The 243,793-nt window shown below is 46.5% G+C and overlaps 8 protein-coding genes across 14 annotated transcripts in view; 4 read left to right on the forward strand and 4 right to left on the reverse strand.

Moving 5' to 3' along the window:
- Positions 1-10,563, forward strand: part of LOC135974841 (killer cell lectin-like receptor subfamily F member 1) — a 23,739-nt gene extending 13,176 nt beyond the window's left edge. The window contains exons 2-4 of the mRNA XM_065563872.1: positions 5,614-5,768; positions 6,379-6,590; positions 9,912-10,563. Coding sequence (XP_065419944.1) covers positions 5,614-5,768; positions 6,379-6,590; positions 9,912-10,035 — 491 coding nt within the window. The 3' untranslated portion in view covers positions 10,036-10,563. The remainder of the gene's footprint in view (positions 1-5,613; positions 5,769-6,378; positions 6,591-9,911) is intronic.
- An 8,240-nt stretch (positions 10,564-18,803) lies between these two features.
- Positions 18,804-105,515, forward strand: LOC135974842 (uncharacterized). Its single transcript, XM_065563874.1, has 3 exons — positions 18,804-19,265; positions 103,049-104,405; positions 105,450-105,515. Exons 2-3 carry the CDS (start codon positions 103,053-103,055, stop codon positions 105,513-105,515), a joined length of 1,419 nt encoding a protein of 472 aa, XP_065419946.1. The 5' UTR covers positions 18,804-19,265; positions 103,049-103,052.
- On the reverse strand, positions 19,259-74,456 carry LOC135974910 (tripartite motif-containing protein 10-like). Its single transcript, XM_065564163.1, has 15 exons — positions 74,266-74,456; positions 67,733-68,309; positions 65,646-65,741; positions 62,044-62,274; positions 60,377-60,399; positions 56,542-56,654; positions 53,982-54,068; positions 53,224-53,259; positions 48,911-48,997; positions 48,179-48,214; positions 47,711-47,746; positions 38,198-38,284; positions 37,460-37,495; positions 25,154-25,189; positions 19,259-20,856 (listed from the first exon to the last, which is right to left on the reverse strand). The coding sequence occupies exons 2-15, from the start codon at positions 68,150-68,152 to the stop codon at positions 20,411-20,413; spliced, it is 1,770 nt and encodes a 589-aa protein (XP_065420235.1). The 5' UTR covers positions 68,153-68,309; positions 74,266-74,456; the 3' UTR covers positions 19,259-20,410.
- On the forward strand, positions 94,159-95,103 carry LOC101939399 (paraneoplastic antigen Ma1 homolog). Its single transcript, XM_065563873.1, has one exon. It carries the CDS (start codon positions 94,159-94,161, stop codon positions 95,101-95,103), a length of 945 nt encoding a protein of 314 aa, XP_065419945.1.
- Positions 105,516-115,731: 10,216 nt separating the features above from the next.
- On the reverse strand, positions 115,732-142,389 carry LOC135974699 (zinc finger protein RFP-like). Of its 2 annotated transcripts, none has more exons than XM_065563150.1 (9): positions 141,973-142,389; positions 137,925-138,020; positions 126,666-126,896; positions 123,995-124,017; positions 122,332-122,453; positions 120,858-120,997; positions 117,146-117,200; positions 117,012-117,065; positions 115,732-116,586 (listed from the first exon to the last, which is right to left on the reverse strand). In XM_065563150.1, the coding sequence occupies exons 1-9, from the start codon at positions 142,354-142,356 to the stop codon at positions 115,820-115,822; spliced, it is 1,872 nt and encodes a 623-aa protein (XP_065419222.1). In that variant the 5' UTR covers positions 142,357-142,389; the 3' UTR covers positions 115,732-115,819. The 2 variants fall into 2 exon arrangements, with proteins under 2 accessions (XP_065419222.1, XP_065419223.1); XM_065563151.1 differs by having other exon boundaries at positions 116,406-116,586; positions 117,016-117,065.
- A 21,820-nt stretch (positions 142,390-164,209) lies between these two features.
- On the reverse strand, positions 164,210-197,739 carry LOC135974700 (E3 ubiquitin-protein ligase TRIM11-like). The gene is made up of 12 exons (XM_065563152.1): positions 197,247-197,739; positions 193,584-193,679; positions 184,892-185,122; positions 183,253-183,275; positions 182,472-182,593; positions 180,971-181,098; positions 180,029-180,051; positions 178,217-178,299; positions 170,019-170,120; positions 167,006-167,184; positions 165,985-166,088; positions 164,210-164,491 (listed from the first exon to the last, which is right to left on the reverse strand). Exons 1-12 carry the CDS (start codon positions 197,622-197,624, stop codon positions 164,362-164,364), a joined length of 1,599 nt encoding a protein of 532 aa, XP_065419224.1. The 5' UTR covers positions 197,625-197,739; the 3' UTR covers positions 164,210-164,361.
- Positions 197,740-206,290: 8,551 nt separating this feature from the next.
- Positions 206,291-224,216, forward strand: LOC101950277 (E3 ubiquitin-protein ligase TRIM41-like). Its single transcript, XM_065564169.1, has 7 exons — positions 206,291-207,063; positions 207,569-207,664; positions 209,424-209,654; positions 211,286-211,308; positions 217,072-217,187; positions 218,609-218,641; positions 220,829-224,216. The coding sequence occupies exons 1-7, from the start codon at positions 206,656-206,658 to the stop codon at positions 221,341-221,343; spliced, it is 1,422 nt and encodes a 473-aa protein (XP_065420241.1). The 5' UTR covers positions 206,291-206,655; the 3' UTR covers positions 221,344-224,216.
- Positions 224,217-232,024: 7,808 nt separating this feature from the next.
- On the reverse strand, positions 232,025-243,035 carry LOC122172400 (uncharacterized). Of its 6 annotated transcripts, none has more exons than XM_065563153.1 (6): positions 242,390-243,035; positions 240,572-240,666; positions 237,890-240,030; positions 234,474-234,857; positions 233,565-233,674; positions 232,025-232,832 (listed from the first exon to the last, which is right to left on the reverse strand). In XM_065563153.1, exons 3-6 carry the CDS (start codon positions 237,921-237,923, stop codon positions 232,776-232,778), a joined length of 585 nt encoding a protein of 194 aa, XP_065419225.1. In that variant the 5' UTR covers positions 237,924-240,030; positions 240,572-240,666; positions 242,390-243,035; the 3' UTR covers positions 232,025-232,775. The 6 variants fall into 5 exon arrangements, 2 of the variants coding, with proteins under 2 accessions (XP_065419225.1, XP_065419226.1); XR_010591809.1 differs by having other exon boundaries at positions 235,995-240,030; XR_010591811.1 differs by lacking the exon at positions 234,474-234,857.
- Positions 243,036-243,793: the final 758 nt, after the last annotated feature.

Consider the following 243,793-nt stretch of genomic DNA (forward strand, 5'->3'; position numbering starts at 1 on the left):
GTACCAAAAGGTCCCGTTGTGGATCAGGGCCCCATTGTGCCAGGTGCTGTAAAAAAAAAAACCACCATAAAAACACAGTGCCTGCTCCAGAGAATTTACAATCTAAGTACAAGAAATAATAATTCTCAGCTGTTTGTGCAGAGGAGCAGCAGTGACATCTAGTGGTCAGAGTAATTCCCTTTTCTACCACACAGACAGTTTTAATGGTAATGAAATAATACAATTTCTGTAGAGGTTGGATCACAAAATGTTTTGTGAGTACTATGTAGTACTCACAGGAGTCATTTCCCCCACTACTGAAATGCAGCCACCTCTGGAGTGAAACTCAGCAGCTATTCAGCAGCATTTAACACTGCTATAAAAAGTGTTAGGGAAATGAGTGAAGAAGAATCCCATAGCTTATTGGAATTGCAAGGGGCATTTTAGGGAGGCAAACTGAAATCCCCCAGGCTGGAATTTGAACAGGTTCAGACACCCCAGTATTCAAGAAGAGCTAGATGACAGAAAGATAGCTAATGTGATGCCAATTTTTTTAAAAGGCTCCAGAGGTGATCCTGGCAATTACAGGCTGGTGAGCCTGACTTGAGTACTGGGCAAATTCACTATAGTTTCTACCAAGAACAGAATTATCAGAGATATAGATAAACACGATTTGTTGGGGAAGAGTCAAAAACGGCTTTTATCAAGGAAATTCTTTGAGGGGGTCAACAAGCAAGTGGATGAGGGGTATCCAGTGGGTATAGTGTTCTTGGATTTTCAGAAAGTGTTTGACAAGGTCCCGCACCAAAAGCTCTTAAGGTAACTGAGCAGTCCTGGGATAAGAGTGAAGGTTCTCTTATGGGTCAGTAACTGGTTAAAAGACAGTAACTGGTTATGATTACTAACTGTAGTCTGTAACCTATCATTTCAACCAGCTTCTGTACCAGATCACTGGAGGATAGCTAATGTGACGCCAATTTTTAAAAAGAGCTCCAGAGGTGATCCCGGCAATTACAGGCCTGTAAGCCTGACTTCAGTACCGGGCAAACTGGTTGAAACTATAATAAAGAATAATATTGCCAGACATATAGATGAACATAATTTGTTGGGGAAGAGTCAGCATGGTTTTAGTAAAGGGAAATCATGCCTCACCAATCTACTAGAATTCTCTGAGGAGGTCAATAAGCATGTGGACAAGGGGGATCCAGTGGATACAGTGTACTTAGATTTTCAGAAAGCCTTTGACAAGGTCCCTCACCAAAGGCTCTTAAGCAAAGTAAGCTGCCACGGGATAAGAGGGAAGGTCCTCTCATGGATTGATAACTGGTTAAAAGATAGGAAACAAAGGGTAGGTATAAATGGTCAGTTTTCAGAGTGGAGAGAGGTAAATAGTGGTGTCCCCTAGGGGTCTGTACTGGGCCCAGTCCTATTCAACATATTCATAATTGATCTGGAAAAAGGGGTAATCAGTGAGGTGGCAAAATTTGCAGATGATACAAAATTACTAAAGCTAGTTAAGTCCCCGGCAGACTGTGAAGACCTATAAAAGGATCTCTGAAAACTGGGTGACTGAGCAACCAAATGGCAGATGAAATTTAATGTTGATAAATGCAAAGTAATGCCCATTGCAAAACATAATCCTAACTATACATATAAAATGATGAGGTCTAAATTAGCTGTTACCACTCAAGAAAGAGATCCTGGAGTCATTGTGGATAGTTCTCTGAAAACATCCACTCAATGTGCAGTGGCAGTCAAACAAGCGAGCAGAATGTTGGGAATAATTAAGAAACGGATAGATAATAGGACAGAAAATATCATATTGCCTCTATATAAATCCATGGTACGCCCACATCTTGAATACTACGTGCAGATGTGGTCACCCCATCTCAAAAAAGATATATTGGAATTGGAAAACGGCAACAAAAATGATTAGCGGTATGGAACAACTGCCATATGAGGAGAGATTAATAAGACTAACTTTTCAGCTTGGAAAAGAGATGGCTAAGGAGATATATGATTGAGGTCTATAAAACCATGACTGGTGTAGAGAAAGTAGCTAAGAAAGTCTTGTTTACTACTTCTCATAACACAAGAACTAGGGGTCACCAAATAAAATAAATAGGTAGCAGGTTTAAAACAAACAAAAGGAAGTATTTCTTCACACAACACACAGTCAACCTTTGGAACTCCTTGCTAGAGGATGTTGTGAAGGCCAAGACTATAACAGGGTTCAAAAGGGTGGGCAGGGATGGTGTCCTTAGCCTCTGTTTGCCAGAAACTGGGAATGAGTGACAGGGGATGGATCACCTGATGATTCCCTGTTCTGTTCATTCCCTCTGGGGCACCTGGCACTGGCCCCTGTCAGAAGACAAGATACTGGGCTAGATGGACCTTTGGTCTGACCCAGTCTGGCCGTTCTTATGTTCTTAAAAGATAGGAATAAATGGTCAGCTTTCACAATGGAGAGGTAAATTATGGGGTCCCCCAAGGATCTGTACTGGGACCAGTGCTGTTGAGCGTATGATACCAAATTATTCAAGATAGTTAAGTCCCAAGATGACTGTGAGGAGTTACCGAGGGATTTCTCACAAGTGGGTGACTTGGCAACAAAATGGCAGATGAAATTCAGTATTAATAAGTGCAAAATAATGCACATTGGAAAAAACAATCCCAACTATACATATGCAATTATGGGCTCTAAATTAGCCTTTCTTCTTCAAGCAGTGTTCCTAGGGTCCTCCGCTGTAGGTATATCCAAATCCCTGCGCCTCAGATTGGAGATTTTAGGTACAGTATCTGTTCAGCCCGCACATGCACTCTCCCTGTCTCATGCTCTGCCTCAAAGCTATCTAGCACTGTACAGGCAAACCGTCCACAGACACTTCTCAACAGACTTTGGGGCAGGACAGAGCCTTGGCAGAGTCCGATTTGCAATTTATTTCGCCCCTCTAGTATAGTTCAGAGAGTTTCCATCAGTTAGGTTAATACTCTCCCTCTTTCTTTTCTATTTCATTAAAAAATAATCTTCATTTTCTTTATTTTGTTTTTGAAAACACTGTCTCCTGTCCTTAGTTAGCTCTTCTTCACCTCTTCCCTTTTGGGATGTGAAACCCAAAAAGGGTATGCCCGGCTCCCTGGGTTTAAACCCTGTGTCTCCTGCAGAGAAGTGATCCCAGTCAGCGACAGCCATTCATGCTGCATTTGGTGTCTCGGAGTGTCCCATGTACCGCAGAAGTGCACTTTCTGCCTGAAAATAAATCAAGGGCAAGAAAAAAACATAAATTGAAGCTCAGACTTTTCATGATGGAAAGTTCACTTAGACCAGCCTTTGACCCCAGACTCAGGACCCCCTTCCCCCGGTACAGCGGTCCCCAATTGCATCAATGACCTCAGCTCAGCACTTCTCCAGTGACTTCAAAGAGGAAATCTGGTGATTCTTCTCAAAAAATCAGGCTGCAAGTGTCCAGATTAAAGAATCAACCAGGAAAAGGAGATCCTCGACAAGGTCAAGCACCTCGGTACCGACCAGCCTGAGACTGGATACCCATGAGGATATAGGCCCCTCAGGTACCGGTAGCACCAGTGAGCCTAAAGACCCTAAGGACACAGGCTCAGGAAAATCGGTACTGTCAGGGGAAAGGAGCGGTAAAGAGTCCACTAGCTCCACTAAAACAGCAGCACTGGAGTCAATGAGAGCCTTGGTACTGAGTACTTCAGCCCCACAAAAGATCAGGACAATGTCTGCCGGTACCGTTGACTCCCCCTGTCTTAATGGTACTAACTGCTACCACGGTACCACAAGAATCCCATTTCTCCAAAGACTTGCTAGTCTCAGAGACACTGGAATCACCACTACTCAATACTGACACAATTACAGTACCAACTATATCTCGGTCCCCTGAGTTTCCTGTGGTACTGACACAATCACCATCCTTGACTGCTCCACCTCTATCGAGTGATGAGGAAGTGGAGGAGGATGTATAGTCAGTCTCAGTGGAAGGCTCCCCCGTACAATATCAAGGGACCAGTCACCCAGACACAGTCTCAGAGCCACCTTACCACCATAAGAGATCCAGTTGGTATGAACAACCTTGGGTGTCCCCACCCCATGCCCTTTGTGCCACCTAGTGGCTGAACTGGGACCCAGGGGCGGCTCCAGGCACCAGCACCCTAAGCGCGTGCCTGGGGCAGCAAGCCGCAGGGGGTGCCCTGCTGGTCGCCGGGAGGGCAGCAGAGTCAGGCTGCCTTCAGCGGCATGCCTTCGGGAGGTCCACCGGTATCGCGGATTCAGCGGCAATTCGGCGGCGGGTACACCAAAGCCGCGGGACCGGCGGACCTCCCACAGGCATGCCGCCAAATCCGCGATACCAGCGGACCTCCTGCAGACGTGCCGCCAAAGGCTGCCTGACCACCATGCTTGGGGTGGCAAAATACATAGAGCCGCTCCTGCCAGGGGCAGCCTGCAGACATCAGTTCTCCAGGACCTCGAGCATTACACATGGGGATAGAGGAAGATGATCTCCCTCAGCTTCCCTCTCTAGACCCCCTGATTCTTAAGAGGAGACTATTGAGGAACAGGAAGCAAGGCTGGACAAGATTACTCCAACAATGAACATCTCTTCATCCTCTCCTGACGAAGCGGTTATGCCTCCCCTGCCAACCATGGCAAACGACCTCAAACAATTTCAAGAGCTTACTAAGAGAGTAACAGATTTGCTACAGATTCCCCTGGAAGAAATGAAGGGGCCACAACACAAGCTGCTTGACATCCTACATACTTTGGCATCAGCTCGTATTGTATTCCCTGTCAATGAGGCCCTGCTAGACCCAGCAAAAACCATCTGGCAGACACCAGCCACAATACCTCCCATGTGCAAAAGGGCAGATAAAAAAGGACATGGACTTTTTATTTTCTCAACCATCCCCAAATTCCCTTTGTTGTAGATGCTGTAAATGAACCTGGCAGAAGCACCGTGCTAAAACAACACCCTATGACATGGACTGGAAATGACTGGATTTATTTGGCAGGATTCATACTCGTCAGCAACCCTACAATATCTAGAACTAGAGCTGGTACATTGTACACCTATTTTATGGAAAATATGAAAAGAAATTAAAGTTTGATGTGCTTTGAAGGACGTCGAAAAGTGACAGTTCTCCCCCTCTTTGTCAATAGGGGGAAATGTTAAGAGTGTGTTTATTTCCCCTCCAAAACGGAATGAAATCCTTCTCCCCCCACTACCTTTACCCCTCCCCCCCAACAATCAGTGCACCTCTACCCCAATATAACATGACCCGATATAACACAAATTCGGATATAACGCGGTAAAGCAGCGCTCCGGGGGGGCAGGACTGCGCACTCGGGCGGATCAAAGCAAGTTTGATATAACGTGGTTTCACCTATAACACGGTAAGATTTTTGGCTCCCGAGGACAGCGTTATATCGGGGTAGAGATGTATTTCCATTTTGAATCCACTCCCTGCACCAAAAAATGTCAACCAAAATAAAAACTTTCATTTTGGTCAAAATGGCATTTTCCATTAAAAAAAGAACTTGGACATGAGTTTTCAGCCAGCTGTAGTTTGCATTTTCAGAATGGATGACACCTCTGTTCCCATCTCCCCCTCCAGAGGGCTCCGGGTGCAAACTCTGCCCCAGGGACTGGCTGCTGCATGGGGACAAGTGCTACTGGCTGTCTAAAGAGCGTAAAGACTGGACTGGGAGCCGTGACGACTGCTCGGGGAAGAGTGCTCACATGCTCGTGATCCAGAACCAGGAGGAGATGGTAACACAAAATATAGGATCATAGAGAGACGTGTGTCACTAGTTACAATCCCAGTGCAGCAGGTTTATCCAGCCTGGTGCTACCCTCCTCCCCCATTTCTCCCCCAGTTAACCAAACTCCACACTGGGGTGTTTTCCCCCCTTCTGGGTCGTCTGGCTGATTAACATACCGTTCAGAACAAGACCCCCACAGTGTTCCCACCCCAGACTGCCCAGCTGGCTACTGCAGGCTCTGCCCCCTGAGCCCTGTCTGAGAGCTCAGCAGAGCCATTCTGCATAGAGCTACGCACACAACCCCCCTGCTCCATCACATCTCGTCCTGCCCAGACTGACCTCGGGCTGCCCTTGTAGCCCCACCAAGCCTGGCTCCTGGTCACCTACTTCCCTCACCTGAACCTCCCAGTCCAGGGGCACCTAGTCACAGGTGAGGCTGAACCCAGGACTCCCTGAAGGGCCAGCTCACGCTGTGACATGAAGGACTGGTACTGGCGTTAGCATGTCTGCACAGAGAGAGCCACATTTCCCACCCCTGCACTAGGACTCCGCCTGCTCAAGGGAGAGGGTGAATTAGCTCAGGTGCGGATGGATTCTCCTGCTGGCGTTATGGGCAGAGCTACCAAAGCCAAGAACAAGCATTCAATGGGAGCACTAAGGGAGCTCTAGCCTGTTACAGCGTATTTACCCCAACCCCTCTGCTTTGCACTTCACAGGATTTCATACAGAATGTTACACAAGGTGCAAGCTATGTCTGGATTGGACTTAACATGACATCCCCAGGGGGGAAATGGACTTGGGTGGACGGTTCCCCATTAGATCACGCACGGTGAGTGCTGCCTGACGTTTCCTGTTTGAGATGTTTGGGAAACTCTCCCATTGTATAACTTGCTGATGTAAATGTACGTCTGTCTAAGGCCTGGCCGACACCTACCCGTTTTACCAACATAACTATGTTGGGGGAAAGTATTTTTGCTGTGCCAGCAAAGGCCCTAGTGTAGCTGCAGTTACACCAACGTACCTGTGCTTATGGCAGTGTAGCTTTTGCTGATCTGGGGAACTGGCATAAGCTATAGTAACAGAAGCACTCAGATACAGATATAGCTTTGTCCACACTAGAGGGTTTCCTGTATAACTGCACCAGAAACACCTCCTAGTGTAGACAAGGGCTAAGGTGCTGACCTGGCCAGGGCTGTCCCTACCTATTCTGGGGCCCTACACAGCCCCCCCACGGTGGGGCCCCAGGCCTCCACGGGGGGGTGGGGAGGGCTGGCTTGGGAGGCAGAAGGGAACCGGCCCCCAGCATTCACCGGCAGCTGGGGCCAGGTCGCTGCACTTCCTGCGCTGCTGGTGAGTGCAGGCCTGGCCCTGCTGCAGTCCTCAGGGGCGGGAAGAGGCAGGGCAGGGGCGGAGCAGGGTGGGGGCTTTGTGGAAGGGGTGGAGTGGGGGCGGGGGCCCTGGAAAAGAGGCCGGGCAGGGGCTGGAGCAGCACGCAGCTGCGCAAGGTACCAGGAAATTTGGTGCCTCAAATTTCTTGGTGCCCTACACAGCTACGTACTTTGCATATGGGTAAGGACGGCCCTGGACCTGGCCCCCATTGCCATAGTATCTGAGCACCTCACATCCTCTACTCTATTAATCCTTTCATGCACCTGTGCGGCAGGACAGGCCTATTATCCCCATGCTACAGATGGGGAAACTGAGGCACAGAGAGACTAACAGTGGGATTCACAAAGGTATTTAGGTTCCTAACACCCATTTACTTCAAGGGGAGTTAGGTCCCTAAGTATCTTTGTGAATCCTGCCCTAAGTGACTTGCCCAGAGTGTCACAGAGCATGAAATTGAACCCAGGTCAGCGCCCTAACCACTGAACCATCCTTCCTCTGTCACACGTCAGCTCCTCTGGGCCGGCAGCTGGAGGCTGTGACATGTAATCAACAGAAAGAACGTGGCCACTGCATGTACCGGTGCAAGGGGGACCCTGATAAGAGGTTGTGCGTAGGGCCCTCCAATGTCTTGCTTGAGCCCTACTTCTGGGCTCTGCTGCTCCCTCTCATCTTTGTGCTCCCAGTGTCAGATGCAGTGGGGCAGGGGGAGGGATAGCTTTTAGCATTGGCCTGCTAAACCCAGGGTTGTGAGTTCAATTCTTAAGGGGGCCACTTAGGGATCTGGGGCAAAATCAGTACGTGGTCCTGCTAGTGAAGGCAGGGGGCTGGACTCGATGACCTTTTAGGGTCGCTTCCAGTTCTATGAGATAGATAGATAGATAGGTATATATCTCTCAGGCACCACCCATTTGTGGGGTCACAGTGAGCTGCTGCTCCTAGGAAATGAGGCAGATTCTTATCCCTTGATCCTCCCTCGCCTTGCTTACATTAGAACAGTGGAATTTACGATCAGTGGGGATCTGAGTTCACACCCCACTGAGGTGCATGGAGCAGCTCCCCCTCTTAGAGAGACTGTCTCGGGGCTTGTCTAGATAAGCAGGGCATTGGGCTGGGATGTAAACCTACCTCACAGGACCTGGCCGTGCACTGACTGCCCTATGGCCCTGCTGTTGTGCACTAAAAATTCCCCCGTGCACTTCGATCTACACTGCTTTGACATGGGAGTAGGTCAAAGCTCACTCGGGAACTGTTAGGGTGGGGTGACCCGGCCCACATGGCTAGTGAATGCAAGTTGGATTTACAGCCCAGCCTGCCGTGCCCTAAGGGTTAGAGTCACAAAGGGACTTATGTGTTGGGATGCTGAGCCTAACTTTTAAGAGCCTAGAAATTCTGATATTCACAAAGCCTCAATTAGGCACTCAGGTTCTCTATACGCTGTATGTGGAGAGACAGGCCCTCAGAATAGAATCCACAAAAGCCAGGTCACTAGGTGGGGAGCCATGTAAGCCAGCCAGTGGGAGAGGCCAATGACCCAGGGAGGCACCTCCCCCTGGCCCCCATTGCCATAGTATCTGAGTGACTCACAATCTTTACTGTATTTATCATCACACAGACCCCTGTGAGGCAGGACTTTTATCCCCATAGTACAGATGGGGACACTGAGGCAAATGCCTTCTTCCACTCAGATAGAGGGGGGAAATTGAACCAGAGTCACCCACATCCCAGGTGAGTGCTTTAACCACTGGGCTAGATATTATGAGAAGTGCATCCTCCTCATTCCCCCCCCCCCCCCACCACCACACACACACACACACACACTGACTGGTTTCAAGTATCCGAGGGGTAGCCGTGTTAGTCTGGATCTGTAAAAAGCAACAGAGAGTCCTGTGGCACCTTTAAGACTAACAGATGTATTGAAGCATAAGCTTTTGTGGGTGAATGCCCACTTCATCGGATGCACTTCATCGGATGCATGTCATCCGATGAAGTGGGCATTCACCCACGAAAGCTTATGCTCCAATACATCTGTTAGTCTTAAAGGTGCCACAGGACTCTCTGTTGCTTTTTACTGTCGGGTTTGTGTCAGCTCATGCGCGGGGCCCAATCTAAGCACAGCTGAGCTCCCTGAGTGCACCCCACATGTGAGTGAGGTGGAGGAGTGCCGGTCTTCCCCCTTAGGCACCTAGATATCTTGAGGGAGGCAGCAGTGCGCAGGTTCAGAGGCAGAAACAACGTCACTAAGGGAATTTAGGTGCCCACGGGGACGCATGGCAGCTATGCAGAGGTATTGTGAATAGCAGTGGGCCCTGATGCTAGATTCAGGCACCTAGAGTGGCCGTTAGGTACTTATGCTCTGTTGTGAATCCAGCCCTAACTGTTCATCTAGACAAGCCCTTAGGCTCTCTGCAGACTCAGGCAGCCGTTGGTTACTCGGCTCACATTTTGCAGGTTTTCCTCACAACCACAAGCCCCAGAGACTTGATTTTTACAGGAAAGCTGAGATGCAGGAACTCAAGGTGGCTGCTCCAGGTCACCGACCCCATGAGATCCAGGCAAGTTTGTTCCTTGCCAGAGACCCCTTAACTCATCTCACCTCCTGTGATGTCTTCTCCGCTGACGCTCTGTAGGAAAGATACAGCGATGGTGGACAGTACCAGAGCCGAGCTTCCCATTACAGTGAGGGGGAGGAAAAATATCTGCTCTGGGCCTTTCCTTGTTAAAGGGAACCCCAGTGACGCTAATTCTCTCTTTAATTCTGCAGCTTCCCAGTCTCAAGCTCTGCTGATGGGAAGAGCTGTGGTCGGATAAAAGGCAGCCGGATTTACTCTGAGTCGTGTCGTGCTGAGCAAAAATGGATCTGCCAGAAAGAAGCTGCTGTGATATAAACACTGGAGCTGAGACTCCACATTTGTGTCTCTGTAACACTTAGCAGCATACTGTATTTAGTCTCACGGGGCGGGACTGTGGCTTTAGGCAGAGCTCTAAGCCAGGGGCAGAGCAGAACTCCGGAGACGCTGGGACTCAGGTGCCCCTCACAGCCACAGTTCCTCCCCTCGGTCCTTCTCACTGTGCTGGGGTTTTGAGCTGTAATTTATAGGTCCCTAAACCAGTAACAAACTACTACTTTGTGACACTTCCCAGAGGTACCCAGGGCTGAGAGGCACCTCGCTACCAGGGGCGGCTCTAGGCACCAGCAAAGCAAGCACGTGCTTGGGGCAGCCCATTTGCAGGGGCGGCAGGGATCCAGCCTGGGAGCTGAGAACCAACAGGGGCCCTGGGAGCTGTAGTTCCTTGGTTAGCTCCCTGCCTATAGAGCCAGCCCTGGAGCAGGGAAAGAACTACATTTCCCAGCATTCCCTTGGGCACTACCAACAGGAAAGAGGGGGAGGGAGTGAGGTAGCTGAGCCCTCATGCTGCAGAGAATGGAGAGCTGCACTGGGAAGGGCAGGGATACCATATTTTAACATTCAAAAAATAGGCCACTCCACGGGGAGGGAGGGTAGCCCCACCCTGCCACCATCCACTCCCTCCGACTGCCCCCCACAGAAACCCCAACCCATCAACCCCCCTGCTCCCTGATCACCCCCTCCTGGGACCCCTGCCCCTAACTGCCCCCCAGGACCCCACCCCCTATCTAAGCCTCCCTGCTCCTTGTCCTCAACTGCCCCCTCCTGAGACCGCCCCAACTTCCCCCCAGGACCTCACCCCCTACCTGTCCACTGAACCCCTGGGACTCCCATGCCTATCCAACTGCTGCCTGTCCCCTGAGTGCCCCCCCGAACCCGACCCATCTACCCCCTCTCCCTGCCCCTGACTGCCCCCCCAAACCTCCGCCCCATCCAACCCCCCCCTGCTCCCTGTCCCTTGACTGCCCCCTGGAACCTCCTAACTCTTCTCCAACCTTCCAGCCCCCTTACCGTGCCACTCCAACCAGCGTGTCTGGCTTCTCGCAGCGCCAGACACGCTGCTGCATACATGCTGCCGTGCTCCCCTGTGGAGCCACAGCGCCCCCCTGCCCCGCACCTGCCTTCCAGATTTGAACACATCAAAATTCTGTAGTGCTCAAGCTCAGTTTGGGCAGCTGTTACTTCATTTCTCCCAAATCAAATCTACTGATCCACTGTAACTTGCTGTAGAAAAAGTAGGGTAAAATTGAGCAAGAAATGCTTCCCAGTGGTTATTAGGACTGGAATTGCTATTTTCAACAGCCATTCCTTTTTGTTTGTTTGTTTGTTTGTTTGTTTAAAAAGAAGACAGTGATATTGCATTGTCAAATTCCCCATAGAAACAAAGACTGGAACAAAAGAATAATAAAGGCACCTCAACTTTTCCTCATTTATGTAGGACAGTCTTATAATTTGCATCCAGACATCCTCCAGTCACACAAGCTGAAAATTGTTCCACTTTACTGCAGTTCTGTAACCATATGGGAACCAATCCTGTCTGTGTTCTGTGCACATCTATAATTCCTGCTGAATGACCCGCCCTGGGAGTGAATTACCAGTGACCAAGGGCTGGGACGGCAGGGGGGTGCGGGTCGGGGGGGAGAGCCCAGGATTTGGGCGGCAGGGGGTTGCGGCGAGGAGCCCAGGGCTGGGACGGGGGTGCAGCCAAAAAATTTTTTGCTTGGGGCGGCAAAAAACCTAGAGCCGGCCCTGATGGGGGGCAACAGAATGCTACTTGTGAAGATGCTGTATTCATAGAGGGGGTACTTGACGGGGTATGTGGCCTGTATAAGGCAGCCCTGAAAACTGGCTTTCAGCCTCTAGCTTATGCTGAATTATTAACATGGGCTTCAAACATTAGCAAACACAATCAGGAACAAGGTACAGGAGAAAAGGTGCACAAAATGCAAAGTCGAGGACAGAAAGGAAAAGGAAAATTGAACATAAGTTTGGAAGATAGCTTTGTTGCTGCAGTTAAGGCAGCAAATGTAGGAGGTGGTAATTGTAGTAACTGTGGAATGTTGGGCCATAACAAAAAGGAATGTTATAAGAAAGGGGGTGGAAGAGCTGATCGGGGTATGAAATGTGATCAGACAGGGCACCGGTCCAAGAATTGCCCTAGTAATAAGGGTAAAGACCCTCTTGAGACTATGTCTCAGGACCAATTAATACAAATCCTCAACTCCATGAAAAAATCCTCTGATTAGGGGCTTTCAGCCCCCATTGCAGCGAGCCAAAATGGCTCATCTGCACGTCCATATCTAAATGCTAGGGTTGGGGGCATGTCGTGTAAAATCCTTATAGATACGGGAGCTTCAGTATCCATCACCGATATTCCAGGATTACCTTTGACTTCTAAATTTACTACTTGAACAGGGTTGGGGCAAGCAAGTATGAAAACGTATCTGACAAAGCCCCTTTTAATCGAGACAGAAGAACATTTTTGGATGGGGCGATTTTATTATGCGCTAAAACAAGCTGAAGGTACAATAATGGGAATTGATATGTTATGAAAATTGGGGTGTCATTTAAATTTGGGAGAGTCACCTTCGTTGCAAATACCATCTCAAAAGTCTAGTGCTAATGTGCCTCTGATCTATTCTTCTCCAGGTGAGCATGTGTGCGTTGAGCAGGTGCTCCCTGAGCTGCCAGGACCAGAGGGAGTGTGGGCAGCCGATAAACTTAACTGTGGTTTGATGAATGTCCCACCAGTGCTGCTTACAGGAAATCCTCCCCCTCCCACACATCCCTATCCAATTAAGCCAGAGGCCCTGACAGCAGTAGAAAGTATAGTCAAAGAGTTAATAAAAAGAGTAGTAAAAGAAATACAGTCAAAATGTAATTCACCTGTCTGGCCTGTTAAGAAGCCAGATGGATTGTGGCGGCTTACTATTGATTATTGAAATACTAAGGGCTGGTCCACACTAACCCCCACTTCGAACTAAGATATGCAACTTCAGCTACGTGAATATTGTAGCTGACGTCGAAGTATCTTAGTTCGAACTTACCGCGGTCCACACGCGGCAGGCAGGCTCCCCAGTCGACTCCGCGTACTCCTCTCGTGGAGCAGGAGTACCGGCGTCGACGGCGAGTACTTCCGGGATCGATTTATCGCGTCTAGACAAGACGCGATAAATCGATCCCAGAAGATCGATTGCTTACCGCCGGACCTGCAGGTAAGTATAGACGTACCCTAACATGCATGCAGACAGGCTCACCCCCCTAGTCACTGACCCTAGTACTATTCTTTCTTCTGTATCTAATGATCATTTAGTGTTTTCAGCCTTGGACATTAGCAATGGCTTTTGGTCTGTTCCTGTGCACCCTGACAGTCAATTTTGGTTTGCATTTACTGTTAAAGGGAAGCAATATTTACTTTTTTAATATTTACCTTTACTCGCCTAAGCCAGGGTTTTCATAACTCACCTACTTTGTTTCATAGAGCGTTAGCTGATGTGCTGGCAAAGCTGCCAGACATAGCTTCTTGTGTTGTACAGTATGTTGATGATCTTCTTATCTCCTCACCAGATCGCCAAACGCACATGAAAGACTTAGAAGTGATCCTGCAGCACTTGGCAGACAGTGGGGTAAAATATAATGCTAGGAAGGCTCAGATCGCAAAGGAGGAAGTATCATATCTGGGGTATCCAATATCCAAAGGGTACAAGCGTTTAACTGTTGCCCGCATTGAGGCTATTCATGCATGCCCATGACCAATTACAGTCAGAGGAGTTAGGAAAGTGTTGGGGCTATTCAATTTCTGCTGAACTCAAATCCCAAATTATTCAAGGATTGTCCAGTCCCTTAATAATCTCCTGAAGGGTGCTGGTGGACCACATGATGCCTGTTCACATTCAAGTGTCCATTCAGTGGCATTTACTACATTAAAACAGAGGCTAAGTACTGCCCCAGAGTTGGGACTTCCTAATCCATCAATGCCTTTTACATTATACACGCACGTCAGTGAGGGACATATGGCAGCAGTGTTAACGCAAAAACATGGGGACAAACAGCACCCAGTAGCATACTACTCTTCTAAACTAGATGCTGTTGCTCAAGCAATGCCACCATGCCTCCAGGCAGTGGAAGGAGCTTCTATGGCCCTAAGTCAGGCCTCACCACTTATTGGTGCGCAGGACGTAAATATCGTCGTGTCTCACGCTGTCCTTGCTGTTTTATCAGGAAAGAAATCTTCGGCAGTCCGTGTGGCAAGATGGACTCGATGGGAAACGAGCTTGCTAATGCCTTCGGGGGCATCTGCAATGAGCGTCATCGCTAAACCCTGCCACCATCATGCCTACCCCAGATGAGGGACACCCGCATCATTGTTGCCTTAAGGAAGAGCCCATGAACCTTCCATTGGTAAAAAACTGAAATACGTGGTGCCCCTTGCCTATACGTGGATGGTCCTTCCTTCTATGTGGATGGCAAGTGACACATAGGATGGGCCATTTGTACTCAAGATGGGCAGCTGGTGGCGCATGGCAGTTTACCTGGAGCATCGGCACAAGTAGCAGAACTACAGGCATTAGTTGCAGCATGTGAAGCTGCGAAAGGTCATGCTGTAAACATATATGCTGATTCTAGATGTGCGTTTGGGGTTGTACATGATTATATTAACTTGTGGGTAAATTGGGGATTCCTGACGAGTACCGGATCCCCAATACAAAATGGGGGGATAGTGGAGAACCTTCATGCGGCCATGCAGCAACCTACCGAAGTAGCAGTGATAAAAGCGAGGGCCCACACAAAAGGGACAGACCCTCATAGCAAGGAGAACCGAAGGGCAGACGAACTAGCTAAATAAGCAGCAGTGGAAGGTAAAGAGACTCAAGTGATCGCTGCAACACTGCCTCCCATAAAAACTGTGATAGACCCAGACCAGTTGGGAACAGCAGAGTAGCAGAAGGGAGATATACTGGCCACTGGATAAGCAGTTTTCTGTTCCCTGAGTGACCAGAGCAGGGGCTGCTCCAGGATAATGAGAACACCTGACTCCAATTAACCTGCTAAGAGTCAGGTGAGGTAGTTAAGCACCTGACTCTAAGTAAGGCCCCTCTGATGCTATAAAAGACCTCACTCCAGTCAGACCAGAGGAGAGGAAGTGTGTGTGTGAGGAACTTGGAGTAAGAGGTGTGCAAGAAGCTGAGAGTGGGAAGGCGTACTGCTGGAGGACTGAGAAGTACAAGCGTTATCAGACATCAGGAGGAAGGTCCGGTGGTGAGGACAAAGAAGGTGTTGGGAGGAGGCCATGGGGAAGTAGCCCAGGGAGTTGTAGCTGTCATGCAACTGTACCAGGAGGCACTCTAGACAGCTGCAGGCCACAGAGCCCTGGGCTGGAACCCGGAGTAGAGGGCGGGCCCGGGTTCCCCCCCAAACCTCCCAACTCCTGATCAAACACAGGATGAGTTGACCTGGGCAGTAGCTTCTACCAGAGGGGAAGGTCCCTGGACTGTTTCCAAACCCACAGGGTGAATCTGTGAGGCGAGCAAATCTGCCAATAAGCGCAGGACCCACCAAGGTAGAGGAGGAACTTTGTCACAAAACCCAAAACTTTTTTTTGAATTACAGGACATCCAACATGCTGCACCAAGGGCAGAGAGGTAGTTATGGATGGATAATGGGGGCAAACTGTGTAATAACACTTGGAGAGATCCAGGGAACACATTAGTGTTACCAAATGTGCTGATGGGAACTATGATACAAGTGTATCACATGTTGGGACATGATGGCGCACGGAGGGTAATCCACTGAATGTTGAACACCTGGTGGCATCCTAAGCTTAATGCAAATGTACATGATTATGTGAGGTGTGTAACGTCTGCTCAATGTAATTCTGCTCCCACAGTGAAAGTGAGAATGCGACATCAGCCAAGACCAACACAGCCCTTCATGCAGTTACAAATAGATTTCATTGGGCTCCTTCATGCAGTTACAAATAGATTTCATTGGGCTCCTTCATGCAGTTACAAATAGATTTCATTGGGCCCCTGCCAAGGTCAGAGGGAAAGAATATTTTCTGGTGATCATGGATCACTTTACTAAGTGGGTAGAAGCTTTCTCAGTGGCCAAGGCCACTGCGTCTGATGTAGCTAAAATACTGATGACCGAAACAATTCCCCGATGGGGACTTCCATGCTTCATTGATAGTGACCAAGGTACCCATTTTACAGGGAAGGTGATGAAAAGTGTATGCATGGCACTGGGGATCAATCAGAAATTCCACTGTCCCCAACATCCTCAAAGTTCAGGGTTAGTAGAAAGAGCTAACCAAACCATTAAAAACAAACTAACCAAACAGATGTTTTCTGTTACAGGGAAAGACTGGGTCACCAACCTACCAGTGGTTCTCATGTCTATGAGAGCTAGTCCTACTAATCCACATTCCTTATCTCCTTTTGAAATGCTGACAGAGCAGGCAATGAGGACGCCAGGAAATGTGCATTGGAAGGGGGGGGGGGGGGAATTGTATGTCATGGGTGACCAGCTTGCTGAATATTGCAAATTATCAGTGTGTCTCACAGGACCCCCAAACTGAACCAGACCCGAAGGCCGGTGAAGAGGACACGTGTGGTGTGCAGCCCAGTGATCAGGTGCTGGTGAAAGCCTATAGAAAATGAATCTTTGACCCAGCCTGGACTGGGCCTCACACAGTTCTCTTGGTAACTCCTTCAGCAGCCTGGGTCACTGGAATTCCAGTTTGGGTGCACCTGTCACAAGTATACAAGGGTGAGATTCAACATGGGGCACAATAATCCCTGTTTACCCTATGGACTTCTGGAGAGCCAATCTCAATATTGTTAAGTGTTTTCATTTAATATTCCCAGTGTAAAATTGATGTAGACACTTTTTGTGGTCTATTAATTGTTTTGAGTGATTTCTAAAATTTGTTTTTTTTTTTTTTAAAAAGGTCTCATCTTAATAATGTTGTAGTGGCTTTCAGTGTTTTATTGATGTTGTCATAACTATAAAGGGAAGGGCAACCACTCTCCTGTGTACAGTACTATAAAATCCCTCCTGGCCAGAGACTCCAAAATCCTTTTACCTGTAAAAGGTTAAGAAGCCCAGGTAACCTGGCTGACATCTGACCCAAAGGACCAATAAGGGGACAAGATACTTTCAAATTTTGGGGGGCGGGGGGGGGGGAAGGCTTTTGTTTGTGCTCTTTGTTTGGGAAGTTGTTCGCTCTTGGGACTGAGAAGGACCAAACATCAATCCAGGTTCTCCAAATCTTTCTGAACAAGTCTCATATTTCAAATTTGTAAGTAAACAGCCAGGCAAGGCATGTTAGTTTATCTTTATTTTCTTAACTTGTAAATGTACCTCTTGCTAGAGTGTTTATCTCTGTTTGCTGTACTTTGAACCAAAGGCTAGAGGGGAGTCCTCTGAGCTCTTTAAGTTTGATCACCCTTTAAAGTTATTTTTCCATCCTGATTTTACAGAGGATTTTTATTTTCTTTAATTAAAAGCCTTCTTTTTAAGAACCTGATTGGTTTTTCCTTGTTTTAAGATCCAAGGGGTTTGGATCTGTATTCACCAGGGAATTGGGAAGATCTCTCAAGGCTACCCAGGGAAGGGAATTAGCTTTGGGATGGTGGCAGCGGACCAGATCTAAGCTGGTAGTTAAGCTTAGAAGTTTTCATGCAGGCCCCCACATTTGTACCCTAAAGTTCAGAGTGGGGAAGCAACCTTGACAGATGTAATCATCTGGGGAGGATCCACTGGATGTAAATGTCATTAACGTCAAGCTATCAAATCTAATAGGGACTGGGTTGAAAATTTGTTAGTAGCAGGGATGAGAGTTTATTGTGGTGAGAGTAGGGCTCATGTCTAATCAAGTTAAATATCACCTTAACTCAGCAACACAGTTGGTCAGGTCCTCACTGCTGTACTCAGCCATCTATTAAAAACTACTAAAATGCATGAGCAAGCATTGGCCTAGGCATGTGGAAGAATTGTGTTATCCTGGCATGGTGTTCAACATGAAAGTTGCAGACCTGATAGGAGACTTGCTCGTGTCACAGGTGTCCTGTAGGGTGAGAGCTGCAGCTCTCAAAGACAATGTCTTAACCTTGGATGGTGGCAGGGGGGTGGTCCCTATCGATAACACGGTCATGTTGGGATGGTCATTCCATCCTTGGAGGGGTGTTAATTCCTGTGGGTTGGGCTCCTGAATTGGAGGCTCAGCCCGTCCACCCACTCACATTCTCATGTCAGACACCTGTGTAGAATAAGGGCCGGAGATAACTATATATATATATAGCTTTCCCCTGGGACCAATGTTCCATCCTGGGAGGATGGGTTTTTTGTATGGGGAAACCTAAAGTCAGGACAAGCCTTATCTCAAATGTTGGGACCTGATTTAATGGTGCACGTAATGTTTAATTTTAATGGATGATATAACAGCGAGGAAGGACTCCACTACCTGGCGTAGATTTGGGTGATTAACTTTGGCAGGTTTCAGAGTAGCAGCCGTGTTAGTCTTTAGCCACAAAAAGAACAGGAGTACTTGTGGCACCTTAGAGACTAACAAATTTATTAGAGCATAAGCTTTCGTGGACTACAGCCCACTTCTTCGGATGCATATAGAATGGAACATATATTGAGGAGATATATATACACATACAGAGAGCATAAATGGGTGGGAGTTGTCTTACCAACTCTGAGAGGCCAATTAAGTAAGAGAGAGAGGAAAAAAAACCCAAAACCACTGACCCAGGAACCTATCCTTGTAACAAACCCCGATGCCAACTCTGTCCACATATCTATTCAAGTGACATCATCATAGGACCTAATCACATCAGCCATACCATCAGGGGCTCGTTCACCTGCACATCTACCAATGTGATATATGCCATCATGTGCCAGCAATGCCCCTCTGCCATGTACATTGGCCAAACCGGACAGTCTCTATGCAAAAGAATTAATGGACACAAATCTGACATCAGGAATCATAATACTCAAAAACCAGTGGGAGAACACTTTAACCTGTCTGGTCATTCAGTGACAGACCTGCGGGTGGCTATATTACAACAGAAAAACTTCAAAAACAGACTCCAACGAGAGACTGCTGAGCTGGAATTGATATGCAAACTAGACACAATCAACTCAGGATTGAATAAGGACTGGGAATGGCTGAGCCATTACAAACATTGAATCTATCTCCCCTTGTAAGTATTCTCACACTTCTTATCAAACTGTCTGTACTGGGCTAGCTTGATTATCACTTCAAAAGTTTTTTTTTTTCCTCTCTTAATTAATTGGCCTCTCAGAGTTGGTAAGACAACTCCCACCTGTTTATGCTCTCTGTATGTGTGTATATATATATCTCCTCAATATATGTTCCATTCTATATGCATCCGAAGAAGTGGGCTGTAGTCCACGAAAGCTTATGCTCTAATAAATTTGTTAGTCTCTAAGGTGCCACAAGTACTCCTGTTCTTTTAACTTTGGCAGGCAATCCTTGCTCGAACATCACGTTCTTCCTAATTGCGTTAAGTCTATTAGAAGATATACAAAAGAAGTGGTGGGGCAATTACAGTGATTCAGTGGATAGAAGGGTTTGCTATTGTGGAAACAGAGATTCCATGAGGATGGATTTGGGTTGTGTTCTCACAATGGGAATGGGGACTTATTTTTATTGTAGATATCATTATGTATTTAATTCTCTTCACAAAATTGTAGTTAATTAAGAGTTGATAAGGTCAATTATTGCTCCAAATAAAGACAAGAAAGTGGGGTCTAAGAATTGTTCTTAACCCCCAAAGCAAATGGGGGAGCTGAAGGGTACGTTTGTGTTCATTTTAAACAAAATGTGATGTAGAAGGTACGTATGCTAAAGAAGCATGCTGTGGCTCACCACCCTAGGAACGTTCTAGAAGAGGCCAAGGGGAGGGGGGGTGAGCTCAACATGTGGAGTGGAGAAGTATAAGCATGTAACAAATAAATCCATATATGGAAAGGTTAAATATGATTGGCTAAAGGTTTGTGTTATGTAACTTATGTCACATGCTATACAATGTCATGTGCTATACAATAGCAAGGGGAGAGGCTCCTTGGTGGAGGGACTCTGGCTGATTTCTGGTACCAGGGCTCTCCCTTTGTGCACACTGAATAAAGTCTTGTTGAATTGAATAAAGTATCGAAGACCCTTGATTCTGCCCAGCATCTGACTCATTTGGTTATTATTGGGAACCACAAAAGCCCAACAGCAGCCACCTACGAAGTAGGGCCCGCAGTTCTTTAAAATCGTCCGGTGGGCTAGAATGAGGGCAACCTGCTACCGCCTCATCCGGGGACAAGGAGGATGACTGGGTCACCGGGGAGGTCCTGGGGCATCATCCCCCATGGGGGGAGGGGGTTTTGGGCTGTGCGCTTCCTCTTCTACTCCAGCCTCTGAGTGCGCTTTAGGCACCGAGCTTGATGATGCCAGTTGTTGCTGTGAGGTGGCAGCCAAAGAAGGGTGAGAGGAAGGCGTCACAGGCACGTCCCCTCCGGTCCTGTAGGGCCACTGATCATGTTGCCAAGATGGATTTGCGGAGGTTGTCGCAGTCTCAGATGCCCACTCGTCCCAGGGATCTATCATGGCAAGGTATAACTCTCTACACGCGTCTTCAACAGAAGATGATTGCTCCGACCTAAGGGCCGTTGAAGCTTGCATCATATGGCTACTTGTCGCCGAGAGAGAAGACTGTTCTGACACCCTAGGAGACGGGCGTCTGTGCAGTGGAGACAGTCGGTGGGAGGATAACTGGTGCCGACCTACAGAAGACATAAGAACAGCAGTACTGGGTCAGGCCAAAGGTCCATCCAGCCCAGTATCCTGTCTACCGACAGGGGCCAATGCCAGGTGCCCCAGAGGGAGTGAACCTAACAGGTAATCATCAAGTGATCCCTCTTCTGCCACCCATCACCCCCCTCTGACAGAGGCTAGGGACATCATTTCTTACTCATCATGGTTAATAGCCATTAATGGACTTAACCTCCATGAATTTATCCAGTTCTTTTAAACTCTGTTATAGTCCGAGCCTTCACAACCTCCTCAGGCAAGGAGTTCCACAGATTGACTGTGTACTGTGTGAAGAAAAACTTCCTTTTATTTGTTTTAAACCTGCTGCCCATTAGTTTCATTTGGTGGCCCCTAGTTCCTATATTATGGGAACAAGTAAATAACTTTTTCTTATTCTCTTTCTCCACACCACTCATCATTTTATAGACCTCTATCATATCCCCCCCCCCTTAGTCTCCTCTTTTCCAAGCTGAAAAGTCCTAGCCTCTTTAATCTCTCCTCAGATAGGACCTGTTCCAATCCCCTAATCATTATAGTTGCCCTTCTCTGAATCTTTTCTAACACCAGTATATCCTTTTTGAGATGAGGAGACCACATCTGTACGCAATATTCAAGATATAGGTGTAGCATGGATTTATATAAGGGCAATAAGATATTCTGTCTTATTCTCTATCCCTTTCTTAATGATTCCTAACATCCCGTTTGCTTTTTTGACTGCCGCTGCACACTGTGTGGACATCTTCAGAGAACTATCCATGATGACTCCAAGATCTTTCTCCTGATTTGTTGTAGCTAAATTAGCCCCCCATCATATTGTATGTATAGTTGGGGTTATTTTTTCCAATGTGCATTACTTTACATTTATCTACATTACATTTCATTTGCCATTTTGTTGCCCAATCACTTAGTTTTGTGAGATCTTTTTGAAGTTCTTCACAGTCTGCTTTGGTCTTAACTATCTTGAGCAGTTTAGTATCATCTGCAAACTTTGCCACCTCACTGTTTACCCCTTTCTCCAGATCATTTATGAATAAATTGAATAGGATTGGTTCTAGGACTGACCCTTGGGGAACACCACTAGTTACCCCTCTCCATTCTGAAAATGTATCATTTATTCCTACCCTTTGTTCCCTGTCCTTTAACCAGTTCTCAATCCATGAAAGGATCTTCCCTCTTATCCCATGACAACTTAATTTATGTAAGAGCCTTTGGTGAGGGACCTTGTCAAAGGCTTTCTGGAAATCTGAGTACACTATGTCCGCTGGATCCCCCTTGTTCACATGTTTGTTGACCCCTTCAAAGAACTCTAATAGATCAGTAAGACATGATTTCCCTTTACAGAAACCATGTTGACTTTTGCCCAACAATTTATGTTCTTCAATGTGCCTGACAATTTTATTCAATACTTTTGTTTCAACTAATTTGTCCGGTATGCATGTTAGACTTTCCGGTCTGTAACTGCCAGGATCACCTCTAGAGCCCTTTTTAAATATTGGCATTACATTAGCTATCTTCCAGTCATTGTGTACAGAAGCTGATTTAAAGGACAGGTTACAAACCATAGTTAACAGTTCTGCCATTTCACATTTGAGTTCTTTCAGAACTCTTGAGTGAATGCCATCTGGTGCCGGTGACTTGTTAATGTTAAGTTTATCAATTAGTTCCAAAACCTCCTCTAGTGACACTTCAATCTGTGACAGTTCCTCAGGTTTGCCACCTACAAAAGCTGGCTCAGGTTTAGGAATCTCCCTACTGTTCTCAGCCGTGAAGACTGAAGTAAAGAATTCATTTAGTTTCTCTGCAATGACTTTATCGTCTTTAAGCGCTCCTTTTGTATCTCTATCGTCCACGGGCCCCACTGGTTGTTTAGCAGGCTTCCTGCTTCTCATGGATTTAAAAAACAACATTTTGTTATTACCTTTTGAGTTTTTGGCTAGCTGTTCTTCAAACTCCTTTTTGGCTTTTATTATTACATTTTTACACTTCATTTGGCAGTGTTTATGTTCCTTTCTAGATACCTCACTGGGATTTGACTTCCATTTTTTTAAAAGATGCCTTTTTATCTCTCACTTCTTTTACATGGTTGTTAAGCCACGATGGCTCTTTTTTAGTTCTTTTACTGTGATTTTTAATTTGGGGTATACATTTAAGTTGGGCCTCTATTATGGTGTCTTTGAAAAGTGTCCATGCAGCTTGCAGGGATTCACCGTACCTTTTAATTTCTGTTTAACTAGGGTTACCATCCATCCGGGTTTCCCCGGACATGTCCAGGTTTTTCAGCTTTAAATGGCCATCCGGGGGGAGATTTCTAATCAAGTAGAAATGTCCGGGATTTCCCCCTTCCCCTCATGCAGAGTGCGACGCGGTTGATTGGACGCCTGGCCTGATTGAAAGCTGTTCGCAGCCACTAGGGCCTCTAGCAGCCAGAGTCCCTCCCCCGCTCCCTCCTCCCCCACAGAGCAGCACGGCAGTGTTTGAGTCAACCTGGAGCCTGCAGCTCTCCCTCTGCCGGGTGAGTGGGGGGAGCAGGGCAGGCGGCGGGGGGGGGGGGGAAGTGTAGAGGCTGCAGGGGCAGGGCAGGCAGATGCTGCAGGGTGAGTGGGGAGCAGGGCAGACAAGGGCATAGGGGCTGCAGGGGCAGGCAGGGGGCGCAGAGGCTGCAGGGGGCAGAGGGGGTGCATGGGCTGCAGGGTGAGTGGGGAGCAGGGGGCACAGAGGCTGCAGGGGCAGGGGGGTGCAGAGGCTGCAGGGTGAGGAGGAGCAGGGCAGGCAAGGGCATAGGGGCTGCGGGGCAAGTGGGGAGCAGGGAAGCACTTAGCAACCCCCAACCAAGATCAGAGTGGGAGGGAGAATGCGGGGTGCTCGGAGCAGGGGGCAGAGTTGGGGCAGGGACTTTGGGGAAGGGGTTGGAATGGGGGCAGAGAAGGGGCGGGGTGGAGTTGGGGCAGGGGCAGGACCGGGGCCCCGTGGAGTGTCCTCTTTTTTAAATGTTTGAATATGGTAATCCTAGTTTAACTAATACCCTCATTTTTTGCATAATTCCCCTTTCTGAAATTAAATGCCACAGTGTTGGGTTGTTGACGTGTTCTTCCCACTACAGAAATGTTAAATGTATATTATATTATGGTCACTATTTCCAAGCAGTCCTGTTATAGTTACATCTTGGACCAGCTCCTGCGCTCCACTCAGGACTAAATTGAGAATTGCCTCTCCCCTTACGGGTTCCTGTACCAGCTGCTCCAAGAAGCAGTCATTTAAGATCTAGGGTGTTGAGCCAGAGAGCATTGTCTCAGCTCTGGGATGGGCGGTGTTCGCTTGCCCTGTGGGGGGGTCTTTATGTCTGCCCTTGTAATTTCCTGCAACTCATGCAGTGCTGGCAGAGGCCTTTGCTCTCTGGGAGCCGGGAGAGCCTGGGAAGCTGTTGTCCCTCCCGTGAGTCTGGATCCCCTACCACTCCCAGGAGGCCACCCCCATGTGGCTCTTATGTGGGGGGGAGGCCCAAACTGGGTCCTTTGCCTGATACCCCTGGACTCTTCTTGGCATGCTATGTGGGGGGAGGGGGTGAAGGCCCTGACAGGACTCGCACTTCGAACTACACTTAACAACTACTTAACTCTAACTACTATAAACAAACTATTTACAAGGCCCTAAGGCTCAAAAACTGAAGAGATGAAACGGCTAGCCCTTGCTAGGCAAGGGAAAGAGGTGCTCCGACTAACCACCATGGGTGGTAAGAAGGAACTGAGAGGGCGTAGGGCCGGCGGCCCCTAATATATCAACCCATGAGCATGGCACTCGAGGGCATCACAGCCGTCCTTACGGATACCGCTAAGGCAAAAATCTCCAACAACTGCGCCTGAGGGCAAGTACAAACCTAGAATGGAATTAACATGAGCAACCATTCGAAGAATAATAATATTGTAGTCATGGGATGCTATGTATCTACATAAAGAGTTCCGAAAAAGAGGCGACATGTTGCTCTCTGATTTTCCAAAATGCTCATATTTAAACTCTCAAATCCCTACTGAGACACCCTGCCCTCCTCTCCCCAAGCCCATCTGGTTAGCCCCAACCACTATTAAAAAAATCTAAATTTATGACAGAGAAAAGAATCTACATTTCTTTTTTTTAGCAAAGATTTGTGTAGCCACCAGTAATATGGTGTTCGCCTCCTGTCAAATGCAAAATTGAAACAAATCCTCAACTGTGGTGCTGCTAAGGAGACACCATCATTCATATGAAAACTTTCACTTGATCCAAAACATTTACCTTTGTCAGAGTCCTCTTCGGATGACGCCCGTTTGCCTAGATGAAGAAAAGGATGAAAAAGGTTTAAATATCATATCCTCGTGTTTATGAATATATTCACATAGTTAAGATTCCAAAATTAAAGCAAAATGAAAAGAAAAAACTGTTCACCAAATCTGACTGTCCCAGAGGACAAAGAAAGTTGGCCTGCGGCAGCATGGAATACTTTTGGAGGACTCCCAGAGCACGAGCCCAGTGGGGCTGCAGCTACACTGCAAAGCAATACAGCTTGGACTATCCATCCCTGTGGGATACTGGGTTCAAGCCAGGGTTAGTCCGATTTGTGTGGAGACGGATGGGGGTTACTCTAGGATTCACCCAGCTCTGAGTGGGGAGCAGATCTCAGCAATGCACATGCAGATTCACATAGGGTTATCATATTTCAAGTTCCCCAATAGAGGACAGTAGCCATCTCATGCTGGTTTATCAGGGGGACTTCCAGACTGCACACTGCTGGCCCGAGGCTGCTGAATGGCTAAAGTGTGTGATGCTTATACATTTGACTTATATATTTCTGTTTTATCTCCCTACTTCCTAATTTCGTATGTTGAACTTTTCCCCATCTTTATTGTACCACTTGTGCATTCACTAAAAAACGGTTACCTACCTTTAGTAATTCGAAATGCGTTGCTCATGTCCATTCCATTCAAGGTGTGCGCATGCCCACGTGCCCTGTCGTCGATTTCTGCCTTAGCAGTATCCGAGGGGTCAGCTGTGGCGCCTTCTTGAGTGCCATGATCATGCATCAGCATATCAGGTCCTGCTGGCCCTACGCCCTCTCAGTCCCTTCTGGCCGGCAACTCCGACAGAGGGGCCAGAGGGCAGGCAATAGAATGGACCTGAGCAGTACATCTCAAAGCACAACTGTTACGAAAAGGAGGGTAACCATTTTTTCTTCTTTGAGTGCTTGCGCATGTTGATTCTATTTTAGGTGACTCACAAGCCGTGTCCATGGAGATGGGCTCAGAGTTCACGGTCATGCGGCTTGCAGCACTGCTCTGCCAAAGCAGACATCGTCTCGGGCTTGCTGGGTAAGCGCATAACGAGACCAACGTGTGGACGGACAACCAGGTAGCGGCCCTGCAGATCTCCTGAATCAGCACATGGGTCAGGAAGGCTGCCGATGAGGCCTGCGCCCTAATCGAGTGGGAAGTGACAGTCGCCAGGGGAGGCACATTTGCCAGATCATAGCAGTAATGGATGCAGGCCGTGATCCAAGAGGAAATCCTTTGAGCAGATACTGGGCAACTTTTCCTCCTGTCCTTCACCGCAAGAAACAACTGCGTTGACTAGTGAAATGGCAAGCGCCCTCCTGATGTCCAGGGTGTGAATCCTGCACTCCTCCTCTGAGTTATAAGGCTTCAGAAAGAAAACAGGCAAGTATGTGTCCTGCCCAGTATGAAACTGGAAAACGACCTTGGGCAGGAACGCTGGGCGCGGCCACAGCTGGATCTTGTAGAATACCGTACAGGGTGGCTCCAAGGTAAGCACTCTGATTTCAGAGACCCTGCGGGAAGCTGTGAGCTTGACCAGGAACTAAACCTTCCAGGAGAGGAGAAGAAGGGAGCCGGAAGCCACCGGTTAGAAGGCGGAACCCATGAGCCGTGACAACACAGGGTTCAGGTCCCAGGGAGGGATGGCCTCACGGACGAGAGGACAAAGACGCTCCAGACCCTTTCAAAAACAGACCGTTGTGTTTTGAGCGAAGACCAACCTGGGAGTGGAGGGTGGAAGGCCAAAATAGCGGCCAAGTGGACCTTAACTGAAGACAGGGACAACCCTTGGAGCTTGAGGTGCAGAAGATAGTCCAGGATCGCCTGCAGCAAAGCCTTTTTGGCTCGGATACCCTGGTCCGAGGTCCAGCACGTGAACCATTTCCACTTAGTCGGGTAAATCGTTCTGGTGGAGGACTTTCTGCTACCCAACAAGACCTGTTGGACACAGGCCAAGCATTCCCGTTCTTCTGCATATAGCCATGAAGTAGCCATGCTGTCAAGCACAGCGCCGCCAGGTTCAGATGCAGAAGACTGCCGTGGTTCTCAGACAGGAGGTCCGGCCAGAGCGGCAGCTGCAGCGGGGCGGCTACCGAGAGGTCCAGCAGAGTGCCCAACCAGTGCTGCCGAGGCCACCTGGGGGCCATCAGGATCACCTTTGCCCTGTCCCGTTTGATCTTCACGAGAACTCTGTGGATTACTGGCATTGGTAGGAAGGCGTGTATCAGCGCCCCCAACCACAGGAGCAAAAAGGCGTCCGACAGGTAGACCCTGTCCATCCCGCGGAGTGAGCAGCACACGTGACATTTCCTGTTATGACGGGACACAAACAAGTCCACCTGGGGACTTTTCCCACCTCTGGAAGATTACACTGACCACCTCCGGATGGAGTGACTACTAGTGGTGAGACAAGAAGGTCCTGTTGAGGCGATCTGCTAACACATTCCTGGTTCTGGAGAGATGCGCGACTACCAGATGGACAGCATGCTGCACACAGAAGTCCCAAAGGCGGAGAAATTCTTGGCAAAAGGCCGATGACCTGGCGCCGCCCTGCCTGTTGATGTAATACATCACAGCGACATTGCCCTTCAGGTGGGGCAGGAAAGCCTGGCAGGCCAGGCAAACCGCTCTGACCTCCCTGACATGTTATTATACCAGAGGAACGATTTCTGTATTAATACCATATCTTTTAGACCAAGTAATTTTATATATTGAATTTAGTATTATATAGTTTAAAGATCCCAAAGTAATGTTAAAGAAAGAAAGGAAGGAAAGGCCTTCTAATTCTCTCTGTGAGCAGTGTGTGAGGCCAAACTGCTAATTGTGTCAGTACATTCTGGAACAGAGAGTCTGTTCTCAGAAGAGATAGGACCTTGCGAAAACAACTGTTCCCCGGAATGGCACACAGAGACTCCCATCCTTCTCGCGTTCTTTATCTTGCTTGTTAGGTATGGTATATGGTAAGGGGGTTAAGCAGTTTCGTTACACCCTAAGAGTTGTTAAAGTGAGAAGAGAGATATGTTGGAATAAAGCTTGAGAATTCATGTGAATGGATGTTGTGTGTAAATAGAAGATGAATGGTTAGGGGTGCCAGCCTAGGAGTTACAACTTCAGTATCGATTGGCCGAAGAATGCGCTAAGTGGAGATAACTAGATGACCCCCGGAGGGCAGACTGGAATCCACCCAACAGCCTCAAGGATGGGAAAACCAAAGAACAAGATAACATCTGGCAGCCATTACGGAGCTGTCAGGAATGTGCCATCTGCTGATTGATGCAGCAACAGCATGATGAAGCCATCTCCATAGACTGGCATAGGAATAAACTCCTATAAAAACAGACCCTAAAGACTAAGGATTTTGAGTCTGGTTCTGCAACCACCCTCTAGGAGCATCGGATGCACATCTGACAAAGACTCGGCTCCACCCTCATGCCCAGGTTACCTGGCCAGTAACTTGACATGAGCAATCTCTAGGCTGGTAACTATAACAACTTTGCAGAACTTGTATGTGTGTGTGTGTGGAAGTGAATGGAATGTAGTAAATATGTCTGTCCACTTGCTTTGCTTCTTTTAGTATTTTGTGTGAGTACATGGGATAGAATATTCTATGATTACTTGTTTACGGTGCTTTTTTTGTATTCGCAATAAACGTGGCATTTTTGTCTTATTCCCTTTTAAAAGATCCTCTTAGGTTTTATTTTATTGGTATAACAGACATTTATGTGAAGGGACAGATCGTACGAGGTACGAGGTATCGGAGACCAGGGTCAGTGAGGGTACAGGGCCATAAAGGGAACTCCCTCCGACACTGATCCGGGGCTCAACTGCTAATCCAGGGCCAACCGGATGTGATCCAGTACCTTGACTATCCGGTCTATATTGTGTCTGCTGGGAATATAGACGGACGCCAACCACGCTTGCAGTGGTCGGAGATGGAGCCAGGCGTAACAGACCACGTACGTACATGCACCCATGTGGCCTAACAACCACAGGCAAGTGTGAGCAGGGGTGAGCGGGTGGTTCTTCACATGGGAGATCAGGTCCCACATGGCCTGAAAACGCACTTCAAACTGTCCCAATGAACTCTATCCATTGTAACGGCCTTAGGATCAATTTCTTTCTGTTTATCAACAGACCCAGGTCACGGCAGGTGGAACACACCAGATGGAGGCTCCTCTGCACCTGTTCCCGAGATCTGCCCTTCATGAGCCAGTCGTTGAGATACGCATAGACCTGAACCCACCCCCCCGACAGCTCAGGTAAGCACCACTGGCGCCATACCTTTTGTGAACACTCTCGGGGCCGACAAGAGACCAACAGTGTTGTACTTACAACAGCGTTGAGGCGGTCTGGAGGTGCTGCCTTCCATGCCTTGCTCATCCACACCTCATTCATTCAACAGGGCAATTGATTAAGAGTGTGGGGGAGAGCTCTGTTTCTACTGCTAGCAAACAGAAATTTTTCTTCTATCTTATTCTATCCTTAGGGGCTATAATATTATACCAAGGGCAATGCAAAGTTTTCTAAATGAGGCTTTGATACAAAGTCCCATGAAAACAGAGGTCACACGTGGGTAGACCCACCACAAGGTTATATGAAGAGGCACAATGTAAAGTCATATGAAAATTATCAGAGATTGATCTACATTGTCCCCCTTTTGACCTCTCAAGAACAATTCTTGAGTGGTCACCATATAAATCGTTTGTATTTGTTGCAAACAAACCAAACAATTATAACCAGGTGAATATAACTAAGACCATTACAATTGACTAAACACCAGATATAACAAACACAAATGCAAACAATTATAATAATTGGAAATACAACAAAACCATTACCCTTACAATAATTGGGTACATTGACAAATAAATGAGGCCCAAGTTTGATGCTGCAATAGCCATCAAACAATAAAAGTCACTGAGGTCAGGACCTTTTTAAGCACACACAACAAATAAGATTTTGTAGGAGTACCACAGTTGTTATGCAAGGTTAAGCTGATTTGGACTTAAACTAACATTTAGTTGCTAAAATGTTGTAGAATTTTCTATTTTTAACAAGTATCAGAGGGGTAGCCGTGTTAGTCTTGCATCTGAAGAAGTGAGGTTCTTACCCACGAAAGCTTATGCTCCCAGTACTTCTGTTAGTCTCAAAGGTGCCACAGGACCCTCTGTTGCTATTTTTAACAGTTGTTCTCAGAGGTTTCTGGGGACCTGAAAGATGGGGCCATACAATTATGGGCCAAGGTTTTACAGGTTATGGGGGCCCAAGAACTACCCTTCCGGGCTTGGGGAAATAGAATCAGAGTGCATAGAGGAAAGTGTGGAATTAACAATACAAGCAAATGTAACTAACAATACAAATGTATTAATAACAAAAATTAACAACAAAATGATTATTAGAGAACCTAACAAAAAATAAACCTGATGCATTGGGGACCAAAGTCTTTTGGACACAAGGGGTGATTGATAAGTTGGATGGAGATGGGGGAAGTAGAGAGAGGAAAATACATTTGCCCTGTCTAGTGTAGTATCCCCTCTTTTTCTGGACCCAGTGCTAGCACAGGACACCACTAGAGACAGACACAGAACATGCAACACAGAACACTGAACACAGACTTTGTCATGACACTATAACCATGGTATTTTATAACTCTTCAGCTGGTACCAGCTCTCCTGATGTTCTGGTTTAGAGCCTGAAAGATAGAAGCTTGGAAACAAATTAGCACAGTGCTTTAACCATGGCAGAACCTGCTTAGTCTCTGCCACAGTGTGTTTGGTACTTGGGGCTGCACAAATGCTAATTAAGTGGTGCATTTCTTGTGAGTGTAAATCCTCCCTTTCTTTTAGTAAAAGGGCGTTAACACTTTATCTAGAAAAAAAAATTCTGTTTTAAAATCTTCAGCCATTTTGCCATGGCCTGGAGATCTGAGGCAGAAGCAGGCACTGTTGTTAACTGTTTCAATGGCATTTTGGCCCTGGGAGGAGGAATTTACCCAAATATCCCAAATATCCCCCTTCCCAATCTCTAGAGGGGTCCCAATGGTCTGCCCCCTTCTGGGGTGTTAAATGTTTCTTCTCCTGATGTTACTGCTGCTGTAAGATTTGAGAGTGCTGTATTAACTCTCTGTACCCAACCTGTTTTCCAGTTTCTTTATCTGTTGCTTGCCTGGGCCCGATCCTGCTTTTTCCAATAAACAGTTCCTTTCCATGGGCACAAGCCTTGTTTCACTACCAATTTAGCAAGGAGGGTGGGCTTTCCAACTAGCCCCCACCCTTCCTGGTTCCGTTTCTTAAACATTTTCTTCAAAATTGTGAAATTACCACAATATTACTTACAAAAAAAAAAAAAAACCACAAAACAAACAAACATAAACCACCCTACATTGCCCAAACTCCTATATCCTTCAGAGTTTGGTTTAACAGAACAAGATCTGTATCTTATATTTTTAACCCACTCTGGGCCAGAGGGAGAGACGCTAAGCCTCCCTCTGTATTACTCGGTCTGCTACCACCGAGGGTTCATACAGCAATTATACAAATCCTTCCCCGGATCAGAGTGAGAAACACTAAGTTCTCCTCTTTAGCTCAGTCATGAACACAATTTAAACCTAAACTCCTATATCCTTCAGAGTTTGGTTAATTAACTGAAAGTTTACACTCTTTTTCCTATAGTGCCAGGCTTGCTAAAGCTGGCGGTGTGCACACCAGTTTTATAATAACTGTGGATTTTATGCTTGCTAAATTGTGACAATGTAGATCAATCTCTGATAATTTTCATATGACTTTACATTGTGCCTCTTCATATAACCTTGTGGGGGGGTCTACCCACGTGTGACCTCTGTTTTCATGGGACTTTGTATCAAAGCCTCATTTAGAAACTTTGCATTGCCCTTGGTATAATATTATAGCCCCTAAGGATAGAATAAGATAGAAGAAAAATTTCTGTTTGCTAGCAGTAGAACAAGAGCTCTCCCCCCCACTCTTAATCAATTGCCCTGTTGAATGAATGAGGTGTGGATGAGCAAGGCATGGAAGGCAGCACCTCCAGACAGCCTCAACTGTTGGAGAGGGGCTGGGAGCCAGACCCAAGGACAATAAAACGTGTCAAGTGGGCTCATTAAAGACAAGCAGACATACCGACGGCCTCGGGGGTTAGAAACAAGCACCTTCTTTTGGAAACACCCTTTTTACAGCATTGCGACAACACTCAAAAGAAAGCAGCACAAAGGACCAATGGACACAGACACAGAGTTTGAATCTCGTATAGATTTGCATAAGAGGAAAGCTGCTATAAAAGTGAGGTGTCTTGCAGAGGACCCCGGGTCTCGTCTTGTCAACATGGGAGCATCGATCCGTATCGGCAGAAGCCCGGCTCCACCCCCTCCCCCATCTAACTCACCTGGCCAGTGAAGTTAAGGGAAGCAACTAACTGGTAACAACAAGACTGAGTGTGTTTTTGTGTGTGTGTGTGTGTGTGTGTGTGTGTGTGTGTGAGTGTAAGTGTAATATATTATATGCATATGATACAGTGATAAGGAATACATGTATTACTAATAAATGTGGCGTTTTGCCTTATTCCCCCTGAAAAGATCCTGTGCAGTACTTTAAGTACAACAACAGGGCAGCGCCGGGAACTGGAAATGGTGCCCGCCCACTATAAAACAGAGGAATCATCTGTGTCCTGGGATGATGGAGATATGCAAATAAGCATCCTTCAGACTGAGAGCGACATACCAATCTCCCGGACCCAGGGAGGGGATTCATAGATTCACAGATTCTAGGACTGGAAGGGACCTCAAGAGGTCACAGAGTCCAGTCCCCTGCCCTCATGGCAGGACCAAATACTGTCTAGACGATCCCTGACAGACATTTATCTAACCTACTCTTAAATATCTCCAAAGATGGAGATTCCACAACCTCCCTAGGCAATTTATTCCAGTGTTTAACCACCCTGACAGTTAGGAACCTTTTCCTAATGTCCAACCTAAACTTCCCTTGTTGCAGTTTAAGCCCATTGCTTCTTGTTCTATCCTTAGAAGCTAAGGTGAACAAGTTTTCTCCCTCCTCCTTATAACACCCCTTTGGATACCTGAAAACTGCTATCATGTCCCCTCTCAGTCTTCTCTTTTCCAAACTAAACAAACCCAATTCTTTCAGCCTTCCTTCATAGGTCATGTTCTCAAGACCTTTAATCCTTCTTGTTGCTCTTCTCTGGACCCTTTCCAATTTCTCCACATCTTTCTTGAAATGCGGTGCCCAGAACTGGACACAATACTCCAGTTGAGGCCTAACCAGCGCAGAGTAGAGCGGAAGAATGACTTTTCGTGTCTTCTTCACAACACACCTGTTAATACATCCCAGAATCATGTTTGCTTTTTTTCAACAGCATCACACTGACGACTCATATTTAGCTTGTGGTCCACTATAACACCTAGATCCCTTTCTGCCGTACTCCTTCCTAGACAGTCTCTTCCCATTCTGTATGTGTGAAACTGATTTTTCCTTCCTAAGTGGAGCACTTTGCATTTGTCTTTGTTAAACTTCATCCTGTTTACCTCAGACCATTTCTCCAATTTGTCCAGATCATTTTGAATTATGACCCTGTCCTCCAAAGCAGTTGGAGGATGATGGAAGCCAGGGAGACCATGCGAAACTTCAACTTCTTCAGAGACTTGCTGAGGTGCCGCAGGTCTAGAATGGGTCTTAGGCCCCCTTTTGCTTTTTGGGATTAGGAAATAACGGGAGTAGAACCCTTTTCCTTCCATGCCCTGAGGGACCTCCTCCATTGCCCCCAACTGCAGGAGGTTCTTGACCTCTTGAACAAGAAGTTGCTCATGTGAAGGGTCCCTGAAGAGGGACAGGAACAGGGGTGGCAGGCAAGAATTGCAGGGTGTAACCCCGATACAATCTCTAGTACTCAATTATTCAAGGTGACCCACAACCAGGCCAAATCATAGGGACAAAGACAGTTGAGGAAAGAACAAGGTGGATCATGCAGCCTCACATCCGTCTGCTCTGCAGAGTCCATTCCCATCAAAGGGGAGATCTTGGACTGAGGCCTGTATCTCCTGGGACAGGCCGGTGGTCTGAAGCCAGAAGTTGCACCTCATAATCACCGCTGACGCAACCACCCTAGCAGCTGCAACAGCTGCGTCCCATACCATCCGAAAGGAGCACCTTAACGCTGCCGTGCCCTCCTCCATCAGGGCCCCAAATTCCTGGGCTGAGTCCTGGGGCAGGAACTCCTTGAACTTATTGAGCGAGTCTCACAAGTTAAATCTATAACTGCCCAAAAGTGCCCGGTGATTAGCCATCTGGAACTGAAGGCTGGCTGTTGAATAAATCTTCCTTCCAAAAACGTCCAGATCTTGGCCTCCTTATTTTTGGGGGTCGAATTGCTTTGCCCGTCTGGATGGAAGATGGAGTTTGCCAGGGGGCTTTGGCTATTTTTAAAGACCCCATCGTGTACTGGGAGCACGACACGGGAGGGGGTAAATGCCAAGAGTATATTAAACAGGGTGTCCACCTGTTCGGCCATCTCCTCCACCTCCAGGCCCAAGTTCACGGCCACCCTACGAAGCAGGGCCTGGTGTTCTTTAAAATAGTCCGGTGGGCTGGCATAAGGGCACCCAGCTTCCGCCTCATCCAGGGACGAGGAGGATGACTGGGTCACCAGGGAGGTCCCGGGGCATCGTCCCCCATGGGGAGAGGGAGTTTCGGGGTGGGCCCTCGCTCCTCTACTCCGGCCTCTGAGTGCGCTTTACACACTGAGCTCGGTGATGCCAGTTGTTGCTGTGAGGTGGCAGCCAAAGAATGGAGCGAGGGAGGCATCGGCATCACATACATGCCCCATGCCCTCCAGTAGGACCTCTGTGCCGGTCACTGACCATGTTGACAAGATGGCATCGTGGAGGTTGATTCAGCCTCAGGTGCCCAGTTGCACCGGTGTTGAATCGGCAAAGGGCTGAACTCCATTTCTATGCCGGAGGAATCACCTTCTGGTGACCACGGAAGGGCCGGCGAAGCTTGTGTCTGAGGACTAACCGTCGCCGTGGGAGAAGACCATTCCCACAGTCGTGGAGACGGAGATCTGCGCAGAGGAGACAGTCGGTGGGAGGATAACCGGTGCCGGCGATAAGATGACCTATGCCGCCCTCTGGGCGATCCATGTCGAAAGGGCAGAGACCGCGATTGCGGTGCCGGCGATCTAAGCTGTCCTACAGAAGACCTGGGTAGAAGCTGGAGATCTGGGGCGTCGAGCCGGAGAGCATTGTCTCAGCTCCAGGGACCAGCGGCGTTAGCTTGCCCTCTGGGGGGTCTTTTCGTCCGCCCTTGCAATTTCCTGCAATGCATGCGGTGCTGATGGCGCTGGTAGAGGCCTGTGCTCTCCAGGAGCTGGGAAACCCTGGGAAGCTGTCGGCCCTGCCGTGAGTCTGGGTCCCCTACCACTCCCAGGTGTCGGTGGTGAATCCCTCAGGGGGGTAGGGAGTCCCATTGGGGAGGCACTCCCATTTGGCTCTGGTCTGGGTAGGAGGCCCGAAATGGGTCCTTTGCCCAATGCCCTTTGGCCCTTCTTGGCATGCTATGCCTGGGGGAGAAGTCCCCAACAGGACTCTCACTTCTAACTACACTTAAATACTTAACACGAACTACTATAAACAAACTATTTACAAAGCCCTAAGGCTCGAAGACTGAGGAAACAAAACAACTAACTCTTGCTAGCCAAGGGAAAGAGGCGCTCCGACTAACCACCATGGGTGGTAAAAAGGAACTGAGAGGGTGTAGGGCCAGCGGCACCTAATATATCGACGCATGAGCACGGCGCTCAAAAGGGCACCACAGCCGACCCTACAATACCGCTAAGGCAAAAATCTCTGACAACTGCGCCTGTGGGCAAGTGCACACCTAGAATGGAATTAACATGAGCAACCAATCAAAGAGGAATAATATTGTAGCCATGGGATGCAATATACGTACATGAACAGTTCTGAAAAAGAGGCAAATGTTGCTCTCTGATTTTTCAAAATGCTCATTTTTAAACTCTCATATGCCTATTGAGACGCACTGCCCTCCTCTCCCCAGCCCATCTGGTTTGCCTCAACCACTATTTAAAAATTCTAAATTACAACAGAGAAAAGGATCTACTTTTCTTTTCTTTTTTTCCAGTTACATTATTCACTGAAGTAGCGTAAGTTAGATCGATTTACCAGGGTAATGTAGACCAGCCCTCTTTCTACCTGGCCCCTGCTGTAAGTTACAGGGGGCTTAGGGCTGCAAAGCAGAGAGTGGCCACAGTGTAATTCAATCTGTATATGTCCCAGGATGGCCCCCAATCCACCCCTACTCTAAGGGTTGCTGTAGAGCCCCTGTGCCAACCTCACACGGACGGGAGGCTCCCTTGCACCGGAGCTATTTTCTGGGGTCTGTTTCCAGGCACATTAAGGCCCCTTTGCTCTGACAGAGCAGCATAAAAGGGCCTGACAATCAGGCCCATGGAACCTTTCCCCACCTCTCCCCACAGATGTGATTAGAGATCCTGGAATCACAGGAGGGTACCAGGGAATCCAGAGTCCTCCAGTGCTATGATGCAGCTCTTCACACCCCATCTCCTCCCTCCTAAAGATCAGAACTAACTGAGCACTAGAAAATCTGCTTTGAGAGAAACATCACTCCATGACTCTGTGTAGTCACAGAGGTGAGGACCCCACAAACTTCTCACGCTGGTCTATCAGGGGGACTTCCAGACTGCACAGTGCTGGCCCCGAGGCTGTTGAATAGCTAACGTGTGTGATGCTTACTTAAGACCTTTGGACACTTAACATTTTTCTTTTGACTTATACATTTCTGTTTTATCTCCCTACTTCATATTTTTGTATGTTGAACTTTTTCCCATTTTTATTGTACCACTTGTGCATTCACTAATATTGTAGCCATGGGATGCGATGTATGTACATAAAGAGTTCCAAAAAAGAGGCGACATGTTGCTCTCTGATTTTCCAAAATGCTCATTTTTAAACTCTCAGATCTATACTGAGACACACTGCCCTCCTCTCCCCATCTAATTAGCGCCAACCACTATTAAAAAATTCTAAATTATGACAGAGAAAAGGATCTACTTTTCTTTTCTTTTCTTTCAAGCAAAGATCTGTGTAGCAACCAGTAAGATGGTGTTCGGCTCCTGTCAAAAGCAAAATTGAAACAAAACTTCAACTGTGGTGCTGCTAATGAGCCACCATCATTCATATGAAATCTTTCACTTCATCCAAGACATTTACCTTCATCTGAGTCCTCAGGGGGTAACCACCATGTGACTAGAGGAAGAAAAGGATGAAAAAAAGATTAAATATCACGTCCTCATGTTTATGAATATATTCACAGAGTTCAGATTCCAAAATGCAAAGAAAACAAACCGTCCATCAAATCTGACTGTCCCAGAGGACAAAGAAAGTCGGCCTGCGGCATCATGGGATACTTTTGGAGGACTCCCGGAGGACGAGTCCAGTGGGGCTGCATCTACACTGCAAAGCAATAAAGCTTGGACCATCCATCCCTGTGGGATCCTGGGTCCGAGCCCGATTTGTGTGGAGACAGACGGGGGTTACTCCAGGATTCACCCAGCTCTGAGTGGGGCACAGCTCTCAGATCTGAGCAATGCACACAGGGATTTACGCAGGGTTACCATATTTCAAATTCCCAAATAGAGGACAGTGCCAGGGGGAGAGGGAGGAGGAACTGGGGAGGTATAATTGGGGGGGGGGGGGTTCTAGAGGGCTATTTAGGGGGTGCTGGAGAGGAAACCTCTGACCTCACTCTTGAGATCGGGGGCACTGTTGCTCCCTGTTATGGTGGAAGGGCGACTGGGGCAGGCCCGGGACGCAGTGTCAACCCGTCAGTCAGCACCTCCCAATGGCAGGGAGCTGGGACCTGGCCCTGTCACTCTTCCCGGTCAGGTTCTGAGGCTCCATAGTAGGGTCAAGCAGCCCGGCCGAGAGACGCTCGGTGGTTCCGCTTACCTTGCTCCGGGACCTGGGAATCTAGAGCACTGAGAGCGGAGTCCGTGTGGGATAATGAATCGACGGGCAGACATCTTTTTTTCTGATCTGCAACAAACAAGGAAAACTCCTGGACATTTCTTCATATTTCAGAAATCTACTTGGATGGAGATCGGAAGACCAAAGCAGAAGCCCTGTCCGGGAAAACCCAGGCGTACGGGGTCCCTAGATTCACACCCCTGACAGATCCAGTTCAGTGACAGAGTGAAAAGTTCAGCTCAGCTGAGCCAGGCCTCCAAACCGAGAGTCTGATTCTAAGTTATTCCATTCTTGTGCTTGGGGGAAAGACAAGGGGGGTTAGAGGAACGTGGTTTTAAACCACCTTTGTCTTTCCTGCCGGTTACGTCTTCACTTGCCAGTAGATCGGCAGTGAGTGTCGATTTAGCGAGTTTGGGGAAGCATTCTCCCATCGATTTATGTACTGCACCTCCCCGAGAAGCACTAGGGAAGTCGGCGGGAGACGCTCTCCCGTCGACACAGCGCAGTGTCACCACCGTGGTAAGTGGATCTAACAACATCGAGTTTAGTTACGTTATTCGCTGAAGTTGCATAAGTTAAATCGATTTACCGCGGTAGTGTAGAACAGCCCTGTTTCTACCTGGCCCCTGCTGTAAGTTACAGGGGGCTCAGGGCTGCAAACCAGAGAGCAGCCACAGTGTAATGCATTCCGTGTATGTCCCAGCACGGCCCGCAAACCAACCCACACCTCAACGATTGCTGGAGAGCCCCTAAGCCAACTTCACACGGACTGAGGTGGCTCCCTTGCACCAGAGCTATTTTCTGGGGACTGTTTCCATGCACATTAAGGCCCCTTTGCCTTGTCAGAGCACTATAAAAAGAGCCTGTCAGCTGTAATCTTTCCCTATCTGCACCCACCTCTCCCCACAGGTGTGGTTAGAGATCCTGGCATCATGGGAAGGTCTCAGCAGATTACAGGGGATCCAGAGTCTCCCAATGCAATTGTGTAACTCCTCATGCCCCGTCTCCTTGCAGAGCACCCTCCCTCCTAAAGATCAGAGTTAGCTGAGCACTAGAAAAATTGCTCCTCCAGAGACAACATCATCTCTCCTTGGTTGTGTGTAGTCGCAGAGGTGAGGACGCCACACACTTCTGAGTGATGCACATCTCATGCTGATCTATCTCACTGATCATCTCACTGCTGGCCCGAGGCTGTTGAATGGCTAAAGTGTGTGATGCTTATACATTTGACTTATACATTTCTGTTTTATCTCCCTACTTCCTAATTTCGTATGTTGAATTTTTCCCCATCTTTATTGTACCACTTGTTCATTCACTAAAAAACGGTTACCTACCTTTAGTAACTGTTGTTCTTCGAAATGCGTTGCTCATGTCCATTCCATTCCAGGTGTGCGCATGCCCACGTGCCTGCCCGGTCGATTTTTGCCTTAGCAGTATCCGAGGGGTCAGCTGTGGCGCCTTCTTTAGTGCCGTGATCATGCATCAGTATATCAGGTCCCGCTGGCCCTACGCCCTCTCAGTCCCTTCTGGCCGGCAACTCTGGCCCTGCAGATCTCCTGAATCGGCACATGGGTCAGGAAGGCTGCCAATGAGGCCTGCGCCCTAATCGAGTGGGAAGTGACAGTCGCCAGGGGAGGCACATTTGCCAGATCATAGCAGTAATGGATGCAGGCCGTGATCCAAGAGGAAATCCTTTGAGCGGATACTGGGCAACTTTTCCTCCTGTCCTTCACCGCAAGAAACAACTGCGTTGACTAGTGAAATGGCAAGCGCCCTCCTGATGTCCAGGGTGTGAATCCTGCACTCCTCCTCTGAGTTATAAGGCTTCAGAAAGAAAACAGGCAAGTATGTGTCCTGCCCAGTATGAAACTGGAAAACGACCTTGGGCAGGAACGCTGGGCGCGGCCACAGCTGGATCTTGTAGAATACCGTACAGGGTGGCTCCAAGGTAAGCACTCTGATTTCAGAGACCCTGCGGGAAGCTGTGAGCTTGACCAGGAACTAAACCTTCCAGGAGAGGAGGAGAAGGGAGCCGGAAGCCACCGGTTAGAAGGCGGAACCCATGAGCCGTGACAGCACAGGGTTCAGGTCCCAGGGAGGGATGGCCTCACGGACATGAGGACAAAGACGCTCCAGACCCTTTCAAAAACAGACCGTTGTGTTTTGAGCGAAGACCAACCTGCCCGGGAGTGGAGGGTGGAAGGCCAAAATAGCGGCCAAGTGGACCTTAACTGAAGACAGGGACAACCCTTGGAGCTTGAGGTGCAGAAGATAGTCCAGGATTGCCTGCAGCAAAGCCTTTTTGGCTCGGATACCCTGGTCCGAGGTCCAGCACGTGAACCTTTTCCACTTAGTCGGGTAAATCGTTCTGGTGGAGGACTTTCTGCTACCCAACAAGACCTGTTGGACACAGGCCAAGCATTCCCGTTCTTCTGCATATAGCCATGAAGTAGCCATGCTGTCAAGCACAGCGCCGCCAGGTTCAGATGCAGAAGACTGCCGTGGTTCTCAGACAGGAGGTCCGGCCAGAGCGGCAGCTGCAGCGGGGCAGCTACCGAGAGGTCCAGCAGAGTGCCCAACCAGTGCTGCCGAGGCCATGCGGCGGCCATCAGGATCACCTTCGCCCTGTCCCGTTTGATCTTCACGAGAACTCTGTGGATTACTGGCATAGGTAGGAAGGCGTATATCAGCGCCCCCAACCACGGGAGCAAAAAGGCGTCCGACAGGTAGACCCTGTCCATCCCGCGGAGCGAGCAGCACACGTGACATTTCCTGTTATGACGGGACACAAACAAGTCCACCTGGGGACTTTTCCCACCTCTGGAAGATTACACTGACCACCTCTGGATGGAGTGACTACTAATGGTGAGACAAGAAGGTCCTGTTGTGGCGATCTGCTAACACATTCCAGGCTCTGGAGAGATGCGCGACTACCAGATGGACAGCATGCTGCACACAGAAGCCCCAAAGGCGGAGAGCTTCTTGGCAAAAGGCCGATGACCTGGCGCCGCCCTGCCTGTTGATGTAATACATCACAGCGACATTGCCCTTCAGGTGGAGCAGGAAAGCCTGGCAGGCCAGGCAAACCGCTCTGACCTCCCTGACATGTTGTTATACCAGAAGAATGATTTCTGTATTAATACCATATATTTTAGACCAAAGTAATTTTATATATTGAATTTAGTATTATATAGTTTAAAGATCCCAAAGTAATGTTAATTAGAAGGCCTTTCCTTTCTTTCTTTCTTTCTCTGTGAGCAGTTTGTGAGGCCAAACTGCTAATTGTGTCAGTACATTCTGGGACAGAGAGTCTGTTCTCAGAAGAGATAGGACCTTGCAAAAACAACTGTTCCCCGGAATGGCACACACAGACTCCCATCCTTCTCGCGTTCTTTATCTTGCTTGTTATGTATGGTATATGGTAAGGGGGTTAAGCAGTTTCGTTACACCCTAAGAGCTGTTAAAGTGAGAAGAGAGATATGTTGGAATAAAGCTTGAGAATCCATGTGAATGGATGTTGTGTGTAAATAGAAGATGAATGGTTAGGGGTGCCAGCCTAGGAGTTACAACTTCAGTATCGATTGGCTGAAGAATGCGCTAAGTGGAGATAACTAGATGACCCCCGGAGGTCAGACTGGAATCCACCCACCAGCCTCACGGATGGGAAAACCAAAGAACAAGATAACATCTGGCAGCCATCACGGAGCTGTCAGGAATGTGCCATCTGCCAATTGATGCAGCAACAGCATGATGAAGCCATCTCCATAGACTGGCATAGGAATAAACTCCTATAAAAACAGACCCTAAAGACTAAGGACTTTGAGTCTGGTTCTGCAACCACCCTCTAGGAGCATCGGATGCACATCTGACAAAGACTCGGCTCCACCCTCATGCCCAGGTTCCCTGGCCAGTAACTTGGCATGAGCAATCTCTAGACTGGTAACTATAACAACTTTGCAGAACTTGTATGTGTGTGTGTGTGGAAGTGAATGGAATGTAGTAAATATGTCTGTCCACTTGCTTTGCTTCTGTTAATATTTTGTGTGAGTACATGGGATAGACTATTTATGATTACTTGTTTACTGTGCTTTTTTTTTTATTCGCAATAAACGTGGCATTTTTGTCTTATTCCCTTTTAAAAGATCCTGTTGGGTTTTATTTTATTGGTATAACAGACATTTATATGAAGGGACAGATTGTCCCGTGTCCAGCAGCCTTGCGTGCTGGGCTTGCCCAGGTGCGCTCCCCAGCCCAGGTACGAGGTATCGGAGACCAGGGTCAGTGAGGGTACAGGGCCATAAAGGGAACTCCCTCCGACACTGATCCGGGGCTCAACTGCTAATCCAGGGCCAACCGGATGTGATCCAGTACCCTGACTATCCGGTCTATATTGTGTCTGCTGGGGATATAGACCGACGCCAACCATGCTTGCAGTGGTCGGAGATGGAGTCAGGCGTAACAGACCACGTACGTACATGCACCTATGTGGCCTAACAACCACAGGCAAGTGTGAGCAGGGGTGAGCGGGTGGTTCTTCACATGGGAGATCAGGTCCCACATGGCCTGAAAACGCACTTCAAACTGTCCCAATGAACTCTATCCATTGTAACGGCCTTAGGGTCAATTTCTTTCTGTTTATCAACAGACCCAGGTCACGGCAGGTGGAACACACCAGATGGAGGCTCCTCTGCACCTGTTCCCGAGATCTGCCCTTCATGAGCCAGTCGTTGAGATACACATAGACCTGAACCCACCCCCTCCCGACGGCTCAGGTAAGCACCACTGGCGCCATACATTTTGTGAACACTCTCGGGGCCGACAAGAGACCAACAGGGCAGCACTGGGAACTGGAAATGGTAAGCGCCCACTATAAAACAGAGGAATCGTCTGTGTCCTGGGATGATGGAGATATGCAAATAAGCATCCTTCAGACTGAGAGCGACATACCAGTCTCCCAGACCCAGGGAGGGGATTCAGAGATTCATAGATTCTAGGACTGGAAGGGACCTCAAGAGGTCACCGAGTCCAGTCCCCTGCCCTCATGGCAGGACCAAATACTGTCTAGACCATCCCTGACAGACATTTATCTAACCTACTCTTAAATATCTCCAGAGATGGAGATTCCACAACCTCCCTAGGCAATTTATTCCAGTGTTTAACCACCCTGACAGTTAGGAACCTTTTCCTAATGTCCAACCTAAACCTCCCTTGCTGCAGTTTAAGCCCATTGCTTCTTGTTCTATCCTTAGAGGCTAAGGTGAACAAGTTTTCTCCCTCCTCCTTATGACATCCTTTTAGATACCTGAAAACTGCTATCATGTCCCCTCTCAGTCTTCTCTTTCCCAAACTAAACAAACCCAATTCTTTCAGCCTTCCTTCATAGGTCATGTTCTCAAGACCTTTAATCATTCTTGTTGCTCTTCTCTGGACCCTTTCCAATTTCTCCACATCTTTCTTGAAATGCGGTGTCCAGAACTGGACACAATACTCCAGTTGAGGCCTAACCAGCGCAGAGTAGAGCGGAAGAATGACTTTTCGTGTCTTCTTCACAACACACCTGTTAATACATCCCAGAATCATGTTTGCTTTTTTTCAACAGCATCACACTGTTGACTCATATTTAGCTTGTGGTCCACTATAACCCCTAGATCCCTTTCTGCCGTACTCCTTCCTAGACAGTCTCTTCCCATTCTGTATGTGTGAAACAGATTGTTCCTTCCTAAGTGGAGCACTTTGCATTTGTCTTTGTTAAATTTCATCCTGTTTACCTCAACCCATTTCTCCAATTTGTCCAGATCATTCTGAATTATGACCCTATCCTCCAAAGCACTTGGAGGATGACGGAAGTCAGGGAGACCATGCGAAACTTCAACTTCTTGAGAGACTTGCTGAGGTGCCGCAGGTCTAGAATGGGTCTTAGGCCCCCTTTTGCTTTTGGGATTAGGAAATAACGGGAGTAGAACCCTTTTCCTTCCATGCCCTGAGGGACCTCCTCCATTGCCCCCAACTGCAGGAGGTTCTTGACCTCTTGAACAAGAAGTTGCTCATGTGAAGGGTCCCTGAAGAGGGACAGGAACAGGGGTGGCAGGCAAGAATTGCAGGGTGTAACCCCGATACAATCTCTAGTACCCAATGGTTCAAGGTGACCCACAACCAGGCCAAATCATAGGGACAAAGACAGTTGAGGAAAGAACAAGGTGGATCATGCAGCCTCACATCCGTCTGCTCTGCAGAGTCCATTCCCATCAAAGGGGAGATCTTGGACTGAGGCCTGTATCTCCTGGGACAGGCCGGTGGTCTGAAGCCAGAAGTTGCACCTCATAATCACCGCTGACGCAACCACCCTAGCAGCTGCAACAGCTGTGTCCCATACCATCCGAAAGGAGCACCTTAACGCTGCCGTGCCCTCCTCCATCAGGGCCCCAAATTCCTGGGCTGAGTCCTGGGGCAGGAACTCCTTGAACTTATTGAGCGAGTCTCACAAGTTAAATCTATAACTGCCCAAAAGTGCCCGGTGATTAGCCATCTGGAACTGAAGGCTGGCTGTTGAATAAATCTTCCTTCCAAAAACGTCCAGATCTTGGCCTCCTTATTTCTGGGGGTCGAATTGCTTTGCCCGTCTGGATGGAAGATGGAGTTTGCCAGGGGGCTTTGGCTATTTTTAAAGACCCCATCGTGTACTGGGAGCACGACACGGGAGGGGGTAAATGCCAAGAGTATATTAAACAGGGTGTCCACCTGTTCGGCCATCTCCTCCACCTCCAGGCCCAAGTTCACGGCCACCCTACGAAGCAGGGCCTGGTGTTCTTTAAAATAGTCCGGTGGGCTGGCATAAGGGCACCCAGCTACCGCCTCATCCAGGGACGAGGAGGATGACTGGGTCACCAGGGAGGTCCCGGGGCATCGTCCCCCATGGGGAGAGGGAGTTTCGGGGTGGGCCCTCGCTCCTCTACTCCGGCCTCTGAGTGCGCTTTATACACTGAGCTCGGTGATGCCAGTTGTTGCTGTGAGGTGACAGCCAAAGAATGGAGCGAGGGAGGCATCGGCATCACATACATGCCCCATGCCCTCCAGTAGGACCTCTGTGCCGGTCACTGACCATGTTGACAAGTTGGCATCGTGGAGGTTGATGCAGCCTCAGGTGCCCAGTTGCACCGGTGTTGAATCGGCAAAGGGCTGAACTCCATTTCTATGCCGGAGGAATCACCTTCTGGTGCCCACGGAAGGGCCGGCGAAGCTTGTGTCTGACGACTAACTGTCGCCGTGGGAGAAGACCGTTCCCACAGTCGAGGAGACGGGGATCTGCGCAGAGGAGACAGTCGGTGGGAGGATAACCGATGCCGGCGATAAGATGATCTATGCCGCCCTCTGGGCGATCCATGTCGAAAGGGCAGAGACTGCGATTGCGGTACCGGCGATCTAAGCTGTCCTACAGAAGACCTGGGTAGAAGCTGGAGATCTGGGGCGTCGAGCCGGAGAACATTGTCTCAGCTCCAGGGACCAGCGGCGTTAGCTTGCCCTCTGGGGGGTCTTTTCGTCCGCCCTTGCAATTTCCTGCAATGCATGCGGTGCTGATGGCGCTGGTAGAGGCCTGTGCTCTCCGGGAGCCGGGAAACCCTGGGAAGCTGTCAGCCCTGCCGTGAGTCTGGGTCCCCTACCACTCCCAGGTGTCGGTGGTGAATCCCTTAGGGGGGTAGGGAGTCCCATTAGGGAGGCACTCCCATTTGGCTCTGGTCTGGGTAGGAGGCCGAAATGGGTCCTTTGCCCAATGCCCCTTGGCCCTTCTTGGCATGCTATGCCTGGGGGAGAAGTCCCCAACAGGACTCTCACTTCTAACTACACTTAAATACTTAACACGAACTACTATAAACAAACTATTTACAAAGCCCTAAGGCTCGAAGACTGAAGAAACAAAACAACTAACTCTTGCTAGCCAAGGGAAAGAGGCGCTCCGACTAACCACCATGGGTGGTAAAAAGGAACTGAGAGGGTGTAGGGCCAGCGGCACCTAATATATCGACGCATGAGCACGGCGCTCAAAAGGGCACCACAGCCGACCCTACAATACCGCTAAGGCAAAAATCTCCGACAACTGCGCCTATGGGCAAGTGCACACCTAGAATGGAATTAACATGAGCAACCAATCAAAGAGGAATAATATTGTAGCCATGGGATGCAATATACGTACATGAACAGTTCTGAAAAAGAGGCAAATGTTGCTCTCTGATTTTTCAAAATGCTCATTTTTAAACTCTCATATGCCTATTGAGACGCACTGCCCTCCTCTCCCCAGCCCATCTGGTTTGCCTCAACCACTATTTAAAAATTCTAAATTACGACAGAGAAAAGGATCTACCTTTCTTTTCTTTTTTTCCAGTTACGTTATTCACTGAAGTAGCGTAAGTTAGATCGATTTACCGCAGTAGTGTAGACCAGCCCTCTTTCTACCTGGCCCCTGCTGTAAGTTACAGGGGGCTTAGGGCTGCAAAGCAGAGAGTGGCCACAGTGTAATTCAATCTGTATATGTCCCAGGATGGCCCCCAATCCACCCCTACTCTAAGGGTTGCTGTAGAGCCCCTATGCCAACCTCACACGGACGGGAGGCTCCCTTGCACCGGAGCTATTTTCTGGGGACTGTTTCCAGGCACATTAAGGCCCCTTTGCTCTGACAGAGCAGCATAAAAGGGCCTGACAATCAGGCCCTGGAATCTTTCCCCATCTGCACCCACCTCTCCCCACAGATGTGATTAGAGATCCTGGAATCACAGGAGGGTCCCAGGGAATCCAGAGTCCTCCAGTGCTATGATGCAGCTCTTCACACCCCATCTCCTGCCTCCTAAAGATCAGAACTAACTGAGCACTAGAAAATCTGCTTTGAGAGAAACATCACTCCATGACTCTGTGTAGTCACAGAGGTGAGGACCCCACAAAGTTCTCACGCTGGTCTATCAGGGGGACTTCCAGACTGCACAGTGCTGGCCCCGAGGCTGTTGAATAGCTAACGTGTGTGATGCTTACTTAAGACCTTTGGACATTTAACATTTTTCTTTTGACTTATACATTTCTGTTTTATCTCCCTACTTCATATTTTTGTATGTTGAACTTTTTCCCATTTTTATTGTACCACTTGTGCATTCACTAATATTGTAGCCATGGGATGCGATGTATGTACATAAAGAGTTCCAAAAAAGAGGCGACATGTTGCTCTCTGATTTTCCAAAATGCTCATTTTTAAACTCTCAGATCTATACTGAGACACACTGCCCTCCTCTCCCCATCTAATTAGCGCCAACCACTATTAAAAAATTCTAAATTATGACAGAGAAAAGGATCTACTTTTCTTTTCTTTTCTTTCAAGCAAAGATTTGTGTAGCAACCAGTAATACGGTGTTCGGCTCCTGTCAAAAGCAAAATTGAAACAGAACCTCAACTGTGGTGCTGCCGATGAGCCACCATCATTCCTATGAAACCTTTCACTTCATCCAAGACATTTACCTTCATCTGAGTCCTCAGGGGGTAACCACCATGTGACTAGAGGAAGAAAAGGATGAAAAAAAGATTAAATATCACATCCTCATGTTTATGAATATATTCACAGAGTTCAGATTCCAAAATGCAAAGAAAACAAACCATCCACCAAATCTGACTGTCCCAGAGGACAAAGAAAGTCGACCATCTCCTCCTCCTCCAGCCTATTTTCCAAAATGTTCACTTTTAAACTCTCAAATCCCTATTGAGACACACTGCTCTCCTCTCCCCAGGCCAACTGGTCAGCCCCAACCATTATTGAAAAATTCTAAATTATGACAGAAAAAAAGAATCTACATTTTTTTTTTGCAAAGATTTGTGTAGCCACTAGTAATATGGTGTCAAATGCAAAACTGAAACTAAACCACAACCGTGGGGCTGCTGATGAGCCACCATCATTCCTATGAAACCTTTCACTTCATCCAAGACATTTACCTTCATCTGAGTCCTCAGTGGGTAACCAGCTTGTGACTAGAGGAAGAAAAGGATGAAAAAAAAGATTAAATATCACGTCCTCATGTTTATGAATATATTCACAGAGTTCAGATTCCAAAATGCAAAGAAAACAAACTGTCCACCAAATCTGACTGTCCCAGAGGACAAAGAAAGTCGGCCTGCGGCATCATGGGATACTTTTGGAGGACTCCCGGAGGACGAGTCCAGTGGGGCTGCATCTACACTGCAAAGCAATAAAGCTTGGACCATCCATCCCTGTGGGATCCTGGGTCCAAGCCCGATTTGTGTGGAGACAGATGGGGGTTACTCCAGGATTCACCCAGCTCTGAGTGGGGCACAGCTCTCAGATCTGAGCAATGCACACAGGGATTTACGCAGGGTTACCATATTTCAAATTCCCAAATAGAGGACAGTGCCGGGGGAGAGGGAGGACGAACTGGGGAGATATAATTGGGGCGGTTCTAGAGGGCTATTTAGGGGGTGCTGGAGAGGATACCTCTGGCCTCACTCTTGAGATGGGGGGCAGTGTCGCTCCCTGTTATGGTGGAAGGGCGACTGGGGCAGGCCCGGGACGCAGTGCCAACCCGTCAGTCAGCACCTCCCAATGGCAGGGAACTGGGACCTGGCCCTGTCACTCTTCCCGGTCAGGCTCTGAGGCTCCATAGTAGGGTCAAGCAGCCCGGCCGAGAGACGCTTGGTGGTTCCGCTTACCTTGCTCCTGGACTTGGGAATCTAGAGCACTGAGAGCGGAGTCCGTGTGGGATAATGAATCGATGGGCAGACATCTTTTTTTCTGATCTGCAACAAACAAGGAAAACTCCTGGACATTTCTTCATATTTCAGAAATCTACTTGGATGGATATCGGAGGACCAAAGCAGAAGCCCTGTCCGGGAAAACCCAGGCGTACGGTGTCCCTAGATTCACACCCCTGACAGATCCAGTTCAGTGACAGAGTGAAAAGTTCAGCTCAGCTGAGCCAGGCCTCCAAACCGAGAGTCTGATTCTAAGTTATTCCATTCTTGTGCTTGGGGGAAAGACAAGGGGGGTTAGAGGAACGTGGTTTTAAACCACCTTTGTCTTTCCTGCCGGTTACGTCTTCACTTGCCAGTAGATCGGCAGTGAGTGTCGATTTAGCGGGTTTGGGGAACCACTCTCCCATCGATTTATGTACTGCACCTCCCCGAGAAGCACTAGAGAAGTCGGCGGGAGACGCTCTCCCGTCGACACTGCGCAGTGTCACCACCGTGGTAAGTGGATCTAACAACATCGACTTTAGTTACGTTATTCGCTGAAGTAGCGTAAGTTAGATCGATTTACCGCTGTAGTGTAGACCAGCCCTCTTTCTACCTGGCCCCTGCTGTAAGTTACAGGGGGCTCAGGGCTGCAAAGCAGAGAGCAGCCACAGTGTAATGCATTCCGTGTATGTCCCAGCATGGCCCGCAAACCAACCCACACCTCAACGATTGCTGTGGAGCCCCTAAGCCAACTTCACACGGACTGAGGTGGCTCCCTTGCACCGGAGCTATTTTCTGGGGACTGTTTCCATGCACATTAAGGCCCCTTTGCTCTGACAGAGCACTATAAAAAGAGCCTGACAGTCAGCTGTAATCTTTCCCTATCTGCACCCACCTCTCCCCACAGGTGCAGTTAGAGATCCTGGCATCATGGGAAGGTCTCAGCAGATTACAGGGGATCCAGAGTCTCCCAATGCAATTGTGTAACTCCTCATGCCCCGTCTCCTTGCAGAGCACCCTCCCTCCTAAAGATCAGAGTTAGCTGAGCACTAGAAAAATTGCTCCTCCAGAGACAACATCATCTCTCCTTGGTTGTGTGTAGTCGCAGAGGTGAGGACGCCACACACTTCTGAGTGATGCACATCTCATGCTGATCTATCTCACTGATCATCTCACTGCTGGCCCGAGGCTGTTGAATGGCTAAAGTGTGTGATGCTTATACATTTGACTTATACATTTCTGTTTTATCTCCCTACTTCCTAATTTCGTATGTTGAATTTTTCCCCATCTTTATTGTACCACTTGTTCATTCACTAAAAAACGGTTACCTACCTTTAGTAACTGTTGTTCTTCGAAATGCGTTGCTCATGTCCATTCCATTCCAGGTGTGCGCATGCCCACGTGCCTACCCGGTCGTCGATTTTTGCCTTAGCAGTATCCGAGGGGTCAGCTGTGGCGCCTTCTTGAGTGCCGTGATCATGCATCAGTATATCAGGTCCCGCTGGCCCTACGCCCTCTCAGTCCCTTCTGGCCGGCAACTCTGGCCCTGCAGATCTCCTGAATCGGCACATGGGTCAGGAAGGCTGCCAATGAGGCCTGCGCCCTAATCGAGTGGGAAGTGACAGTCGCCAGGGGAGGCACATTTGCCAGATCATAGCAGTAATGGATGCAGGCCGTGATCCAAGAGGAAATCCTTTGAGCAGATACTGGGCAACTTTTCCTCCTGTCCTTCACCGCAAGAAACAACTGCGTTGACTAGTGAAATGGCAAGCGCCCTCCTGATGTCCAGGGTGTGAATCCTGCACTCCTCCTCTGAGTTATAAGGCTTCAGAAAGAAAACAGGCAAGTATGTGTCCTGCCCAGTTTGAAACTAAAAACGACCTTGGACAGGAACGCTGGGTATGGCCACAGCTGGATCTTGTAGAATACCGAACAGTGTGGCTCCAAGGTAAGCACTCTGATCTCAGAGACCCTGCGGGAAGCTGTGAGCTTGACCAGGAACTAAACCTTCCAGGAGAGGAGGAGAAGGGAGCCGGAAGCTACCGGTTAGAAGGAGGAATCCATGAGCCGTGACAGCACAGGGTTCAGGTCCCAGGTAGGGACGGGGTCACGGACGTGAGGACAAAGACGCTCCAGACCCTTTCAAAAACAGACCGTTGTGTTTTGAGCAAAGACTGACCTGCCCTGGAGTGGAGAATGGAAGGCCGAAATAGCGGCCAAGTGGACCTTAACTGAAGGTTAACCTTGGAGCTTGAGGTGCAGAAGATAGTCCAGGATCGCCTGCAGCAACGCCTGTTTGGCCCGGATACCCTGGTCCGAGGTCCAGCACGTGAACCTTTTCCACTTAGTCGGGTAAATCGTTCTGGTGGAGGACTTTCTGCTACCCAACAAGACCTGTTGGGCATAGGCCAAGCATTCCCGTTCTTCTGCATATAGCCATGAAGTAACCATGCTGTCAAGGACAGAGCTGCCAGGGTCAGATGCAGAAGACTGCTGTGGTTCTGGGACAGGAGGAACGGCCAGAGCAGCAGCTGCAGTGGAGCGGCTACTGAGAGGTCCAGCAGCATGCCGAACCAGTGCTGCCGAGGCCATGCGTGGGCCATCATAATCACCTTCCCCCTGCCTCATCCAGGGACGAGGAGGATTACTGGGTCACCAGGGAGGTCCCGGGGCATTGTCCCCCGTGGAGAGAGGGGGTTTTGGGGTGGGCCCTCGCTCCTCTACTCCGGCCTCTGAGTGCGCTTTACGCACCGAGCTCAGTGATGCCAGTTGTTGCTGTGAGGTGACAGCCAAAGAATGGAGCGAGGGAGGCATCGGCATCACATACATGCCCCATGCACTCCAGTAGGACCACTGTGCCGGTCACTGACCATGTTGCCAAGATGGCATCGTGGAGGTTGATGCAGCCTCAGGTGCCCAGTTGCACCGGTGTTGCATCGGCAAAGGGCTGAACTCCCTTTCTATGCCGGAGGAATCACCTTCTGGTGACCACGGAAGGGCCGGCGAAGCTTGTGTCTGACGACTAACCGTCGCCGTGGGAGAAGACCGTTCCCACAATCGAGGAGACGGGGATCTGCGCAGAGGAGACAGTCGGCGGGAGGATAACCGGTGCTGGCGATAAGATGACCTATGCCGCCCTCTGGGCGATCCATGTCGAAAGGGCAGAGACCGCGATTGCGGTGCCGGCGATCTAAGCTGTCCTACAGACCACCTGGGTAGAAGCTGGAGATCTGGGGCGTCGAGCCGGAGAACATTGTCTCAGCTCCAGGGACCAGCGGCGTTAGCTTGCCCTCTGGGGGGTCTTTTAGTCTGCCCTTGCAATTTCCTGCAACTCATGCGGTGCTGGCCGCGCTGGTAGAGGCCTGTGCTCTCTGGGAGCCAGGAAACCCTGGGAAGCTGTCGGCCCTGCCGTGACTCTGGGCCCCCTACCACTCCTGGGTGTTGGTGGTGGACCCCTCAGGTGGGTAGGAGGCCCCATTGGGGAGGCACCCCCATTTGGTTCCGGTGTGGGTGGGAGGCCCGAACTGGGTCCTTTGCCCGATGCCCCTTGGCTCTTCTTGGCATGCCATGCCTGGGATGGGGGGAAGTCCCCAACAGGACTCTCACTTCTAACTACACTTAACAACTACTTAACACAAAATACTATAAACAAACTATTTACAAAGCCCTAATGCTCAAAGACTGAAGAAACAAAACAACTAACTCTTGCTAGCCAAGGGAAAGAGGCGCTCCGACTAACCACCATGGGTGGTAAAAAGGAACTGAGAGGGTGTAGGGCCAGTGGCACCTAATATATCGACGCATGAGCACGGCACTCAAGAGGGCACCACAGCCGACCCTACAGATACCGCTAAGGGAAAAATGGCTGACAACTGCGCCTCTCGACAAGTGTACTCCTAGAATGGAATTAACATGCACAACCAATCGAAGAGGAATAATACTGTAGCCATGGGATGCGATGTATTTACATAAAGAGTTCCAAAAAAGAGGCGACATGTTGCTCTCTGATTTCCCAAAATGCTCATTTTTTAAACTCTCAAATCCCTACTGAGACACACTGCCCTCCTCTCCTCAGCCCAACTGGTCAGCCCCAACCACTACTGAAAAATTCTAAGTTATGACAGAGAAAAGAATCTACATTTCTTTTTTTAGCAAAGATTTGTGTAGCCACCAGTAATTTGGTGTTCGGCTCCTGACAAATGCAAAATTGAAACAAAACCTCAACTGTGGTGCTGCTGATGAGCCACCATCATTCATATGAAAACTTTCACTTCATCCCAGACATTTACCTGTGTCCGAGTCCTCTTCGGATGACGCCCGTTTGGCTAGATGAAGAAAAGGATGAAAAAGCTTTAAATATCATGTCCTCGTGTTTACGAATATATTCACATAGTTAAGATTCCAAAATTAAAGCAAAATGAAAAGAAAACAAACTGTCCACCAAATCTGACTGTCCCAGAGGACAAAGAAAGTCAGCCTGTTGCATCGTGGGATACTTTTGGAGGACTCGCAGAGCACGAGTCCAGTGGGGCTGCATCTACACTGCAAAGCAATACAGCTTGGACCATCCATCCCTGTGGGATCCTGGGTCCGAGCCAGGATTAGCCCGATTTGTGTGGAGACGGACGGGGGTTACTCCAGGAATCACCGAGCTCTGGTCTGGGTGGGGCGCAGCTCTTAGATCTCAGCAATGCACATGGGGATTCACGTAGGGTTACCATATTTCAAGTTCCCAAATAGAGGACAGTGCCAGGGGGAGAGGGAAAAGAACTTGGGGAGGTACAATTGGGGGGTTCTAGAGGGCTATTTAGGGGGTGCTGGAGAGGATACCTCTGGCCTCACTCATGAGGTGGGGGGCAGTGTCGCTCCCTGTCATGGTGGAAGGGTGGCTGGGGCAGGCCCAGGACGCAGTTCCAACCCGTCAGTCAGCACCTCCCCACGGGCCTCTCTCTCCCCCCATGGCAGGGAGCTGGGACCTGGCCAGTCTCTGAGGCTCTACAGCAGGGCCAAGCACCCCGGCTGAGATGCGCTTGCCTGTTCCGCTTACCTCCCACGCTGAGCCTACTGAGTTTGTCTTGGAGCCTGGTGGTCCTGCGGCGTAACCAAGGGCGGACCAGAGACATCTCTTTCTGATCTACAACAAGCAAGGAAAAATCCTGGACATTTCTTATTATTTCAAAAATCCACCTGGATGGAAATTGGAGGACCAAAACAGAGGCCATGTCTGGGAAAACCCAGACGTACGGTGTCCCTAGATTCAGGCCCCTGACAGAGCCAGTTCAGTGACAGAGTGAAGGGATCAGCTCAACTGAGCCAGGCCCCCAGACCCAGAGTCTGATTCTCAGTTATTCCATCCGTGTGCTTGGGAGAAAGACAAGGGTGGTTAGAAGGAGGTGGTTTTTACCACCTTTGTCCTTCCTGCCAGGTATGTCTTCACTTTCCAAAATGCTCATTTTTAAACTCTCAGATCCCTATTGAGACACACTGCCCACCTCTCCCCAGCCCATCTGGTCAGCCCCAACCACTATTAAAACCCTCAAACCTTAAAAACTAAAAAATACAACCTAAAGTTACATAAACATCTCTGAAACCAAGACATAATTCCCACAATAAACAGAAACATTTTCACTGATTAGCAGCCAAACAACCTTAAATCTGCTTCTGTACCACCAATACTCAGCGCAACTGACTCATCCTTTCTGACAGACTTGGTGCTCTCATTGGGTATGTTACTCCTGGGGGAATTGTGCGCCAAAAATTTAAAATTCTACACACGTTTGAAAATTCTGCATATTTTGTCAAAATAGTACAATATAATCATGCCAGTTACGATTATTTTGGTAATTTATTTCAAAATATCTGTCAGCAGGTATGTCTGTAACAATACAGACCTAAAAAAAGATTCTGGGAATTTTTTATTTTTTTTTGACAAATAAATTCCTTACTAGGCATATTAATACAGAATTTTGTGTGATTCATTTAAATTACAATACAGAACTATATTTTCTGGACTTGTCATAAGCAGTGCAAAGGCTTGGGGGAGTCCGGGATAAGGGAGGAGGAAGGAGCGAACCTGGAGAGTTTGGGGTGTGGGTTGGAGGTTTTTCTTGTGGGGGGGAGATTGTTAGGGAGTTGGGAAGCCTCCCCCATGCAGACCTGGCTGACCCCAAGCCTCTCCCTTCAGTCAGGCACATCTGCCCCTGTCCCCGCACCCCTCATCCCCATGGGTCTCTGCAGTCCTCCCGACCCCAGGCTCAACGCTGTCACCCCACTTGCTCATGAGCCCATGCCCCAGTCTGTTCCTCCCCACTAGCCCTTTTGAACCTGTCTGTGACCCTCCCCCAGCAGCCGTGTTTTCCCCACTCCGTCCTAACCTGGCTACGTGGGCAGGGAGCTGTGATGAAGGTCTTACTCCTGGGGGAATTCTGCAGACCTGGGCATAGATTTTTTTATTTTCCTGCATAAAATACATTTTGCCTAAGAAGTGCTGCTGTTCCATCTTTTGCTCACCAGAGGGCGCTGTGGTGCCAGAACAGCTGGCTACATGCTGGCTGTTCTAGCACCATAGCGTCCTCTGGTGGGCAAAAGGCAGAACTGCAACACTTAGGCAAAATGTATTTTATGCAGGAAAATAAAAAAATTATACGAGACAGATGAATTCTGCGCAGCCACAGAGGCGCATAATTTCCCCAGGAGTAGTATGTCTACACTGCAATGTAAGCCCAGGGTGAGCAGAACTCGGGTTAACAGACCCTGGGTTTGTTAACTTAGGGCTTGAGCATCTACACTGGGACCCACATAGGAATTCTTGAATCCTGGGTCCCAACCAGGGGATCCAGCCCACTGCATTATGTGGGCCCCAACTCCAATCACCCATATTCCAGACTTCCTAGTGCCCTGCCAAAATATGGCCGCTCCAGCCCTCTGTTCATGGTTAAGTGTGGAAAAAAACTTGACTGTCCACCAAATCTGACTGTCCAGACGACAAAGAAAGTTGGCCTGTGGGATTGTGGAATACTTTTGGTCAACTCCCAGAGCATGAGTCCAGTGGGGCTTCACCTACATTGCAAAGAAATAAGTCTTGAACCCTGGGTCCTGGCTTGACTCAGGCTTGGACCCTCCATCCCGTGACCCTGGATCTGAGCCAGGTTAGTCTGAGTTGCATGGAGATGGACAGGGATTAAGCTTGAGCCTGAGTTTGAACCCTGGGCTTATATTCTAGTGTAGACATACCCAGTATCTCCAGCTCAGAAGGTTAAAAGATGGAGACTCTCTAAAGCAAGAGAGGGACTAAGGGTGACAGAGGGGGACTAGGAGGAGAAAAACCCAAACAGACAAACTTGAAAAACAGTGAATTCTGGAGCTCAGGCTACGGTTAATGTTTATTGCTGGTAAGAAAAGAAAACCCCAGACCCTAATCCAGTGTGTACACATTGTATTGAGACCTAAGAAGGGAATTCATATGCTCTAAATGATTAGTTGACTGTCTCAATCAACTGCCCAGCTTGGGGATAGGCTAAAAATCATTTTCCCTGAGAGATTTTCCCACCTCTGACGCCTATCAGTGTAATACAGGTTAAACAGTTACCTGGGGAAATTTGTATTACCTTTGAATTTCTTCACTATGGTCTCCAGAGCTGCATTTTTTTTTGAAGATTCCCAGATTCTCCATTTCAGGTCAGAAAAGGCCATTGGCTTCCAAAACTTCTCCCTCTCCCATCTGAAGAACAACCCAGTGTTACTCGTTGTGGAGCTCGTTCATATTTGTGTTTTACTAACATGTATTTTACTCCAGTGAATGGTTGTAGCTCAGCAGACCCTGGAGGATTAAACTCCCTCTTGCCCCAGGAATAGGTCCAATCCCAGCTGTGACACTACAAGCTTCCCCTTCATTTTGGTGAGACCGATATTGGAAACTGCATTTAGTTCTGGTGTTGAGTTGAAAAACTGAAGAGGGTGCAGAGAAGAACTACAGAAAATGATGTGAGGGTTGGTAAAGAATGACTTACACTAAGAGAACAGTGACATTTGAGTATGGTGTATAAATATCTTCAAGAGGAGAATATACTGGGTACTAAAGGATTCTTCAATCTAGCAGACAAAGGCATAAGAACCATCCATGGTTGGAAACTGAAGCCAGACAAATTCAAATTGGAAATAAGACAGACATTTCTAATAGTGAGGGTGATTAGCCATTGGAAGAAACTCCCAAGGGAAGCGGTGGATTCTTCATCCCTTGATGTCTTCAAATCCAGACTAAATGGCTTTCTGTGAGGTTGTCAAGGCTCCTTCCCCACTCTGAACTTTAGGGTACAGATGTGGAGGCCTGCATGAAAACTTCTAAGCTTAACTACCAGCTTAGATCTGGTCCGCTGCCACCACTCCCAATGGGCTAACTCCCTTCCCTGGGTAGCCTTGAGAGACTCTTCCACCAACTCCCTGGTGAACACTGATCCAAACCCCTTGGATCTTAAAACAAGGAGGAATTACTCATTCCTCGCCCCTTCCCTTTCCCCCAACCAATTCCTGGTGAGTCCAGATCAATCCAGATCTTAGAACAAGGAAAAATCAATCAGGTTCTTAAAAAGAAGGCTTTTAATTAAAGAAAGAAAGGTAAAAATCATCTCTGTAAAATCAGGATAGAAAATAACTTTACAGGGTAATTAAACTTAAAGAGCCCAGAGGAACCCCCTCTAGCCTTAGGTTCAAAGTTACAGCAAACAGAGATAAACACTCTAGCAAAAGGTACATTTACAAGTTGAGAAAACAAAGATAAAACTAACACGCCTTGCCTGGCTGTACTTACAAGTTTGAAATAGGAGAGACTTGTTCAGAAAGATGTGGAGAACCTGGATTGATGTCTGGTCCCTCTTAGTCCCAAGAGCGAACAGCCACAGAAACAAAGAGCACAAACAAAAGCCTTCCCCCCCCCCCCCCCCCCAAGATTTGAAAGTATCTTGTCCCCTTATCAGTCCTTTGGGTCAGATGCCAGCCAGGTTACCTGAGCTTCTTAACCCTTTACAGGGAAAAGGATTTTGGAGTCTCTGGCCAGGAGGGATTTTATAGTACTGTACACAGGAGGGCTGTTACCCTTCCCTTTATAGTTATGACAGAGGTGCTTTAGTCAACACAAGTTATTAGGAATAACTGGGTGAAATTTAAAGGCCTGCGATGCACAGGAGGTCAAATGTGATGATCGTACAGTCCTTTCTGGCCTTCAATTTTATGAATCTATGACACTCAGCAATACCATGTGGCAATGAGTTCCACAGGTTAGTAATGAATTGTGTAACAAAGTATTTCCTTTTCTCAGCTTTACACTAGTTGCCTTTCAGTTTCGCTGAACATCCCCTTGTTCTTGTATTGTGCGTGTGGGAAGCAGGATCACCTGACATATCCTGTACACCATCTAAAGGAGATAATTAGTGACAATCCTTGTGGTGATGTAGATACCCATTGTACCAGGGCCTGGAATGAGACCCACTAACCCATTTCAAAGATAATTTATGTTCTTACTTAGCTCTTTGGATACATACAATGGTCAGTCTACTAACACAGGGGGTCTCAAACTTTCATAGACCAGACCACAACTCAGAGAGATTGTCTGGCAGACATCTCCTCTCCCATTCACAATCTTGTGGACCACTTCCTGTTCCATCTGTGATCACATACCATTCCTGTGGCACCTATAGCAATTGCTTAGATGGATAAAGTCATATTAGGAAATTAGTTAGTGTGTATTTAGATTCTGTGAATGACAGAAGCAGCTGGAAATAAAGAACAAAACGAGCACTAAGTGATCAGCCAGCGCTCTGCACCAACTGGCAAGTGCACTGCAGACCACAGACCACAGTTTGTGAACTATTGTGAGAGGAAGGATGGTCTTGTGGCTAAGGCAGTGGAGTCCTAAAGAGACCTGGGTTCAATTACTGACCCCCTCTGGGAAAGAGTGAAGGAAGCTGAGAAAGAGGAGATTAGTGAGACAGGCCACACATGAGGGGTTTAGGCCAGAGAAGCAACCCCTGATTGGAATATGAAGCTCAACTGAGCAAGTGAGGGCTGGGCTAGTACAAAGCCAGGAAGCTGGCAACAGAAATGGCTGCAGTGAGAAAGTCGGCAGCCCCGCTCTGTGCATTAGAAGAGGAGGAGGGAAATCCAGGGAAAGAAGAGGACACTGGGAGCCTGGCCTTGAGGGAAGGGCATATTCAGAAGAGAGAAGGGTGGAGAAGAAAGCTTATGGGAGGTAAGCAGGAAGCAGACCAGGGAGAGCAGCAAAGTTGGGGACTGAACAGACTTTGGCTGCATGTGGTAAGGTCCATGATGTGGAACCCAGAGTACTGGGTGTGGTTCCTCTACTGCCCACTGATGAAGTGGCATTGTCTGGCCAGCAAGTCCAGTGAGAGACTATACCCTGGAAGGGGAAACCACTTAATGACCTGGCCGGATGGCTGAGTCACGAAGAGGAAGCTATAGCTCCTGGACCAACAGATGAGGCTGCAGAGTGAGGGAGAGGACAATACGGTGAGAGACTGCAAGGGTAGCCTTTGAACCTGGAAGAGAGCTAATCCACAGAACAACCAGGAGGAGGCACCACCAGTGGGGAGTAGAGCACCCCGTGACAACATCCCAAAACGACATTTGCCTTTTTCACAAGAGCATCACACTGCCTAATCATTCAATTTGTGATCCACTTTAACCTCCAGATCTTTTTCTGCAGTACTGCTGCCTAGCCAGTTATTCCCCGTTTTTGTATTTGTACATTTGATTTTTCCTTTCTAAGTGCAGCACAGTACTTTGCACTTGTCTTTATCAAATTTCATCTTAAATTGATTTTAATCCTCCCTCCCCCGCCTTTGTCTCTTGTGTCTATTTAGACTGTAAACTCCTTGGGGCAGGGACTGTCTCTGTCTGTGTGTCTGTGCAGCACCCAGCATGTTGGGCCCTGACTTTGCCTTGAGCCTCTAGGCACTGCCATAGTAGTGCTACTAATAGCACATTATAAACTGCTTAGAGCAGAGAATGTCTCTTCCATCATATCCGCTGCCACGCCAAACACACTGATAGAGCTCACTGCATAACAACAATTAATAAACAGCTGATTGAATAGTCATCAGATGGCCCTGACTTTCCATCCCTACCAACCTAGGTGGAGTGTGGAGTCAGTGACTTAGAAAGGAGAGACCCATTCTCCACCCCCAATCTCCTGAGGTCTCCATTCCACCAGCTACACTATAAACAATCCTGTCTGTAGGTAAATAACTCTCTTCTCAGGTTGCTCTATTCTGGAGTCTAGTCAAAATGACAACAGCCCCAAGATTAGATTTAACGGTGGGAGATTAGGAACCACCCCCACACTCTGCACTGCTGGACCCTGGGGAGCCACATTTCATGTCCAAAATCCATTCCCTGCATTGTAGAGGGAGAGGAGAAGAAGCCACCTACCTGCTCAAGGTGCCTTTGATGTCCTAGAGGAGAAATAAAAGGAAATTCAGTCCCATTTATCACATACTAAGGATCCCTCCTGCTCTGGAAGGGACTCACTTAGTTTTCATAGTTTGAGTTTCAAAGTGAAATTATTTGTTATTTATTTATTACAAACAAAAACATTAAATGTGCTGCCTTTGCTCTTTTGGATAAGTGCTCTGACTGCAGGATCTGGGCCTAGGAAGTTTGTATAAGGAGGCACACGAGCTCTTCGTGTAATGACATTTGCATAACCAGCTGGCACATGGAATCAGTGGGCTCAGTCTTGCGATATGTTGAACAAGGATCTTCCGAACACTTGCAGGTTTGGAGACGATTCTCTTCTGAAGACTCGAATGGGTCCAGAGGGAGGGATGCCCCCCATGCTGTGCTGCCCCCATGCTGTAAACTCTCCCCCCACTCTCCCACAAACTCTTGACAGCCACAGGAAGTTGGGGCTGGGTGAGAACAATGGGTTTGGGGTACAGAGTAACAGAGGGCCATTCACTATCCTACATCCCAGGATCAATGCAGGAGAACTGAGGAGTGAAGAATGCTGCTCACAGCAGATACTGGCTGCAATGGAGAATTTAACCCTAGATATCAGCTAGAGAAGTCCAGGATGCTACGTTTTATTTCTCCTTTTTATTTTTTTGGCTAGTTAGAGGCACTTTTTGAAAATTAAAGTCATTAGAAGGCTTTTGGAATTCTAACGACTACTTACACTTTCAGGGTATCATAAGTAATGAACAGCTTCCCTAACTAACTTCAGTTCTGGCAGACAAAATAAAATCACCACAGCCTCATCAGACCTCATGTATCAATTTTGAGGCCAATATTTTCCCTCTTTTGTAGTATGTAGGAAACGTGGAAAAATCAGGCTTAAAATGGAAACTCAGCTTCAATCTTAGCTATTTCCATAATTAAAGACTAGCTCCATATTTAATCTTCTGGAGTTAGCGTTTGGAACACAGGAAATGCTGGACTGGATCAGACTTTAGGTCTATCTGGTCAGTATTCTGTCTCCAAAGGTGGACAGTGCCAGATGCTTCAGGGGAAGGTGTAAGAATCTGCCCCCCACATTCTCATCCTGCTCTGTAATAGTTAGAGATTGGCTGAAGCAATGAAGCACAAGGTTTAATGTCACTTACACAATTTGTATCATTAATTTATATGGATAACAAGTATATCCCAAGTTATAAAGTCCAATCACTTTGAGTTTTGCTAAATGCTTGGTCTTGATGACATCCTGTGTCAATGAGTTCCACAGTCTAATCACGGGATACGTGAAAAAGTATTTCTTTGGATCAGTTTTGAATTTGTCACCTTCTAATTTTATTGAATGTCCCTTTGCTCCTGCATTATGAGACAGGGTGAACAGAGTTTGCCATTTTTGGAGGAGTCTTCAACTAGAATTCAAAAGAAGATTTTTTTTTTCCATTTAGAGCTCGATCTAATGCCCATTGTAGCAAGAAGTATCTTTCCATTTACTTTAATGGGTATTGAATCAGGGCCTTAAGGAAAAATAATGTATATTTTAGCAGTACTATATGCTCTGACCATTCACTCCTATACTCCAAAAGTGAAGGGTTAGGAGACTTTCCTTCCCTGTGAAAGGTTCTGGGGTGTTTCTAACACCGTCTCACCTGCAGGAATTCATTCGCTGGCTGCTGGCACTTCTGCTCCATCTCACTGATCAGGGAACTGAAAGAAGATATTTCTTCAGATAGTTTGGTAACATACTCAGCGCTCCCCTTTTCAATTTCCTTATTCAGCTCTTCCAGCTGGGCCAGCAGGAGTTGCTCTTGTTCCTCCAGAAACTGGCGCACTTGCTGAAATTCAGACACAATCTTCTGCTTCTCAGTTTCTAGCTGTTTCTGAAATGACGAGACACAAACAGGGAAAGCACAAGTCAAGGACAGGAACACAGAGTGAGTTATGGGACATTTTATAAAGCCTTATGTATGCACATGGGAACATGTCATTGCAACCCATAGAATTTAACTTCTGACATTTTATGGAGAACATACTCTAGTCTATGCTCAGACAAATAATTTTCGAAGAGATTTTCAACAGTCCTAACTGGTGTTTAGAAAATGAATTAATGAATTTATTTTCTATTATTAGGATACAGTAACTCCTCACTTAAAGTCATCCCAGTTAACGTTGTTTCGTTGCTGATCAATTAGGGAACATGCTCATTTAAAGTTGTGCAATGCTCCACTCTTAGGTTGTTTGGCTGCCTGCTTTCACCACAGCTGGCAGCCCCCCCTATGCCCCTCTCTCCCCACAGCGCCTCCCGCCCGGCAGACCCCGTGGATCAGCACCTTCCCCTTCCTTCCCCCCCCCCCGCCTCCTGCCCACAGCAATCATTTGGCTTGCAGCATTTAGGAGGCAGGAGGGAGGAGCGAGGGGACTCAGCTGTGCAGACCCCCCCCCCTCGCCTGCCTCCTGAACACTGCAAACCAGCTGATTGCCCCAGGCAGGAGGTGGGGGGGGGGAAGAGCGAGGACTCGGCACCCCTCCCTCCCCTGCCTCCTGCCTGCAGCAATCAGTTGGCTTGCGGAGTTCAAAAGGGAGGGGAGGGAGGGGGGAGGAGTGAGGACGCAGTGTGTGAAGTAAAGGGGGAGGAGGTGGGAGGGAAGAAGAGGTGGGTCAACGGTGGGGGCTTGGGGAAGGGGTGGCGTGGGTGGGCTGAGGGTTGAGCCCCCCGCCCCTGGTGCTTGCAGAGTAGGGGAAGCTGCCGCTGCTGCTGCGCAACGTGCTTCTCTTAGCCTACAGCATCTTCAGCCTCCCTGCCTGCCTCATCTCCAGTGCCAGTTCTAGATGTGTTTTTTCAAGTTCAGCAAGAGGAGCAGCCAGACAATCCACCCTCTTCCACTCTCTGACTCCACCACCTCAACCAAGCTTCATACTCAGCAATGATGACTGTAGTACTAAATTACTTGTTTAAAATTGTTTAAAATGTATATAATGCCTTTTGGCTGGCAAAAAAATTTTTCTTGGAACCGAACCCCCGCCCTTCCCCCCATTTACATTAATTCTTATGGGGAAATTGGATTCGCTTAACATCATTTCACTTCAAATCGGATTTTTCAGGAACATAACTACAACGTTAAGTGAGGAGTTCCTGTATTCTGTTATCAGTGGTGTCTAGAAAAGCAGATCCTTCCAATAACAGGAAGGACAGCAGGTGTGGAATTCAGAACTGGACAGGCAAAGATTATTTCTGGGGAGCAAACAGTAGAACCCAAACTAAGAAGCACTAGACTTGAATTGGGGAACAGAGGCTCTCCACAAAATACACCTGGATGTATAAGGCCATGTTTCTGAAACAGGTTTTAAAATTAGAGCACCAACAATTGCTCTGAGGAGTTTTGAATGGACAGTTTAGGATACATACATTTTGTCACATCATAAATCTCCAATTTTAATCCATACAGGGATTCTGAGCACAAATTGGGTGGCTGGAAAGACACTTATTTGCATGTGCAAATCTGAGTTTGCAGGACACTTAGAAACGTGTGTATGTGAACTGGACAGAAGCCCACCAATTCATGCCATTTCTGGAGCACTCTAGCTCCTGATACCCTAGGAGCAAGAAACTAAGATGATATTTAGAGCCCAAATCATCTTCATGGCGATGTTGAGCAGCGTTATCACTAAGGGCCTGTTCCAAAGCTCACTAAAATCAGCAGGAGTCTTTCCATTGACTTCAGTAGGGTTTGATTAGGCCTTAAGTGTCCAGCCTTCTCTGGGGTAGCAGATTTCTAGAGCAGCTGCCTTCACTGTCCTGTTGTAGTTATGTCTGTTGAAATTAAAGCCAAAAAAGGGAGGAATTTGCAAAACAAATTGAAATTTCAAATTTGTTTCTATTTTTAAAATGTCCATTTTTTCTGAATGTCCATTTCCACACACACCCTTTTTTCCTTTTATTCTCTTCTCTCTGTAACTCTTCAAAATTTCTCCCATTTTAGAAAAAGTGACAAAAAGAAAAGAAAAACTAGGAGAAAAAAAAAAAACCCTAGAAATCATTCATTGTATTATACTCAGTTGCAAAAAGGAGTAAAAGGGAAAACAAAGGGATAAAAACAAACATTAGAAAATTTGAAAAATGTTCAGGTTTTTAAAACTAAAATGAAAAATTCTGTTTGAAATTAAAATAAACATTTTTGTTTTTTCAGAAATTTCCTGTAAAAAAACTGCAATTTTTTTTGCAAATGACATTCTCCCACAGGGGGAGGCGGGGGGAGATTTTTCTACTAAACCCAATGTTTCTGTAGGACTTTTTATGGTTGAAAAATTTCAACGAGCTCTAGCTGAAAGACTAAAGGAGAAACACCTGTTAACTAAACAAATTAATCACATCATTAATGGAAATATTTGGATTATTAAAACTCTTTCTTTAATGCTCCCTTTTCCTCCTTACTCTTAATTAAGCCACAGCTTTTCTTTATAACAGGGGTGGGTAAACTATGGCCCGGGGTGGGGCTGCATCCGGCCCTTCAGATGTTTTAATCTGGCCCTTGAGCTCCCGCTGGGGAGCAGGGTCCAGGGCTTGCCCCATTTCAGTGCTCCAGCCGGGAGCTTGCCCCGCTGCGTGTGTGCTGTGGCTCCGCACAACTCCTGGAAGCAGCAGCATGTCCCCACACCGGCTCCTACATGTATGGGCAGCCAGGGGACTTTGTACGCTGCCCCCGCCCCAAGTGCTGCTCCCGCAGCTCCCTTTGGCTGGGAACCACAGCCAATGGGAGCTGCAGGGGCAGCGGCGCAGAGTCTCCTGGCTGCACCTCTGCATAGGAGGCGGAGGGGTGACATGCTGCTGTTTCCGGGAGGTGCTTGAGATAAGTGCCACCTGGAACCTGCACCCCTGACCCCCTCCCACACCCCAACCCCCTGCCCAAGCCCTGATCCCCCTCTCACCCTCCGAACCTCTTGGTCCCAGCCCAGAGCACCCTCCTGCACCCCCAATCCTTCATCCCCACCTCAGAGCCCGAACCCCCAGCCAGAGCCCTCACCCCCTTCTGCACCCCAACCCCCAATTCTGTGAGCATTCATGTCCCGCCATACAATTTCCGTACCCAGACGTGGCCCTTGGGCCGAAAAGTTTGCCCACCGCTACTTTACAATGAAGATAAATAAATCAGTCTTTCATGGAAGGGAACAAGTCTTCTTATGTTACTCAGACAAAGCAGAGCATCAATAATGTCCCTGTGCACATTTGCTTCTGAGTAAGAACAGCACCTACCAGCAGTTCCTGGCTTGTATTTTCCCCACTCAATTTAAATGACAGAATCACTTCTCTCTCTTTCTTCAAAATGTCCAAATGGAACTGAATCTGGGACTAACAAAAGAAAAACTGGTTTAGTTTTGGTGCTTTGGGAGGTTCTGCCCCCCCTTTATATTTTCAAGAATATTAAATACATAATAAAATAGGTGCGTGCTATAACCACCTGGCTATACAGTCACTCATGCTTGTGATCTCTCTTTGGCCCAAATGACTCTCTAAGTATTTATCCCCAGCGGAACAGCTTCGACAGGAGAGATGGAGGGAATCCTACCTCAGAATATCCCATAGAAAGGTGGCAGATCCCTGTTCAAATCCTTTCTTCTCATCTGGTGGAGGGGGGAACCAGTGGTCTCCCAGGTGAGTACCCTAAGCCCTAAAAGTTAGGAGAGGGGTCTACCTCTGCACGAACTGGCCTGAGGGGCCTAACTGGGTGGGCATGCTCAGAGGCCACCTACCAGACTGGGCCCCACGCAAGTTAGGTGGCCCAACCCTGACCTTCCTCGGGATAGTGAATCGCTCTGGGGCTTAGGTGGATGATACACACATGGATGCCTAGAGTGAGGCAGTATTATGAATGGCCAGAGGCAGAAACACAGGTGCTGAGGGAACTATTTATTGAAAAACAGATGCCGAGTGAGTTTAGGCACCTACCGGGCTCAGCAGGAATTTTGTGAATTGCAGTGGAGGCTCCAACTGGGGTTTAGGCACTTAAGTAAATACTGTGAATCTAGGCCTCACTGAGGAACTAAACTTAGGGCAGGGGCTTGACTGAAGCTTCACTTCCCCCCAGTGCAGATGTGCACTCCCTCTGCACGTGCTCACTATGAATTTTCTGAGCAGTCTGCAAATCACACTGTCATGTAGGGCACATTTTGGTATTACAAAGGCCTTGACATTTTGGGGTAGGCCTGAGAAATAAACCTCACCCTTACCCTAAGCACAACCAATTCCTGACCACCCCACTAAGCACTGGAATTGCCTGAGAATTTAGGGGACAGTCAGTGAGATGATTCACTGGGACACAGTCTAAACAGATGTAGCTCAATGATACACAGAAACGGTGGGCATGTGGCATCTTTAATTCTTCTTTACCCCCCTCCCCCCGTTCCCTAAAGAAAAACTGCAGCAGAGCTGTTTCATCCTTGTAACCATAGTGATTAATTAAAATTTACATCAGTTATGAGACTCTGTGCTGTAAAAGGTGTTTAATGTAGCTTGGGTTTTTATTATGGAGAGGGAGAAAGTGGTATTCCTCGGGGCTGAGAAGAAAAAGCAGGGTTAGGAGTGGCCATAATTGTCTCTCTTCCCCAGCTGCCAAAGCCTGGGTCTACTCCTCCCAGATCCTCCAGCACCACAACCAACCCCAGATAATAGGACCCTGGATCTTCATTTTGTAAATATGGTCACCCTACCCCTGTAGTCTTCAGGAAAGGGGCCAGTTCCTCCACCCTTGTCCACTCTGTATGAGAAGCAAACCCTGCTCCCCCCCCCACGCACCTTACAACAATTAAGAGGAAACTGTGAGCTGGAATTTGTAAAATTTCCTGCAGCTGCCCCCTACATGGATTTTTCCCTACATGGGGTATGACCTTGCTCTAGGGAACACAAATCAGACTATGCTTTAAGTATCCTGGTACAATTAAAGCCATACACCCCTGCTAGCATGGACGTAGTTATACCTGTAGTAGAAGAATGTATAGCTTATTCCTGCATGGAAAGGGAAACAAGCATTCCTGGAATAAGGCACATTTGTACCAGTACAGCCTGTATCCACACTAGGGGTTTTGCTGGTATAACTATTATGTTTTAAAAGAAATAAATCAAACCCCCTAACCGACAGAGTTTATGTACTGATTTAACTCTAGGTAGAGCAGGCCTTAAAAACATTCCTTTGGCATAAAATCCCTTGTTTTTCTATTTTGTGATTGTAGGAAGCTAGTTTTATTACATGGCTGGTTTTATATGTCTCAGACGGTTCTGTTCTGAATGGTTATCGAGCGCCCTGGCTGGGAGGCATTTGCAATGCAATAATGACTAATTATTACCTTGTAATCGAAGGCAGCCTCATCAGCAGGAGCCACGCGGTGGTCTTTGTGAGTGGGGGACTCCCTGCAGTCCAGACAGATGGGGGTTCCATCCACTTCACAGAAGAGTTTCAGAAGCTTCCCATGTTCTTTGCATGCTCTCCTCCCTCTTGGCTCTGGGATTTTTTTCGCTATATCGACTATATTCCTCAGATGCGGGTTAGGGTGCAGTTCTCCTTCCCGGAACACTTCTCTGCACCGGGGGCAGGGATAGGAGCGGGGGGAGATGTCTATTGCGTCCACAGACTCGCAGTACCGAGTGATACAGGCTCGGCAGAAGTTGTGCCCACACTTCAGAATCACTGGGTCGTTAAAATAATCCTGGCAAATGGAACAGTTAACAACTGCTTGGAGATCTTTTACCCGGTTCCTGGCGGCCATGTCACCTACGAGAAACAGCAAAGTCACTTTCACTTTGCAAACGTCCGTCTGACATTGCCACCGCCCTTCCTGTGCAGCCTACTGCAGCCGCCTGCCTTCTGCCTGATGGCTGCTCTGCTGTGAGCCTGTTAGCTGCTGGCCCAGGGGTCCTTCAGTTCTGGAAAGGAGCCAATAAAGGAGATGGGGGAGGGGTAGATAAAATAATGAATATATTGAAAACCTACATTTATACAGGTTAGACTTTAAACAGCTATTTTCCCATAGTCATAAGCAGAATCAAGCAAGTCAGGTCACTGAAGAGATACAAACATTTTCTAAAGAAAACAGCAGGTCATAAAATCCGTCATTCCATGCCCACAAAAACTGCATAGGCCAATGGTATTGGCAGAATTATGCCAAAACAGAAGAAGGACAGATAATTCAATTAAGATAATACTTTTTTAAAAGTTTCAGAACAGTGTCTGATGTAAATTAGAAATAGATCAGAGTAGCAATGTTAGTTTGACTGGTACTGGAACTTTGCCAATGTTCTGGTGTTCTTGTTCTAATCAGGTCCACTTCTAATACAAATGTAACCTCCCCCTGCCCTTTCCTCCTTGGGTTACTCAGGAGCAGGCAACACTCCCCCTGTCTGCCTGCACAACTGATGTTGTTGACATTAAATCCCAGTGGTGCTGTTGGATAGGTGGGAATCCTCTATTCGCCCCTGGGCTGCAATCCCTTTACTCCTAAAGGAATTTACAATTGGTGGTGCCTCCACCTGGCTGGCCCCTATACACACTCACTGGCGTGCCTTGGGAACCTCCAGAAATAAACCTATTCTAAAATAATAATTTATGGCGTGGGTGTAACTCAAAAATACCAATTATAAATAATATACATCCAATATATTTACATTAGAGTTACAAACCTTTACTTAACAATTTAAAGAAACAGTGTATGACAGATTAAGATTAAATGTCACTGCTAATTTAAATCCACAAGGGGCAGTTCAATAAAGTCAATTAACAAACATAGGATACAGTAATAAATTAAACTTATCTAACTGGTATTTACACTGCCCCCATTTACCCCACCCTGGAGTGTGCACTGCTTGGGATTTCAGATCCTAGATGCTTGTGTGGGCGGGCTGGAAGAGCTGCAGCTGGAGACAGCGCTGTGCAGGTTCTGTGCATCAGTCCAGCCAAGGCTACAAGCTGCACACCCCTCTGAAGATTGGAGTTGGCTCCACCAAACATCTGCAGCTCTGGTTCCCAGTTCGAGGAGAAGATCACTCTGCCTTGAGTCAAACTCAACCTATGGGTACACTACGAGGCTTTCAGGCCGCTAAAAGGCACGCTAAGCAGTGTAGCTTGTCGGCAGGAGACAGCTTTCCTGAAGACAAAAAACTTCCACCTTCCACGAGCGGCAGCAGCTTTGTCTGGCATTTTTCATTGGTAAAACTTTTGTCATTTGGGGGTGTGTGCGTGTTTTTTTAACACCCCTGAACGACAAAAGGTTTGCTGACAAAGTGCCAGTGTAGACAAAAACTCAGGCTTTGTCTACACTACACAGCTTTAAGCCACACATAGAATCATAGAATCATAGAATATCAGAGTTGGAAGGGACCTCAAGAGGTCATCTAGTCCAACCCCCTGCTCAAAGCAGGACCAATTCCCAGCTAAATCATCCCAGCCAGGGCTTTGTCAAGCCGGGCCTTAAAAACCTCCAAGGAAGGAGACTCCACCACCTCCCTAGGTAACGCATTCCAGTGTTTCACCACCCTCCTAGTGAAATAGTTTTTCCTGATATCCAACCTGGACTTCCCCCACCGCAACTTGAGACCATTGCTCCTTGTTCTGTCATCTGCCACCACTGGGAACAGCCGAGCTCCATCCTCTTTGGAACCCCCCTTCAGGTAGTTGAAGGCTGCTATCAAATCCCCCCTCATTCTTCTCTTCTGGAGACTAAACAATCCCAGTTCCCTCAGCCTCTCCTCATAAGTCATATGCTCCAGACCCCTAATCATTTTTGTTGCCCTCCGCTGGACTCTTTCCAATTTTTCCACATCCTTCTTGTAGTGTGGGGCCCAAAACTGGACACAGTATTCCAGATGAGGCCTCACCAATGTCGAATAAAGGGGAACGATCACGTTCCTCGATCTGCTGGCAATGCCCCTACTTATACAGCCCAAAATGCCGTTAGCCTTCTTGGCAACAAGAGCACACTGTTGACTCATATCCAGCTTCTCGTCCACTGTGACCCCTAGGTCCTTTTCAGCAGAACTGCTACCTAGCCATTCGGTCCCTAGTCTGTAGCAGTGCATGGGATTCTTCCGTCCTAAGTGCAGGACTCTGCACTTGTCCTTGTTGAACCTCATCAGGTTTTTTTCTGCCCAATCCTCTAATTTGTCTAGGTCCCTCTGTATCCGATCCCTACCCTCTAGTGTATCTACCACGCCTCCTAGTTTAGTGTCATCTGCAAACTTGCTGAGAGTGCAGTCCACACCATCCTCCAGATCATTAATAAAGATATTAAACAAAACCGGCCCCAGGACCGACCCTTGGGGCACTCCACTTGAAACCGGCTGCCAACTAGACATGGAGCCATTGATCACTACCCGTTGAGCCCGACGATCTAGCCAGCTTTCTATCCACCTTACAGTCCATTCATCCAGCCCATACTTCTTTAACTTGGTGGCAAGAATACTGTGGGAGACAGTATCAAAAGCTTTGCTAAAGTCAAGAAATAACACATCCACTGCTTTCCCCTCATCCACAGAGCCAGTTATCTCATCATAGAAGGCAATTAGGTTAGTCAGGCACGACTTCCCCTTCGTGAATCCATGCTGACTGTTCCTGATCACTTTCCTTTCCTCTAAATGTTTCATAATTGATTCCTTGAGGACCTGCTCCATAATTTTTCCAGGGACTGAGGTGAGGCTGACTGGCCTGTAGTTCCCCGGATCCTCCTTCTTCCCTTTTTTAAAGATGGGCACTACATTAGCCTTTTTCCAGTCATCTGGGACCTCCCCCGATCGCCATGAGTTTTCAAAAATAATGGCTAATGGCTCTGCAATCTCACCCGCCAACTCCTTTAGCACCCTCGGATGCAGCGCATCCGGCCCCATGGACTTGTGCACGTCCAGCTTTTCTAAATAGTCCCGAACCACTTCTTTCTCCACAGAGGGCTGGTCACCTTCTCCCCATGCTGTACTGCCCAGTGCAGCAATCTGGGAGCTGACCTTGTGCGTGAAGACAGAGGCAAAAAAATCATTGAGTACATTAGCTTTTTCCACATCCTCGGTCACTAGGTTGCCTCCCTCATTCAGTAAGGGTCCCACACTTTCCTTGATTTTCTTCTTGTTGCTAACATACCTGAAGAAACCCTTCTTGTTACTCTTAACATCTCTTGCTAACTGCAACTCCAAGTGTGATTTGGCCTTCCTGATTTCACTCCTGCACGCCTGAGCAATATTTTTATACTCCTCCCTGGTCATTTGTCCAATCTTCCACTTCTTATAAGCCTCTTTTTTGCGTTTAAGATCAGCAAGGATTTCACTGTTTAGCCAAGCTGGTCGCCTGCCATATTTACTATTCTTTCTACACATCGGGATGGTTTGTTCCTGCAACCTCAATAAGGATTCTTTAAAATACAGCCAGCTCTCCTGGACCCCTTTGCCCTTCATGTTATTCTCCCAGGGGATCCTGCCCATCTGTTCCCTGAGGGAGTCAAAGTCTGCTTTTCTGAAGTCCAGGGTCCATATTCTGCTGCTCTCCTTTCTTCCTTGTGTCAGGATCCTGAACTCGACCATCTCATGGTCACTGCCTCCCAGGTTCCCATCCACTTTTGCTTCCCCTACTAGTTCTTCCCTGTTTGTGAGCAGCAGGTCAAGAAAAGCTTTGCCCCTAGTTGGTTCCTCCAGCACTTGCACCAGGAAATTGTCCCCTACGCTTTCCAAAAATTTCCTGGATTGCCTGTGCACCGCTGTATTGCTCTCCCAGCAGATATCAGGGTGATTAAAGTCTCCCATGAGAACCAGGGCCTGCGATCTAGCAACTTCTGCTAGTTGCCAGAAGAAAGCCTCGTCCACCTCATCCCCCTGGTCTGGTGGTCTATAGCAGACTCCAACCACGACATCACCCTTGTTGCTCCCACTTCTCAACTTTATCCAGAGACTCTCAGGTTTTTCTGCAGTATCATACCGGAGCTCTGAGCAGTCATACTCCTCTCTTACATACAACGCAACTCCCCCACCTTTTCTGCCCTGCCTGTCCTTCCTGAACAGTTTATATCCATCCATGACAGTACTCCAGTCATGTGAGTTATCCCACCAAGTCTCTGTTATTCCAATCACATCATAATTCCCTGACTGTGCCAGGACTTCCAGTTCTCCCTGCTTGTTTCCCAGGCTTCTTGCATTTGTGTATAGGCACTTAAGATAACTCAATGATCGTCCCTCTTTCTCAGCATGAGACAGGAGTCCTCCCCTCTTGCGCTCTCCTGCTTGTGCTTCCTCCCAGGATCCCATTTCCCCACTTACCTCAGGGCTTTGGTCTCCTTCCCCCGGTGAACCTAGTTTAAAGCCCTCCTCACTAGGTTAGCCAGCCTGCTGGCGAAGATGCTCTTCCCTCTCTTCGTTAGGTGGAGCCCGTCTCTGCCTAGCACTCCTTCTTCTTGGAACACCATCCCATGGTCGAAGAATCCAAAGCCTTCTCTCCGACACCACCTGCGTAGCCATTCGTTGACTTCCACGATTCGACGGTCTCTACCCCGGCCTTTTCCTTGCACAGGGAGGATGGACGAGAACACCACTTGCGCCTCAAACTCCTTTATCCTTCTTCCCAGAGCCACGTAGTCTGCAGTGATCCGCTCAAGGTCATTCTTGGCAGTATCATTGGTGCCCACGTGGAGAAGCAGGAAGGGGTAGCGATCCGAGGGCTTGATGAGTCTCGGCAGTCTCTCCGTCACATCGTGTATCCTAGCTCCTGGCAAGCAGCAGACCTCTCGGTTTTCCCGGTCAGGGCGGCAGATAGATGACTCAGTCCCCCTGAGGAGGGAGTCCCCGACCACCACCACCCTCCTCCTCCTCTTGGGAGTGGTGGTCGTGGAACCCGCATCCCTAGGACAGTGCATCTTTTGCCTTCCAATCGGTGGAGTCTCCTTCTGCTCCCTTCCCTCAGATGGGCCATCTAGTCCACTCTCCGCATTAGCACCTGTAGAGAGAACATGGAAACAATTGCTCACCTGTATCTCCATTGCCGGTGCATGGACGCTCCTCTTTCTTCTTCTGGAGGTCACATGCTGCCAAACCTCCTCACAATCCTTCTGTCCCTGCTGCGCCTGCTCTGAATCTTCAGAACATTGCGGCCGTAGAAGCATCTCCTGACGTCTGTCCAGGAAATCTTCATTTTCCCTTATGCAACGCAGAGTCGATACTTGTTTCTCCAGCCCTCGAACCTTCTCCTCCAATATGGAGACCAGCTTGCACTTTGTACAGACAAAGTCACTTCTGTCCTGCGGAAGAAAGACAAACATGGCACAACCTGTGCAGGTTACAACAGCTGATCGCTCACCTTCCATATCACCGTCCTCTTAGGAGCTTCCTCAACTGTTGCAGGAACTACTCTGAGAAACCTGCAGATGAAAGCCTCAGTGTGCTCTCCCCACGCGAACTCCCAGGCAAACTCCCGCTGTTAGCCTCTGCTGTTCGCCGCTCAGCTGGTTCGCTGCTGACTGCCCTTATATACCAGTCAGGCCCACTCAAGGCCCACCAACACAGCCCCCCTAATGCAGCACTTAGCGTACCTCCTCTTGGACAGCTCCCAGGCAAACTCCTGCTGTTAGCCTCTGCTGTTCGCCACACAGCCAAGTCGGGCAGTGTAAATGCTGTTTGTCAGAACTTTTGCCAATGCAAAATACTTCCACCCCCTAGGAGTGGGGTTCACATTGTTGACGGGAGAGCGCTCCTACCGACAACACACTGTTCACAATTTTGGGGGGGGGGAGGTGTTTAAGCATCTATGAACGACAAAAGTTTTGTCGCTCAATTGCCAGTGTAGACAAAGCCTGTGTTTCTCTGCTGTGCCTCTTCTCTTGCAAGCACTTTCCCAGACAAGGGTGGGGTTACTCACAGTCCTTCACTGCAGGCCCGTCTCAGTCAGCTCTACGCACAGCCATAGTCTCTGCCCTGGCTCCAGTGAAGCCACCAACCGCCTCTGAGGCTTCCTGCTCGATCAAAGTCCCAGCAGTAACTCCTGGAATGGACAGAGCTCCACAGCACCAATCTCACTCCTTTCCCCAAAAAGGAGTCCACTGCCTGCTCTCCCTGCACTGCCTGAGAGAGGAAATGGCTCACTCTTTCCCCCAAGGCATCATGGAAGTTATATTCTCTAAGGGTACGTCTACACTATGAAATTAGGTCGATTTTATAGAAGTCAATCTTTAGAAATTGTTTTTATACAGTTGATTATGTATGTCCCCACTAAGCGCATTAAGTCAGTGGAGTGCGTCCTCACTACCGTCACTAGCATTGATGTACAGAGCAGTGCACAGTGGGTAGCTATCCCACAGTTCCCGCAGTCTCCACTGCCCATTGGAATTCTGGGTTGAGCTCCCAATTCCTGATGGGGCAAAAACATTGTCACAGGTGGTTTTGGGTACATGACGTCAATCTCCCCTCCCTCCCTCCGTGAAAGCAACAGCAGACAATCATTTCGCACCTTTTTTCCTGGATTACCCATGCAGATGCCATAGCATGGCAAGCATGGAGCCCACTCAGCTCACCGCTGCTGTTGTGAGTATCGTAAACACCTCGCGCATTATCCTGCAGTATCTGCAGAACCTGGCTAAGAGACGCCAGCACAAGGACGATTGTGTGAAGGACATGGACACAGACGTTCCTGAAAGCATGGGCTGTGGCAATTGGGACATCATGGTGGCAGTGGGGCTGGTTGATACAGTGGAACGGTGATTCTGGTCCGGCAAACAAGCACAGACTGGTGGGACCGTATAGTGTTGCAGGTATGGGATGATTCACAGTGGCTGCGAAACTTTCACATGCGTAAGGGCACTTTCCTTGAACTTTGTGAGTTGCTTTCCCCCGCCCTGAAACACAGGAATACCAAGATGAGAGCTGCCCTCACAGTTGAGAAGCGAGTGGCGATAGCCCTGTGGAAGCTTGCAATGCCCAACAGCTACCAGTCAGTCGGGAATCAATTTGGAGTGGGCAAATCTTCTGTGGGGGCTGCTGTGATCCAAGTAGCCAGGGCAATCACTGATGTTCTGTTATCAGGGGTAGTGACTCTGGGAAATGTGCAGATCATAGTAGATGGCTTTGCTGCAATGGGGTTCCCTAACTCTGGTGGGGCGATAGACGGAATGCATATCCCTATCTTGGCACTGGACCACCTTACCAACCAGTACGTAAACTGCAAGGGGTACTTCTCAAAGGTGCTGCAAGCACTGGTGGATCACCAGGAACGTTTCACTGACATCAACATGGGATGGTTGGGAAAGGTGCATGATGCTCACATCTTTAGGAACTCCAGGATGTTCGAGCAGCTGCAAGAAGGAACTTACTTCCCAGACCAGAAAATTACTGTTGGGGATGTTGAAATGCCAATCGTTATCCTTGGGGACCCAGCCTACCCCTTGCTTCCATGGCTCATGAAGCCATACACAGGCAGCCTGGACAGTAGTAAGGAGCAGTTCAAGTATAGGCTGAGCAAGTGCAGAATGGTGGTAGAATGTGCCTTTGGACGTTTAAAAGCTCGCTGGTGCTGTTTGCTGACTAGGTTAGACCTCAGCGCAACCAATATTCCCATTGTTATTACTGCTTGCTGTGTGCTCCATAATTTTGGTGAGAGTAAGGGGGAGACGTTTATGGTGGGGTGGGAGGTTGAGGCAAATTGCCTGGTGGCCAATTTTGAGCAACCGGACACCAGGTCGATTAGAAGAGCACAGCAGGGCGTGCTACACATCAGAGAGGCTTTGAAAACCAGTTTCATGACTGGCCAGGCTATGGTGTGACAGTTGTGTGTGTTTCTCCTTGCTGCAAACCCGCCCCCTTTATTGATTTTAATTCCCTGTGAGCCAACCATCCTCCCCCCTTCAATCACAGCTGGCAAAGGAAATAAAGTAACTATTGTTTTGAAACCATGCATTCTTTCTTTATTAATTAAAAAAATGTGAGATAACTGACAAAGTAGACTGGGTGGGGTGGGGTGGGAGAGGAGGGAAGGACAAGGCCACATTGCTAATTGTAGCCACACTACAAATCAAAATCGTTTGACAGACTTCTGTTGCTTGGGCCATCCTCTGGAGTGGAGTGGCTGGGTGCCCCCCCCCCCCCCCCCCGCGTTCTTGGTCATCTGGGTGAGGAGGATATGGAACTTGTGGAGGAGGGTAGGCGGTTATACAATAGATGCAGCAAGGGTCTGTGCTCTTGTTTGCTTTCCTGCAGCTCCACCAGATGCCTCATCATGTCCATTTGCTCCCCCATTAGGCTCAGCATTGCCTCCTGCCTCTGCTCATCGCGGTCACTTAATGTTTTCCTGTTCTCTGCCACTGAATGCCTCCATACATTAAGCTGTGCCCTATCAGTGCGGGAGGACAGCATGAGCTCGGAAAACTTGTTATCATGAGTGCATTTTTTTCACCTTCTAATCTGCAATATCCTCAGGGACAGAGATGATAGGGGGAGCATAGAAACATTTGCACCTGTGGGGGGATAAAAAGGGAGAGTAAAATTTAAGATGATTCATTTCTGAGAACAAAAGGGAGACTCTTTCACAGTGAATCAAGCAATTCACAGCAGACAGCACATGTGCTTTAGGTACAAGGTCGCATTTTGCCTTTTATATTGAGCACCTGCCAGCATGGTGACACATCACACACAGCTGGGCAACAGAATTCGATTTTCAGGCAGTCATGGTACGCCAAAGGGTACACGGGGTTGGCTTCTTCCGCCTTCATAACATGTGGGAATGGTTTCAAACTGCAGCGCCCTCCTTTCTGATAGCAAGAAATGCCGGTTGAGTTTCACATTTAAAAGGAGGGGCTGCGGTTTTTGGGTGGATGTGCAGCACACACCTACCCTCACCCCACCGTGTGGCTATTCTCTGGAATGATCCCTTCACACACACACCCGTCGCATGGCTGTTCTCCGGGATGAACCCTTTTAGCCAAGTGCAAACAGCCCAGTATGAATGGGGTCCTTTTACTGTTCCCTTACAAAAAATTCCCTATTTGAACCAGGTAACCATGAATGATATCACTCTCCTGAGGCTAACACAGAAAGATAAAGACTGAATGTTGCTTGAATGCATCCAAAACCTAGGACCATTCGCTGCCATGCTTTGTGCTGCAATGATTCCAGACTACTTGCTACTGGCTTGGCGTGGTAAAGTGTCCTACCGTGGAGGACAAAATAAGGCAGCCCTCCCCAGAAACATTCTGCAAAGGCTTTCAGAGAACCTCCAGGAGAGCTTCATGGAGATGTCCTTGGAGGATTCCCGCTCCATACCCAGACACATTAACAGACTTTTCCAGTAGCTGTACTGGCTGCAAATGCATCCCAATTCTTCAGGGCAGAGTCAGGATAAGCTCTACCCTGACATCTGGTGGTGAATTATGGTGAGTGTGGAAAAGAACTTCAGGGGCTGATCTTGTTTGCATAGGCACATCCACCCACCTAACATGAGCCCACAGCAACTGAAAGTGGTTACTTTGGCTGGTGTGGGATCCCCAGTTTCTCTGTTATTGGAGCAGGAAGAATAAAGTGTTGTTACCCACCAGTTGTATTTTTGCCTCTCTCTACTGTTGAATGTCAGAACTAACTTTGATTCCATTAGGAGTCTAATTACAGGCTGCTGAGCTGAATTCACTTTGGGCCTATGGTGCACCAGCACTGGGGCTCCCCTACTACAAGCTGAAATCACTAAAGAGCTAAAGTTACTAAGATCTGAGATCACTGAGTGCTATGTTAACTAGTGGGAGAGCCTGAAGCTATATTGCTAAGCGGCTGGTGGAGCAGTTTGTGGGACGGTTGGAGCGGCCCACGGAACGGCGAGCGGAGCTGAGCCGTTTGTGGGACGGTTGGAGCAGCCCACGGAATGGCAAGCGGAGCTGAGCAGTTTGCAGGGACGGCCGGAACGACTCATGGGACGGCGAGTGGAGCAGAGCAGAGCAGCTGGTAGAGCAGAGCAGTTCATGGGACGGCAGGAGCGGCTCACGGGACGGTTGGTGAAAGTCGACCAGCTCGTGGTGAAGGCTGTGGTGGAACCCCACGGAGAGGCGGCCGGTCGGCCTCGGACCACGTAAGGTGCCCCTTAACACCCTGCATGCCCCCTTTCCCCCTGCCCATTTCCACCCAGGCTGGGGGGAGTAAAACCCTGCAGATAAACTTTTGAACTCTGGGGCTGCACTGACCAGGGACAGAGACTTTTGGGTTGTTGAACTTTGGGGACTTTGGGTGATTTTTGGGTTGCTGGTTTCAAGAACCCATGGGAAAGGACACAGCCCAATTTGCTGGGGTGGGTCTTTGCTCATGGTTTGGTCTATGAACTCTAGTTGTGGTGTTTTCCCAATTTAATGCTATGTCATTTACCTCATGTTATTAAACATTTTATGCTACACCGAGACTCTGTGCTTGGAGAGGGGAAGTATTGCCTTTTCGAGGCGCCCAGGGGTGTGTGTAAGATTTTCCTAGGTCACTGGGTGGGGGCTCGAGCTGGTTTTGCGTTACGCTGTTGGGAGGGGACCCCTATGTACTGAACCAGGCCCTTGCTGCTATCAACTCGGCCTGGCAGAAGGGTTACACAAACATTAAACACTATTGCTTTTAAACTCTGTACTGTAGTTACAAATGTGCACTCACCAGAGGTGCCTTCTCTGCCTTCAGGGTTGGGGATCCCGCCTTGGGAGGGTATTGGCTCCAGAGTGATGAAAAGCTGCTCCTGGCTGCCGGGGAGAACGTATTCTCCACTTGCCTGCTGCACATTCTCCTCCTCCTCCTCTTCCTCATCCACAAAATCCTCCTCCCTGTTGCGTGAGACTCCCCCTTTGCAGGTGTCCACAGACAGTGGTGGGGTAGTGGTAGGGTCCCCCCCTAGAATGCCATGCAGCTGATCATAGAAGCGGTATGTATGGGGCTCTGACCCGGAGCAACCGTTTGCCTCCTTTGTCTTTCAGTAGGCTTGCCTGAGCTCCTTAACTTTCACACGGCACTGCTGTATGCCCCTAATGTAGCCTCTCTCCACCATGCCGTGTATGATTTTGGCATTTATATTAGCATCTCTTCTTTTTGATCAGAGTTTGGCCTGCACAGATTCTTCTCCCCATACAGCCATCAGCTCCAGTGTCTCCCTTTCAGTCCATGTTGGAGCTTGTTTGCAATTCTGGGGGGACTGCATGGTGACCTGTGCTGCTGAGCTCGCCACGCTGACCGAACAGGAAATTAAATTCAAAATTTCCCGGGACTTTTCCTGTGTACCTGGCTAATGCATCAGAGTTCAAAGTGCTGTCCAGAGCAGTCACATTGGAGCACTCTGGGATAGCTCCCGGAGGCCAATACCATCAAATTGCATCTGCACTACCCAAAATTCGACCCAGCGAGGTCGATTTTAGTGCTACACCCCTCGTCGGGGAGGAGTACAGAAGTCGATTTTAAGAGCCCTTTAGGTTGACGGAATGGGGTTGGTTGTGTGGATGCAGTCATTTTTAAATCGACCTAACACGGTTAAATTTGACCTAACCCTGAAGTGTAGACCAGGGCTAAGCAATGATAACGCCTCAGCTGGAGTACTGTGTCCAGTTTTAGGCACTACGCTTCAGGACAAATTGGAGAAAGTTCAATGGATAGCAACAAAAGTGATTAATGGTCTAGAAAAATAACCTATGAGGAAAGATTATAAAAAAATTGGTTTGTTTAGTTTGGAGAAGAGAAGACTGAAGGGCAGCATGAGAACTGTATTCAAGCCTGTAAAAGGTTGTTGTAAAGAGGAGGGTGATAAATGGTTCTCCTTAACCACTGAGGACAGGACAAGAAGCAGTGGGCTTAAATTTAGATTAGTTTAGACATTAGGAAAAACTTCCTAACACATCACGAGTGGCAATGGAGTTATTCCTTTAACTGCAAAGGTAAAAGGTGTCCAACAGTGATCTCATCACACGCAGTATCTATGACATACTGACCAGAGTGGAACGCCGCTTCTGGGCTTGGGAAACAAGCACTGAGTGGTGGGATCACATGGTTGTGCAGGGATCACATTGTCATGAACATCTGGTGATGTAGCCGTAACTAGGCACACCCATTCACTTCAATAGGGCTATGCCAATTTACGTCAGCTGAGGATCTAGCCTTATATGATTGTCACCCTGTCTGAGTTACCATACATCAACACTTCCTGTGCGGTTTCATGGTTGGGGACCCCTCGAGGAGGGGAGTCAGTGTTTTTTCTGTGCAGGTTTGAGCCCTGAGATAGACAATCCAAGTCTGGCAGTACTTGAGCGCAGCAATTACTTTTTCTTTCCAATTATTATTTTATAGAAAACTAGGGTTACCATACGTCCGGATTTCCCTGGACATGTCCTCCTTTTGTGTGCTAAAAATAGCGTCCGGGAGGAATTTGTAAAGCCCTCACAATGTCCGGGATTAGCAGAGAGTGGCTGGGAGGGCTGCAGGGAAGTCCCGGGCTGGACTCAGGAGCAGCTGTAGAGGAGCCGGATCCGCCCTGCATTCTGAGCCAGCAGCTGCCTTGCAGCCCAGTCCGGCAACACTGTGCAGGGCCAGACCGGGTTTTGTTGTGCAGGGCCAGACCGGGTTTTGTTGTGCTCGGGAGCTCAGCCACGTGTCCGGCTCGGCTGCACAGAGCCCAACACTCTGTTCTGAGCAGCAGGGTAAGGAGGTCAGGGGGCAGGAAGGTTCTGGAGGTGGAGGTCAAGAAACGGGGGGGGCTTTTTGGGGGGAGTGGAGAAAGTTTTGGGCAGTCAGGGTACAGGTAGGGGGTAGGGTCCTGGGGGGCAGTTGGGGGGGGTCTTAGGAGGGGGCAGTTAGGGGACAAGGAGCGGGGGGGGGGGTAGGGGGCTGGGAGTTCTGGGGGGGAGCTGTCAGGGGGCAGGAGTGGAGAGAGGGATCGGAGCAGTCAGGGGACAGGGAGCAGAGGGGTTTAGATGGGTTGGGAGTTCTGGGGGGGGCTGTCAGGGGGCAGGAGTGCGGAGAGGGATCGGAGCAGTCAGGGGACAGGGAGCAGAGGGGTTTAGATGGGTTGGGAGTTCTGGGGGGGGCTGTCAGGGGGCAGGAGTGCGGAGAGGGATCGGAGCAGTCAGGGGACAGGGAGCAGAGGGGTTTAGATGGGTTGGGAGTTCTGGGGGGGGGGCTGTCAGTGGGTGGGGAGTGGTTGGATGGGGCGTGGGAGTCCCAGGGGTCTGTCTGGGGGTGGGGGTGTGGATAAAGGTTGGGGCAGTCAGGGGACAAGAGGCAGGGAGGCTTAGATAGTCCTGGGGGGCAGTTAGGGGCAGGGGTCGCAGGAGGGGGTAGTCAGGGGACAAGGAACGGGGGGAGGGTTGGGAGGTCAGGGGGGGGGGGAAGTGGGAGGGGCAGGGGCGGGGCTAGGGCGGGGCTCCTCCCGTCCTCTTTTTTGCTCGCTGAAATATGGTAACCCTAAGAAAACAAAAAATCAAAACCAAGCTCTGAGGGATGCAGGACAAGGAGGGTTACATGGTATTAAACCTCCACCCGAAGAGACGCTCACATCACCCATCTCAAGACTCCATCCCAGGTAATGCTTTCACACATCTAGCTTCCATTTTAGAAGTGCAGAAATTGTGATTTGTGTTTTCATTCCTATAGGCCAGATCCTCACCTGGGAGAAAACTGTCTGAGCTCCATTGATTTCAACTGACACCAGCCAGGGATCGGGCCCCATTGGGTACATATGCACAGCCCACAGGAGAGACTCTCCCAGTCCAGGTTGAGAGACTCAGGCTAGCGGGACTTGTGCTAGCACTGTAACAATGCTTATGAGGAGAGGCTGAGGGAACTGGGATTGTTTAGTCTCCAGAAGAGAAGAATGAGGTGGGATTTGATAGCTGCTTTCAACTACCTGAAAGGGGGTTCCAAAGAGGATGGATCTAGACTGTTCTCAGTGGTAGCAGATGACAGAACAAGGAGCAATGGTCTCAAGTTGCAGTGCGGGAGGTTTAGGTTGGATATTAGGAAACACGATGTCACTAGGAGGGTGGTGAAGCACTGGGATGGGTTACCTAGGGAGGTGGTGGAATCTCCTTCCTTAGAGGTTTTTAAGGCCCGGCTTGACAAAGCCCTGGCTGGGATGATTTAGTTGGTGTTGGTCCTGCTTTGAGCCAGGGCTGCCCGGGGTGGGGAAAGGGAGAGGGAAGGGGGCAAGCGGGGCAATTTTCCCCAGGTCCCGGCCTCCGCAGGGGCCCTCACGAGAATATAGTATTCTATAGTATTGCAACTTTTTTTATGGAAAAGGGGCCCCCGAAATTGCTTTGCCCCAGGCCCCCTGAATCCTCTGGGCAGCCCTGCTTTGAGCAGGGGGTTGGACTAGATGACCTCTTCCAACCCTATCTTCTATGATTTGGTGACTCTATGAATAGCTGTGTGAGTAGACAGCACTTTGAAGCTGCTGCTTGGCTGGAGCTCGGGCACTGAAGCCCAAGGATGAGGGTCAGCTTCAGAACGTGAGCAGCAACTTCAATGTGCTCTCAACACAGCTATTTTTAGAGCACTAGCACAAACCCTGATAGCTCAAGTCTGTCCACCATGGCTGGGAGGCTTCCTTCTGCAGGGCATGTAGAGATGCCCATTGCCTCCAATGGAGCTATGGCTGATTCACCCCTGCTGGGAATCTGACCCATTGACTCTGATGGAGACAGTCACACCTGCCTGGAATCTAACTCATTGGCTCCAATAAAGTAAGACTAATTTACACTCACTAGGAATCTGGCCTCTTACGTATCAGCAAGGGTATATTTGCAAGGAGTTTCTACCTTGGTTTGGATGATTTTACCTCATTATTAACCTCAGTATACACTTATACCGATCACAGTATTGGGAATACTGGGGATCCTGAGGAAACGTTATTTAGTGATCTAAGATAATTGAAAAAGTTGAAGGGTCCCCACTATATATTAAAATATTGCTTCTGAGGTGCCCAGGATTATGTAAGATTTGGCCAGCCTCTCTAGGAAGGACAGGAAGGTGCTTTGATCAAAACGTTTATTTTTAAGACCAAAAAAACCCCAAACAGATCCGCAGCTGATGTCAGCTGCCATTCATCTCTGCTGAAGTCAGATTGCTGTGTGGCAGCTACAGATCTGGGCCCTAATTACATGAGACCAGCTGTAGGATACTGGGTCCATCTAGCACGGGACATATGTGAGCTAAACCTCTGTAAATGCAGAATGAAAACCCAGTATTTGTGATATATCCTCCAAAATGCACAGGGAAACAACTGGAATTGATGGAAAATTTTCATAGATCAAAAATTACCTTAGATAGAACAACTTTTTAAAATTTGTGGAAGGGGGATAAAGTGTCCTGCTTCAAGGCATACAGCAACCTCTGGACTTAGGGAGAATCTTCCCTAATGGGCAGATAACTCACTCTTGAAAGGTTTCTTGCATCTTCTTCTGAAGCACCTGGTGCTGGCCACTTTGGAGACTGGACACTATACTATATAGACCTGGGGTTTGATCCAGTCTTATAATTCTTATGTTCCTGCTAGACAGGCATGGTATACGAACCTAATTAGAAGAGAATAAGTATGTTTTCTCCCAGATTTTAGTTTGCTTCTCAATCTTTCAATCATTTAAAAAAAAACAGTGGTAAAATAAACTCATCGGCTATGATGCATATTACTAGAAATTAGAGAAACAAACCATAAAAGAAAAGCAAGGCAATGCATCACAAAAGGTGCTCTGTGCACATATTTTGACAATTGGGACTTTTAATTATTATAACATGCAATAATGAAATGGCAAATATAGTTTACTGTAGTGTCATTTACAGGAATAAGTAATCTTTACAAATAAGAGACGTCACTACAAAATCATAGAACAGAGTTGGGGAGACACTGTTAATTTTTGTTGTGTTTACACACAGAGAGAGTGTACACGAAAGTGAGGCTTTTTGTAGCCTCTTATTAATGGAAATCATGTACTGTTCAGTACTGATTTCACTGTGCCATTTTCAAATATTAACAAGTGTGCCATTTTAAAGCAATTTCCCCCCCAACCATAGAAAAGCTCAGACTCCTCACTGGAGACTGCTTATATGTGTCGGAGAATAACAGAGTTCTCACTCTTTTGGTTGGGTACAGCAAAATCAGATACTTTATTCTCTCAAGCAGCTGCGTAAAGGGAGAGAGTGCACTAGGACACAGGGTCTCCCCCTCCTAGGCAGGTCTCTCAACAGGTAAACAATTACAGCAAGCATTGATACCTTTTGTTACAGACAATGAAAAGCAACAGCTGCGTTTTGTTTATACATAGGTCATTCTGATATCTTGTTTTTCTCACTTATGTAGACTTCTAGTCTACATTCCATATTTTCTGCACATTATCTACACAAGGTTGCAACAACTTCTCACACAGTTCTTTCCCACTCGCCTCACACAATCCTCGCTTCTACAAATCTCGCGTTATTAGGGTTACAGTTAGCCTGACTCTTGCTAACTGTCATGCATTGCATCCCCTTCCTGTCAGTTCTTTCTCTGCTTCCACACCTCCCCCCTTTTGTACTACTAGTACAACAAACATTCTCAAATCTCTATTTGCATTAAGTCTTGGAATTCAGATTCTACATCAGGTGCTTCAACCTTAGGGGTTTTGATTGGATGTAATGACAATGCATGATTAGCATGGACATGAAAGTTATTACTATTATTACGTCCTTTACAACAACAACAACAACATAATCCTAAACTAACTAACTAATAGCAATACAAGCAATAACATTCCCATAGCAATAATATGATGGGGTTGTTGTACAGTTTTAGTCATAAAGCACCATACATCATACTTATTACATAAAATAGACACTCTATAAGCTGTATGAAAGGCATACTTTTCAACTTGATATATATTTTGAAGCATGTGAATTTGCCCTTGTACTTCAGAGATTCTCTAAACCTCTGGTAACAATGAAAGCAAATTTTGAAATCAATCAGGTACTAAACTAGTCTAATTAAAGGGTATCTGGAACCTAAGGGCTACTTGCAAAATTCTATCTGCAGGCCAGTAAATAATATGATTGCCTGCAGCGGTAGTGAGATTAAAATGTATGTCTTGCAATGTGGTGGCATTAACATACACACAGCTATCATTAGCTTGAAAAAGTAGGTGTCCTGTCAGGATAGTTCCTTGTCCCCTACCCTCCCAGCAAACGTAGTCATAGACAGTGACAACTTCTCCTGGCTTCAGTTTACATGTACACTGAAGCTGTGGGGGTTCTAACGGCCAAAATGTCCATTGACTCCTTAACCCCATCCAAATGTCAGATGTAATCCCAGGAGCATGGACTAAAAATCCATTGGGCATACCAGGTAGTCTAATTTCCCAGATGTCTCGGTGAATAACCCAATCCCACATGCATCCTCCCCATGGACCCAGCAGGATTCAGTATGTGGGAGCCCACCCCCAACCGGTCCATATGCTTGGAAGGAGCAATGAGAACGTCCGCACTTCCACCCAGAAAGTCTCCAAGTATGTCTCCATGGCCACAGATCAGATGGTATTTCTGATGTGTTTGTAAGGGCAGTGGGCCAAGCCTGATGCTCTAGATCATTCTGAATGGTTATTAGCTGGTCATTCAGGAAATCCTGAATTTCTGAGCATGCTAGATCCCACTGCAATGCCTTCCCAGCCTCAGTGATATTCAATACCATCTCCGTCAGCAACTTCTGGGTCATTGAACTAAGGGCGGACTCCCTAGTGTAGTGTTAATCACAGTCCATCGATATCCTAATACATCTCTCTTTGCTGTAGTACTGTACCACATCTGTTGGTTGAACACCTTTATGTACTTCTGGGAGGCATTGATATTAATGGCAGAAGAGGGGGTGTATTGCAATAAGGTACAGGTCACATTATTAGTCACTGGAATAATTTCTATATAGGTAAAATTTCCAGTGGCAGAACAAACTCTTTGGGTATTTGTTTAATTGTTCACTAATTGGGTGACCAAATAACAATAAGGGCCTCTCTCATTTAACACAGTGCAAATTCCAGGAACAGCCATCATATCTACCTTGATATAGAACCCATCAATTGCAATTACAGATACTTGGGGTTCACTTGTAGTGATGTGATATATACTTTTATCTCCACTGATCCATTTGTTTTCCATTCAATTGTTCGCTTATATGGGATATCCTGAACCTTAAAAATAATTTTTTTTTCAAACAGTATTTAAATAAATCACTAAAGCGTGAAGGCCTTGGCCATTGGTTTTATCAAATATATGGCATTGTCTGTATTTGGATGTGTTACAGGGGTAATAGTGTAATGGAGGAGATGGCAGGGGCCGTGGCAACAAGGTGCCTTTGGTACTTGTCATTTAAAATCCAATTAGGGAGGGCAATACATGCTGAAGGATTTATCCAAAACACAGGGTGCAGCCTGTAGAATAAACCCCAAAATCCAATCAATACCACATTCTTAAGCATGGGTCCCACAAGTTTTTTCCTGCCAGTGTATAATTCTTTGTTTCTTCACCAGGGTCAGTTCTTAATGTCTTTTGTAGTCAGGAATCCCTGGACTTTGGTGGTTTCAATGAAGCAAGTGTTCCTTCTTCTCTTTTCCTGAAACAGTCGTGGTTCAGCATCATACAGGGGAGAGGTTACTAGCACATCACCCTGTAATGGTTTTGCTTCTTCTAGAAAAATCCAAAGGCACAGTAGGTCTGTCAGTGGCCAAGGGAGAGGTTACTAGCACTTCACCTTGTTGTTTTTTTCCCTGCTGTCCAGAAGGCACAGCAGAGCTAGAAGGAGAAATAGGCTTATCATCAGTCGGAGAGTCCTCCCGAGGTGGAGGAGTCTTTTTACAGTGAGAAGCATGGGTCCAGATAGGCAGTCCTTGGCACTTCACAGCGGTGTTGGTGGTTAACAGGACTTGGAAAGGGCCTTTCCAGTGTGGAGCCAAAGCAGTCTTTCGTTGATGGACTTTACATAGACTCAGTCTCCTTGTTTCAATGAATGGCAGGGCTGCTAGGGTCTTTGGGTAGTGCTTCTTTACCTGTGAGAAAAGAAACCTAACATATTTCATTGATGCCTGGCAGTGTTTTGCAGATTTTACAGCTGCTTGGGCATATTCAGGTCCCCTCTTTTCTTGGTTGTCAGCCAAGTCTTAGCTGTAAGCAGTGTCCTTGAATGGGGCCAGCGTCTTATCTTTGGACTGAGCTTGCTGGCTATTTTTTCCAGTTAACTCGTTCTGTTCTTTTTCCTTCTCCCCTTTTGAGTTCTTTTAACCTACAAAGGAAACTTCCACTCTTCACTCATACACCTTTTCCCAACAATGAACATATTCACATTGCCATTATACAGTACATTAGTCTTATTATTCAATGTATGCCATATACACCCTTCCAGTAAAATAACTTCTATACAGAGCTTTGGAACAACAAACCAGGACAAGCACACCCACTTTTGAGGAGTCCACTCAGTACAACCTCTGGTGTCCAATAGCTTTCCTCCCTCCCCAGCCCTCTGGCTAGAAATCTGAGGTAGCCAGAAGGATCCCATGTGCAATATGGGGAGTGTGTTAACTTTTCATGTCCTTGCTTCCAAAGACTGTTGGTATGCAAATTTTAACAACAATTTTTCAATTAAAAGATCTGGCCAATGATCTGGCCATTTTCTTACTTAAGCAAATGTATTAGACTTTAGTATATCGCATTTTCCTGATTTATCCAAACACTTTGTATTCCAAGTTGAATAAAACAAGTATCTGTTTTTTTTTTATTTAACCCTTCTATTTAATTTTGAACTAGACTGTCCTATGAAAATAATAAACACAACAATTCTGGCCACAAGACAAACACCACAAGACAGGACATAGAACACAAAAATAATTCCTATTGTACCAGTAAATGCATGGTACGTTGGATGCTGTTCAGCTGGCATCCGTTTTCTCTGATGATCTGAAAGACAAAAGAACAGAGGTCTACCCCTTCTGGGCAGTCAGTCATTGCTTACAATATTTCCTTTCTATACAAATACTCTTGTTGATTTCAGGCAAAACAGAGGAATTACCCATATTTCTTTGTATTTGTTTCATAGGCAGCCCAGGTTTTCAGTGGCTTCTACCTTATCAGTTAGATAATTTGCATTAGTACAGATGCTTTCTGGCTTGCTTCTGGATCCAAAGCTATCCACAGCTTAAAGATTCTTACTTTAAAAAAAGGACACAATTAACTTTTCCAGACTTTTGATTGCCTTTTACTTCTAACTCCTGCTTGCAAACACCCAGTGATCTGAAAAAGACAACATAACCTATATTGGAGGTTTGCATTTCTTTTACCTCTGCTACAATATACACTGCACATGTTCTGGTGAAAATGCACATTTCCTCCATAATTCAACTTCCACAACACTAGTCACATTAATTTCTACACAAGGTGTAACTGTTTCTTTTGTGCTTACAAAATCTCCATGCACCCCTAGTAAAGTGACAGCTCGACCACACAGAGCCAGGGGCACTGTCCTTCTCTCTCTTTACCAGATCTTTTATCTGCTATTTTGTTACCCCAAAACAAATTCAAATCTTTTCTTCTCCTGGCTTTGACTACCCTGCTGCAGCCCAACCTTTGGTCTTTATTTAAAACATTTTAAATCTTGTTAAGCATTAAGTCACCTTAAGGATTAAATGCTAAATGCCATATTAAACAACACTAGTTTCCTGTGTCTGGCAAAAGTATTCTCGGTTTTGCAACTTTAAAACAATACCAATTCATCTCAAACTTATAAAATACAGATTGTACACAGCAGGAGTGTTCTTCAGCAAATTCGACTAACTTATTCATAGTCGAATAATTCCACTTAAATAACCTCTTGCCTGGATTACTTACAGACATTCTTACCAAGTTTCACTGCTTGATTCCCTCCAGAAATTACAGAGTTAACTTCTCACTCTCTTTCCTTAAATCACTTGCTTGTCTCCCAAAACGACACCCAATCAACTCAGATTTTACCATTCCAATTATTGTCCTGGGGATTTGAAATCCCCATGCTTATAATTACTTACTCCTTTCCTTCCACTATGCCCTCAAAGTTTCCAACCTGTTTTCCAATCTCTCTATCTGTTGCCTGCCTGCTTGGGCCCAATCCTGCTTTTCTTGCTGAACCGTCCCTTCCATGGGCACCGGCTTTGTTCCACTACCAATTTAGCTAGGAGGGTGGGCTTCTCAACTAGCCCCCACCCTTCCTGGTCTCTTCCCTTAAACATTCTTACTCACAAGGCTACCCCAGTCCTCCCTCGTGAGGCTTGCCACCTGGGCAAAACGCATGGCCCATTGGCGTTTAACTATTCAATTCTCTTGTGGCAAACACACTACTGTTATGGCGTATGCTGAGCACAAATGGTTAAATTCTGACAAGTCCCTGAAGGACCAGTACTTGCTTAGCCAGTGCTTCCTTTTCTGCCTGGAAGTCCTGTCTCAAGGCTTGCGACTTGCCACGGGTGTAGGTTTGAGTTGCTGCTTGGTTCGTGATCTATGCTCTTAATTGCTCAATTCTAGTTATCAAGTACACAACTCTTCCCTTTTCTCCAACTTCTCTATTGCCCAGTCCTGCTATGACTGGGGTTAGATCCACTGCCACCCTTCCCGGTCAACAGGGGTGAACAGAGGAATGCTAAACCCCTTTCCAGTTCTCAGACTTACTGCGGCTGAGAGTTGGCACACCTTTAATCATGCAATTCTCAACATATAACACCAACAATACCAAGCAAAGCAAACATAAAATAACAAGGGCAAAACAAATAGATGGTGTGCATTATGACTGAATTTTAAAGCTTCATTAATAAAATAATAAACCAACAACAGAGAGTGTTGGAAACACTTCCACATCACTCAGGGGAAAAAAAACATTAATGTCCCAAGATCTAAGCCACTTTCATACTCACACACGTACGTCTAGACTGGCCATGTCTGTGTATAATGTCCAGAGAAGGGGAAGAGGTGGACGGGAGATTATCCTGTATACAACTTGTCCAGAATCTCCAACTTGCTTCCACTCTTGGGAGGGCTGCTTTTTTACACCCTGTGGTCTCCTGGGGCGTCTTTTCAGAGATTCCAGTCCAGGCCGGCTACCTGTGGCTTCTTCAGCATCCCCAAACTACGCCGGCTCCAGGGTCGCAAAGGCAGACTGTTGGATCTCACTGGACAGTGAAGCTTTGCAAATGTAATCTCAGCACTGTAACTTGTATTGCCTTTGGTTTGCCTCTGTCTATATTTTTTCACAGCCAGCTAGGGCCGAAAGCAGTTTTTCTTTGTACTTAGCATGGTCTGCATTGATTTTTGACCTTGAACGCAGATTAACTTTCTCTTTATCTCTGGACCAAGCTGAATTTCAAATTAACCTGTTCCTTTCCTCAATAGACAAATTTCTCCCATTGTGTGTCAGAGGCTTTTTTTTTTTCTTTTTTTTTTTTTTTGTGATTAAAAGCTCCTCTGAGATGTATGATCTTATCTAGATTGAAGGTACCTTCTAGTGGGCATTGTTTAGATGGATTTTCATGCGTGTAATGATTCCAATTCTCTAAATACCTGCAGGTTTTAGGACCATAATGTACGTACATAAAATAAGCTGAGGTACCCTTAGCGGGTGAGAGGGAATGCTTAGACTCTCCCCCATCCATTTTTCAATCACACACACACGGAGGATGCCCTGTCCGCGCTAGCAGCTGTGAAAGTGAAATGAATTATACTAAAGAAATAGAATGAATTAAAGAATGCTGTATGTACCTTTAAGTAGAAATTAGAAATGCTGCAAGCCAGGTGTGCAGGAAAGCAGACATTAACTGCTTAACTTGCCACTTAAGGGCAATTGGTGAAGCATTAGTCAGATCGATAAGAGTTAACAAGGAAGCAGGATATGCATATTGTGCCCTATGCATATTTTACAATTTTGCTCTCTCTGTCCTTTTGTTTAGTTTGCACCCTTTTATCTGTATAAATAAGACTGTTTGAATCTTGCATGGGGGCTCACATTATCTGAATGTATTAGCAGAGCGCTGTGCTAATAAACAGAGTGGTCTTGACAAAATTGTGAGTCCTGATTCTAACTTTGACACAGCACATAAACTAAGGATCTCTCCCTACAGGGTACTCACACAGGAGAGGCAAACAGGATGGCCACGACCCTCTTACACCTCCCTTCAGCAAAGAGTGTCGGCTAGTCTCAGAGTGACGACACCATTCACTCTCTTTTCATCCAGCGAGATGATCAGACTGTCAGTGGCTCACACAGAGAGGAGAAGTGGAGGGAAGATGGGTTCACACACTCCTAGACCCAGGTAGCTTCCTCACTGGACGATGCCAGGCCGAGTCAGCCACTGTGGGTCGGATCTTCTAAAGATCCTCTAGTTACTAGGCTTGCGTTAGAGTAGTTCTGGTCACGAGCCAAATGACTTCGCAGAATACTCTGGGCATCTTCCGGTAACTTTCATTCACACTGGTGTACACACACACACACACACACACACACACACCCCCCAAGGCCTCTATTTCTAAATACCACGATGCATCCATACCTTATGTCTGGACTCAATACATTATGAGGCGGTAACAACCCCTCTTGAGGTGGTAACAACCCCTCAGCACCGTTGCGTACCTAATGCATTTCCCTTATGCATTAACCTTATTGGGGGCGGCCAAACTATAGTCCCCAGTACCGCATACAACTACCTTATTGGGGGCGGCAAAACAGTTCCCCAGTACCGCTCTGTGTCTGATCTTGTTGTACAGTCAATAAATTCAGATGGCGTAAGCCCAACAGGGACAGACGGTCTCCACGGGCAGTCCTCCTCCGATACCCCAATAGAGATTTCAAAAGGTCTCCTACTTCTATTGTGGTGCCATGGGGTTCGAAGGGGAACGATCCACAGCAGCTGCCGTTGTCTCAGTAGGAGTTGCCATCCCGGACGAGCCCCCAAATTGTCGGAGAATAACACAGTTCTCACTCTTTTGCTTGGGTACAGCAAAGTCAGATACTTTATTCTTTCAAGCTGCTGCGTAAAGGGAGAGAGTGCACTAGGACACAGGGTCTCCCCCTCCTAGACAGGTCTATCAACAGGTAAACAATTACAGCAAGCATTGATACCTTTTGTTACAGACAATGAAAAGAAACAGCTGCGTTTTGTTTATACATAGGTCATTCTGATATCTTGTTTTTCTCACTTATGTAGACTTCTAGTCTACATTCCATATTTTCTGCACATTATCTACACAAGGTCGCAACAACTTCTCACACAGTTCTTTCCCACTCGCCTCACACAATCCTCGCTTCTACAAATCTCGCGTTATTAGGGTTACAGTTAGCCTGACTCTTGCTAACAAACTGTTATGCATTGCATTCCCTTCCTGTCAGTTCTTTCTCTGCTTCCACACCTGGCATCCCTCAAATGTTAAAGTTCTGCCATTAAAAAAAAAAAAAAGAGTTCTCCCCCACTACCTTTCTGCCTAAACAGTATATTTCAAGGTAATAAATCTAAATTTCATTGAAATCAAACAGGAGTCTGCCTTAAATAGGCTCCACCTCACATCTGCATTTTTAGGTATATTTATGATGAATCCACATGAGGAAATGTCTGGAATATTGAAGGGCTATTAATCCATAGATAATGCTACATTCGTACCTGCTCCTAAGCTAAAGCCTTGATCCAAATTTCCATTGACTGATGTGGGCTTTAAGTTGGGCCTTTGGTGATTAAAAATGTGTAACCCCTTTGTGGTTTAGAGAGCATGGCCCTTTAAATCTTTTTCCTAAGGGGGAGGGGGAGAGTAAGAAAAAGGAGGGAAACTCCAGGGGGTGGCGCTGGAGCTCCAGGGAGAGGGAGAGGCAGCCTGAGGCCCTGGAAAAGTGAAGCAGCAGAGAACCTGCCTGAAGCCTGAGAAGGACAGGGCTGATTGGGGACAGCCCAGGACAGGAACCAGGAGGAGCACTGTGCCAGGGAGGAATTGCCGAGAAGGACAGGCCGGAGCTGGACCCAGTATCACTGCTGCCCGGTGCTGCATGGGGCTGTGAATACTGGGGCTTGGGTCTCTGCACTGGGGACAAGGAGGGAGGCTGGAGCTAGTTAAGTGGGGAGGTGGTCGCTCTGGGTGGCTTTGCAGAGAGCGGCAGAAGAGGGCACCGGAGGGGTTTGTTGGGGGAAAGTTCACTGGCGCCGAAGACGACCAGGAGCACCCAAGACTCACCCCTGGACTGGAACTTTGCTCAGGACTCCTGAACTCTGTGTGCAGACACATTGCTCAGTGTCTGCCCTTCCAGACTGTGCTACCACTGGACCTGTGGGGCCTTGGCTTGGATGCAGCCCTGTCTTACTGCTCCCCTTATATTTCCCCTTGTTGTTTTTCTCCTCTCATCCCTCTGTAAATAAATATTTCCCTTGTTATATCCATTGTATGATTCCTGTGGGTGTGTGTGTTCACTCTGGGGGGTTTGGAACAGATGCCCCTGGGGTGGAAGGGATTTCTCCTGCTGCAGTCCTGCGCACACCATCTCTTGGCCAGAGCTGCCTGCAGAGCAGACTCCATCTTGGCCACGAGGGCACTAAAGTTACACTTGGTGGCCCTTACAGGGACTTTGCAGTACACACACACACACACACACACACACACACACGTACGTTGCGCACCCTGGGCTCTTCTTCACAGAGCAAAGAAACTCCTGAGTGACTTTCATCTCAGTTTAAAAAAAAAAGGAGGATTATTAGAAGACCTGTGCCGAGGGGCACGAATCCCAGTAACCAAAGCTTTGCTGGTGGCGGGGTTCCCAGAAGAGATGGAACCAAAGGAAATTGAGGAGAGCCTAGATGCAGCTGAAATACTGGGGAGGGAAAAAGTCCATGCCCGTGTTTACAACCGCAAAGTGAAGGGCATGGTAGCACTATGTACTCACTCCAAGGAAGCAGATCTTGATAAAGTGCCCAAAGAGGTGCAAGTGGAAGGTATTCCCTGGACAATTCTGGGGGCAGGGCAGTCCCCTCCTAGTGTGCCCGTGTCACTTGAGGTGGATTCTTTAGCGCAGAAATTGCAAACTGTGATGGTGGATGAGAAGCGGACAAGAGAAGAATTAATTTTGGCATTAGGAGGGACTCCAACACCTGTAGCACCCAGCCTGGTGGGATGGGCCAAAGAGCTGGGAAATGCTCTCAAAGATGCATTGAAGCTGGTATATGAAAGTGCTCCCTACAAGCGGTTACGTTCATTCTCGGGGGTGTCACCTGTACCCTCAGGGGAGGATGATTACGAGACCTGGAGGGATTTTACGGTGCCACTTGTCCAAGAGTGGGAATGCTCTGATGCTGAGAAGCGGAAACGTGTGCTTAAGAGTCTGAGGGGACCTGCCATGCGACTTATCCGAGCCCTGAAAGACTCCCAACCAGCTGCCACAATGCAAGACTATTTAACCGCTCTTGAGAGTGTCTACGGTACTACTGATAGCAGTGAAGACCTGTATTATCGTTTCCGCCATACCTATCAGGAGCCCCACGAACGATTGTCGGATTTCATCAGGAGACTAGAGGATTTGCTACAGCAGGTAGTGCGGAAGGAGGGCATCCCCACCAAGCGCATTGATTCCGCTAGGTTGGACCAAATCCTTCGGGGCACCCGACAAGATGGGTTGATGTTGTGGCGACTGCAACTGAGGGAGCGGGCCCCAAACCCACCCCCATTCCACAAGCTCATTCGAGAGATACGTGAAGAGGAGGAGCGATTGTTGTAAGTGGATTCAGTGGTGCAGCCGAAGATGGCAGGGAGTCACACCACCACAGTGCTTGGAGAGATGGAAGACGCCTCGTCAGTGGCAGCAGCACTGAGAGATTTGACCCGAGAAGTGGCCATGATGAAGGCTCAGGGACATCCAGTGCCATCCTCAAGACGGGAGAGTAGCAGGAGGGGTGATAGCCAGCGAGAAGGTTTCTGTTATAACTGTGGAAGAGATGGTCACTATGCCTTGGACTGCCAAAACAAGACAGATCATGCAAGTGTATCTCAGAGATTGCAGCAGGCCATTAGGAAGCTTCAGGGAAACACCAACAGGGCTTGGGGAAGGAGCAACCCAAGACCCTGAAATTCCAAGGCTCCCCAGGAAAAAACACAAACAGGGGTTACCCAGATGGGCTGATAGGCCCCCAGGCTATAGTACCCGTTCGTATAGAAGGACGATCATGTGAGGCATTGCTGGTCAGCGGATCACAGGTCACCATACTTTATGAATCTTACTACTGAGAACACCTGCAGCATTTACCCTTGCGTCCCCTGTCTGGCCTGACAGTCTGGGGAATTGGCTGTGACTCCTGCCCCTATCGGGGATATATCCTGTTAAATGTTCAATTTCCAAAGAATGTTGCAGGGGTAAACCAGGAAATAGAAACATTGGCACTGGTCTGCCCAGATCCAAAGGGAAGAAAGTATGCACCTTTAATCCTAGGGACAAATGCAAACCTGTTCCAGAGATTGGCGTGGAAATGCCGTGAGATGGCAGGGAACAACTATCTGCAGGAGCTGCCAATGTACGCTTTATGTAAAGCCACATACCAGCGAGCGAGGGGGGCCCCATCCCAAGAGAAGACCAAGGCTAGACCTTTTGGGAGGGATAGTTTCCAGTTTGGGGATTCCACCATTCCTGCTGAGTGGAAGGACCACCTGTGTGAGAAATTAGTCAAGAGGAAGGCTGTTTTCTCTATGCACAAATGGGATATTGGGTGTGCACATGATGTGGAGCACCATATCCAAATGCAGGATGGTCGGCCTTTTCGAGAGAGGTCAAGACGATTAGTCCCCACTGATATTGAAGATGTGAGGCAGCACCTACAGGAACTGGTTCAAGCAGGTATCACTGAGGAATCCAGGAGCCCCTACACATCGCCGATCGTTGTAGTACGAAAGAAAAGTGGAAAGGTGCGCATGTGCGTCGACTATCGCACTCTGAACCAGTGGACGATCCCTGACCAATACACAATGCCCTGGGTGGATGACGCCTTGGATAGCCTGAATGGTAGCTGCTGGTTCTCTGTCCTTGACCTCCGCAGTGGATACTATCAAGTGCCCATGGCACCAGAGGACCGGGAGAAGGCAACATTCATCTGCCCTTTAGGGTTTTACCAATTTAATCGCATGCCTCAGGGAGTATCTGGAGCTCCAGCCATGTTTCAGCGACTCATGGAGCGGGTGGTAGGGGACATGCACCTGTTGGAGTGTCTGGTGTACCTGGATGACATTATAGTGTTCGGGCGCACTTTAGAAGAACTCGAGACTCGGCTGTGCAAAGTCCTGGATCGTTTGGAACAGGCTGGCCTCAAGTTATCCTTAGACAAGTGCATCTTCTGCCAGACATCCGTGCGGTATGTGGGACACATAGTGTCTGCAGATGGTATAGCTACAGACCCAGAGAAGGTGAAGGCGGTAACCACCTGGCCAAGGCCCACAACTCTCAAGGAATTACGGTCATTTCTGGGATTCTGTGGCTATTACCGCAAGTTTATCAAGAATTTTTCGCACATCGTACATACACTCACAGAGTTCACCAAGAGATACCCCCACACACACAAATAAGAAGAAGGGGAACTCACCTCAGCATCAATACTTTAATGTGGGTGCACCTTTTGGAAAGCGGTGGACTGCTGAGTGTGAAGAAGCTTTCCATAAAATCATTCAACAGCTCACGCAAGCACCTGTTTTGGTGTACGCTGATCCCACCCAGCCATATGAACTTCATGTTGATGCAAGCTACACCGGTTTAGGCGCTGTCGTTTATCAAGAGCGTGAGGGCAAACTCCGACTGGTAGCATTTGCAGGTCGAGGTCTCACACCGCCTGAGAGAAATTACCCTGCTCATCAAGTGGAGTTCCTGGCATTGAAATGGGCCATCACAGAGAGGTTCCATGACTACCTCTATGGGGCCAAGTTCACTGTAAAAAATGATAATAACCCTTTGACATACATCAAGACAACAGCAAAATTATCTGTAGCAGGGCACCAGTGGTTAGCGGCACTCTCTGCCTATGATTTCACTCTGCAGTATCGACCCGGTCGAACAAACACGGATGCAGATGCCTTGTCTCAGCAGCCTCACTCTAAGGATTTATCATCCAATGATCAAATGAATGTGGGGACCCCTGAATTGAGAGTTTTCTGCCAGCGGGTATCCATTGTGGAGGAAAAATCCACAGCCAATGAAGAACAAGCAATTGACTGTCTGGGTGCACCACCAGAAGCCATACCCATAGTCTACTCAAGTTTTACTAGAGTACAGGACCCTCAGCTGCCCAAACTAAAGGATCGAGAGGCGGAGCATGCCCAGCGAGCTGATCCACGGATGAAGGACATCCTTTATGCATTGGAAAGGGGAAAGGATCCCAGGGCTATTCGACTGAGTCACCCAGAGGAGGCCCTTTTGCTGAAAGAATGGGATCGCCTATTGGTTTGGGATAGATGACTTTACTAAGGGCAGAAGCATCCCCAGAGGCCTCACCATAAGCAATTGGTGCTACCGCAGAAGTACCGGCAAGGCGTGTTAGAGGCCTGCCACGATCAAATGGGACATCTGGGAGTCGAGCGATTGGAGGCCCTAGTTAAGGCAAGATTCTATTGGCCCCGGATGGGGCCTGACATCGCCCATCATATTCGCACCAGCACCAGATGTATCCAATGAAAGACTCTGCCTAAGCTGGCGGCTCCTCTTGTCAGCATCACGAGTTCTGCACCCATGGAGCTTGTCTTTATGGACTTTCTGTCAATAGAGCCTGACCGTCGGGGTACTGCAAATATCTTGGTGGTCACGGACCATTTTACTCGCTATGCCCAGGCTTATCCCACCAAAGATCAAAAAGCTTCCACGGTTGCCAAGATCCTGTGGGAAAAGTTCTTCGTCCACTATGGGTTGCCCGCCAGACTACACTCAGATCAGGGACGGGATTTTGAAAGTCAGTTAATAAAAGAACTTTGTAAGATCATGGGGATCAAAAAAATCACGCACCACCCCTTATCATCTCCAACGGGATCCATTACCAGAACGATTCAACCGCACACTACTGAACATGCTGGGAACTCTGGAGCCTCAGCAGAAAAAATACTGGAGCCAGCACGTGAAGCATTTAGTACATGCGTATAACTGCACTCGACACGATGGAACTGGGTTCACATCATACATGTTAATGTTCGGTCGAGAGGCCCGGTTGCCGGTTGATCTCTGTTTTGGAGTGTCTTCAGATGGGGCACTCCCAGAAACATACTTGGGGTATGTGACTCGCTTAAGAGATCAACTGAAGGAGGCATATCGGATAGCAACACAAGCAGCTGGTCACCAGAATCAAAAGAATAAAACCCGATATGATCAGTGCGAGAGGCAACAGGAGATTCAGGTTGGTGACCGAGTTTTGGCCCGAAATCTCGGACTACAGGGAAAACACAAAATTGCAGATTGTTGGGAGTCACACCTATACATTACAGAGAAGAAACTTGGGGATCTACCAGTGTATCGCATACGTCCTAAGGGCAGTCATGGCCCCACCAAAACTCTCCACTGGAATCATCTGTTACCTATAGGACAAGTATTGTTTCCCCATGAGGATGTTTCAAGAGATTCTGAGACTCCCGGCCCTGCGAGTCGGACACAGTCCCAATGACAAAAATATACCTGTCCTCTGCAAACACTCAGCTCCTCGAAGAGTGAGGATGAAATGGGGTTTGGTGAACATCCAGTTTGGAACGCCCTGACCCTAATGGATCCTCTTGTTGTCACACAAAGAGATGGTGAAGGGGAAGAACCCACACTGAGCTCTCCCGAGACCCCACTGTCCCAAGCTGTGGAGACCCCCCAAGAACATGACGAGGAAGGTTCAGTGCAGGCAGAGAATCCTGTACCCCAAACAGACACTTTAAACCCAGATGCACTCAAATTCGTGCCTCAAGGACCCATCATCTTGCCTCCACGTTCAGTGGTATCACCTCAGCCAATATCCGACAGCCAGCCTAGACGTTCCTCTAGGGAAGGGAAGCCCAGGTGTGTGCTGACGTATGATCGTTTAGGGGAACCCAGTGACCTACAGATCCTTGGGGTGCCACAGGGGGCGAGCTGCCTCATGGGAAACCTGTTCCACCCCTCGGGGTCCTGTGGGATGGATGATGGGAATGCTCCTGACAAATGGGGGCCCTGGGTCTCCTGCTGGGGATCCATGGTTTAGAGTTGCCTACCTTGATGGGGACATCAAGGATTATTTCTTTTGGAGGGGGGAGAGTGTAACCCCTTTGGGTTTAGAGAGCATGGCCCCTTTAAATCTTTTTTCCTAGGGGTGAGGGGGAGAGTAAGAAAAAGGAGGGAAACTCCAGGGGGTGGCGCTGGAGCTCCAGGGAGAGGGAGAGACAGCCTGAGGCCCTGGAAAAGGGAAGCAGCAGAGAACCTGCCTGAAGCCTGGGAAGGACAGGCCGGAGCTGGACCCAGTATCACGGCTGCCCAGAGCTGCATGGGGCTGTGAATACTGGGGCTTGGGACTCTGCACTGGGGACAAGGAGGGAGGCTGGAGCTAGTTAAGTGGGGAGGTGGTCGCTCTGTGTGGCTTTGCAGAGAGTAGCAGAAGAGGGCACCCCAGGGGTTTGTTGGGGGAAAGTTCACTGGCACCAAAGACGACCAGGAGCACCCAAGACTCACCCCTGGACTGGAACTTTGCTCAGGACTCCTGAACTCTGTGTGCAGACACATTGCTAGGTGTCTGCCCTTCCAGACTGTGCTACCACTGGGCCTGTGGGGCCTTGGTTGGGATGCAACCTTGTTCTACTGCTCCCACTATATTTACCCTTGTTGTTTTTGTCCTCTCATCCCCCTGTAAATAAATATCTCCCTTTCTTATATCCATTGTACAGATTCCTGTGTGTGTGTGTGTTCACTCTGGGGGGTTTGGAACAGGTGTCCCTGGGGTGGAAGGGATTTCTCCTGCTGCATTCCTGCATGCGCCCTCTCTTGGCCAGAGCTGCCTGCAGAGTGGACTCCATCTTGGCCACGAGGGCGCTAAAGTTACAAATGTCATATAGAGCAGGGGATCTCAACCTTTTTCTTTCCGAGGCCCACCCTCAACAGGCTATAAAACACCACAGCCCACCTGTGCCACAATATTTGGTTTTCTGCATATAAAAGCCAGGGCCAGCGTTAGGGGGTAGCAAGCAGGGCAATTGCCTGGGCCCCCATTACACAGGGACTCCCATGAAGCGACATTGTTCAGGCTTCAGCTTCAGCCCCAGGTGGCAGGACTCAGGGCCCAGGCTTCAGCCCCATGCGGTGGGGCTTCAGCTTTCTGCCCTGGGCCCCAGCGAGTCTAATGCCGGCCCTGCTTGGAGGCCCCCCTGAAAGCTGCTCAAGGCACCCTAGGGGGCCCCGGGCCCCTGGTTGAGAACCACTGATATAGAGTATTCCCAAGGAGTGTAGCTATTTTCTGTACATTCCGTGGAAATAAAAGACTGTAAGAATTAAGAGGGGTTACATACCACAGCAAGACAATAACAAGTTAGCCTACCCAAGTGTTCTGTATTTGTCTGCAGACTACAGGGTTTGGCCCTTTCTCTAGATCTGGTGGAAAATATGAGACATAGAGCTGATCAGAAAATAGAAGACTTTTCCCTGTGAAAACATTTAACAGAAATAAAAATGTTATAGTTTTTGTTGATATTGTCTATGTACAAATTTGACATGGCAAAATACAGGAAAACAAACTGCAGCTGAAAACCAAAATATTGTAGTTGAAAACCGAAAATTTAATTTCAAAATGGTACCATGGTGCCTCCTGAGAGTTGTAGTTTGGTGTCTTATGCTTTGATTTTCCTGGAAGGGCCTAGCTCTCTGACTGGACTATATCTCCTATAATCCACCACATTCTCCCCTCCCTGGCCATGGTACATCATGGGAGACAGTCTGGCCAGAGAGCTTAGTCTACAGAGGATAATGAGAAGCAAACTACAACTCCCATGAGGCATCACAGTGCCATTTTCAATAGAAACATTTGGGTTTGGGTTTTCATTAAATATTCAAATATTCTGCAGAAAGCAAACACTTTTTGTGAAGAAGAGAAGGTTACTCACCATGTGCAGTAACTGAGGTTCTTTGAGATGTGGGTCCCTGTGGGTGCTTCACTTCAGGTGATGGTGTGTCTCGGCACTGTTGATCGGAGATCTTTGGTAGCAGTGCCTGGTTGGGCCACGTGTGCACAGCAGCTGTCTCATGGCCGTTGGAGCGTTTGTCAGTGCACACACAGCCCGACCACCTCAGTTCCTTCTCAACCATCCTCAGCTGAAGATGGAGCTTGGAACAGTGCAACATCTTCCTGCTTTCTAGAAATTTATAGGTACAATACCTGTTAGTTAGTTTTTTCTAGTTTTATTATAGTTAGTTAAATAGTTTTTTTTTAAAAAAAGTATTGTTGGGGTATGTAAGGGTTAAGTAAAGACCTGGGTTTAATAAGACTGGGACTTTTCAGCTTGGAAAAGAGGCGACTAAGGTGGGATATAATAGAGGTCTATAAAGTCATGAGTGGTATAGAGAAAGTAAATAAGGAAGTGTTATTTACTCCTTCTCATAATACAAGAACAAGGGGCCACCAAATGAAATTAATAGGTAGCAGGTTTAAAACAAACACAAGAAAGTATTTTTTCACACAATGCACTGACAACCTCTGGAACTCCTTGCCAGAGCACGTTGTGAAGGCCAATACTATAACGGGGTTCAAAAGGGAGCTAGATAGATTCATGGAAGATAGGTCCATCAATGGCTATTAGCCAGGATGGGCAGGAATGGTGTCCCTAACTTCTGTTTGCCAGAAGCTGGAATTGGGTGTGTGCGGTCTTGGGATGCATTAGGCGAGGGATATCTAGTAGGGATAAGGAGGTGCTGCTTCCGTTGTACAAGGCGCTGGTGAGACCTCATTTGGAGTACTGTGTGCAGTTCTGGTCTCCCATGTTTAAAAAAGATGAACTCAAACTGGAACGGGTGCAGAGAAGGGCCACTAGGATGATCAGAGGAATGGAAAACCTGTCGTATGAAAGAAGAACAGGAGTACTTGTGGCACCTTAGAGACTAACAAATTTATTAGAGCATAAGCTTTCGTGGACTACAGCCCACTTCTTCGGATGCATATAGAATGGAACATATATTGAGGAGATATATATACACACATACAGAGAGCATAAACAGGTAGGAGTTGTCTTACCAACTCTGAGAGGCCAATTAATTAAGAGAAAAAAAAATTTGAAGTGATAATCAAGATAGCCCAGTACAGACAGTTTGATAAGAAGTGTGAGAATACTTACAAGGGGAGATAGAGTCAATGTTTGTAATGGCTCAGCCATTCCCAGTCCTTATTCAAACCGGAGTTGATTGTGTCTAGTTTGCATATCAATTCTAGCTCAGCAGTCTCTCGTTGGAGTCTGTTTTTGAAGTTTTTCTGTTGTAATATAGCCACCCGCAGGTCTGTCACTGAATGACCAGACAGGTTAAAGTGTTCTCCCACTGGTTTTTGAGTATTTTGATTCCTGATGTCAGATTTGTGTCCATTAATTCTTTTGCGTAGAGACTGTCCGGTTTGGCCAATGTACATGGCAGAGGGGCATTGCTGGCACATGATGGCATATATCACATTGGTAGATGTGCAGGTGAACGAGCCCCTCTCCTTTTGTCCCTCCAGACCCATGAATATGATACAGTTCTGCGGTGACCTAGAATCCTACTTTCGACGTCTCCGACTCAAAGAATATTTCCAACATACCTCTGAACAGCATACTAACCCACAGAATCCTCCCTACCAGCACTACAAAAAAAAGGATTCTGTGTGGACTCCTCCGAACGGTCGAAACAATAGACTGGATTTCTACATAGATTGCTTCCGTCGACGTGCAAAGGCTGAAATTGTGGAAAAGCAACATCACTTGCCACATAACCTCAGCCATGCAGAACACAACGCCATCTACAGCCTCAGAAACAACCCTGACATCATAATCAAAAAGGCTGACAAAGGAGGTGCTGTCGTCATCATGAATAAATTGGAATATGACCAGGAGGCTGCTAGACAGCTCTCTAACACCACATTCTACAGGCCATTATCCTCTGATCCCACTGAGGATTACCTAAAGAAACTACACCATCTGCTAAAAAAACTCCCTGACAAAGCACAGGAACAAATCTGTACAGACACATGCCTAGAACCCCGACCAGAGGTATTCTATTTGCTACCCAAGATCCATAAACCTGGATATCCTGGACGCCCCATCATCTCAGGCATTGGCACCCTAACATCAGGCTTGTCTGGTTATGTAGACTCTCTCCTCAGACCCTACGCTACCAGCACTCCCAGCTATCTTCGAGACACCACTGACTTCCTGAGGAAACTACAATCCATCGGTGATCTTCCAGAAAACACCATCCTGGCCACTATGGACGTAGAAGCCCTCTACACCAATATTCCACACAAAGATGGACTACAAGCTATCAGGAACAGTATCCCTGATAATGTCACAGCTAACCTGGTGGCTGAACTTTGTGATTTTGTCCTCACCCACAACTATTTCACATTTGGGGACAATATATACCTTCAAGTCAGCGGCACTGCTATGGGTACCCGCATGGCCCCACAATATGCCAACATTTTTATGGCTGACTTAGAACAACGCTTCCTTAGCTCTCATCCCCTAACGCCCCTACTCTACTTGCGCTACATTGATGACATCTTCATCATCTGGACCCATGGAAAAGAAGCCCTTGAGGAATTTCACCATGATTTCAATAATTTCCATCCCACCATCAACCTCAGCCTAGATCAATCCACACAAGCGGTCCATTTCCTGGACACTACTGTGCTAATAAGCGATGGTCACATAAATACCACCCTATACCGGAAACCTACTGACCGCTACACTTACCTACATGCCTCCAGCTTCCATCCAAGATGCACCACACGATCCATTGTCTACAGTCAAGCTCTAAGCTATAACCGCATTTGCTCCAATCCCTCGGATAGAGACAAGCACCTACAAGATCTCTATCAAGCATTCTTAAAACTACAATACCCACCTGCTGAAGTGAAAAAACAGATTGATAGTGCGAGACGAGTACCCAGAAGTCACCTCCTACAAGACAGGCCCAACAAAGAAAATAACAGAACACCACTAGCTGTCACCTTCAGCCCCCAACTAAAACCTCTCCAGCGCATCATCAGAGATCTACAACCTATCCTGAAAGATGATCCTTTACTCTCACAGATCTTGGGAGACAGATCTGTCCTCGCTTACAGACAACCCCCCAACCTAAAGCAAATACTCACCAGCAACCACACATCACTGAACAAAACCACTAACCCAGGAACCTATCCTTGTAACAAACCCCGATGCCAACTCTGTCCACATATCTATTCAAGTGACATCATCATAGGACCTAATCACATCAGCCATACCATCAGGGGCTCGTTCACCTGCACATCTACCAATGTGATATATGCCATCATGTGCCAGCAATGCCCCTCTGCCATGTACATTGGCCAAACCGGACAGTCTCTACGCAAAAGAATTAATGGACACAAATCTGACATCAGGAATCAAAATACTCAAAAACCAGTGGGAGAACACTTTAACCTGTCTAGTCATTCAGTGACAGACCTGCGGGTGGCTATATTACAACAGAAAAACTTCAAAAACAGACTCCAACGAGAGACTGCTGAGCTAGAATTGATATGCAAACTAGACACAATCAACTCCGGTTTGAATAAGGACTGGGAATGGCTGAGCCATTACAAACATTGATTCTATCTCCCCTTGTAAGTATGCTCACACTTCTTATCAAACTGTCTGTACTGGGCTATCTTGATTATCACTTCAAAAGTTTTTTTCTCTTAATTAATTGGCCTCTCAGAGTTGGTAAGACAACTCCCACCTGTTTATGCTCTCTGTATGTGTGTATATATATCTCCTCAATATATGTTCCATTCTATATGCATCCGAAGAAGTGGGCTGTAGTCCACGAAAGCTTATGCTCTAATAAATTTGTTAGTCTCTAAGGTGCCACAAGTACTCCTGTTCTTCTTTTTGCGGATACAGACTAACACGGCTGCTACTCTGAAGCAGAATGGAAACCAGTCTGTGCCGGTGGAAAAAAATGTGTAACAATATTGCAGGGTCCAAACAGAACATCAAACTTCCTACTTTTTAATCTAGGCATCCATCCAACTCCTACCAGTCTTTGACCTTCCTCTCTAATTTTGACAGTTGGTGCCCCCTCTTCCTCTTCTTTCAGTGTATCCTCATCCTTGATGACTCACGCACTGAGGGTATGTCTACAGTACAAACCTAAATCGACCTATAGGTCAACTTACAGCCACCACATTAATTACTGCGGTGGTGCATGTCCACACTATCCTCCTTGGGGTAATAACAGACAGAACAAAGTGGATTACCAAACAAAATAAAATAAAACCTACAAGTCTATGCCTAATACAGTAAGAAAGTGATTACAGATGAAACCTCACCCTCAGAGAAGTTCCAATAAGCTTCTTTTACAGACTAGCCTCCTTCTAGTCTGGGTCCAGCAATCACTCACACCCCCTGTAGTTACTGTCCTTTGTTCCAGTTTCTTTCAGGTATCTTTTGGGGGTGGAGTGGCTACCTCTTGAGCCAGCTGAAGACAAAATGGAAGGATCTCCCAGACTTTATATAGTTTCTCTCTTGTGGGTGGAAACCCCTCCTTCCCCCTGTGTAGAATCGTCTCTACAAGATGGAGTTTTGGAGTCACCTGGGCAAGGCACATGTCCATGCATGACTTAGTTCTCTACAGGAAAATAGTCTTTTCTCAAGAAGCTGACCAAATGCTTCACTGAGGCTACTTAAAATCAAACAAGTACACAGCCAATATTCTTAACTTTGAATTCAAAAATGACACATGTATACAAATAGGATGAATATATTCAGTAGATCATAACCTTTGCAGAGGTATTTAACATGGAATATGTAGCATAAAACATATTCCAGTTATGTCATATTTACATTCATAAGCATATTTCTATAAAGCATTATGGGGTGCAACCTCACAGCGGCTTCTTGTCAATATCATGGCAGGAGTCATGAAATTGACAACAGCCATCAGGTAACCCATTCCAGTGCTTCAGCTAAGGAAGTGGAGGAATCTCCTTCCTTAGAGGTTTTTAAGATCAGGCTTGACAAAGCCCTGGCTGGGATGATTTAGTTGGGGATTGGTCCTGCTCTGAGCAGGGGGTTAGACTAGGTGACCTCCTGAGGTCTCTTCTAACCCTAATCTTCTATGATTCTATGATGTAAGACACAGACACTGCATCACCCTAATTACGTTGACATAAGCGTTATGCCTCTCATGGAGGTGGAATTATGATGTCGGTGTAGTAGGGCACTTACATCGTCAGGAGGAAGGCTGTAGCGTAGACACTGACATAATTAGGGCAACATAAGCTGCCTTAAGTCAACCAAACTGTGCAGTGTAAACCAGCCCTAACATCTCTGCTCTGTCAACTGCCCGCCTCTCCACCTGACCTTCAACCCCAGATCAACTCTCTCACTCACCAAATAAGCACTTGCTCAACCTTGCCTTCACTAAGCACCCTGGCTCACTGAAGTCAATCCAAGTTAGGGGCCTAAATGCCTCTGTGGATCTGGGCTTCTCATCTCTCCAGCACTGAGTTCCCCCTCTCTGACCATCACCTCATCCACAAGTATTCTGGATGTTTTCTACATTTTCAAATATATTGATTTCAATCACAACACAATAAGTGTACACTGATCACTTTATAATTAACAAATTTATTAGAGCATAAGCTTTCGTGGACTACAGCCCACTTCAAGTGGGCTGTAGCCCACGAAAGCTTATGCTCTAATAAATTTGTTAGTCTCTAAGGTGCCACAAGTACTCCTGTTCTTCTTTTTGCGGATACAGACTAACACGTCTGCTACTCTGAAACCTGTCACTTTATAATTGTTTCTTATTACAAATACTTTCACTGTAAAGAACATAAATAGTATTTTTCAATTTACCTAATACAAGTACAGATGCCCCCTGACTTACGCAATCATTCCGTTCCAGAAAGCCTTGCGTAACTTGAATTTTGCGTAAGTTGGAAATGTATACCCATATGTTACGCACAAATTTCCGCAACTCGAAAATCCTATTTCTGGCTTATGGAACTTTTTCGGTAAGTGTGAATTTGCATAAGATGGGTCTTGCATAACCCGGGGAGAGTCTGTACAAGTACAAGAGAGTGCAATCTCTTTATCATGAAAGTTGAACTTAAAAATGTAGAATTATGTACAAAAAATAACTGCATTCAAAAATAAAACAATGTAAAATTTTAGAGCCTACAAGTCCACCCAGGCCTACTTCTTGTTCAGCCAATCTCTCAGATAAACAAATTTGGTTACAATTTTCAGGAGATAATACTGCCTGCTTCTTGTTTATAATGTTACCTGAAATTGAGAACAGGCATTCACCTGTCACTGTTGTAACTGGCATCGCAAGATATGTGACAGATGTGCTAAAGATTCATGTGTCCATTCATGCTTCAATCACCATTCCAGAGCACACGTGTCCATGCTAATGACTGGTTCTGCTTGATAATGATCCAAAGCAGAGTGGACCAACACATGTTCATTTTCATCATCTGAATCAGATACCAGGAGCCAAAAGTTGATTTTCTTTTTTGGTGGTTTGGATTCTGTAGTTCCTGCTAAACAGATCAAGTACAAAAGTAGAGCTGGGTGGAAAATGGAAGAACACTTAGAATGTTTCAGTCATTTCCATTCAAAAGGGAATAATATTTGTCTATAAGAAATGTTTCATAAAAATCTGTCTAAAAATGTTCAATTTTAGAAAAAAAAATGGTTTTGAAATTTTCATTTTTTCCTTCCAGTTAATAGGGGGAAGAAATAGAAAATGGGATGGGGGAGGAGAAAGAAAGGAAAAACAAACTAAAAAAAACCTCCCCCAAAACACCATTAAATTTTTCATTTGCCAGTTAAAAAATATTTTGGGTGAAAATTTCTGATTTAGAAAAACAGCTGTTTTTCAACAGAAAAAATACTTGACTCATGCAAAGCATTTCAACCAGCTTTAAATAAAAAGCTTTATATATCGGTTCACACTGGAGTATAGAGTTCGGTTTCCAAATTTCTGATTCAGACTGGTCTTTGTGTAAAGGGCAAGAAGTCTCAGGACTGATTCTTTTCTCATTTGCATCAGCTTTACAGTGGGGAGACAAGATTTAACAGCATATTTCCCAATGTTTCTAAAGTGACATCAATCACACCGGAAAAAACAAAAACCTTCCTTCTTGATACCCCAACAACCGGCAAAATCAAAATGGCCCAGGTTAATAGGTCTTAAGCAATCTTTCTCTTCACAATTCATCAGGTTTGCTACAGATCCGGTTCCTCTTTGTGTAGCATGTTGAACTGCTGACACCCATTTCTCCTGTTAGTTCTACCCTGTGGCTCCAGAGCCACATGTGGCTCTTCAGAAGTTAATATGCACCGACTCTGGGGCTGGAGCTACAGATGCCGACTTTCCAATGCCGGGGGGTGCTCACTGCTCAACTCCTGGCTCTGCCACAGGCCCTGCCCCCACTCCACCCCTTCCCTCCCCCTCCCCTGCCCTCACTCCTCCCCTCTCCCCCCAGAGCCTCCTGCACACCATGAAAGAGTAGATTGGGAGGTGTGGAGAGGGAGGGGGAGGCACAGATCGGGGTGGCTGCCGGTGGGCAGGAGGCACTGGGATCGGGGGATGGGGAGCTGATGGGGGGCTGCTGAAATATTACTGTGGCTCTTTGGCAATGTACATGAGTAAATTCTGGCTCCTTCTCAGGGACAGGTTGGCCACCCCTGCCCCAGAGACATAAGTTATACTGACATAAGTGGTAGTGTAGAAAGAGTTAGAATGAGAGCGCTTGGCAGCCCCACTGTCTGTAACAGGGTCTGTGATTCTCTTTAGATCAAAGACTCATTTAATGGCATCTATTACCACAAAGGATCTCAAACTGGGTGCCGGGACCCTTCAGGGGGTCACGAGGTTAGTACATGGGGGATTGTGAGTTGCCAACCTCCACCCCACCCTTGCTTTGCATCCAGCATTTATAATGGTGTTAAATATATAAAAAAGTGTTTTTAGTTTATAAGGGAGGGTCGCACTCAGAGGCTTGCTGTGTGAAAGGGGTCACCCGTACAAAAGTCTGAAAACCACTGCTTAGCACCGTTCAGCAGAACTAGATGTACATACTATGTTTTGAACAATTTAAAAACCACAAAACACTGAAATCATTGACCATAAGAACAGCTGAACAGCAGCCCAACCGTAAAAAAAGAGCTTATGTGCTTAATTTTCAGAGCTCCAGGAAACATGTAGAAACACTATAGACCATGGGCGGCCAAACTTACAGACCACCCGAGCCACATAAAACATACTTGCTGTCTTTTTCAGTCTCGGTATCTATGCCCTCACCGTAGTATCAGAGCACTTTACAATCTTTAATGTATTTATCCTCACTGCTCCCCTGCTTTTATCCCAATTTTTTCAGATCGGCCACAGGAAGGCGAACAGACTCGATCAAGGTTATATAGGGAGTCTGTGGCAGAGTAAAGAATTAAGGCCACTTGGACTGTGCATTTGCCAGTGAAGGTGCTGGAGTGATTTCCGGGTGAATTCCTGCCTCCCCAAGGACTGTAGGGGGGGTCTCCATCCATCCCACAGCCAGGGGAGGGAGTTTTGAACCATCCAACAGACGGGAGCCCCCACCACAGCTGCCTGTGACCCAAGAGAGTGAATAGAAAGAAAATGACTCACAGGTTGTTGAATACTGAGCCATTGGGCCACTTCCAGGGCTGGCCTGGTTCCCTCCTGAGGCCGATCCAGGGATCAAGGTTGTCCTTATGTCGCATCAAGAAATCCTGTTAAAGAATGCAAAGGGGAAATAGACATTACAAACCAATCCTCTTGGACTCACCTTCTCTCCCTACTCAGAGTCATAGGGACCGATTCCCCATTATGCTATGACAGGGCAGAGTAAAAGGGCCTCAGCATAACAGAGAACACAGATCCTAGATTCTAAGGCCAAAAGGGATCATCAGATGATCTAGCCTGATCTCCTGCACAACAAGGTCCAGGAGGCAGGACTCCAGTGACTCCTGTAACCAGCCCATAACTTATGGTTGAGCTAGAGTGTGTCACTCAGAAAGTCACCCACACTTGATTTAACGACTGCAAGTGATGGAGAATCCATGACCCCCCTCTGGAAGCTGCTCCCAGGGGTAATTAACCCGACAAAACATTGTGCCTTACTTCCAGGTTGAATATATCTAGTTTCAACATCTCTGGATCTCCCTCTTCCTTTGCCTGCTAGACTGTTCTAGTATCTGATATTCTTTCCCTGTACAGGTAAGGCAAACACTGAGCCCTTTTAAAAGCCTGCCCATATTCCCTGTGCCTCAGTTCCCCAGGGATAATAATGGGGATAATAATCTTCTCGTTGTCTGTCTTGCATATTTAGAGTGTAAGATCATCTACACAGTGAAAGACGTTCCTGTGTGTCTGTGCAGCGCCCGGCACAACAGGGCCCTGATCTCAGCTGGGGCAGGGACTGTCTCTTGCTGTGTGTCTGTGCAGCGCCCAGCACAATGGGGCCCTGATCTCAGTTGAGGCTCACTGCTATATTGCAAATACAGATTTTTTTTATTTTGTATTCAGAAATGGCTTTGCCCTGTTTTGGGAGGTAGCAGCTGCCTCACTTCAGGGGGTGCTATTCTTTTTCTCCTGAGCTGAGCTAACTTTACTCTGTACTACAATCATCTCTATTTTTTTAAAATTTTATCACCTCTTCCTGCAGGGTGTCTAGCCAAGCCAAGGAGGCACCGTGGGAAGAGCAGAAATGTTGGCTGAAGGTCCAGTCTGCTTCATCGTCAGAGAAAAAGTAACATTTTCCATGGTACCCAATCCAGTTTTCAGGGCAGCAGGCAGCAGGTCTGTTGGGAGGCGTCACACGGGCCTTTGACACTGAAAAGTAAAAAAGGGTAAGAGCATCTCTTTCTTCCACCCCACCTCAGACACAGGTTTCAGAAAATCTGGTGACTGCTGCAAGGGTCTAGAAGCATCAGCAATAAAACAGGAGGAGATTGAGAGAGAGAAATGATCTCCAAATCAAAGTCAAGCTCCTACTGTGAAATGAGGTTGTGTGATAGAACCCCCAGACTGTACAGCAAAAATGCCCATCTAGCAGATTTATTCATAGATACAAGCTCTGGGTGTTACCTTTAGGGCAGGGTGTTGTACAGCTTTCCCATGTAGGGTAGGACTTTCAAAACTTCTAAGTGCTGGGCTAACGCTGCTCCCATGGAAGTGAACAGTAATCTCTGCCCCACGCTCCTCCCCCCCGCAACCTGCATGGCATAGTCAAATTCTGTAACAATAATAAAAATACCTAATCTCAAAGTGCGTTACAGAAAAGGTCAGTACCATTATCCCCATTTTACAGATGGGGAAGCCGAGGCTCAACTATGAGCAATGACTTGACCAAGATCACCCAGTAGCAGAGCTAGGGATAGAACCCAGGGCTCTTGAGAGCCAGTCTACTGCTCTATCTACTAGACAACACTGCCTCCCTGTAGCCACTCAGCTTTCACCTTTTTAAAAGTATCACATTCTAGCCTTCATGGTAGCAAAGAGAGTCGTCCAAATGTGACCCAAGCCAATCCACGCTGCAACATCTGCCTGAGTTTAGAGAGATCCTGAGCCAATTGCTCTGAGAGGTGTGAATTGCCCTCAAAGTCAATTAATCTCACTGCATCTGAAGAAGTGGGTTTACCCATGAAAGCTTATGCCCAAATAAATCTGTTAGTCTTTAAGGTGCCATCCTCATTGTTTTTGTGGATACAGACTAACACGGCTACCCCTCTGATACTTCTCATTACAGTGTTCACTTTAAACCAGCGGTCTCAAACACGCGGCCTGTGGGCCGTGCCAAGCTCCCCGCTCCCCTCCCCCGCCCCTCTGTCTACCAGTGCGATTGCCCCTGTGGTGCTGTGAGCCCCGTGCCACTCTCTGAAGCAGCTGGCAGCACGCCCCTTCTGGCCGGGGGGGAGGGGGAAGGAGGCAGAGGGCTTCTGCATTGCCTCCTTCCAGGCACCGCCCTCCCCAGCTCCCATTGGCCGGGAACAGGGAACCGCGGCCAATGGGAGCTTTGTGGGAGGTGCCTGGAGGAGCGGCAAGAGCAGCACACGCATGGAACCCTGAGGCTCCCCCCTCTCTCAGGGGCTGCAGGGACACGGTTCCAGCTGCTTCCTGGAACAGAGCGGCACGGGGCTAGGGCTGGCAGGCAGGCAGGGAGCCTGCCCTGGCCCCAGTGCGCGCCGCTGCCACCCCGGAGCTGCTCTAGGTAAGCGGCGCTGGGCTGGAGCTCACACCCTGAACCCCTCCTGCACCCCAACTCCCTGCCCTGAGCCCCCTGCCACATCCCACCCCCACCCCACCCCCCTAGTTTGCATATACATAGATACAATTAACTTAGGCTTGAATAGAGACTGGGAATGGCTGAGCCATTACAAACATTGAATCTATTTCCCCATGTAAGTATTCTCGCACTTCTTATTAAACTGTCTGTAATGGGCTATCTTGGTTATCACTTCAAAAGTTTTTTCTCTTACTCAATTGGCCTCTTAGAGTTTGGTAGGACAACTCCCACCTGTTCATGCTCTTTGTATGTGTGTGTATATATCTCCTCAATATATGTTCCATTCTATGCATCCAATGAAGTGGGCTGTAGCCCACGAAAGCTTATGCTCAAATAAAGTTGTTAGTCTCTAAGGTGCCACAAGTACTCCTGTTCTTTTTGCGGATACAGACTAACACGGCTGCTACTCTGAAATTTATATAATAAATCACTAGGTGTCACTGTTGCTTTGCTGTAGTGTAAACATAAGATGCAAGAGGAGGACTTCATAGAGGCAAGGCAGACTGGATCAGACCAGTGGTCTATATTGCACTAACTGTGCATGTTTAACCCTTTGAGGCTTTCTTCTGGCTGGAGTGGCAATAGAAGGAGCAGCAGGCCCCGCAGCAAGGCTTTGGCACTGTAACTGCAGCTGACGTGTATGAAACCAGAGAGGTCAGGGCACGTCATTAGGACAGTTCTCGGTCGGAATGGAAAACACAGAGATGGGTTACACACTCACCTGACCAAGCAATCACTACGATAAGGAGAACTGCAAGTAGAACTGCAGCTACGACAGCAGCTACGATTTTCCATGCACCATGTCTTCTGAACTTGGAGTCAAACCAAAAGAAGAAGCCATCAATACTCACTGGGCTGCTCTAGAGGTGAGGAAGGGTCACTGGACATAGGAACATAGGAACTGTCAGAGTGGATCAGACCATTGGGTCCATCTTGCCTGGTGTCCTGTCTGACCACGGCCAACACTGCTTCAGAGGAAAGGGCAAAAACCCTATGGTAGGAGATATGAGGCAATGGTCACGACCCTTTTACACCTTTTTTTAGCAAAGAGCGTTGGCTAGTCTCAGAGAGACGGCGCCGCTTACTTTTGTTGCATTTAGTGAGATGATTAGACTGTTAGTGGCTTACACAAAGAGGAAAAGGGGAGGGAAGATGGGTTTATACACTTTTAGACCCAGGTAGCCTTTTTGCTGGATGATGCCAGGCCGAGTTAGCCCACCGTCGGTTGGATTTTTTAAAAGATTTTTTTGTACCGGGCTTGTGTTAGAGTAGTTTTGGTTACGAGCCAAAAGACTTTGCAGAGTACTTTGGGTGTTTTTTGGTAACTTTTAATTTACACTGGTGTACATATACACACACATACCAACGCCTTTATTTTTAGGTACTGTTTTTAAGTACCACGATGCATTTATACTATGAGGCAGTAACAACCCCTTAGCGCTGGTGCATACCTATGCATTTTTTATATGCATATATGGGAGTGGCCAAACTAACAGGTTTTTAGAACCGCATATAACTACCTTATTGGGGGCGGCAAAACAATTTTTTAGAACTGCTTTGCATTTGACCTTGCTGCACAGTTAATAAGTTTGGATGGCGTGAGCCCAACAGGGACAGACAGCCCCACGGACAGTTTTTTTTTGACACTTCAATAGAGATTTTAAAAGTTTTTTTTACCTTTATTGTGGCACCATGGAGTTTGAAGGGGAACGATTTGTAGCAGCTGCCGGTACCTTTGCGGGCGTTGCCATCCAGGACGAGCCCCCAAATTGTCGGAGAATAACAGAGTACTCACTTTTTGTTTGGGTACAGCAAATTAGATACTTTTTTTTTTTTTTTATTAATTGCATAGAGGGAGAGAGCTAAACAGGTTTTTTAACAGGTAAACAATTACAGCAAGCATTTATACCTTTTGTTACAGACAATAATGAGCAACAGCTGCATTTTGTTTATACATAGGTTATTTTGATATTTTGTTTTGCTCACTAATGTAGAATTTTAGTCTACATTCCATATTATTTACACATTATTTATACAAGGTTGCAATAACTTTACACAGTTTTTTTTACTTGCTTTACATATTTTTTACTTTTACAAATTTTGCGTTATTAGGGTTACAGTTAGCTTAACTTTTGCTAACAAACTGTTATGCATTGCATTTTTTTTCTGTTAGTTTTTTTTGTGCTTTCACACTACAGTACACACAGTATACACTAGAACAGGGGTCCTCAACCTACAGCACGCATGGCAAAGGTGGCACACAAGCTGATTTTTTTTTTAAATGGCACACTGCGGGTCCCGGCCACCGCTGAGCCTGCTGCCGGCCTGGGGTCCGTTCACTCAGCTGCCAGCCGGGGTCCCAGCCGGTGAGTCCGCTCAGACTCCTGCCATTCACCCAGGCTGGCAGGAGGCTGAGTGGGGCTGGTGGCCAACACTCTGGCTGGCAAGGGGCCGGCAGCTGGAACCCCAGACCAGCAGCGGGCTGATTCCGTCCGCTGGCTCCTGCCAGCCAGGATCCCAGCCGCCGGCCCCGCTCAGCCTGCTCAGCCCACTGCCAGCCAGGGTCCCAGCCGCCGGCTCCACTCAGCCTCCTGCCAGCCTGGGTGAATGGAACCCCAGGCTGGCGGATGGAACCCTGGGTGAATGGAACCCAACCGTTCACCCAGGCCAGCAGGAGGCTGAGTGGAGCTGGCTGGGACCCCAGCAGGCTGAGCGGGGCTGGCGACTGGGACCCTGGCTGGCAGGAGTCAGCCCACTGCTAGCCCTGCTCAGCCCGCTGCCGGCTGAGTGAACAGAACCCCAGGTCGGCAGCAGGCTCAGTAGCGGTTGGGACCCGCAGCCTGCCATTAAAAAAAAATTTGGCTTGCGTGCTATAGGTTGAGGACCCCTGTTCTAGTATATACTGTACTTTATGATAATTTTCACTATACTCAATTTTCCTCTTATGCAGTGTCTTTAGAACCTAACCCCCATGTAAGATGTGCAGGTTTCAGGGCAGGGACGGGGGGGGGCATGAGGGGGGATGCAGGAGTCAGGGCTGGGGAGGTGTGAGGGTGTAGGAGTCAGGGCTGGATGTGTGTGAGGGGGTACAGGGGTCTGGCTGTGTAGGGGGGGTGTAGGAGTCAGGGCAGGGGGTTCGGGGTATGTGAGGGGGTGCAGGGGGCTGGGTGTGTAGGGGGGTGCAGCAGTCACAATGGGCAGGGGAAAGGTGTGGATGTAGGCTGGGGTTGTGGGGGTGCTCATGCAGGGGTCCCAATTCCAGCCCCTTCTCCAAGGCCCCACCCTCTCCTCCTCCTCCCTGGAGTGGTGTGCTGTGGCTTGCTCCTCCTCCCACCTCCTGCCAACAAGCAGCTGATTCAGCTGATTGGTAGCATGGAGGGGGGGGGATGGAACGTAGCATCCTGGGGAAAGGGTGGGGAAGGGGGCAGGCAGATGCTGCCATGAAGCCCCAGCAGCCGGCAGCGTCAAGCTTCTCTGATCCCGCTGGAGAGAGTGCTGGGTGGAAACTGTCGCTGTTTCAGAGGTAGATTTCTTGGCCCTTTTTAAGGGTGGCTGGCTCTGTGTAATGAGGGATTTGGCTGTGCAGGGCTGTTCAAAATCAGGGGGACTGATTCCCTTGTTTCCAACGCTGAAAACTGTAGCTGATTCAGAGGGAAATTTCTTGGCCCCTTTAAGCGAGATCCCCTTCAACCTTTCTTCTTGAGGGATAACACTTGATAAGTCTGCCAATATACATAAACAAAATGTTTTTAGTACATAAGCCTGTATGTTCTTTTTTACTAACAGCAACAAACATATCCCCTATATATATATATTTCAAAAGCCTTTCACATAACCCGACCCGTGACGCTAAAACATTTTTTATAGTAAGGGGGCTAAAAAACTGTGTTCAAATACAATGTAAAAAAAAAATAAAGCGCTATTCTTGCTTATGCCATACGGGGGAAGTACAGCTCCAAATTCTCAACAACTGCCAGCAATTTTTTTTTTTTAATACAGTAAAACCTTTGGGGGCAAAGGCAGCTTCTTTTTTACTAACAACAACAAACATAGTCCCCAATACAGATGTTAATGCACAACCCCTAAAAAATGTACACTATTTCCAATAACCGTTATTTCAAACACATATTTAAAAAACAGTTCATACCCACTTCTGTAATCTCAGGAGAACCTATCTGCTGGTTTTGACTTCCATCTTGTTCTAAATTGAAAAAAATAAAATCCTTAAAACCATTTCTTTCAAAAATAAACCATAATTGTGTAGCATATTAACCAGCTTACCAAAATTTAAAACGTCTAGTGCAGAATCTGGTATGTCAAGACAAAGGGCCTCGTCCTATTCAAAAGAAAACATATTAACTTTTAACTCAGCACGACATAGGTATAAGACCATTGTGGCGTACACACACACACACACACACACACAGTAATTTTTCTTACCATGTTGTTGCTCCCCATGATGACAAAAGTCTTGTATCAGCAATATTTCTTGGACAGCATTGTCCAGTTTTCTGCCTCTATTTATAGACCTAAACCTGTTCTAAATAAGGGCTTGAGACCCCCTAAAAATTAGTATTTAAAAAGGCATTTTTTCAAAAAAACATGGTGTATTAGGGTCATTTTTTTCTAGGGAAAAAGGTGGGGGGCATGTGGCTACATACAGTACTTTAGCTTCTTTAAACTTTAATTGTTAAAAAGTTCTTATTTTATATAGTAAGTGTATTTAAGCAGTTAATAAAAAGACAATGTAAATGGTTATATGCCCATTAACTTATCTGTAACCAAAAGTCTTTAAAAGCTGCAACCTGTATTATTTAATTTATTTTATGGCCTTGGCTTTTGTTTAATGGTAACTAATCAGCTTTTTAAAACAAGCTGGCTCATTTAAAAACAAACCCTGTTAAACTTATTATACTAAAATCCCCTACAAGTCTTATTTTACATTGTTTAAAAGGTTGCTGTGCCTTTTAAAACCTACACTTTTGTTTACTTTAATCAAAGCAATATATAAAGCAACTATATAGGCCTTGTATGTTTTACTGTATTTTTTTTTTTTTTTTTGAAATTTTTCATATTATGTTCGAACCCTTTTTAAAAAAAGTCACAGTTGGCATGGGTTGTAACTGGACCCTGGCTTTTAAAGCTTTCTGCACAATTTATGGGCCCTAAGGGTTGGGTTTGGTTATCTTTTTATTATTTTACATTGTTAATAAGTTAAAAAATAGTTTTTTTAGGCATTACTTTAAAACACACATTTTAAAATTGTTTATATTATGTGTTGGTCAGCTTTTGTTACGGGGTGGAAGGGAAAAAAAGAAATAAATAAAAAAGGTCCTGGTTGTTTAGATAAGAGCAGAGCAGGGGCCCTTTACTTGTTTTTTGTTTTGTTTTGTTTTTTTCTGGAAAAGAAGGTGGGAAGCCTATGGCTACATACTTTAGCTTCTTTAAACTTTAATTATAAAAAGGTTTTACTTTATATAGTAAGCTTATTTACAGTAAACTAAAGTTACTATTATTTCTAATACAAGTCTTTGGTATAATTTTGTTTTAAAAGGAGGCCTAGGGCTTTCTTGTTCTGCTCTGGCCTTCTTATCTCTGATCCACTGACTCACAAATGCTGTTTTTGCTAGGGTTACCATACGTCCGGATTTTCCCGGACATGTCCGGCTTTTTGGGCTCCAAATCCCCGTCCGGGGGGAAATCCCAAAAAGCCGGACATGTCCGGGAAAATCAGACATGCGGTGCCGGGCCGGCGGAGCGGTGCCGGGCCGGGCCAGGGGCTCGGGGGGCCCGGCGGAGTGGTGCCGGGCCGGGGGCTTGGCTGGCCCGGCGGAGCGGGCCGGGCCGGGGGCTCGGCTGGCCCGGCGGAGCGGGGCCGGGCCGGGGGCTCGGGGGGGCCAGTGGAGCGGGGCCGGGCCGAGGGCTCGGGGGGGGGCAGCGGGGCCGGGCCGGGGGCTCGGGGGCCCGGCCGGGGGCTCGGCCGGCGGTGCCGGGCCGGGGGCTCGGGGGACGGGCTGGGGACCTGCGGGGCCGGGGGTGGGCCGCGCCTCCTCCCCCCACACCCTCCCTTACCTGCTTCAGGCTTCCCGCAACTCAAATGTTCGCGGGAAGCAGGGGAGGGGGCGGAGACTTTGGGGAGGGGGCGGAGTTGGGGCGGGAGCGGGGGCGGGGCTGGTGCCCCTTTAGTGTCCTCCTTTCGGAGGCACTAAATATGGTAACCCTAGTTTTTGCTAACAATGGCTTTGCTGAAAAAGCATGCTGTTTCAAATTGTGCTTACTAAAAAATAACCCACGTTAGTCAAAAACATAGGAAAAAACTTTTTTATCACTATACATTACTTTTATAACCCTGGGTTGTTTCTGGATTCTTTTTTTTATTGAATCACCTATGCCAAAGGGGCTAAATGAAAAATTGTATCTTCATATAGGCTTGTTTTTCAAAGTGGTCTTCTTTTCTAATTCACTACATTCAAAAGGCTTTTTCAAGTTGTTCTCACTAAAAACACTGGGAAAAAGCTTTTAAAAAACTTTTTCTTAGTCAGGGTTTAGGGCTGGGGTGCTTCTGCATGCTCTTTTTTTATTAAAACATATGCAAAAGGGATGTGTCTTTATATAGGTTTGTCTTTTTAAGTAAATATAAAGCAGAGCTTTATTCCTTTACAAAACTTAATGTAACTTTTACTTGCATTTGTTAAAAAGTTTGCGAAAGAAGCACGCTTCGTCTCTGTGATCCACTAACTCACAAACGCTGTTTGCTAACAGGGGCTTTGCTGCAGCTTCACATTGTTTTTATTAAAAAATAACCCACGTTAGTCTAAAACATAGGGGAAAACTTTTAAAAATTGTTAGTTACTAAAAGCTTATGGTTTTAACTTTTATTAAAGCCCCTATGTAAAAGGGCTACATGGCGGGAAAAATGCTTGCGGTCTAATTTTTTTAATAAGAATAAGGCTGTTAAGGGGGGAGGAGGAGGAGGGAAGAAAAGGGAGTTGGCTCTTGTTTAAAATCTTGGGACTCTAGGATTGGTTCAGGAAAATGAATTCTATGACACTGCTGTAGAACAACATCTGATTGGTCCGATCCAAAGGCAGTGATATTAAGCCTGAGGGGGAGTAAGCCTGGAAAGTTGGTTCAGTCAGCAAAAAGACTTGGAATGGTAAGATCTCTCTCTCTCTCTGATTCACCCACGTGCTATCTATCTTTGCCCTTTGCAAAGAGGCTTTCTTATCCCTTGTCTTGCCATATTCTCTCTTTTAACCTCTCTTTATGTGTTTCTCCTTTATTTAACTCTTTTTAAATGCTTTTTTCTTAACCTATCCTTGTATTTAATAGTTTAAATGCTTTTCTATTAACTTTTTTACCATGTGCTTACTAAACAGGCTCTGCCTTAGTAAATTCCCTTTTTAAACCTAGCTTTTAATATTATTTAACTCTTTTTAAATGTTCTTTTCTTAACCTACCCTTATATTTAATACATTTTTTACATTTATTTCAAAATTTTCTGTTCTTTAATAACATGCCAAACTAGGCCTTTAAAATATTCTTTCCTTACTCAAACTCACTAAAAATCTCTTTCCCTTTTTTCCTCTAAACCTTACCCAAACTTTCTTTTTTAATCTTTAAACTCTCTCAATCTATTCTTTCAACCTTTTTCTCTAAATGTATCAAAGCACAAGCACACAACACTCCTCCTATTCAAACGTATCATTTTTTTCAAAATGGCCGATGGCACCAAACTTCAGCACCAAGGGAAATGGGGATGGAGGGCGGGATATGAGCCCTAAATAGGGTGTGGAAATCTGTCGAAAATACATGGTGATGAATACTATTGAGCTATATACTATTTCACTACAGTGACATCCCTAGTGGACTCAAAGGGACAGATCATCAGCTGGTGTAGACCACTGTAGCTCCACTGACTTCAATCCACTCTGACGACCACTAAAGCCCATTCCTGGCACCTAGCTCCCTGAACAGCCACAGAGTATAATACCTCACAGTCCAGCCGGCAAACAGAAGTATTATCTTGTTCAGGGTTGTTGGGCACCTCCTCCATTGGGTCTTCACCACTCACTTGTCCCTTAACCTTAGATGAGATGTTTTCAAGAGGACCCAATTTCGGAGCCAATTCCTCTGGAAAAAAAAAGAGAGACTGAGAATCAGAACCATAGTTTGTGCAATATTTTAACGGTAATATTTCTGGAGCAGGGACTGTCATTGACACAAAGGGTCCTTGACCTAGTTGGCCTTTAGGAGCTACCACAATATAAATGTTTAATAAATAAGGAAGGACTCAAGCTCAGTTCATTGCTGTGGCATAATATTGTTATTACAGGCTCCTGAGGGCCAGTTACTATGTTCCTGTGTTTGGGGGGAAACAGGGGGCTGAGCATTAAGCTATCTTTGCACTCCCTGTATTTTGGGTTTATGCAGGGGCTGCCCACTGCAGGATTAGATCAGTATATAAAGGGTTACAGTAGCTTGGCTAAAGAAAATATATGCTTTGCAGTTTGTGTGAAGGGCAGGTCCTGTTAGCAGTTGCGGGGAGGCCTTGAAAGGATGTGGCTTCGTTGGACCTGGAGAAAATTGGACTTTGGAGAAGAGGCCCCAGTTATCAGGAGTAGTTCTTACTGGATTAAACAAAAAAAGGAATTTTTAAAGAGACCAGTAAAAAAAAGATATAAAAGCTCCAGGAGGATTCACTGCTAGTACCTGCTGCCCACTGTTGGAGCCGGCCAACATGGGGTTAAGCACGTCCGGTCTAGTCCTGTGGAAGTGCCTGATCCATACTTATAACTGCATGTTACTATAGCAGTGTGGTTACTGCTTCAGCATTTAAGGCACATTTGGAGCAGCTGTATAAATACCACTGGGCCTTTAGATTTAGTAAAGGGATTTATGGCTAAATTGGTGCACAGGTGATACCCTCTATTGATGATAATAATAATTCCAACATACACCCCTGGGTGTAATTAGAGCAGCCCCAGGGCTGTATGAAATTTTAGTTTGTACTGACTTTGCTAGCACTTTTTATGTAGCCTGTTGTAAAAGTAGGCAAAGAGCTAGGTGAGTTCATGTACCCCCTGGAACACCTCTGTGTACCCCTGGTTGAGAACCACTGTTCTAGGCTTGGCTCTGCTCCTATGGCCTCTGGGAAGCAGAGAATTGCCAGAGTACATTCTGGCCACACCCCTGATCTGCCCCCTGCTCTGGAGGCAGAGAACGGAGCTGGCTAAAGCCTGTAAACCAGCTCCACATTGGCTGGGGATTCTAAGAAGGACATTGCTACCTCATTAAAGGTTGCTTTAAGCTTTATAGCAGGGCTTGAGTGTGACTGGGAATCAAACCCTCAGTGATCACTACTGGGAACCACACTAGCAAATATTTTAAAATTCAAAGACTCACCGGGAATACTTACCTTTTATTAATTATTAGTAGTAGCAGTAATATTACCATTACAACTTTACCTCTGAAATTCTTCAGCAGATCACGTAGAACTTTCTGGCTTTCAGAGAGAGCCTGCACTCTGCTCGCCAGTTCAGGCAAAGAATCAACAGGCGCCTCCTCTTCACCTTTCACCTGCTCACACCTAACGCAGAAAGAACGAGGTTCCTGTCAGAATGCTCGGTCGTAATTGCTGAATCCACTCAGCAGGAAGGCAGAATACAGGGGCTAGCAGAAGCTCTGAGCATGTTGGCCCGGTATGTTATTTAGCGCATATAACAATGTAACTTGGGAATTAAAAGGCACTAACATATAACACAGGGATTCCTCCCCTGGGGTCCCCATGCTCAGCCCCCACCTGGGCTCCTGTCCTCAGTTCGGGGCCACTCCTGCAGTTGCTCAAGATGATGATCTTTACTGAGCAGACTGTTCACCCCTGTTGTTCCATATGCTGACTAGTATTAAAGCCACATTAAGCAACCTCTTCCTTGGCCTCAAGGTGCCATAGGACCCTCTGTTGCTATCTTCATTCCTAGGATTCATACTATGGAGGACAAGCCAATCTCTAGCAATGGGGGTTAGGGAGGGAACTTCCTCTCCAGGCAGGTTATCCCGTAACTGGTCACTAGGGGAAGATTTGCATCTCTCTGTGAAGCAGCTGGCACTGGCCACTAAGGGAGAGAGGATACTGGGCTAGATGGGCCCTTGGTCTGCTCTACCCTGGTAATTCTTATATTCCTGTAATGCTTTCCCTATTCCATCCTCTTAGTCCAGCGGTGGGCAAACTTTTTGGCCCGAGGGCCACTTCGGGGTTGCAAAATTGTATGGAGGGCTGGGTAGTGAAGGCTGTGCCTCCCCAAACAGCCTGGACCCCAGCCCCATCCACCCCTTCCCACTTCCCGCCCCCTGACTGCCCCCCTCAGAACTCTCGACCCATCCAACCCCCCTGCTCCTTGTCCCCTGACCGCCCCTTCCAAGGACTCCCACCCCAACCGCCCCCTGGGACCCCATCCTCTATCCAACCCCCCTGCTCCCTGTCCCCTGACTGCCCCCCCAACTCCTATCCACACTCCTGTCCCTGACAGGCCCCCCGGGACTCCCATGCCTATCCAACCCTTGTTCCCCATCCCCTGACTCCCCCAGAAGCTCCACCCCATCCAACCTCCCCCTGCTCCCTGTCCCTCACTGCCCTGACCCCTATCCACACCCCTGCCCCTAACCACCCCCTGGGACTCCACCCCTATCCAACCCCCCTGACCGCCCCGCCCCATCCAACTGTCCCCTGCTCTTTGTCCCCTAACTGCCCCCCAGAGACCCCTGCCCCTTATCCAACCCCCCTGCTCCCCACCCCCTTACCATGCCACTCAGAGTGGCAGGAGCTCGCAGCCACACTGCCGCATGCTGCCCGGTAGGAGAGGCAGACCAGAGCACTGGTGGCGCGACGAGGTAAGGCTGCGGGGAAGGGGGGACAGCAGGGAAGGGGCTGGGGGCTAGCCTCCCCGGCCGGGAGCTCAGGGGTCAGGCAGGACGATCCTGCGGGCCAGATGTGACCTGCAGGCCGTAGTTTGCCCACCTCTGTCTTAGTCATTAGGACAATGAGGTGCAAGGTGCATTATACATTTTCAGTTGGGCTTTTCACCCTTTCCCAGTGTGATGAAGCATGAGGCTGAATAAGGCGACACATACCTGCTTAAGGTGCTGCCAATGTCCTAGAAAGGGAAAAGGAAACAACAAGAAACTCACTCAGCTCATGAGCCACAAACATTAAATCTCTCTTAGGCAGAGGACTCAATTTGCCTTTATGTTTGATCCCGCTAGGAAGTTGGGCATGTTGGGAAACTTCAGGTGTGGCTCTGTTCTCTTCCCAGCTCTGCCAGTGCCCAGCTGGGTGATATTGGGCAAGTCATTTCCCCGCCCTGTGCCTCGGTTTCCCCATATGTAAAATAGGGATAGTGATATTGATCTTCCTTTGGAAAGTGCTTTGAGATCTACTGATGAAAAGCTCTAGATAAGAGCCAGGTGTTATTAATTATTATTACTGGTTATATAAGAGCTAGTCACTTTTTTTTAGATTTTGACCTCTGGATGACATGGGAAAATTTGATTGAATTGTTTTGCATATTTACCCCCTCTTGTTTGACCAACCATGGAGTACGTGAGAAATAAATTTTGGACATTTTGAATTTAAAAATTAAAAAAAGGGGGAAAAATTATGATTCCACTTCTCTTTCCCCCTTTTTTAAATTCAACCATCTCTACCATTTATCTAAGCCAGTGGTTCACAAACGGCTTCCTGAACCCTTGGGAGTTTGCAAAATGTTACAGGGGGTTCTCAGGAAAAAATTTTTTGAAGGTGGACAGAGCTGTCCCTAGGAATCCTGGTCAGCACAGGGCCAGCAGCCTGGAGCCCCGGGCAGTGCAGGGCTGGCAGCCCAGAACCGCAGGAGTTTCCAAGAGCTAAGCAGATCAAAGTAAGCGCATCCATCACACTGAGCAGATTTAAACTTCAAGACTCCTTATAAGAAATGGAAAGGGAGGGGGATAGTTTTTGCTGTTTTTTAAAATTAAATAGGCAGATAGTGTTATTTTTAAATATATGATGAAGAACAAGTTTAAGCTTTGTTGTAGCGTGCGTTGTTTGCCTGGACTGCTCAAGACCCGAATGCTAATGTAGGAGGAACTCTTTCTTTCAGTTAAAAGCAACAGAGGGTCCTGTGGCACCTTTGAGACTAACAGAAGTACTGGGAGCATAAGCTTTCGTGGGTAAGAACCTCACTTCTTCAGATGCAAGAAGTGAGGTTCTTACCCACGAAAGCTTATGCTCCCAGTACTTCTGTTAGTCTCAAAGGTGCCACAGGACCCTCTGTTGCTTTTTACAGATTCAGACTAACACGGCTACCCCTCTGATACTTTCTTTCAGTTGACTTCTTAAATACCTTTCTACTGTTTCACATCCGATACTCCTTGATGAAACACAGGAGCCTTGTCTTATAACAGGCTTAATCAAAGTGATACAACCTATGAAACTGAGCTCTTGGAAGAGAGTGTTGCTGTTTTCATAATGTAATAAAATTAATACTGTAATGATATATAATAATTAAAAATAAATAGTGTGTAATAAGCGTGTAATAAAAAACAAATTTTACATTTCCAAGATCACTAATTTTATAATTTATGCTCTGGTAAAGGAGAAAATCCCTGGAAATATTAATTTTTAGGAGTAGGTTTGCAAGACTTCACATTTTAGTGAAAGGAGTTTGCAGGTCATTAAAGTTTGGGAACCACCAATCTAAGAAGTCTCAATCTGTCTGTCTCAGATTACGGAATGGCTGTCAAATATCTGTTCTGCTTGGTATAGTAATGGGGCCTGCATGATACATGCAGAGACCGCAGAATCTCAGCCTGGATTAGAAAGGAAAAAAGTATGTTTACAGCTTTTGTGGATTAAAAAAAAAGTTCTAAAGGTGATAAGTGTGACCAGTGCAGTAAGAGCTACAGAAAGCCTGAAACAATAGCTGAGGGGGAAGAACTCCCTTCTTTAATCTCAGTGGTTGTTGACCCTGAAGCCTAATGATTACAATTTGACATCCGCATTACCTATTTCATTGCTGATCATTTAAACAGATGAGATAGGGAAGGGATCCAGTGAAGCTCACAGAGAGAATTGGGAATCATAACAGCAGGAAGTGTATTCTGTGTGCACGTGTGGGAATGCAGTATGGAATCAAACCAGCTTTCTGTGTAAGTAAGTGTGTGAAACTGTTGGATAGAATCAGATTTGCTGTGTGTATGTATGTATGTATGTGTGTGTGTGGCAGGCACAATTTGGTACACGATATAAATATCCAGCAAAAGTGTTATACTGCACTGAATACAATGGCACCTGAGCACTTCAGACACGTTTTTTCTGTATATAATACACAAAGGGTCAAATTCAGACAGTGTAAACAGTTGTGCTGCACTGCAATCAAAGGCCTACGTGCTTCAGGCCATTGGATAGGTCTGCACACTTCTTCTGTACATTTTACTCCCTCAACAATCCCCTGCACCTGATCTTTACTAGTTACACTGTAAGATCTTCAGGGCAGGGACTGTGTGTCTGTGCAGCGCCCGGCACAACGGGGCCCTGATCTCAGCTGGGGCAATGACTGTCTGTCGCTGTGTGTCTGTGCAGCGCCTGGCACAATGGGGCCCTATTATTGATTGAGACCCAGATTTTAAAGGTATTTAGGCATTGCTAGGCTCAGCATTGCAACACCCAAATGATTTGGGAATCAATCTCATTTTCAAAAGTGGTTTAAGCACTTAGGAGCCTAAATCCCATGGACGGTTGTAAAATTTTTTTGACCTGTCTTACCTTGAGGAGTTCAATCTCTGGCTGCTGGCACTTCTGATTTAGCTCAGCTATTAGGCTATTGAGAGGTAATAGCCCCATAGAACATCTGTTGGTATTTTTAATCCTTGTATTCACAAGATCCTGTATCGTGCCTTCCAGGCAGTTACGCATGAGTTGCTCTCCCTGCTTCAAAACCTGGTGCACTTGCTTGAATTCAGACTCAATCTCCTGCTTCTGGCGTTCTGTCTTCTCCTGTTGCGAACAGATATAAACAAGGCTGTGACATAACTTGAAACAGGATTCCCAAGTCCCTTCCCCAGTAGCAACTGCATTTCAGCTGTGAGTGACTGAGCCCTGTTAACACAGGGCAGAACTCTGCAGGACAGATCCTCAGCCAGTGAATTATCTGCATAGCCCTATGGCCCTTACACGTCAAATTTTGGAGCCAGTCTCACTTGGAGGTGTCTAAATACAATTTTCAGCATAAGGTGCCTACCTGTGACATTTTTCTAGGAAGTCAAAATCCAAAAGTGAGGGAATTCAAAAAGCACTTAAGAATTAGGCTGTCATCTTCCACTAAAGGTACTTTAGGGGAAAAAATTACCTATACTCTGGCCCAAGATATTCAAAAGAAAGAACCTAAAGTTAGGCTACTAAGTCTATAATTAGTACAGCTGGCTGGGAACTGCAATTTCCATTGCACAGGAAATTCTGACATTTCAAACAAAATTCCATTCTGAATAAGAACAAAAAGCCAAAATTTCCCACAAAACAAACATTCTGAAAAATTGCATTTTGACTGTGTTGGTTTGAAGCATTTTGAGTTTAATCTTATTTAAATATTATGTACCTATATTACACATTCATAACATTAAACATAGTATCGTATGGGTGTACAAACCCCACACTGGCCAGGAAGAGGTTAAGAAACTGCTATGGGCTTAAGCAGCCCATCTTGTCACACCTGTAAGGTGTGTCAGGTCTAGAAGAAGAGGAAACCCAGTTCATCACTTAGGAGCAGCAGCTGCCCTGGGAAGGAAACGCCTCCAAACCGCAGCTGCTAGAGAAGGGCTGAGATTGCTCACGTGACTGCTGCCTCTCTGAGCCACTGAGCCAGGCCCGGAATGATGACTTTAAAACAAGACTTATCAGTGAATTGCTAGAGGGAGCTGAACTGGACTCCAACTTGCCAGAGCCTCCTTGAAAGAAATGAAACCTGCTGCTGCCTTGTTAGGTTTTTCCCCGTTGGGGAAAGGGATAAACTCCCACGGGACTCAGCTGGAGGCCAGAGTCTATCACTCCTGGGCATGTGCCAGTGGTCCCCAACACGGTGCCCATGAGCACCATGGTGCCCGCCAGGGCATTTATGTGTGCCCGCCTAGTGACACAGTATGAAAAGTAGTGACCAGCAGGGGAGAGTAGCCATGGCCCCACACCTGCTGGGGACAGAGAACTGCAGGGCTGCAGGCTGCGTGCACCAGTGTTCTCTGTCCCCAGCAGGCGCAGGGCTGCAGCTTCTCTCCAGCTTCTCTCCACTCTGCCCAGAACTGCAAAAAAAAAAAAAAAAAAAAAAAAAAAAGGCAGCTCGGATTGCTACCGCCCAAACTGCCAAAGTGCAAAAATAAACAAACACCTGAACTGCCAAAGCAGGAAAAGAAAAGAAAAAAACCCGCTCGGGCTCTGCCGCCCCAAGACTGGATGGAATGCCACCCGTTAGCATGTGCCATCCCAGGCACGGGCTTCCTCCCCTGGTGCCTGGAGCCAGCCCTGTATGTGAGTATTCTTCCGCTGCACTGATACTGCTGTTTTCTCGTACTTTGCGATTTATTATTTTTTTTAACATTTTGCCCCTAAATGAGTGGTTCAAATAAAAGACAATGTACTGTGACAGACCCAGACCAGTGGGGTACAGGAGTCTGGTAGAGGGCAAATATACTGGTCACTGGATGAGTAGTTTTCTGTTCCCTGAGTGACCAAAGCAGGGGCTGCACTAGAGTAATCAGGAACCTGCTAGAACCAGTTAAGGCAGGCAGGCTAATTAGGACACCTGGAGCCAATGAAGAAGAAGCTGCTAGAATCAATTAAGGCAGGCTAATCAGGGCACCTGGGTTTTAAAAGGAGCTCACCCCAGTTTGTGGTGTGAGTGTGAGGAGCTGGGACAAGAGGTGCAAGGAGCTGAGAGTGAGAGGGTGAGGGTGAGGGTGTGCTGTGCTGTGCTGCTGGAGGACTGAGGAGTACAAGCGTTATCAGACACCAGGAGCAAGGTCCTGTGGTGAGACTAAGGAAGGTGTTTGGAGGAGGCCATGGGGAAGTAGCCCAGGGAGTTGTAGCTGTCATGCAGCTGTTACAGGAGGCACTATAGACAGCTGAGGTCCACAGGGTCCTGGGCTGGAACCCGGAGTAGAGGGCGGGCCCGGGTTCCCCCCAAACCTCCCAATTGACCTGGACTGTGGGTTCTTCCAGAGGGGAAGGTCTCTGGGCTGTTCCCCAACCCACACGGTGAATCTCTGAGGCAAGAAAATCCGCCAATAAGCTCAGGACCCATCAAGATAGAGGAGGAACTTTGTCACAGTACATATTATTTCAATGCAGAGTGGGAAGAATCCTATTGTTTTACTGAAAATAAAGGGAAATGTGTTTGCTTATTGTGCAGGGGTACTGTTGCAGTGCCGAAAAACATAATGTCAAACACCATTTCCAAACTAATCACAGCTCTTTTGACATTAGCCATCCACTTAAATCTGAGTTGAGAAAGGTTTGATTTGAGCTGATTCATTTTCTTCTATCTGCCCAGCAATCTGTTTTCACTAGACAAGTGGTAAAGTCTAAAAGTGCTACTATTGCTTCCTTTAAAATTGCTCATCTGCTCGCAAAGAATCAAAAACCCTTTCAAGATGGTGAATTGTTGAAGGAAGCATTTTTGACTGGTGCCGATCACCTGTTTCAAGGATTTCCTAACAAGCGTGAGATTTTGTCGACAATACAAGACTTGCAGTTATCAGACAACACAGTTACGAGGAGGATACATGCAATTTCAAGCGACATGCAAACTCAGCTAAAAGATGACTTGGAAATGTGTGACAGGTTTTCACTGCAGTTTGATGAGTCGACAGATATATCAGATACAGCGCAGCTGGCAGTTATGGTGAGGATGGTATTTAGTGACTTCACTGTAAAAAGAGTTACTAAAAGTATTGCCTATGAAAGGGCGAACAAAGGGTGAGGACATCTATAATTTATTCAAGTCCTATGCAACATCAATTAGTACGCCACTACACAAGCTGTCTGCGATCACCACTGATGGGGCACCAGCAATGATGGGCAGCACTAATGGATTCATTGCACTCTGTAAGAAGAATTAATCCTTTCCAAACTTTGTCTTATCATTGCATTATCCACCAAGAAGCTTTGTGCGTCAAAGTTCTTTCTTTTAAACACGTCATGAATGTTGTTATTAAAATAATTAACTCTATTCGAGCAAAACCTTTGCAACACCGACTTTTTAAGGCCCTGTTGGAAAATGATGATGATAAACAATCTGATCTTATCTTGCACACAGAAGTATGATGGCTGAGCAAAGGTAAAGTTCTTGCACGTTTTTTAAGCCTAATTGAAGAGATCAAAGAATTTCTCAAGTCCACAAATCAGAACTTGGAGCAATTAGAAGACTCCAGCTGGTTAATGGACTTGGCTTTTCTTGCCAACATCACTGACAAATTGAACATTTTAAATGTTGAGCTCCAGGGAAAAAAGACAAACATGTGGCTCAAATGATAGATTCTGTAAAATCATTCAAAGCAAAACTGATCTTGTGGATGTACAAGAGACTTTGTCCTCATATGTGACATTTCCCAAGTATGAAGAAAATGGTATGTGACAGTGATTTTAACCCATCACCATTTGTTATCCACATTCAAACACTTCTGGATAACAGAAAAACCTGAGAGTCTCTGGATTAATTTTAGAAGTGTGAGGAACAAGGGTGATGTCGTGGTGGGAGTCTGCTATAGACCACCAGACCAGGGGAATGAGGTGGACGAGGCTTTCTTCTGGCAACTAGCAGAAGTTGCTAGATCGCAGGCCCTGGTTCTCATGGGAGACTTTAATCACCCTGATATCTGCTGGGAGAGCAATATAGCAGTGCACAGACAATCCAGGAAGTTTTTGGAAAGTGTAGAGGACAATTTCCTGGTGCAAGTGCTGGAGGAACCAACTAGGGGCAGAGATCTTCTAGACCTGCTGCTCACAAACCTGGAAGAATTAGTAGGGGAAGCAAAAGTGGATGGGAACCTGGGAGGCAGTGACCATGAGATGGTAGAGTTCAGGATCCTGACACAAGGAAGAAAGGAGAGCAGCAGAATACGGACCCTGGACTTCAGAAAAGCAGACTTTGACTCCCTCAGGGAACTGATGGGCAGGATCCCCTGGGAGAATAACATGAAGGGCAAAGGGGTCCAGGAGAGCTGGCTGTATTTTAAAGAATCCTTATTGAGGTTGCAGGAAAAAAAACATCCCGATGTGTAGAAAGAATAGTAAATATGGCAGGCAACCAGCTTGGCTAAACAGTGAAATCCTTGCTGATCTTAAACGCAAAAAAGAAGCTTACAAGAAGTGGAAGACTGGACAAATGACCAAGGAGGAGTATAAAAATATTGCCCTGGCATGCAGGAGTGAAATCAGGAAGGCCAAATCACACTTGGAGTTGCAGTTAGCAAGAGATGTTAAGAGTAACAAGAAGGGTTTCTTCAGGTATGTTAGCAACAAGAAGAAAGTCAAGGAAAGTGTGGGCCCCTTACTGAATGAGGGAGGCAACCTAGTGACCGAGAATGTGGAAAAAGCTAATGTACTCAATGATTTTTTTGCCTCTGTCTTCACGAACAAGGTCAGCTCCCTGACTGCTGCACTGGGCAGCACAGTATGGGGTGAAGGTGACCAACCCTCTATGGAAAAAGAACTGGTTCGGGACTATTTAGAAAAACTGGACGAGCACAATTCCATGGGCCGGATGCACTGCATCCGAGGGTGCTAAAGGAGTTGGCGGATGAGATTACAGAGCCATTGGCCATTATCTTTGAAAACTCATGGCGATTGGGGGAGGTCCCAGATGAATGGAAAAAGGCTAATGTAGTGCCCATCTTTAAAAAAGGGAAGAAGGAGGATCCTGGGAACTATAGGCCAGTCAGCCTCACCTCAGTCCCTGGAAAAATCATGAAGCAGGTCCTCAAGGAATCAATTCTGAAGCACTTAGAGGAGAGGAAAGTGATCAGGAACAGTCAGCATGGATTCACCAAGGGCAAGTCATGCCTGACTAACCTAACTGCCTTCTATGAGGAGATAACTGGCTCTGTGGATGAGGGGAAAGCAGTGGATGTGTTATTCCTTGACTTTAGCAAAGCTTTTGATATGATCTCCCACAGTATTCTTGCCAGCAACTTAAAGAAGTATGGGCTGGATGAATGGACTATGAGGTGGATAGAAAGCTGGCTAGATCATCGGGCTCAACGGGTAGTCATCAATGGCTCCATGTCTAGTTGGCAGCTGGTTTCAAGCGGAGTGCCCCAAGGGTCGGTCCTGGGGCCAGTTTTGTTCAATATCTTCATTAATGATCTGGAGGATGGCGTGGACTGCACTCTCAGCAAGTTTGCAAATGACACTAAACTGGGAGGAGTGGTAGATATGCTGGAGGACAGGGATAGGATACAGAGGGACCTAGACAAATTAGAGGATTGGGCCAAAAGAAACCTGATGAGGTTCAGCAAGGACAAGTGTAAGGTTATGCATTTAGGGATAAATAACAAGAATTTTAGTTATAAGCTAGGGACGCATCGGTTGAAAGTAACGGAAGAGGAGAAGGACCTCGGAGTCCTGGTTGATCGCAAGATGACTATGAGTCGGCAATGTGACGTGGCCGTGAAAAAAGCTAATGCGGTCTTGGGATGCATTAGGCGAGGTATTTCTAGTAGGGATAAGGAGGTGCTGGTTCCATTATAAAAGGCACTGGTGAGACCTCATTTGGAGTACTGTGTGCAGTTCTGGTCTCCCATGTTTAAAAAGGATGAAATCAAACGGGAACGGGTACAGAGAAGGGCCACTAGGATGATCCAAGGAATGGAAAATCTGTCATATGAAAGGAGACTCGAGGAGCTCGGTTTGTTTACCTTAACCAAAAGAAGACTGAGGGGGGATATGATTGCTCTCTTTAAATATATCAGAGGGATAAATACCAGGGAAGGAGAGGAATTATTTCAGCTCAGTACTAATGTGGACACGAGAACAAATGGATATAAACTGGCCGTGGGGAAGTTTAGGCTTGAAATTAGACGAAGGTTTCTAACCATCAGAGGGGTGAAGTTTTGGAACAGCCTTCCGAGGGAAACAGTGGGGGCGAAAGACCTCTCCGGCTTTAAGATTAAGCTAGATAAATTTATGGAGGGGATGGTTTGATGGGATAAAGTGATTTTAGTCATTAGGTCAATAACTTGCCATTGCTGGTAATTAGCATCAATGGTTAATGATGAGATATTAAAAGTTACTACAGAGAACTTTTTCCAGAGGGTCTGGCTAGAGAATCTTGCCCGCATACTCGGGGTTCAGCTGATCGCCATATTTGGGGTCGGGAAGGAATTTTCCTCCAGGGTAGATTGGCAGAGGCCCTGGAGGTTTTTCACCTTCCTCCGCAGCATGGGGCAGGGGTCGCTTGCTGGAGGATACTCAGCGATTTCAAGTCTTTAAATCATGACTTGGGGACTTCAACAGCTAAGTCAAGGGAGAGAATTCTTCCAGGAGTGGGTGGGTCAGCTTTTGTGGCCCGCATCATGCGGGAGGTCAGACTAGATGATCATAATGGTCCCTTCTGACCTTAGAGTCTATGAGTCTATGAGAATCCCATTCACTGTTACAGACTAGGGACCGAGTGGCTAGGCAGCAGTTCTGCAGAAAAGGACCTAGGGGTTACGGTGGACAAGAAGCTGAATATGAGTCAACAGTGTGCCCTTGTTGCCAAGAAGGCTAACGGCATTTTGGGCTGTATAAGTTGGGGCATTGCCAGCAGATAGAGGGACGTGATTGTTCCCCTCTATTTGACATTGGTGAGGCCTCATCTGGAGTACTGTGTCCAGTTTTGGGCCCCACACTACAAGAAGAATGTGGAAAAATTGGAAAGAGTCCAGCAGAGGTCAACAAAAATGATTAGGGGGCTGGAGCACATGACTTATGAGGCGAGGCTGAGGGAACTGGGATTGTTTAGTCTGCAGAAGAGAAGAATGAGGGGGGATTTGATAGCTGCTTTCAACTACCTGAAAGGGGGTTCCAAAGAGGATGGATCTAGACTGTTCTCAGTGGTAGCAGATGACAGAACAAGGAGTAATGGTCTCAAGTTGCAGTGGGGGAGGTTTAGGTTGGATATTAGGAAAAACTTTTTCACTAGGAGGGTGGTGAAGCACTGGAATGCTTTCACTAGAGGTGGTGGAATCTCCTTCCTTAGAGGTTTTTAAGGTCAGGCTTGACAAAGCCCTGGCTGGGATGATTTAGTTGGGATTAGGTCCTGCTTTGAGCAGGGCATTGGACTAGATGACCTCCTGAGGTCCCTTCCAACCCTGATATTCTATGAGTCTATGGAACAATTTGAAAAGATATTTCAACAGTTCACCGTAGATTCTAGGACTGGAAGGGATCTCAAGAGGTCATCGAGCCCAGTCCCCTGCCCTCATGGCAGAACCAAATACTCCCTAGAAGACCATTCCTGACAGACATTTAACTAACCTACTCTTAAATATCTCCAGAGATGGAGATTCCACAACCTCCCTAGGCAATTTATTCCAATGTTTAACCACCCTGACAGTAAGGAACTTTTTCCTAATGTACAACCTAAACTTCCCTTGCTGCAGTTTAAGCCCATTGCTTCTTGTTCTATCCTTAGAGGCGAAGGTGAACAAGTTTTCTCCCTCCTCCTTATGACACCCTTTTAGATACCTGAAAACTTCTATGTCCCCTCTCAATCTTCTCTTTTCCAACCTAAACAAACCCAGTTCTTTCAGCCTTCCTTCATAGGTCATGTTCTCAAGGCCTTTAATCATTCTTGTTGCTCTTCTCTGGACCCTCTCCAATTTCTCCACATCTTTCTTGAAATGTGGTGCCCAGAACTGGACACACTACTCTAGTTGAGGCCTAACCAGCGCAGAGTAGAGCGGAAGAATGACTTCTCATGTCTTGCTCACAACACACCTGTTAATACATCCCAGGATCATGTTTGCTTTTTTTGCAACAGCGTCACACTGTTGACTCCTATTTAGCTTGTGGTCCACTATAACCCCTAGATCCCTTTCTGCCGTACTCCTTCCTAGACAGTCTCTTCCCATTCTGTATGTGTGAAACTGATTGTTCCTTCCTAAGTGGAGCACTTTGCCTTTGTCTTTGTTAAACTTCATCCTGTTTACCTCAGACCATTTCTCCAATTTGTCCAGATCATTTTGAATTATGACCCTGTCCTCCAAAGCAGTTGCAATCCCTCCCAGTTTGGTATCATCTGCAAACTTAATAAGCGTACTTTCTATGCCAATATCTAAGTCGTTAATGAAGATATTGAACAGAGCCGGTCCCAAAACAGAACCCTGCTGAACCCCACTTGTTATACCTTTCCAGCAGGATTGGGAACCATTAATAACAACTCTCTGAGTACGGTTATCCAGCCAGTTATGCTCCCACCTTATAGTAGCCCCATCTAAGTTGTATTTGCCTAGTTTATCGATAAGAATATCATGCGAGACCATATCAAATGCCTTACTAAAGTCTAGCTATACCACATCAACCGCTTCTCCCTTATCCACAAGACTCGTTATCATATCAAAGAAAGCTATCAGATTGGTTTGGCATGATTTGTTCTTTACAAATCCATGCTGGCTGTTCCCTATCCCCTTACCACCTTCCAAGTGTTTGCAGATGATTTCCTTAATTATTTGCTCCATTATCTTCCCTGGCACAGAAGTTAAACTAACTAACTGGTCTGTAGTTTCCTGGGTTGTTTTTATTTCCCTTTTTATAGATGGGCACTATATCTGCCCTTTTCCAGTCTTCTGGAATCTCTCCCACCTCCCATGATTTTTCAAAGATAATAGCTAGAGGCTCAGATACCTCCTCTATTAGCTCCTTGAGTATTCTAGGATGCATTTCATCAGGCCCTGGTGACTTGAAGGCATCTAACTTTTCCAAGTGATTTTTAACTCGTTCTTTTTTTATTTTATCTTCTAAACCTACCCCCTTCCCATTAGCATTCACTATGTTAGGCATTCCATCAGACTTCTCGGTGAAGACCGAAACAAAGAAGTCATTAAGCATCTCTGCCATTTCCAAGTTTCCTGTTACTGTTTCTCCCTCCTCACTAAGCAGTGGGCCTACCCTGTCCTTGATCTTCCTCTTGCTTCTAATGTATTGATAAAAAGTCTTCTTGTTTCCCTTTATTCCTGTAGCTAGTTTGAGCTCATTTTGTGCCTTTGCCTTTCTAATCTTGCCCTTGCATTGCTGTGTTGTTTGCCTATATTCATCCTCTGTAATCTGTCCTAATTTCCATTTTTTATGACTCCTTTTTATTTTTTAGATCATGCAAGATCTCGTGGTTAAGCCAAGGTGGTCTTTTGCCACATTTTCTATCTTTCCTACCCAGTGCCCTTAATAGTGTCCCTTTGAAAAACTGCCAACTCTCCTCAGTTGTTTTTCCCCTCAGTCTTGATTCCCATGGGACCTTACTTATCAACTCTGAGTTTACCAAAATCTGCCTTCCTGAAATCCATTGTCTCTATTTTGCTGTTCTCCCTTCTACCCTTCCTTAGAATTGCAAACTCTGTGATTTCATGATCACTTTCACCCAGGCTGCCTTCTGCTTCCAAATTCTCAATGAGTTCCTCCCTATTTGTTAAAATCAAGTCTAGAACAGCTTCCCCGCCAGTAGCTTTTTCAACCTTCTGAAATAAAAAGTTGTCTGTAATGCAGTCCAAGAATTTGTTGGATAGTCTGTGCCCCGCTGTGTTATTTTCCCAACATATATAAGGCTTCTGTACATGGCCAGAATGGCATGAGAATCAAGCCCAAGCACCTCACTGCAGTCTGAGCACAGAACAAATAGAGATAAACTGTCCATGAGTAAACTGAGGCTGGAAATTAGGTTTCTAGAATCTGCCACCAGAGGAGGCAGATTCTGGAACAGCCTTTTAATAGGAGCACAGGGGCAAGCACCCTAACTAGTATTAAGATGGAGCTTGATAAGTTTATCAATGTGGTGGTTGCCTGTGACAGCAGGAACTGGACTCAGTCCTTTCCAGTCCTATGTCCCTATGAATGTGTGCTCCATGCTTAAATCCCACCCCAGTCAGGAAGGATTTAAAGAGCTCCTCTGGGCACAGTCAGCCCCAACCCCATGCACCTGTGAGACCTGTCAAACCCGAGAGAGACTGTTCCTTAAAAGGGAGAAGCCCAGGGTGGTGCCCAGAGGGAAGCAGAGCTAGAGCTCTTTAGCCCCACAGAGCCCAAAAAGCTCCTGAAGACCATCTGCCACCTGAACCCTCTGGAGTGGTAGAGGAACCATCTTTACTGTGTTCTTTTTATTAGAGCCCTGGGCACTCAGGCTGGACCCCTTAGACACACCCAGCAGGTTAGGAGCCCAGCCCCACTTCAGAGACTCTTTACCTTTTGCCTTGTGAGGAACAGCGGGGTGAGCTTGGACTGGTTTGTGGGCTGCAGGATTATTTTGTTTGCATTTTTTATTTTGGACAACAACAGAAGCAGGGATGCTGCTTCCTAAGTCCTACAGCCAGAGTACGTACCCCACACCGACTCCACAGCCACACCAACCGCCAGGGAAGAACATCTGGGATGAGAGAGGTTCACCCCCTCACCCCAGGGGGGTGCTGTAGAAGTGCATCCTATGACAGGGACTATTGGTAAGGCTGCAAGTCTCTCATGGAGGCTCCAGAAGTCATGGATTCCGTGACCTCCATGACTTCCGCAAACCTGAGGCCAGCTGCTCAGGTGGCCCCGGGGCCAGCCACACTGGCCGCTGCTCGGGCGCCCCACTCCCCACTGAGTAGCAACACCCCCAGAGTGTCACCCCCCAAGCAGGGGAGACCTGGGGCAGCTAAGAGTTAGTCATGGGTCACGGGCCGTGAATTTTTGTTTATTGCCTGTGACTTGTCCATGACTTTTACCAAAAATAGACATGACTAACTCTTAGCCTTAACTATTATTAACACTGGCCTTTATTAATGATTAGTATGAAGAGTGGACACTTACCAGTAGAGTTTGATATTTTCCATTTTTAGCAGCTGCCCGTTTCCCTCGCTCTTCTCTCACACGCTGAAAACGACTCAGATGACTCAGAAGCTGCTCCTGCAGCAATACCAAAGAAATTACTTCAGCTTTAAAAGTTACCTTAAAAATACCTGTCAGCCTTAAATGTGACCTGTCAAGGATTTTTTAAAAAAAAATTCGGCTTGTGCCCCACACTGCTTTTTTTATGACAGATAAAGAAAGCCTGGAAGGGAGGGAGGCTTTTGTTTTGTACTGTTTTGAAGAGGGTTTTTTTTTTTTTCTTGTGGGGGGGGGAGGTGACGCAGGGACAGGACACAATAGAAATATTAGGTGGGGTCTTTCTGTGATGAGGTGTTAACTTCCCACTTGCCCTGAAGGGGGCCAATGAACCAGACAGGCTCAGATGAAGGGAATCAGGTGGTGTAAGTAATCCCATGACTGAATAATGAGGGAGCCCAGATGAGGAGGAAAATGCTGGGCTGAATTTATAAAGACAGGAAGATTGTGCAGAGAGAGGGGGCCATAGTGAAGAAGTCTGCAGTCACTCCTTGGGAGAAGGGAGGGGTGTTTAAGAACTACAGAGTCAAAGCAGCCTCCAGTTACTCCCTGACAGGAGGAAGTTTTGGGGGAGCCAGAAGATTCAGAAAGGCTCAGGGAAAAGACAGTAAGGTCCAGAATGGAACAGACCTTGGTTGTTGATTAGAAGGTCCTTGAGCTGGAATCTGCAGTAGAGATCGGGCCCAGGTTCCCTACCAGCCACTGGGGAGGGGGCACCAGCTGGGCAGTGAATGGGAAGACTGCCTGAGACCTTTTCTAAGAAGAGATTTTGACACCCTGGAAGGGGAGGACACATGTGACTTGCCTGGAGGGCTAAGCCATGAACACAGAGCATCTTGCCTTGCTGAGAGTCAGGAAGAGAAGACAGAGTGTTTGGTGAGAGGAGGCATTGGACCTGAAATCAGATCATCCCTGGAGTGACCAGCAGGAGGTGCGCTAGCAGTGAGCTGACCCCATGACACTAACCTAGTTTTGTTGGAGAGCCTTTGAGAGGTCTTAGGGAAGTTTCCTGTGAGTTCAGTAGTATCATAGAATATCAGGGTTTGGAAGGGACTGCAAGAGATCATCTAGTCCAACCCCCTGCTCAAACAGGACCAATCCCCGGACAGATTTTTACCCCAGTTCCCTAAATGGCCCCCTCAAGGACTGAGCTCACAACCCTGGGTTTAGCAGGCCAATGCTCAAACCACTGAGCTATCCATCTTCCCCCCAGTAAATGTCAAAATGAGAGTGATGGAGGAAATCAGAGACTGAAGGGAGATTCATAGATTCCAAGGCTAGAAGTGACCATTATTATCATCTAGCCTTCCGGATAACACAGGCCAGAGAACTACTGCAAAATAATCCCTACCTTGACTTAAAAATTGTCAGTGATGGAGAATCCACCATGACCCTTGGTAAACAGTTCCTGGGGCTATTTACTTACACTGTTAAAAATTTACACCTTATTTCTAATCTGAATTTGTCACGCTTCAATTTCCAGCCAGAGGATTGCATTGTACTCTTGTCCACTACACTGAAGAGTTCATTTGCTTCCCATATAGGTATTTATAGACTGTTATCAAGTCACCCCTTAATGTTCCCTTTGTTAAGCTAAATAGATTGAGCTCCTTGAATCTAATCACTAAAAGGCTTCAACTTCCATATTTTCTAATCCTTTAAGGATAAGGATGATGATGTCAGTGAACATAGCATCACTGTACATGATGTCACCAATGTACAGCATGTGATGTTATGCTCTAAACCCTTTCCCTTCTGGGGACCAACCTAAGCCCTTCCACCCCTTGACTCCAATCAGAAAGCCTACGTTACTTAAGGAGAGAAACCTCCAGGATCCTGTATATGGCCCAGAACCATTAAACCAGTGACATATATATAGTGCCATCCCTAAGAAACAATAAAGAACTGCACTCAAAATAACGAGGAAAGCTTCAATGTAAAAAAAAAAAAAAAAAGAGAGAGAGAGAGCGAGAAAGGTGTTTTAAAGTCCTTGCAAAGAGACCTGTAAAGGGAAAGGGGATCTATAAATCAATAAATTAGCAAAAAGACATTAGTGTTTTCCCACATGAATAAGTGGAGGGAAAATTATGAAAGACCTAGGTATCTATAACAATACTTATATAAGAAGAATGTAAGGTAATATACTTTATTACACATTATTTATTAGAAAACAAGTAAGCAAGCAGTTAGGCATATGGATAACTTATGCATGTGAACAGTCCCAGTAAAACCTAATGTCTTATCATATAAAAGCAAAGGTAAAGGTGATTTTGTAAGACTCAAAATATACAAATTACACACACCACAGCTCATCACCTGGCTTCAAACCCATGACATTTACCATAGCAACACAGACCTATACTGGCTGAGCTGAAAGAATAACTCCTTTAGCTAGTTGCAAGGGTAGATTTTTAACCCCTACATGGGTCAGGCATGACACACTTCGCAATTGTAATTTACACAATTTGCACACATCGCCCACCAAAACAGTGAGTAAACTAATGACAGCTCTCCTGGTTCTGTATAAGTATCCTTAACTGGTCAGTGGAATGGGGGAAGTGGACAGGGATGGGATGTGGTGGGTTGCAGAAGGAGCTTTTGGGGGATGGATGCAGCAGTGGGGGAAAGGAGTCTTGTAGCAGCAGGTCAGAGTGGTTAGAGTTTGCAGCACTGCAGGGAGAATGAACAAAGGAATGGGGGTGAAGCAGTGACAGTTGAATAGAAGAGAGCAAGTATAGTTAATTCATAGGAAGAGTGAGTGGGGGTGAGTGCCAGGAGCAAAGGAGTGCGCAGTTTGAAGGAGATGGGAAAGAGTTAGCAGTAAAACTGGTCCAAAAATTCAGGAGGTGGGGGGACTTTTCAAAGGAATTTTTTTTGCAGAAAATGTCTTTAAAATTGTCCTTTTTAATGAAAAATCAAACTGATTATTTTTTTAACATGGGAAACCAAAACGTTTTCAGATTTAAACTTTTTGAAAACTGATGTTTTCACTGAAAAACTAACATTTTTAGTGGATTTTTGTTTGTTTTCTACAGATTCTCCCCCCCCCACCCCAAAATCACCTACGAAAAACAATTCTTATTTTTCAACCAACTGTGGTCAGGAAGAACAAATATTTGGGGGGGGGGAGAGGAAGAAAAGAGCGGGGAAAAATAAAGCAGCAAAATCCAGAGGTGGAAATAAGGCATTAAAATAAAATGATAAAAATATATAATTAAAGTATCCAGAGAATGTGCCAGTATAAAAAAAGAGTTAAAAGGGCCATAGATGGCTAAAGACTGTTTATTCCTAGGTCTGCTATGAAGTCCCCAACCCAGGAAATCTTTATGAAACAAAACACCTCTCCTGGTGGTCTCCACTTTCAACAGAACCAGCTGGGACACACACGTGTTTTGGAATTTCTGGTCACTCTAGCCCAGGGGTAGGCAACCTATGGCACACGTGCCGAAGGCGGCACACGAGCTGATTTTCAGTGGCATTCACACTGCCTGGGTCCTGGCCACCTGTCTGGAGGCTCTGCATTTTAATTTAATTTTAAATGAAGATTCTTAAACATTTTAAAAAACTTATTTACTTTACATACAACAATAGTTTAGTTATATATTATAGACTTATAGAAAGAGACCTTCTAAAAACGTTAAAATGTATGACTGGTAAATTAGAGTGAAAAAATGAAGATTCGGCACACCACTTCTGAAAGGTTGCCGACCCCTGCTCTAGTCCCAGAGAAGGGATAACCTTGTACGAAGAGGCAGACAAAATAAGCCTGATTTCTGCCCCCCCCCCCCCACACACACTTTGCATAGTCACATACACCTGTGACAAAGGGATACCAAATGCTACTATTCTGATCCAGTAGCATTTACACCACTTTGTTCCAATGTAAATTGCTAATAAGCAAAGTGCAAAAGCAGGGGGGAGTTGTGTCCAAATCGATCTATCCCCATCTCTGATTTCTACGCAAATTTCCTACCTTATACTCCTCTGCAGCTGCCGCAATGGGAATGACTGTGTGATCTCTGTGTTCTCGAGACTCTCTGCAAACCCTGCAGAGGAGGGTCCGGTCCTGCTTGCAGAAGAGACTGAAAACTTCTTCATGTTTCTCGCATTCTCCGTCTAGGCCTCTCGCTATGTTCACCGCCTCCTCCAATGGCTTGTTAGGCCTCAGCTCTCCCTTGGGGAGATATTTCCTGCACTGGGGGCAAAGTCCTGTGCCCGATACCTCCCAGCAGTTGGTGATACAGGCTTGGCAGAAACTGTGCCCACATTGTAGATTCACTGGATCTTTAAAGGAGTCCAGGCAGATGGGACAAACCAGCTCGTCCCGGAGCTCTTCCCCCCAGTTCGGAGCTGACATGATGGCTGCTGTGAAAAAGAACAAACTTTACTTTCACTTTCACTTTCACTGCAATGTGTTTGTCGAGAATTGGAGCTGGCCCCCGCCCTTCCGGTAGCCTTAGCGCTGCTGGTTAGTTCCTGATCTGTTGCAAGGCACATGGCGGGAGGGGAAGGAAATAGCAGAGAGCCACATGCTCAATAACATCTGCTGAAGCCGCTGCCCTCACTTGGATTAGACTCTGCTGCCTTTTTTTTCACAGGGGTTAGAAGCGGGCAAATGTGGGGTGGGTTGGGCAAGTCTGAGCAGGGCGTGGAAACCGGCCGGGGGGGTCAAACAGCTGGAGGCAGGGGCAAGAGAGGGGCTGAGTGGAGGGGGGAAGGAGCCAGGATTTAAGCCCAGGGTCCCAGATGGTGGCAAAGGGCAAAAACCTGGCATACAGGGGGTAACAGTTACCCTGATGGGATGAGCCACCTGCTGTGTTTGCAAAAATAGGGTGTGTGGGGGCAGAGGGGCTTTTTTTATTTCCCCTCTTAAAGGCTAATACACCACAGCACCAGTCCCGGGTTTACAATGGTGCCAGGCCCATGCTCAACAAGGGCCTGTCAGTGGATTGTAAGAAACTGATGTAGCAAATGCCTACAGGTAGCAGTTTCTTGCACTATAGTATGTGTGAAATTGCTACATGTAGAAATGTGCTATCTATAGCAGTTAGTGATCTGTATAGATCAGGGGTTCTCAAACTTTTGTACTGGTGACCCCTCTCACATAGCAAGCCTCTGAGTGCTACCCCCCTTATAAATTAAAAACACTTTTTAATATATTTAATACTATTATAAAGTTAGAGACAAAGCAGGGTTTGGGGTAGAAGCTGACCGCTCGTGAACCCCCATGTAATAACCTCCCGGCCCCCTGAGGGGTCCTGACCCCCAGTTTGAGAACCCCTGGTATAGATTGTAAGAAACTGCTGTTGTAAAAAACTGCTACTTGATGTAGCAACCTAAACATCCCTTGCTACAATTTTAGCCCATTGCTTCTTGTCCTATCCTCAGAGGTTAAGGAGAACAATTCTTCTCCCTCTTCCTTGTAACAACCTTTTACATACTTGAAAACTGTTACCATGTTTCAATCTTCCCTCATAGGTCATGTTTTCTAGATCTTTATTTTTTTATTATTAATTATTATTATTTTGCTCTTCTCTGGACTTTTTCCAATTTGTCCACATCTTTCCTAAAATGTGGCAGCCAGAACTGGACACAATACTCCAGCTGAGGCCTAATCAGCGTGGAGTAGAGCGGAAGAATTATTTTTCATGTCTTGCTCACAACATTCCTGCTAATACATCCCAGAACGATGTGCAGTTTTTTTGAAGCAGCGTTACACTGTTCACTCAGGGTATGTCTACACTACGAAATTACTCCGATTACAGAAGTCGATTTTTGGGAACAGATTTTATAAAGTCGAGTGCATGCATCCATACTAAGCACATTAATTCGACGGGGGGAACCAATGTAACATGGCAAGCATCGACATTCCGAGCGGTGCACTGTGGGTAGCTATCCCACAGTTCCCGCAGTCCTTGCTGCCCATTGGAATTCTGGGTTGAGATCCCAAAATGGGACCAAAAATTTGTCATGGGGGTTATGGGAAAACGTCGTCAGTAAACCCTCCCTCCGTGAAAGCAATGGCAGACAATCATTTTGCACCCTTTTCCCGAGCAGACGCCATAGCATGGCAAGCATGGAGCCCATTCAGATCACCGTAGCGGTTATGAGTATTGTAAACACCTTGCACAATATCGTGCAGTTTATGCAGAACCAGAACTTGAAAAACCAGGCAAGTAGGTGGCAGCAGCATGGTGACGAGAGTGATGAGGAGATGGACACAGACTTCTCTCAAAGCGTGGGCCCCGGCAATGTGGACATCATGGTGTTAATGGGGCAGGTTCATGCTGTGGAACACTGATTCTGGGCCAGTGAAACAAGCACAGAACTGGTGGACCGCATAGTGTTCCATGTTTTGGATGATTCCCAGTGACTCTGAAACTTTCACACGCGTAAAGGCACTTATATGGAACTTTGTGACTTGCTTTCCCCTGCCCTGAACCACAAGAATACTAAGATGAGAGCAGCCCTCACAGTTCACAAGCGAGTGGCGATAGCCCTCTGGAAGCTTGCAACGCCAGACAGCTACCGGTCAGTCGGGAATCAATTTGGAGTGGGCAAATCTACTGTGGGGGCTGCTGTGATGCAAGTAGCCAACGCAATCACTGAGCTGCTGCTACGAAAGGTAGTGACTTTGGGAAATGTGCAGATTATAGTAGATGGCTTTGCTGCAATGGGATTCCCTAACTGTGGTGGGGCGATAGATGGAACCCATATCCCTATCTTGGGACCAAACCACCAGGGCAGCCAGTACATAAACCGCAAGGGGTACTTTTCAATGGTGCTGTAAGCACTGGTGAATCACAAGGGACGTTTCAACAACATCAACGTGGGCTGGCCGAGAAAGGTTCATGACACTTGCATCTTCAGGAACCCCCCCACCGGCGTTCTTGGGCGTCTGGGTTAGGAGGCGGCTATGGAACTTAGGGAGGAGGGAGGGCAGTTAAACAGGAGCTGCAATGGCAGTCTGTTATCCTGCTGCCGTTCCTGAACCTCCACCAGATGCCATAGCATGTCCATTTGTTCCTGTAGTAGCCTCAGCGTTGCATCCTGCCTCCTCTGATCTTCCTGCCACCATCTCTCATCTCAATTGTCCCTCCTGTCCTCATATTCATTAGCCGCTTTCCTGTACTGTGCTATTGTGTCCCGCCACACATTCTGCTGAGCTCTTTCAGTGTGGGACGACTCCATGAGCTCAGAGAGCATTTCATCGTGTGTGCATTTTTTTTTTGCCGCCTTATCTGTGATAGCCTTTGGGATGGAGGAGGGAGGCTTGAAACATTTGCAGCTGCGGGAGGAAAAAAGGGAGAGAAGATACATTTTACAGAACAATGTGTATACTCTTTCATGGTGAACAACACTATTCACATTACATAGCACGGTACAGGGTCGGATTTTGCATCATATATTGAGTTCCTGCAGCTTTGGTGTTAGAGGTCAAACACACAGGGACAGGCAACAGAATTTGGCTTGCAGGTGTCCATGGCAAGCAATAGTCTTTCGGCTTCTGCAACCTTCATAACAGCAGCACCCTCCTTTCCCATATCAAGCAAAGCCTGTTGAGTTGTCCATTTAGGGCTGCAGTTTTCGTGTTAACGTGCAGCAGCAGAAACCAAACTAACCTCCCCCCATCCTTTTCTCTGGGATGATCGCTTTAACCCTCCCCGCACCGCATGGCTGGTATCAGGGAAGATCCCTGCTAGCCAAACGCGAACAGCTCAGCGCCAACGTCCCCTCTTCCCCCACTGCTTGGCTAACTGCGGGGAGGATTTCTTTTCAGCCACAGGCAAACAGCCCAGTAGGAACGTCCACCTATGAATGTCCCCTTAATTAAATTCCCGTATTTCAACCAGGTTACCATGAATGATATCACTCTCCTGAGGATAACACAGAGAGATAAAGAATGAATGTTGCTTGAATGCCAGCAAACACCGGGACCATATGCTGCCAGGCTTTGTCATGCAATGATACCAGATTACTTGCTACTAGCATGGCATGGTCAAGTGTCCTACCATGGAGGACGGAATAAGGCTGCACTGCCCTGAAACCTTCTGCAAAGGCTTTTGGAGTACCTCCAGGAGAGCTTCATGGAGATGTCCCTGGAGGATTTCCGCTCCATCCCCAGACACGTTAACAGACTTTTCCAGTAGCTGTACTGGCCGCGAATGCATCCCAAGTCCTCAGGACAAATTAATCATTAAAAAACGCTTGCTTTTAAACCATGTTTTATATTTACAAAGGTACACTCACCAGAGGTCCCTTCTACGGCTTCATGGTCCAGGATACCGCCTTCGGAGGGTTGGTAGGGTATTTCAGTCAGGGTGAGAAAAAGATCCTGGCTGTCGGGGAGAATGGTGTTCTGTGTGCTCTCCTCAACCTCGTCCTCCTCCTCATCTTCCCCATCCGCAAAATCCTCAGGCATGGCGACTGAGAATACCCTATTATCAGAGTCCACGGACTGGGGTAGGGTAGTGGTTGCAGTCCCCCCGCCCCCCCCCAGAATTGCATGCAGCTAAGCATAGAAGTGGCATGTCTGTGGCTCTGTCCCGGAGTGTCCGTTTGATTCTTTGGTTTTCTGGTACGTTTATCTCAGCTCCTTAAGTTTCACGTGGCACTGTGTTTAGTCCCTGTTGTGGCCTCTGTCCATCATGGCCTTGGAGATTTTTTCAAATGTTTTGGCATTCTGTCTTTTGGAATGTATTTCTGATAGCACGGATTCATCTCCCCATACAGCAATCAGATCCAGTACCTCCCGTATGGTCCATGCTGGAGCTCTTTTTAGATTCTGGGACTGCATGGTCACCTGTGCTCATGTATGCTGGGCAAACAGGAAATGAAATTCAGAAGTTCGCGGGACTTTTCCTGTCTACCTGGCCAGTGCATCTGAGTTCAGATTGCTGTCCAGAGTGGTCACAATGGTGCTCTGTGGGATAGCTCCCGGAGGCCAATACCGTCGAATTGCATCCACACTAACCCTAATTTGAACCAGTGATGTCGATTTCAGCGCTAATCCCCTCATCGGGCAGGAGTACAGAAATTAATTTTAAGAGCCCTTTATGGCAACAAAAATGGCTTCGTTGTGTGGATGGGTGCAGGGTTAATTCGATTTAATGCTGCTAAATTCGACCTAAACTCATAGTGTAGACCAGGCCACAAATTCAGCTTGTGGACCACTATGATCCCTAGATCCCTTTCTGCAGTACTCCTTCCTAGGAAGTCATTTCCTATTTTGTATGTGTGCAGCTGATTGTTCCTTCTTAAGTGGAGTACTTTGCATTTGTCCTTATTGAATTGCATCCTATTTACTTCAGACCATTTCTCCAGTTTGTCCAGATTATTTTGAATTTTCATAAAATCATAGAATATCAGGGTTGGAAGGGACCTCAAGAGGTCATCTAGTCCAACCCCCTGCTCAAAGCAGGACCAATCCCCAACTAAATCATCCCAGCCAGGGCTTTGTCAAGCCTGACCTTAAAAACCTCTAAGGAATTTTGAATTTTCATCCTATCCTCCCAAGTACTTGCAATTCCTCCCAACTTGGTATCCTCCGCAAACATTATAAGTGTACTCTCTATGCTATTATCTAAATTATTGATTAAGATTTTGAATAGAAACTGAAGGACATAAATCCACACCGTGTAGAGGTCAAGCATAGGAGTTTATTACGCACAGCGCTGGCGGAGTGGTCACCTGGCTTATTAGGCTCAGAGACCCTGTCAATCAATTGATTACAATGGAATATATAGATTTTCCATGGGCGGGGGAAGGTGACGGGATAGGCAGCCCCACACCCCGGGATAGGTTTTGCAGCAAGACAAGATAGCACATTAGCCAATGGTTAACAGGTTACATAATGTCTCCACCCATGGTGTCAAGTTAGGAAGTTAACATTTAATCAATACTTTGATAAAATGTTATTAGTATAAAATATATATGTTAAATTCTGATTTAGGGTCCATAGGAATGGAGCAACTCCTTTGATTGTCCAACAGGTGTAGGGATATTAAAGAAGGTACTAACAGCAATTCCCCCAAGTGACAGTGACCCCCTCATAATTTGTCCCCCACACTTTAAAATCCAACAGTTTCACCAAGTACAAAAATCTTTTGGGTCTTCTGTTAAAACTTGTAAGCTACTGTCTGTAGAAACCATTGGTTGTATCTGTCCTGTGAAAGATACTTTATTACTATGTAAAACTTACAAACAAGTTAGCTGACTTTGTTCTTGAAGTAATTGATACAATGTAAACAAACACTATAAGCTTTTAAGTGACTTTCACTTCATTCAATGGCTCCTAGGACAGACCCCCACCCTCTATGATTAAAGGGCCGGGAGTCTCAAATGAATTAGCACACACCTTGAAAGTGGTGGAGACAGTAAATTAAAATATGGTTAAGATATGGAATGTATGTTGATGAATGCTTGATGTACATAAATGGTTAGGGAGGTGCCAGCCTAGAAAAGGAGTATCCATCGGCTGAAGAATGTGTCGAGTAGGACCACCAGACAACCCCCTGAGGGTAAACTGGGATCCACCCCATCACCTGGAAGGATGAGAAACACAAACTTTGGACAGTGTGGAGCCACCAGGAATGTGCCACTTTGGACAGGAATGTGCCATCTGCTGATTGAGTCAGCAACAGCAGGATGAAACAGCTCCCATAGACTAACATAGGAACTAATTCCTGTAAGAATGGACTCTAAAGACCGATGACTTTGAGTCTCTGGTTCTGCTGCCAACCTCCAGGAGCATCAGGTGCACCTGATACAGACTCGGCTCCATCCTCATGACCGAGATACCTGGCCAGTAACTTGGCATGAGCAACTTCTAGGCTGGTAACTATAACACCTGTACAGAACTTGAATGAATGATTGTGTGAATGAACCTCTCTCTCTCTATATATATATATATATATGTATGTGTGTGTATAAGAAATAAGTAGTCAAACAACGTTGTTTACATTTATCTTTTGCTTTATCAGTATATTTACAAAAAATGTGGCATCTTTGACTTATCCCTCTTAATAAGATCCTGCTGGTTTTTATTCTATTGGTATAACACAGGTACATTCCTAGGGGTTAAAACAACAAAAACAGTGAAAGTATAGGGCAATAAAGATGGTCTCCTTTGTATTTTAAGGCAGGCATTGGTCCTTTGGAAGGGAGGTGGGAGGATGCCATATCTTATACTGACATGTGCCAACCTTTCATAAACTCAAGGTTGGATCTGTGGGGAAAACGTCTCCCTACAGAAGAAACTAACAACCAAAACAGGGCTTCTTTGTTCAATCTGCAACTCTGAATAAGATACAATTATTTAGTTCTTAGCTCCGACACCTGGCAATTTGCTGACCAGGCTTAGCAAAACAAGATTATCTGTTTACCCCAGCTTTCTCTTAGTTGATCACTATTAGCTAGGCCTCTGGTCCCTTGACCAAACTCTGGACTTTGGGTCTGGAAAAGAACTGGCACAATCCATATACCAGGTTGTTATATAAAATGCACATGGATTTTAACCCTTCAAAAACATATCCAGAACTGATCCCTGCAGAACCCCACTCATTATGCCCTTCCAGCCGGACTGTAAACCACTGGTAACTACTCTCTGGGAACTGTTTTCCAACCAGTTTTCCACTCCCTTTATTGTAGCTCCATCGGGGTTGCATTTCCCTAGTTTGTTTATGAGGAGGTCATGGGAGACAGTATCAAAAACTTTACTAACGGCAAGATAGACAATGTCGACCACTTCCCCCCATCCGCAAGGCTTGTTACTCTGTCAGAAGAAAGCTATCAGGTTGGTTTGACAGGATTTGTTCTTGACAAATCCATGCTGGCTGTTACTTATCACCTTAATTTCTTCTAGATGTTTGCAAATTGATTGCTTAATTATTTGCTCCATTATCTTTCCAGGTATACAAGTTAAGCTGACTGATCTGTAATTCCCAAGATTGTCCTTATTTCCCTTTTTATAGATTTGGCACTATATTTGCCCTTTTCCAGTCTTCTGGAATCTCTCCCGTCTTCCGTGACTTTTCAAAGATAATTGCTAATGGCTCAGCTATCTCCTCAGTCAGCTCCTCAAGTATTCTAGGACACATTTCATCAGGCTTTGGTGACTTGAAGACATCTAATTTGTGTAAGTAATTTTTAATTTGTTCTTTTCCTATTTTTGCCTCTAGTCCTACCTCATTTTCACTGGTATGCACTATGTTAGGCGTCCAATCGCCACCAACCTTCTTGGAGAAAACAGAAACAAAGAAGTCATTAAGCACTTCTTCCATTTCCACATTTTCTGTTATTGTTTTCCCCCTCCCTTGTTGAATAACGGGCCACCCTGTCCTTGGTATTCCTCTTGCTTCTAATATATTTGCAGAATGTTTTCTTGTTACCCTTTATGTCTCTAGCTAGTTTGATCTCATTTTGTGCCTTGGCCTTTCTAATTTTGTCCCTACATACTTGTGATATTTGTTCATATTCATCCTTTGTAATTTGACCTAATTTCCACTTTTTGTAGGACTCTTGAGTTTTAGATCATTGAAGATCTCCTGGTTAAGCCAGGGTGGTCTCTTGCCATCCTTCCTATCTTTCCTACACAATAATGTCTTGCGCCCTCAATAATGTCTCTTTGAAAAACTGCCACTGATCTTCAATTGCTTTTCCCCTTGGACTTGCTTCCCATGGGATCTTATCTTCCAATGCCCTGAATTTGTTAAAGTCTGCCTTCTTGAAATCCATTGTCTTTATTTTGGTGTTCTCCCTCCTTCCATTCCCTAGAATCATGAACTCATCATTTCATGATCACTTTCCCCCAAGCTGCCTTCCACTTTCAAATTCTCAATCAGTTCTTCCCTATTTGTCAAAATCAAATCTAGAACAGCCTTTCCCCAGTAGCTTTCTCCACCTTCTGAAATAAAAAATTGTCTCCAATACATTCCAAAAACTTGTTGGATAATCTGTGTCCTGCTGTGTTATTTTCCCAACAGAGGTCTGGGTAGTTGAAGTCCCTCATCACCACCAAGAACATAAGGTTGTTCTTATTTGCTGACTTGTCCTAATTTGCTAAAAACTGCTATCTGATGTAGCTAATTCCTACAGAGAGCAGTTTTACACATCCTATAGCAGTTTCTTACACTATCTGTAGGAATTTGCTACCTGTAGCAGGGTCAGGTCCTACTTTGCTTAAAAACTGATATCTGACTTAGCTAATTCCTACAGATAGCAGTTTCTTACACCATAAGCTGTGCGAAACTGCTAACTGTAGGAATGTGCTAGCTGCAGTAGGGAGAGGTAGAGAATTGTTACCATTAGCAGTTACTGATACATATGGTTGTTCTTATGTGCTGACTTATCCTAATTTGCTAAAACTTGACATGGGATGGAAGCATGAAGTGTTCAGCTTCCTAACGACCCTGCCTGGATTCATTGTCACAGGACATGTGGAGGATAATTTAAAATCTTAATTTCGTTAGGGTTTGCCTTCAATATAGTTCTATGCTGGTGTAATCTCTGACCATTACAGTTCATCACTCAGCAGGTAGACACAGGCAGCAGTGCACTTGTCCTGTTGCCTTGACTGAGAGAGGTTTCTGATCAAAGGGAGGGTAGATTCCAGCAAGATTCCTGGGGTAATATCTCATTGAAGATACAGTGTGTGTTTTTCATACCCCATTTTGTGTTTCTTACCATCATGCCATCTTTTTTTTTTCTTTTTGCAAGTCAAAAAATTTCAGTATAGCAGTAGTCCTCCATGCTCTCTGAAAAAAAAAAAAATCAATAAAATATTGTCAAATGATGGTTACATTGTGACCAAAACTCTAAATAGAAATCTTCATTTATTCATTACTGTCAATTACTCCAAAAAATAACTTGTTTGCAAATACTTTTCCTTTTCTGGGGGGGGGGAGGTCATAGTTTGGATTGGATCACTGCTTGCAACTTCTGCCAAAAAACACTCCTCTTCGTCTGTGTCTCTGACCTCCACCTTTATCACTTGGCTGTTGTGAGGCTTGTGAGATACATCGCCTCCCATTTCTCCTACCTCTTCTCAGGTGACTTTTTTCATAGTGTTATCCACAGCAGTTTCCATTTCCATGTTTTCCTGTAATCTGTTTTCAGCAGCTAATGTTGCAGGCTCTTTAAATAGTTTTAAGTGGGAGATACTGTATATAGATCCTAAAGGTTTCCCTGAGATGGTTTCGAATTTAACTGTTTACAGCGGTGACTTTGTATGGTCCACGGTAGGTATGGCCCCCCTCCCGTTCTTGTTTTCCTTCTCGCATTCGGGAACATGACACTGTCCCCAACCTCCAATGTTATTTTCCCATGTTTACGAGTATTAGTTTTGGCATACTGTATCTGTTGCTTTTCTCGTGCTTTAGAAATATTCGTAAGAGCCCGTTCAATGTCAGCAGCACGTCCAGATTCCATATTTATGATGTACTCTTTTTAGAATTGTTCGAGTTCCTCAAAATCTGTAAACAAATGGAGGAGTTGTGTGTGTAAAATGAACAATCACAGAATAACATATGCATCTGAAAGCTGATGGCTCTTAAAGACACCTACTGTGTAGTTTTCTGAGACTTGGTCTAGGAATGTTGCTTCAAAGCCATACGCTAGTAGAAAGGGTGATATTTTGGTTGTTGTGTTTGGTTTTGATCACAAAGAAAATAAAATGTCACCAAGAAATTCGTCCCAATTACTCCCAGTGTCATCAACCAACTTCCGCAATGCTCTGTAACAAATGGTGATGAATTATTTGTAGGGGGAGGGGAAAGAACTGTCTTTACTGAGAGAAATTGTACGCAATCCAAAAGGCATAAAGAGGCCATCCTAGTTTACTATTACTTTTTCTTGAAATAAAAGACAAGTGGACTTTCAATGTACTAAAATTTTGAAGCCGTTTGTAGCTTCTGTCATAGTGCATTCTCCTTACTAATAATACTGTAATTTTCCCAGCCATAAAATTACATTTTGATGGATTTGTTTGTGTTTTCAGCCAATCAGTTGGTTTGTGGGTGGTATGGGCTGGTGAAGCAATGCTGTATTAAATTTCTTTTGCAAATGTTTAGGTTATACTGAAAGAAAAAAATTTATGCCATAAACTTTCCTTTGGACAGGTTTGGTGGGTAAAAAGAGACCAAAGAATAAAATGTTATAGCAACCCAGATGGGTTGATCAGCAGTAATCCTTGCCCTGGGAAGTGAAGGTGCCAGACAAAGAAGTTCATATGGAGCTGGATGCAATGCTAGTCTGGAAGGTTTCAGAGCTCACCTGAAACGAAGTCTGTGTGAGGCACCACACAACAGCCTGGCAGGTAAAATCAGCTCATTCTGACTTAGTCGCTTTTCACATTTAGGCCTGCTGTAACTACAAACCTAGTTACTTTTAACACATTATATGTTTATATTCCGGGATAAGAAACTGTGATAACATAAAGGTGTCCTGAGAGGTGGAGGAAGGATTTTGACACTTTTCTGTCTTTTTATGGTGTAAAAAGGTAGCCGGATTTTTTTTTTTTTTTTAAATAAAGAAGTCCCCCCCCACCCTCTTCTTGATTATACTGGAATTATGATGAATGTAAACTCTGATCTTACCAGATTTTGCCATATTGGAGTTTCTCGGAGATGTGTGCTGGCAACTACTTCTGCTCTTAATTGAAAGACCAGTATTGCTGAATCTTTAACACAGAGAGCATTTATTCCACATGTTCCTCAGATGTGTGAGTTAAATAGAACATACCATCACCACCACCACCACAAAGTACCATTTCTTCAGCTGGTGTACATTGGCATAGGTCCCATTAAAGCAGCACTTGACTCCAATTGGCACTATGCTGACTTACACCAGCTGGGCTTCTGGCCCCCTGACTGCAATGGAGCGATGCCAATGTACACCAGTTGGAGATCTGGCCCAAAGTGTTCTAAACAGATTAAATAAAAGTCCCTAAATCAGGCTGAATTTATAATGTGAAAAACAAACAATGAAAAATTTCCCCCCCTTTTCAGACCTTCCTTACCTATCGCAAAGTAGAGCAGCCACGCTATCAGGTGGAGCGCGGCTAGGTTGGGATGGAGGAGATGGCCTTGGTCCTGGGAGAGGAGGTCTGGGCGGAGTGGCAGCCTGTGAGGTGGGGCCACTGAGAGTTGTAGTAGGGTCCCGTACCAATGCTGACGGGCCCAATCTGGGGCTACGAGGATAACCCTCACCCCGTCTGATTTCACCTTCTGGAGGACCCTGCCTATTAGGGGAAAGGGCAGAAAGGCGCACAACAGGGGCCCTAACCATGGGAGCAGGGACGCATCTGATATTGCCCCGTTGCCCACTCCTGCTCTGGAGCAAAAGCGAGGACACTGCTGATTTTGGGCGGTGGTGAACAAGTCTATCTGGGGAGCACCCCACTGTAGGAAGATCCCCCTGGCTACTTCCCTGTGCAGGGATCACTCATGTTGCTGGGAGAACACCCTGCTCTAGCGGTCCGCAAGCGTGTTGCTCTTGATGGGCAGGTAGAAGGCCCGCAGGAGTATGTTGTGGGCTATACAAAACTCCCACAGGAGCCGGGCTTCCTGGCATAAATGCCCAGGAGTGCGTGCCACCCTGCTTGTTGATGAAATACATGGTGGTCGTGTTATCTGTGAGGACTCTGACCACCTTCCCATGTATGTGCTGGCAGAAGGCCGTGCACGCTAGGCGTATGGCCCTGAGCTCCTGCACATAAATGTCAGGGGTCAGCTCCTTGGGAGACCACATACCCTGGGTCCTGAAAATCCCCACGTGGGCTCCCCAGCCCAGTTCCGAGGCGTCTGACACCAGATCTAGCGAGGGAGGGGGCTCTCGGAAAGGAATACCCCGGAGCATGTTGCTTGGGAGGGTCCACCATTGAAGGTCCGCCACCACCCTGGGTGGCACCGTGACAACCTTGTCCAGGCCGTCCCTGGCCTGGGAGTACCGGGAGGCCAGCCAAAGCTGGAGGGGCCTCATTCAGAGCCTGGCATGTCGCACCATGTAGGTGCATGCTGCCATGTGGCCTAGGATTTGGAGGCACACCCGTGCCGTGGTCACCGGAAAGGCTGTGACCCCTGAGATGAGCACTGTGAGCGTCTCGAATCTGTCCCGTGGGAGGGAGGTGGTGGCCCCCTGGGAATCTAGTAGCGCCCCTATAAAGGTTATGCGCTGAACTGGGATCAACATGGATTTCTCCTCATTTATCAGTAGACCCAGAGCCCCGCAGGTGGCTAGCAGGAAGCTCGTCTGAGGCTGAGACTGAGAAGGGCCTTTGAGCAGCCAGTCATCTAGGTAGGGGAAGATCTGCAGTCCCTTCCTTCTGAGATGGGCCGTCACCACCGCCATACACTTTGTAAAGACCCTGGGGGCAATAGAGAGGCCAAAGGGGAGGACCGTAAACTAGTAGTGGTCCTGACCCACCAGGAAACGGAGGTAGCGCCTGTGACCCTTGAAAATGTGGATGTGAAAGTACGCATCCTGGAGGTCCAGCGCCGTGAACCAATCCCCCTGGTCTAGGGAGGGAATAATAGAGGCCAGGGACACCATGCGGAATTTGCAACGCACCAAGAACTGGTTGAGGTTCCGCAGGTCAAGGATGGGCCGAAGCCTGCCCTTCGCTTTGGGAATAAGGAAATACCTGGAGTAAAAACCCCTGCCCTGGTATCCCGAGGTACCCTTTCCACGGCTCCCAGGGAGAGGAGGTGCTCTACCTCCTGGTGGAGGAGGAGGGCATGCTCCGGGACCCCGGCCGGCTGTGCGGACAGAGGGCAGTTGGGAGGGGTTGAGACAAACTGCAGTTTGTAACCTCGGGAGATGGTGCCCAGAACCCATTGATCCAACGTTATCCGGAACTACTGCTGTCGAAAGGCCGATAAATGGTTAAAAAAAAGGCAACTTTATTAACTGGATGGGGGGTGCACTGGCAACAGGCTCGGTGACCCCTCTCAATGAGTCAAAAACGCCATTTGCCTACCGCTTGGCCTTCGAAGCCCCAGGCCGTTGGGCCGAGTGGGATTGGCGTTGAGACTGACGCCTTTGGTCCCTCTTCCTCTTAGGCGGGGGTTCATATCTGCCCCTAGCCTGCGGAGCGGGGGGCTGAGGCCTGGGCTTGTCCTTGGCAGGCGGGACATACAAGCCTAGGGTCTTCAACATGGTGTAGGAGTCCTTCATCCCGTGCCGGCGGGTATCCGTCTGGTCCGCAAACAGGGCCTTGCCATCAAACGGCAGGTCCTGCATAATGGACTGGGATTCCGAGGACAGCCCCGAAAGCGAGAGCCATGATGCACACCTCATGGAGACAGTGGAAGCCATCGAGCAAGCTGCTGTGTCCGCCGCATCGGAAGCCGCCTGGAGAGCAGCTTTGGCAGCCGTCACACCCTCCTCGACCAGCGCCCGAAACTCCTTCACCTCTTTGTCTGGAATTAAGGGGCTCAAATTTGGGGAGGGATCCCCAGAGGTTAAATTTGTATCGGCTGAGGAGTGCCTGATGATTGGCCACTCTAAGTTGGAAACTTGCCAACGAATAAACCTTCTTACCAAAAGTATCAAGTCTGTGAGCGTCCTTGTCCTTTGGCGTGGGCGCGGGCTGGCCATTCCTCTCATGGTGGTGGACCGACTCTACCACCAGGGAATTTGGAGCGGGGTGGGTGTACAGGTACTCCAGACTCCTCGCAGGGACTAAGTACTTCCTCTCACCCTTCTTGGAAATGGGCCCAAGAGAGGTCGGGGTCTGCCAAAGGCCAGCAGAGATATTGGTGACTCCCTGATGGAAGGGGAGCACCACACGCCCTGGTACCGAGGAAGCGAGGACATTGAAGAGCGTGTTGGAGGACTCCTCCATCTCCTCGGCCCAGAGCTCGAGTTTGGCTGCCACCCTCCGAAGCAGCTCTTGGTGGGCTTTAAAGTCCTCCTGGGATGAAGGAGGCGGTACCGGAACCAGGTCTCCTCTTGCCGAAAAGGAGGAGGGCACGGCACCTTCGGCCACCGGCTCCATGTTGCCCGGTGCCGATGCCAGTGCCAGGGGTTCAGTGCCCATGGCCTCATCCCGGTGCCGAGGAGGCAACGCAGGGCAGCCTTGCGAAGCTCCCGCCACAGAGCGAGGTCCCGGCTGGGCAGGCACCTGCGGCCACGGTGCCCACTGGCACCATTGTCCCTGCCAGGGCACGGGATGGAACTGCGGTGCCTCGGGTGGCAGGACAGGCTGGCCTTGTGGCGCAGTTTGGGGAGAGACGGCTGCGTGCCGATGCCGAAGTCCTTAACGAGCGCATGGTGCTGTGGGAGTGACTGGAGCGGTCTCTGTCGTGACGGCTCCTGCCTCGGGACTCGGACCTTGAGGAGGTCGACAGATAGATGTCCGAGGAAGAATCCCTGGACTGCCTGTGGCCACCGGGCTGCGGACTCTTGGGACTCGCTCCGGGCATGGCCTCTGCGGCGGCAGGTGCCGGAGTGCAAGCGCCGGCGCCGACAGTGCCGAGACCTGTTGCTCTCAAAGCAGCTCGAAGAGGAACGGCACTGTTTCTTGTCTCCTCCGCGATGGCGTCTGAGCGCGGAGGAGTGGGATCCGCTGAGCAATGAATCCGGACGTGGAGTAGATGTGCGGCGCGGTGCTCTCGTCTGCACCTCGACCCAGGAGGGTGCCTCAACCTCCGGGGAGGGCTGATGGGTGCCCAACGGCGGCTTCCCATGGGACCGCGGGACCGACTGTGGTGGCAGTCCCGGCACTGGAAGCGTTAGGATGGCCCGTGCGGCCTGAGCTACCTCCGGCGTCAAAGGCATGCGTACCTCCGGCGAGGCTTGCACGGACAGGACCGGACTACTCCGCTCAGCCTGAGCTGGAGGTCTCTGTCCCAATGGGGATTGACGGCTGCCCAACTCGGGTCTAGTCTCCCCCCTCTCCTTCTCACGGCGTCGCTGAGACTTCCCTGACTTCTTAGTCGGGGATCGGTGCCGGGACGTCGATGGCGCCTCACTGGGTACCGAGGACGTGGTACCGGGAGCAGACTCAGAGCGTTGCACGTGTGGTGCTTCGGCACGCGCCAAAGACACGGAGCCCGTGTAGTGTCAGCTTGACACGCCAGTGCCGGGGCCAATGCCGACTCCATTAAAAGCGCTCGGAGTCGGATGTCTCGCTCTCTCTTTGTCTGCAGCTTGAAGGAGTGGCAAATCTTGCACTTCTCACTAACGTGAGACTCGCCCAGACAGTGAAGACACTGATTGTGAGGATCGCTTCTGGGCATAGAGTTGCGACAGGAGTCGCACAACTTGAAGCCTGGGCCACGGGGCATGCCCTGAGCCAGGCGCTTGTCAGAGAAGTTCAAAATGAAATGGTTCAATGAACTGAGTACCACTAAGGCTAGAAGCGCTGCAGCTAAGCTGGAGCAAGTTCCGACTACCTTCACTGGCGGCAAGAAGGAGCTGAGGGTGGGAGGAGTGTGCAGCCCCCTTTATGGTGCGATATGTTGGCGCCACTCCAGGGGTTGTAGCGGTGCTCCCCCACTATGGGTACTGCTAAGAGAAAAACTTCCGGCACCGGTGCACGTGGCGAGCATGCACACCTATAGTGGAATACACCTGAGCAATCACTCGAAGAAGAACTCTATTGCAGCCACCCTGTTTTTCTACTCATGGGATCTCCCCTCACCTCTCCACTGATGTCCCTCAAACCTGAGCTGCAGCCCCACTCCTATTCTAGCCCTACTTCCTGCCCCAACCCCCACAGCTCTGCCAGTGCCCCTCAGCTATCCCAGCCCTGGGCTTGCCACACACACGCACTGTTCTGCCGATACCCCACCACACATCATTGTAAGGAAAGGTTACTAGGGTTCAGGTTCTATAGGACCATTATCTTTTATTCCTGTTCCTTCAGAGGGCTCTGGATGCAAACTCTGCCCCATGGACTGGCTGCTGCACAGGGGAAAGTGCTACTGGCTTTCCAAAACCAGCCAAAATTGGAGAGAAAGTCGTAGTGACTGTGAAATGAAGAACTCTCAACTCCTAGTGATCCAGAACCAGGATGCTGAAATGGTAAAATAGAAAATGTATGGTGCTTAAACAGGCCTTGTATCCCTGAAGGGGAGGTAGGGGTTTCAACTTTCATCTCTGGTGGACGGATGTTTGAAGTTAAAGTTAATCCGTAGGGCGGGATTGCAGCTGGTGTCCCTGTTTTGCTTTTTTATGATACATAAAAGCTGCCAGAAAGGATTTTTTTAATCAAAACAAACGTTTTTTCCCAATGTGTAGTTTATATTAGAAATCCAGGGTTTATCTGCCCTGAGAGACTCTATGGTGACTAGCAGGCTAGTGGAAGGATGACATCACAAGAACCAAGAGAGTGAAAGTTGAGCAATTGAGAGTGGAAGGGATTTATAGTTAGATTGTTTACAAAACATCCTAACATTTGTATGTGTTAAACATATGTAACACCAATGTCTAATGAACTTTTGTGGGAAGAGAAGTCTCTGTTAAAGGTTCGGGAGCACTGTCCCTTTAATTAAGTTTGAGAATCCACAATATAAATTTCTGAGACACCGAAGGAATCTCCCAGCAAAATCAAGGAATGCCACACTAAATATGGCTTAAATTTTGAAGGCAAAGAATGAGTCCCAGGATGTGGGTGTGTGTAGGACCTCTGCCACCAGCCCTGTTGGAGGAGTGCATGGGGATAGGCTCCTGCTTCCCACTGACGAAATCTGGTCAGTGTGTGTTACACAGCTAAACTGGCAGCAATCGATTTACTCCCAGGGCTGTGGAAGGGATTGTGCCTCCCTGCCCCATCCGTACAACCTCCCACCAAGAGTTGTGGATTAGTTATCTCTGTGAGAAATGTCACACATGTGGCCACATGCACAACTTGGCAGCTATGGTAACAGGTGGCAAGGTAAACGTTTGGGAAAGGGGAACAGAAAGAGAATACAAGCTTGGCTGTCTTTAACTACACCCAAATGCCTACATGGAGATCTGAGAGTCATGTTCTTGACAAGGAGTAAAGATGACAGAGATTTATAGCACGTTATATTCACCCAGATGCCTCTATCATGTCAATGAGAGGCTTTCATACAGAACATTACAGAAGGTGAACACCTTGTCTGGGTTGGACTCAGTGTCATGTTCCCAGAGGGGAAATGGATGTGGGTGGATGGATCTCCATTAAATCAAACTCGGTGAACATTACTTTGTGTCTGCTGTTTTAAAGAGTCTGGAAAAAAGATGCATTGTAATTCTGAAACTATGAACAGTTGAATGCAGTATACTTCTGGACTGTAAAGAGACAAAAGCCAATGCACATGTCCTTTTAAAAAATACATCCTGGTTCAATCACAAGTTATTGGAATGGATGCAGGAATCACTGGGTGAAATTTTCTGGCCTATGCTTTGCAGAAGGCCAGACTAGATGATCATAATGGTCTCTTCTGCACATAATATTTATGAATCTTATCATAAATGTCTTAACTCCAGTATACGCCCATGAGCTATGTAATTGCTACTCTCGACAAAGAAAATTAACAATAGATGGCACAAAGCTTCATTCCTCTGGCAGTTCATGCTGCCTTCCTTCCCCAGACTTCCAGGTCCTGCCGAGAACAACAGCTGTAGCGTGATAAAAAAGAATCAGATCCGTTCTGATATCTGCAATATCCGGTTCAAATGGATTTGTGGGACGGAAGCTCTACTGATATAAACAGCAGCATAAATGATCTACCTTTGTACAATGAAAATGTATCAAACTCTCACAAAGGAAATTCTGTAACACGCTGTTATACTTTTTCTTTCCTAGAGCAATATGATTTGTAAACACAAAATGTAAGAGGAGATTTCTTTCACCATGTCTGGTCTCTCATTCTCAGAGGTTCTGGACTAATGAGAGCAGTTCACAGGCCAGGTTCTATTTTTATTTCCCAGTTAGCAATGTCATGATATATGGAACCATAGTCTGTAGTACACAGGAGTTTATTATAACAAAACAAAAACAAACAAAAACACTATAGTCAAAACCCCAACCGAATAAAAAACCAAAACTGGCTTCCACACAAAATGAGTCCAAGCTTTTTCTCTCATATTCACCAAGGTCCACACTCTGTTTGTGACTGTTAGAGCACACAGTGACATCTATGAAAGGTTTCAGCCATACCATCAGGGGCTCGTTCACCTGCACATCTACCAATGTGATATATGCCATCATGTGCCAGCAATGCCCCTCTGCCATGTACATTGGCCAAACCGGACAGTCTCTACGCAAAAGAATTAATGGACACAAATCTGACATCAGGAATCAAAATACTCAAAAACCAGTGGGAGAACACTTTAACCTGTCTGGTCATTCAGTGACAGACCTGCGGGTGGCTATCTTACAACAGAAAAACTTCAAAAACAGACTCCAACGAGAAACTGCTGAGCTAGAATTGATATGCAAACTAGACACAATCAACTCCGGTTTGAATAAGGACTGGGAATGGTTGAGCCATTACAAACATTGAATCTCTCACACTTGTTATCTAACTGTCTGTCTGTACTGGGCTAGCTTGATTATCACTTCAAAAGTTTTTTTTCTCTTAATTAATTGGCCTCTCAGAGGTGGTAAGACAACTCCCACCTGTTTATGCTCTCTGTATGTGTGTATATATATCTCCTCAATATATGTTCCATTCTATATGCATCCGAAGAAGTGGGCTGTAGTCCACGAAAGCTTATGCTCTAATAAATTTGTTAGTCTCTAAGGTGCCACAAGTACTCCTGTTCTTCTTTTTACAGTGACATCTAGTGGCTGAATAATATACTGCAAGTAAACATATTACAAAGCAGAGGGTCTAGGGGTTTGTGTGGAAGGCCATCCCTTTGGGGAATAAAGGGGTGAAGAAAGCAGAAAGAAGCTTAAAAGCTTGGCTCTCTCACCAACAGAATTTGGTCCAATAAAAGATATTGCCTAACTCGCCTTTTCTCTCGAAGCTAATCCTGTCATTCTACATCTTTGTTGGGGGAGGATGAAACTGATGGTGATTTCTCATCCCTATTTCTCAGTGGAGGAGGTGGTTTGGCAGGCAAAGAGGGCTGTCACCTACCTCTTTATGGATGAGACCCTGCATAACATGACAAATATCCTACAGGAGCAGTCACTGTCCTTGGTGGAACAGTCAATAACATAACATAAAGGAAGTATTTCTTCATACATGCACAATCAACCTATGGAACGCGTTTCCAGAGGATGTTGTGAAGGCCAAAACTATAACTGGGTTCAGAAAAGAACTAAAACTCATGGAGGGTAGGGCCAGCAATGGCTATGTAAACCTTCTGCCCATCTGAGTTGGCAGCAACAAGGGCCAGGTTCAGTATCTAGGGGTTCCGTTTCAATAACACAATGCAAAACCGGCTCGAGCCCCCACCCAATGACCTGGGACAATTACACACCACCCCTCTGGGCGCCTCTAAAAGGCAATACTTCCCCTCTCGCAAGCACAGAGTCTGAGTAAACCAAAATCCTTTTAATAAAGGAAGGAAACAATGAGGCATTATGTTAGGGAAACACCACAAACAGGATTCATAACTCAAACCATGAGCAAAAGACCCACCCCCAAGTAAGTTTGGCAGTGTCCTTTTCCCCTCAGGGTCTTAAGTCCAACAACCCCTCCCCCCCCAAATCACCCAAAGTTCCAAAAGTCCAACACCCCAAAAGTCTCTGTACCTAGTCAGTGCAGCCCCAGAGTTCAAAAGTTTATCTGCAGAGTTTTACCTCCCAGCCTGGGGGGGGGAGGGGGGCACAGCAGTGTTAAGGGGCACCTTATGTGATCTGAGGCCGACTGCCCCACCTCTCCATGGGGTTCTGCTGCAACCTTCACCGCCACTCCGTCAGCCGCTCCACTCCACCAGCTGTCTCATGAGCCACTCCAACCATCCCACAAACTACTCCGCTCCACCAGCCATCCCACAAACTACTCGGCTCCACCAACCACTCAGCAACACATCTTCAGGCCCCCCCACAGCACTCAGTGATTTCAGCTTGTAGGAGGGGAGCCTCAGTGCTAGTGCACCACTGGCCCAAAATAAATTCAACTCAGCAGCCCGTATCTAGACCCCTAATAGAATTAAAAGTAGCTCTAATATTCCAGTAGAGAGAGAAAGAAGTGCAATTGGTATTTCAGGCCATCAAAGGACACCCATGCCATCAGGTACAAAGACCTGTACCCCCAACCTCTCTCCATTCACTAGGTTTTGGAACCCATGTCCCTTGTCTAGCAAATGCTACTTAGTTGATGGCGAGTCCCTCTGCCATAAAACAGTTTCATTGTCCTTGATTCACATAATCAGGGTAACAACACTTTATTCTTCCTGCCCCAATAACGGAGAAACTGGGGATCCCACAGCAGCCAAAGTGACCACTTTTGGCTGCTGTGGGCTCATGCTAGGCAGGGTGGGTGTGCCTATGCAAACAAGATCAGCCCCTGAAGTTCTTTTTCACAACTCGCCATAATTCACCACCAGATGTCAAGGTAGAGCTCATCCTGACTCTGCTTACAGATATTAGCCAGGATAGGCAGGGATGTAACCCCAGGCTCTGGGTGTCCCTAAACCTCTAATAGCTGAAGTGGCTGACAGGGGATGGATTAGTTGATGATTACCTGTTCTGTTCATTCCCTCTGGGACACCGGGCATTGGCCAGTCAGAGACAGGATTCTGGGCATTGGATATTGCCTAACTCGCCTTTTCTCTCGAAGCTAATCCTGTCATTCTACATCTTTGTTAGGGGGAGGATGGAACTTTTCAAGCACTCCGTTGTTGTTTTTTTGCTTTGGCGGCAGCACTCTCTTTAGATCAAAGACTCATTTAATGGCATCTATTAAGACTCATTTAATGGCATCTATTACCACAAGCCTTCTTAAACTGGGAGTTGGGACCCCTCAGGGGGTCACGAGGTTAGTACATGGGGGATTGTGAGTTGCCAACCTCCACCCCACCCTTGCTTTGCATCCAGCATTTATAATGGTACTAAATATATAAAAAAGTGTTTTTAGTTTATAAGGGAGGGTCGCACTCAGAGGCTTGCTGTGTGAAAGGGGTCACCTGTACAAAAGTCTGAAAACCACTTGCTTAGCACCGTTCAGCAGAACTAGATGTACATACTATGTTTTGAACAATTTAAAAACCACAAAAGACTGAAATCATTGACCATACGAACAGCTGAACAGCAGCCCAACCATAAAAAAAGAGCTTATGTGCTTAATTTTCAGAGCTCCAGGAAACATGTAGAAACACTATAGACCATGGGCGGCCAAACTTACAGACCACCCGAGCCACATAAAACAAAAAACAAATCTTTCCTTCTTGGTACCCCAACAAGTGGCAAAATCAAAATGGCCCAGGTTAATAGGTCTTAAGCAATCTTTCTCTCTGCAAATTCATCAGGTTTGCTACAGATCCAGTTCCTCTTTGTGTAGCACGTTGAACTGCTGACCGTGATATCATATATATAGGCACATTCTCCTCCTCCTCCTATTTGAAACCTGCAAAAAAGTAAGATCAATGAAGCTACAATCAGTCAGGGATCAGACCTTTCCTTCTTGTCTCAGAGGATTCTTGAGAGGATGGAACTGACCCCTGTGTAGGAGGCCATTACACGTAGAGTGTGAATAATGGATTTTTCAGTTCACTGGCAATTCCAAAAATATACTAAAAGAATTGTTCCATGTCGACCCGGAAATAACATTTTTCAAAAATTTTGGTGAATCAAAAAGTTAACACATTTTGACCCCAAACAATTTCATTTGGCAAAACTGAAACACTTGATTTTGACCATTTTAAAATAACATTAAAAAACAAAATAAAGGCAGTTCCAAAATTAAAGTTATTTCAAATGGTAAATCGAAATATTTTGTGTTTTTTTTTTTAAACAAACAATTTTGTGAAACCAACATGACTCCAAAACATTTCAGTGTGGCTGAATCTGCTATTTGGAAAAAAGTTGCCTCTGAAAAATTTCACTTAGCAGTAATTACAAGGCCAATGAACCTTAAGTCTTTTCTGCCACCTCCTTGACAATGGAATTTCTCCCCTGCTATTAACATCTCTCCTGTTAGTTCTACCCTGTGGCATCAGCACAGAATTTGAGTCAAAGTCCTAGTGAAAATATTGAGTTGTTATGCAAGCAGACGAAGAACCAGTGATTATTTCCAATAGATCTATCTGTATTCAGCCTTTTAGTTATGTGTAGTGGAAGTTCCACACATGGGCAGTGTGAATGGGCCAGTCCCCTGCTCCCAGAGCCCTGATTCGCTGTCAGGAAACCCTGCCTTACTTCCAGCTCTTTTTCCATTGGAGAAGGGATTGCCCAGGCTGCAAAACAGGGCATGTGCTGCTGCTGGGATACAGCAAGATGAGAGGCTGAGGACAGATTCTATTTATCAGTCTCGGGTCCTTATTTATGCCCCCACCGTAGTATCAGAGCACCTTACAATCTTTAATGTATTTATCCTCACTGCTCCCCTGCTTTTATCCCAATTGTTTCAGATCGGCCACAGGAAGGCGAACAGACTTGATCAAGGTTATATAGGGAGTCTGTGGCAGAGTAAAGAATTAAGCCCAGTTCTCCTAGTGTCAGGTCAGCACTGTAACCATTGGGCCATCCTTCCTGCTAAGGGAGCAGCTCTGGTCTCTGTGAGCCTGCACGGCCTTTGAGAATCAGCCAGAGCCCAACGGGAAGGAAATGCTCTGACTGATGCTGGAGTGGCACTTGGACTGTGCATTTGCCAATGAAGGCGCTGGAGTGATCTCCGGGTGAACTCCTGCCTCCCCAAGGACTGTAGGAGGGGTCTCCAGTCATCCCATAGCAAAGGGTGGGAATTTAGAACTGACAGACCCCCACCACAGCTGCCTGTGTCCCAAGAGACCATCCGAAGAAGTGGGCTGTAGTCCACGAAAGCTTATGCTCTAATAAATTTGTTAGTCTCTAAGGTGCCACAAGTACTCCTGTTCTTTTTGTGAATAGAAAGTGACTCACAGGTTGTTGAATACTGAGCCATTGGGCCACTTCCAGGGCTGGGCCAGTTCCCTCCTGAGGCCGATCCAGGGATCAAGGTTGTCCTTATGTCGCATCAAGAAATCCTGTTAAAGAATGCAAAGGGGAAATAGACATTACAAACCAAACCCCTTGGACTCACCTTCTCTCCCTACTCAGATTCATAGGGACCGATTCCCCATTATGCTATGACAGGGCAGCGTAAAAGGTCCTCAGCATAACAGAGAACACAGATCCTAGATCCTAAGGCCAAAAGGGACCATCAGATGATCTAGCCTGATCTCCTGCACAACAAGGTCCAGGAGGCGGGACTCCAGTGACTCCTGTAACCAGCCCATAACTTATGGTTGAGCTAGAGTGTGTCACTCAGAAAGTCACTCACGCTTGATTTAACGACTGCATGTGATGGAGAATTTATTACCTCTCTCTGGAAGCTGTTCCCATGTGCAATTAACCCGACAAAACGTTGTGCCTTACTTCCAGGTTGAATTTATCTAGTTTCAACATCTCTGGATCTCCCGCTTCCTTTGCCTGCTAGACTGTTCTAGTATCTGATATTCTCTCCCTGTATAGGTAAGGCAAACACTGAGCCCTTTTAAAAGCCTGCCCATATTCCCCCCGTGCCTCAGTCCAACATCTGTAAAATAGGGATCATCTTCTCTTTGTCTTGCATATTTAGAGTGAAAGATCATCTACACAGTGAAAGACGTTCCTGTGTGTCTGTGCAGCACCTGGCACAACGGGGCCCTGGTCTCAGCTGGGGCAGGGACTATCTCTCGCTGTGTGTCTGTGCAGCGCCCAGCACAATGGGGCCCTGATCTCAGTTGAGGCTCACTGCTATATTGCAAATACAGATTTTTTTTATTTTGTATTCAGAAATGGCTTTGCCCTGTTTTGGGAGGTAGCAGCTGCCTCACTTCAGGGGGTGCTATTCTTTTTCTCCTGAGCTGAGCTAACTTTACTCTGTACTACAATCATCTCTATTTTTTTAAAATTTTATCACCTCTTCCTGCAGGGTGTCTGGCCAAGCCAAGGAGGCACCGTGGGAAGAGCAGAAATGTTGGCTCGAGGTCCAGTCTGCTTCATCGTCAGAGAAAAGGTAACATTTTCCATGGTACCCAATCCAGTTTTCAGGGCAGCAGGCAGCAGGCCTGTCGGGAGGCGTCACACTGGCCTTTGACACTGAAAAGTAAAAAGGGGTAAGAGCATCTCTTTCTTCCACCCCACCTCAGACACAGGTTTCAGAACATCTGGTGACTGCTGCAAGGGTCTAGAAGCATCAGTAATAAAACAGGAGGAGATTGAGAGAGAGAAATGATCTCCAAATCAAAGCCAAGCTCCTACTGTGAAATGACATTGTGTGATAGAACCCCCAGACTGTACAGCAAAAATGCCCATCTAGCAGATTTATTCACAGATACAAGCTCTGGGTGTTACCTTTAGGGCAGGGTGTTGTACAGCTTTCCCACGTAGGGTAGGACTTTCAAAACTTCTAAGTGCTGGGCTAACGCTGCTCCCATGGAAGTGAACAGTAATCTCTGCCCCACACTGCTCCTCCCCCCCGCAACCTGCATGGCATAGTCAAATTCTGTAACAATAATAAAAATACCTAATCCCAAAGTGCGTTACAGAAAAGGTCAGTACCATTATCCCCATTTTACAGATGGGGAAACTGAGGCACAGCTATGAGCAATGACTTGACCAAGATCACCCAGTAGCAGAGCTAGGAATAGAACCCAGGGTTCTTGAGAGCCAGTCTACTGCTCTATCTACTAGACAACACTGCCTCCCTGTAGCCACTCAGCTTTCACCTTTTTAAAAACGTCACATTCTAGCCTTCATGGTAGCAAAGAGAGTTGTCCAAATGTGACCCAAGCCAATCCAAGCTGCAACATCTGCCTGAGTTTAGAGAGATCCTGAGCCAATTGCTCTGAGAGGTGTGAATTGACCTCAAAGTCAATTAATCTCACTGCATCTGAAGAAGTGGGTTTTTTACCCACGAAAGCTTATGCCCAAATAAATCTGTTAGTCTTTAAGGTGCCACCAGACTACTTGTTGTTTTTGTGGATACAGACTAACACAGCTACTCCCGGATACTTTTACAGTGTTCACTTTAAACCCTCAGGATGACATGTTAAATACCAGCATTAAATAGTTTATTGTCATTTCAGCAGATAGGATAGGAAAGATGTGGGAGTGAAACCCCTGGGGCTTTTGATTAGAGAACAGCCACAAAGAAGGGAATGCAGAGGGAAGAAAGGAGCAGAGAAACAACAGGGAAGGGGAAGCGAAATACAGAAAAGAGGATGGGAGAGAAAAAGCAACAAAGAGCAGGAATAGCAGGATCCCAGAGAAAGGCAAGTTCCCCCACTCAGTGATACTGAATGTGACAGTGACTGACTTAACAATACATAATGAAAATAATCAAGAGCTTAGTTAGTACAAAAAGGCCAGATTCCACCTCAATCTCTGTTCAAACATACCACTGGCATCACTGGGAGACCAGCTGTAGACTATAATTAAAAATGGAATTTGGCTCTCTTCCGCCAATGCGTTTGATACCCTTGCTTTAAGATTGTATGCAGTGCATACAATCAACCAGTAGGCGTCACTGTTGCTTTGCTAAAAAAGAACAGGAGTACTTGTGGCACCTTAGAGCTTGTCTACACTTACCGGAGGGTCCGGCGGCAGGCAATCGATGTTCTGGGATCGATTTATCGCGTCTGGTTAAGACGCGATAAATCGATCCCAGAAGTGCTCGCCGTCGACGCCGGTACTCCAGCTCAGCGAGAGGAGTACGCGGCATCGACGGAGGAGCCTCCCTGCCGCATCTGGACCCGCGGTAAGTTCGGACTAAGGTACTTCGAATTCAGCTACGTTATTAACGTAGCTGAATTTGCGTACCTTAGTCCGAAGTGGGGGCTTAGTGGGGACCACACCTTAGAGACTAACAAATTTATTAGAGCATAAGCTTTCATGGACTACAGCCCACTTCTTCGGATGCATATAGAGTGAAACATGTGAACCCCTTTCACTAAAATGTCAAGTCTCGCAAACCCCCTTCTAAAAATGAATATTTCCAGGAATTTTCTCCTTCACCTGAGGATAAATTATAAAAGCAGCGATCTTGGAAATGTAAAATTTGTTTTTATAACATGCTTATTACACACTATTTATTATTATCTATCATTACAGTATTTTGATTACATTATGAAAACGGCAACACTCTTCCAAGATCTCACTTTCGTAGCTTGTATCACTTTGATTAAGCCTGTTCTAAGACAAGTCTTCTATATTTCATCAAGGAGTATCAGATGTGAAACAGCAGGAAGGTATTTAAGGAGCCAACTCAAAGAGTTCCTCCTACACAAGCATTCAGGTCTTCAGCAGTCCAGGCAAACAAGGCATGTTACAACAAAGCTTAAACTTGTTCTTCATAATCATTTTAAATGCAATACTAGCTGCCTATTTAATTTTAAAAACAGCAAAAAAATATCCCCCTCCCTTTCCATTTCTTAGAAGGAGTCTTGAAGTTTAAATCTCCTCAGTGCGATAGAGATGTTTGCTTTGATCTGCTTAGCTCTTGGAAGTCCAGAGGCTCTGGGATGCTGCCCCCGTGCTGCCCGGAGTCCCTAGGGACGCTCTGTCTGCCATTAGGGAATTTTTCCCTGAGAACCCCCCGTAACATTTAATGAACCCCAGTTTGGGAACCACTGCTGTAAACATAAGAACAGGAGTACTTGTGGCACCTAAACATAAGATGCAAGAGGAGGACTTCATAGAGGCAGGGCAGATGGGATCAGACCAGAGGTCTATATTGCACTAACTATGCATGTTTAACCCTTTGAGGCTCTGTTCTGGCTGGACTGGCAGTAGAAAGAGCAGAAGTCCCCGCAGCAAGGCTGTGGCACTGTAACTGAAGGCAGCTGATGTGTGTGAAACCAGAGAGGTCAGGGCACGTCATTAGGACAGTTCTAGGTCAGAATGGAAAGCACAGAGATGGGTTACACACTCACCTGACCAGACAATCACTGCGATAAGGAGAACTGCAAGTACTACGACAGCAGCTACGATTTTCCATGCACCACATCTCCTGAACTTGGAGTCAAACCAATGACCTATAAAAGAAGAAGCCATCAATACTCACTGAGCTGCTCTAGAGGTGAGGAAGGGTCACTGGGGATAAGAACATAAAAACTGTCAGACTGGATCAGACCATTGGGTCCATCTCGCCTGGTGTCCTGTCTCTGACCACGGCCAACACCAGATGCTTCAGAGGGAAGGACAAGAACCCTGCAGTAGGAGATATGAGGCAATGTGCCCCCAGGGACAATTCCCTCCTGAACCCATTATTTAGAAGCTGCACTTAGCCCTGAAGCAGAAGAGATGGACAAACCAGCCTAGTAAAGTTAAGACACCAGGAAGCTTGATCCATTTCTAGAAGTCACCCTGCTGTGAAACTGGGACAGTCTCCCGTCTCCCCTCGCAGAGGCAGAGTTCTGACCATTCCCCACCCACTTCTACCTTCTGTAGGACGTCACTGTGGGCTCAGGAGTCTTTAACCCACTCTGGATTTTCATGAGTGCCATTGGCAGGCATGACCCTCCTCCCAGATCTTCAGGGGTGGATCTGGGACGGGAAGGTTGCAGAACCTATAAGAGGAGTGCGGTCCAATGTCAGAGGAGATGGGGCTCTGGGAGAGAGATTTTCAAAGTCTGGATAATTCAGATAACTGGGTTGGGATTTTCAAAAGCACCTGGGAGTTAGGAGCACAAATCCGAAGAAGTGGGCTGTAGTCCACGAAAGCTTATGCTCTAATAAATTTGTTAGTCTCTAAGGTGCCACAAGTACTCCTGTTCTTCTTTTTGTGGATACAGACTAACACGGCTGCTACTCTGAAACAAATCCCTTTTGAAAATCTCACCCTTGAATGTGTGGATGCTTGTTAGAGCTGAACTCTGAGCTAACAGATGTTCTCCCATCCCTTGTGACGCTGAGAGATGCCCCTTGTGATCAGTGGCAGCAGCTGCAATAGTGAGTGACTTCGGAAAGCACACAATGGATGCTGCCTGAGGGACAGAGTCCCCACAGCAGCCCCCACTTCCCCCGTACCTCGGGGCCTCCTTCCTTGTGCCTGATATGGTGTGTACAGCTCAATCTCTCCAACAGCGCAACTTCTCACAGCTCCTGACATGCGCACCCACCTGACTAACTGGGAGGCTTTTAATTAGTTTCAGACAGCCCCTGATTGGCTTCAGGTGTCCCAATCAACCTAGCATCCTCCCTGCCTTCTGGAAAGCTCTTAATTGGCCCCAGGTGTCTTAATTGACCTGGAGCAGCTGCCATTTACTTATCCTGGTAGCAGTGATTTGTTTAACCTGGGGCTAATATAGCTATCTCCCACTACTTTTCTATAGGCATCTGGCCTTGCCCCGTCACAGTATGTATATTGATTTTTCAACCAACACTCTCACTCTTTTTTTTTAAATAAATTCTTAGTTTAGTTAATAAGAATTGGCTCTAAGGGTGTATTTTGGGTAAGATCTACGTTGCAATTGGACCTGGGCATGTGGCTGATCCTTTGGGATTGGAAGAACCTTTTCTTTTATATGAAATAAGATTTTCAGTAACCATCATATATTGACAAGTGTACCTAAATGGAGGCCTGAGGCTGGGCACTTTAAGGGAACTGCGTTGTTTGGACTTCTGAGTAACCAATGAGGCGATACAGAAGCTATTTTGGCCTGGCTTGGTAAATCCAAATATTGGAATATCCACCAGCATTTGGGGTTTGTCCGCCCCATTCTGTTTGCAGTTCACCCTAATTGAGTGACCTCAGGTGGCTCCCACAGGGCACGGATGTCACAAGAGGATAACAGCCTACAACTGCTAAACACTAACAAAATTATTGCTGTAGCCAACGTAGTTGGTATCTACACAGTTGTGTTGTTACACTGAGGGCAGGTCTCCATTTAAAACGCTGCACTGGTACAGCTGTGCCACCGTAGCAATTTAGTGAGGATGCTACTATGCGGATGGAAGAGCTTCTCCCATTGGCATAGTTAATCCAGTTCCGCAAGTGGCGGTAGCTATGTTGATGGGAGAAGCCCCTGTCTCCTGTCTACACTGGCGGTTAGGTCGGTATAACTGAGTGACGTAGCTATACCAAATAAGACTGTAGTGCAGATCTGGCCTCACAGTCAGAAGATGACACCATGCAGGAGACACAGCTTTGACACATTAGCTAGGCAAAGGGGGTCAGAGTAAGACTGGAGAAGACAGAATGATGGTATGTCTATACTACCCGCCGGATCGGCGGGCAGCAATCTATCCAGCGGGGGTCAATTTATCATGTCTAGTCTAGACACGATAAATCAACCCCCAAGCGCTCTCCTGTCAACTCCCGGACTCCACCAGAGCGAGAGGCGCAGGCAGAGTTGACGGAGGAACGGCAGCAATTGACTCACCACAGTGAAGACACCACGGTGAGTAGGTCTAAGTATGTCGACTTCAGCTACATTATTCACGTAGCTGAAGTTGCGTAACTTAGATTGATCTCCCCCCCAGTGTAGACCAAGCCTGAGTGTTATAAATATACAGTATAAGCATTTTGCTACTTCACGCTAACACCACAGAGTATGCCTGTCTCTGTACTGCTTGGATTACCTATAATATTAATGAAACTTGGCTTTCCTAACAAACTCAAAGCAGATAATGAGCCGGCATTTCAACATCAAGCCTGCAGTCCACAACTCAGGAGAATAAAGTAATGTAACATTCTGGCTACAGGAGTCTTGATTCACCCTGGTAGCTAGTCAACATGAAGGATATGAGCTCAAAATTGCTACCAGCTAATGGAAATAATTATTTAGGTCAAATTATAGAAGCCCATTGTCTTCACTGAAACTGCTCACACAGTCAAAGTTAAGTGGGCTTGGAAGGATTCGATTTTTTTTTTTAAATTGGTAAATGTTGGTAAACATCACTTCCAGCACACACACAAACCAGTGAAAAAATATGTCCATTGAAATAATAATTGAAATCTAAGATAGGCAAAGTAAGAAAAATGCTGCTTGAGAATGTATGTATTAAAGTAAAAATCCAGTGATTCAGACTTCTGAATTGGGCTTGTTGCAAATAGGCTAGTGAATGAATAGTAAAAATAGGTACGGTTTATTGATTTAAAGGTATTTACTTTGTATACTTTGACAATTTGTGTTTTAACGGTTTATAAAGCTTTAACTTTTAGGCCTCAAATCAGAGGCAATACGTGGGGGGAGGCACGCAGGGTCAGACAGGAGTTCCTTCCAGCCACAGGCAGGAGAAGGGGGGGAAGGGATGACCTGGTCTGTGTCTTTGCAGAGCTCATCCCTTCTCCCTCCCACTCGCCCTGCAGCTCGAAGCAGCCCCTGTCCCATCCCTTCCTGACTGCACAGTGCAGAAAGACAGCTAACACCTCCAGGTTGCTGCTGGCCACCAACATAACCCAGTCACCTCCTGTCCCCTGGCTGCAGCGTGGGCAGGAAGGGGTTAAGCCCTAAGGACGCATTGTGCACTGACCCCAGGGAACCTGACTGCAGGGACTTCAGCAGCTGTGGAGCCTGGCCCGAGGTGGGGGGATGGCTAGAGGACGGAGCAACCCCCGCTCCCTGGGGCCAGGACTAGGGTTGCAGGGTGTCGGGGTTTTGCACCTTCCCATGCTGAGCTGGCTCCCTTGGCCACTCTTCCTTGGCCCCTCCCCCCAGGCTGATGGCAGCTCCTGGGTCCTAGTGCCAGTTATCATCGTCTACGTGCACTGGGTCCTGTTTCTGTATCATGGTGAGTGCCCATGGGGGAACAGGGGAAAGAGAAGGGAAAGGGGGAGTGGGACAGGGGACAATATGGAGAGGAAAGGGGATGGGATGGGGAAAGGAGCAGGGGGAAGAGAAAGGGATGGGGGGAGTGAGTAAAGGGCGGGGGGGGAAGAGGGGAGGAAGAGGATAGGGTGGGGTTGCCACCAGTCTGGTTTTTGGCGTCTGTCTCCAGGTGCCATTTTGGGTTGCGAGGTGTCTGGTTTTTGGCACCTGGCAACCCTAAATGGCACCTGAACCAAAAACCTGGTTACCGCCGGGCGGGGGGAGGCACCAGGTCCTTAACCCATGCCAGCCCCTGCTCAGCCGGGACCATCTCCTACCTGCAGGCAGGCTCCTTGAGATGATCCAGGAAGAGACAAGCAGAGCAAGCAATGGAGGCAGGGCTGGGAGGGGTGTGGGGGGGGGCAGATTTGGAGAATGGGGTGGAGCCTGGGGGAAGAGACAGAGCAGGGGCGGGGCACTGGGGGTCCAATTACAGTAGAACCTCAAAAGATATGAAAGCCAAAGTTATGGACTGACTGGTCGACCAGACATCACGTAAAACTGGAAGTAACCAACCAAATCAGGCAGCAGCAGAGACCAAAAAAAAAATAAAAATAAAAAGCAAATACTGCACTGTGCCTGTATTGCATCTTAAAGGTAGGCACATCTGGGCTGCCTGTCCCCACCTCACCCCACCCCACGGGGCAGCCACTTACAGCTAAGAGGTAAATGCAGAGCAGCAGCGCTGGGGTCTGTGCCGCTTTCACCCCTCCCCTCCCCCTGCTGGGAGGAGATGCTGTTTACACACATGCGCACACGAGTGGGACAAGCTTGCAAACTGAGTCTAACCTAGGGAAAGTAGTTGCCTCCAAGGAAGCTGCCAGAGCTGAGGAGGGAGCTCATTTGCTGCTGAGGCCTGGCCTGGAGTGTCAGCTGCTGGATCTGGAGCCCGAACTGTGCTTTGTTCAGAATCATAGAATATCAGGGTTGGAAGGGACCTCAAGAGGTCATCTAGTCCAACCCCCTCCTCAAAGCAGGACCAATTCCCAGCTAAATCATCCCAGCCAGGGCTTTGTCAAGCTGGGCCTTAAAAACCTCCAAGGAAGGAGACTCCACCACCTCCCTAGGTAACGCATTCCAGTGTTTCACCACCCTCCTAGTGAAATAGTGTTTCCTAATATCCAACCTAGACCTCCCCCACTGCAACTTGAGACCATTGCTCCTTGTTCTGTCATCTGCCACCACTGAGAACAGCCGAGCTCCATCCTCTTTGGAACCCCCCTTCAGGTAGTTGAAGGCTGCTATCAAATCCCCCCTCATTCTTCTCTTCTGCAGACTAAACAATCCCAGTTCCCTCAGCCTCTCCTCATAAGTCATGTGCTCCAGACCCCTAATCATTTTTGTTGCCCTCTGCTGGACTCTTTCCAATTTTTCCACATCCTTCTTGTAGTATGGGGCCCAAAACTGGACACAGTATTCCAGATGAGGCCTCACCAATGTCGAATAAAGGGGAACGATCACGTTCCTCGATCTGCTGGCAATGCCCCTACTTATACAGCCCAAAATGCACTTAGCCTTCTTGGCAACAAGAGCACACTGTTGACGCATATCCAGCTTCTCGTCCACTGTGACCCCTAGGTCCTTTTCTGCAGAACTGCTACCTAGCCATTCGGTCCCTAGTCTGTAGCAGTACATGGGATTCTTCCGTCCTAAGTGCAGGACTCTGCACTTGTCCTTGTTGAACCTCATCAGGTTTTTTTCGGCCCAATCCTCTAATTTGTCTAGGTCCCTCTGTATCCGATCCCTACCCTCTAGTGTATCTACCACGCCTCCTAGTTTAGTGTCATCTGCAAACTTGCTGAGAGTGCAGTCCACACCATCCTCCAGATCATTAATAAAGATATTAAACAAAACCAGCCCCAGGACCGACCCTTGGGGCACTCGGCTTGAAACCGGCTGCCAACTAGACATGGAGCCATTGATCACTACCCGTTGAGCCCGACGATCTAGCCAGCTTTCTATCCACCTTACAGTCCATTCATCCAGCCCATACTTCTTTAACTTGGCGGCAAGAATACTGTGGGAGACCATATCAAAAGCTCTGCTAAAGTCAAGGAATAACACATCCACTGCTTTCCCCTCATCCACAGAGCCAGTTATCTCATCATAGAAGGCAATTAGGTTAGTCAGGCACGACTTCCCCTTCGTGAATCCATGTTGTTACGGACATTTCAGGGTTATGGACAACCTCCATTCCCACAGTGTCTGCAACTCTGAGGTTCTACAGTACCAGCTTTTAGAAACGTGGCAGGATCTGGGGCAGCGGGGGAGGAGGCCAAGAGGGCGCTAAGCCTCTGCCTCAGGGGCTGCTGCAGAACCTGAGAGTTCGAGGTGGGAATGAGCTGGAAATCTCTTCCCTGCCCCTCCACTCCAGTGCTTATCTGAGGGGCAGAGAGGCTCCCCCATGGTGCATGGGGCTCCAGGCAGCTTTGGCACACACAGGGCTGGGCTCCTGGGCCACGCCCCATGCAGGAGGGTCTTGGGCTTTCCCAGGGCGCCGGCCCGGCCAGAGGCAGCGGGGGAGGAAGGAGCCCACTGGCCAGGCTGCAGGTGTGCTAAGCGCTCCCCTCAGCGGCTGGGTCTCTGCACAGCGCTGGGAATGGGACGTGCCGCCCTGGGGGGGATACAGACAAGCAGCAGGGCTGGGGAGGGATGAAGGGGCAAAGCAGCGAGAGGGAGAGCTGGGGGAGGGGACAGCGAGGAGGGGAGCATCTAAAGAGCAACAGAGGTGACATGTGGGGTGGTCAAGTGACCCCCAACTTTTAAATTGTGCCCCCTCCACACACTATCAACAGTTACATGTTGACTCTGGTTTCAACATCTACTGTCATGCAATAATGGTCTGACTGCCCCATCATTTCCCGCAACCATGAAAATTTAAATTGATAATTAAAAAAAAAATGCTTACAAATACTCAATACGTCATGATTATAAAAAAAAAAATAAAAATCAAATTCTGCCAAGCCAAATGTTATGCATGTGCCTCGGTGCTTTGCTGGACTGTGGCCTTAGGATCTTCAGCACTAAGTTCAAAACCCACTGATGACTAGTGTGTGGAGGGAAGTAATTATAATAAAACAAAATAAATCATTAAAACTGTGAAATATACCAAAGAAAGGGGCTTTTCTGGACTACAATGTACCACCAGTTTGTTGTCAAGTAGATTTAAGGTACCACTGACATTCGTCAATGAAATGTTTGGAACAGGCTCAGACTCTGAATATTCAGCAGCTAAAACAAAAATTTGTAAAGCACATATTTAGCTATTTGTGCACAGATCAGCCTCTCCTGACCCAGCTGTTAGTGAAGAGGGGGAGCTGAGAGGCCCTGGCTAGGGGGAAGGAGATACTGAATTTAACTGCTAATTGCTCTCTCCTTAGTCCTTATTCGACATCAGTAAATGTAGTTGATCCTTTGGACTGAGCGATATACCAATAATCATGGGCTTGGAGTGATGTTTCCGTTAGGAGGAGAATTCAATGATACAAGTCAGACACACTCTTTGTGTAATGAGTGTGGCTTATTGGAGAGAGCCCTGGACTAGCACCCTGGCCACCTGGGTTCAATTCTTGGATCTGCTACTGGCCTAGGGTGAGCAGATAGCAAGAATGTAAAATTGGGACTGAGCATGAAGGTTAATTGGGTCTTATGGACGACGAAGCCCCTAATATTGGGACAGTCCCAATAAAATCGGAACATCTAATCACCCTATACTGGCCTGCCAGGTGACCTTGGACAAGTCACTTCAAAACTCAGTGCCTCAGTTTCCCCATCTATAAAATCACATAATGACCTCCTTTGTACGCACTAGATAAGAGCTAATTAACCGTGTCTATTTACAAAGAAGGCTCCCACAGTCCTATCTCCCCAAACACTGTAGCAACAAACAGCAGCAGGCCTTTCCCTTGCTCAGAAATCCCCATGTCTGCCCCTCCAGCCAGCTCTGTGCCCAAAAAGCTCTGTCTCTCTGTTTCCTCTCAGGGTCACTCTCACTTCTCCAAACTTCCTGCTTCCAGTGCACCCAGGCTGCAACCGATATGCTTGCTAGTCCCTGCGTTTGCAACCAGGGAAGCCCTCAGCCCACACAACCCAGCGGTGCACATGTGCCTAATCCCCTGGGCAGTGCCTACAATTATTACAATTATCAGCATCTCTCTTTACTACATCAAGGGACTGGATTCCTTCAGGCTCAACAACAGGAGCAGAGTGCGGAACGAGCTCTGTGATTGTCTTTGGATCAAAGACTCACTTGACGGAAGCCATTAGCAGCTTTCTGCATAACAATTTAGTACCAAAATACCCCAAAGATCATCCTTTACCTCTGGCTTCCTCTGGCTCAACATTTATGAAGTCAGTTAAATTATTCTGTCCATCAGTGGGAACAACTTCTTGTTTCTCGCAACTGTAGAGAAAAAAAATATTGATACATTCCAGTTATTTGTTATAGTGTGAGAGCTGACTGAGAATTCAAATTGTGACAATAAAGTGTGTGTGCGCGTATGGGCGGGGGATAATTGACGAAATTTTTGTTGATTTCACCCAATTTTTGAGTAAATTTAAAGCTGGTCAAAATATTTTAAAGTCTTGATGAAAAGTTTGCTTGGCATCTGGATCAAAAAAAAACCAACAACCCAAAAACAGAGAAATCCCCCCCCCACACACACACAATTTTTCAACCAGATCTACATTGTTTCATGCAGTCAAAGCAAATGCTGAAAAACTGTTCACTCCAAAAGGTTAAGGCCAGTTGTGCGCCCAGCAAGACTCAGCAGTACACGGAAGGGACATAGTAGAAAAAAGTTTTCCAACTGAACAATTGGAAAATGCTGATCCTACAAAATCAAAATGTTTCCCAGGACTGTGTTGATTTTGTCAAAATTTTCTATGGGACTGATTGAAATTTTGCATTTTGTTTATAATATATTGCAGAATCACAGAAGTGCAGGGCTCGAAGGAATCCCAAGTGGTCATGTAGTCCATCCCCTTGTGTTGAGGCAGGACCAAATAAACCTAGACCATCCCTGTCCAACCTGTTCTTAAAAACTTCCAATGATGGGGATTCCACAGCCTCCCTTAGAAGCCTATTTCAGAGCTTAATTACCCTTACAGTTAGAAAAGAATTCACATTATGTTATATACATGCTAAAGTCTAGAGAAAATATTCTGTCCTTATTGAAATGTTTCTTTTCAATAAGGTTGTTTTGATATTTCCAAAATGAAATCTCTCAGACATTTTCTGTCACAGTAAATTTTTAAATTTCAACTTTTCATTCCAATTTGGAACAAAGACAAATTTTGAAATCTCAGAATTCCCCAGAGTTTGGAAATTCCATATTTCAACCAGCTCTAGACATGTTATTGAACTAGAATAATGGTGCTTCTCTACTTTGAAAAGTGATGCTGTAAAATTCTCACTCATAAAAAGTCTGTTCCTTGGACGTACCAGAGTCAGAGCTGTTCACTTCAATGGCTAAAATAAATGTGCATTGCATCTTATTCCTGTTAGCCCTACAGAACACAGTTCCCCTAAAAGGCATGGAACATCAATAATGAGTATTATTATTCAGATGTCTCTTTTGTGATGTACATGGGTAAACAAGGAAGACAAAGCTGGAACTCAAGCCTGTATGAGTCTATAGTTGTGGCTGTTTAATACATTCTTCCTATTTAAAAAGGACTGTGATTCTATACATCATGGCATAGAGGTATTGTTTAAGAATAGGGAGTATACAAGTAACAGAAAAGTGCCTGTGGTGAGATGGGAATTCCTTGCAGGTTGATGAGGAATCTTTTAAACTATGGAATCATCTTGCCAAGTGAACGGATCAGAGCCCCACTGCAGAAATCCAACTGGACAAAGCCCTGGAGAACAGACTATAGGGAATGAACCTGAATTGTCCAGGTTTGGTACAGGAAGCATGGATGAGCTATGATTTATAGAGTTTGTAAGACCCTATGGATTGACCCTTTTAGCCCCTGTGTTGGAGCAGTCCCATCTTCAATCAATTCCTAACCCCTCTTTCCAACATAGGGCTCACCCACAGCTCACTAATGTCTCACACGGACTTCAATGAGCATTGGATCTGCCCTGTAGCGAAGTATGAGTGTGACGGAGAGAAGACGACACTTACCTGTCTGAGTTGAGTTTGCCTTCCTAGAAGGGAAAGGAAACAAGTCACTCTATGGAGATCCCTTGTGATCTGCATCTCTATTCACAGCTCAATTGTTACAAGAAATTATTCATGTTTTGTTAGGGAATTTTCATCTATATTATATTTCAATTTTGGTGAAAAATTTTTGATTTTCTATTGGGAAATCAAAATGAAATCTTTTGTTTTGGTTTGGTCTGACCCAACTTGAAACACTTCAGTTTGGTGAAATGAATCAAAACATTTTGTTTCAAGTCTGTTTGACATTAAACTGCAATCTGCCTAATCAGCTCCCATGAGGCATCAGAGCACTAGTTCAGATGCCTTAAGCCTACGTTCTCCGCTATGGGCCAGGCACCTTGGTTGGACTACATCTCCCATGATACATTGCATTCCCCCCTTTGACTGAGCTATATGGTGCATCATGAGATGTAGTCCAAAAAGTGGACCAGGCCCGTAAGAAAGAATGGGGGCGTGAAGCACCCAAACTACAGTTCCCATGAGGCACTGCAGTCATCAAGGGCAGATGCAGTTTAATGTCAAAACTGACCAGAAATGAAATGTTTACACATTTCCAAATAAAACATTTTCAGAACTTTCCATTTGGTGAAAAAATTTCGATATTTTGACTTTTTGTCTTGACCCAAGATGAAAACAAATGTGGAACTATCAAACAGAAATACTGACTTTCACTCGGTCCTACTACAAACATTTCATTGACATATTTAGATTCCAAGGGCCCCACGTAGTACCTTATCACCTTCCACACAAAATCGATTTACATCAGTGACATCCCTAGTGGACTCAAAGGGCCAGATCCTTGGCTGGTGTAGACCAGTAACTCCACTGACTTCAATCCACTCTGACGACCACTAAAGCCCATTCCTGGCACCTAGCTCCCTGAACTCCCACAGAATACAATACCGCACAGTCCAGCAGGCAAACAGAAGAGTCCTCTTGTTCAGGGTTGTTGGGCACCTCCTCCGTTGGGTCTTCACCACTCACTTGTCCCTTAACCGCAGATGAGACGTTTTCAAGAGGACCCAATTCCACTGGAAAAAAAGAGAGACTGAGAATCAGAACCATAGTTTGTGTAATATTTTAACAGTAAGATTTCTGGAGCAGGGACTGTCACTGACGCAAAGGGTCCCTGACCTAGTTGGCCTCTAGGAGCTACCACAATATAAATGTTTAATAAATAAGGAAGGACTCAAGCTCAGTTCATTGCTGTGGCATAATATTGTTATTACAGGCTCCTGAGGGCCAGTTACTATGTTCCTGTGTTTGGGGGGAAATAGGGGGCTGAGCATTAAGCTATCTTTGCACTCCCTGTATTTTGGGTTTATGCAGAGGCTGCCCACTGTAGGATTAGATCAGTATATAAAGGGTTACAGTAGCTTGGCTAAAGCAAATATATGCTTTGCAGTTTGTGTGAAGGGCAGGTCCTGTTAGCAGTTGTGGGGAGGCCTTGAAAGGATGTGGCTTCGTTGGAAAAGTTGGACCTGGAGAAAATTGGACTTTGGAGAAAAGGCCCCAATTATCAGGAGTGGTTTTAACTGGTTTAAACAAAGAAAAGAATTCTTAAAGAGACCAGTAAAAAATGCATAAAAGCTCTAGGAGGATTCACTGCTAGTATCTGCTGCCCACTGTTGGAGCCGGCCAACATGGGTTTAAAAGCACGTCCGGTCTAGTCCTGTGGAAGTGCCTGATCCATACTTATAACTGCATGTTACTATAGCAGTGTGGTTACCGCTTCAGCATTTAAGGCACATTTGGAGCAGCTGTATAAATACCACTGGGCCTTTATATTTAATAAAGGGATTTATGGCTAAATTGGTGCATAGGTGATACCCTATATTAATTATTATTATTAATAATTCCAACATACACCTCTGGGTGTAATTAGAGCAGCCCCAGGGCTGTATGAAATTTTAGTTTGTACTGACTTTGCTAGCACTTTTTATGTAGCCTGTTGTAAAACTAGGCAAAAATATCTAGATGAGTTGATGTACCCCCTGGAAGACCTCTGTGTACCCCCAGGGGTACGTGTGTACCCCTGATTGAGAACCATTGCTTTAGGCTATGGTCTGCTCCCATGGCCTCTGGGAAGCAGAGACTAGCCAGAGTACATTCTGGCCACACCCATAATCCGCCCCCTGCTCTGGAGGCTAGGAGCAGGGCTGGCTAAAGTCTGTATACCAGCTCCACATTGGCTGGGGATTCTCAGAGGGCCATTTCTACCCCATTAAAGACCACTTTAAGCTTTATAGCAGTGCTGGAGAGTGACTGGGAATCAAACACTCTTTTGTGATCACTACTGGGAACCACCCTCGCAAATATTTTAAAATTCAAAGACTGATCGGGAATACTTACCTTTTATTAATTATTATTATTAGCAGTAGTAATATTACCATTACAATTTTACCTCTGAAATTCTTCAGTAGATAATATATAGCTTTCTGGCTTTCAGAGAGAGCCTGCACTCTGCTCTCCAGTTCAGTCAAAGAATCAACAGGCGCCTCCTCTTCACCTTTCACCTGCTCACACCTAACACAGAAAGAACGAGGTTCCTGTCAGAATGCTCGGTCGCAATGCTGAATCCACTCAGCAGGAAGACAGGACATAGGAGCTAGCACAAGCTCTGAGCATGCTGGCCCGGTATGTTATTTAGAGCATATAACAATGTAAACTTGGGAATTAAAAGGAACATGGAACACGAGGAGTCCTCACCTGGGGCCCCTTTGCTCAGCCCCCGCCTGGGCCTCCTGTCCTCAGTTCAGGGCCACTATTGTAGCTGCTCAAGATGATGATCTTCACTGAGCAGACTGTTAACCTCTGTTGTCCCATATCATAAGACTAGTATTCAAGCTATGCAGCATCTTCATTCCTAGGATTCATACTTTGGAGGACAAGCCAATCTCTAGCAGTTAGGGAGGGAACTTCCACTAGTGACCAGTTATAGGATAACCTGCCCCAGAGGAAGACCTGCATCTCTCTGTGAAGTAGCTGGCACTGGCCATTATCAGAGACGGGATACCAGGCTAGATGGGCCTTTGGTCTGATCTGCTCTGGTAATTCTTACGTTCCTGTGATGCTTTCCCTGTTCCAGCCTCTTAGCCACTAGGAGGGGCATTATACATTTCCAGCTGGGCTTTGCAACCTTTCCCAGTGTAAAGAAGTGTGAGGCTGAATAAGGCGACACATACCTGCTTAAGGTGCTGTCAATGTCCTAGAAAGGGAAAAGGAAACAAAAAGAAACTCAGCTCGTCAGACACAAACACAAAATCTCTCTTAGGCAGAGGACTCAATTTGCCTTTATTTTTGATCCCTATAGGAAGTTGGGCATGTTTGGAAACTTCATGCGTGGCTCTGTTCTCTTCCCAGCTCTGCCAGTGCCCTGCTGGGTGATCTTGGGTATGTCACCTCCCCGTGCCTCAGTTTTCCCATATGTAAAATAGGAATAGTGATATTAACTTTCCTTTGGAAAGTGCTTTGCGATCTACTGATGAAAAGCTCTATATAAGAGCCAGGTGTTGTTATTAATTATTATTACTGGTTATGTCAGAGATAATTGCATTTTTTTAGATTTTGACCTTTGGATGACATGGGAAATTTTTGATTGAATAGTTTTGCAGATTTCCCCCCTCTTGTTTGACCAACCATGGAGCAGGTGAGAAATAAAATTTGACATTTTGAATTTAAAAATTAAAAAGTGAAAAATTAGGATTCCATTCCTCTTTCCCCCTTTTTAAAATTCAACCATCTCTACCATTTATCTAAGATATCTCAATCTGTCTGTCTCAGATTACAGAATGGCTGTCAAATATCTGGTCTGCTTGATGTAGTAATGGGACCTGCATGACATATGCAGATACTGCAGAATCTCAGCCTTGATTAGAAAGAAAGAAAAAGTACGTTTACAGACTTCATGGATGCAAAAAAAAACAGAAAAACTCACACGGTCTAAAGGTGATAAAAGTGTGAACAGTGCAGTGAGATCTACAGAGAACCTGAAACAATAGCTCTGAGGGGGAAGAACTCCTTTCTTTAATCTCAGTGGTTGTTGACCATGAAACCTAATGATTACAATTTGATGTCAGCATTAACTATTTCATTGCTGATTATTTTAATAGATGAGATAGGGAAGGGAGCCAGTAAAGCTCACAGAGAGAACAGGGAATAACAACAGCAGGAAGTGTATCTCTGTGTGCGTGTGTGTGAATGCAGTATGGAATCAAACAAGCTCGTGTGTGTGTGTAAGTGTGTGAGACTGTTGAATAGAATCAGATTTGCTCGGGGGGAGGAGGCAGGGAGGGAGGCACAATTTGGTGCCATATATAAATATCTAGCAAAAGTTTTATACTGCACTGAATACAATGGCACCTGAGCACTTCAGACACGTTTGTTCTATACATAATACACAAAAGGGTCAAATTCAGATGCAATGTAAATAGTTGTGCTGTACTGAAATCAAAGGCCTATACACTTCAGGCCATTGGATAGGTCTGCACACTTCTTCTGTACATTTTAGTCCCTCAACAGTCCCCTGCACCTGACCTTTACTAGTTACACTGTAAGATCTTCAGGGCAGGGACTGTGTCTGTGCAGCGCCCGGCACCATGGGGCCCTGATCTCACCTGGGGCAGGGACTGTCTCTCCCTGTGTGTCTGTGCAGTGCCTGACATATTGATTGAGGTCCAGATTTTAAAGGTATTTAGGCATTGCTAGGTTCAGAATTGCAACACCCAACTGATTTGGGAATCTAAATCTCATTTTCAAAAGTGATTTAAGTACTTAGAAGCCTAAATCCCATGGACTGTTGGAAATTTTTTTGACCTGTCTTACCTTGAGGAGTTCAATCTCTGGCTGCTGGCACTTCTGATTTAGCTCAGCTATCTGGTTATCAAGTAGTAATAGCCCCCCAGAACATCTATTGGTATTTTTATTCCTCGTCTTCACAAGATCCTGTATCGTGCCTTCCAGGCAGTTCCGCAGGAGTTGCTCTCCCTGCTTCAAAACCTGGTGCATTTGCTTAAATTCAGACACAATCTCCTGCTTCTGGCGTTCTGTCTTCTCCTGTTGCAAACAGATATAAACAAGGCTGTGACATTACATGGAACAGGATTCCCAAGTCCCTTCCCCAGTAGCAACTGCATTTCAGCTGTGAGTGACTGAGCCCTGTTAACACAGGGCAGAACTCTGCAGGACAGATCCTCAGCCAGTGAATTATCTGCATAACCCAATGGCCCTTACACGTCAAATTTTGGAGCCAGTCTCACTTGGAGGTGTCTAAATACCATTTTCAGCATAAGGTGCCTACCTGTGACATTTTTCTAGAAGTCTAAATCCAGAAGTGAGGGAATTCAAAAAGAACTTAAGAAGTTGGCAGTCATCTTCCACTGAAGGTAATTTTTTTCTAAAATACCTATATTCTGGTCCCAAATCACTAGTCCCAAGATATCCAAAATAAAAAATTAAAGTTAAGCTACTAAGTTGATATTTAGTAGAGTTGCTGGAAACTGTAATTTACATTCCACGGGAAATTCTGACATTTAAAAAAAAAAAATCCATTCTGAATAAGAGCAAAAAGCCAAAATTTCCCACAAAACAAACATTCTGAAAAAATGCATTTTGACAGTGTCGGTTGAAGGGTTTTGTTTTGACTTTAATATTATTTAAATAGTATGTGCATATATTATATATACATAACATTAACCATAATATTGTCATGGGCGTACAAACCCCGCACTGGCCAGGAAAGGGTTAAGGAACTAATACGGGCTCAATCAACCCATCTTGTCACACCTGCAAGGTGTGTCAGGCCTAGAAGGGGAAACCCAGTTTGTCACTTAGCAGCAGCAGCTGCCCTGGGAAGGAAACTTGCCTCCAAACCCCAGCTGCCAGAGAAGGGCTGAGATTGCTCATGTGACTGCTGCCTCTCTGAGGCCTGGTCTACACTACGAGTTTAGGTAGACTTTAGCGGCGTTAAATCGAATTAAGCCTGGACACGTTCACACGACGAAGCCCTTTCTTTCGACTTAAAGGGCCCTTTAAACCGGTTTCTTTACACCACCTTCGACGAGGGGATTAGCGATAAAATCGGCCTTTGCGGTTGGCTTTGGGGTAGTGTGGATGGAATTCGACGTTATTGGTCTCCGGGAGCTATCCCACAGTGCTTCATTGTGACCGCTCTGGACAGCACTCTCAACTCAGATGCACTGACCAGGTAGACAGGAAAAGACCCGCGAACGTTTGAATTTCATTTCCTGTTTGCCCAGCGTGGAGAGCACAGGTAACCACGCAGAGCTCATCAGCACAGGTAACCGTGATGGAGTCCCAGGATCGCAAAAGAGCTCCAGCATGGACCGAACGGGAGGTATGGGATCTGCTCGCCATATGGGGAGACGAATCAGTGCTAGCTGAACTCCGTAGCAGTAAACGAAATGGCAAAGTATTAGAAAAGGTCTCCAAGGCCATGAAGGACCGAGGCCATAACAGGGACACACAGCAGGGCCGCGTGAAAATTAAGGAGCTACGGCAAGCCTACCACAAAGCCAGAGAAGCAAATGGAAGGTCCGGGGCAGAGCCGCAAACTTGCCGCTTCTACGCAGAGCTGCATGCCATTCTAGGGGGTGCAGCCACCACTACCCCAACCGTGTGCTATGACTCCGTCAATGGAGAAACACACAGGGAAGACGGTTCGGGGAACGAGGAAGATGAGGTTGGAGGTACTGTAGGTAGCTCACAGCAGCAAGGAAGCGGAGAAACCGGTTTCCCCAACAGCCAGGACATGTTTATCACCCTGGACCTGGAACCAGTAACCCCCGAACTCACCCAAGACCCTGAGGGCACACAGGGGACCTCTGGTGAGTGTACCTTTGTAAATATTACACATGGTTTAAAAGCAAGCGTGTTTAATGATTAATTTGCCCTGGCAATCGCGGCCAGTACAGCTACTGGAAAAGTCTGTTAACGTGCATGGGGATGGAGCGGAAATCCTCCAGGGACATCTCCAGGAAGCTCTCCTTGATGTACTCCCAAAACCTTTGCAAAAGGTTTCTGGGGAGGGCTGCCTTATCCCGTCCGCCATGGTAGGACACTTTACCACGCCAGGCCAGTAGCACGTAGTCTGGAATCATTGCATAACAAAGCATGGCAGCATATGGACCCGGTGTTTGCTGGCATGCAAACAACATCCATTCCTTATCTCTCTTTGTTATCCTCAGGAGAGTGATATCATTCACGGTCACCTGGTTGAAATGGGGTGATTTTATTAAGGGGACATTCAGAGGTGCCCGTTCCTGCTCTTCTGAACAGAAATGTTCCCCGCTGTTAGCCAGGCGGTGGGGGGAGGGGTGAAGTGATCATCCCAGAGAATTGTGTGTGTGGGGGAGAGGGGGGGGGGGGGGGGGGGGGGGGGGGGGGGGGGGAGAGGTTTAAGTTGGGTTTGTGCTGCATGTTAACCCGGAAACCGCAGCCCCTCCTTTTACATTGAAAACCCATTTTAAATGGCCAACCCAATTCATCCTTGATATGGGAAATGAGGGTGCTGCTGTTTGAAACCATTCCTACATGTTACCATGGCTGCCTGCAAGCCGAAATCTGTTGCCTGGCACTGCGTGAGTGATCTCTCATACCAAACCGGCAGGCCCCTCACTATAAGAGGAAAAATGCGACCTTGTAACGAAAGAGTGTACCCATTGTTCTCTAAAATGTGTGTTTTTTAACCACCTCTCCCTTCTCCTCCACCAGCTGCAAATGTTTCTCCTTCGCAGAGGCTAGTGAACATTAGAAAGAGAAAATGTAGGACGAGGGACGATATGTTCACGGAGCTGCAGATGTCCTCCCACGCTGATAGAGCACAGCAGAATGCGTGGAGGCAGTCAATGTCGGACATGAGAAAAGCACAATATGAACGAGAGGAGAGGTGGCGGGATGAATGGCGGGATGAAAAGAGCAAGTGGCGGGCTGAAGATGATAGGTGGCGTCAGCTTGCAGACAGACGGCAAGAGTCAATGCTCCGTCTGCTGGAGCATCAAACTGATATGCTCCAGTGTATGGTTGAGCTGCAGGAAAGGCAGCAGGAGCAGAGACCGCCGCTACAGCCCCTGTGTAACCAACAGCCCTCCTCCCCAAGTTCCATAGCCTCCTCACCCAGACGCCCAAGAACACGGTGGGGGGGCCTCCAGCCACCCAGTCACTCCACCCCAGATGATTGCCCAAGCATCAGAAGGCTGGCCTTCAATAAGAGTTAAAGTTTTAAAATGCAGTGTGTCCTTTTCCATCCCAGGCTACCTTGGCAATTATCCCCCTACAAGTGAAATAACAATGACTTTATTGCCTCTGCAAGCGGTGCTCGAAGTGGGGAGGGGAGGGTGGGGTGGTTGGTTTACAGGGAAGTAGAGTGAACCGGGTGGGGGGGGGGGGGCGGAGGGTCACTGTAGCCTGGCCAGTCACAAAACTCGTTTGCAAAGCTTCTCTGATGTGCACCGCGCCCTGCTGTGCTCCTCTAACCGCCCTGGTGTCTGGCTGCGCGTAATCAGCGGCCAGGCGAGTTGCCTCAACCTCCCACCCCGCCATAAATGTCTCCCCCTTACTCTCACAGATATTGTGGAGCGCACAGCAAGCAGCAATAACAATGGGGATATTCTTTTCGCTGAGGTCTGAGCGACTCAGTAAGCTGCGCCACAGCGCTTTTAAACGTCCAAATGCACATTCCACCACCATTCGGCACTTGCTCAGCCTATAGTTGAACAGGTCCTGACTCCTGTCCAGGCTGCCTGTGTACGACTTCATGAGCCATGGCATTAAGGGGTAGGCTGGATCCCCAAGGATCACGATAGGCATTTCAACATCCCCAATGGTCACTTTCTGGTCCGGGAAGAAAGTCCCTTCCTCCAGCTTTCGAAACAGACCAGAGTACCTGAAGACGCGAGCATCATGTACCTTTCCCGGCCATCCCACGTTGATGTTGGTGAAACGTCCCTTGTGATCCACCAGGGCTTGCAGCAGCATTGAAAAGTACCCCTTGCGGTTTATGTACTCGGTGGCTTGGTGCTCCGGTGCCAAGATAGGGATATGGGTTCCGTCTATGGCCCCACCACAGTTTGGGAATCCCATTTCAGCAAAACCATCCACGATTGACTGCACGTTGCCCAGAGTCACTACCCTTGCTATCACCAGGTCTTTCATTGCCCTGGCAACTTGGATCACAGCAGCCCCCACAGTAGATTTGCCCACTCCAAATTGATTCCCGACTGACCGGTAGCTGTCTGGCGTTGCAAGCTTCCACAGGGCTATCGCCACTCGCTTCTCAACTGTGAGGGCTGCTCTCATCCTGGTATTCTGGCGCTTCAGGGCAGGGGAAAGCAAGTCACAAAGTTCCATGAAAGTGCCCTTACGCATGCGAAAGTTTCGCAGCCACTGGGAATCATCCCACACCTGCAGCACGATGCGGTCCCACCAGTCTGGCTTGTTTCCCGTGCCCAGAATCGGCGTTCCATAGCATGAACCTGCCCCAGTAACACCATGATTTCCACATTGCTGGGGCCTGTGCCTTGTGAGAGGTCTATGTCCATGTCAATTTCCTCATCACTCTCTTCGCCGCGCTGCAATCGCCTCCTCGGCTGGTCCGGGTTTCGCCTTGGCATGTCCTGGCTCTGCATATACTCCAGGACAATGCGCGTGGTGTTCATAGTGCTCATAATTGCCACGGTGATCTGAGCGGGCTCCATGATCCCAGTGCTAGCTATGGCGCCTGGTCTGAAAAAAGGCGCGAAACTAGTATCTGACGGACCAGGGGAAGGAGGGAGGGCGGAAGGGAGGGCGGGCGGCGAGTGACGACATGACGTACAGGTACAGGGAATTAAAATCAAGAAAGGTGGCTGTGCATCAGGGAGAAACACAAACAACTGTCACACAGAATGGTCTCCCCAAAGATTAAACTGAAAACCCTGGGTTTAGCAGGCCGTTGATTTGACGAAGGGAGGGGGAAGCAAATGAATGCAGAACAAATCTATTTTTTACATCTTAAGACGACGGTGCAGCATGACTGATAGCCCTCGGCATCTTCTGGGTGCTTGGCAGCAAATACTGGGCGCTTGGCAGTTAGTGTACCAAGACTGATAGCCACATTTTTCCTGTATGATGACGATGGCCTTCAGGCCTATTGCACGATCTGCTGCTCAGGAAGACTCTGCTAATGTGCGATGATCCAACTTGTAATAGGACGGTTACCAGTCGTAATACACCATCTACTGCCAAAAGGCAAAAGGCAAGGGGCTGGTGCAATGCAGCCCTACGGCTGCCAGCCCCACGGCTGCCAGCACCCAGATCGCCGATGAAGGCTACCAGTCATGCTGCACCGTCTACCGCCAAAAGGCAGTTAGCTGCTGCTGCTGTGTAGCAATGCAGTCCCACGTCTGCCGGCACCAAGAGGACATGTGGTGACGGTGAGCTGAGCTGAGCGGGCTCCATGCTTGCCCGTGGTATGTTGTCTGCACAGGTAACCCAGGTAAAAAGGCGCGAATCTATTGTCTGCCGTTGCTCTGACGGAGGGGGAGGGGCCTGACGACATGTACCCAGAACCTCCCGCGACAGTGTTTTGCATCATTCGGGCATTGGGATCTCAACCCAGAATTCCAATGGGCGGCGGAGACTGCAGGAACTGTGGGATAGCTACCCACAGTGCAACGCTCCGGAAGTCGACACTAGCCTCGGTACTGTGGACACGGTCCGCCGACTAGAGCACTTAGAGCATTTTATGTGGGGACACACACAATCGGCTGTATACAACCGATTTCTATAAAACCAGCTTCTATAAATTCGACCTAATTTCATAGTGTAGACATACCCTGAGCCTCTGAAGAGTAGGTGGGCCAGGCAAGGAATGATAATTTTAAAACAAGACTTATCAGTGAATTGCTTGAGGGTTTTGAACTGGACTCCCAACTTGCCAGAGCCTCCTTGAAAGAAATGAAACCTACTGCTGTCTTGTTAAGTTTTTCCTCTTTTTGGAAAGGGATAAACTCCCATGAGACTCAGCTGGAGGGCTGAGTCTACCACTCCTGGGCCTGTGCTGAGTGCCTGGCAGGGCCGGCTCCAGGCACCAGCTTAACAAGCAGGTGCTTGGGGCGGCCAAGGGAGAGGGACGGCACGCGTGGCAATTCGGGGGCGGCAGGTCCCTCACTCCCTCTAGGAGCGAAGGACCTGCCGCCGAACTGCCGCCGCCGATCGCAGCGCTCCCCCCCCACCCCACCCACCATTGCCGCCGCCGATCGTGACCGCAGCCTTTTTTTTTTTTTTTTTTTCTTTTTTGCTTGGGGCGGCAGAAATGCTGGAGCCGGCCCTGGTGCCTGGGCACTGAGGACTGGAGACAGGCCTCTGACACACCCCTACGGTCTGCTGTGGAAGACAAAGCCCATGATACATCTGTATAATAATATTTTAATAGTATATCAAAGTCAAAAGGAAGTGACACTATCAAAATGAAACATTTTGGTTTTTACCCATGGACACATTTCATTTAAATTGACATGTTTTGGTTTTGACAAAACACCATTTTTTGATGGCAAAACTTCTGCTGAAAATTTTTCAACCACTTTAGACACTTAAGAGAGACGATTTTTCAAAGTGCTGAGCACCCAGCAACTCCATTGACTTTAATGGGAGATGTTTTGGAGCCCAGAGTTTTGAAAACTGGAGAGGAAGGATGGTCCAGTGGTTAAGTCATTAGACAGAGATCTAGGTTTAATTCCCTGCTCTGCCACTGCCTTCCTATGTGACCTTGGAAAGTCACTTATCTTCTCTGTACAGTGGAGATAATGGCACTGTCCTGGGGTGTTGTGAGTTGCTCAGGTACTAAGGACATGGGGCCCATATAAGCACCATAGCTAGCTTACTTATTTGGAAGCCTAAATAAGAATGAGTGTAAATCCAGGATCTAACGCCTACAAACCATTTGGAGCATAAGGGACATTGCAAGTTAGCAGAGAGGTTTTCTCATCACAATCATTTAAACAGTCCCATTCACACCTTGCAATTTGCTGTCACACAGGGAATTCCCCCAACTTGGGTGCAGCTGGGTTTGTGTTACCTATTTACTTAAATGTAGGTTTGGAAGAATTAGATTTTCAATGTCAATTTCACATATAAACCAACAAAATATTTCCATTCATAATAACTGAAATTTATGGATAGGCAAAGTAAGAAAAATGCTGCCTGAGGACTTAGAGTTTGATTAAGAATGTTTACACTGTATATTTGACGTGAGATTGACAATTTGTGTTTTAAAGGTATTAAAACTAACTTTTTATATATCAACATCTACGGCCATTAAATAATTATCTGACTCCCCCCATAATTTTCTGCAACTGTGAAAATTTAAATGGATAAAAATCTAACAAAAACAAAAAACCTGAATCATTCAAGCCTAATTATATTATTGTAAAAAGCAAGAGAGAGTCCTGTGGCACCTTTAAGACTAACAGATGTATTGGAGCATAAGCTTTCGTGGGTGAATCCCCACTTCGTCAGACGCAGAAAGCTTATGCTCCAATACATCTGTTAGTCTTAAAGGTGCCACAGGACTCTCTGTTGCTTTTTACAGATCCAGACTAACACGGCTACCCCTCAGATATATTATTGTAGTGGCTAAAGGCTTCAATCGGGGATTGAGCCCCATTGTGCTAGGTGCTTTACAGATATGTAGATTTAGGGGTCTGAAATAATCCGGGGAAGACATTTGAACCAAATTATTATTGGTTATTGAGTTCAGCCATCTCACCTTTTTTTTATTTATTTTTTTTTGGGGGGGGGGGCACAACTTGAGAGACCAAAGGCCTGACCTTCAGGGCTGATTAGCATTCTCATTGACTTTCAGTGAAATTCTGGGCTTTCAGGCCCTTGCTGTCTCTAACTGGATACTTGGAAATTAAGGCATCCAGAATCAAAAGCCACGTTGGTTTCTACAAGGAAGAAATTTCCTCCCCCAGTGCTCCAATTTACACTTATTCCTGTGACGCCCCATGGGCCCAGGGCACAAAGCAATGCACTTAATCCACTCCCTACTCTAGGGACTGGGAACATGACTGGTGTGGCTCGCTGCACAGGGAGTACTCTGAGTCAGGGGGACTTTCTGCTCCTTTACATGGCCAGAATGGCATGAGAATCAAGCCCAAGCACCTCACTGCATCTGAGTGCAGAACAAATGGAGATAAACTGTCCATGAGTAAACTGAGGCTGGAAATTAGGTTTCTAGAATCTGCCACCAGAGGAGGCAGATTCTGGAGCAGCCTTTTAATAGGAGCACAGGGGCAAGCACCCTAACTAGTATTAAGATGGAGCTTGATAAGTTTATGAATGTGGTGGTTGCCTGTGACAGCAGGAACTGGACTCAATGACCCCGGGCTGTGAATTTTTGTTTATTGCCCGTGACTTGTCCATGACTTTTATTAAAAATACCCATGACTAACTCTTAGCCTTAACTATTAACAACACTGGCCATTATTAATGATCACTATGAAGAGTGGACACTTACCAGTAGAGTTTGATATTTCCCTTCTTCAGCAGCTGCCCGTCTCCCTCGCTCGTCTCTCACACACTGAAAACGACTCAGATGACTCAGAAGCTGCTCCTGCAACAATTCCAAAGAAATTATTTCAGCTTTGAAAGTTACCTTAAAAAATACCCTTCAGCCTTAAACGTGACCTGTCAAGGATTTTTTTTTTTTTTTTAAATTAGGCTTGAGCCCCACACTGCCTCTTTAGGAGGGATAAAGAAAGCCTGGAAGTGGAGGGAGGCTTTTGTTTTGTACTGTTTTAGAGAGGGTTTTTTTCTTGGGGGGAGGGGGGAGGCAATAGAAATATTAGGTGGGGTCTTTCTGTGATGAGGTGTTAACTTCACACTTGCCCTGAAGGGTGTCAATGAACCAGACAGGCTCAGATGAAGGGAATCAGGTGGTGTAAGTAATCCCATGACTGAATAATGAGGGAGCCCAGATGAGGAGGAAAATGCTGGGCTGAATTTATAAAGACAGGAAGATTGTGCAGAGAGAGGGGGCCATAGTGAAGAAGTCTGCAGTCACTCCTTGGGAGAAGGGAGGGTGTTTAAGAACTACAGAGTCAAAGCAGCCTCCAGTTACTCCCTGACAGGAGGAAGTTTTGGGGGAGCCAGAAGGTTCGGAAAGGCTCAGGGAAAAGACAGTAAGGTCCAGAATGGAACAGACCTTGGTTGCTGATTAGAAGGTCCCTCAGCTGGAACCGGGAGTAGAGCTTGGGCCCAGGTTCCCTACCAGCCACTGGGAAGGGGGCACCAGCTGGGTAGTGAATGGGAAGATTACCTGAGACCTTTTGTAAGAAGAGATTTTGACACCCTGGAAGGGGAGGACACATGTGACTTGCCCAGAGAGCTAAGCCATGAACACAGAGCATCTTGCCTTGCTGAGAGCCAGGAAGAAAAGACAGGGTGTGCGGTGAGAGGAGGAAAGGAGGCATTGAATCTGGAATCAGCTCATCCCCGGAGCGACCAGGAGGAGGCGTGCTAGTGGTAGGGTGACCAGACAGCAAGTGTGAAAAATCGGGATGGGCGTGGGGGTAATAGGAGCCTATATAAGAAAAAGACCCAAAAATCAGGACTCGACCTATAAAATCGGAACATCTGGTCACCCTAGCTAGCGGTGAGCTGACCCCATGACAGTTCCCCAGTGTTGTTGGAGAGCCTCTGAGAGGGCTTAGGGAAGTTTCCTGTGAGTTCAGTAGTATCTTTCCCCTAGTAAATGTCAAAATGAGAGTGCTGGAGGAGATCAGAGACTGAGGGGAGACTCATAGATGCCAAGGCCAGAAGTGACCCTTATCATCTAGCCTCCCGGATAATACAGGCCAGAGAACTGCTGCAAAATAATCCCTACCTTAAAAATTGTCAGTGATGGAGAATCCACCATGACCCTTTGTAAACTGTTCCAAGGGCTATTTACCTACACTGTTAAAAATTTACACCTTATTTCTAATCTGAATTTGTCAAGCTTCAACTTCCAACCAGAGGATTGCATTGTACTCTTGTCCACTACACTGAAGAGTCCATTTGCTTCCCATATAGGTATTTATAGGCAGAGATCAAGTCACCCCTTGATGTTCCCTTTGTTAAGCTAAATAGATAGATTCAAGAAGTTCAATCACTAAAAGGCGTATTTTCTAATCCTTTCAGGATAAGGATGATTAGGTCAGTGAACAAGGCATCACTGCACATGTCACCGATGTACAGCATGTGATGTTATGCTCTAAACCCTTTCCCTTCTGGGGACCAACCTAAGCCCTTCCACCCCTTGACTCCAATCAGAAAGCCTATGTTACCTAAGGACAGAAACCTCCAGGATCTGGTATATGGCCCAGAACCATTAAAACAGTGATTTATTTATAGCGCCATCTCTAGAAACAATAAAGAACTGCAGCCAAAATAGTGAGGAAAGCTACAATGTAAAAAGGAGAGAAAGGTGTTTTAAAGTCCTTGCAAAGAGACCTGTTAAGGGAAAGGGGATCTATAAATCAATAAATTAGCAAAAAGACATTAGTGTTTTCCCACATGAATAATTGGAGGGGAAAGTATGAAAGACCTAGGTATCTATAATGATACTTGTGTAAGAGAGAATTTAAGGTAATATACTTTTACACATTATTTGTTAGAAAGCAAGTAAGCAAGCACTTAGGCACATGAATAACTTGTGTATGTGAACAGTCCCAGTAAAACCTAATATCTTATCATATAAAAGCAAAGGTAAAGGTGATTTTGTAAGACTTAAAATATACAAATTAAACACACACCACAGTTCATCACCTGGCTTCAAACCCATGACATTTAGCATAGTAACACAGACCTATACTGGTTGAGCTGAAAGAATAACTCCTTTAGCTAGTTGCAAGGGTAGGTTTTTAACCCCTACATGGGTCAAGCATGACACACTTCGCAATTGTAATTTACACAATTTGCACACATCGCCCACCAAAACAGTGAGTAAACTAATGACAGCTCTCCTGGTTCTGTATAAGTATCCTTAACTGGTCAGTGGAATGGGGGAAGTGGACAGGGATGGGATGTGGTGGGTTGCAGAAGGGGCTTTTGGGGGATGGATGCAGCAGTGGGGGAAAGGAGTCTTGTAGCAGCAGGTCAGAGTGGTTAGAGTTGGCAGCACTACAGGGAGAATGAACAAAGGAATGGGGGTGAAGCAGTGACAGTTGAATAGAGGAGAGCAAGTATAGTTAATTCATAGGAAGAGTGAGTGGAGGGGAGTGCCAGGAGCAAAGGAGTGTGCAATTTGAAGGAGCTGGGAAAGAGTTAACAGTAAAACTGGTCCAAAAATTCAGGGGGGGGGACTGAGGGGGGAGGAGACTTTTGAAAGGAAAAATTTTTTGCAGAAAATTTCTTTAAAATGTCTTTTTTTTTTAAAAAAATGAAAAATCAAACTGATTTGTATTTTTTTTAAATGGGAAACCAAAACATTTTCAGGTTTAAACTTTTTGAAAACTGATGTTTTCACTGAAAAACTAACGTTTTCGGTGGATTTGTTTTCTAAAGAATTTTTTTCCAAAATCGCCTAGGAGAAACAATCCTGTTTTTCAACCAACTATGGTCAGGAAGAACAAGGATTAGGGGGTAAAAGAGTGGGAAAAAAAATAAAGCAGCAAAATCCAGAGGTGGAAATAAGGCAATAAAATAAAATGATAAAAATATATAATTAAAGCATCCAGAGAATGTGCCAGTAAAGAGAGTTAAAAGGGCCAGAGATGGCTAAAGACTGTTTATTCCTAGGCTGTCTACAAAATCCCCAACCCAGGAAATCTTTATGAAACAAAACACCTCTCCTGGTGCTCTCCACACTCCACTTTCAACAGAACCAGCTGGGTCACACACGTGTTTTGGAATTTCTGGTCACCCTAGTCCCAGAGAAGGGATAACCTTGTATGAAGAGGCAGACAAAATAAGCCTGATTTCTGCCCCCCCTCCCCCCCCCCCCCACACACACACACACACACTTTTCATAGTCACGTACACCTGTGACAAAGGGATACCAAATGCTACTATTCTGATCCAGTAGCATTTACACCACTTTGTTCCAATGTAAATTGCTAATAAGCAAAGTGCAAAAGCAGGGGGGAGTTGTGTCCAAATCGATCTATCCCCATCTCTGATTTCTACGCAAATTTCCTACCTTAAACTCCTTTGCAGCTGCCGCGATGGGAATGACTGTGTGAGCTCTGTGTTCTCGAGACTCTCTGCAAACCCTGCAGAGGAGGGTCCGGTCCTGCTTGCAGAAGAGACTGAAAACTTCTTCATGTTTCTCGCATTCTCCGTCTAGGCCTCTCGCTATGTCCACCGCCTCCTCCAATGGCTTGTTAGGCCTCAGCTCTCCCTTGGGGAGATATTTCCTGCACTGGGGGCAAAGTCCCGATACCTCCCAGCACTTGGTGATACAGGCTTGGCAGTAATTGTGCCCACATTGTAGATTCACTGGGTCTTTAAAGGAGTCCAGGCAGATGGGACAAACCAGCTCGTCCCGGAGCTCTTCCCCCCAGTTCGGAGCTGACATGATGGCTGCTGCGAAAAAGAACAAACTTTACTTTCACTTCCACTGCACTCGTTTGTCGAGCCCTGGAGCTGCCCCTCTCCCCCCTTCCGGTAAGCTTAGCGCTGCTGGTTAGTTCCTGGTCTGGTGCAAGGGGGGAGGAAATAGCAGAGAGCTGCAGGCTCAGTAACATCTGCTGAAGCCGCTGCCCTCACTTGGATTAGACTCTGCCGCCAGCTGTTCACGGGCAAATCAGGGGTGGGGCGGGCAAGTCTGAGCGGGGGGTGGAAACTGACAGGGAGTCAAACAGCTGGAGGCAGGGGCAGGAGAGGAACTGAGTTGAGGGAGGAGGGAAGGAGCCTGGATTTAAAGTCCAGGGTCCCAGATGGTGGCAAAGGGCAAAACCCTGGCACAGAGGGGGTAACAGTTACCCTGATGGGATGGGACACCTGCTGTGTTTGCAAAAATAGGGGGTGTGGGGGCAGAGGGGCTTTTTTATTTCCCATCTTAAAGGCTAATACACCACAGCACCAGTCCCGGGTTTACAATGGTGCCAGGCCCATGCTCAACAGGGGCCCGTCACTCAGTGGATTGTAAGAAACTGCTATTGTATAAAACTGCTGCCTGATGTAGCAAATGCCTATAGGTAGCAGTTTCTTGCACTATAGTATGTGTTACATTGCTATGTGCTATCTGTAGCAGTTATTGATCTGTATAGATTGTAAGAAACTGCTGTTATAAAAAAACTGCTACTTGATGTAGTAACCTAAATCTCCCTTGCTGCAATTTAAGCCCATTGCTTCTTGTCCTATCCTCAGAGGTTAAGGAGAACAATTGTTCTCCCTCTTCCTTGTAACAACCTTTTACATACTTGAAAACTGTTATCAGGTTTCAGTCTTCCCTCATAGGTCACTTTTTCTGGACCTTTATTTTTATTTATTTATTTGCTCTTCTCTGGACTTTCTCCAATTTGTCCACATCCTTCCTGAAATGTGGCACCCAGAACTGGACACAATACTCCAGCTGAGGCCTAATCAGCATGGATTAGAGCGGAAGAATTACTTCTTGTGTCTTGCTCATAACAGTCCTGCTAATACATCCCAGAATGATGTTCAGGGTTTTCTGCAGCAGCGTTACACGGTTGACTCATATTCAGCTTGTGGTTCACTATGACCCCTAGATCCCTTTCTGCAGTACTCCTTCCTAGGCAATCATTTCCTATTTTGTATGTGTGCAACTGATTGTTCCTTCCTAAGTGGAGTACTTTGCATTTGTCCTTATTGAATTGCATCCTATTTACTTCAGACCATTTCTCCAGTTTGTCCAGCTCATTTTGAATTTTCATCCTATCCTCCCAAGCACTTGCAACCCCTCCCAGCTTGGTATCGTCCACAAACTTTATAAGTGTACTCTCTATGCCATTATCTAACTAAATCATTGATTAAGCTTTTGAATAGAAACGCATCCAGAACTGATCCCTGCAGAACCCCACTCATTATGCCCTTCCAGCCTGACTGTGAACCACTGATAGCTACTGTCTGGGAACTGTTTTCCAACCAGTTTTGCACCCACCTTATCGAAGCTCCATCTAGGTTGTATTTCCCTAGTTTGTTTATGAGAAGGTCATGGGAGACAGTATCAAAAACTTTACTAAGGGCAAGATAGACCATGTCAACCACTTTCCCCCATCCACAAGGCTTGTTACCCTGTCAAAGAAAGCTATCAGGTTGGTTTGACACGAGTTGTTCTTGACAAATCCATGCTGGCTGTTATTTATCACCTTATTTTCTTCTAGATGTTTGCAAACTGATTGCTTAATTGTTTGCTCCATTATCTTTCCTGGTACAGAAGTTAAGCTGACTGGTCTGTAATTCCTCAGGTTGTCCTTATTTCCCTTTTTATAGATTTGGCACTATATTTGCCCTTTTCCAGTTTTCCGGAATCTCTCCCGTCTTCCATGACTTTTCAAAGATAATTGCTAATGGCTCAGATATCTCCTCAGTCAGCTCCTTGAGTATTCTAGGACACATTTCATCAGGCCTTGGTGACTTGAAGACATCTAATTTGTCTAAGTAATTTTTAACTTGTTCTTTTCCTATTTTTGCCTCTAGTCCTACCTCATTTTTCACTGGCATTCACTATGTTAGGCGTCCAATCGCCACCAACCTTCTTGGTGAAAACTGAAACAAAGAAGTCATTAAGCACTTCTGCCATTTCCACATTTTCTGTTAATGTCTTTCCCCCTTCATTGAGTAACGTGCCTACCCTGTCCTTGGTCTTCCTCTTGCTTCTAACTTGTAGAATGTTTTCTTGTTACCCTTTATGTCTCTAGCTAGTTTGATCTCGTTTTGTGCCTTGGCCTTTCTAATTTTGTCCCTACATACTTGTGTTATTTGTTTATAATTTCCACTTTTTGTAGGGTTCTTTTGAGTTTTAGATCATTGAAGATCTGGTTAAGCCACGGTGGTCTCTTGACATACTTCTTATCTTTCCTACACAGTGGTATACTTTGCTCTTGCGCCCTTAATAATGTCTCTTTGAAAAACTGTCACTGGTCTTCAATTGCTTTTCCCCTTAGACTTGCTTCCCATGGGATCTTACCTTCCAACTCCCTGAGTTTGCTGAAGTCTGCCTTCTTGAAATCCACTGTCTTTATTTTGCTGTTCTCCCTCCTACCATTCCCTAGAATTACGAACTGATCATTTCATGATCACTTTCCCCCAAGCTGCCTTCCACTTTCAAATTCTCAACCAGTTCCTCCCTATTTGTCAAAATCAAACCTAGAACAACCTCTCCCCTAGTACCTTTCTCCACCTTCTGAAATAAAAAAAAAAATCTCCAATACATTCCAAAAACTTGTTGGATAATCTGTGCCCTGCTGTGTTATTTTCCCAACAGATGTCTGGGTCGTTGAAGTCCCCCCACCAAGAACATAAGGTTGTTCTTATTTTCTGACTTGTCCTAATTTGCTAAAAACTGCTATCTGATGTAGCTAATTCCTACAGATGGCAGTTTCTCACACTCTAGGGGTGAAACTGCTACCTGTAGGAATTTGCTACCTGTAGCAGGGAGAGGTAGTGAATTGTTACCATTAGCAGTTACTGATACATATGGTTGCTCTTATGTGCTGATTTAACCTAATTTGCTAAAACTTGACAGTGGTGTGGGATGGAAGCTTCCAAACGACCCTGCCTTGATTCATTGTCATGGGACACAGGACATGTGGAGGATAATTTAAAATCTTAATTTTGTTTGGTTCACCTTCAATATACTTCTATGCTGGTGTGATCTCTGACCATTACACTTCATCAACTCAGCAGGTAGGCAAAGGCCGCAATGCACTTGTCCTGTTGCCTTGACTGAGAGAGGTTTCTGATCAAAGGGAGGGTAGATTCCAGCAAGATTCCTGGGGTAATATCTCATTGGATATATGGTGTGTGTTTCTCATACCCCATTTTGTGTTTCTTACCATAATGCCATTTTTTTTTGCAAGTCAAAAAATTTCAGTATAAGCAGTAGTCCTCCATGCTCTCTGAAAAAATCAATAAAATATTGTCAAATGATGGTTACATTGTGACCAAAACTCTAAATAGAAATCTTGATTTATTCATTACTGTCAATTACTCCAAAAATTAACTTGTTTGCAAATACTTTTCCTATTGGGGGGTCATAGTTTGGATTGGATCACTGCTTGCAACTTCTGCCAAAAAACACTCCTCTTCATCCGTGTCTCTGACCTCCACCTTTATCACTTGGCTGTTGTGAGGCTTGTGAGATACATCACCTCTCATTTCTCCTACCTCTTCGGAGGTGACTTTTTTCATAGTGTTATCCACAGCAGTTTCCATTTTCATGTTTTCCTGTAATCTGTTTTCAGCAGCTAATGTTGCAGGCTCTTCAAATCGTTTTAAGTGGGAGATACTGTATATAGATCCTAAAACTTTAAGGTTAAAAGTGCGAGGGAGGGAAGGGAAAGAGGGGTGCTAATGTCAGGGTGTCCCCTCCCCCTGCTCCTTTACCCCATCGGGCCATTTAGCAGTAAGGCATTTCCTGGGAAATATCCCACCCTCTGACTCCACCACCTCAACCAAGCTTCACAATCATCATTGCTGTGTACAGTATTCAATTGTTTAAAACTTATACTGTGTATATGTGTGTGTGTGTGTATGCATATATAAAATATAGTCTTTTGTCTGGCGAAAAAAAATTCCCCCCCTATTTACAATAATTCTTATGGGGAAATTGGATTCGCTTAACATCATTTCGCTTAAAGTAGCATTTTTCAGGAACATAACTACAACGTTAAGTGAGGAGTTACTGTACAGCGGTCCCCAAAGATACTGTGTGGGGTAGCAATATATGTCACAAGCATGATGTCTAATGGCCAATCAGAACACAGGACCTCTTAACGCTGTTTTGTAATTTCCCTTAAATTATAGACTCTCCCTTCTCCAAGAATAGGGATGGGTTGAATTTTAGCCTTCAGATTTGCAGTGATAAGGTTAGATGAAATAATGCCCATAAGCTCTTGCCAAGCAATATGATGGTTGTTTATCATATTAACTCTAGCCTCAAAATTAAATCTCCCAACTCAAAGTACAAAGTTGAATTTTTTTTAATATTTGGAAGAACAGCTCATAGTCCTCTCTCCATAACCTAAAGAATAGAACCTTGCGGCAGCCTGCATGAAAAAGTCCTCAGGGCAGACAAAAAATTGCAAAGCACAACCTATGGGATCCTCCTAGAAAGAAAAGGACAAAGCCACTGAAGTGTAGTACTATAAGTTTCCACCATATGGGATAGATCCATCAACAGTTCATCCCAGTCAACGTATCTAAGGTATCTGACAGATGTAAAAGAATCAGTATGATTGACGATCTTCACCCATCATAAGGGGAAGGTCCTTTACCAATGTAGCCTGTGTTCTAAATGCTGGCTAACTCGTAGATTGACAGCAGTCTAGGGGCATGTCTACACTTAACTCCGGAGTGATCAATCCAGCGAGGGTCAATTTATCGCGTCTAGTGAAGACCAACAACAGTGAAGACACCACGGTAAGTAGATATAAGTACGTCAACTTCAGCTACGTTATTCACGTAGCTGAAGTTCCGTAACTTAGATCAATCCCTCCCCAGACCAGTACTTAGAAATCTCAGGCCCCCAACTGGCACTTTAAGGCCTTGTCTACACCATGTAAATAACCATTTTTAGACATGATTTTAGCCAAAGTCATGTTGTAATATTTTGGGTGCTTTTACATGTGTAGACCAGGGGAAATTAAATTGTGGGAGCTGTGATGGAATCCCTCTTGACCAACACACCCAGGAATGAACCAGGGACTTACACTTAATTTAGCTCTGGATGTGTGTGGAAGGCACATAGCACATAGCGGGTACTACTGAATAATAAGCTTTCCAGAATTGCTACAAAAGCTGTAAAACACATCCACCATAGCAAAAAGCCATGTGGCCAGAATCCATGGACAAGCCCAATTAGTACCATAGCCAGAGTCTAGATACAGGCCAAAGGTCAAAACCAGGTGGTCAGAGGCCAGGTTGGAGTGGATCAGTAACTGGGCTGGAGCAAGGTCGGAGTAGGGCAAGGACAAGACTGGAACAGGGCACAGGCAATGCTGGGGCAGGAACAGGAACCAGATCGGGAAGCCTAGGGAGTCTACCACTGCAAGGGCGTAGAAGGTTCCTGGCTGGGTAGTGCTGTTGCACAGACTGATCTGCAGCTCTGTCAGGGATGGAGAAATACCTGAGCATGGGGGTCATCTGACCCAGGGTCTACTCAGGCATAGGCTGCTGTCGAATGTCTGAAGACTGAGTCACTGGAGGCTCTGTGGGAAGGATAAATTATTGAGCTGTTAAAACAGCTCTGTTGGAGCTGAGTGAGCAGTCCTGGTTTGGCTTTGGGTTTCACATCATTATTTTTTCTAGTCCTTTAATCATTTTTGTTGCTGTCTTAGGGGGGAGGGATAGCTCAGTGGTTTGAGCATTGACCCGCTAAACCCAGCGTTGTGAGTTCAATCCTTGAGGGGGCCATTTAGGGATCTGGGGCAAAAATCTGTCTGGGCATTGGCCCTGCTTTGAGCAAGGGGTTGGACTAGATGACCTCCTGAGGTCCCTTCCAACCCTGATGTTCTATGAACAGCAGACAATCATTACTGGACTTTCTCCAATTTGTTCACATCTCTCTCAAAGTGTGGTGCCCAGAATTGGACACAGTACTCTAGCTAAGGCCTTATCAGCCCTGAGTAGCAGGGAAGAATTTCTTCTCATGTCTTGCTTATAATACATCCCAGAATGATGTTTGTTTTTTTTTGTAACAGTGTTACATTGTAGATATATATTTAGTTTGTGATCCACTATAACCCCCAGATCCTTTGCTGCTGTACTCCTTCCTAGGAGGTCCTTTTCCATTGTGTATTTGTGCAACTGATTATTCCTTCCTAAGGGGAGTACTTTGCATTTGTCCTTATTGAAGTCCTCCTATTTATTTCAGACCATTTCTCCAGTTTGTTGAGATCATTCTGAATTCTAATCCTGTCCTTCAAAGTGCTTGCAATACCTCCCAGATTGGTATATTCCATAAACTTTGTAAGTGTACTCTCTATGCCATTATCCAAATCAATTGTGAAGATATTTAATAGAGCTGGACCCAGGACAGATCCCTGCAGGATCCCATTCAATATGCCCTTCCAGATGGACTGTGAACCATTGATAGCTATTCTCTGAGCATGGTTTTCCAACCAGTTATGCACCCACCTTATAGTAGGTTCATCTACGCTATATTTCCCTAGTTTGCTTAGGAGAAGGTCATGTGAGACAATATCAAAAGCCTTACCAAAGTCGAGATATATCACATCTGCTGCTTTCTCCTAGCCACAAGGCTTCTTACCCTGTCAAAGAAGGACATTAGGTTGGTTTGACATGATTTGTTCTTGACAAATCCATGTTGACTGTTACTTATGACCTTCTTATCGTCTAGATTTACAAATAGATTGTTTGCTCCATTATCTTTCCCGTACCAAAGTTAAGCTGACTGGTCTATAATTCCCTGGTTTGTCTTTATTCCTCTTTTTAGACATAGATACTATACTTGCCCTTTTCCAGTCCCCTGGGATCTCTCCTGTCCTCCTATGAATTCTCAAAGACTCTTCAGCCAGTTCCTTAAGTATTCTAGGATGTATTTCACCAGGCCCCACCAACTTGAAGACATCAAACTTTTCTAAGGGTTTGTCTACACTTTAAAATTTTGCGGTGGCGCAGCTGCAGCGGTGCAGTTGAGCTGCTGTAGTGCTTCAGTGAAGACAGTATCCACCCAGATGGGAGGGTTTCTCCCACCAGCATAGGTACTCCACCTCCCTGAGAGGCAGTAGGTCAATGGGAGAGCACTGTCTACACGACAGGTTAGGTTGGTATAGTTATGTGTCTCGGTGTAGACCAGGACTAAGCAATTCTTAACTTGTTCTTTCCCTATTTTAGCCTCATATCCTACTCCATTTACTATGTTCACTATGTTAGTCGTCCGATCACAGCTAACCTCTTTTGTGAAAACCGAAATAAAAAAGGCATTTAACACTTCAGCCATTGCTTCACTGTCTGTAATTGTCTTTCCCTCCTCCTTGAGTAATGGGCCTACTCTGTCCTTGGTCTTCCTCTTGGTTCTAATGTATTTGGAAAATATCTTCTTGTTACTCTTCATGTTCCTAGCTAGTTTAATCTTGTTTTGTGCCTTGGCCTTTCTACTTTTGTCCCTACATGCTTATGTTTTTTTTTTTTATATTAATCCTTTGTAATTTGACTTAATTTCCACTTTTTGTATGACTCTTTTTTGAGTTTCAGGTCAAAAATGTTGAAATGTTCCTTCTGACATTTTCAGAACGGATTGTTTCAATTGTTTTGTTTCAAAACATCTTTTCATTTTGAAATTTTATCTTATTTTTTTAAATCAAAATCAAAACGAAACCTTTCGTTTTCATGAGAATGAAATGTTTTGATTGACCCAAAATTATTTTTTTCAACATTTTCATTTAGTGAGAAATTTCAAGTTGTTTTATTCTGATTCGGAACCAAAATAAATTTTGAACTATCAGAACTTCCCATGGAACAGAAACTTTGTGTTTCAACCAGAGCTACTGAAAACACAACCTAAATGTTACCTAAAGGCTCAGTAACCAGAAGGCAAATAAAAATAGCTCAAATATATTATTTAAAATAAAAATCTCTTTTTTTTTTTTAAGGCCTGATTCATGATTTCTGAATGGTTGGCAATGCTGAATGAAGTTCAATATTTTAAATAAATTAAAAAGCTGATTTAACATGGCACTGTATAAGTCTTGATTTTTAATTTAATTGTATTCATCATTTCATTTTTGCCTCCCTTCACGTTTAGATACTCTTAGCAAGTTTTTAAATGTTGCAACACACTGTAGTAAGAAAATTGCATCTGTTAGAAGTGGACCTGATTAGAACGAGAATACCAGAACTTTGGCAAAGTTCCGATCCTAATCAAACTAACATTGCAACTCTGATCTATTTCTAATTCACACCAAACACTGTTTTGATTTTTTTAAACATAATTTCTAACTATGATGGTTTGATAAGCAAAGTATAATGGAATTACCTTCTTCTTCTTCTATTTTGGCATAATTCTGCCAATACTGTTGGCCTCTATAAAAAATTTTGTGGGCATGTGATGAGGGATTTTATGATCAGCTCTTTGTTTTCCGTAGAAAATGCTTGTGTCTCTTCAGTGACTTGACTTGCTTAATTCTGTTTATGGCTGTATGAGAAAATATTTGTTTCAAGTCTAATCTGTATACATGTAGGAGTTCAATATATTCATTATTTGATAGCTCTCCTTATATTTCCTCCTTTCCATTCTATGAAGGACCCGAGAGCACAGGTAACAGATTCACAGCAGATCAGCAATTAAGCAGAAGGCAGGCAGCTGCCCTGGGCTCCAGGAAGGGCGGTGGCCAGTTACAATCAGGCACAGACATTTTCTGAGCAAAGTGAAAGTGGTTTTCCTTTTTCTCGTATGTGCTATGGCGACAACAAAGCAGGTAAAAGATCTCCAAGAGGCTGTTATCTGTTCCATTTGCCTGGATTATTTTAACGATCCGGTGATTCTCAAGTGCGGGCACAATTTCTGCCGATCCTGCATCACTCAGTACCTGAAGGACTCCAAAAACTCCCCTCCCTATTCCTGCCCTCAGTGCAGAGAAGCCTTCGGGGAAGGAGAATTGCAGCCTAACTGGCAGCTGAGGAATGTAGTTGATGTAGCAAAAAAAATCCCAGAGCCAAGGGGGAAGAAAGCGTGTGAAAAACATGAGGAGATTTTGAAACTCTTCTGTGAAGTGGATCAAACCCCCATCTGTGTGGTGTGCAGAGAGTCCCGCAGTCACAAAGAACACTCTGTGGTGCCTATCGAGGAGGCTGCCCTGGATTACAAGGTAAGAATTAGTCATTTTTGCATTTGGAATGCATCCCAGCCAAGGCATGCTCGAACAATTCAGAACAGAGCCATCTGAGAAATATAAAACTAGCAACGTAATAAAACTAGCTTCCTACAATCACACGGTAGAAAAACAGAAGGGATTTTATACAAGAAGAATGTTGAGGAGAGATGTTTTTAAGGCCTGCTCTATCTATGGTGCTTATAGTGATCTAATGTTGTCAGTTAGGGGTGTGATTTATTTTTTTTTTAACGAAATAGTTATACCAGCAAAACCCTAGTGTGAATACAAGTTGTACAAAGGTGCCTTATGGCAGGAATGCTTGCTTTTCTTTCCATACAGGAATCAGCTATATACACTTTTATACAGGTATAACTACACCCACACTAGCAGGGCTGTATGGCTTTAATAAGTAGTGTATTTAATATTCTTGAAAATATAAATAAAATGGAGGGAAAATCCTCCAAAAACACCAAAACTAAACCAGTTTTTCTTTTGTTAGGCCCAGATTCAGAGCCGTTTGGACATTTTGAAGAAAGAGAGAGTAAAGATTCTGTCATTTAAATTGAGTGGGGAAAATGAAAGCCAGGAACTGCAGGTAGGTGCCGTTATTATTCTGAAGGAAATGTGCACAGAGACGTTATCTCTGCTCTGCTTTGTCTGAGTAACATAAGAAGAATTGTTCCCTGCAATGAAATACTGACTTATTTATCCTCATTGTAAAGAAAAACTCTTCTGGTTTAATTGAGAGTAAGCAGGAAAATGGAACATTAAAGAAAGTTTTTTAATAATCCAAATATTTCCATTGATAATGTGATTAATTTGATTAGCTAACAGTAGGTTAGCCTTTAATCTTTCAAATAGAACTGTTTTGAAATTTTTCAACCATAAAAGTGTCCTGCAGAAAAATGGGGTGTAGTAGGGGGGAAAAAAATCCCCCTGGGAAAATGTCATTTGCAAAAAAAAAAAATAATAATAATAATTGCAGTTTTTTTGACAGGAAATGTCAGAATGAACAAAAATGTTTATTTTCATTTCAAACAGATACTTTTCATTTTGGTTTTAAAAACCTGAACATTTTTCGAAATTTCTAGTTTGATTTTTATCTCTTTGTTTTCCCCTTGACTCCGTTTTGCCACTGAGTACAATAAAATGAATAATTTCTAAGGGTTTTTTCTCTTAGTTTTTCCTTTTCTTTTTGCCACTTTTCTAAAATGGGAGAAGTTTTGAAGAGTTACAGAGAGAAGGGAATAAAAGGAAAATGGGGTCTATGTGGAAATGGACATTTTAGAAAAAACGGGAAACAAAAATGTGAAAATTTTCTAAAAGTTATTTCAAGATATTTTTCAAACAAATTAAAAGTTGCCCCATTTTGAACACTGAAAAATGGAAACAACTTTGAAATTTCAACATTTATTGTAAATTCCTTCCCCATTTTTTGACTTTAATTTCAACAGACCTAACCACCACAGGACAGTGAGGGCAGCTGCTCTAGAAATCTCCTGCCCCAGAGAAGGCTGGTCACTTAAAGCCTAATCAAACCCCTAACGAAGTCATTGGAAAGATTTATATTGATTTTGGTGAGCTGAGAAACAGGCCCTTAGTGATATTCCTGCTCAATGTTGCCGTGAAGATGAATTGGGTTCTAAATATGATGTAAGTTTCTTGCTCCTAGGGTATCAGGAGCTAGAGTGCTTTAGAAAGAGCACGAATTGGTGGGCTTCTGTCCAGTTCACATGCGCACGTTTCTAAGTGCCTTGCAAACTCAGATTTGAACATGGAAATAGGTGTCTTGCCAGCCTCCCAATTTGTGCTCAGAATCCCTGTGTGGATTAAAACTGGAGATTTATGATGTGACAAAATGTATGTATTCTAAACTGTCCATTCAAAACTCGTCAGAGCAATTGTTGGTGCTCTAATTTTAAAGCCTGTTTTAGAAACATGGCCCTATATATCTAGATATATTTTGTGGAGAGCCTCTGTTCCCCAGTTCAAGTCTAGTGCTTCTTAGTTTGGGTTATCTTTGCTCCCCAGAAATAATCCTTGCCTGTCTAGTTCTATATCCCACACCTGTTGTCCTTCCTGTTATTAGAAGGATCTGGTTTTCTAGAATATTCTAATAATGCAAGATACATTCATATTCTAAACACCAGTTAGGACTCTTGAAAATCTATTGAAAAACCATCTGTCTCCTGAGCATAGAGTATGTTCTCCATAAAATGTCAGAAGTTAAATTCTACGCGGTTGCAATGACATGCTCCCGTGTGCATACATAAGGCTTTATAAAATGTCCCATAACTCACTCCGTGTTCCTGTCCTTGACTTGTGCTTTCCCTGTTCGCATCTCTTCATTTCAGAAACAGCTAGAAACTGAGAAGCAGATGATTGTGTCTGAATTTCAGCAACTGCGCCAGTTTCTGGAGGAACAAGAGCGACTCCTGCTGGCCCAGCTGGAAGAGCTGAATAAGGCAATTGAAAAGAGGAGGGCTGAGTATGTTACCAAAGTATCTGAGGAAATATCTTCTTTTAATCACCTGATCAGTGAGATGGAGCAGAAGTGCCAGCAGCCAGTGAATGAATTCCTGCAGGTGAGACAGTGTTAGAAACACCCTGGGACCTTTCACAGTTAAAGAAAGTCTCCTCACTCTTCACTTTTGGAGTGTAGGAGTGAAAGGTCAGAACATACAGTATTGCTAAAATATACATTATTTTTCCTTTAGGGCTTGATCAAATGCCCATTAAAGTCAATGGAAACATACTCCTTGAGTACAATGGGCATTGGATTTAGTCCTAAATGGAAAAAAAATTCTTTGTTTGAATTCTAGTGGGAGAAGACGCCTCCAAAAACGGCAAATTCCAAACTCTGTTCTCCCTGTGTCCTAATGCAAGAACAAAGGGACATTCAATAAAATTAGAAGGTGACAAATTCAAATGAACACGTTTTCTCACATCACGTAATTAGGCTGTGGAACTCATTGCCACCGGATGTCGTTGAGACCGAGCATTTAGCAAAACTCAAAAAGTGATTGGATATTTATATGGATAACAAGAATATGCAGAGTAATATTAAACCTCATGCTTCATTGCTTCAGCCAGTCGCTAACTGTTAGAGAGCAGGATGAGACTGTGGGGGGCAGATTCTTACACCTTCCTCTGAAGCATCTGGCACTGTCCACCTTTGGAGACAGAATACTGACCAGATGGACCTCAGGTCTGATCCAGTCTGGTATTTTCTGTGTGCCAGACGCTAACTCCAAAAGATGAAAGATGGAACCAGTCTCTAATTATGGAAATAGCCAAGATTGAGCTGAGCTTCCATTTTAAACCTGATTTTGACAATCTTCCTACATGCCACAAAAAAGGGAAAATATTGGCCTCAAAATTGATAATGAGCTCTGAGGCTGTGGTGATTTTGTCTGTCAGAATTGAAGTTAGTTAGGGAAGCTGTTCATTACTTATGGTAGCCTGAAAGTATAAGTAGTTGTTAGAATTCCAAAAGCCTTCTAACGATTTTAATTTTCAAAAAGTGTCTCTAACTAGCAAATAAGAAAGAAGGTGAGAAATAAAACGTAACATCCTGGACTTCTCCAGCTGATATCTAGGGTCAAATTCTCTGTTGCGACCAATATCTGATGTGGGCAGCATTCTTCACTCCTCAGATTTCTTGCATTGAACCTTGGGTGTAGGACAGTGAATGGCTCTCTGTTACTCTGTAACCCACACCCATTGTTCTCACCCAGCCCTAGCTTCCTATGGCTGTCAAGAAGTCCACAGGACGGGCCTTCAGAATACTTGTGGGCGAGTGGGGAGAGAGTTTACAGCATGAGGGCAGCACAGCATGGAGGCATCCCTCCCTCTGGACCCACTGGAGTCTGCAGGAGGGGATCTTCCCCAAACCTGTGAGTGTTCGGGAGATCTTTGTTCAACACATCACAAGACTGAGCCCTCTGATTCCATGTGTCAGGTGGTTATTCGAATGTTGTTACATGAAGAGCTAGTGTGCCTCCACATATAAACTTCCTGGGCCCAGATCCTGAACTTACAGCACGTTTCCAAAGGAGCAAAGGCAGCACGTTCAAAGTTTTTGTTTGTGTTAATAAATAACAAGTAATTTCACTTTGAACCTCAAACTGTGAAGACCAAGTGAGTCCCCTCCAGAGCAGGAGAGATCCTTAGTGTGCAATATAGGACTGAATTTCCTTTCATCTTTCTCCTCTAGGACATCAAAGGCACCTTGAGGAGGTAGGTGGCTCCTTCTTACTCTCCCTTTCACTTCCCAATGCAGGGAAGGGATTTTGGACATAAGGCCTGGCTCCCCATGGTCCAGGAGTGTAGAGTGTGGGGCTGGTTCCCAATCTCCCTCTATTAAATCTAATCTTGGGGCTCTTGTCACTTTTACTAGACTCCAGAGTAGACCAGCCTGAGAAAAGAGTTATTTGCCTGCAGACAGGGTTGTTGTTTATAGTGTAGCTGGTGGAATGGAGACATCAGGAGATTGGGGATGGAGAATGGGTCTCTCATTTCTAGGTCATAGACTCCAAACTCCACCTAGGTTGGTAGTGATGGAAAGGTGGTACAATCTGCTGACTATTCAATGAGCTCTTTATTAATTGAACTCACGGCAGAATAAGAAACAATCAGTGTGCTTGGCATGGCAACAGAGATCATGGAAGAGACATTCCCTGCTCTGAGGAGTTTATAATGTGCTATTATCAGTAGTACTATGGCAGTGCCTAGAGACTCAAGGTAAAATCAGGACCCAACATGCTGGGTGCTGCACAGACACACAGAAAGAGACAGTCCCTGCCCCAATGAGTTTATAGTCTAAATAGACACAAGAGACAAAGGGCGGAGGGAGGAAGGATTAAAATCAATTGAAGGGGACATTCAATAAAGACAAAGTGCTGCACTTTGGAAGGAAAAATCAAATGTACAACTACAAAATGGGGATTAACTGACTAGGCAGCTGTACTGCAGAAAAACATCTGGGGGTTCAAGTGGATCACACATTGAAGGAGTCGGCAGTGCGATGCTCTTGTGAAAAAGGCAAATGTCATTGTGGGATATTGTCACAGGTTGCTGTATTCACCGCAGGTGCTGCCTTGTCCTGGCTGTTCTGGGGATTAGCTCTCTTCCAGGGCCAACCCCTCCCCTTGCCGTCTCTCCCCCGTTGTCTCTCTCTCACTCTGCAGCCTCATCTCTCGCTCCAGGAGCTGCAGCTTTCTCTTTGTGACTCAATCCTGCAGCCAGATCACTGAATGGTTTCCCCTTTCTGGGGTATAGAGTCTCACTGGTCCCACTGTCCAGGCAATACCACTCCATCAGTGGCTGGTAGGGGAGCTCGAACCTGCCCACTGCTCCAGGGTCCAGCCCAGGGACCCTACCACATGCAGGCAAGGTCTGCTCTCTCCCTGGGCTGCTTCCTACTCGCCTCCCATAGGTTCTCTTCTCCACCCTTCTCTCTTATAGGGGTCAGACTAGATGACCCTGGCAGTCCCTTCTAGCCCTATAATTCTAAGTACTCCTGTAACCCTTCTGCCCATCTAAGTTGGCAGCAACAAGGGCCGGGTTCTGTATCTAGGGGTTCCGTTTCAATAACGCAATGCAAAACCGGCTCGAGCCCCCACCCAGTGACCTGGGACAATTACATACCACCCCCTGGGCACCTCTAAGAGGCAATACTTCCCCTCTCGCAAGCACGGAGTCTGAGTGTAACAGAAAATGTTTAATAACATGAGGTAAACAACATCAGCATTAAATGGAAAAAAAACACCACAACTAGAGTTTTTAGACCAAACCATGAGCGAAGACCCACCCCAGCAAATTGGGCCGTGTCCTCTCCCGTTGGTTCTTGAAACCAGCGACCCAAGAATCACCAAAGTCCCAAAAGTCCGACAACCCCCCAAAGTCTCTGTCCATGATCAGTGCAGCCCCAGAGTTCAAGGGGGGGGGGGGGTGAGCAGGGTGTTAAGGGACACCTTACGTGATCCGAGGCCAACCGGCTGCTTCTCCGTGGGGTTCCACTGCAGCCTTCACCACGAACTGCTCCACTCCACCCGCAGTCCCACGAACTGCTCTGGCAGCTGCTCCGCTCCGCTCCGCTCCGCTCACCGACCTGTGAGCCGCTCCGCTCCGCTCCGCTCCAGCCGTCCCTTGGGCCGCTCCCACAAGGCTCTGCTCTGCTAGCTGCTCCTCCAGCCGCTCCGCTCACCGACCTGTGAGCCGCTCCGCTCCGCTCACTCCCCGCTAAGCTAAGTTAGCTTAGCTATAGCTTCAGGCTCCCCCACTAGTTAACACAGTCTCAGTGATCTCAGCTCTTAAATAGCATTAGCTCTTTTGTGATTTCAGCTCTTAGTGATTTCAGCTAGTAGTAGGGGAGCCCCAGTGCTGGTGCACTATTGGCCCAAAGCAAACTCAGCTCAGCAGTCTGTAACTAGACTCCTAAGGGAATCAAAGTTAGCTCTGACATTCAACAGTGGAGAGAGGAGGTAGTGCAATTGGTGTTTCAACCCCCTTGGGGAGGGGGCCACACCATCAGATACAAATACCTGTCCCCATCCTCTCTCAATTCACTGGGTTTTGTAACCCATGCCCCTTGACAAGCAAATGCTACTTAGGTAATGGTGAATGACTCACTCAGTCCTTCTGTCATACAACAGTTCCACTGGCCTTGATTCACAGAATCAGGGTAACAAAACTTTATTCTTCCTGCCCCAATAACAGAGAAACTGGGGATCCCACACCAGCCAAAGTAACCACTTTGAGTTGCTGTGGTTTCATGCCAGGCGAGTGGGTGTGCCTATGCAAACAAGATCAGCCCCTGGAGTTCTTTTCCACCCTCGCCATAATTCACCACCAGATGTCAGGGTAGAGCTCATCCTGACTGCTTACACTCCCTTCTCTCAGGGCCAGGCTCCTACAGTGGTGTAGCCAGCTTCTAAGAGGAGGGGGAGCAAACATAAAAAAGGCACCCCCCTTTGGCTCCTCCTCTGGCCTTGCCCCCTTGGCTCTCCTCCGGCTGCTCCACTCCCCCCCCAGCTCTTCCTCCGGCCGCACCGCTCCTCCAGCCCTGCCGTGCCACCCCCGTGGGCCCCTCCCCCACCGCTCCTCCGGCCGTGGCTGCCGGCCTCCATGCCGCGCCCTCCCCCGCTCCTCCAGCCGCGCCCGCTGCGCCCCCCCCACTCCTCCAGCCGCGGCTGCCGGCCGCCAGCCTGTGCCCCCTCCCTCGCTCCTCCAGCCGCGGCTGCCTGCCGCATGCTGCGCCCCCGCTCCTCCGACCGCTTTTGGAAAAGTGGAGAAAGTGGCTGCTTCCCCTGCACCCCGCTAGCTATGCTACTGGGCTCCTAGCATGCTGTTCTTTGCCTGGGTTCCCTCTTTCCCTTTCAAATACACAGAGGGTGGCTGCAGACTTCCTCATGGCAGCCAATTTCTGTTGCCAGCTTCCTGGCTTTATACTAGCCCAGCCCCCACCTGCTCAGCTGAGCTTCATCTTCCAATCAGGGGTTCCTTCTCCCGCCTAAACTGCTCATGTGTGACCTGTCTCCCTAATCTCCTCTTTCTCAGCTTCCTTCACGCTTTCTGGGGGCTGATGTGGGGTGAACACCCCACCACAGATGTATTAACAGGAGTGTCATATGTAAGACACAGGAGAACATTGTTCCACCCGTCTTGCCACTGTGAGGCCTCCACTGGAATACTGTGTCCAGTTTGGGGCACCGCACTTTCAGAAAGATGTGGACAAATTGGAGAGAGTTCAGAGGAGAGCAACAAAAATGATCAGAGGTTTAGAAGGGATGAGCTGTGAGGAAAGGTTGAAATAAATGGGGGTGTTTAGTCTAGAGAAGAGAAGACTCAGGGAGGGCCTGATAACAGTCTTCAAATATGTTTGAGGCTGTTCTAAAGAGAGTTGTTCTTCAAGTCCCCTGAGGGTAGAACAACAAGTAATCGGTTTAATTGGCAACAAGGGAGATTTACATTAGTTTGACGGGGTTCCCGGGGTGCAACCTGGACTGTGGGGCTGCTGAGGCCTCCAAATCCCCAATCTGGGCTGCCTCTCACACTGTGATGCTGATGTCAAGCTACAAGCCTGACAGGCCCTGCACTGACACAGACACCTACGGGCAGGGACCCGCCCAGCTGTGTTACATGAATCCTTTCCCAGCCATTGATGGACCAGCAATAGAAGGCGCCAGCCAGTTCCCCCCCAGCTTCAGCCCTGCCACCCAGAACTGCACCGACTCACACTGCTCAAGGCTCCCTTGGGCAGTGCAAGTTCATTCAGTAGTTTGCTGTCCCTCAATGTGCACTGGACACACACTGGCCTTCGTAAGCTGAGAACCCCTGTGCTAATAGACTGACCATTGTATGTATCCAAAGAACTAAATAAGAACATAAATTATCTTTGAAAGGGGTTAGTGGGTCTCACTCCAGCTCCTGGTACAATGGGTATCTACATCACCACAAAGATTGTTGCTAATTATCTCCCTTAAATGGTGTACAGGATATAAGTCAGGTGATTCTGCTTACCCACATCACAATATAAGAACAAGGGGATGCTCAGTGTAACTGAAAGGCAACTAGTGTAAAGCTGAGAAAAGGAAAAAAATTTTTTTTTACACAATTCATTATTAACCCGTGGAACTCATTGCCACATGGTATTACTAAGTTTCATAAATGCATAAAGTTGAAGGCCAGAAAGGACCGCAAGTTCATCACATCTAGACTCCTGTATATCACAGCACAGGCACTGACTTTCTCATTCCCCGGGAGAGAGGGGGTCGACCCCTGCGCTGCCTGGGCCCTGCTCCCCCTCCACTCCTTCCCCCAAGGCCCCACCCCACCTCTTCCTGACCTGCCCAGCCTCTTCCCACCCTTGCTCCACCCCCACTCCCTCCAGCGCATCCTGCCCATTGCTGAACAGCTGATCCCGGTGGGTGAGAAGTGCTGGGAGGCAGGGGGAGAAGCTGATCTGCAGGGCCCGCTAACAAGCAGGAGGTATGGAGCGGGGGCTGATCTGTGAGGCTGCTGGTGGGTGCTGAGCACCCACCTTTTTTTTCCCATGGGTGCTCCAGCCCCGGAGCACCCATGGAGTCGGTGCCTATGTATCACAGGTCCTTAAATTTCACCCAGTTATTCCTGTGTTCAGCCCAATAACTTGTATTTGACTAAATTCTAGCTTGCGTTAACTAAAGTACCTTCCAGAAAGCCAGTCAGTCTTGATTTAAAAACATCAATAGACAGTAACACTTGAAACTCCCTAGAAGTGGGGGGACCACCAGTGTCCAAACCGTGGCCCCACACCTGCTCTGCCTCTTCCCCCGAGACCCCACCCCCTGCTTGCTCCTCTCCTCTTCTCCTCCCCCACCCCCCGCCACCATCACTTGCCTGTAAGGCAGGTACAAAGGGAGAGAGCAGAGCACTCCTACTTTTAAAAGTGATGGGGCCATGGCCCCCCTGTTCTGGCGCCCCGTCAAGAGATGGAGAATTCACCACTTCCCTTGGCAGTTTCTTTCAATGGTTAATCCACCCACACTCTTGAAAAGGTCTGTCTGATTTCCCCATTTGAATTTCTCTGACTTCAGCTTCCAGCAATTGGTCCTTGTTGTGCCTTTGTTTGCTAAATTGAGGAGCCCTTTAGTACCAAGTCTGTTCTCCCCATGACGGTATTTATACCCCACACTCAAGTGCCAGGGTTCTCTCAGTGCAAGGCATTTTTACCAGCCCGCAAATCATTTTTGTGGGTCTTCTCTGCACCGTCTCTACTTTTTCAACGTCCATTTTAAAATGGGGACACCGGAACTGGAGGCAGTTTTCCAATATCGGTCTCACCAAAATGAAGGGGAAGCTTGTAGTGTCCAAGCTGGGATTGGACCTATTCCTGGGGCAACAGAGACTTTAATCCGCCAGGGTCTACTGAGCTACAACCATTCACTAGAATGAAATACGTTTTAGTAAAACACAAACATGAACAAACTCCACAACGAGTAACACTGGGTTGTTCTTCAGATGTGAGAGGAAGAAGTTTCAGAACCCAGTGGCCTTTTCTTCTGAACTGAAATGGAGAATCTGGGAATCTTCTCAAAGAAATATGTCTGTGGAGACCATAATGAAGAAATTCAAAGGTAATAAACAGTCCCCTGGGGAATTTTCTCTCACATGTTACACTGATAATTGACAGAGCTGGGGAAACCTCTTAGGGACAATGATTGTGGATGGAGATAGTCAGCTAATCATTTGGAACCTATGAATTCCCTACTCAGCTCTCAATACAGCACATACACACTGGGTTAGGGGCCTACATTCAGGCTCCCTGGGGAGTTTCCTTTCTTAGCAGCTATGAATGTTAACCTTAGCTTGAGCCTCCTCCTGAATTAACTGTTTTTGAAGTATGTTTGTTTGGACTTTTTGTCTGCAAGTCCTCCTGTGTCATCATAGTCCCTCTCTTGCTTTAGAGCAGGAGGTGCGGGGCGAGCGGGGCCAGCAGACGGGACCCTGCCTACGGCGCCGGGGCAGAGCCCCAGGGAGGATTTCCTCAGCCAGCCAGGACCCTGGGGGCAGGGCCGGAGCAGGGGCTTTGGGAAGGGGTGGAGTGGGGGTAAGGCTGAAGCAGAGTAGGAGTGGGAAGGGGTTGGGCGGAGCAAGGGTGGGGGCTTTGGAGAAGGGGTGGAGCAGGGGCTGGAGCAGCACGCACCTGTCTGGAGGGTGCTGCAGCACCCTCCTCACTCCTAGTTCCCACAGGTCTTCACAGAGGCTCGGGGCTCCCCCCCCCTTCCTCCCCTCCTCCCCAGCAGGGCGAGTCGGCACTTGCGGCTTCAGCCCCGTGGCGGGGGAGAGGTGTGGCACTGTGGGCTGGAACTGGACTGCGGGCCGGGCCGTAGGTTCCCCACCCCTGGTTTAGAGATTCTTCACCTTTTATCCTCCTGAGCTGGAGATAATGAGACCACCAGGGCTGTCAGGAAGGATGAGCCAGTTTTACTGAGTACTAGTGGTTCAGGGGCAGATTTAAAGTTGATTGAATGCTAATCAGTGACAAAGTGTCTGTGTATTGGTCTGTCTGTGAATTATGTGTTGGTTTCAGAGGGTTTGTTTACACAGCAATTAAACACCTGTGGCTGGTCTGTGTGCGCTGACTCAGGCTCACGAGATTCGGGCTCCGGGACCATCTCCCATCAGAGGGTCCCAGAGCCCAGACCTCTGCCCAAGCCCTAGCATCTACATCGCAATGAAACAGCCCCAGTGCCCGAGCCCTGGGAGCCCAAGTCAGCTGTCTTGGGCCAGCCACAGGTGTTTAATTGCTGTGTAAAACATCTCTGGGTCTGTTATGTAACCTTAGGTAATGCCCTTAGTTTTTAATGTTTGTGGTTATTTTTTAGTGATCTGTGTAATGCTTTGTATTGGTCTGAATTGCACTTAACCTCCTGAACTATAACTTCATAAAGTTTTTCTTTTCATTTTGCTTTTGTGTTAGAACATTAACAATGTAAATATATTAATAAACACGACATCATGACATTTTGTCTTTTTCACCCGTTTCTTCCTCTAGATTCACTGTCGTCTAGACAGCGGTTGGACAAAGGTAAATTTCTAGGATCAAAGGGGGAGTGAAAACTTTCATATGAATCATGGTGGCTCATTGGCAGCACCATAGTTCAGGTTTTGTTTCAATTTTGCATTTGACAGGCGCTGAACACTGTATTACTGGTGGCTACACAGATCTTTCCTAAAAACAGAAAAGTAGATTATTTTCTCTATTATACTTTAGCATTTTTAACTAGTGGTTGTGTTAACCAGATGGGCTGGGGTGGGGGGGAGAGGGCGAGCAGTGTATCTCCGTAGAGATCTAAGAGTTTAAAAATGAACCTTTTTGAAAACCAGAGAGAAACATTTCACCTCATTTTCAGAACTCTTTATGCACATACATCACATCCCCTGGCAATATTAGTAGTACTAGTAAATTCACAAGTGGTACAATGAAGAATGGGAAAATTTAACATACAAAAATATGAATTAGAGAGAGAAAACAGAAATTTACAAGTCAAAAGAAAAAAATGTTAAAAATGTCAAAAGGGCTTAGGTAGGCATATTAGCAGACGTGAACTCTCACAAATTGATTGTGAGAGGTGCGATTTCTGAGTAAAATTAAGCCTCACTCATGATCTTGCAATAGAACTCTCAAATGTCAGGATTTTTTTTCCAGCTGTGGGGGAAAAAAAAAAAAATCCTGACATCTGAGAGTTCTGAAAGTGAGGCTAATTTTACTTGCACATCCTATCAGCTGCCGTGGGAGCGGCTGGGCTCCTGCCGTCAGCCACCCCAGTGCGGCTGCTCCCCTGGGAAGTGGGAGAGGGGACCCCACTGTAGCCCCCAGGCCTAGGGAGGATGAAGAACCCCAGGAGGAGCAGAGGTGAGGCTGGGGGGGCTTTATTATGGCCTGGGGGCTGCAGGGGGCCTGAAGTGAGCGGGGGCTGACGGGCTGGGGGGGGCTGTATTGTTGGTGGGTTCTGAGCAGATAGGGTGAGTGCTGGGAGGGTGAACTGAGAGCAGGGGGATAGGGGTGTTGAACTGATGGGGTGGTGATGATGGGGGCTGGGGGACTGAATTGGGGGGGTGTTGTATGGGGACAGAACTGATGGGGGCTGGAGAACAGGATTAATTGTTGGGCAGGAGACGGGCAGATGGGGGGTGAGAGCTCCTGCAGCAGGAGCCAAAATCACCTTCTCCAGGACATGTGGGCGAGTGGGCAACACTGATTGTCACATGCGCACACCCTGGGGAGGGGCCAGGGGAGTTCAAACATCAAGAGACTGACCTAAAAACCACAATAGAATCCTTTTAAACATGTCATGATTGTTGGGCCAATCTCATGAGATTTGATTTTTTGAAGTTGGCAATACTGCATTAGCCATTGCATAGCCTTGGGACTATCAACGTGGAGTTTGGACAGTCCCCCTGATAGACCAGCACAAGACAAGCAGCCATTCAGGAAGTGTGCGGTTTCCTCACCCACTCCACAGCTACACAGAATCATGGGGGGCCAGTGGGGTCTCTATAAAAGTAGTTTCTCTAGTGCTCAGCTCACTGATCTTTAGGAGGGAGAGGCAAGGAGGTGGCGGTGTGAAGAGTTTCATCATTGGACAGGGGGACTTTGGATTCCCTGTAATCTGCTGGGAGCCTCCTATGATGATGGGATCTCTGATCACATCTGTGGGGAGAGGTGGGTGCAGGTGGGGAAAGATTCCATGGGCCTGAGTGTCAGAGCAAAGGGGCCTTAATGTGCATGGAAACAGTCCCCAGAAAATAGCTCCAGTGCAAGGGAGTCACCCCGTCCATGTGATCTTGGCACAGGGGCTCTACAGCAACTCTACCCCCAGCTGTTATTGTAGCAGTGGGTTTGGGGCGTGCAGGGTCCGGGGCGGAAGTGACGGATTTGTTTCTTCCGGGACCGACTGTGCTGGCAAATCGCACTGGCCTACAGGACCCTCCAAAGCGCGGGGCCCGGAGCGGTCGCCCTGATTCGCCCTACCCAAGGGACGGCTCTGCTGGGGGCATAGACAGAATGCATTACACTATGGCTGCTGTCTGCTTTGCAGCCTTGAGGCCCCTGTAACTAGGGGTGTGAATCCGCCCTGAACATGGCTGCGATCTCAGCGCTGCTCCCCATGCAGAGCTGGGTAAATCCTGGAGGGAGGAAGTCGCACTAACGCAATCAGACCCTCCCCCAGGGCTGAGCTCTGCCCCTCACACTCTGATTCTCTCTCTGCAGCGAACGTGACTCTGGATCCAGACACGGCCCATCCCAACCTCATACTGTCTGCGGATCAGAAACGTGTGAGATGGGGAGACGCAGGGCAGGCTCTGCCCGACGACAACCCTGAGAGATTTGACACTGAGCTCTGCGTGCTGGGCTGTGAGGGATTCACCTCGGGCAGACATTACTGGGAGGTGGAGATGGAGGGGAGGGGACTCTGTGCTGTGGGGGTGGCCAGAGGGTCTGTGAGCAGGAAGGGTCAGATCAACTTTACCCATGAGCAGGGGATCTGGGCTGTGCAGGGTGGAGGAGATCGGTACCGGGCTCTCACATCCCCTCAGCAGTTCATCCCCTTGTCCCTGAGCCGGGCACCCCGCAGGATCCGGGTTTATCTGGACTGTGAAGGAGGGCGGGTGGCACTTTTCAATGCTGGTTGCGGGGACCCGATCTTCACTTTCCCGCCGGCCTCTTTCGCCGGGGAGAGAATCCGCCCATTTTTCTGGGCTGTTGTTAGTGTGCGGCTCCTCTAGCCCCCTCCCTCCTGATCTCTATGACCTGTAGGACTGAGCCAGCCAGTCTCCCCCCACACAGACAGGGCTGAAGGGGGAGTGATGCTCTACCCGTAGCTCTATGGCTGTGGAACTCTGTCTGAGGCACTTTATGCTCCTAGGAGGCCAACTCTGTGTGGAATGTGGGGGGGGGGGCAGTTCCACCAAGAAAGGAGGGAGCCCCCTGTGGGAGAGGGACCCAACCGAGGGCCAGAGAGAAACCTCTCAACTGGGGGCAGGGGAGCAGTGGGAGGCCTGGCTGAATGAGTGGGGTGGGGTGGAGCAGAGGGAAGCCTGGCTGCAGAGGCTGGAAGGGCAGTGAAGGGGTGTTTAAAATCATGTGAGCTGGTTGTTATTTAGCCACAACCAGCTAATATATATTTAATTACAACTGTTAGTGTGTGTACGGTGGGCAAAGGCTGGAATTTTCAAAAGAACTGAAGTAATGTAAGACTCATTGATTATCAGTGGAACGTGGGCTCCTAAGCAACTTAGGGTGGGATTTTCAAAAGCACCTATGTCCTATTTATCATTGTGTTCGTTTAAATGTGTTAATATATTTTATAGAATAATGCATTTTCCCAGTGTAGGCAAACTGCTTGTGTTCTCCTGTTCTCCTTATTAAAGTCCCCCAGCGGATGCACCTGAGAGGGAAATGTGGCTGTTAAAACTTTCTGGAAAGTTCTGGTTTGCTTTGTGAGATGTATTTTGAGATAGAAACAAAAGGTTGGTTTCCTCACGGATTTTGCCAAAATAAATTTAAAATGAACAGAGCACTGAAAGCCCAGTCAGTTCCCTTGTGTCTGCTGCCCAATATAAGATATAAAGACAAAAAGAGATGAGAAATATAGGATCGATGCAAAATATATCAGATATGCTGAAGTTCCATCATGCACTGGATTTCCCACTAGATCATCTCTTCCACCCCCATTATATCATTAAGTAAATAATCTAACTTGAAGGGTGGGGATTACTCTGGCAATACCAGAACTATGCAATAAGTATGAACGGATCATATGGAAAACCCTCTTGAGATGCACTGAATTAAAACTGAAATGTCTAGCCTCTGTCACATCAGAGTTTTCATGGTGCTTATAAAAGGTGGATAAATGCATACTTTGATGGTGTATGTTCATATTATTAAATGTGCTGGCACTAGAATTGTTGCTATCAATAAAAAGATCCATATTTTCCCTGACAAGCTCATTTGCAGATCAGTGAAATAATGGTACAAACCTTAGAGCTAGTTGAATTATTCAGTATGTAGCCCTTCTGCCCGTCTGAGTTGGCAGCAACAAGGGCCGGGTTCTGTATCTAGGGGTTCCGTTTCAATAACACAATGCAAAACCGGCTCGAGCCCCCATCCAGTGACCTGGGACAATTACATACCACCCCTCGGATGCCTCTAAGAGGCAATTCTTCCCCTCTCACAAGCACGGAGTCTGAGTGTAGCAAAATCCTTTTAATAAAGGAGGGAAACAATGCGGCATTATGTTGGGAAAACACCACAAACAGGATTCATAACACAAACCATGAGCAAAAGACCCTCCCCCCCCCCCCAGTAAGTTTGGCAGTATTCTCTTCCCCCCTACGTAAAAAATGAATAAAGAGACCGGTAAGGCTGGTGAGAAGAGGAAGAGGACTGCAGGAGTAGACAAAGATCCGTCCATGTCGAAACTAAAACAACGGGAGAGCACTCCTGACAGAGTATTGAAGACTCGGGGTGAACTTCCACCAAAAGAGAAGCCATCTACTTTCAAAAAGGCCTTGCAAGACTCGTGGCTTCAAGAAATACAAAGACTGGCTGCAGAAAGTAGAAAACAATCGTTTTTTAGCTTATTGCAAATGTTGTGATGTAAAAATCCAGGCAGGTACTAGTGAGTTAGATAAGCACGCTAATAGTAAAAAACATAAACAAAAGGTTGAGACAGTATCTAATACAAAGAAAACTGATGATATGTTTAATAAACAAGCTTGTGAAATTAAAAAAGCACAAAAATTTGAAGAGCAAGTTAAAAATGCAGAGATTAGAATGGCCTGTTACTTTGCTGAACACAATGTCAGTATTCAATCTGTGGAACACTTGACTGAAGTAGTTAAAAAAGTGTTTCCCTGATTCCAAAATGGCTGAGGCTGTACCATTAAAGAAAGATAAATGTACTGCTAGAATGAGCAATGTTTTGGCGCCAACTGAGACTGAGGAACTTGTAGAAAAATTGAAAGTTAATGAATTTAGATTATTCAGGTCAATTCATGTTTGCAAATATCTCTGAAGTGGCTAAAAAGGTTTTCACATTATTGCATTCAAATGCAGCATGTGAAAGAATTTTTTCCATGGTAACTGACATAAAAACCAAAAAAAGAAACTATGACAACCAAAACACTCAATTCTAGTGTAGTTATAAGGTCAGTTTGAAAGCAAAGCAAGAGAAATGTTCTAATTTTGTAATTACTATTAAGCACTTGTATTTACATTGTAAAAATATGTACAGTAAAAATGACAGTGAAAAAACTAGTAAAAATTTTAATGATGGTAATGATGTTGCTAGTGACGACTCAGACCATGAGTCAGAAAATGGATAAAACTCAGATTATAATAATATGAAAAATTATATAAAAGTGTTATTTGTTCTTTCTGTTTGCTTTTTTATCTTATTTTATAATTATATGTTTACTTTTTCTTTTTTCAAAGTAACTTTGATGTACAGTACACTGCAGGGCACATGCTGTACTTATTAATACTTTTGTTTTTAAAATAGTGAAATTTGTGTAAAATACATTGTTTTCTGTAATTTCAATCCTACTCCTCATGTGTTAAATATTTTATTTACTGTATAAGTAACATAAGTTTAAAATTGAAAAACGTGTCTATGTATAAAAATTATAATAATGTAAAATATCTTGAATGAATAAGAATAATTTGGATTTAATATATATTATATAGTTATTAAAAACACACATATTACTTTCCTTTGATATTTTGAAATAAAAAACTTTTTATCTGGGAATTTTTCACCAGATTTGGGAAATTTGTAGCGCTAGGTTGGGAAAAGTTGGCATCAAAATATAGAAGCACTGGCAGGGAGTTGTTGGAGAAGGCTTGCATTGCGCCTGACTATCAATCAACCACCAAAAAGAGGTTGGGACTTGGGAGTTATTTGAGAGTAACAGACAACTGACTTCTTGCTGCCTCAAACATGAGACTTAGAAAGATTTTTAGTCATGACTCAAGTATCAGGGGGTAACCGTGTTAGTCTGTATCTACAAAAACAACAAGGAGTCTGGTGGCACCTTAAAGACTAACAGATTTATTTGGGCATAAGCTTTCGTGGGTAAAAACCTCACTTCTTCAGATGCATAGAGTGAAAGTTACAGATGCAGGCATTATATACTGACACAGTCTTGACTCAGACAGCCAGGAAGTTGCAGTTGTACTTTTCCTTTCCAGATATAGCTAATATTCAGAAAGGGAATCTAGCACCTGCCTTCCAGATTTGAACACCCTCAAAATTCAGGAGTGCTCAAGCTCAATTTGGGCAGCTGTTACTTCATTTCTCCCAAATCAAATATACTGATCCACTGTAACTTGCTGTAGAAAAAGTAGAATAAATTGAGCAATAAATGCTTCCCAGTGGTTATTAGGACTGGAATTGCTATTTTCAACAGCCATTCCTTGTTTTTTTTTTTTTTTTAAGTTTTAGTTTTATTTGTTTAAAAGGAAGACCGTGATAGTGCATTCCCCATAGAAACAAAGAATGGAACAAAAGAATAATAAAGGCACCTCAACTTTTCCTCATTTATGTAGGACAGTCTTATAATATGCATCCACCTATCCTCCAGTCACACAAGCTGAAAATTGTTCCACTTTACTGCAGTTCTGTAACCCTATGGGAACCAATCCTGTCTGTGTTCTGTGCACATCCAAAATTCCTGCTGAATGACCCGCCCTGGGAGCGAGTTACCAGTGACCCAGGGCTGGGGCGGCAGGAGGGTGCAGTTGGGGGGGGGGGGGGAGAGGAGGAAAGCCCAGGGCTGGGGTTGGGGGCAGCCCAAAATTTTTTTGCTTGGGGCAGCAAAAAACCTAGAGCCGGCCCTGGCTGCAGGAGGGGGACCTGGGCTGTTTTCAGTCCCCCTGGGGCCCAGGAGTACCCCACACAGATCCCCACTGCCCAGCGCCATCCCCAGAGACCCCCTGCCCTGCCTGCCCCCCAGCCACACTCACTGGCCCACTGGGCAGGGGCTATTGGCCTTGCCTGAGCTGAGCCAGCATCACAGCTGGGGCCGGTCGGGGGCCTGCCCGGGCCAGGCTCCCTCAAAAGCCCCTTGCCTGGGGCCCAGATGAGCTCCCCCCGATGCTGGCCGAGAATGACCTGGCCCCTGCACTGGTCACAGGTGGCTCAGCCCGGGAGGTGGTGGGCAGAGTAAGACCGCCCGGAGCTGGAGCCGCGCTGGAGAGCGGGGCAAGCAGACCCCTGTGTAGGCTGACCAGATAGCAAGTGTGAAAAATCGGGATGGGGGGAGGGTAATAGGAAGCTATATATGCAAAAGCCCCAAATATCAGGACTGTCCCTATAAAATCGGGATAGCTGGTCACCCTACCCCTGTGGGACGTCACCACCGAGAGCCCCCCCAGCCCAGCTGGCGGAGGAGCGAGTGGGCGGAGGGGATGGGATGTGACGGGGATACCTGGGCTGGCCAGATAGCCTAGAGGAGCACGGGGCAGGGGCTGGAGAGGAGAGGAGCCAGCCTGCGGTGGCCCCTCGGCTGGCAGTGCAAGTGAAGTGCAGTGCCTGGCTGGCTGATGGGCCCCTGTTGAGCATGGGCCCGGTGCCAGTGCGCCTCTGGTACCATTGTAAACCCAGTACTGCCTCTGATTTATTAGAGCAATGTCCTAGCCTCCGAGCTATAGAGCCAGGAGTTAATAGCCTAGATGTATTTTGGTTGCTATCCAGCATGAATTGTTTGTTCCTGTTTTTTTTTTGTTTTTGGTCTGAGCTGACTCAGAAGCAAGCAGGAGGCAGTCTCTGAACAGTTAGAAACCTTTCCCCACACTCCTACTTCCAGCCCCTTGTCTCATCTTTCAGTCACTCCCCATTTAGAGACCTCCCTTCCCTGACTGTCAAAGAGACTCCTCACCCCCAACTCCCAATACAGGGAGGTCTTCCTTACCCTCGCGGCAGAAAAGTGCAGGAAGAATCATGCTGCGGAAACCAGTCAACCACATGCCTCATTTGGAACCGGATGTACGCAATCCGCAGCAGAGACAAAAACAAAACAAAACGCCAAAACCAAATACAGCACAGTGCTGTGTTAAACATAAACCACTAAAAAAATAAAGGGAAAACAGCATTTTTCTTCTGCATAGTCAAGGTTCAAAGCTGTATTAAATCAATGTTCAGTTGCAAACTTTTGAAAGAACAACCACAACGTTTTGTTCAGAGTTATGAACATTTCAGCGTAACAAACAACCTCCATTCTGAGATTGGCATAGGGTAATAGAGTTTAAGGGCAGAAAGGACCTTTAGATCGTCTAGTCTGATCTTGTCGGCCAGAGAATTTTAGTCTCTCTTTTAAAAAAGTTCCATGTAAGGACCAGAGAGAGCCCCACTCCCCCCGGCCCCTCCCGATTCTTTGATCGAATATATCCCCTCCCCGGACCCTATCACTGGAAGCTAGTCTAAAGGAAGATTTACAATGTGCAATGACTGCCATCTCCTGGAGATAGATGGTAGAAACATCAGTTCAGGTCATTTATTTCAAGCAGATTTTACAGCTTGTTCTTTGTTCTCCCAAGACAAATGACAACCTCCCAGCTGCCTTTTGGGAGGGGTGAGGAGCAGAAACTGAGGAGATTTTATATCAATATTCATTTTTTAGACAGGATGTAGGGGGATTTGAGATTGATTCTGAATAATTAGGAAAAAAGACAAAACTAGGGGAGTTTTATATAAATAAATATATGACAATTAGAGAGAAAAGGAGAAAAAAGAGGAGAAAAATGCAGGGAGAAAAGGAACAACGTTTAATGGGTTTTAATTACAATATTAAAGAATTAGAGGGGGTAGGAACCAAGTCTTACATAATTTTTATATCACTATCCAATTAGAGAGAAAACAAGGAAAATCTGAAGGAACTTTATACTAATATTCCAGGTTTTGCAAGAAACAGGACAATTACAGAGGAAAATGTATAACCGTGTTTGATAAGCAGAAAGGAATGGGGATAAATCCAAGGGGATTTAATATACCAACTTGATAATCATTGATATTTGTGTTTGTTTTGATAATCAGTGAGAAACCAAGGCAAAATATGAGTGGAATGAGAATTAGGGAAAAAATGGGATGAAATTTGAGAGGATGTAACACCAATATTCAGTAATGATAGAGAAAATTTCCCCTTTGCCAGCCATTCACAAATGATTGGGAGGGGATGTTGGTACCAGACTGTGCCGGAAGGTTCCGTGACAGTTGGGCGAGGGTAGCAGGGGAGGAAGGGCAGTTGGTTGGCAGTTAGGAGATGGAGATGGGGTTGGAGTGGGCAGCGTGCACTGGGTACAACACCACCTGGAGGGTGAATGCTGTTAGGCGTGTTGAATGTTAAATAGTGGGCAAGTGGCTTTAATCAGCAAACACATTGGTACATGAGGGCAAAATTGATCACAGGGGAATTTAAACCCTCTGCTCCTGCACCACCCTGTGAAATAATGACTCCGACGCATTGTTTTCCTCCAAAACTAAGTCAAGTGGCTTCAGGTTAAAATTAGAAGGGGAAAAATCCCCCAAATTTAGGGGATTTTATATTGCTATTCGACAGAGAAAAAAAGGGTCCAACTTTTAAGAGCATTTTATATAGCATTAAAGAATTAGTGAGAAAAGTGAATTTTAACAGGATTTAATATCAAAATTCAAGGATTAGAGAGGAAAAGGATCAAATCTGAGGTGATTTTATGTTAATATTTAATTACTTGTGAGAAAAAGGGCAAAATCTGAGGGCGTTCTAGATGAGTTTTTGGAAATTAGATTGAAAAGAGGCCAAATGGAAAGGATTTCAGATCAGTAACTGAGAATTAGAGGAGAAGAAGGGGTTTAATCTGATGTGACAGTTGATCAAAGATACTTCAACTCATCATTTCCACATCCACTATGTGGGGAAATGCTTCAGGCCAGCTGTTTTCTGCCAAAAGCAGAAGTAGCCGGACTTAGTAATGGAAAAGGGGAAAAGCTCCCACACTACCCATATTTTGAATTACAGAGAAATGGGGAAAAAGCTGAGAGGGTTTTAGGATCATAGTTAAAAATAGAAAAGTGTCAACATCTGAGGGAAATTTTGATCAACATTTTATAATTAGAGAGAGTGGGGAAAAATCTGAGAGACTTTAATGTTCACTGTTAAGAAGGAAAGGATCACATCTGAGATGATTTTATATCAATATTTGATAATGTGAAAGAAAATCCCCTCAGTTTAATGAAAAGGAAGAAATTTAATTTGTCATAATTTCCGTGACAGTTGGGATAAGGCAGCACAGCAGCTCCAAGATAGGGTTCAGGCAGGTGATTTAGCACATTGAGAATGAGAGAGAAAAAGGGTTTAATCTGAGGAGAAAATGAACATGGGAGGGTTTAACCCCCACTAGTCCCCCCCTCCACAATGTGAGGCAATGATTCATGACAGTAGTTTTCCTTGAAAAGCAGAAGTGGCTACATTTTAGTGTTGGAGGAGGGGAATTGCTTCAAAATAAAAGGTATTTTTATCTATATTTGAAAATTAGAACAGAGCAAAATGTGAGGGGATTTTATGCCAGTATTTAAAAATGTGGGGGAGGGGTGGAAGTCAACATCAGAAGGGATTTTAGATCAATATTCAATAATGCGAGTATGGGGCAAAATATGAGGAATTGTAAATCAGTGTTGAATAATTAAAAGGAAAGAAGCCAAATCTGAGGGATTTTAGGTTGCTATTAAGTCCCCTTCTCCAACCATTCATTCACACAGGGAGCTGTGGGTGGTGCTGCTTGAACAGCAGAAGAGAAGGGAAGTTGGAACCAGACTGGGCTCTGGCAGGTCGGAGTGAGCAGCAGCTAACACAGAGAGGTAGGGGGCAGCTTCTACACTCTATGTGGGATAATGATTCAGGCCAACTGTTTCAAACTGTCTGTAATCAAAAATGAGGGGGGGGGGGGAAGAAAACCCCATAGTGGGGGGACTTTATGACAATATTCGTTAATTAGGGTTTGTCTACACAGAGACTGTCAGGAAAATTGATCCAAACAGTGTGAATTTAAAGTGGACTAGTTAAACCACTTTACACAGCCACCTGGATGCCCTTACACAGAATTAGAGTGCCTTTAGCTTAATTCACTTCCAAAGTTAAGTAAACTGAATTACAATTATTTTAATTCTGAATAAGAGCTTCTACACAGGGGTTTAATAAGGTGTACTTAATCCACTGTGAAAGTTAATTCGGATTAACTTTCCTGAGTGTTTCTGTGTATACAAAACCTTACAGGAAAATAGAACAAGATTCAGGGTGGTTTTAGATCAATATTGGATAATTACAAAGAAAAAGAGGGGAAATTTAAGCAGATTTTATATCAGTAAGGTTATATCACTAAAATGTGACAATGAGAGAAACTGAGCAAAATCTGGGGATTTTAGATCAATATTTTTCAGTAAGTCTTGATCTTGAATCCATTTATGCAAATGAGTAACTTTACACACATGAGTAGTTCCATTGAGTGCAATGGGAATTTGGCCTAAATAAGGTTTAAATAAATACCAAACATGGACTTCAGAATTTGGCCTAATAGAAGAATTTCAGCAAAGTGTATTTAATTTCTCCATTTTTGATCTCTTTCAGGTATACACACTGGAACCTGTCCCCACTGCAGTTGCTGACATCCTGCTCTGATGTCACCAGGCGAGGGAGGTGAGTACAGCTCCTTACCAGCATCAAGAGGTGTTGGGTCTGTGAGAAGTAGCTCTACACACTGCTGCACTCCTAGGGTATGTCTACACAGCAGCTGGGAGGGTGATTCGCAGTTTGACTAGACATACATGAGCTAGTTCTGCTTGAGCTAGTGCACTAAAAATAATAGCAGACTAGCCAACGTAGCTCAGGCTAGCCACCCACCTACATACACAGAGGGTTGGGCGGGATTGTACTCAGGTGGCTAGCCTAAGCCGCCGCCCATTCTGCCATAGTAACACTGCTATTATCAGTGTGCTACCTTGAGCAGAGCTAGTGTGTATACGTATACCCAAGCTGGGAATCACCCTCTCCAGCTGCTGTAGAGATGTATCCTCAGACCATCTGCTGCCTTTCCCCCACCCTCCATCAATCTCTTTCTGGATATATCTACAATGCAAAAAAAATTAGCTAACTTTGACTAAAATAACAGTGAAAACAGGGCAACTCATCTTTTAAGCTCAAATTCAACCATAGGCTCCCCTATAGGCTGTAACTCAAACTGCTAACTTCATAATTTCATTTCATAATGGAGATATCCCATCTCCTAGAACTGGAAGGGACCTTGAAAGGTCATCAAGTCCAGCCCCCTGCCTTCACTAGCAGGACCAAGTACTGATTTTGCCCCAGATCCCTAAGTGGCCCCCTCAAGGATTGAACTCACAACCCTGGGTTTAGCAGGCCAATGCTCAAACCACTGAGCTATCCCTCCCCCCTTCTCTCTCCCACACACACTCGCATACATACCTTTCACTGCTATGGACAGAGCACCAGCAGCGACCAGCTTTAAAATCAAGTCATCTCATCTTCGTTCAGAAAACCCTGGGTCGTGAAAGAATCACACCTCTTCTCCTCTCTGCTAGTTCCCTCCATTTTACTGTCTACCTCTCCCATTGCAATGTAATCAGGTACCTGCTAGTTAACTCTAAATACGTGTGTGACGTTGCACTCTATATGATTTTATGAAAATATGCTAATGAGTTTGAATATAATGTAACTGAAATATGCTTCATGCAAAAGGTCTCTTGTAAGGTATCATTACAAAGCTTATAATCTACAGAGTGTGGTCATCCTATTTGTATAAATGTATCACTCTTGTATCTGAAACTAGAAATATGAAATATAACTCTGAGGGCCTATTGTAATTATGCAAAGTGTGGGCCATTAATGGTGGTTTGGAATCTTGATGACTCCCATTAATCAGGACAATTGTCTGTAGATGGCTCTGTTTTACTGGTAAGTCTTCCTGTATACCTGTGTGCTGGCAAGTGGGTAATGAAGTCTTACAGTGACATGTGATCATGTCACCTGACCTGGACTCCATCTTTAAACTGGTGCTTTTCCATTGAGAAGGAGGGATGGGAACCCAGAGGGACAAAGGATTCCCAACTTATGCAAAAGATATATAAATGGGTGGAAGAGAACAAAGGAGGCAGCCATCATGAGAAATCCCCTAGCTACCACCTGAGCTGGAACAAGGGCTGTACAGTGGGATCAGTCTGGGTTGACTCCAGACAAGAGTCCCACCTGCTCAAAACCCACCCTAATACCCAGACTAGTGCTCTTTATCCATTCAACATCCCAAGCCCTTAGAAGAAGCCAGTGTCCTGAGGGTTAGCAGGTTTTCCATTCACCCTTCAGCTGGGAGATTTCTGATAGTTTGCTAATGTTAGTATGGACATATAGCGACCACTGATAGTAGAAGGTATTGTATCTTTTATTACCCTAAGTAAAACATGGGTTGATGCTGATGCTTTAGCATCAGTTGTGGAAAGACATTCTTGGCCAGTACATTTGAAATTGATCCAAAGAAACTCCTCTTCCACATACATACAGTAGCCTAAGTCATTGTTGCAGCAGGTTACTAATATTATTATTTAATATTCATATAGTGACCAGGTGTCTGACAAGATTGAACCCCATTATGGTAAACATATATAAAGACATTCTCCCAGCCCTTAAGACCTTGTAGTCTAAGAAGACAAGTGACATAGGAAAAATGTAGGTGAGCATATGCAATCAAATATATACAATCATTATATACATAGATACATGTTAAGACAAATAAAACTATTATCCTAAACAGATAAAGTGCCAGTTCACCCCACATGCCCATCAAATGATCTTTAATTAGTTGATTTCTTAAAGGCATGATAGAGATGGATTTTGAGGAGCTATCTATTTGTTCCACACATAAGGGAAAACAGGGAATGTCAAGATGCTTGCGTGAGAAGCTAATCATAGGTAGTTGTGAAGCATCAGCAATCGTGGTGTGTGCGTAATCCATTATATAATCAATGACAGCTGTAGCTAGGCACAAGCCAGGATAATCAATTCCACCACTTCAGGACATAAGGTGATTGTTGCAGACATGAAGAAAATGCTATTTTATGTTTCCAAGCAGGTTCTGCCAGGAGGGAAACTCTATCTAAAGTTGCTTGATGCTCTGATCAGGAACCATTCTTTGATGCATACTGGAATGAATCGCTGCTTGGCATATTTACAGACTGGTGGAGAGCAGAAGAATTATCAGATACATGTAGCCACCTAACATGCAATGTTTGTTTGGACACTTCCCACTGATCTGTGTCAGGGCCTGTGCGAGAGATGGCACAGTGCCCCAATATTCACACTTCTCACCAGATTAATCAACATCATTCCCCTTTGGGGGAATTCTCTCCTCTTCTCTTAATTCCCCACCTCCCTTCACGGCCTTGCGGAGGGGTGAACCCTTCTAGCAGAAGAGAGCTGCAGTCAAAGGATGAGCAGCTTGGTAGTATCAACCCCAGTCTCTGCAGTCCAGATGCTCTGAACCTGGACTTGAATTCAGATCTCTCCCATGGTAACATGAGCATGAGTCAGGCCATAATCTAAACAAAATAGAGATGCCAAACTCATCCAAAATAACCAGGTCTCTGATTCAATGGGGTCTATTAAACAATGTGCATACAGTTGCAATGGAGGGCAAGGGAGTAATGGACCAGGGGTGCAGTGATGCTGAGAGGGCTTGGATATAGGTAGTGGGAGTAAGCAGTACTGGATAAATCCAGATTCCTTGCTTCAAAAATCCAGGGTCCTGATGCATAAAACTGATTTAATGTGCCTCCCAAGCAAGAGGTCTTGATTGCAATACACCTATGGCACCTGCACACTTCATGTACTCTTTGGATCCCTTCTAATGTATCTCACTAAGGATTGGAAAACCAGAAACTACGACAGCAGCAACAGCAATCACTTACCTCTCTGACTAACCGCTCTAAAAGGCAGAAAGCCAGGAAAGCTACTCCTAGCTGGGTGGCACTGGACATCATGCAGTTTCCCTTCCCCTTTGCTCTTCCTCCAGATAAGTCTGGTGGTCCAACCACAAAAAAGAGAGAGAGAAGTTTCTTTGAGTCATTTCACCGTATCTTTAAATTACCCAGCTCTAGGTCCTTGCGTGTATCTCACATTGAATCACAACTCAAAGAAAGGCGATGTAGGGAGAGAAAGAGGAAGTCACTGATTTATCTGCTGAGTGTAGGGTAGATAACTCCCAGTGTGTCCCTGGCTGTCATTGGGCACATTGAGTTATCATTGCCATCATTATGCACCCCAGGAGATGCAAAGAACAACCCACAAACATTGACGATCAGAAGGGAAAGCAGGACTGGGAATGAGGAGTGAGACTTAGAGTAGCATCTTTAATAATTCCTTAGATACCCCTCCCTCTTTTTATCTTAACCAAGTAAACTTGTGGATTTCTCTCAATATCCAATCTTCCTCCAAAAGTTTTCAGCCCAAGGCATCTTCCTTTCCTCCACACTGCCACCATGTCTCCTTTCTTACCTCAGACCCTACACTGGCTTCCCATCTTCCTTCCTGTGAAATTTACACTTCTCTATTAAATTTACACCTCCCGCTCCCTTTGAACCTCTATTTTTCCTACTCCTCTCCTCCCTTTCCCTCTTTCCATCCCTTCACTAGCTTCTTTCTCTCTATATCCTTTTCATTCTTTTCTTCCTTCCCTTCCACTCTATTTTTCTACTTTCTCTTCCATTCACCCCCACCGCCCTCTGATACCATGTAAACTGTGGCAAGTCCCACCTCTCTCTCCTTCCCCTTCCAATCTAATTGTCCAACACTGCACGGCCCCCTTCTCCAATATTTACCTTCCACCACTGTCAGGTTCACTGTTGCATCTGCTGACACATCTAAGCCTCGCACTATTACCCGGTACATCCCAGCATCCTCAGGCTGCACACCCAGGAGCACCAGGGAAGCGTTGTGGAAGCAGAGAGTTGCCCGCTGCTGATAAAAATCTGCCAGTTCCATGCTGTGCTGGCAGGTGCGCTCCTGGGACTCAAGGGAGCTAGTGCAGCTGTCCACCATATAGACCAGGATGGGACGATTCCCTGTCATGAAATACCACTTGACATGGTAGAACTCCCACGCCGAGTTTGTGAATTGGAGGGAGATGGGCAGGACAGCAGCCTGGCCAGGGGAAACCCAGACTCCGTTCTGCAGTGTAAATACAGACAGCGCCGCTGTGGTGTCTGCATGGGAAAGAGAACAGGGAGGTTTAAAGGGAACATCAGCATCTTCTATAAGATGCCAGATTGATCTCCCCTAAAAACCAGGGCCAGCTGAAACAAACACAACCCCCCTGCAAAGCCATCCAGTTGGCATCATGCTCTGATGGCTCCAGCAGCCACACACTGTGAGTCTGCGTCAGGCAGCTAGTCCTGTGCACAGGGGCCGCTCTAGCTATTTTGCCGCCCAAGCACGGCAGGCAGGCAGGCAGGCTGCCTTTGGCAGCATGCCTGCGGGAGGTCCCAGGTCCCGCAGATTCGGTGGCACGCCTGCAGGAGGTCCGCCGGTCCTGCAGCTTCGGGGTACCCGCCGTCAAATTGCTGCCGAATCCGCGGGACCGTCGGACCTCCCGCAGGCATGCCGCCGAAGGCTGCCTGACTTCCGCCCTCGCAGGGACCGGCAGGGCGCCCCCCACGGCTTGCCGCCCCAGGCACGCGCTTGGAGCGCTGGTGCCTGGAGCAGCTGCTGCGTATGCATAGTGGCAGCTAATGAAATGTCATTGATAAAACCATAGCTTTTCTGACCCCAATTGCACTTTAATTCCCATTGCCAAAAAGACTCTGCTGTTGCTATTATTTGGCTGGAGACATGTCTTTGTGCAGTAGCATATATAATTTTAGACACTGAAAATGCTCAAACTGCGTATTATGATGAGGGCCCTTTGCATTTAGCAGGCACCTACTAGCTGGAGGCTGATATAAAAGATGAGCCTCTGATCTAGATCCAGGGACAGCTCCCTGGTAGACTTTCCCAAAAGCTGGGAGCAGGCTGGTTTGGGCTTCTTGCAGCAGCAGTATTGCTGTGATCAGTGGGTCTCCAGTCTTTGTCTTGGACATTTAATACTCTGGTTCCTAGGTATCTAGTCAAATTTCCAACACCTCCCTCTATGTGAATGAATGCGTGGATGGTGTGACAAAATGGCCAGTGTTGGTATGATGGGTCCCACAGTTTTCTTGGCAGGGGCTAGGACATCACCCCTTGCCCCTGCTCTTGGGGCACCAAGGGCCCTGCTAAAGACCCAGGAAAGTGGTAGAGAAGGGAAACAGGGAAGGGGTCTGGGTTTGAGCCCGAGACCCTCTCAACCCCAGCAGGTTTCTTACCCTCTTCCCCCCTGGGTAGGGTTAGCCTCAGTCCTTGATGCTGGGGACAGGGTCTCCCTTCCTCCAATTCTCTGGTCTCTCAAATCTCAGCAGCACACCTCCAAGCTCCAGTCCTCTCTCCTCCCTCACACCACACTATCTGTCTGATGAGGGTGTGTGTGTGTATTGGGTTCCCTGCAGGGCCTTAATTGTCTGTAGGTGCTTCAGTTGGCCTACAGGGAATCACATCTTAATTAGCCTGCTGTATCACATTAGGTTCCTGACAGGGCCTTAATTGGCTACAGGTGTTTCAATTATCCTGTAGTAGCCTTCCCTAGTCTACAGGGAACTACACCTTAATTAGCCAATATACATTGGCTAAACTGGATAGTCTCTACACAAAAGAATAAATGGACACAAATCTGAAATCAGGAATTGTAACATTCAAAAACCAGTAGGAGAACACTTCAGTCTCCCTGGTCACTCAATAATAGACCTAAAAGTGGCAATTCTTCAACGAAAAACTTCAAAAACAGACTCCAACATGAAACTGCAGAACTGGAATTAATTTGCAAACTGGACACCATCAAATTAGGCCTGAATAAAGACTGGGAGTGGATGGGTCATTACAAAAACCAATTTCCCCCTACTATTACTCACACCTTCTTGTCAGCTGTTTGAAATGGGCCACCCTCATTACCACAACAAAAGTGATTTTTCCTCCCTTGGTATTCTATTGTTAATTGAATTGTCTCATTAGCCTGACCCCCTACTTGGTAAGGCAACTCCTATCTTTTCATGTGCTGTGTATTTATACCTGTTACTGTATTTTCCACTCCATGCATCTGATGAAGTGGGTTCTAGCCCATGAAAGCGTATGCCCAAATAAATTTGCTAGTCTCTAAGTGCCACAAGGACTCCTCGTTGTTTTTTTTAATGTAGAGAAAGGGAAACCAGAGAGATAAAGGGTGCAGAAAGAGTGAAGGAAAAGGACACTAGACCATTCAAGAAATGATACATAGTACTCTATTATAGGAAAGAAAAGAGAGAAAAAGAGGAATGAAGCCCAGTAGAAAAAATGGTTAAACAAAGGTGAGACAGTAAATTACACTGTACAAAATTTATTCAATAGAATGTTGAATAAAAATATGTTGCAGTTGAATACAGTGCACAACTTCAGTACCCCTTTAAATTGCAGTGGGAGAGGTGGATCTAGTATTTCTCACCCTGGCTACTGGGCTTAGTCCTTGGGCAATTTTTTCAAGCCCCAGCAGTAAGGTGATCAGGGTGTTAACCAGTCACTGGCAGAAATCAGACAGGATCCCCCCCATCCCTATATACAGCGTTGGTCAGATGCAAGAAGGGAGACTTCTTCAAACACTGGACACTACCAGACATAGGATATGGGATTAGATAGAGCAGGGCTAGGCAACCTATGGCACGCGTGCCAAAGGTGACACACAAGCTGATTTTCAGTGGCACTCGCACTGCCCGGGTCCTGGCCACCAGTCGGGGGGTTCTGCATTTTAATTTAATTTTAAATGAAGCTTCTTAAACATTTTAAAAACCTTATATACTTTACATACAACAATAGTTTAGTTATATATTATAGACTTATAGAAAAACGTTAAAATGCATTACTGGCACGCGAAACCTTAAATTAGAGTGAATAAATGAAGACTCGGCACACCACTTCTGAAAGGTTGCCGACCCCTGATATAGAGTCTGATATGCCAGTTCCTACATAAATGGTGCAATAGAATTTAACTAATATTTATTTACATTAATAACAAATCCTTCCCCATTTTCACTGCTGCTGTGTAACCATACTCATCGGTGTCGCCACTTGTCCTCCTCCCACCCCTCCACTTGGCTTCACTCCAGGAGCATTGTAGCTTCCTACCAACATTACTCACCTATAAGGGCCCAGAGAAGTAAGATTCTAGTCATTGCAACAGGAGAGATCTTGGAATCGTGAATACAGCTATGAACTCTGCCGCCTGGCTTTCAAGGAGAAAGATTAATCTCTGTCCCCTCCCTTCCTTAATTCTGATCCTTTCAACTTGGAAAATCTTTGGGGTATTTTAAAAGCCCTAAAAGCAGAAATAGCTGGTTGCTGACGTCAGTGTTCTTTATTTGCTGACTTGAAACAACAACAAAAAAATATCGGTAGTTTCTACTCATGTGTCTTCAGGGAACTTTATATGGTACTTTCCAATGTCTCATTAAGAGTGGAAGTTTGTGATTTGCCTTCATCATGCCTCACCCTGTCAGCAATATGAATTTCTCTCTTTTTCTTTAATCACTTTGCTCCCTTCTGTGCCTTTGAGAGTAAGAAATAATATCCCAGTGCCAGCTGAGAGTGCTGAAATGGTAATATATCTGGTGGAAGACAACAAAACTCACATGCACTAAGAAATAGCTACATAACCACTAGACAGTGGTCATTAGCCGTTTTGGGCTCAAGACCCATTTGTAAATGTTTATGGCCTGTCACAACCCAGTAAATAGCCTGGGGATGGAGCTGGAGGCCCTGGGGTGGTTTCTGTCAGATTTTTCCCCCCAGGGGAATTGGGTCCTATCCGGCGCTCACTCCACAGTGGCATCTCCTACAGCTCCTGTGCTGTGTGGCTAGCTGGTCTTGGCTCTCCGCTCTGGGTATCGCAACTTCCAGGGTTGCAGTGCCACTCATTTTTAGCCCCGCCCCCCTGACTGGACCAAATTTGTGTGAGTGGAGTTGTGATCTGGCTCATGGGCCTGCAGTGCCACTCACTTATATTTGGCCAACCCAGGCTCCCATCGTCATGACAGCTGGGTCTAACCTGAGTGGTGCGGGTACTCCAGGGAGCAGGGAGGCGAGCCCAGCCAACCCCGTGGGACAGGAGCTGCCACAGGACCCTTTGAAACATTCCAGGGTCCCAATCCACGGATTGAGAAACCCTGCACTAGAGGGCACTGCAACAATAGAGCACCCAAGAAGCTATTATGCAGATAATGTAATAAGGCAAACAGGACACTTGGGTGCCCACCTAACAGAGGAATACCAATCAACAAACCAGAGAAATGTCTTGAGCTCCACTCTCCAGGCCTCCTTTGGCCCAGGAGGCCTCGGTATCTTTAGTGTTTACCCTTTAGGACCATGTTCTCACAGTCAGCCTTTAGGTTTTTCCATCTGCAGGACAAGAACATACAGACCCACTGGACCTGTTGCTGGATGGAAACAAGGATGAGGGCTGACTAGCCAGGGTCTCCCATCACAGCTTACATTAGATATAAGAAAAGGGGCTTTACTCCAGCATCTCATTGTCCAATACATTTACCCTAATTCTGGCCATTGTGGCTATCTTCACAACTGTTTCCCTCCTGGGCTAGGAGATTGACTTGATTTGGCTCTCTGTTCCCATTCCATTCCCTTTCAGGAGAGACCCCTCAAATGACACTGCTGGTTCACTTCATTATAAAATGTGAAAGCTTGACCAGGGGATTAACAATTGCTGTGATTTTTTTAAAAGAAGTTTTCTTCCCCCTTCACCTGCTCAAATCTTTCCTGACTTGACCATGATGGGAAGGTTTTTTTTCAATTACAAGTAGAACACAGGAGAAGAGGAGATTATATTCATCCTAAAATTAAATGTAACAAGGTCAGAATATAACTCCCACACGTGTGGGCTGATCTGTGGAACTTGCTGCAGTAGGAGGTTAAAGAATCAAATACTGAGGGAAGGTTTTTTAAAGGGCTGTATAAAATGAGGGGAAATAACATTTCTATGCCAACCTCATTTCATGCTATATGGCTAACTCCAGCTTCAGGACTTTAAATGATAGATTGGCTACAAGCAGGAAGTCAAGAAATAATCATACACAGTGAACTATGCATATTTTCTCCTTTCTCTGAAACATTTGGTGCTGGTCATTGTCCGTGGAAGGAGACTGGAGTAGACGGAACAATGATTATGTGTTATGCGGCCCCAACCAGGGGTGCACCTCCACCTGGCGTCTCGGGTGGACCCAGTGTCTCCTCACGCTGAGTGAAGTTGCTGCCTGATGCATGAATATACTGCAGAAGGGAAGAAATACCATCAGTTATGTTTGGCTACCAAACCTACAGTCTATGTTCTTAAGCCGTTTCTGTTTAGGATGTCCCCCACTTCCATCTTTTTAATTTCTCAATCTCTCTATCTCCAGCCAAACAGCCCGATTCTTAGATTGGCTCCCATCACCACAGTGTCCCAGCACATCCTCTGTCCCTTTAACTCAGGAGATCTTGATGTATCTCTTGCACACATGCCAACCCATCATAGTTCATGGTTAAGATAGAGTCCGAGTCACCAAGGGTTTGTCTTCTCTAGACAAATCACATCAAGTTCTAACACACACTGAAGGAATCGTATTAACGACTGCAATGTTGTGATCAAAATCTTGATAGTTCACATGACTTCTCAAGGTTGTGTTCTAACTTGATGTAAGCCTTAGGGGGCAGTGGTCTCACACACTCATTCATTACAACACCAGACTGGCTCCCCTCCGTCATATGTCTCCTCTGATCTCATCCAACATGTTTTCCTGGGGATGCAAAGATGGCAGCAGCAATCACTCACCTCTCCCACTACCAGTGCCAAAATGCAGAGAACCAGGCAGGCAAAGACCATACGGATAGTGTTAACGGTGCTGAGGCTTTTCCGGGCAAATTTTCCTGCAAGTAAGGAGAGGTGAGATAAACATAAAAAGACTGAGAAAGTAACGGGTGTAAATGAATCACTCATTAAACTATCCAGCTGAAGCTAAGAGTGTCACTTCAGCTCACGGTGAATCAGGAATGGGTTGTGGGCGTATGAAGGGGAAAATCTCGCCGGATCCTCTGGGTTAATCTTTCTCCATAGTTGATCTATAGCTGTTAAAAGTGTAGTGTATAGGAACTGGGTAGTCATCTCACACTAATCACCGATTGTTGGGCCTTTTGCTTTTTACACAGCATGCATAATATGAAGGAACCACATGGGCATGATGAGGTCCAAATAATAACCATGTTTATTTAACATATATAACATGCAAGGCCTAGCTGCATATACACACTGCTGCTGTAGTAGGGTCCTGGTGGCTTCTGAAACAGAAGACAATGAGGGCCACTAGAGGGCTCACAAACTACTTTAAAAGAATACTACCCAATTTCTATAGACTTCAAGGTGCAGCAATGGGGACCTTTAGGGTATGTCTACACAGGAAGCAGAAATCCACGGTGGGAGTCTGAGTCCATGTCTACATACTCGAGCTTGCAGGGCTTGCACTACAGCATTAAAAATAGCTATGGAGAGGTTCAGGCTTGGGCTGGAGAAGGCTGAGAAGCCCCACCCTCTTCTCTAAGCTTCAGCGCCCAAGCTCCAGGCTGAGCCCATATGGCTACAGTGCTATTTTTAGTGCCATAGGGTGAACCCCGCAAGCCCAAGTCTATAGACTCGGGTTCTGAGACTCCCTGCTGCAGGTTTCTTCTTGCCATGTAGACATAGCCAAGAAGTGAGGATTTTCCAAATGCTCCCCTCCTCGTTCTTCTGTAACTATCTGCTCCCTTCTCTTTTTCCTCTTTCCCTCGTTCACCTCCATTTTCTCAGTCTCCCCCATTATCTTGTGGAATCCCAAGAAATTCAGTTCTGCTGCCTTCTATTACCTTCTCAGACTCCCTCATTTTTCTTTGCCTTTAATCTTTTCCACCCCTCTAACACTCATGATATTTTAACCATACATAATTTTTGACATTTTTAACAGCTTCTTTGCGGCCATGCTTTCAGCCTGTCTCCACCAGCTTTGTGATTTCTTCTCAGTTTCCTTAAGCTCAGTGTCTCAAAGGCAGAAATGCTACTTTTGGTCACAAAAAGCATGTTAAAGAACAAAACCCTCGTCTCCCTCCTCATCTCAGATCCCACATGTGCCTCCGTTTTCTTGTAACATTTGTTAGTCTTCCTCAACTCGCATTAGCCCACCTCTCCTGTTGATTGTCTGTAAATGTGCTTCTCCCTGCCCCTGTACTGCACTGCCTCGCCTCAGCCTCGGGCAGGCTGAGCAATTTATCATGGTATCATTCCTTTTGTCTGAAGAGTCGAGCAGTGCTGTTGCCACCGTTTCACAGCTACAGTGAAATATGAGTACACCACACCATCTCGGACTCCTCCACTTGCTCTCTCTCCCTTCTGCCCCATCAGCCTCCTTGTCTCCTTTGCTACCCCCAATCCCACTTTTTACTCATCTTCTCTATTCTACCTTCTCTTTTTCTCATTGCATTGCGTCCTTTCTCTCCTCCGTTTTCTTCTCTTACCATCCACTTCTCCCCCTTCCCTTCTCTCTTCATTTCCTCAGTTCCCCCATTTCCGACTTCAATCTCCTTACTACACAGATACTCTGTCTCGCCCCTGATCCCTTGATACCTTCAGTCACCATCAGGTTCACTGTCGCATTGGCCCAAACATCCAGGGTTCGTACTGTTACCAGGTACATCCCGGCATCCTCAGCCTGCACACCCCGTATCACCAACGTAGCATTCTGGCAGATGTCTGCCTGCTGCTGATATTCCTTTGCCACCTCCTTAGTCAGCTGGCAGGTTCTCTCCCACCAGTTGTGGGCGGTCCCAGTGCAGTTGTCCAACATGTACACCAAGATGGGGAGATTCCCAATGCCTGTGATGAACTCCCACTTGATGTAAATGAATTCCCAGGCTGAGTTCAGGGATTGGAGAGAGAAGGGCAGCAGAGCTGTCTGATTGGTGATGGCACGGACTGGGTTCTTGGGTGTGATTATAGAGAGTGCAGGCAAGGCACCTGAGTGTGAGAACAAGGGGGAAAATTCCATGGGGCTTTACCTGTCTGAGGGGTGAAAGCCTCCCTAGCTGATTCCCCAATCACCTGACTTCCTGAAGTGCAGCTGGAATGGAATCATTGCCCTCTACGTGAAAGTCTTTGTAGTCCATTCCCCACCCTTCTAAGCTATGCAGTGTCCTAATATTATAAAAGTTACCAAGGGTGTATACTAGTGAACACAAAGATGGTATTTTACTATAACTAAGGCTATGTTTTAGTCATGGGTATTTTTAATAAACGTCATGGACAGGTCACGGGCAATAAACAAAAATTCACGGCCCGTGACCTGTCCATAACTTGTACTATATACCCCTGACTAAATCTGGGGGGGGGGGAGAAGGGGCCCAGGGGGCACTGTGGGTGCTGGGGGGCAGTCTGGGGGTGCTGAGGGTGCTTGGGGGGGTGGTCTGGGACCTCCGCTGGTTGGCTGGGCTGGCAGGCTCCCTACTCAGCTCCTCGCAGCTCCCCGGAAACAGCGACATGTCCCTCCCTCAGCTCCTAGCTTTGCGCACTGCTCCGGCCCCAAGCGCCGGCTCTGCAGTTCCCACTGGGCAGGAACTGCGGCCAGTGGAAGCTGCTGGGGTGGTGCCTGCGGGCGGAGGCAGTGGCAGAGCCATCTGGCCGCACCTCCATCTAGGAGCTGAGGGAGGGACATGTTGCCACTTCCGGGGAGCCCCCCTGAGGTAAGCACTGCCCAGAACCCTCACCCCCTCCCACGCCCCAACCCCCAGTCCCCTCTCACACCCAAACTGCTGCTGCTGCTGGGAGGGGGTGGTGGCCCAAGACTTTCCCAGCAGCAGTTGGTGCGATTGGCCTAGGGACTGCCCGAGCTGCACAGATGGCCCTCAGGCCGCTGCAGAAGTCACGAAGGTCTCGGAAAGTCACGGAATCTGTGATTTCCGTGACAAACTCGCAGCCTTAACTATAACTCACGTTAACAACTCATTACTACATATAAGGTAGAAGAATAGTTGA

This window comes from Chrysemys picta, chromosome 12 (assembly GCF_011386835.1).
Source record: "Chrysemys picta bellii isolate R12L10 chromosome 12, ASM1138683v2, whole genome shotgun sequence".
Lineage (NCBI taxonomy): Eukaryota > Metazoa > Chordata > Testudines > Emydidae > Chrysemys > Chrysemys picta.

What these genes read in the sequence shown, in the direction of transcription:
- LOC135974910 (XM_065564163.1), bottom strand. Translation starts at nt 68,152, where the DNA reads ATGGCCGCCAGGAACCGGGTAAAAGATCTCCAAGCAGTTGTTAACTGT. An exon ending in ATCAAAGGCACCTTGAGCAG is followed by an intron (nt 56,655 to 60,376) that starts GTAGGTGGCTTC and finishes GTTGTTCTTCAG; the next exon opens with ATGGGAGAGGGAGAAGTTTT. An exon ending in CGAAGAGGACTCGGACACAG is followed by an intron (nt 48,998 to 53,223) that starts GTAAATGTCTGG and finishes TGTTTGTTGCAG; the next exon opens with ATCAGAAAAAAAGATGTCTG.
- LOC101939399 (XM_065563873.1), top strand. Translation starts at nt 94,159, where the DNA reads ATGGAACCAAAGGAAATTGAGGAGAGCCTAGATGCAGCTGAAATACTG.
- LOC135974842 (XM_065563874.1), top strand. Translation starts at nt 103,053, where the DNA reads ATGAATATGATACAGTTCTGCGGTGACCTAGAATCCTACTTTCGACGT. An exon ending in ACCTACAAGATCTCTATCAA is followed by an intron (nt 104,406 to 105,449) that starts GCATTCTTAAAA and finishes TTGCGGATACAG; the next exon opens with ACTAACACGGCTGCTACTCT.
- LOC135974699 (XM_065563150.1), bottom strand. Translation starts at nt 142,356, where the DNA reads ATGTCAGCTCCGAACTGGGGGGAAGAGCTCCGGGACGAGCTGGTTTGT. An exon ending in CAGCTGCAGAGGAGTATAAG is followed by an intron (nt 138,021 to 141,972) that starts GTAGGAAATTTG and finishes GTATTGCTGCAG; the next exon opens with GAGCAGCTTCTGAGTCATCT. An exon ending in TTTGCCGGCTGGACTGTGAG is followed by an intron (nt 117,201 to 120,857) that starts GTATTATACTCT and finishes TCTTTTGAATAG; the next exon opens with GACGAGGCCCTTTGTCTTGA.
- LOC135974700 (XM_065563152.1), bottom strand. Translation starts at nt 197,624, where the DNA reads ATGTCAGCTCCGAACTGGGGGGAAGAGCTCCGGGACGAGCTGGTTTGT. An exon ending in CAGCTGCAAAGGAGTTTAAG is followed by an intron (nt 193,680 to 197,246) that starts GTAGGAAATTTG and finishes GAATTGTTGCAG; the next exon opens with GAGCAGCTTCTGAGTCATCT. An exon ending in GGCAAACTCAACTCAGACAG is followed by an intron (nt 178,300 to 180,028) that starts GTAAGTGTCGTC and finishes TTTTCTCTACAG; the next exon opens with TTGCGAGAAACAAGAAGTTG.
- LOC101950277 (XM_065564169.1), top strand. Translation starts at nt 206,656, where the DNA reads ATGGCGACAACAAAGCAGGTAAAAGATCTCCAAGAGGCTGTTATCTGT. An exon ending in ATGAAAGCCAGGAACTGCAG is followed by an intron (nt 207,665 to 209,423) that starts GTAGGTGCCGTT and finishes TCTTCATTTCAG; the next exon opens with AAACAGCTAGAAACTGAGAA. An exon ending in TAGACAGCGGTTGGACAAAG is followed by an intron (nt 218,642 to 220,828) that starts GTAAATTTCTAG and finishes CTCTCTCTGCAG; the next exon opens with CGAACGTGACTCTGGATCCA.
- LOC122172400 (XM_065563153.1), bottom strand. Translation starts at nt 237,923, where the DNA reads ATGACTAGAATCTTACTTCTCTGGGCCCTTATAG. An exon ending in GAACCTGACAGTGGTGGAAG is followed by an intron (nt 233,675 to 234,473) that starts GTAAATATTGGA and finishes TTGGACCACCAG; the next exon opens with ACTTATCTGGAGGAAGAGCA. An exon ending in TAGAGCGGTTAGTCAGAGAG is followed by an intron (nt 232,833 to 233,564) that starts GTAAGTGATTGC and finishes GCTCTCCACCAG; the next exon opens with TCTGTAAATATGCCAAGCAG.